The sequence below is a fragment of the Manis javanica genome, chromosome 8 (assembly GCF_040802235.1).
Source record: "Manis javanica isolate MJ-LG chromosome 8, MJ_LKY, whole genome shotgun sequence".
NCBI classification, from domain to species: domain Eukaryota; kingdom Metazoa; phylum Chordata; class Mammalia; order Pholidota; family Manidae; genus Manis; species Manis javanica.
Genome location: NC_133163.1, coordinates 73,311,276 through 73,587,708, shown reverse-complemented (window position 1 = coordinate 73,587,708; position 276,433 = coordinate 73,311,276). Strand labels below are relative to the sequence as shown.

The window sequence follows — 276,433 nt, the reverse complement described above, 5'->3', positions numbered from 1 at the left end:
GCAAGCCACAGAAGAGAAGGGTTAGAGCCTCGTTTCTCACTCCTTGGACACCTCCAGCTTGGCTGAGTGGGGCGTGAGGGAGGAAGGAGCAGGGAGCATGAGGCAGAGGACCAGGCTGCTGCTAGGCCAGAGCTCTTACCATCCACATCACGAAGGCGGTAGCGTCGAGCAAGGTCACAAGACGGCAGCACCCTCCCACTCAGGTTCAGGATTTTGGGGTCTGTGGGTGCACATATGGCTGAGATGGCATGGCAGTGGGGTAGGGTGATAAGTCTGCAGTGGTGACTGGGCACCACTGAGACAGGCTTGGGAGCCAAAAATTATTTCTCTCTGTTCCTGCGTTCCTGGGCCTCTGGCTCCTAGCCACCCCTCCTAGGAGCCAGCTCCGGAGGCTCCCGAACCTCAAACTGGGCATCTTAACCCTTCAGGTCTCCAGAGCCCGAGAAAAGAAGGGCATGTTCCTCAACCATCCCCTAAGCCAGGCCCCAGAACTGGCTGCCAGCGCCCTGCAGGTCCTCCCTGCCCTTTCTGGTTACAGCAGCTGCCCCCCAACCTCTTTACCTGTTGCCAAAGCCACTACACATTTGCCACTCACTTCTGTGGTCTCGGCAGTTGGGAAATTAAATTTGAGCTGAAATGCAGGGACAGAGGAGTGAACGGTTAGTTTCCAAGAGTACGGGCGAAGTCTCTTTCCCTCTTTCAGCCTCTTTCCCAGGAGAGAGCGCCTGCAGTATCTTGGAAAGTGCTGGACCTCCTGCTCCCCACATCCAGGTGAGCCTTGCACCCTGGCACCTGGACCCGCTCCCTCTCATCACTGCAAGGATCGGTGAGTGCCAACTATGTCCGGACTTTGTAAGTTAGTTTCAGCTTACAAGTCAGGAGTACGGGCTTCGGAGCATGACAGCCTTCCCCTTAGGGCATATGCAACATCGAGCAAGTTTCTTAACCTCTCTGGGTTTCAGTTTCACCACGTGTAAGATGGCGCTAATAGCCCTCTCCCAGGATTATAGGTCATGATGTGTGTGCTCCTGTGCCTGCCCAGTAGTTCCCGGGTATTTACGCTCTGTCGTCACTGTCTTGTCATTGAGGATGCAGAGGGTGATTTCCTGCATTCCTGCCTCCCTTCCCTCCCCTCGCCAACCTGTTTAAACAGGGGATCGTTAGTGTCTCCCTTCAACATCTGATCTTTCATCACTTCCGTCTGCACCAATCCTGGCCACAGAGACACATAGCTGACACCATGGCGCTTCAGCTCCTGGGCACAGTCAGCAGCCAGCCTGTCACACTGTAGAGGGAGAGAAGGCAGGAGAGAACCAGGGCGCCTGGCCATGTCACTTCCCTTACCTTCCCTGCTTCTGCTGAGGATGTCCCAGCCCCTTGCCCTTCCCAGGAGCTTCATCTCAACTGTCTACCTTCCCCCCTCCGCACGCTGCCTACCCTGGCCAGCAGAGAGGAGCCCAGGCAAAGGAGCTGTCTATGGAGGGGCAGAGGGAAGGCTGCTGGCCTTCCTACTCTGACCACTGGGTATTGTATCTCCTAAGCAATGGGTACCATCACTGTTCTATACCTCCCCAAACCCTGTGCTGTTGGGTCCTCACCGCAGCTTTGCCCACACCATAGGGGACATTGAAGAAATATTGCAGACCCCCAACGGAGGAGATGATCACGATGAGGCCGCGGCCTGCTGGTACCATCAACCGAGCTCCGTACACCGAGCAGAGGTAGTGTCCTCTAGAAGGTGGGGCAAGGAAGGCAGAGTGGGCCTTGGTCAGGGCAGGCCTGGGCGCTGCAGCCCTGGCAGCTTCCTCTGCCCTCTAGTGGCTGTGGTCAGCCAGCCACAGGTCTGTAGTCAGAGCTGGGCTATCAAGGGTTTCAGGGCACATTCAGAGCAACATTGGGAAAATCTACCACTGATGGATGCGTGCAAAGGGAAAACTCAGTTTTCTAATTTCCTATGTGGAGAAACACCCAGTTCTTCCCAACTGGGTGTTTCTCTATCCTGTGTGTCTCCTTGACCTTCACAGGGAACATTTCACTTCCGAACTTCTTTTCACCAAATGTGTGGAGGTTCTCTCCAATACCAACAAGCAACTCTCAGACACTAGTAGAGGGCTCGTGAATTCAACTCAATTCCAACACTATCTTTTGGGAGACAGTGTGAGATCCCATAGATTAAGGACTCAGTCCCATGAAACTGCCCCCCACTTTGGATACTAGTCACAAGCCCAGGTTATCACCTGTGCTTCTTTCTGACCAACTGGCTATAGATCAGCAGTTCCTATGACCCCCTCAGGTTTGATTAATTTGCTAGAGTGGCTCACAGAACCCAGGGAAACACTTACTTATATTTACCAGTTTATTAAAGGATATGGACCAATAGCCAGATGAAGAGATACATAGGGTGCAAGGTCTGGGAGAGTCGCGGGTGCTGGAGCTTCTGTCTCTGTGGAGTTAGGGTGCCCTGCCCTCCCCATATGTGCATGTGTTCACCTACCTGGAAGCTCTCCAAACCTGACATCTGGGATTTTATGGAGGCTTCCTTGCTAGGCAGATCAATTATTAACTCCATTTACAGCCTCACTCCCTCTCTGGAGGATGAGGAGTGGGGCTGAAAATGCCAAGCTTCTGATTGTGGTTTAGTCACTCTGGTTCTCAGCCCCCATCCAGGAGACATCCAGAGCCCCACCCAAAGTCACCTCACTGGAACAAAAGATGCTTCTAGTTCTCTCATCACTCAGGAACCTACTAGTTTTAAGAGCCCTGTGTTAGAGACGGGGTAAAAGACCGAATATTACGACAAGAGATGCATCTAGTGTGCTGTCACTTAGGAAATTACAAGAGTTTTAGGAGCTCTGGGTCAGGAACCAGGATGCAGAGACCAATATATATTTTTTCGATTATCTCACGGTGAGAAATGGCAATCTTTAGAAGATTTAATGAAAGAAAAGAGAACCGTCATAATAGCAATGAGAAATCTAAAATAGCTTGGGGGAAAAAAACCTGAGAAACATACAGAATATATACGGTAAAAGTGTAAAATTCCATCTAGTTGAAGAGAATAAGCACTGGCAGATTTTTTTTCAAAGAGGAAACAACATGTAAACTATCAGTTCTGCTTAAGTTAATGCATAAATTCAACTTGAGTTATATCTCAATCAAACTTCTGGAGGAATTCACAAAATAATCTAAAGCTTAATGAGAATAAGCATGTGAATATTTCCAGGAAAATTCTGAAAGAGGAGGAGTAGTATCTTGTGGGTGAGGGGGATATGCCCTTCCTACCCCGCCACCTTGTGTTAAGATGTATAATAACCTAAGAGCTACAACAATGCAGTACTGGTATCCATACACAGATAAGTCAGTGCAACGAAACAGTCAATAATTAGATCCAAGTGCAAATGAGAATTCAGTGAATCATAAAGGGAACATTTTGAATCAATGTGGAAAGAAGGGTCATTCAGTAAATGGATTTGGGACAACGGGACAGTTATTTGGTTGGTGGGCTTGGCTCTCTACTTTATTTATTATATCAAAATGCATTCCAAAAGGATAAAACACATGAGTATAAAAAGTAAATGCACAAAAACACTAAAAGAAAGCACAACCGTGTGTTTATAAACACATGAGGTGGGGAAGGCTTGTCTTGGTTCACAGCAAGATAGAAAGTACAAAAGACTGACAGACTTGACTTCTTAAAAGTAAGACCTCTATCTATCTGTCTACATGTATAGAAATACCCCTAAGTTTGTGTACAGAGAGGCAGGGAGACCATGCTTACAAAAAATGAATAATAAATTGGGAAAAATATATATGCATATATATATATATATATACACATACATTAGAGGAATCTATTCTACAAAGATCTCTTATAAGTTGAAGTGAAAAGAATAACAACATAAACGAAACTCACAAAAGAATAAAGAGCCAGTAAACAAATGAAAAAAAAGTTCAACTTCACAAGTAATAAGGAAGTATGAATTAAAAAAATCCTTCAGGTGTCTCTGGCCTGTCAGAATAGCAAAGCTTGCATGACCAAGAAGCCTAATACGTCTAGCATGATTAAGGATATGGGGAAGTAGATACTGTCCTTCATTGTCAAGGGATTATAAATTGATGGGGTCTTTTGGGGGGATGGCTTGATAATGTTTATTAAATCTTTAAGGAGTACATATTTTGGCTCAGAAATTCCACTACTGCAACAGATAAGGGAGTAGATATGTAAGTTGTGGTGCCTCCTGTCAGTGGAGTATTTAAAAGAATAGTGGAATATATACTAGGCTATTAACAGTAGCTATATCTCATTCACGTGGGGACGGGGGGCAATGGGGAATAAGATATACTGGTCTTGCAGTCTCAAAACTCTCACCGGCAAGAGGTGAGGGTGTGCAAGGCCCCTCTCTTTGGCAGGCTAAGCATGTGGGAGTTGCCAGTTTCACCTCCTTGGGTTTTCTTTTCTTGCCTCTTGACTGACTGTCCCCCTCTGACCTCATAGTCTTTTTTTAACTTTGGAAATCACAATTGGATTTTAATCCTGCTTCCTTTGAGCTGCCATTAGAAGCCTTGGGTATTGTGAGATGTTTTAGTCACAGATTTGCAGATAATCCCTTAGTTACTCCCATAGGTGGCTGATCACCTCCATGCAGTGCAGTTTCTGAAAGGGTACCATTGTTTCAGCAGCAAGAAACAGAGACTCAGCTGGTGTATATCATGTTGGGCAGACTTTAAATGCTGTGCTTCGATTCACTCTTGTGCCAGATGTATGTATAACCACGAAACTCTGACCTCACGAATGCCTTTGCCTATGGGTCTGGAGTAAAGATGTGCAGTCTAAAATGGCTGGCATTCATTCTTTCTTCCTGACCTTTTGATCTTAAACCAAACAGTTTCTTCCTCTAACAGTTTCTGTGAATATTGACTATGGACGATAGGCATTACTGAGGAAGGACGGTGCCTTCTGGGTCGTGTACTTGGATGGGCAGAGAGTGAGGCAGTAGAGAGGCCATGAGCAAGTTAGAGGAACATTACCGACAAACGAGGCAAAAATTGACGTTCCCTGGATGGAACTTCTTCAGAGTTAAGTGGATAAATGGGACAGAAGAAGGGAAAAAGAGACAAGGAGGTCAGAGGGAAATGGAGAGGGCATATGGGGAAAGGTTCAGGCTCAGGATGAGTGACTGACTAAATGAGTGAGGGCAGCCCAGGCCACTGCAGTGGGGCAGGGGGAACACCAACCTGAGTCCAACATCGTTGATATCATCCCAAATGGAGGCGGGGCATTCCCAGAATGTTTTGTTTTTGTTTTTCAGGATTGCCTGGAAGGCACAGGGAGGGTGATGAATGGGATGATCTGAAGGCAGGAAGCTATGAGGGTTTTTTTCAGTGGAAGGGACAATGAGTGGGGATGAAGACTCAGAGGTCAGAGGGTGAGGTCAGGAGTGTGGAGCTGGGATAAAAGTTCAACGAGTACCTCGGCCCCAGCAAAGGCATTGTTAACCAGCACATCCAGACGCCCATGCTGTTCCCGATCCACCTGCTCAAACAGGCTTCGTACTTGACTCTCCTGGCTTGAATCACACACCACGGGCACACACCGGCCACCTCGGGATTGTGCCTGGAGAGGGACAGAGGGAATGAGCTCACAGTCTCCACATGAGTGTGAGACATAATGCAAATACCCTCAAATGCCAGCTTGGGAGCTAAGAAGGCAATCACAGGAGTGAAAGCCAGCAGTTGAAGGCCATGGTGGGCAGTATCGTCCTCTCGTGTCTGTTCGAGGAGTTTCAGGAATGCTAGGTCCTCCCGTTATGGAGCAAAGTGGATTGGAACCTCAAGTTTAAAATCAGTAAACATGTACTGAAGCCTAAGGCATTGTACTCTGCAAGTGAAGGGCAAGGAACAAATAAGGCATGGAGGTTGTTCTTGAGAAATGAGTTATCATTTTCCTTGTCCTTGGTCATTTCCATCTCTCATGCCCTCAGCTGCAACCCTTCACCACCCACGTGGAACACCTACTCAACCCCAGCCCTGTTACCCTCATTCCAGTAATGCCCCTGCCTGGTAGCTGAGAAATCAAAGCTCTCAGTCAAGAACTACTTCTGCTTCCCGTTCTGCCTCACCTTCTACAAATGTGCCCCCATCCTCTAACTTCAGAGGAAGAAGATCACCTTATTTAGGAATGATCCTGTTCTGCAGATCCATGCTCTGGGTCCCACCTTCTTAGCAGCTTGCCTCCTAACTGCTCTCCTGCACTCACAGAGCACTCTGTGCACCTCTCCCTCTTATCATGTACCATATTCACGTTACATTGAAATTATTTGCTTGTGCCTTTGTCTGCTGGACTGTATCTTTTGATCAAGAGTAGAAGTTGATCTTTTAATCTTGGTAACCCCAGTGCTTCAGCCATTGCCTAGAAATCAAACATACTCAAATATTTATTTAACTGAAATGTGTAGAAGAGTCAAGTGTACACTTGCAGTTCCATAAAGTCTTGCCTAAAATAGAACAACGCACAGGTTCCACAACCCATTGGTTGCAACTCCAAATTCCCTGATACTCTCAAACAGGAAATGTTTCCATAAAACTCACTTGGTGGGAAAATTTAACCTGATAGGAAGTTATTTTGGGGGCTCATTTATCCCATTTTGAGTGATTATTCACATTTTGTTGAGGAATATTATGGTTTCAGGTAAGGGATTAGGCGAAGGGCTCTGGCAGGTGGTTTCTGTCTCTTTGGTCCCTTCCAGAGGAAGCACTCACCTCCTGAGCAGTGGCCTGCAGCGTGTCGAGACGGCGGCCAGTGATGTATACTGTGGCACCTTCTTGGCAGAGTTGCAAGGCGATGCCTCGGCCAATACCCCTGGAAGCACCAGTCACCACGCACACTTGGCCCTTCATGGAAGCTACCATGACTCACAAGCAAAGGGGGTGGCGGGGGGAAACCTGTAGAAGCAAAGACTCGCTCTGAGAGGCCTGCAGGTTTTGTATGTGGAGGAGAACCCTGACAGTTGGCAGGAAGGGGAGCCAAGGCTGGGATCCTTTGATGGGAGAGAAATTTCAGAGGGGATAGAACAGTGCAGGCCCTAGTTCAAGGCTGACTGTTCTCTTTGGGAGGGCAAGGAATGAAGAAGGGGTCTGGGTGGGTGGGTCTGTCCAGGGCTGGACACCTCCTGGGACTCTCTGACTGGGGCTGACTGGGTGGGGGATTCTGGCGCGGCAGTCGCCGCCGCGCGTCCTAGTAGAGTCTTGGAGGTCTGGGGCTCTGGCCGCTGGCTGGCCCCGTCAGGCCGAGCCCGGGGGCACGTCTTCCGTGTCCGGGGTGAGCACGAGGCTCAGAGACCCTGAGTCCTAACGAGGGAGGTCGCGCTCCTCACCTGTCAACTGTGCTGCCTCCGGAATCCTGGCGTCGTCTGGCTCGCGGTTCTCAGAATCGAGAACTTGATTCCGGCCGTGGGGGCGGGACGCACTGATTACGACTGGGTCAGGGTGTGAGGCTGAGGTGCAAGTCCGCTTCTGTCTCAAGTCAGCGGACAGCGTGGAGCGGGCGGGTCAGAGTGCGAAGCGCGGTCGGGCGAATCTGGGCGAATCTGGGCGAATCTGGGCGGGGACCAGGATTGGCAGGTGGAGGCGGGGCGGTCTGGCGACACACCCACTCCAGCCGGAAGGCTTAGGGGCTGTCGCGGGACGATGACGTCCCGAGCGCGCCGGCGTTTCTAAAGTACGACCCGGTCCGGTCCACGATTGGACGAGTGAGGGTCTCCCGGCGACCGAGGCGGCTTTCGTGGACGGAGAGGGCCCGAAGCACCTATGGGACTGGGACCACGCTCCGCCCACAAGGCAGGGAGCCGGTTCCCAGCTGGCGGCAAACGAGGGCTCGGTGCCAAGGGGTCTGGGCGGCCCGGAGCAGGCCGCCAGCGGCACCCGTGCCCGCCCTCGGACCGACATTCGGACGCGGCTCTGGCTGCACAGCCTCACCTGAGTCCCGAAGCTCTGGGCTATTTCCGCCGGGCCCTATCCGCCCTGAAAGAGGCTCCGGAGACCGGAGAAGAACGAGGTCGGGAGCATCTTCCGGGTGGGGCCGAGAGGGACTCGGTGGGCATAAAATGTAGAATAAGCGAGGAAATTGCCCTGGGTTCCCAGATCGTGGCGTGGGGACTTAGTTTCATCCACTACTTTCTCCCCACACTCACCCCCGCCTCGTTAGTTGATGGAACATACATAGCCTTATGCTCTCAGTCTCTTAAAAATATTTCTTTCCTCGTCTATCCAGAGTTGATGGTGCACAATGTTTTGAAGGAAGTGGAGGCTCAGACCCTAGCCTTGGCCACAAACAGGACTGGCAGTGAGATGCTGCAGGAGCTGTTGGGGTTCAGTCCTCTGAAACCGCTGTGTCGAGTATGGGCTGCACTGTGCTCCAACTTGCGCTTGGTGGCCTGTCATCGATGCGCCGTCCATGTATTGCAAAGTGCTTTGCTACAGCTGCCTCGATTGCTGGGGAGCCTTGCAGAGGAGGACGAGGAGGAGGATGGGAAGGATGGTCCCTTGGAGAACCTGGAGGATCTGGTCCTGGGACTAGCCTCTGAGGTGTGTGATGATTTTCTTTTCTACTGTGGAGACACACATGGCACGTTCCTGGTCCGAACTCTGCTGCAGGTGTTAGGAGGGACTCTTCTGGAGTCTCAGAGAGCCAAGCACCATGGCTCTCAGTCACCCGGTAAGTAATATAAGACAGGGAGTAGATCTTGAGGAAAGGACAGTATAGAAAGTCCAGAACTCTGCAAAGCAAAAGAGTAATTTTTCATGACCATGAAGAATTAGCAAGAAAATTAGCACAGGTCTTACTTAGCAGGCTGAAGATAAGTGTGCACAGAGGCCCAGAGGTGAGGGTGCACAGCTGTGTTAAGGGCACAGCTATTAGAATGGGGGCAGGAGGAAGAGGTAATTCATTTGAGAAATGGATTGCAAACTTTTTATAAAAGCCACAAGTCAGAATAAGAAATACAAAAAAAAAAAAAAAGAGTATCTGTAGACATACTGGATTCAAGCAAAAGTTCAGGAAACAATAGTATCCTTACTTCATGCAACCCACTCTGATATTTTCTTTTCCTTTTTATTTTATTCTTGTTCTATTCCATTAAGGTGATGGTTGAGACCTACTAAGTTGATTTCATAATGCACTCTGGCTGTGATCTAACATTTTGAAAAACCTTGGGAAATAAGGTTAGAGAGTTTAGACCATGAGAGCTGGTTGAAGCTCCTTAAGCAGACTAAAACAGAAATACAGTCTCAGTTCAGTCATCCAGATGAGAAGAGACATTCATAAGTGTTCAGCATCTCCCAGCTGGGTCCTTGTTCGTCTGTGGAATTCTGCCCCCCTCCTGAATGGTAGTTTGTGATCTCACCACTGCATATGTGCTGATTTTCCTTCAGAAGCCCAAAGGGCCCCAGCTCGGGAATGTAAACCAACTGATTTTGAAGTCCCTGACACCTTCTTGAATCGTCTTCAGGATCTAAGCTCTTGCTTTCTGAAGGACATTGCTGGTAAGGAGGGAAGTAGAAGGAGGTCTAGGATCTACTTTTCTGGAGGTGATTATCATCATCCTATTTAGATCAGTTTTATTCCTCTTTTTTTCAAATCTGATCTGGTTTGATGTTGGAAACACTCTGTGTAGACCCTTTGTATCCATGGTCCCTGGTACCTTATTGCTGAGGCTCTATAGGTTGTCTGGATTTGGGGAACACTGCTTTTGTTATTTCTGCCCACTCCCTGCAGTATTTATCACCGACAAGATCTCCAGCTTCTGCCTTCAAGTGGCCTTACAGGTCTTATACCGCAAACTGCCCCAGTTTTGTGTCCATCTCTGCAATGCTGTGATTGGCTACCTGAGTAGCCGCAATTCCTCAGCAGATGGCAGGTATGGTCAGCACCTCAGGATCGAGCTATGTTGTTAAGGCCATGTGAAATGGACGAGGGGATGTGGGTATTTTGGATGAAGTGGGGTGAGGTCTTCTGGTCGTCTTCTCCTTGTCTCTAGCCCACTACTGCTATTTCTGCGGGACCGGACGAGCTCCAGACTCCTGGAGCAGGTGCTGCGCATGTTGGAGCCCCCAAGGCTCCAGAGCCTGTTTGAAGATCACTTCCACGGGCAGCTGCAGACCCTGGCTGCACATCCCATTGCCAACTTCCCTCTTCAGCGTTTACTGGATGCTGTCACTACCCCTGAGCTAGTGAGTCAAGAACTGGCTTGATGTGTTTCTCTACTCTGTTGTTTATTCAGGTTTCTTTGCCGTGGGCCATGTATTATTGTATGCCCACCTCTGTGTCTGTCGGACTAGTGTGAGGACTAGTCTCCTTGAAAAGTTATTCCTGGGGGCATTCCAAGAGCCTAGGGTGAATGTCTTCTTCCCAGAAAGATTTGTTTTGGCTTGTTTCAGGTGCCAGTAACAGCAGGAGGGTGGCTTAAATCAGTGCACAGGTTGAGGTTCCACAGCCCACTCGAGTTCTGGGTACCAGGCTAACAAATCCATGAGTGCTGGAGCGGCTGCCGTAGCTTCTCTTTTTCTTCTGCTACTTGGCACCAGGCATGCTTCTTATGATCACCCGGGTGGGGAGTTCGGTGAAGGGGCAGGTTTAGTCCTCATCCTCTGAGATCCCCTTGTCATGGATGTTATCCAGCCAAACCAAAGTCCTGATATTGGCAGTGCTTTTGTTTTATTTAGTATTTTCAGTTGTTTCTGGCAGCAAAACATCTATGAATAACTTAGCCTCCTAATAGCAGACTGCCAAAGATTCTTCATTCCATGCTTCCCCTCAGCTGTCCCCTGTGTTTGAGGAGCTGAGCCCTGCCTTGGAAACTGTTCTGGCCCGGGGTCGCCCAGGGGTAGTCATTGCCCTGGTGGGAGCCTGCCGCAGAGTTGGGGCCCTCCAAGCCCAGGTCCTGCAGCTGTTGTTGGAGGTGAGTGGGTGTTAGCCCAAAAGCATTCATGCCCTCAGTTCTAATTCTACCTGTTTGGACTTACCTAATCTACAGTGGTTGTATCTCTGGACTGAAGAGGTCTAATGCCTAGGGAGTTCACAGATGCCGGGAAAAATGAGGTCAAGGTCATCATAGCCCTGCAATGGAAATTGTCTCCCAAAACTAAGAAGTTATTTAAGGAATAAATGTTCATTCAGCCCATTATGGGTGTAGACGCTGGGGACACAGAGGGGCAGGTGAGATCCCGGCTGGGGACACGGAGGGGCAGGTGAGATCCCACCCTCGTGCAGCTTACCTCCGTGTAGTTGAGCATCCTTACCTTTCCTGCATGCTTTGCCCTGTCTAGAGAGTTGAGTATAGGGATGAGATAGTTCTCAGAGTCATTGTGTTCTGTGTTCTCCTGTAGGCATTCCACTGTGCAGAGCCTTCCTCTCGGCAAGTAGCCTGTGTGCCTCTCTTTGCCACTTTGATGACTTACGAGGTGTACTATGGACTGATGCAGGAGGAGGAGGCAGTGCCTGCGGAGCACCAGGTGAGGTAGGGGAGAGGCCAAGCCAGTGACTAACTGGGGGCCAGGCCTCCCACGGTTTAGGGATCCCCTCGCTCCTGAGGTGAGGTGGTGAGATCTCTAACTTCATCCAAGTGAAGGTGGCTACCTCCTGATTCCTTATCTCTGTCTTCCCAGATGGAAATGGCCACAGCCAAGGCCCTCGGGGAAGTGACAGTTCTTGGGTCTCTGCTGCTCCAGCATCTGCTACACTTCTCTAACCCTAGTCTTGTACTTCGAAGTCTGGGTGCTTTGACAGGACCACAGCTTCTGACTCTGGCCCAGAACCCTGCTGGTTCCCATGTGCTTGATGCTGTCTTGACCAGCACCTCTGTGACGTGCAGACAGCGCCGCCGTGTGCTGAAGACCCTAAAAGTAAGACTTTTGGCTTCTGCTTTGATTGCCTCACCATTATCTATTTAAGAGAATACGAGCTTCCCCCAGGACTGTCCTTCAGAGTCAAAGAGAAGATACGTAGCTCCTAGACTATTTGATTCAGTCTCTAAACTCTTGTAACTTCACCCTTCTGCACTCCCCAACACACTTATGTGGAGTGCCCTAGAGGGACCTCCCTTGCTTGTCTCAATGCAGGGACAATATGTGGCTCTGGCCTGTAGTCGCCATGGCAGCCGTGTGCTAGATGCCATTTGGAGTGGAGCTGCCCTGGGGGTCCGGAAGGAAATTGCTGCTGAGCTGGGTGAGCACCAGCACCTCTCTTTTCAACCTTCCCTCCCCTCACTGCAGACAACTGGGTCGCTGGGCAGTGGACTTCAGGTCAGCAGTGATTTCAGTTCCAAAGAGTGGTCTTGGCCATGGGTTTGTAGCGTTCTGCTCTCCCCTTCACCTCTGCTAATGGTATAGTCTTGTGCGCCCAGCCCTCCTCTCGGCTTCTGCTCTTTGGAGAGTGAGGTGTTAACTCTACCCTGAGGTGGGTCCAGGGAAAATGGAGGGAAGAGGGGACCTTTACCCCCAGGCAGAGTCTCTTTGAGCATGAGTGGGTAACTGCATGGTGATACTGAACATAAGTGGTTCCTTTTGCAGGGGAGCGGAATCAGGAGCTGATAAGAGACCCTTTTGGCCATCATGTGGCTCGAAACGTGGCCCTGGCTACTTTCGTGAAGCGGCGAGAGGCTTGGGAACAGCAGCAGGGGCCAGTGGCCAAGCGGAGGCGGGCTTTGAACTCAATACTTGAAGGCTGAGGCCCTTGGATCTGGACTTGTGTGTTGACAGGGGAGGGGGAAAAGGGAGTATCTATTGTGTTCCCTTCCTAGTTTAAGTTGGAGTCATAAGTGTCAGTGGCAAACATTTTAATATTTTTATTGGAAATGTTTTTGTTATTTTTGGGTTGGGTATGACAAAATAGAGACCTCATGTTGACTCAGAGAGGGCGGCCTTCAGTGCACTGGGGAGCTTAGGGACAGGAGGAGTTGTCAGGAATCTAGATGTAGTAGCAATCAGGGTGGGATCAAGATGCCTGGGGGCAGGCCGATGGCCTTTCAGGATAAGTGGGAGGCTGAAAAGATGGCTAGGAAGAGACAGCGTTCCTCAGGAACGGGTATAGGCACTGTGCTGATGGTGCCTGTCACGATGGGGTCAGAGGACAGTGGGGACATCAAGAGAGCCATCTAATGTGTACCATCTGCAGGTTCCCACAGCTGATGCCGTCACAGTCCTCACAGTGTGTCTCTTGGAATGAGTCTAGGTGCAGAAGCTCAGGGCCCCTTCTCAGTAGGGATGGAGGCGGCCCCGGTGCTGCCACTGCCCCCGCTCCGCTCCTTCCAGTGTGTGGCGAAGGGTGGAAGAAATTCCCAGCAACATGTGGCCCAGGCCTTGCAGTAGTGTGGAGGTCCAACGGAGGAGCTCCCTGAAGGGCAGAGACAAGAGGAGGTCAGCGGGGGCATCCTGGCAGGTGGCCCTCGAGCTGGCAGCTGGGGGTTTTCCATAGGGCGGAACTAACAGGCAGGTGAGTGTGTGAGAAGGAACTGGAGGAACCGCAAGCGTAGGGGATGGGGATGTAATGACATGTTGATCTCTGACCTGAGTACTTTCTTTGGGCCGAGTCCTTGAAAGTCGCAGCTCATGGAGTAGAGCCCGTAGAAGGTGGCTTTGATGTTCAGGCTGCCGAAGAGGTCTCTGGGGTTTTGCTTGTACACGTCGAAGGTGATGCGCGCGATGTCCTTGCTGTGCTTGGGCTTCTCCTGGCCCAGGCCGTATGACAGCACCCCACTCTGTAGGGAACCCCGTTGTGTGATGGCCCCTCACGCACTGACACCCCCCACTAATCCCCGTCAGCACTGAGTCAGCCCACTCCTGCCTGGACTTTTTGTCCACTGTAAGGCGTCCTTGGCAACTCCTCACCTCTCCCCGTGCGTCTGCCCCTGTATCAGGGCTAGGCTAGAGAAGCAGCTCGGGAGAGAGTCAAGGGCCTGGGGCCTATAGCTGCCCCCGTCTGGGGTTCTCACCCTGCTGGGGCTCCAGCTCTGCCCGCACTCCAGCACCATCAGGCATGTGTCATCCTCCAACAGCTGCAAGAAGTCCTCGCTCTCCACGGCAGTCCCATCCTCCTCTAGCACCAGTGTGAGCTCCCCACTCAGCAGCAGGCTCTCCAGGGCCTGCCCAGTGGCAAGAAGCAGGAGGGAAGGGGCAGAGCTTATCCCGTGCCTCTTCCCTCTTGAGTTGCACAGCATCCATCGATGGGCCCTTGATGCTGGTTGATATCCCAACTCTGCTTCCTGGGGCTTTGCCATCCCCCAGACGGCTCTAGCGTTTAGTGTTCTTCAGTTGTTGGGCTGACCCGTTTCCCTGTTCGCTCCTACCATGTCATTGTCCTCTGTCCCTACTCCCTTCCAAGCCACTCCTGCTAGTTTGGAATTGAAAAGCTAACCAGGTTCTCTTGAAGTCCATCCTTCTGTCTACTCTCCAGAGTCCCACCTCACTGTGCCCCACCCTCAGAACTTTTCAATAATAATGTCCTTTATAAAAACAGTCCTCCAGACCTGTTTTCAGTAATACTGACTCAATATTTTTGAGTCTTCACTGGTGCCATGTATCTGTACAACACTTTACATACATCATCTTCTTTTACTCCTTTCAGTCAGCCTAGGAGGTAGGCGTGTCATTCATTATTCCCTTTTTGTAGGTGAAGAAACTGGAGTTTTGATAGGTTGAATAAGTTCTTGAGGTTTGACACTAGGAAGTGGCAGCATCAGGATTTGAACGTGATTTGTCATACAAATCGCCATTCCATACTGACTTCTTGAATTCCGTCCTTCCAACCCTACCTGTCTACTCCTTCCCCTGTCCCCAAAGAAAAGCCCACTCCCTGGGAAAAAAATGACCGAAATCCAGCAGAGGTCATTGGGCTGAGGCCCCTTTTAGCCCTCAGGAGTAGCCATGTAACAGCCCCTTTGGTTCATGCCAGTTTCACACTCCTTTGAGCCCCTTGGCTGCCCCTGCGATAGAAGCCCAGGGACTTGGCTCACTTACCTTGTCTAGAAGTTCCTGGCGGGTGGCAGCTGTCAGGCCTTTCCGAGTGGTCCTCTTTTGATCACAGACACGGAAAGGTCGCTGGGGTGGTGGAGCTGAGGTCCAGACCCTCCGGCCAAACTCAGAGCTCATATAGGATAGTGACCTGGTAGTGGAAAGGGGAGGATGGGGCAGAATGAGAGAGTTAGGGAGGGAGGGAGGTATCTAGGTTTGCAGATTATAGTCGTGCAGGGAGACCATGGAGTGGGGGTGGGGAGCGGATGGTCAGGAACTGTACAGGTGCGCTGTGGAAAGTGGGGGTGGGGAGGGGAAGGGGTACTGGTACGTGAGTCTCCTAGGTGCCAAGTGGAATTGTGTGTTGCCCTGAGCATATTGCCAGAGTTGAAGGGTGGGGAGGAGGGTTAGAAATCACCTGAGTAAGCCTCTGGGGTTCAGGGCAGAGAGGTGCTCCATGCTGGAATGAAGGAGCTGGAGAGTTGTTTTTTTGTGAGTTCTGGCTGGCGGGTTCTCTGCTGTGCTTGGGCTGAGCGGGTGGTGTTTTGGATCTCAGCCTCAGTGAGGTGGGGGATGGGTCAACCTGGACTCTGGCCCCCTTGTCTGTCCGGTGAGAAGTGCAAAGTCTAGGTGGAGGGGGCGGAGATTGGCCTAGATCATGTCTTGGGGAAGGATTGAGGCCAGAGTTGCTGGCAAAAGTCACATTGCTTGGGCCTGTGTCTGCTGGTGGCGTGTGCCGTGAGGGCAAATGTGAGCTATGGAAGAGGATGGAATGTGACCTCTGGTGGTTTTCTTTCTATGGAGGGGATTTCTAGGGACAGTTTCTGGATCCCATCCTGTGAGAAGCTGCATTATATGTGATTTGCACTGTGCCATGCTTTCCCCTACTGGAAAAGCTATAAACTGCAGCTTTAGGAAAAGGGAGGCTTGGCTGAGGTGGGGATTATGGACAGGGTTTAGGGTAAAGGAGGTGAGGCCACCTAGTTAGTACCTGGGGAGTGAGAGAGGGGAGGGGGGTTATGCGGAGAGAATGGATCCTGCTCCATGGCTGCGGGATCACCAGGACCTTTCTGGGACTCTGGCCTTCCAGCTTTCCTGCTGCTTCCTCCTTGATCTAGGGGAGGGGATGGCTCCACGTGCCTCTGGCTTCCTTCTCCCGAACTGCCTGCTTAGGCCACCGTGGATTGCTCAGTCACCTTCTCAGCTTTTTCTTTTGTCTTTGTAATGCACATGAAGAACATGTGAACGTGAGGGGTGCCAGGAAGTTGCAGCCCTGAGGTTCTGTGCTCACATGAGTAACAGAAGCCTTGAAACAAGGTGGGACTGCAGAGACTGGAAGATCCTCCAGCTGGGAGATGAGTGGGGAATGAAGACCAGTCCTCGGAAAGTGGAGCTGCTCTCTTGTGGGAGAACCCAGCCCTTATAGCATCCCTGCGCATTCATTCATTCAACAGACAACGATAGAGGGACTTCTGTGCTGTACGCCATGATAAGCAAGTGGGCCATGACAGTGAGCCAAGCACAGACACAGTCCATGCTCTGATGGAGCTTATGTTCCTGAGCAGGGCTGTCCAAGGGAACTTCCTGGATAATGTAAATGGCGTAGACAGGCAGTTAAATAATCATAGAGGCAAATGTAAACTTCCAGTTGGGCCCTTTTGGAGAGGTACATGGTGCTAGGTGAGCTCCTAGCAGGGGAGCTGCCCTTTTTGGGGTGGGGAAGTTTGCCAGGGAAGTGCGCTCAGAGTTGGGGTGTAGGTGCAGGGCTGGATGCACATGTGCTCCCTGCCTCTCCAGCCATGGAAGCCTGTGGCGCCTGCGTTCTAGTTTATGCTGTCGGCTGTAGCACCTCTGCTTCCACTCCCTCTGTGACTTACCCAAGCACCCTTGTTTGGCTGCCTGTCCCCTTACCTGGCCCTGTGCTGTGGTGGTTGCTCAACAAACATTTCCATAATCTAGCCACTCAATCACCAAACAATAATCATTGAGCATCAATACAGCTCGAATACAGCTCGCTCTGTGGCCGCAGACTGCCAAGGTCCCTGCTGTGAAAGATGTTACAGTCGAGTTGGGGAGGCAGACCCCGTAGCAGCAAAGATGTACAAAAGATGATTGCAGCCACTCGCAAGTGCCCTGAGGAAAATTAAACAGGGTATTGAGATAGAGATGGTGGTGGTGAGGGGGTCCTGGAAAAGAATGAGTGAGTTAATGAATGGTGGCCCTGAGGATGGGGTAAGACACACTGCATCCCACTGGGCTGGGGATGAGATATGAGATTAGGAGGGGGAGCTGGTGACTCTCAGATCCCAGGGTGGGGAGATTGGGGTGAGGTGGGGAGGGGTGGGGAGCTTGGGGAGGGGTGGTGAGGGTGGCTGCACTCAGGGCCTCACGGCCAGGCCTGGAGTCACTGGGCTGGGAGTGGACAGGGAGTGCCGTAGAGCGTCAGAACTCCGTGTAAAGAGGGAGGACACCTGGCATTGCTGACAGGAGCAGCACTGTGTCCCTGTGGCCCCTTTTGTACCCAGTCGTGACTCAGGCTTGAGTCGAGGCAAGGTGTGCAGCAGGGAGGACCTGGAGTTGAGGTTCAGGGAACTTGCTGAGGGTTGGCCAGCTTCCCCAGGGCCTGGCCCCAAAGAGGGCCCCAGGGTTCCCACCACCTGGCAGTCCTGCTGGACAGTCCTCTCTGGATCTCAGGCCCCTCACCTTTGCAGGCGGTGGTGTGAAGGCTGAGTTGTGGCATGTGGGGCCGAGGCCAAGGACTGAGGTATACCAGAGAGCAGTAGTTCTGGAAGGGTCGGTTCTGGGGCACAGGCAGGCCTGGTCCACCTGTCTCCAGGGAGGCAAAGTGGGGTCCACACCAGCAGGTCCCACTGGGCCTGTGAGCTCAGCCACACTCTGGGTGGCACGGACACTCCAGGCACTGTTCTGTTTGCAGGGTTCAAATGTTCCGTGAGTGTGAGTGTGAGTGTGTGTATATAGGGAGGTAAAGGGTCCAAGACCCAGCTCTCGAGCTGGGGGTGATTGTCAACCTTATCCAGGGGATGGGATGAGGACATCTATGGCTCTAATGCTAGTCAAGAGCCAAGTGATCATCAGAGGTACTCCAGAGGGGGCAAGAGCAATGGCAGAAGAGTCTAGACATTTCTAGGAGGTTGAGATGGGCTCCTGGGAAGAATTCTGGCAGGGGGAAATGGGTCTGGGATAGGTGGGGTAGTGGGTGGCACTCCAGGGACCAGAACAGCTTCTTGAGCAAAGGTGTGGAGGAAAGGAAGTGCGGTCAGATTAGAGTAGGGCAACTGAATTTGGCCACTGGATCCTCGGGCTGAGTGAACCTGGCAATGCTTTCACCATTCTGCCCAGTCCCCCAGCAAACAGACAAGCTCCTCCAAACAGCAACAAGGAAACCCTGAAAACAGGCAACAGAGGTGGTGTGAGGCAGGGGACACGCCCTCTGGAGTCATACACGCTTGGGTGAATCCAGACTCTTTCACAGTAAGGACTTGCAACCCTGGACAAGCACCTCAACTCTTCTGAGCCCCAGGTTCCTCAGCTGTAAGAAAGTACTTCCCTCAAATGGCATATGCAAAAAGATTAAGACCTAGTAGAGTGTTTAGGTCATTGCTGGGGCTCAATAAACACTAATTCTCACAGCCTGTGGATGGCAGGAGGCTCTGGTCAGGCTCAGCTGTGTTAAAGTGACAGTGAAAACCCAAAAGCCGAGTCACCTTTGCTACCTCCCACACAAGCTCCCTGGGGATGCTGGGGCATTGTCTGTTTGTGGGGTTCCTGCTTTGTTCTTTTCTTCTGGAACCACCTCTCCAAACGGGGTAACCTAGACCTGCTCACTCTGAGGATAGGGGCATACGTATTCATGTTTGCTAACAGAAACTGCGGAAAGCCAGCCCTAATTCCTCCTCCTGCCCCCTTCACTGCATTCCTCACAGGCTCCTCCATTTCTAAGGGCCTAATAAAGGGTCCTTTGCTCCCCCCCACCCCAGAGTCCCCATTATCAAGCTGAGCACCAGTAGCTTCCAGTTGTCTCCTCTTACAGCATGCGAGTCCAGGCAGGCCCTGTGACCCCTTGACCGTCCGTGGCAAGCCTGCGCTGGGCACTGACTGGAGCTGGCCCACTTCTGAGCTCCTGGAGGAGCCTTGGTGCAGAGGGCAGCAGCATGCACCCGCAGGAGGTCCAGCCTGTGCCTCTCCTGAGCCCCTGCTCTGTCCTGGGGCAGATTCTGCCCCTGCAGCTCAACATGGGCTGGGTCAGTCTGGTCAAACGGGAAGCCACAGGCTCTGCAGGTGGTGGCTGTTCAGGGGCACCCACAGGTGTGTGTGGGGTGGGGCATCTGGCCAAGGTGGGTGGCAGGGAGGGATCAGGACAGAGCAAAACTAACCATGATGTGCATAGTTGCCTGGAGGCAGGAGCTGAGGCAGAGGTGAGTTTTTGCAGAGACAGGCAGGGATAAGAATGTCGGAAAACTCCCAGGAAGGTGAAATCAGAAAGGAGAGAGAGCTGTGGGTGGTCTGGGGAGCAGCCTGGCTCTCCATGGTTGTCCTCTGGGTCTCACCGTAGTTGTCTAATTGTTTCACTGTGATAAGGGAAAGAACTTTGCGAGCCCAGGCTTTGTCATCTAAGTCCTGCAGTGCTGGGACAGAGGAAGCTGCAAGGAACGCTGGCTGGGAGATGGAGGTGTCACAAGAAGACTCAGCAGAGGGGCCGGGGCAAGAACAGGTCAGGGTGGGCCGGGGCCAAGAGTGACACTTGCAGCTCTGTCCTCCTGGAGCTGCGTTGTCCCTGGGTCAAGCTGAACCCATGACTGCTCAGGAATGCAAGCCTGGCTCGCTTGCCTCAGGCTGGGGCTACCCTGAGACCTCGCACTCCAGAGCAGCTCCCTGGGCATCACAAGAAGCCAGCCTGCACAACTGAGAAGGCACTCTTACCAGGCCTCCTCCTCTACAGCTGGCTGCCCCCAGGAGTCCTCCCTTAACCTGTCTCTCAGCATCCGAGATGGAGCCCTTGGTGGAAACCTAGTGCCCACAGTTGAAATCCTAATCGCCTATCATTGCTCATCTCCTTTCACTCTGGAGATCTATGCTACATCACACTAACTAAAGGTAGTGAGGCCACACGAACATTTAGGTGTTCTGTCACAATTTTGTCTCTCAGTACCTGCCTTTTTTTTTTTAACTATTGTATTAAACAAATGTGATTATTCCCGCTCCACCTCTCTCCAGATTCCTTAAGTCCCTGGTCAATATCACTTCCTCCAATCCAAATGCAGCTATTTGCTTTCTCCTGTACTCTCAGGGTATTCTGTGTAAACTTTACTATAGCACCCATCTCACCAAATTCAGCTAGTCCCCCCTGGGGTCTAGCATGGTGCGGGGCAGAGCGTAGGTGTCACGTAAATGTTTTCTGAATGACTGTTGGTCCCCCAAATGTCCTGAGACTCTCTACTGTTAGGTTTCTCAGGTTTTGAATCTTGTCTACCTCCAGTCAAAACTCACTGTCTACATTTCACTCTCTCGAGCTCTGTACTCTATTGCTTACGTTCCCAAGATCAATTCAATGTCATCAGAGGAAGCAGGGTGGTGCACTGTGAAGGACACTGTCCCCTTTGGCTTTGGGGCCACCAGGACTAAGGTCTAATTCTGTGTGGTGTGGACTCTTCAAGCCCCAGGTCACTCACTTCCTTTAGTAAGTGGGAGGTATAGATGACTTCTAAGGTCGTCCAGGGCTGAAATGAAAGGCCCTTGTGGGCTGGAGCCTGGTCTGTCTGGTTCTGTGCTCTCCCAAAGAGAAGAAAGGTGCCTGCTGCAGAGCATGCCCCTAAATATTTGTCAAAAGAACTGGCAGCCTCAGTGGCTACATATTGCTTGGTGCTTTGTTATCTAATTTGCAAAGTGGGGAAATCAGGATTTGCACACAAATTTGCACGACTCTGAAGCCATGTTCTTCTCACAAGACCTTGCTTGCGGCTTTAGGAGACAATGCCACCACACTAGGCTTTGTTCCGGTGATGGCTTTTAGTGACGGCTGTGGAAGACTGCAGGAGATACCGAGGTCCTTATTTGCATGGCATAGAAGCAACTGCCTCTTCCTCTCATGTCGGACTCCTCGACCCCCGACCAGCAGAAGGGAGGGAGACAGGATGAGTTGTCGAAGACCTGAAAGGACCAGACAGGGGACTCAAGGCGTAACAGCGCAAGAGTGGTGCCGAAAAGGCATCTCTCATATTTATTGATCACAAAGTGACACTTGAAAGCAGTCAGTATTATACATCATACAATCATTAACCTTTTCCAGAACTCAATGTTTAACCACCGCCAGACAGCCGGGGCACAACGCTCCTCATCATAGAACAATAAAGGCATAAGGTAGTGATGTATCACTCTAATACATGCTTCACTAACAATGAGGAAAAAACTCAATTAACAGAAAAGGCCAGTTTGAACCCACACCCTCACCAACCTCAGGGGATAATAGGCATTTGGGGCTGGGAGGGTGATGTGGAGCTCTGACTGCTGGGATCGAAATGGGGTGCCTGGGTGAGGGGTAGAGTTTAGGTACATAGTGCCAGGCACATGCCGATAAGCTGGCTCTCCAAAAGTGACGCCTGATTGGCAACATTTGTTCTCTGTGGTATGAACCCTCTCACTGCAGCTGAATTCAGGCAACCAATATGATGTCACTGACAGGAGAGATGCTAGAGATGCACATGATCAGCTGTCACAAGCCAGTGAGCCACCCTTGCACACCACTGGCATGCTAACCAGGGCTTTCCCATAAGCTACAGAAAGATGTCAGCTCCTGCGGACACTGTGCACAGGCTTGGGAAGGCTCAGTCTCAGCCTGCCTTTTTTGAAGATTCGATATGGCCTCTGCCCCTCGAACATACAGCAGCCATCCCATTACATTGATGGCCGGTAGGCTGCTGGAGGGAGGGCTCCCTCAGAGTAGCCCCAGGTCCTCTTGAAACCCACCCGCGCTCATTACCTCGCCTCAGGCTGGGACAGCTCCAGAGCAGACAAGGCAGCCCTGAAGGGCTCTTGCCATCAGTTCTGCAGATGCTAACCAATTCAGATGGTATGGTCCCCAGGGGAAGGATGAGAGCGTGTCGGTGCCAGCACCTCTTCCTCTGCCTCTCACTTGCATTTGGGCAGTACTGTCCTCTCAAATCTCAGGCAATTATGAACACCAAGGATCTGCCCTGGCAGGCTCAGGCCTTACCCCGAGATTGGGCCCAGCAGAAGGCAGCAGGCATCCCTGAGGAACGGTGGAATGAGGGGGTAGGACGGTAGTGCGAGAGTGCGTGTGCCTGCTTCCAGTTGGGGAGGGCCCCCGCCCCCCAGATGGGCTGGGAAACAGGCATCGCAGCTGAAGGGCTAGTGTCCCTGAGAAGGGCAGCTCTGTGGGGAAGGCAGGAACAGATCTGGAGGAAAGAGCCCTGTCCTGGGGTTGGAGCTCCCTGAGAACCTAAACATCTGGAGTATCTTTGAGTTTTTCTCCCAAGTGCTTAACACTGCAGAGCACAAAATCAGCACTCAAAAACGTCTTGAAGAAGAAAGGAAACCTTTATTAGCCTCCAGAGCACTTTTTAAAAAACTAAGGCAAAAAGTAAAACGTAGGGGCAAGGAAAACCAACGCCCAAAGAAGGGCCTGTGAGGGCCCTCAGGACTCACTCAGGACACACAGCAGACGCTGTTCCTATCGAGGGCATGGGGGAGGTGGGGAAGGCTGCGCTGACCCACTAACCCAGGCCCGAAGGAGGAGCAGAGTTGTGATGCTAGGCCAGGAAGGTCAGAACTTGCTGGTGCAGAGAGTTAAAATCCACTTGGGGGCACGGAGAAAGCCGGGCATGTAGGAGGCCAGCCAGCCCATGTTAGTGCCATTGGAGAGAACGGAGCTCACAGACAAATAGTTGTGGATGGGACGGCCTGCAAGCCACAGAAGAGAAGGGTTAGAGCCTCGTTTCTCACTCCTTGGACACCTCCAGCTTGGCTGAGTGGGGCGTGAGGGAGGAAGGAGCAGGGAGCATGAGGCAGAGGACCAGGCTGCTGCTAGGCCAGAGCTCTTACCATCCACATCACGAAGGCGGTAGCGTCGAGCAAGGTCACAAGACGGCAGCACCCTCCCACTCAGGTTCAGGATTTTGGGGTCTGTGGGTGCACATATGGCTGAGATGGCATGGCAGTGGGGTAGGGTGATAAGTCTGCAGTGGTGACTGGGCACCACTGAGACAGGCTTGGGAGCCAAAAATTATTTCTCTCTGTTCCTGCGTTCCTGGGCCTCTGGCTCCTAGCCACCCCTCCTAGGAGCCAGCTCCGGAGGCTCCCGAACCTCAAACTGGGCATCTTAACCCTTCAGGTCTCCAGAGCCCGAGAAAAGAAGGGCATGTTCCTCAACCATCCCCTAAGCCAGGCCCCAGAACTGGCTGCCAGCGCCCTGCAGGTCCTCCCTGCCCTTTCTGGTTACAGCAGCTGCCCCCCAACCTCTTTACCTGTTGCCAAAGCCACTACACATTTGCCACTCACTTCTGTGGTCTCGGCAGTTGGGAAATTAAATTTGAGCTGAAATGCAGGGACAGAGGAGTGAACGGTTAGTTTCCAAGAGTACGGGCGAAGTCTCTTTCCCTCTTTCAGCCTCTTTCCCAGGAGAGAGCGCCTGCAGTATCTTGGAAAGTGCTGGACCTCCTGCTCCCCACATCCAGGTGAGCCTTGCACCCTGGCACCTGGACCCGCTCCCTCTCATCACTGCAAGGATCGGTGAGTGCCAACTATGTCCGGACTTTGTAAGTTAGTTTCAGCTTACAAGTCAGGAGTACGGGCTTCGGAGCATGACAGCCTTCCCCTTAGGGCATATGCAACATCGAGCAAGTTTCTTAACCTCTCTGGGTTTCAGTTTCACCACGTGTAAGATGGCGCTAATAGCCCTCTCCCAGGATTATAGGTCATGATGTGTGTGCTCCTGTGCCTGCCCAGTAGTTCCCGGGTATTTACGCTCTGTCGTCACTGTCTTGTCATTGAGGATGCAGAGGGTGATTTCCTGCATTCCTGCCTCCCTTCCCTCCCCTCGCCAACCTGTTTAAACAGGGGATCGTTAGTGTCTCCCTTCAACATCTGATCTTTCATCACTTCCGTCTGCACCAATCCTGGCCACAGAGACACATAGCTGACACCATGGCGCTTCAGCTCCTGGGCACAGTCAGCAGCCAGCCTGTCACACTGTAGAGGGAGAGAAGGCAGGAGAGAACCAGGGCGCCTGGCCATGTCACTTCCCTTACCTTCCCTGCTTCTGCTGAGGATGTCCCAGCCCCTTGCCCTTCCCAGGAGCTTCATCTCAACTGTCTACCTTCCCCCCTCCGCACGCTGCCTACCCTGGCCAGCAGAGAGGAGCCCAGGCAAAGGAGCTGTCTATGGAGGGGCAGAGGGAAGGCTGCTGGCCTTCCTACTCTGACCACTGGGTATTGTATCTCCTAAGCAATGGGTACCATCACTGTTCTATACCTCCCCAAACCCTGTGCTGTTGGGTCCTCACCGCAGCTTTGCCCACACCATAGGGGACATTGAAGAAATATTGCAGACCCCCAACGGAGGAGATGATCACGATGAGGCCGCGGCCTGCTGGTACCATCAACCGAGCTCCGTACACCGAGCAGAGGTAGTGTCCTCTAGAAGGTGGGGCAAGGAAGGCAGAGTGGGCCTTGGTCAGGGCAGGCCTGGGCGCTGCAGCCCTGGCAGCTTCCTCTGCCCTCTAGTGGCTGTGGTCAGCCAGCCACAGGTCTGTAGTCAGAGCTGGGCTATCAAGGGTTTCAGGGCACATTCAGAGCAACATTGGGAAAATCTACCACTGATGGATGCGTGCAAAGGGAAAACTCAGTTTTCTAATTTCCTATGTGGAGAAACACCCAGTTCTTCCCAACTGGGTGTTTCTCTATCCTGTGTGTCTCCTTGACCTTCACAGGGAACATTTCACTTCCGAACTTCTTTTCACCAAATGTGTGGAGGTTCTCTCCAATACCAACAAGCAACTCTCAGACACTAGTAGAGGGCTCGTGAATTCAACTCAATTCCAACACTATCTTTTGGGAGACAGTGTGAGATCCCATAGATTAAGGACTCAGTCCCATGAAACTGCCCCCCACTTTGGATACTAGTCACAAGCCCAGGTTATCACCTGTGCTTCTTTCTGACCAACTGGCTATAGATCAGCAGTTCCTATGACCCCCTCAGGTTTGATTAATTTGCTAGAGTGGCTCACAGAACCCAGGGAAACACTTACTTATATTTACCAGTTTATTAAAGGATATGGACCAATAGCCAGATGAAGAGATACATAGGGTGCAAGGTCTGGGAGAGTCGCGGGTGCTGGAGCTTCTGTCTCTGTGGAGTTAGGGTGCCCTGCCCTCCCCATATGTGCATGTGTTCACCTACCTGGAAGCTCTCCAAACCTGACATCTGGGATTTTATGGAGGCTTCCTTGCTAGGCAGATCAATTATTAACTCCATTTACAGCCTCACTCCCTCTCTGGAGGATGAGGAGTGGGGCTGAAAATGCCAAGCTTCTGATTGTGGTTTAGTCACTCTGGTTCTCAGCCCCCATCCAGGAGACATCCAGAGCCCCACCCAAAGTCACCTCACTGGAACAAAAGATGCTTCTAGTTCTCTCATCACTCAGGAACCTACTAGTTTTAAGAGCCCTGTGTTAGAGACGGGGTAAAAGACCGAATATTACGACAAGAGATGCATCTAGTGTGCTGTCACTTAGGAAATTACAAGAGTTTTAGGAGCTCTGGGTCAGGAACCAGGATGCAGAGACCAATATATATTTTTTCGATTATCTCACGGTGAGAAATGGCAATCTTTAGAAGATTTAATGAAAGAAAAGAGAACCGTCATAATAGCAATGAGAAATCTAAAATAGCTTGGGGGAAAAAAACCTGAGAAACATACAGAATATATACGGTAAAAGTGTAAAATTCCATCTAGTTGAAGAGAATAAGCACTGGCAGATTTTTTTTCAAAGAGGAAACAACATGTAAACTATCAGTTCTGCTTAAGTTAATGCATAAATTCAACTTGAGTTATATCTCAATCAAACTTCTGGAGGAATTCACAAAATAATCTAAAGCTTAATGAGAATAAGCATGTGAATATTTCCAGGAAAATTCTGAAAGAGGAGGAGTAGTATCTTGTGGGTGAGGGGGATATGCCCTTCCTACCCCGCCACCTTGTGTTAAGATGTATAATAACCTAAGAGCTACAACAATGCAGTACTGGTATCCATACACAGATAAGTCAGTGCAACGAAACAGTCAATAATTAGATCCAAGTGCAAATGAGAATTCAGTGAATCATAAAGGGAACATTTTGAATCAATGTGGAAAGAAGGGTCATTCAGTAAATGGATTTGGGACAACGGGACAGTTATTTGGTTGGTGGGCTTGGCTCTCTACTTTATTTATTATATCAAAATGCATTCCAAAAGGATAAAACACATGAGTATAAAAAGTAAATGCACAAAAACACTAAAAGAAAGCACAACCGTGTGTTTATAAACACATGAGGTGGGGAAGGCTTGTCTTGGTTCACAGCAAGATAGAAAGTACAAAAGACTGACAGACTTGACTTCTTAAAAGTAAGACCTCTATCTATCTGTCTACATGTATAGAAATACCCCTAAGTTTGTGTACAGAGAGGCAGGGAGACCATGCTTACAAAAAATGAATAATAAATTGGGAAAAATATATATGCATATATATATATATATATACACATACATTAGAGGAATCTATTCTACAAAGATCTCTTATAAGTTGAAGTGAAAAGAATAACAACATAAACGAAACTCACAAAAGAATAAAGAGCCAGTAAACAAATGAAAAAAAAGTTCAACTTCACAAGTAATAAGGAAGTATGAATTAAAAAAATCCTTCAGGTGTCTCTGGCCTGTCAGAATAGCAAAGCTTGCATGACCAAGAAGCCTAATACGTCTAGCATGATTAAGGATATGGGGAAGTAGATACTGTCCTTCATTGTCAAGGGATTATAAATTGATGGGGTCTTTTGGGGGGATGGCTTGATAATGTTTATTAAATCTTTAAGGAGTACATATTTTGGCTCAGAAATTCCACTACTGCAACAGATAAGGGAGTAGATATGTAAGTTGTGGTGCCTCCTGTCAGTGGAGTATTTAAAAGAATAGTGGAATATATACTAGGCTATTAACAGTAGCTATATCTCATTCACGTGGGGACGGGGGGCAATGGGGAATAAGATATACTGGTCTTGCAGTCTCAAAACTCTCACCGGCAAGAGGTGAGGGTGTGCAAGGCCCCTCTCTTTGGCAGGCTAAGCATGTGGGAGTTGCCAGTTTCACCTCCTTGGGTTTTCTTTTCTTGCCTCTTGACTGACTGTCCCCCTCTGACCTCATAGTCTTTTTTTAACTTTGGAAATCACAATTGGATTTTAATCCTGCTTCCTTTGAGCTGCCATTAGAAGCCTTGGGTATTGTGAGATGTTTTAGTCACAGATTTGCAGATAATCCCTTAGTTACTCCCATAGGTGGCTGATCACCTCCATGCAGTGCAGTTTCTGAAAGGGTACCATTGTTTCAGCAGCAAGAAACAGAGACTCAGCTGGTGTATATCATGTTGGGCAGACTTTAAATGCTGTGCTTCGATTCACTCTTGTGCCAGATGTATGTATAACCACGAAACTCTGACCTCACGAATGCCTTTGCCTATGGGTCTGGAGTAAAGATGTGCAGTCTAAAATGGCTGGCATTCATTCTTTCTTCCTGACCTTTTGATCTTAAACCAAACAGTTTCTTCCTCTAACAGTTTCTGTGAATATTGACTATGGACGATAGGCATTACTGAGGAAGGACGGTGCCTTCTGGGTCGTGTACTTGGATGGGCAGAGAGTGAGGCAGTAGAGAGGCCATGAGCAAGTTAGAGGAACATTACCGACAAACGAGGCAAAAATTGACGTTCCCTGGATGGAACTTCTTCAGAGTTAAGTGGATAAATGGGACAGAAGAAGGGAAAAAGAGACAAGGAGGTCAGAGGGAAATGGAGAGGGCATATGGGGAAAGGTTCAGGCTCAGGATGAGTGACTGACTAAATGAGTGAGGGCAGCCCAGGCCACTGCAGTGGGGCAGGGGGAACACCAACCTGAGTCCAACATCGTTGATATCATCCCAAATGGAGGCGGGGCATTCCCAGAATGTTTTGTTTTTGTTTTTCAGGATTGCCTGGAAGGCACAGGGAGGGTGATGAATGGGATGATCTGAAGGCAGGAAGCTATGAGGGTTTTTTTCAGTGGAAGGGACAATGAGTGGGGATGAAGACTCAGAGGTCAGAGGGTGAGGTCAGGAGTGTGGAGCTGGGATAAAAGTTCAACGAGTACCTCGGCCCCAGCAAAGGCATTGTTAACCAGCACATCCAGACGCCCATGCTGTTCCCGATCCACCTGCTCAAACAGGCTTCGTACTTGACTCTCCTGGCTTGAATCACACACCACGGGCACACACCGGCCACCTCGGGATTGTGCCTGGAGAGGGACAGAGGGAATGAGCTCACAGTCTCCACATGAGTGTGAGACATAATGCAAATACCCTCAAATGCCAGCTTGGGAGCTAAGAAGGCAATCACAGGAGTGAAAGCCAGCAGTTGAAGGCCATGGTGGGCAGTATCGTCCTCTCGTGTCTGTTCGAGGAGTTTCAGGAATGCTAGGTCCTCCCGTTATGGAGCAAAGTGGATTGGAACCTCAAGTTTAAAATCAGTAAACATGTACTGAAGCCTAAGGCATTGTACTCTGCAAGTGAAGGGCAAGGAACAAATAAGGCATGGAGGTTGTTCTTGAGAAATGAGTTATCATTTTCCTTGTCCTTGGTCATTTCCATCTCTCATGCCCTCAGCTGCCACCCTTCACCACCCACGTGGAACACCTACTCAACCCCAGCCCTGTTACCCTCATTCCAGTAATGCCCCTGCCTGGTAGCTGAGAAATCAAAGCTCTCAGGCAAGAACTACTTCTGCTTCCCGTTCTGCCTCACCTTCTACAAATGTGCCCCCATCCTCTAACTTCAGAGGAAGAAGATCACCTTATTTAGGAATGATCCTGTTCTGCAGATCCATGCTCTGGGTCCCACCTTCTTAGCAGCTTGCCTCCTAACTGCTCTCCTGCACTCACAGAGCACTCTGTGCACCTCTCCCTCTTATCATGTACCATATTCACGTTACATTGAAATTATTTGCTTGTGCCTTTGTCTGCTGGACTGTATCTTTTGATCAAGAGTAGAAGTTGATCTTTTAATCTTGGTAACCCCAGTGCTTCAGCCATTGCCTAGAAATCAAACATACTCAAATATTTATTTAACTGAAATGTGTAGAAGAGTCAAGTGTACACTTGCAGTTCCATAAAGTCTTGCCTAAAATAGAACAACGCACAGGTTCCACAACCCATTGGTTGCAACTCCAAATTCCCTGATACTCTCAAACAGGAAATGTTTCCATAAAACTCACTTGGTGGGAAAATTTAACCTGATAGGAAGTTATTTTGGGGGCTCATTTATCCCATTTTGAGTGATTATTCACATTTTGTTGAGGAATATTATGGTTTCAGGTAAGGGATTAGGCGAAGGGCTCTGGCAGGTGGTTTCTGTCTCTTTGGTCCCTTCCAGAGGAAGCACTCACCTCCTGAGCAGTGGCCTGCAGCGTGTCGAGACGGCGGCCAGTGATGTATACTGTGGCACCTTCTTGGCAGAGTTGCAAGGCGATGCCTCGGCCAATACCCCTGGAAGCACCAGTCACCACGCACACTTGGCCCTTCATGGAAGCTACCATGACTCACAAGCAAAGGGGGTGGCGGGGGGAAACCTGTAGAAGCAAAGACTCGCTCTGAGAGGCCTGCAGGTTTTGTATGTGGAGGAGAACCCTGACAGTTGGCAGGAAGGGGAGCCAAGGCTGGGATCCTTTGATGGGAGAGAAATTTCAGAGGGGATAGAACAGTGCAGGCCCTAGTTCAAGGCTGACTGTTCTCTTTGGGAGGGCAAGGAATGAAGAAGGGGTCTGGGTGGGTGGGTCTGTCCAGGGCTGGACACCTCCTGGGACTCTCTGACTGGGGCTGACTGGGTGGGGGATTCTGGCGCGGCAGTCGCCGCCGCGCGTCCTAGTAGAGTCTTGGAGGTCTGGGGCTCTGGCCGCTGGCTGGCCCCGTCAGGCCGAGCCCGGGGGCACGTCTTCCGTGTCCGGGGTGAGCACGAGGCTCAGAGACCCTGAGTCCTAACGAGGGAGGTCGCGCTCCTCACCTGTCAACTGTGCTGCCTCCGGAATCCTGGCGTCGTCTGGCTCGCGGTTCTCAGAATCGAGAACTTGATTCCGGCCGTGGGGGCGGGACGCACTGATTACGACTGGGTCAGGGTGTGAGGCTGAGGTGCAAGTCCGCTTCTGTCTCAAGTCAGCGGACAGCGTGGAGCGGGCGGGTCAGAGTGCGAAGCGCGGTCGGGCGAATCTGGGCGAATCTGGGCGAATCTGGGCGGGGACCAGGATTGGCAGGTGGAGGCGGGGCGGTCTGGCGACACACCCACTCCAGCCGGAAGGCTTAGGGGCTGTCGCGGGACGATGACGTCCCGAGCGCGCCGGCGTTTCTAAAGTACGACCCGGTCCGGTCCACGATTGGACGAGTGAGGGTCTCCCGGCGACCGAGGCGGCTTTCGTGGACGGAGAGGGCCCGAAGCACCTATGGGACTGGGACCACGCTCCGCCCACAAGGCAGGGAGCCGGTTCCCAGCTGGCGGCAAACGAGGGCTCGGTGCCAAGGGGTCTGGGCGGCCCGGAGCAGGCCGCCAGCGGCACCCGTGCCCGCCCTCGGACCGACATTCGGACGCGGCTCTGGCTGCACAGCCTCACCTGAGTCCCGAAGCTCTGGGCTATTTCCGCCGGGCCCTATCCGCCCTGAAAGAGGCTCCGGAGACCGGAGAAGAACGAGGTCGGGAGCATCTTCCGGGTGGGGCCGAGAGGGACTCGGTGGGCATAAAATGTAGAATAAGCGAGGAAATTGCCCTGGGTTCCCAGATCGTGGCGTGGGGACTTAGTTTCATCCACTACTTTCTCCCCACACTCACCCCCGCCTCGTTAGTTGATGGAACATACATAGCCTTATGCTCTCAGTCTCTTAAAAATATTTCTTTCCTCGTCTATCCAGAGTTGATGGTGCACAATGTTTTGAAGGAAGTGGAGGCTCAGACCCTAGCCTTGGCCACAAACAGGACTGGCAGTGAGATGCTGCAGGAGCTGTTGGGGTTCAGTCCTCTGAAACCGCTGTGTCGAGTATGGGCTGCACTGTGCTCCAACTTGCGCTTGGTGGCCTGTCATCGATGCGCCGTCCATGTATTGCAAAGTGCTTTGCTACAGCTGCCTCGATTGCTGGGGAGCCTTGCAGAGGAGGACGAGGAGGAGGATGGGAAGGATGGTCCCTTGGAGAACCTGGAGGATCTGGTCCTGGGACTAGCCTCTGAGGTGTGTGATGATTTTCTTTTCTACTGTGGAGACACACATGGCACGTTCCTGGTCCGAACTCTGCTGCAGGTGTTAGGAGGGACTCTTCTGGAGTCTCAGAGAGCCAAGCACCATGGCTCTCAGTCACCCGGTAAGTAATATAAGACAGGGAGTAGATCTTGAGGAAAGGACAGTATAGAAAGTCCAGAACTCTGCAAAGCAAAAGAGTAATTTTTCATGACCATGAAGAATTAGCAAGAAAATTAGCACAGGTCTTACTTAGCAGGCTGAAGATAAGTGTGCACAGAGGCCCAGAGGTGAGGGTGCACAGCTGTGTTAAGGGCACAGCTATTAGAATGGGGGCAGGAGGAAGAGGTAATTCATTTGAGAAATGGATTGCAAACTTTTTATAAAAGCCACAAGTCAGAATAAGAAATACAAAAAAAAAAAAAAAGAGTATCTGTAGACATACTGGATTCAAGCAAAAGTTCAGGAAACAATAGTATCCTTACTTCATGCAACCCACTCTGATATTTTCTTTTCCTTTTTATTTTATTCTTGTTCTATTCCATTAAGGTGATGGTTGAGACCTACTAAGTTGATTTCATAATGCACTCTGGCTGTGATCTAACATTTTGAAAAACCTTGGGAAATAAGGTTAGAGAGTTTAGACCATGAGAGCTGGTTGAAGCTCCTTAAGCAGACTAAAACAGAAATACAGTCTCAGTTCAGTCATCCAGATGAGAAGAGACATTCATAAGTGTTCAGCATCTCCCAGCTGGGTCCTTGTTCGTCTGTGGAATTCTGCCCCCCTCCTGAATGGTAGTTTGTGATCTCACCACTGCATATGTGCTGATTTTCCTTCAGAAGCCCAAAGGGCCCCAGCTCGGGAATGTAAACCAACTGATTTTGAAGTCCCTGACACCTTCTTGAATCGTCTTCAGGATCTAAGCTCTTGCTTTCTGAAGGACATTGCTGGTAAGGAGGGAAGTAGAAGGAGGTCTAGGATCTACTTTTCTGGAGGTGATTATCATCATCCTATTTAGATCAGTTTTATTCCTCTTTTTTTCAAATCTGATCTGGTTTGATGTTGGAAACACTCTGTGTAGACCCTTTGTATCCATGGTCCCTGGTACCTTATTGCTGAGGCTCTATAGGTTGTCTGGATTTGGGGAACACTGCTTTTGTTATTTCTGCCCACTCCCTGCAGTATTTATCACCGACAAGATCTCCAGCTTCTGCCTTCAAGTGGCCTTACAGGTCTTATACCGCAAACTGCCCCAGTTTTGTGTCCATCTCTGCAATGCTGTGATTGGCTACCTGAGTAGCCGCAATTCCTCAGCAGATGGCAGGTATGGTCAGCACCTCAGGATCGAGCTATGTTGTTAAGGCCATGTGAAATGGACGAGGGGATGTGGGTATTTTGGATGAAGTGGGGTGAGGTCTTCTGGTCGTCTTCTCCTTGTCTCTAGCCCACTACTGCTATTTCTGCGGGACCGGACGAGCTCCAGACTCCTGGAGCAGGTGCTGCGCATGTTGGAGCCCCCAAGGCTCCAGAGCCTGTTTGAAGATCACTTCCACGGGCAGCTGCAGACCCTGGCTGCACATCCCATTGCCAACTTCCCTCTTCAGCGTTTACTGGATGCTGTCACTACCCCTGAGCTAGTGAGTCAAGAACTGGCTTGATGTGTTTCTCTACTCTGTTGTTTATTCAGGTTTCTTTGCCGTGGGCCATGTATTATTGTATGCCCACCTCTGTGTCTGTCGGACTAGTGTGAGGACTAGTCTCCTTGAAAAGTTATTCCTGGGGGCATTCCAAGAGCCTAGGGTGAATGTCTTCTTCCCAGAAAGATTTGTTTTGGCTTGTTTCAGGTGCCAGTAACAGCAGGAGGGTGGCTTAAATCAGTGCACAGGTTGAGGTTCCACAGCCCACTCGAGTTCTGGGTACCAGGCTAACAAATCCATGAGTGCTGGAGCGGCTGCCGTAGCTTCTCTTTTTCTTCTGCTACTTGGCACCAGGCATGCTTCTTATGATCACCCGGGTGGGGAGTTCGGTGAAGGGGCAGGTTTAGTCCTCATCCTCTGAGATCCCCTTGTCATGGATGTTATCCAGCCAAACCAAAGTCCTGATATTGGCAGTGCTTTTGTTTTATTTAGTATTTTCAGTTGTTTCTGGCAGCAAAACATCTATGAATAACTTAGCCTCCTAATAGCAGACTGCCAAAGATTCTTCATTCCATGCTTCCCCTCAGCTGTCCCCTGTGTTTGAGGAGCTGAGCCCTGCCTTGGAAACTGTTCTGGCCCGGGGTCGCCCAGGGGTAGTCATTGCCCTGGTGGGAGCCTGCCGCAGAGTTGGGGCCCTCCAAGCCCAGGTCCTGCAGCTGTTGTTGGAGGTGAGTGGGTGTTAGCCCAAAAGCATTCATGCCCTCAGTTCTAATTCTACCTGTTTGGACTTACCTAATCTACAGTGGTTGTATCTCTGGACTGAAGAGGTCTAATGCCTAGGGAGTTCACAGATGCCGGGAAAAATGAGGTCAAGGTCATCATAGCCCTGCAATGGAAATTGTCTCCCAAAACTAAGAAGTTATTTAAGGAATAAATGTTCATTCAGCCCATTATGGGTGTAGACGCTGGGGACACAGAGGGGCAGGTGAGATCCCGGCTGGGGACACGGAGGGGCAGGTGAGATCCCACCCTCGTGCAGCTTACCTCCGTGTAGTTGAGCATCCTTACCTTTCCTGCATGCTTTGCCCTGTCTAGAGAGTTGAGTATAGGGATGAGATAGTTCTCAGAGTCATTGTGTTCTGTGTTCTCCTGTAGGCATTCCACTGTGCAGAGCCTTCCTCTCGGCAAGTAGCCTGTGTGCCTCTCTTTGCCACTTTGATGACTTACGAGGTGTACTATGGACTGATGCAGGAGGAGGAGGCAGTGCCTGCGGAGCACCAGGTGAGGTAGGGGAGAGGCCAAGCCAGTGACTAACTGGGGGCCAGGCCTCCCACGGTTTAGGGATCCCCTCGCTCCTGAGGTGAGGTGGTGAGATCTCTAACTTCATCCAAGTGAAGGTGGCTACCTCCTGATTCCTTATCTCTGTCTTCCCAGATGGAAATGGCCACAGCCAAGGCCCTCGGGGAAGTGACAGTTCTTGGGTCTCTGCTGCTCCAGCATCTGCTACACTTCTCTAACCCTAGTCTTGTACTTCGAAGTCTGGGTGCTTTGACAGGACCACAGCTTCTGACTCTGGCCCAGAACCCTGCTGGTTCCCATGTGCTTGATGCTGTCTTGACCAGCACCTCTGTGACGTGCAGACAGCGCCGCCGTGTGCTGAAGACCCTAAAAGTAAGACTTTTGGCTTCTGCTTTGATTGCCTCACCATTATCTATTTAAGAGAATACGAGCTTCCCCCAGGACTGTCCTTCAGAGTCAAAGAGAAGATACGTAGCTCCTAGACTATTTGATTCAGTCTCTAAACTCTTGTAACTTCACCCTTCTGCACTCCCCAACACACTTATGTGGAGTGCCCTAGAGGGACCTCCCTTGCTTGTCTCAATGCAGGGACAATATGTGGCTCTGGCCTGTAGTCGCCATGGCAGCCGTGTGCTAGATGCCATTTGGAGTGGAGCTGCCCTGGGGGTCCGGAAGGAAATTGCTGCTGAGCTGGGTGAGCACCAGCACCTCTCTTTTCAACCTTCCCTCCCCTCACTGCAGACAACTGGGTCGCTGGGCAGTGGACTTCAGGTCAGCAGTGATTTCAGTTCCAAAGAGTGGTCTTGGCCATGGGTTTGTAGCGTTCTGCTCTCCCCTTCACCTCTGCTAATGGTATAGTCTTGTGCGCCCAGCCCTCCTCTCGGCTTCTGCTCTTTGGAGAGTGAGGTGTTAACTCTACCCTGAGGTGGGTCCAGGGAAAATGGAGGGAAGAGGGGACCTTTACCCCCAGGCAGAGTCTCTTTGAGCATGAGTGGGTAACTGCATGGTGATACTGAACATAAGTGGTTCCTTTTGCAGGGGAGCGGAATCAGGAGCTGATAAGAGACCCTTTTGGCCATCATGTGGCTCGAAACGTGGCCCTGGCTACTTTCGTGAAGCGGCGAGAGGCTTGGGAACAGCAGCAGGGGCCAGTGGCCAAGCGGAGGCGGGCTTTGAACTCAATACTTGAAGGCTGAGGCCCTTGGATCTGGACTTGTGTGTTGACAGGGGAGGGGGAAAAGGGAGTATCTATTGTGTTCCCTTCCTAGTTTAAGTTGGAGTCATAAGTGTCAGTGGCAAACATTTTAATATTTTTATTGGAAATGTTTTTGTTATTTTTGGGTTGGGTATGACAAAATAGAGACCTCATGTTGACTCAGAGAGGGCGGCCTTCAGTGCACTGGGGAGCTTAGGGACAGGAGGAGTTGTCAGGAATCTAGATGTAGTAGCAATCAGGGTGGGATCAAGATGCCTGGGGGCAGGCCGATGGCCTTTCAGGATAAGTGGGAGGCTGAAAAGATGGCTAGGAAGAGACAGCGTTCCTCAGGAACGGGTATAGGCACTGTGCTGATGGTGCCTGTCACGATGGGGTCAGAGGACAGTGGGGACATCAAGAGAGCCATCTAATGTGTACCATCTGCAGGTTCCCACAGCTGATGCCGTCACAGTCCTCACAGTGTGTCTCTTGGAATGAGTCTAGGTGCAGAAGCTCAGGGCCCCTTCTCAGTAGGGATGGAGGCGGCCCCGGTGCTGCCACTGCCCCCGCTCCGCTCCTTCCAGTGTGTGGCGAAGGGTGGAAGAAATTCCCAGCAACATGTGGCCCAGGCCTTGCAGTAGTGTGGAGGTCCAACGGAGGAGCTCCCTGAAGGGCAGAGACAAGAGGAGGTCAGCGGGGGCATCCTGGCAGGTGGCCCTCGAGCTGGCAGCTGGGGGTTTTCCATAGGGCGGAACTAACAGGCAGGTGAGTGTGTGAGAAGGAACTGGAGGAACCGCAAGCGTAGGGGATGGGGATGTAATGACATGTTGATCTCTGACCTGAGTACTTTCTTTGGGCCGAGTCCTTGAAAGTCGCAGCTCATGGAGTAGAGCCCGTAGAAGGTGGCTTTGATGTTCAGGCTGCCGAAGAGGTCTCTGGGGTTTTGCTTGTACACGTCGAAGGTGATGCGCGCGATGTCCTTGCTGTGCTTGGGCTTCTCCTGGCCCAGGCCGTATGACAGCACCCCACTCTGTAGGGAACCCCGTTGTGTGATGGCCCCTCACGCACTGACACCCCCCACTAATCCCCGTCAGCACTGAGTCAGCCCACTCCTGCCTGGACTTTTTGTCCACTGTAAGGCGTCCTTGGCAACTCCTCACCTCTCCCCGTGCGTCTGCCCCTGTATCAGGGCTAGGCTAGAGAAGCAGCTCGGGAGAGAGTCAAGGGCCTGGGGCCTATAGCTGCCCCCGTCTGGGGTTCTCACCCTGCTGGGGCTCCAGCTCTGCCCGCACTCCAGCACCATCAGGCATGTGTCATCCTCCAACAGCTGCAAGAAGTCCTCGCTCTCCACGGCAGTCCCATCCTCCTCTAGCACCAGTGTGAGCTCCCCACTCAGCAGCAGGCTCTCCAGGGCCTGCCCAGTGGCAAGAAGCAGGAGGGAAGGGGCAGAGCTTATCCCGTGCCTCTTCCCTCTTGAGTTGCACAGCATCCATCGATGGGCCCTTGATGCTGGTTGATATCCCAACTCTGCTTCCTGGGGCTTTGCCATCCCCCAGACGGCTCTAGCGTTTAGTGTTCTTCAGTTGTTGGGCTGACCCGTTTCCCTGTTCGCTCCTACCATGTCATTGTCCTCTGTCCCTACTCCCTTCCAAGCCACTCCTGCTAGTTTGGAATTGAAAAGCTAACCAGGTTCTCTTGAAGTCCATCCTTCTGTCTACTCTCCAGAGTCCCACCTCACTGTGCCCCACCCTCAGAACTTTTCAATAATAATGTCCTTTATAAAAACAGTCCTCCAGACCTGTTTTCAGTAATACTGACTCAATATTTTTGAGTCTTCACTGGTGCCATGTATCTGTACAACACTTTACATACATCATCTTCTTTTACTCCTTTCAGTCAGCCTAGGAGGTAGGCGTGTCATTCATTATTCCCTTTTTGTAGGTGAAGAAACTGGAGTTTTGATAGGTTGAATAAGTTCTTGAGGTTTGACACTAGGAAGTGGCAGCATCAGGATTTGAACGTGATTTGTCATACAAATCGCCATTCCATACTGACTTCTTGAATTCCGTCCTTCCAACCCTACCTGTCTACTCCTTCCCCTGTCCCCAAAGAAAAGCCCACTCCCTGGGAAAAAAATGACCGAAATCCAGCAGAGGTCATTGGGCTGAGGCCCCTTTTAGCCCTCAGGAGTAGCCATGTAACAGCCCCTTTGGTTCATGCCAGTTTCACACTCCTTTGAGCCCCTTGGCTGCCCCTGCGATAGAAGCCCAGGGACTTGGCTCACTTACCTTGTCTAGAAGTTCCTGGCGGGTGGCAGCTGTCAGGCCTTTCCGAGTGGTCCTCTTTTGATCACAGACACGGAAAGGTCGCTGGGGTGGTGGAGCTGAGGTCCAGACCCTCCGGCCAAACTCAGAGCTCATATAGGATAGTGACCTGGTAGTGGAAAGGGGAGGATGGGGCAGAATGAGAGAGTTAGGGAGGGAGGGAGGTATCTAGGTTTGCAGATTATAGTCGTGCAGGGAGACCATGGAGTGGGGGTGGGGAGCAGATGGTCAGGAACTGTACAGGTGCGCTGTGGAAAGTGGGGGTGGGGAGGGGAAGGGGTACTGGTACGTGAGTCTCCTAGGTGCCAAGTGGAATTGTGTGTTGCCCTGAGCATATTGCCAGAGTTGAAGGGTGGGGAGGAGGGTTAGAAATCACCTGAGTAAGCCTCTGGGGTTCAGGGCAGAGAGGTGCTCCATGCTGGAATGAAGGAGCTGGAGAGTTGTTTTTTTGTGAGTTCTGGCTGGCGGGTTCTCTGCTGTGCTTGGGCTGAGCGGGTGGTGTTTTGGATCTCAGCCTCAGTGAGGTGGGGGATGGGTCAACCTGGACTCTGGCCCCCTTGTCTGTTCGGTGAGAAGTGCAAAGTCTAGGTGGAGGGGGCGGAGATTGGCCTAGATCATGTCTTGGGGAAGGATTGAGGCCAGAGTTGCTGGCAAAAGTCACATTGCTTGGGCCTGTGTCTGCTGGTGGCGTGTGCCGTGAGGGCAAATGTGAGCTATGGAAGAGGATGGAATGTGACCTCTGGTGGTTTTCTTTCTATGGAGGGGATTTCTAGGGACAGTTTCTGGATCCCATCCTGTGAGAAGCTGCATTATATGTGATTTGCACTGTGCCATGCTTTCCCCTACTGGAAAAGCTATAAACTGCAGCTTTAGGAAAAGGGAGGCTTGGCTGAGGTGGGGATTATGGACAGGGTTTAGGGTAAAGGAGGTGAGGCCACCTAGTTAGTACCTGGGGAGTGAGAGAGGGGAGGGGGGTTATGCGGAGAGAATGGATCCTGCTCCATGGCTGCGGGATCACCAGGACCTTTCTGGGACTCTGGCCTTCCAGCTTTCCTGCTGCTTCCTCCTTGATCTAGGGGAGGGGATGGCTCCACGTGCCTCTGGCTTCCTTCTCCCGAACTGCCTGCTTAGGCCACCGTGGATTGCTCAGTCACCTTCTCACCTCTTCCTTTTGTCTATGTAATGGATATGAAGAAGATGCATGTGGGGAAAGAGACAACCTGTGATGGCATCAGGAATTTAGCTTTTGATGCCCTGTGTCCCATCTCAAGATTTCAGCTGCAGTTGTGGTCGAAGCTCAGACTGTCACTGACAGTGAACGACTACATGAGTGCAAAAGTCTGCTCTCCTGCCTGGCAGTCTGATCTGAAGCAGCTCAGTCAGCTGCCTAACAAGTATAAGCTGCAAGTGTGTTGCGGAGTTTTAATGCTTCCAGGACAACGCTGAATGGGGAATGCAAGCTGGGCATAAATGTCTTCCCTTTTTCTGGAAGACATCCTGTGTATTTCTCAGAGGTTCCTGATGCCTTCTGAAGGGGCTCAATAACATACTTACTAGCTTTCCTCTTCCTTCCCTTCCCCTGCTGCTTCATTTCTGCTTCTGAGCTGACCTCCCCAGTACAGGATTACCTATACCCATGCACTTAACTTGGGCTCTGCTTTGGCGGGAACCCAGACTGACACAATACTGTGTTCTGGCTCCCAAGGAACCCCCAGTTCAGGCTGTTGACTAGGCAGGGGCCTTTCACATTCCCTTTTATCAATCTACTATGTGCCCCTCAAATTTCTTCATTTCTGGGCTTTGGCTAACCTCTGTATCTGTACAACACTTTACATACATCATCTTGTTTTACTCCTTTCAGTCAGCCTAGGAGGTAGGCGTGCGGGAGTCTTCTTTTCAGTATGTCTCCACCAGTGCACTCTTTCCTTTCTTTTGCCGCTGGTACAGCCTGGTAATGTGGGCTCTTCATGGGTGTGTGTTATCATTTCTCAACCAGGGTATAAGTCCCTTGCACCTCCATGCACCTCCTCTTCCCCCAGAACTTAGGCTTGTGCTTTATACTGAAGGCTGTCATTGACATCCCAGTGAGAGCTCTGGGGGTGGAATGGCTGGGACAGGACCTAAGGCAAGGGATGAGAAGGGTAGATGGGAAGCTGAGGAAAAGGGGGGCTCATCAGGGTCAGGAGTCTGGAAATAGGCAAAGATAGAGCAGTTGGGGGATGAGTAGTTTGGGTCACCCTCTCTGCTGAGTGCAGTCCAAGGAGGCCAGAGAGCACAGGGCTGTGGGATTGGGATGCCTGGGACCAGGACTGGGGGAGGGATATGGGCAGAAGCAGGACCCAGGGTCAGGATTCAGCAGTGTCCCTACTCATATACAGGACCAGGGAACCTTATCTGTACCCGTTCATCTTACCCTGTTTCCTGGGAGGCAGGATCTCACATGCCTGGATGTGTTAGTGATGGGAAGGAGTATCGTAAGGGAGGGGCCCTTCCCCCAAGAGGAGCCCCACCTTGTCCCTCCCCATTCTCGCTCACACTCGCCAACCTCATAGGCGTAGGAAGGAGTGTCACCTTGCTCACTGCTGCTTTGCCTTTCTGCTTCACCAGGCCACCTGCTAGCCCACAAGCCTACTATCTCCTAGCTGGGTAAGTAGATCTATTCACTTTCGCCCTGAAGTATAAGGACTCGCTGGACGAAGAAGGAGGGGCCGGACTAGAGGGGTGGAGGTGGAGGTAGAACCGGCTGGGAGTCAAGACTGGGGAGGTCAGATGACAGAGAGCAGGGCATTTCGGTTCCAAGAAGTGTATCAGGGCTTAAGGCCCTCAGGGAAGTGAGTCGAGGCTCCCAGATGGAGAGACAGGCTGCAGGGGAAGTGAGAGAAGGCACAGCCCCCTCCCACCTGGCATAAGGGGTAACCATGGGCTTTTGCCCTGAATGCCTTCAATGGCCCCTTCCAATTCCCCGTAGGCGCAGAAGGATGTCGGCCTGCTACCGTCCCCCTGGGAACGAGACCCTACTGAGCTGGAAGGCCTCGCGGGTCACAGGCACCACCTTCCTGCTGCTGGCGGCGCTGCTGGGGCTGCCGGGCAATGGCTTCGTAGTGTGGAGCTTGTTAGGCTGGCGGCCCACACGGGGGCGACCGCTAGCAGCCACGCTTGTGCTGCACCTGGCGCTGGCTGACGGCGCAGTGCTGCTGCTCACGCCGCTCTTCGTGGCCTTCCTGATGGGGCAGGCCTGGCCGCTGGGCCAGGCGGGCTGCAAGGCCGTATACTACGTGTGCGCGCTCAGCATGTACGCCAGCGTCCTGCTCACCAGCCTGCTCAGCCTGCAGCGTTGCCTCGCCGTCACCCGCCCCTTTCTGGCGCCGCGACTGCGCAGCCCGGCTCTGGCCCGCCGCCTGCTGCTTGCGGTCTGGTTGGCCGCTCTGTTGCTGGCCCTCCCGGCCGCCGTCTACCGCCACCTCTGGGGGGACCGTGTGTGCCAGCTGTGCCACCCGTCGCCGGCCCACGCTGCTGCCCACCTGAGTCTGGAGACTCTGACTGCCTTCGTGTTTCCCTTTGGGCTGGTGCTCGGCTGTTACAGCGTGACGCTGGTGCGGCTGCGGGGCGCCCACTGGGGCACCAGGCGGCACGGGACGCGGGTGGGCCGGCTGGTGAGCGCCATTGTGCTCGCCTTTGGCTTGCTCTGGGCCCCCTACCACGTGGTCAACATTCTTCAGGTGGTCGCCGCACTGGCTCCGCCAGAAGGCGCTTTGGCGAGGTTCGGTGGTGCCAGCCAGGCAGCGAGAGCTGGAACTACGGCCTTGGCCTTCTTCAGCTCCAGCGTCAACCCGGTGCTCTATGTCTTCACTGCCGGGGATCTGCTGCCCCGGGCAGGTCCCCGCTTCCTCACACGGCTCTTTGAGGGCTCAGGAGAGGCCCGCGGGGGTGGGCGCTCTAGGGAGGGGACCATGGAGCTTCGAGCTACCCCTCGCCTCAAAGTGGTGGGGCAGGGCCGGGGCAATGGAGACCCTGGGGGAGGGGCAGGGAAGGACAGTCAAGGATGGGACCCTTGATGCCAAACCCTACAACTGGGTCTGCCCTTCCCCGTCCCTTTCTATCTCCACTGCCCCCCCCTAGCCCCCCAGCCCCACACTCCCCAACCCAGGAGACCACTCTGGAACATGCAGGGATCCTCCTCTGACCAGTTTGGATCTGTCTGGGCAAAATTATTACATATGTGGGGCAGGGCCCAGTTTTCTCCAAACCGAGGGATTGCAGGTGGTGGTGGTACATGTTGATGGGTATCATGTACTTGCAGGTTGGCAGATGCCCATGTGCCAATATTGTGAATACCCTGGGCAGCCCTTTTATGATGGCTTAGGTATGCTCCCCTGGTGGCTCATTGTGCCTGTGCTGTGCTGAAGCTGTCTGGTTCCTGCCTAGTTCAGGCCGAGCTGGGCAGTGCCAGCCTTCAGGGGCATCTTGGCCTGTTCTCTCCAGTCTGGGTGGCCTGGTTTCCCCAGGCCAACTCATAGAAACACTCTGGAAATAAAGGGAGAAAGAGGAAGGAAAGGTATGGGTGCTTGGATGAAGGGTGGATGGAATCCATTCCCTAGGGTCTCTGTAAGAGCCCAGCGTGGGAAAATTGGTTCTGAAAGGGGAAAGTCAATCTGTGGGATTTGAAAGGAAAGTTTTCCTGTCTTGGGGTTGATTCTGTGGGAGAGGGGCTCTGGGAGTCCTTCCTTTCTGAATCTACCTTTACCCCAAAAGGTCACCTGAGTCAAAAAGGAGCCCAGGAGAAGATACTTGCTCACCCAGGGGATGGTTGGGGATTGGGGATGAAGAGGTGTGGGGAACAGTATGGATATTTGGGAGACAGGAAGACTTTCAGGGAAGCGCCATCTCTCCTTTTTCTCTTTTTTCTTTTCTCTTTTTCGTCTTTGTTTCTTGATTCCTCCAACACTGCTAGCTGTTCCTCATCCCCACCCCAGTACTTCTCAGCCCCCATCTTCTTGGAATCTATCTCTGGGTCTTAAAACCGGTCTGGATCCTGACACTCTAGAGTTTGGGGAGGTAGGATGGGATTCTTTTTAGGGGATGTCCATGTGCACACCCATGTAGTCTCAGAGGTGACCAACTCATCCCAGTTTGCCCAAGACTGTTCCAGCTTTAGCACCATAAGTTTCTTGTTCCAGTCCCCTCAGTCCCTGGCAAACTTAGAGGCTGGTTACCTGAGTGATCACCCTATCACTCCATGTTGTTTTAATGACTGTTTGCACCACCCAGGCAGATGCCAAAAGAGAGCAAAGGAAATCCAGTTCTCAGGGTCATGCCAATGTCACCAAAACTGGGGTTGGGGTGGAGCTCTGCATGTGGGGGGCAGGGAGTATAGTTAGAGTGCCCAGCCTGGGCAGAGGAAGAAAGGACATTGAGATAGGTGGAGGTTGGGAGCAGCTTGGGAAAGGAGGCAAAGACAACCCAGTTTCTACCAGAAGGGACCTCTGGTTGACTCCAGAGCCCTGATCCAGAAACTTTTACCCACAAACACCAACTACTGGGGCTTCTTCCTGTCCTCATACACCCACAGAGGCTCCCTAACTTCCTCTGTTACATATCCCCCGCCTCACTCACCCTCTGTGGTCAGAAAGCTCTTCCTCAGCTCTGCCTTTTTGCTGTGGTTTCAACTAATTTCTTTTCATCACATCCTCTGCCTGACAGCTACTGGGTCCGCTCTGCTCTGGCTTTTCTCAAAGCAGAGAAAGGGAGGGGACATACTACTAAGAGTAAGGGACCTCAGTGAACACCATTATACCTTTGAAACGGAAGAAAGAAGGCTCATGGTCAGATTTCAGGAAAACCTTTCCAGTTATTAACTTCTGCAGGAGAGTTCAAGAGATTGCCCTCCTTCCGGGGGAGGCAAAGAGTGACCCTTTTGGGGGCTGTTTCCCTTTCCACATTCTTAGTTTCCTCTGTTGGCAGGGCAAGCATGAGGAATCACTGCCCCCACTCCTTCATGCCTGCTTCCTATGCTCAGCCTCTACTCTTTTCTGTCTGTCTAGGGTTGGACTGGAAAGTTGGCTTTGGGAAGTTAGGAAAGAGATGGTGCTAACCTCATTGCCCAGTGCCCAGATCTTAAATCCAAACTAATGGGGTAGGGTAGCCACATGGGCAATCATGAGGCAAGTGGATGTGGGAAGGGGAAGAAATTGGCATTCTATGGAAGGGATTTTGGCTTCTACCAAAGGGAAAGGAGTATTGACTGGCCTAGAATGGAATTAATCCTTTTAACTGAGGAGAGGGATAAGGGTGCTGGAAGAGGGCCCTCTGCCCCCAAGTTTGCTCATGACTTGAACCCAAGCCAAACTAGGGTGCTGTCTTTAAGGCATGTTACCTAACCCAAATCCAGAACCTAGCTGCAGCTCCAACCTATACTTCGTATTAGTCTAAAAATCTATATTGTTCCCACAAAATGTAAAGATGCTTCAACATTTGGGCCTCTCAATCTGAGCCCTCTCTGGCAGAATTCCTTCCCTTCTGCTCCGGTATGACATAAATTATTACTTTGTTCAATTCTCCAGTCTGGACCTGCACCTGAGGCCACACCCGGGCCTACTCACTCCCCTCACCCCTCTTTCCTCTCTCACAGCCCCTTCCAGGGCCAAGCTCATCTGACCCCACCCCTGAGGAGTCCTACCTGCTGGGTTTTTCAGGAACACACAGACTATCCCCCCTCCCAGTGAAGGGAGGAGATAGGAGTTTCAGCCCCACCCTCAGGAAGATGTGTCTTCCCCCTCCCCTGCTTCTTAGCACTTCCTCTCTGGCTGACTTAGCCGAAGGCACCCGGACCAGGGTCCAGCCCCCTGGAAATAGGACAGACCTAGGGAAGGCTACACCACTCTGCCCTGTGTCTGGGATTGGCACCAGCTTCCAACCAGTAGCTGGTAAAGCCTGTAAGTATCCCGGGATCAGGGGAGATGATGGTGGGGCAAGGTGCAGCCATGAAAGGAGATGCAAAAGAATTTCCGAAGACACCTGAGGAGCAGTGGTTAAAAGGATTTGGGAGGATTTGTCTCCTGTCCACAAACTGTCTCTGGCTCCTGTTACTGCTTGTGGACCGTGGGCATCTTGAGGAGAGTGCACAGGTGATTAGAGGAAGTCAGTGGAACTGAGGGGGGTAAGAGGACTCAGGGTCTGGCAGAGGACAGAGGAGCTAGCCTTTTACGGGGTACAGCATTGGCAAGGAAAGATCCCCAGTCCGGTTCTGAGTTTCAGAAGGAAAGGAAGCTGAAGGGGTCTGGAAATAGTGCTGCTACAGTTGCTGTGTATTTTGCAATTGGGTCTGTGGGCAGGAAGGAGCCCCATGGCCCAGTTAGGAAATAGTTTTTCTACTCAGCCAGATCCCCTTAAGACAGGCCCATTGTTAGTGATGAGGGCAGTATCCTGGGGAGGTGCATCTGATGCTTCTGATGTTGGGGACAGACTATTTAGGCTAGGTGTGTCCAGGGTGTCAGGAAACCCTTAGTCCCCCACCCTCATGTGCTTGTCTGCCCTCACTCTCCAGGTCCTTTCAATGGCCATAAACTCTACATCTCTTGCAGTCCCCTCTTCTCCAGGTGACATGTTCATATCTTTGCTGGCTATCATCCTACTGTCAGTGGCACTGGCTGTGGGCCTTCCTGGCAACAGCTTTGTGGTGTGGAGCATACTGGTAAAGATGCGGAAGCGCTCTGTCACTGCCCTGCTGGTGCTGAACTTGGCTCTGGCTGACTTGGCTGTGTTGCTCACTGCCCCCTTTTTCCTCCACTTCCTGGCCCAAGGCACCTGGAGTTTTGGACTGGCAGGCTGCCGCCTGTTCCACTACATCTGTGGAGTCAGCATGTATGCCAGTGTCCTGCTGATCATGGCTATGAGTCTGGACCGCTCACTGGCAGTGGCCCGCCCTTTTATATCCCAGAAGCTGCGCACCAAGGCGATTGCCTGCTGGGTGCTGGTAGGCATCTGGGGGGTGTCCGTTTTGCTGGCCATACCCGTCATCGTGTACCGCAAGTTAACCTTGAGACCAAACAACAGGAGCCTGGTCTGCTTCCTGAAGTACCCCAGCGAAGGACACAAGGCTTTTCATCTGCTCTTCGAGGCCTTCACTGGCTTTCTGCTGCCTTTCCTGGCCGTAGTGGTCAGCTACTCGGACATTGGGCGCAGGCTGCAGGCCCGGCGCTTCCGCCGCAGCCGCCGCACCGGCCGCCTGGTGGCGCTCATCATCCTGGCCTTCGCGGCCTTCTGGCTACCCTACCATGTGGTGAACCTGGCGCAGGCCGGCCGCTTGCTGGCCGGCAGGACCGCTGAGTCCGGGCCTACCGGGCATCGGCTGTACCTGGCCCGCCAAGTGCTCATCGCGCTGGCCTTCCTGAGCAGCAGCGTGAACCCTGTGCTGTACGCGTGCGCTGGCGGTGGCCTGCTGCGCTCAGCCGGCGTGGGCTGGGTTGCCAAGCTGTTGGAGGGCACGGGCTCCGAGGCGTTGAGCACCCGCCACAGGGGCACCGTGGGCCAGACGATGCGGGATGTCCGCGCCTGTCCTGAGCCTGGACCCACCGAGAGCCTCGCTGCCTGCACCAACAGTACCGAGTGAAGCAACTGAACTGGGGGCACTAGTGGTGGGGAAGGACTCTCGTTTTCCTCCTGCAGAGCGTCCCCAAGTGGACCTGACCCAATTCTGTTCCCCAAGGAGGAGCACGGGCCTGGGGGTGGAGAGAAGAGGGAGGGGAGGGGCAAGTATGGGCAGAGGGGGAGCCTGACTCCCACGCCGCTTTACAATTAAACCTAAATCTGAAATTGGGCCAACCCTGTGTTTGGGGTTGTATGCATTGTATGCATTATGGAGGATAGGGGTGATCCTGGGAGTCCTTGTAGGGGTCCTTCTCAGTAATGGAGAGGCACATCCTTTAATTTCTCATCATTTTCAGTGTGGGGAGGGACCAAAGACAGACATAGAAACCAGGCATAGAAATTCCCTCCCCCTGAGGTAGAAGGTCTGCAGATCATACTGTGAACAACACAGGTATGCAGGCTCCTGAAGGAGCTGACTACAGAAGCACACAGTGCACTCATCACTTCAGACTCCCCGACTTAGCTGGTCTTCTGCGAAAATTTAGCACTGCTGTGGGACCTCTGCCCTGAAGCCTGTGGTAGGTATCATTGTTGGCATGACTACAACTACCTGCCAGTAATCGTCCTCCTGGCGGAAGACATTTGAGGGGATTGCCTTCCTCTCCTCCATCTCCCAAGGAGGCCACACTTGAGAACCAAGTCATCAGATTTTACCCTCTAGAATTCTGCACATCAGCATTCCTCCAGCCCGTAAAACATACTCTGGCACAGGGTGGGGCTGAGGGCCTTCTGTGATCATGGTCACCCTTAGGAAGCAAAGATTCCCAAAAGTGAGAGGGATGAGTCATTCTTCCCCAGGGCCGACTAGTCCTAGCCTTGACTGGCTCTGTTCTGACAGCCTTTTATAGGAAGATGTAGTAGCAGTGATAGCAGTGTACTTTTTGCATCTCTTGCATAAAAAAAGAAAGAGCAACTAGAAGAAAAACCAAAGATCCATGTGCAAAATCTGCAACAACCTAAGGTGTCAAGATATCCCCCATGGACCCTAAAATATGAGTAGGTGGGAAAGAATCATGGATGCTTCAAGACCCACATAATATCATCATCTGTGCAGAAAGATGCAGAAGGAAGCAAGGGGGCATCTGAGAGACCTGAGACCAGGAGAACCCTGAAACTGTCTACAGGTCCTCACTGGAAAGCATGGTGGGTCAATCTGGAAAAGGCAGCTAAAACACAGAGGGACCTAATAGATTACTACCCAGGCCTCTCGCTCATGTTGCAAAGTAAGCATGTCATAGGTGCTTATGTAAGTGTCTGTTGAATGAATAAAGATGAAATGACATTTTCCTGGAGATTCCCTCCAGTATTTGTGGGTAGGGAGCAGAAAAGGACATATCCTTGTTTTGAGTCATGTGGCTGAAATTCTTTATGCTTCTGTGGTGTACAAACTACTGGAATCAGGCTGGCAAGCAGGCGGAAAGGCTGAGGCAGTCTTCATAAGTTTGAGAGAAACACCCCTTTCAAACACATCATGCTCACACTTGCACCCATACATTCAGTTTGACCTGGGAAGAAGCTGTCCTGCTGAGAGGCAAGGAGAAGGTGATCCCCAGTGATACCTGCAGCTGTAACATCAGTTGGCTCTGGACATACGAGAGTCTCTTTACTGAGGATCTTAGATGTAGAAGGGGTTGGGTGGGAGGTCTCAGCCCAGGGTGGCTGAGGGAGGTCCAATTCGTGTCAAATCTGTGTTGAGGAAGTAGGTGCAGAGCTGCCCTTTGCCTTTGACCTTGATGACTCCCCGGATATAGCAGGTGTAGCCTAATGACTGCAGGGCCCGGGCTGTCTCTTCAGTCACCTGCAATTGGAGAGTGGGGAGGGAGTATGGGGGTGGCCCTATCCTTACACCCCTGCCCCTATGCCTCCTACGTGGCTCCCTCACTTGGATCTTGCCCAGAACTCCTGTGCTCTCCATGCGGCTGGCCACGTTCACTGTGTTGCCCCAGATATCATACTGTGGCTTCTGAGCCCCGATCACTCCAGCTACTACAGGTCCATGGTTCAACCCTGAAAATAAGTGTGGCAAAGGGAGGCCCTGAATGGGGGGAATTTGGAGAGGGATAGGAGAAGAGGAAGCTCAAGGAACTAGGGTGAAAGGCCTGGTGGCCTCAGAGGAAAGCAGCTTGCAGCTGGATGAGTGTGGCTTAGGGAAGGGAGTGAGTGAGCTCCATAGCTCCTGGCCCAGCAGCTCTATGCTCCATCCCCATGGCTGAATCTGGAGGGGTGTGGGAGTTAGGGAGCAGCTAACAAAGGACTTGAGGGAAGGAAAGCTTGGAAAGTTGAGGAGCAGGTTCCAGACTGCCCCAGTCAGGGAGGGTCCTCACCCACACGCAAGCGGAAGTTGTTGAAAGAGTGCTTATTGATGACATCCAGCTTAGATCCAAGGGCCACCGCAAACTCCACCATGGTACCAAGGTGGCTGCAGCTTCGTTCAGCATCCTGGCAATGGGCCAGCCCACCAGGATGAGTCAATGTGGGCACAGAAATAAGGCCCACTTATGGGCCCACCAGAGAGAGCCCAGATGAGGGTTGTAGCCAAGGAATGGATGCTGTACCTGCTGTGTGTCCTGTCCAGAGGTGGCATTTAAGCCTGTAGCTGCCATGTAGGTGCTGCCAATGGTTTTGATCTTCTCCACCCCACTGAACTTGGGCTTGGAGAGCAGCTGTATAGGGAGGAGGCTGTGTCCCCAGTCTTCCCTGCTCACTCCCTCCTCTCTCCCAGAAGCCCAGCCCCAGGCCTTTGGAGGCTAAAGGACCAGGGATGGTGGCAGGAGGGAGAGTGGGTAGTGGGCAGAACTGCTGGAGAGGGCAGAGCTGGGGAATCTGGAGGAGGAGTGGGAGGGTTGGGGAGGGGAGGATGGGCCTCATGGCCAGAAAAGCAAAGTAGAAGGAGGAACTGGTGGGCAATTCTAGAATCCAGGACTAGGGTCTGGGGGACCCTTGAAGTTGTCACCTCATCAAAATCAGCAATTATCTCATTGAGCAGCCTCAAACACTCTAGCCCCTCATGGTTGATGTCAGATTCAGAGTAAAACTCCTTAAAGTCTGGGACTGAGGCGAACAGGACACAGACACACTCGTAGGACTGGTGGTAGAGGTCCTGGAAGGCAGGAGGCAGGGCGAGGGCATGTGCCATGTACTTCTCCCTTCTGGACCTGCCTGGGCCCTCCTCCCTGTAGCCACCCTCCTATCCTCTGTCGAAGAGGGACTGGGAAGGAGGGAAAGTGGTAGGGCTAGGTTACCCAGGGGATGTGGCTCAGGAGTCAAAGATTGGGTCTCACTGTGGTTCCAGGAGAGACAGAAATTTGGGGACAAGATTACCTCACAGCAACATGAAGGGAATCTCTTCTAGAACTAGGATCATGTCCATGGGAATTACCTTTATATCCTATCTTGTTGCTGAAAGATGTTAAGTCAGTTAAGTCAGCTTACAAATATTGGTACACTTTGGAAGATAAAATAGTGCAATACTGGAAAATGGGGCAAAGGGAAAATAAGGGTAAGATGGTAAAGATGGAATCAGATCTGAGGTTGGTTCACAAGATGGGGGCCACAAAGTCTTGTTAGTCTTAGATTCTGGCTCTGAGCTGTCTAGTAGCCAATGTGAAGACAGAAAGAGGGTCAACTACAAGATTCCCAGCATCCGTTAAGAGAAAAAAGCAGGGGAAGTAGAGCTACTTCTGATCTTGAGAGCAAAGAGCAGGTGAGGTGGGGACATAAGGCTGTGAAATTCCCCTGAACTGTTTCAATTAACACCCCTCAATATAGGCCAAGAACATGTCTACAGCAGATGGGGTGAGGTGGTGGTACAAATATGTGGTGATCTTCTGATCATGTGACTATAGCAAGGTGTTTGAGGATCTAGAGCAGCAGCATCCAATAGAAGTTTCTGTGGCGATGGAAATGTTTTGTGTATGTGTTGTCTGATATGGTGCCACTAGCCACAAACAGCTGTTGAACACTTGAAATGTGGCCAGTGCAAATGAGGAAATGAATTTTCTATCTTAATAAATTTAAATATAAATTTAAATGGCCACTCATGGCTAACGGCCATGATACTGGATAGAGCAGGTCTCAAGAGATGCGTGGACTGTGTCCTCACACAACTCCCATCAATACTTGAAGCTTCTGAAAGGTATGGAGTCACCATGATTTGGAGAGGACACTCCTTCCAAGAGCCGGAAAGCAGAGATTCTATGCTTACCAAAGACAGAGCCTAAGATCTTGTGAAAGCAGAGGCACCTGACAGGGACAGAGGCTTGGGTGGTCACTCCACCCATTGAGGGGGCATCCAGAAAGGATGGGCTAAGGGCCAAGACTTCCATCCAACGTTAGTCCCTATGGGTCCTGGGACTCAGGAGTCAAGGGTGAGGTGTCACCTCATTGCGCCGGTTCTGGCCAATGAACTGGGGGGCCACATGGGCAGGGAGCACGTTCTCCAAGAGCAGCCGAGTCAGGTTCTCCATTGTCTCTGTCTCCTCCTGCTCCTGCCTCAGCTTCTTCTTCCACAGGAAGTCCAGGCGGCAGTAATACTCATTCTGGGGAGAGTCACAGGGGGTGGGAGGGCGGGCATGGGGAGCAGAGTGCAGGGGAAGCCCAGCTCTCGAGTGTTTACCCCTCACTCAATGGTGCCTAAAACCATACTGCCCCCAGGTTAGAGAAAAGGCCTAAGGACTATTTCTGGGGAAACCACTTTGAAACTATATTTAATCTAGGGTGGACAGAACTGGCAGCATATTTTTTCTGAAGTGTGGTTTTCCTAGTTGGGAGTGGGAGGGAGGAATGGAGGGGAGAACTTGAAGGCATTCCCCTTGAGAAATGAAGGAGAAAGAAAGGGAGCAGGAAGGTTCACCTAGAAGCCTCCAATGAGCACACAATTTGGCTCAGTCCTGGAGATGTAAGATTAAGGGAAAGGGTGGGAGAGACCAAGTCACCAATATGGGGCCCCCCACCTTACCCTACATAGGGAGGCCCTGGAGGACTGAGCTGGGTGACTTACCTGCCGAGCCAGGACAAGGAGGGTGAAGAAGAAGATGAAGAAGGAGATAGCTCCCATCAGTTTGGGTTCCTTCAGCACCCCTGGCCTGAAGAGGCCACAGATCAGGTTGTTCCTTGCCCTGTCCCTTCCCTGCCTCTCTCCTGCTCCAATGGCCTCCTCCCTGCCCCAGTGCCTCTGTAGCCCTCCCCTCTCTCTATCGTCGCCCTGTGTGTGGTTCAGGACAGCCCTGCTCCGTCCTGTTTCAATATAATCCCAGAGAGCCTGGACGCCTCTGTCCAGTGGCCGTGCGCACCTGGAGTCCAGGGGGCTCAGATAGAGGCGGGCGACGAGGCAGTCGGACAGCCAGGCATGGGAGTGCAGGAAGAGGGAGCAGGAGGCCGCCAGCCACAGCAGGAGCAGCGTCAGTTTCAGCTCGAAGCTCATGTGCAGGAAGAGGGAGCAGGAGAGGAAGCCCAGCACGCAGCAATGCATGGAGTACTAGGGGGCCGGGCCAGGCAGGCTCAGGACTCAGGTTCCACAGGCAGGGCTCAGGGACACCCCAGGGCCCCTGTCCTGCCCCTCCCAGGGCCCAGGTTCTGGATTGTGGAGTCAGGGAAGAGACCAAGGAAGGATCCGGAGAAGGAGATTCAGGGCAGTAGGAGCACTCACTGGGATGCTGACGAGAGGCAGGGATCCAGGAAGCTCCCAGGAGAGGTTGCACGCTATGGAGGACACATTGGGGGCCTGGAAAGGGCAGTTCGATGCTGCTGGTGAGAAGAACTGCAGAGGGAGATGAGGAGCTGAAGTGGGCAGGCAGCTCCTTGGGCACGTGGTGGTTTGTGTGGGGCTTCAGCTGGCCCAGGGATGGCTCAAGGCAAAACTCCACAGGGGTCTTTCTGGTTGGTAAGGGAGCCTCAGTACTAGGGTCCTTGAGGGGTACTGGGGGTGGGGGAGTGGGTGCCATAGGCAATAGTCTGCCACAGATCTGCTGTGTGATCTGTTGCCAGCCACTTAACCTCTCCAGACCTCAGCCTCCTCCTCTGTTACTTGGCTGGGGATGATTCCTAAAGTGCCTTTCAGGGAAAGAATTCTAGGAATGATTCTAAATTCTGGAAAATCAGCCAAACTCAGGTACAAACTCATAGTGAGTGAACTAAGTAATGAAGATCTGTCTACATAGAAAAAGATAGGAAAGATGTCCACCAAAGTGTATTAACAATGCCTATGCCCAGGTGGGAGACTGGGTGACTGTAATTTTTTCTTTTATGCTTGTCCAACATTTCCAGCATCCCCTGGCCTTTCTGCCGCTGCCCCCCAAATTCAGGGGTCCCCTTTTAGCCACCTCTGGCAGGTCCAGCATGACCTTATGGGGATGCATAGGGCCCCCTCTGCCCTCACCAGGCTGGTAATGGCCATGGCGAAAACGAGGAGGATGGTGGCGGTGCCCAGGGCGACTCGCAGTCCGGGTCGTGTGGCTACCAAGCCAGACAGTGCAGACAGCCAGTGTAACATCTTGGGGCCTTTCAAAACACACCTCTGTGGAAGGAGCATGGGAGTCAGCCATGGGGCTGGGACGCCCACTTCAGGCCAGATCGGGGCCAGGGCTACAGCTTGCCACTTCCACCCCCCAGCCCACCTCACCATCAGGTGCTCTGAGAAGCAGACGAGGAGGAGGAGGAGGAAGAGGAGGAAGGTGATGCTATAGGTGATGGCCAGAGCTGGGGGCCTAAAGGGAGACAAGAGCAGGTCTTGAAGAGCCAAATAGGCTCTGTGTGCTGGGAGGGTGCTGTGCGATCTGGTTGGGAATGTGGGCGGACGTGGTCCTGGGGATCTGAACTGGCTGCTGATAAGGTCTGGGCTAATGAAAGACATTGCATGCTGATAATTTGGGAAAGCTGAGGGGCTTAGGTCACTGTTGGGGTGGGACAGGAACTAATAAGGTAGGGACAATACTGGGAGGGGGCAGGGGGCTCACAGGAGTGTGGGGGTGGTGGTTGGCTGCATCAGGCCGCCAGAGCTCTTCCACCTGCCTGGGGTTTGAACATTTGCCTGCTGCCCCTGCTAGCCATGGACTAGGAGTGAGGACCTACTTTCCAAATTCGTTTGCTGTGCGATTTGAGCTTCTCAATGGGAATAAAACCTCCTTCACGGGAATGTTGTTGGAAAGAGTATGTGAATGGGTCTGTGAATGTGCTTGCGTTATGTAGAAAGCCCACAAGATGTACAACAGTAAAATGAGGGCTGTAATCATCACTGGTTCCCCAGAACACACATTTCCTCTGTGAGGCAGTGCTTGAAGCCAAGGGGAAGTGGGTGAAAGGAGTGTGTGTTAGGGAACGGGAAGAGCCAGAATATCAGAATATCATACGTGTGTGGGAATCAGGGTCTCTGTTGCCTGGGGCTCTCACCTGTTTGTCACCAGCATCTGGATGACAAAGTTGGAGAGAAAAACCAGGAAGGTGCAGGCTGTGTAGTATTTGAAGGCAGGGAGTGCAGAGAGTCGATACTGGAGGGGAAGGGAGGGGTGGAGACAATGCTGTCTGCCACCTTGAAGGTGTCAATCCCAGGCAAAGAGTGGTCCCCCAGCCTTACTGCTCCACCCTTCAGTTCAGTCCCAGGTACCCCTACGGTTCTGCAAGGACCTGTCCTCCTCCCCGCATCACCACTCAGTACTTCAGTCCATAGGGTGATTTTCCTTTTAGAGAGAGGCACAAGCCTCTCTCCCCCAGGATCACAAACTGAGCAGACCTGGGGAGGGGAGGTGGGGCCACTGGACTTAGCTCCTCCCCAGGGCCAAAGAACTAAGGCAGGGAGATGCTCTGGTGCCAACTTCCCTGCCCCCCACCAGCCCACCTCTTTCTCCATCTCCTTCTCTCTGAAGTACAGTGTCAGTGGGTTGAAATCCTTCGACTGCTTCCACTGTCTGGTGGGAGGTGGGGGCAATGATCCCCGGAGAGGAAAGAGCAGGGCAGGAGTGGGTGGTCAGGTGTATTTCCCAGGGCTGGAGCAAGGAAGCCCCTCCCTCTCCTCTAGGTCATCACAGAGCGCCATCCCTCCTCTACCACAGCAGCCAAGGGCCTCCCTCCCCACCACGCACACCCCCAGCCCTTTTCCCTCTTTCTTCATACTTCTGAGAGTTGAGCTGTTCAATGACCTGGAAGAACTTGGCATCCCCAGTGTCCAGGTCATCATCTAGTCGAGTACGGCTCCTGCACAGTGAGAATCCGGCCTATCACCATGGAGACCCTCAAAAGGATTTGGGTGAAGCAGGAGCAGCCCCCGAGGGAGCCCCACTGTCAAAGCTGCTCAGGCTTCCTCACCGGTCCAGGCTCCACTGGGGGCTGAAGGAAGCCAGGGCCTTCTCCTGATGAGAGAACACAGGAGTGGGGAAGATGGGGAGATGGTGAGTGGACTTGGATTGTCTCTGCCCTTAAGGGTCAGGTCAAACCACATACTCCTTAAAGTTTCCTCCTGACTCTTTACAGTCTCTAATTTCTTCTTAGTTTCTATCACTTATGAGATGACCCTGTATCTTCTATAGGTATGAGAGGCTGTTGATTCCTTGTGTCTATCTTCCCTAAAGCAGGGACTTATCATCATGCCAGGATGCCAAAAAAATATATATCCCTTTTGGCTTAAATCAGAGTGACAATGCAGAACAGTCTGGCTCCCTTCTGACTTTTTTGTGATGCTTGGGCGTAGCTGGGGGTAGTGGAGGCAGAAGAAGAAGAAGAAAAGAGGGAGAGAGAGAAGAAAGGGAAAGAGGAAGAGAAACAAACCTGGTTACTGTCATTCTCTTCTGATAAAAAGAATGTGTGGTATGTGCAAAGATATGAAGATGAACAGACAAGTTAAGTGTGTGAGGACAGTGCCGAGGAAGAGGGTGAAGCACTGCAGTCACTGCCCAGGGCAACAGGGATGGTGACTGTTCTTCCCTCTCTCTTGGCTCGTGTGACGGGAGCAGCGCCACAAGAGGCCACATCCTCACCCAAGCCAAAACCTGGTGTCTGGGTGGAGATGGAGAGGTATGTTCTAGGTATGGGCCAATCTGTGTGCATCTATAGCTGAGCCTATCAAACTATGTACCCGCTTTTTCACCAATGCATGTAAGTTATTTGAAGGCAGGGAAAACATCTTATTCACTTCTGTCTTCTCAAGAACTAGCCTAGTGTCTGGCACATAGTAGGTGCCCCCAAACTGTGGAAGGAATGAATGGATGAATGGTGTATACCAGCACAAACACTGCCCTACCACCCCAAAGCCCCCCATTGTTTAAGAGTAAGCCAGTTGTGACTCTCAGGATTTCTAACAATTGACTGAAGCCCTGGAACATCAGGGGGACTGAGAAGTGAATTTCTGGGCTGGTGAAGTCCTGCCTTAGGAGATACCCTTGAACAAGGGGTTCCTACTCCTCCGCCCTGACAGTTCTTAGCCTGCACACCAGTGCAGGGCTGGGGAGGTCTGGCATGGGCTCTGGGGGCACTGCCACACAGGGATTGTGTGGTGAGCAAGACGGTCCCTGGGCTCCCAGCAAGCCCAGCCCTCCACTCCACCCCAGAGGCCCCACCTGCCCCAGTCAGCTGGGTTTTAGATTCTTCCTTTACCTCCTGCCAGAGTAACCCTTCCGACCTCTCGCCTACACCACATTGAGGCTTGGAATGAAGTACTCGCCTGAACCACTGCTGCCAGTGTCCCCCCACTCCCCAGTGTTCACTGGTTTCTGCCTGCTTTCCTGCTGGATGGGCAAGGAGGGGGCATGGGACCCAGAAAGGGTACTCTGGAGTCATCCCCTGAATCCAGTCAGGCCTACTCAGCAGAGAAGATTCTGGAAAGACCTGCAGAAAGGCTGGGAATGCCCAACAGGTTTTGGGAAGATCAGGTAAAATGGAGGAGAGCAGACTGAGGAATGTATTCCAAACCTCTGTGGACATGGCCTGGGTCCCTGCCTGAGGGGGTTCTGGCTGCCTGTCACCAAGCACCAACCCCAAGAGCCATCTGGTTGGGAAGATCCAGGCTCCTACAGCAGCTGGTGGGTCACTGATTACCTGCCGGTGGTAGGCATAGGATCAGCCAGTAATCAGTGGTGCCCTAGCTTCCCCTAGACAAGGGGTGAGCCTGCTCCCTCCCCTCCCTCTCCTCCCTCCCCCACCCCTAGCTATTCATGGTGACTTACTTCAAGGTCATGTGAGATTTTTCATTGTTACCCCATTTTATCTGTGGACAAGTGCTAGAGAATAGGGGCAACAGATGATTTGCCCACCTTCCCAGTCCTGGTGGGGACAGAAGGAGGTAGGCAGTCCCAGGAATTGTGTTAAACAAACATTTTCTGGTGAGAGTGGGTATAAGCCCTGACCTAGGAGTCAAGAGGAAGTGTGGTCTATACATTTGTGGCACCAGGGAAAGGGCTTCTTGAGTGGGGGCTGGGGAGCAATGGACAGGGTGTTGATGGGATCTTGTGTCTTTTTTTGAGGTGGGCTCAGTGGGCAGAGATTTTTCTGCCCAGACAGAAGAGTGAGGAAGGGCCTGAACCAGTGATGGGGATGACCAGGCAGTTCAGAACCTTGTGCTGTCACCAAATGACTTGCTGGTGGTGGGGAGGCTGAGACTGGGCAGTGGGGATGGGTTTACTTTATGTGAGTGCTGGGGCTCCTGAAGGAGGTGCACATACCGGAAGAGGGGTGGATGTGGACACAGGGCTCTCTATGTGGCTCAGGTGGGCAAAAGGCTTGGCTGCACCCCAGGACTCCAGGTAGCGGGTCATCAGCAGTGATGGACGCATCTTGGGGCCCTCAAGAGAGGACAGCAACCCTCCTGCAGCACCCATCTCATCCTCCTCCTCAGCCTGGGGCATATGCAGGCTGAGAGTCAAGATCACACTCTCACATTCTTCCCATGCCCATTAGAGGCTTGTGTCCCCCTCCCTCAATGCACACACTAGGACCAGGAACTCAGTTGCTGGTATGGGAGAAAAGATCAGGCCTGTCTACTGTGGGTGGTTGGGGTAGGCCAGCCCATGGGGTCCAGTCTGGGCTTTTTTACCCGGGGATCAATGACCAGGTAGGTAGGCTCCCCCAGCTCCCGAAGGTATGGGTCCCGGTGCTCCACAGCTGCATCCTCCACAGCATAAGCCCCTGCCAGCAGGGCCAGGGTAGCCCCTGTAATATGTACTCGTCTGGAAACAGGGGACAGGTAAGTTAGGGGGAAGAACCACCAATCCCCTCATTTCTTTCAAGGATCTTTCTGGAGGTCTAACTTCAAGCAAGGCCCTGTGCTAGAGGAAGTGCCTGTCAGCTTTCCTCCCCACTCCCCAGAATCAACCTGAGTCTCACATGGAACTGTGCTCATTTTAGGGAACTATGAAAAGGGTGACAGGATGTAAGATGCCTGGTTGCCTTCTTGCTGTAGCTTCCTGCAGCCCCACATCTCACCCTGGTACGCCTCCTGCCTCCATGTGGTTGGCCAGTGTGACATCATGAGACCAGACATCATACTGCCACTTCTGCAGCCCAATGACTCCGCAGAGCACACTGCCCGAGTGCACGCCCACACGCATGTTGACGTCCACGCCAGTGGCTGCCCGAAGTTTCCTGAGCAGGGTGTGTGTGAGACAGTCTAAATGCTGCCTTCAGCCCTACCCACACCACCCGCGACCCCAGGGAGGACTCCACTACCTACCTGTATCTCTCCCATATCCACCCGGAGGTAGTCCTGCTCACCCACTTGAGCTGACCTGATGGCCCGGCACATGTCCAGCCCCATGCGCACACAGTTGATGGCGTGGTCTGGCAGCGAGAGCGGCAGCCCAGAGACACAGTAGTAACAGTCGCCCAGGATCTTGATCCGCATGCATTCATGCTCCTGGAAATGGGTACGTGCAGGGGGGAGGGAGGCACCTGGTTAGAGGCCAGAGACAGAAAGGAGCTGGGAAAAGTGGGAGTGTCTAGGTCTGATCTAGGCACTCCCTTAATTTCACACAAGTCTGGCTGCGGGCTCCCATGCAGATATCTTTCTCAGAAGGGTTTCCTCAGGGTTGGGATGTCTCTGGCTCTCCTGAGCTTTGACACATGAAAGGTATATCCAGATTTGGGCATATGAAAGTAACCTTGGGACTGAGATTTTCTGGGGGAGACCCAAGATTAGGTTGCTTGGGGGGCAACCCTGGGGTCTGAGCTGGTGGCTGGGCTGAGGTGGCATAGGGCAGGGATTTCCCTTAGAAGCTGCTCCTAAGGTTAAGCATTTGAAAATCTGTCTAGGTTTGGTTGTGGTGTCCAGAGACATCTATGTAGGGGCTCTGAGCATATTTGGGGGTGCTGGGGTAGGGGCATTTGTGGAGATGTTAAGAGGTTTCTCCAGGCTTGAGGTGTGTGATGAGCAGCTCCTTAACAGCATGTCTGAGAGGGTTTCCTTCTTCCACTGCAGTATCTGGAAGTCCACATGGGCTCTGAAGTGAGACTGGGATCTTAGAGGGCAGGGGTTTCCCTTGGAAGGGGCTCTCCAGGATGGAGATTTGAAGGTCCCTGGATAGGGAGGAAGACCCCTTCTGACCTTGGCAATCTGGTCGAACTTGCCAAAGAGCTCGTTGAGCATGAGCACCAACTCCTTAGGGGAACACTCACTGGCCAGCCGTGTGAAGCCCACGATGTCAGCATATAGCACGCTGGGCAGGACAGATTGCATCAGTGGGGCTAGGGTCTCAGCCTATGGCCCCCTCCCCTCCAGCCACCTTTCTCATACCTGACTCCCTGGTGTCTCTTGACATAAAGGCTGTGGAAGTTATTGGTGCTCTCTGGTCGTGAACCTTGTCCAGCCTGCAGCCGTGCCATGATTTCTGCCTTCATCTCTCGGGCCAGGTAGGCAGGAAGGATAGACAAGAGAAGGTGTTCCTGGGGGAGGTCACTATGAGCACCGACCCTCCTGCATCCTAAAACCAGGAGTCTCAGCCCCCCAAACCACCTAGGAACCCACACAGTTCCCTGGCCCCACTGGGTGTTCCTCAGGGTACTCCCACAGTTCCACCCCACTACATACAGCCAACATCCAGCACCCCATCCTGCACTGAACACCGTTAGAGACTGAACTTCCAGCACCAATGCCAGAATTAGAGTTCTTGGTTTAGTATCATAACATTCTAGAGTGCTTGCACAAGCTTCAGTTTGTTTGAGCTCACAACAACCTTCCAAGATGGGCCATAGCCACATTTTACGAGGAAATAGGTGGAGAGGCCTGCTCAAAGTCATTCAGCTTGTAAAGGAGCCCGCTTGTGTGATTTAAACACCTGCTCTCTCCGAGCCCTGGCCGCGCCCAGCCTCCCAGACCCAGCAGACCTGGTGCTTCTTCTCCGTGTCCAGCCTCCGGCGCGAGTGCAGGGAACTGAGCGCCTCACGGAATGTGGCGCGCAACGCGCGCTCCATCAGCGCCTTGTGGTACGCGCCCGCCACGTTCCCGCACAGGAACAGCACCGCGTTTGCTGCCAGCTGTTGGTGAGGTCAGGCTCAGAAGGCACCGGACTCGGGGGTGGGAATGGGGGTGGCTGTGCGCGCAGCTGGAGTTGGTCTCCAAGAGAGCTGCTGGGGGGGGGGGGGGCTCTATAATTAGAGACCTAGCATATCAAGGCAATCGGTACCACACTGTGGGACCCATAGGGGTCTCTTTTCCTCTCTCACTCTCCCTGTTCCATACTCTTGGATGTCGCGCGAACACGGCCTAGAAAACTGCACATACCTTTATTTTGCCTGTAATACCACTCCGTCATCCACATCCCTACTCCTACCGCAACACAGAGCTACGCGAATTCCAATTTTTACCTTTTCTGTGAAGGTTCCCCACCATCCTGGTCCCCATGGTGGGCTCCCTTCCCCGTGGGCCCAGAGTCCTTTTCTGGCGTCTGCAGGTATCACCCTGCACTGGTGTCCTAACTCTAGGAGGGTCCGGTCAGGGTCTATCTGTATTTGCACCCCGCGCCCAGCACGGAGCCCTACCCCGGAGTCACGGCCCAGCGAACTGTTGATGAATGCCCAGATGAACCAAGTAGCACTCAGCGGAGGCAGCCCTGGGCACAGCCTGCTCTATGGCGCGTGCTCACCTGTGGCAGCAGCGCCGGCCGTGAGTCCGGCTGAGGCCCAAGATACAGCCCGAGGACCAGCAGGTGCGAGAGCGAAGAGGCCAGGCCCGCGGCGGCAGCGTCCCGCATGCCCAAGGGCAACATGGCGTACACGGTGAAGATGACAAATAGAAAAAAAGACACCTGGGGGAGAAGCGTGTAGGAAGCTGCAGGCTGTTGCGCTGCTTGTGGCGTGGGCGTCCCCTTTTGCCATGTTCCATCTGCTGCGCCTCTCACCTGGTCCCAGGCGCTCACTAGGCCCCCGGTGAATAGGAAGCCGTGGCCCAGCGCAAGCAGCGCTGCCCACACAAGGCCCGACAGGGGACGCGTCCAGAGCTGCAGTCGCTGCTCGCGGGAAGCCAGGCCCAGAAGGAGCGAGAAGCCGCCCAGTGCGCACAGCACAGTGGTCAGGAAGCCCGGGTCTGAGGCCAGCTCCTGTGGGGAGTAGGCACCTTTGGCAAGATCGGGGTGTGAAGTTCGGGGAGCTCCTCCAAACTGAGAAATAAGGGGCAGCTCCTCAGGCCAGTTCTGAGAAGTGTCTCAAACCCAAGTACGAAAAGGAGGCTGGGCACCTCCGCTTGCTATTCATATTAGGTTGAACCATATGAAATTGAAGATCATCTGTTTTTAATCTATAAGGCTAGCAACCTCATATGTTTCAACCTAGTATCTCACTTGCATGCTGCAGCGGAGGCTAACCCTTGAGCCGTCTACCCAGAAGACCTGGCTCTAACCCCATATCAGCCATTTGTGAATCCATGACCTTTCTGAGTCTGTAATTCTCATCTGTCAAATAGGAATCATAACACCAGCCTGGAACTCTAAGCAAGCAAAAAATCCTAGCTCACAGAAGTCACTTGAGAATGAATGTATAGAAATCTGGCCAATTTGCTGAGATTCCCTACCCTGGGCAGAAGGTTCAGAGTTTCGGGAGTGGCGGGTGGGGACTGCGAAGCAGAGCTCTGGCGGCAGGAGGCGCCCTGAACCTCCCTCACTGCCAGCCGACTATGCCCTAGCCAGCGGCCCTGAGTGTGTAAGTGCGGCCCCAGACCTCTGCCGCTGTCCCCGCCCTTTGTCTCCACCTCTTCCTGGACTTCTAGGTGGACCAGCAAGGACTGGTCGCGTCCAGTGATTTTTCCACCTTGCTCCGAAGTGTGAAAAGGAAATTGGAACAAGATATTTCCAGAAATGGAATTGAAGATCCCCTTTCTTCCCAAAAAGGAAACTTGGAAATAGGTTTGTTTTTGGACTAAATGAGAGTGGGCTGCAGGGTGCCTTCTGGGAGCCTGTGGGTACAACTGCCCCACAGCTCCTAAGAGGGAAAGAAAACCAGGAAACAAATTTCCACCTGACCCACTGTAACTTCCCCCATGGAAAATGGAAAATCTGGTGTTGGATTTATTCTAGAACCAGTAGAACACAGAAGCTGCTCCTAAGGTCTGTCAGTACCCTGAGAGAAATGAGAAGCATCCAGGGCAAGCTATCTCCGTGTGTCAACGCAGAGACTGTGGCTCTGAGAGGTGGTGTGACTCGTTCAGGGTCACTACAGTTCCTAGCAAGGTTCAGCGCTTCTTTCCTGGGCCCCAGCAAAGCAACACAATGAAAGTAAGACTTCACAAGTTCCAACTCTGAAGATGCCCACTAGTTGGTGACCCTCTGGCTGCCCCTGAGGAGGCATTTGGCACCACGGGCCCTGCTCACCCTGCCGCTTGCCCAGGCCACAGCTAGGAGTGCCAGGAGCGTGCACAGCACAATCACCAGGAGCAGGAGCAATAGCGGGTACTGCTGGCTCAGGCTGTAGTAGGTCTCGTAGAAGAGGTCTTCGCTGGGGGGCTGCCGGGGGCTGCAGAGGCGGGCCATGGTCTCTTCTGCCCCTCACTTCGGCTGCTCTGGGAGAGCCCCGGAGCTGAGGAGGGCCAGGAGCTGGGTTACTTATTGCAGCCCCAGCCTGCCCCAAAGGTGCCCTTCTCACCTGGTCCAAACCACTTTCTGCACCCCCAGACTCGAGGCAATCCTGTCTCCTTCCAGGCACTCCCTGTGGCCTCCCAGGATTCTCCCAGTTGGTAGTGAAGGGGCTGCCCAATCCTTAGCTCCTCTTCCCTCAAACCCAGACTGTGGCCGAGGTTCCCTAGCAATAGCCTCATTGCCAGGGGAGCAGGATTTGGGGTTGAAGCAAAGGTACCTCGGGTTTCCCCCATGCCCCTGAACTCACTGCCCGTGAAGCTGCCGCCGCCGTTGAATGGCTAGCCTGGAGAGGGAGCCAAGGGACTGGTCGCAGAGTCAAGCTGGCTGCTGAGGTAGTGGCTCAGAACTCCGGGCGACAGGCGCTTCCCTCCTGGCACCGCAGCCCCCTCCCACTTCCCGGATGGGACAGCCCGGCCCTTTCCTTGTGGAGCCAGACTCCACAGACCTCCTCCCCCTCTGAGTGTCTCTCCTAACACCATCACCTTCACCTTCAGTCTCCTTTAGGAAGGGGAATGCAGACTGCGGGGTGCAGGCAAAGGCAAGGGGTGAGCCAGGCTGAGTGGCAAGTGTCAAAGTGGGGGTGTAACATTTGGATGTGCAAAGACTAAAACAAAGCTGCAGTAAAGGCTGATGAGAATGTAGGGGAGAAAGTGGTGCCTGATGGGAGCAAGGATAAGGTCGGAATGGGGAGGCCACACTCATTCCCCTCCCCTGCCTGACTGGCAGCTGCCATGCCTGAGTCTGGGCTCTTCAGGTCCCTCAGTGTCCAGCCCCGTGGGAGGGGCACACCTGTGTGCAGCCTTGTGGAGCCCTAGATCTCCTCTCCCAGCACACAGCAGAGAATCAGAGGGCTCTGACCTTTGGAAACAATGTGTGAGCACTTGTGGTGGAGGGAGCTGATAGATGGAGGGTGACCACGGGATGGACGTTGGGCATCGTGTAGGGCAAGAGAGGTGCTGGGGGCTGCTAATTTCCATGGAGAGCCACCTTCCCAGGGCCTCACTGCTAAGTCTCCTTAACCCAGAAGAAAAGGGGGGCAGTGAGACCACTCTATCCTGAGTTTCTGTTTAGGGTGGGGTCTCTGCCTGCTCTAGAAAAAGGGTTCAGCCTTGATTAGAGCTGCCCCAGGGATGAGGCCTCCGGATTCCTTCCTGCCACCGGCTGGGCGCTGACCTCCTGTGCCACAGCAGCACTGCCTGCTGCCAGCCCTCAGCATCCCGCTTCCGGCCTCAGAGAAACTGCAGGGCCTCCTCCCTGATGTCACCTCCCTGATGGTCTCCCAGACATGTCCCTCCCCTTCCCTGGCTGAAGCCTCATCCTCCAGAGCAGCGCTTTGCTTAAAATTCCACATTTATTAACTCTTTGGGGACACAAACTCAGGTTGTGTGCAGGCTGGAGTGCCCTCAAAGAAAGTCTTGGTGCCCCAAGTCCAGGAGACAGCTTAGAAGCTGCTTCAATTTTTATTACTATTATACCAGCCTTTCGGCCCACTCCAGGCTTCAGGCTCATGGAGCCCTTCTTCCAATCCTACTCATTGGGGTGCATGATGCTGCTGATTCCAATCCATGCCCCATGGTGTCAGGCCCTGTATAACCAAGTAGTTGCTGTTTCCAATCTGCACCCCTTGGCTGTCATGTATCATAAGAGATGGAGGTCCTTTAAGAGAAATAGTGATGGTGAGAGGTTAAGTAGCAGAAACTCAGGAGAAGAGGCAGAGGGTCAGCAGGACCTCATGTTCACCCCCAGGGGAAATGCGAGTACCTGTCTCCGGGCCTGCCAGTGCCTGTGTCAAGGACGGCTTTTGGCCTTGTTCTTCAGGCTGCTGCTTCAGAACTGGGTCGGCAGAAGCTTAAGAGGAATGACAGCTAAGTCTGAGACCCTGATATTTAGGTCATTTCTGCTGGGACTAACATAGTGACAACAGAATTTAGGGTTTTACAGAGCTGGTGCTGGGGAAAGTCAGAAGACCCAGGGGTAAATCCAGTCTTTGCTGTGTGACCTCGGTGGGATCCAGTCCCAGTTGGTATCAGTTTATTTTTGAAATGAGAAGGTTGGGGTAGATGGCAGCTAGCCCTTTCTCTCCTGCCTTCCCCAGAGGACCCTGGATCTATATATGGTCCTGAGGAAGAGGCTGGTACAAGATTTGCACAGGGGAAAGAAAGTAGTGGGGAGTGGGTACCTGGCATCGGGTTTGGCCCCAGCGCCCTGGGAGGCCTGGTGGTGCCACACCTCTCAGTCCCCTGCAAACAACACATTGCTCTCATGCTCCCTGTCCTGGGGCCTGTCCCTTCAGTGCATACCCCCTCAGTACCAGTTTTCCCTGGAGAGGGGACAGGAATCACAGGAGTCTGGTGGACCCCTAGTCCTGCCAATGTCCCAATGTCTCACCTGATTCCTTTGGGGTCTAGGACCTGGGAACCAAGCTGAGTTGGGGCCAGCCTTCTGGTTTCTGAAAGGTGAGGTCTCTGGAGTTTGGGGAGGTCGGAGTGTTGATTCTGAAGGTGTCCCTGCTTTCTGGGCCTGCTTTACCTTTTCTCTGTGTGCTCTGATCCTCTCAGGAAGGTTTGCACATTTTTCAGGAACAGAGTTGGGGAGTTCTTTCAGATTTAGGTTGTTCATCCCAGAGACCATGGAATCATGGCTTCCTGTGGTTGCAATGGGACTATCTGTTTCTATCTCTCCTGGGCTGGGCTCTAGGGCAGATAATGTCCTGTTGGTGCCTCTGTGCTTAGACAGGAAGTTCTTTACCTGCAAGGACAGGGGGAGCTGGAGGTGGGAGAGGCAGAATAAGCCCAAGAGACGAGTCTCTTGATCCATAATCTGCTGCCAGGGAACTCAGGGGTGGGGTGGAGAAAGTAGGGATGAGGGTCTCATCATAAAGAACAGTGGCAGTGGGGAGTCACTGGGTGGCCAAGGGAACCATGTTGTGCCATCCTGTCCAACTCCTGGATGGGAAATGGTGTTGGACAATCACCAAGGTGACTGCAGCATCTGCCTCCTCCTTTACCAGATGGAAGGCTTCGTTGGTGTTTAGTCGGCACTCTGGAGAGGAGGCAGGATAGGTGGCAGGTGAACAAAACTTCTTTTCCCAGGGAAAAGCCTCCTGCTGACAGATCCACACCTACCCCAGCTGTTAGCTAAATAGCCAATTCACCTTGGAAGGAGGGCCTGTCCTTGGGCTCATGGCTCCAGCAGAGCTGCATTAACTCAATCAGTCCTTCCAAAGCAGGAGTTTCAGGCCCAGGCTGGGGCAGCTCAGTCAATGGGGGCCGGGTCTGCCTCTCACACACTGCTTCCTGTGCCAGTGATGTCTGGGCCACTACTGGGATGGGGGTGGGGAGCGTGAAGAGAAAGCATTCAGGTATGAAGGGCCACCTGCTCCATCCTGGAGAAGGTCAGCAGAGTGTACTCCAGTGGGAGGTGAGGAGGGAGGAGGGTAGTCTGAGCAGGTAAGTAGGAAGAGGAGGGCTTGGGGCTTGTGGGAGGAGGGCACCTGGGGTAAAGGTCCCAGTGTCTGCCCAAAGTCTTACTCTTAGCTTCTCTTCCAGCTAGCACTGACCACATTAGGATCCCAAAGCTGCAAGGAGGCAAAAAGTTGAGACCTGGTCTAACCACTGGCAAGACTCGTTTTCTAATATTCTATTCCCTAGAAGGGCCCAGAAAGGTATAGAAATTGCGATGTGAGTTTGGAGCAGGTACCTTACCTATAGACATCACTGGCCATGGAGCCCTTCTGGTTTACATTAGCCAGAAGTTCTGGGGCCAAGTAGGCTGGAGTGCCTCCTGACTCCCCAGATCCTACCACGGACTGTGAGCCCCCCTGAAACGTGGACAAGCCAAAATCTGCCAGCTGCAGAAGAAGGAGAAGGTAGTGGGATGGACAGCACCAGACAACTTCCAGAATCCCGTCCTCCCCAACAGAAGGTGCAGGTCCCCCTTGCAAAGGTGCATGGAGGGTTAGGGGAATGGTAGGTCCAGTGGGGCCTTGGGTTGGAGGCCTGGGTCCCTCTCCATGGGGCTGGGTCAAGGTCTGAGTCTCCTGGGTTAGGTCAGCCACGGGTCTCTGGAAGGCCTGCTGGGGGGGTACCTGTGGAACTGACCATGTTGGCCAGGGCCTCTGTCACCTGCTGTGGCAGGGGCTAAAGCTCCTGGGTGGGCCTTGACACTTGGGCAGCCCTATGTTCCAGAGGGAGATGCTGAGGGTATTCAGTAGACAGGGCTGCAGCAGGTCCTGTGTCCAGTGGGTGGGGCTGAAGCAGTTCTGGGGAAGGACCTTGTCCAGAGGCTGGAATGGCATATACATGGGCTGACCTTGGCATGCAGGTCTGAATCCAGCAGGACGTTGGAGGGCTTGAGGTCCCAGTGCAGAAGTACAGGGTTCTGGCTGTGTAGGTAACACATCCCCAGCACCAACTCCCGCAGCAGGCGGCAGAGGAATGGCCAGGGCCGAGGGCACCCGGGCTGCAGCAGCCCCTCCAGGGAACCGTTTTCCATGAATTCAGTCACCAGAGCCGGCCCCGACAGGTATTCCCACTCCAGCTTCTCCACGACCCCCATCAGGACCAGCACGTGCTGGCTACGCAAACCTGCCATGGCCGTCACCTCCCTGGATATCGCTTCCCTACACTCCAGGAGAGAGTTGGAGTCACGCTCTGCTCCGAGCAAGATCCCTCCCTTTCCCATCCAGGCCCCCCGCTGCATAGAGGCCCCGCCTCGCTGGCGGACCCCTGCCAGCTGCAGTTCGGGTCACTCACGTGCTCACGATCTTGACTGCCACGTCGTGACCCCAGGTCCTGTGTTGCGCTCGGAACACTGCGCCGAACCCGCCTTCGCCGACGAACTTCGGGTTCTCCAATTCCTCGATGGACACCAGGGAGGCTGAGGCACCGCTGGGCCTGAGGGAGGGGCCTCGTCCACCCGCCGGCCATGGCTCCAAGTCCGCGCTGCTGGCCGCCACCCCCCACCCCCCTGACTCGGCCCGGTCAGTACAATTCCCAGCCTCCCCGCGGGTCCCCGGCCCCCCGGCCTCGGCATGAGGTGCAAAGGCGTTCCTTGAGCGGGTCCGTGGACGCCCTGTGTGTCGGAGCCTGCGGATCGCTATCCCACTCTCCACTCACCATAACTTTTCTCCAGACATCCGGCAACAAGCTGTGAGGCGCTTCTGGAAGTTGCGAGCCCAGAGTGACTTCTGGGAGCCCGATTTGTGGCAGCGACAGGGAGGGGGTCGGAGAGGGTCAATCTCTGGGCCACGGCAGGGATTCCGCTTCCCAGGTCGCCCTCCAAAAAAAAAAAAATGGAGAAGGAACAACTTCCTTCTTCGACAGGCGCCTCTACAGTCCCGCCCCAGGGGTGGGAAGGACAGAACGGAGGCCTGGGCTCCTCTCTTCTAACTCATTTCTTTGGGCACCCTGCTGTGTGCCACAGCCAGGCTAGGTGTCACTGGCCATTTGGGATGCCACGGAAGGAGTCCTCCCTTTCCGGGAGCCCACAGTCAGCCCACTCCCACAGGTGGAGTCTCTCCCTTCTCCCGCAGGATTCCCAGCCTCACCAGGGCCAGGCCTAGGGTGGAGGGCAGGGTGCTGAGGATTTTATCATCCTAGTGCTCAGATCTCCCACAGCTCCCCTAAGGTCATAGCTAACACTTCTATAAAGCCAGCTCTGTACATATATTAGCTTATGTATTACTTATGTTAACTCTAAGGGGCTAGTTACTGCTTTTCTTCTTTATGAATGTGGAGATGGAGGCACAAATACTTTAAGTACCTTGCCCAAGCCAGTATGGAACTGATTTCAGAGCCCAGAAACCAAGTTTTCTGTACAAAGCTCTGAGCCACCAAGTTTTCCTAGTTTCCTGTAGGTTGTCAGGGCTCTACCATTCAGCCACTTGTGAAGGTATTTGAGGAAGGTGTGAAGCATCCAGCTGCCTAGTGAGGGGCCCCTGTCTGTATTCCTGCCCAGTCCCTGACAGCTGCTCTTGCTGGGCAAGCCCATAGTTAGTGATGTCTCCTGGCTTCCCGGGTGCTGGGATCAGCTAAATGAGTTGGCCCAGCCACAGGCTTCTAACATTGTACATCACAGTGAAAACACCTCAGTGTCTCCCTGCCCTTGACCCCCATGCCAAGTCCTCCATGCAAATTACCTGGTTAAGATGTGTTCCCAACAAGCAGAAGCTTTGGACGATAGCCTTTGAGAACTCAGAAGCTTGGGGAGCCTTAAGGAATTAAAGTAGATAAAAGGTGTCCAAATTTTACTGCTGAAAGTGTGACCATAGCTGGAGGTCGTGGGAACTAGATATGGCCAGCCCTTGGCACTCAGTCCTTCACAGGGAGACCCAGCCTTGTGGGTCCTGTGCCAGTGCTCACTGGTGCTTGCCTTGGTATGCCCTTCCCATTCTGTTCAGTGGTCCATGGGCTCTACTGGTTGAAGTAAATATGGCCAGCCATTAACTGTAGTTTCTAGAGCAACTGGTAACTCCAGGATCCACACCATGAATTCTGGTGGAGTTAGAGCATGCTGTTTGGAAGCTATGTAGGGAATTCTTAGTAGCCCCTTTAAAAGCCAGTACATGGTGGGTGCCCAATTAATACTTGTTGAATTGAATTAATAAACGAACAACCAAAACTTCTGGGGTTTCCTTAAGACACTGATCACTCCTGCTGGAGCTCCATACTCACTGGGAGCAGAGAGGAGGTAGGGCTTCTTTATGGTTTGCACCCGCACAGTCAGCAGAATCCATTTGAAATAGGCTATTATACAGATATGGCGATGATAGGGAGATAATACAGTATCTCTGTATTAAAGAGATCTCACAGAGGTGGGTGCAGCAGGTCCTCAAAAATGTCTAGCCAAGAGCTGAGAGACATTGGAGAGGGCAGCCTTTCCTTTTGCAATTCTCTTTTGCTCAAACCCCTGGGCTCCACTTGAGGGAAGCAGGCAGAAAGAAGTTAGGAGGGTGTTTAAAGACCTTTTGATGGATGGATTTCTTTAAAAGCAGGAGAACTTACACAGTTTTTAAAACTGTGTAAGACCCTGAGTATCGGGGGTAAACTACTATAAAGCACAGGGTCAGGGACAGTGTCAGAACTTGTACTATTTTTTGACTCAAAATAAACCAGTCCCTTTTAAAAGAAGGAGAGGCAGGGAGGAGAGCCTGTAGGGGGCATCTGAGAAGACCCTCCACTTCTGGCACAAGAGGTTTGGCAAGGGAGAGTTATCCCTGGATTTTGGAGCTCTCACCCTCCCTGAGGCCCGGTGCCTCTTGACCCAGTTGTCCTAGGCTTTTAAAATCTATGTGGGTGTCTCTTGCCCCTTCAGTTCTCTGTTCCTGTTGTCTTTGGTTACTTTCAGCCCATCCCTAGTACCTGCTCTGGTTCCCTACCGGTAGTTGTTGGGGTGGAGGGCAGAGTGTGTGGTCTCTCTTCCTGCATATTCCAGCCCTAATTCCCATCTCATCTCATCTAGCCCTATACAATCTCATTAATGTAGATTAAGATTCCAATTATAGACCAAATGGCATTACTTGAGGTGATGGTAAAAAGGATTAAGGAGGATTTTCATTTTCCTTAGTGTTTGGAAATTTTTTTATGTACCTCTTTTATAAAGTTAAAGAATGAAGATCATATGCAAAGATTTAGCTATAAAGGGTATTCACTGAAGTGTTTAGAATAGTGAAAAAACAGAACCTTAAATACCCAATAATAGGAAAATGATTGAATAAACTATGGAATGGAAGATCATGTAGCCATTAAAATGATGCTCTAAACATATTCTTATTAATGTGACTGGTGTTTATCATATATCAAATGGAAAAGAAGCAGGTTATAAAACAATATGTGCCATATAATAACATTTCCATTTCAAAACTTCTTTTCCAGTAATACAACAAAGTTCTCAAAAGGCTCCCATAGCAGAATATCTACATGCTATATAAAGCAAAACAAGCATACATCTTAAAAAATTCCTCAGTGAGCTTCCAAGAAAATAAAGGTAATCTCTCAAGGGAATCCCCCAAAATGAACAATATATAATAATACAAAACAGAAAGTAAATAGTAAACAGAAACCAATTAACTAGAATCTAGAGCTCTGGGGACCAGGTAGGGATATGGGAGGTTGGGGGAGAATCAGAGAGTAAGCCTAGAGCCTAGGAAGATGGAAGAGCTAAATGTGCGGCACTCTTTTCTTCCCAACATTAGGGTCCTGACAGGGACCGCATTATTAGTGGGAATGAAAAAGTCCACCTGTTTGTGGAGGGTACCAACAAGGATACCTATCTGGACTGCAGCACTACATGTTAGAATTAATTAAAATGCTAGTTCATGTGATTCCTGCTCTTACATGGATCTATGGTTGGGATTTTTATTTTCCCTTTGATCAAATAAACCACAAACTGAAAAATTTAAGCAGCTTAGATTATTAATGCCCCCTGGAGTCCAGAGGAAGCAAACTGAATTCTACTTAGAGGAAAGCATCCTCCATCCAACCTTCTGGACTAAAGTCAGCCAAATAAAAACTCACAAAAATATTTAAACATATAAGGATTCAAATCACGAGGAAGAATCAGCAGGAGCAATGATCAAGAGGTTCAGATCTTAAAGGGCTTCAGAGTTTGGATGAAGAATCTAAAGAAGAAAAACCAGATGAAGAATCTAAAGAAGCTCTTGTGAAATGTTTAAAGAAATAAAAGATGGAATACAAAAAAATAAGCAAGGAGCAAGAGATATAAGAAATGTCCAGGTAGATTTAGGGAAAAAAATAGAATATCAAGAAATTTTAAAAAATTGTATGTAACCACTAAAATTAAAATTGCAATGCATGGTTAAACAAAAGATACAGCTGAAGAGAGAAATGGTGTACTAAAAGATGGATCTGAAGAATTTCTCCAGAATACAGCAAAGAAAGAGAAGCAGATAGAAAAACTAAGAGACAAAGAATGAGGAGGTATAGCAAGTATGAAATTGTATTCTGCGAGGAAGAAGAGAAGAAAGGTGGGAACAAGGCAATGTCTGAGGAGAAAATGCCTGAAAATTTTCAAGAATTGGTGAAGACAAGAATCTACAAATACGGGAAGCACAATTTATGCTAAGAAAGATAAATATAAAGAAATCCACATCTAGCTGCACTTCAGTGAAACTGCAGAACAATGAAGACAAACAATCTCAAAGGCTAGAGAGAAAACACAGATCATCTACAGAGGAACACAAGCAAACCGGTAGCGCACTTCGGGACAGCCACAGTGGAAATCAGAAGACATTGAAACGATTCAAAGTGCTAAAGGAAAGGGGAAAAAAAATCTGTAAATATAGCACTGTATGCCTGGCAAAATTTATTTCAAGAACAAAGGTTATAAAGAAAGACATTTTCAAATAAATAAAAACGGAGTTTAACATCATCTCTCCTAAAGAAATTTCTAAAGGTGTGTACCAAGAAGATATAGAAAACTTACCCCAGGTGGAACATGTGAAATGCAAGAAGGAATATCAATTTTCCAGTAAGTTCAATTACAAAATCAATTAGCATCATATCAAACCTATAGAAATGAAGGGGATGGCTCACTGATATAAAAACAAGAATCTGTTACTAGCAATTCTGTTTCTGGGATATACCCAAAGGAATTGAAAACAGGAACTCAAACAGATATTGTACATCAATGTTTATAGCAGCATTATTTACAATGGCCAAAAGATGGAAACAACCCAAATGTCCATCAGTGGATGATCGGATATACAATATGTGTTATATACATACAATGGAATATTATTCAGCCTTAGAAAGGAATAAAATTTTGACACATGCTACAGTGTGGATGAACCTTGAAGGTATTATGCTAAGTGAATCAACAAGCCATTCATAAAAGTGACAAATATTGTAGGATTCCACTTATATGAGGTACCTAGAATAACCAAATTCACAGACACAGGAAGGAGAATGGTAGTTGCCGGGAGCTGGAAGAGGCCGGAATGGGGAGTTGCTGCTTAATGGGTACAGAGTTTTAGTTTGGGAAGATGAAAAAGTCCTGGAGATGGATGTTAGTGATGGTTGTGCAGCAATATGAATGAACTTAATGCCACTGAACTGTATACATACAAAAGGTCAGAGTGGTAGATCTTACGTTATGCATATTTTACCACACAAAAAAAGACTTGTTAAAAACATGATTCCATGTAATAGGAAGACTATATCTAAATGGGCAAATAGAAAAATGTTTAAAGTAATGGCTGGTGGGTTTGCAAGTGATTTTTCTTTTTATATATTTGTATTTTTATCTGTATTTTCTAACTTTCCTAAAATGAACTCATGAAAGTTACATAGTAATACTGCCTTTCAGTCTCCTCGTTTTCCCCAGCACCAGAAATGCCGCAGCTTCTCTCTTTCACCTGCCTCTACCCTAACCCTGAAATCTACTGTCGGCTGCCCCTCTTGCTTCCTTGCAGCTGTAAATGCAGCCTGGCAGCTCCTTTGATACTTGATTGATGTTTGCCTTTGGTGGTCCAGTGACAGACCTAAACCTGGGAGCGGTGATTTCAGTCAGAGAGGATGTCATGAGCGAAGTGCAACATTCACAGTGAACTTTGGAAGAGGCAAGGAGTCCAGACCGGCTGAGTGGCTTTCCTCCCCTAAGCTTCATTATTATCATCATCATCAACAGTAATAAAAGCTAGTCTTTTTTACACCTGATAGTTCACAAAGTGCTTTTCTGAAAGTCTTCAGAGTCCTGTGAGGTTGGACCTATGGTCAAGTTTTGCAGATGAAGAAATAAAAGGGTCTCATCTTTTGTCAGGATGTGAAAAACAAACAGAGTGATAAGAACCTTTTTTACTGTGGACATGCAGAATCCCTCCTGCGGATGCAAGGCTGTTCCTATTCATCAGGAGAACCCTTATCTCTGCTCCCAGCTGCTGAAAAAGACTCACCAGAAAGGGAAAAGGGACAACTAGGGGCAAATGAACTGTCACTTTCGGGGACTGGGCTGCACTCAGAAAAATCGCTTGGAAAAACAAACCTCAGGGTTTGAGCAGAGAAAAGCTATCGGGAAAATGTTCCACTTGTAAAAGGATCTGTGATATTGTGATTTATAAGAAATATGTATTTGGTCTTCAACCTATTCCTGGCACAGAATACCTGAAATCCTAGGAATTTCCTGTGATGAAACCAAAAAGGTTATTTTGTTATGTTAATGAGGTGACTTTAAGAAAGCCATTAGGTAACCCAAGGATAGAGGGGCTGGCGCTTGAATCAAGTCACCAAAGGCCAGTGATTTATCAATCATCCCTTTGTATGAAGCTTTCATAAAAATCCAAAAGGACAGTGTTCAGAGAGCTTCTGGATTGGTGAACAGGTGGAGGTGCAGGGAGAGTGGCTCACTCAGAGGGCATGAAAGTTCCTGGCCCCTTCCCTCACACTTTACCAAATGCATTTCTTCCATCTGGCTGTTCCTGAGTTACATCCTTTTATAATAAACCAGTCAGCTATTAAGTACATTGTTTCTTCGAGTTCTGTGAGCCCAAGGCAGGGTTTGTCAGAACCTCCAATCTACAGCCAGTTGGTTAGAAGCACAGGCAACAACCTGGACTTGTGATTGGTGTCTTAAATTGGGTATGAAAGGGGAGAGAGTCTTGTGGGACTCAACCGTTAGTCTGTGGGAGCTGATGCTATCTCCAGGTAGATATCAGTCAGAACTGATTTGAATTGTAGGACATCCAGCTGATGCCGCGGAAACCCCCCACCCTGCCCCAACCTGCACCCTGTGTTGAAATTGGGTCCAGAACCATTAGGATTCCCCCTGCTGTGGCCTCTGCTTCTCTTCGCCCTTGAGGTTCTTTTTTGGGGAGCCCTTTGCAGTGCCCAAGGCTTAGAGCTCTTCTCTTTTAGCATTCTAAGCAAGTCAAAAGCCTCTTTCAACTTGTTTTTTGCCTTAGCAAAGCTGAGAGACTGATGCTTCACAAAGAACACCCTGCCCCTAGGGTCACCTGCCTCTGCAAAATGGAATCCCTGCCTCATTTTTCATGCTTCTTTACAGAGCATATTTTTTAATGGTGTCCCATCTGCAGAGCCTAAGTTGCCCATCTGCACCCTGAAGGCAAGGGAGGCTGGGAAGGGTAACTCCTTTCTGTTCTTGGTTAGCATGATGGGACTAAAAGACTGAGTGGCCACCAGTGATGTGTCCGTACATGTACAACAGTGGAGTTCCTCTCTTTGTTTACTGTGTCTAGTTACTGTTGAAGATTGAACTTTGGGTGGTCCCCCAGGCCCTCTCCTTCCAGTGGGGCAGGCTGCTTCTTCAAGTGTCTTCCCTGGTGGAAGTTCTACTTTTTTTCTTTTTTTTTTTAAGGGACTTGAGTATAGCCTAATGGTCCAAGGTATAGGCAATGAGGTCAGGCTACCAGGGGTTGAATTCTGGCTCTGCAAGTTACTAGCTGTTTGACATTTAGAAAATTACTCAACCTCTCTGAGCCTCCCTTAATTATAATATTTACTGGATTGGGTTGCTGTGAGGATGAAATGAAATAAGGCATGAATGAACACAGCACATTTCCAGGCACAAATTACATGCTTAATAAGTGATAGGCATTAACACGATAAACATGTTTCTAATCTGAGGAAGCTTCTAGTTCGCAATTTACTTGTGGCGCAGATTTATGGAGTGGTTAAAAATGATTTAACTACTGCTCATTGAAATAGCTTTGCCTTCTGGTAAATCCAGCCCCACCCTTTCCTCCCAGGGCCCCTTTAATGACTCACCCCTCAGGTATTCTCCCGCTCCTCTCCCAGACTGGAGTCCTGAGGGATTGATTGAGGAAGTCAGTTGTGTTCCGGCCTGTGATCTTGAGGAGAGAAGGCTTTAATGCTGGGTCTCTAGCTTCTCCTTGGCTGAAAGGCACTTGAGTTGTCTCTCTGGCACAAAGGTGCTCAACAATGTTGAGAAGGTTACATTGTTGACCCAAGGCTGGACTTTGGGCCAGAGGAGGCTGCTTTTGGTGCCCCAGGCCACATGTCCTCAGGCCACCTTTGATTTGAGCTGCAGCTGCCATGAATGGTTCCCCAACCCTGACAATGCCCTTTGCAAGAGGCCAGGTCTCTATTTTTCTCCTTCGGTTGACAGAAGCGTGATGAGAAGAGAGGTGAGGTTCTGAGAGCAACCCCCTCCCAGGGAGGATGCCGATCAGCACCCCAGCCTCTGTCCTTTCCAGGGCCAATTCTCAGGTGCGCCCTGTAGTTCTTCGGAGGGTGTCTGGCTGGACTGAACTCCACATCAGTAGCTAGCTCAGTATGTACACATTTACTGGCATTTTCTCCTCCCTGCCTCACATTTTCTGCTCCCTCCCTCCTCATCCCTGGGGCCACCCTCCGGGAAGTCTCAAGTTCTGGTGTCAGGCACTGTTTTCAGGGGAACACAATCCCAGCCCTCTGCCCTGCTTCCTCTTCATTGTTTCTCCGCTGAATGTCTTTATGATTAGGATCCCTCCCTTTCTGGGGGAGGAAAGGGGAAGCGAGGGGAAAGGAAGGGAATAGATGGGAATCTACCTACTGGAATCAACCTACTTCGGAGATGGGGCCTAATTGTATTCCGGCACCTAGGATGTGCCAGGGACTCTCTCACCTGTTAGCGAAGTCAAATTTTAGTGAAACAACAAACCTGTGAGGATTATCAGACCCATTTTATGGATAAAGAAATTGAAGAGACTGTGAGAATTTAAGTAGCTAGGGGAAAATCATAAAACAACTTTGTGGCATAACAGGGTTTTAAACCCAGATCTCTGCTCCTTCAGCTATTTCCCATTATAGGCGAAGTCCTTTGATAGAATCTGAAAGCAGGGCTTTGAACCAAGTAAGACTATTAATTTTTAAAAATGAAATATTTTAACAGCTTCATTGATGTAGAGTTGCCATTCAATAAACTGCACAAATTTAAGGTGTACAATGTGATGAATTTTGATATAAACATATGCCCATGAAACCATCACCACAATTAAGACAGTGAACATATTTATCACACCCAAAAGTTTCCTTGTACTCCTTTTCATCTTTCCTTTGTGCCCTTCTATGCCATTCCTCCTTTTCTGGCAACCACTAATCTGCTTTTTGTCACTTTAGGTTGGTTTTCATTTTCTATTTTATATAAATGGAATCATGTGTTCCTTTTTGTCTGACCTCTTTTGCTCATCATGGTTAGTTTGAGATTCACCCATATTATGTGTATCAACAGCTCATTCCTTTTTTATTGCCTAGTAGTTTTTCATTATACCACCATTTTCTCATCCATCTGCCTGTTCATGGACAATAATTTCTAGCTATTACAAATAAAGATGCTATGAATATTCATATACAAGTCTTTGAATGGACATGTGCCATCATTTCTCTTGGTTAGATAAGTAGGAGTGGGATGGTTCAGTCATACGGTAGGTATATATTTGACTTTTGAAGAAACTGCTGAATGGTTTTCCAGAGTGGTTGTACCATTTATATTCCCACCAGCAAGGTGAGAGTTTTAGTTCTTTATCCTTTCGAATCCTTGCTATGTTCAAATCTTTGATCTAACGACCTAATACTACCTATTCTGATAGGTAACATATTGTAGTTTTACTATCCATTTCCCTAATGACTAATGATATTGAGCCTCTTTTCATATGCTTCCTTGCCAACTGTATTACTTGCCATCTTCTTAGATGAAGTGTTCAGCTTTTTGTATACATTTAATTGATTTTTCTTGTTATTGAGTTTTGACATTTCTTTATGTTTTTCAGTTTTTTTCAGTGGTTTGTGCATTTGACATCATCTACAAGAAATATTTGCCTAATTCAAGGTTGCAGTGATTTTTTTCTTGTTTTCTTCTAAAAGTTTTAGAGTTTAGGTTTTACATTTTTATCTGTTAGTTTGATTTGGTTTTATTCTTTCTTCTTTTTTTATTGGAATGACATTGATATACAATATTATACTGATTTCAAATGTGCAACATAGCAACTTGATAAACATTACTAGATGCTTGCCACAATAACTGTAGTTACCTTATTACCATACCAAGATATTACAGTATTATTGTTATAGTCTCTATGTTGCACTTGTATTCCTATGACTAGCTTATTTTACAATTTGCAGTTTTAACCTCTTTATCCCTTCCACCTATTTCACCCACCTCCTGGCCCCCTCACTATGGTGACCAAGAGTCTGTTTTCTGTATTTATGGGTCTATTTCTTTTTTGTTTGCTTTGTTTTTTAGATTCGACATATAGGTGAAATCATATAGTATTTGTCTTTCTCTGCCTGACTTATTTCACTTAGCATGATACTCTCTAGGTCCAACCATGTTGTCACAAATGGCAAGATGTCCTTTTTTATGGCTGAGTGATATTCCATTGTCTATATATGCCACATCTTCTTTATCCACCTATGTATCAGTGGGTATTTGGGTTGCTTCCATATCTTTGCTATTGTAAATAATTCTGCAGTGAATGTAAGTCTGCACATATCTTTTCCATTTAGTGATTTTGTTTTCTTCAGGTAAATTACCAGAAGTAGAATTGCTGATCATATGGTATTACTATTTTTATTGTATTTTTGTGGAATCTCTGTATTTTTTTCCACAGTGGTATGACCAATATACATTCTCACCAACAGTATAGGAGGGTTCCCTTTTCTCTACATTCACTCTAGCAGTTGTTATTTCTTGTCTTTTGGATAGTAGCCATTCTTTTTTTTTTTTTGTATCTTTAATGAGCATGAGCAACAAGAGTTTACTAGACTACCCCATCATCAAGTCCCCCCCACATACCTCATTACAGTCACTGTCCATCAGAGTAGTAAGATGCTATAGAATCTACTTGTCTTCTCTGTGTTGTACAGCCCTCCCTGTGCCGCCCCTCATTATGTCTGCTAATCTTAATGCCCTTTTTTTTTGGATAGTAGCCATTCTAATTGGTGTGAGGAAGCAATACTTCATTGTGGTTTTGATTTGCATTTCCCTAATGATTCATGATATTGCGCATCTTTTCATGTGTCTTCTGGCCATCTGTGTGTTTCTTTGAAAAAATGTCTATTCAGGTCCTCTGCCCATTTTTTAACTGGATTATTATTTTTTTTGGTGTTTTATGAGTTCTTTATATATTTTGGACATTAACCCCATATTAGATATATTATTTGGAAATATATTCTTCCATATGATAAGTTGTCTTTTTGTTTTGTTGAGGGTTTCCTTGCAGTGCAGAATCTTTTTAGCTTGATGTAGTCCCACTTGTCTGTTTTTGCTTTTGTTTCTTTTGCTTTGGGAGACATATCCAGAAAGAAATTTCTCATGCTGATGTTCATGAGATTATTGCCTAGGTTTTCTTCTAAGAGTTTTACAGTTCTATGTCTTTTATTTAGGTCTTTAATACATTTAGAGTTTACTTTTGTGTATGGTGTAAGACAATGATCTAGTTTAATTCTCTTGCATGTAGCTGTCCAGTTTTCCCAGCACCATTTATTGAAGAGATTATATATTCATGGCTCCTTTGTCATATATTAACTGACCATATATGTGTGGCCTTAATTCTGGGCTCTCTATTCTCTTCTGTTGATCTATGGGTCTATTCTTGTGTCAGTAACATACTTTTTAAAATAACCATAGCTTTGTGTAGTACAGCTTGAAATCAGGTAGTGTGATATCCCCAGCTTTGTTCTTCTTTCTCAATATTGCTTTGGCTATTCAGGGTCTTTATGGTTCCATATAAATTTTAGGATTATTTGCTGTAGTTTATTGAAAATGAAATGGAATGAAATGAGATGTAAATTGAAAATTGAACTGTCAAAATACCATTGGTATTTTGATAAGGATTGAATTGAATTAAATTGCTTTGGGCAGGATGGCCATTTTGACAATATTAATTCATCCTATCCTTGAGCATGGGATAGCTTTCCATTTATTTGTGTCTTCTTCAATTTCTTTCATCAGTGTCTTATAGTTTTCTGGGTACAGATCTTTCACCTCCTTGGTTAGGTTTATTCTTAGGTATTTTATTCTTTTTGATGCAATTGTAAAGGGAATTGTTTTTCTTGATTTCTCTTTCTGCTAGTTCATTGTTAGTATATAGGAATGCAACAATATCTGTATAGTGATTTTTTATCTTGCACCTCTGCTGAATCCACTTATTAGTTTTAATAGTTTTTTTGTGGAATCTTCAGGGTTTTCTATATATAGTATCATGTCATCTGCAGATAGTGACAGTTTTATTTCTTCCTTACCAACTTGGATGCCTTTGATTTCTTTTTCTTATCTGATTACCATGGCTAGGACTTCCAGTGCTATACTGAATAAAATGTTTTGTTTTAAAATAGATCTAGTCAATTTTTAAGGGTTCAGACATCCTTGATTATGGTGTGTGTGTGTGCCTGTTTGATTCTTAGATTTTCTTTGACATTTTACCTTAGTTTTTAATAAAATTCATTTTGTAAGTGTCAGATTGAATCACTTTTGATAAGGGAACTACAGAGATGGAATTTCTGTAGCTTAGATCAGATTTTGGGTAGAAGAGCATGACCTCCACACCTGCAGTTTTGGTGTGGAAGTGGAGAATTAACCCAAATGAGCATCAAGGATGTTTAAATGACCACTGTTCTCACCTGAAGATGTGTTTTTCCAAGTTCCTCTTTGCCAAAGGTTTAGAGGGTTTTTGTTTGCTTTAATATTGGAAGCTGTGGAAAGGGTTGGATATGGGTTGCAGCTTAATCACATCTGTGGTTGCAATCAGTGGTTGCTTGGAGCATGGATTGAGTTGGGGAGATCTGGAGGCAGAGAAAATAGGAGACCACAGTTAGAATAAGTCAAGAGAGAGATGTTGAGGACCTTTATGGAGTTAGTGACAATGGGGATTGGAGAGGAGAGAACCCAGTCTGGAAGTTTTCCTGAGGTATTAATAAAAGGATCTATGGGATGAGAGAGAGGGGGCATTTGAAATTTCTGTTCTGGGATGTTGAGAGAACACTAATGCCATGAGTTGATATGTGGAACATAGAAGGGACACAAATTGTGTGGGAATGGATTATGTTTGGATATGAGCAATTTGGTGTGAGAGCTTGGTGATTTAGCCTCCAGGGACCTCAAGTCAGCAGGGAGCTGGAGCAGTGAGAATCCCCAGCACTAGGAGCAAATGAATAGCGTCAACCAGGAGAGTCTATAAAGAGAGAAAGGAAGAAGGCTGAAGACAGAGGACTCTGTATCGTTTAAGGTCAGGCCAACAGAAGAGAAACCCATGAGAAAGACAGGCCAGAGAGGCAGGAGCAGAATAGGAGAGAATAATCAGTCAGCTGCTACTGAGAAAGCATCTAAATTTGGGGTTCCATAAGAAAAGATCCTGAGCATGGATTTAGGTGCAGCTAGTTTTTTTGGGAGTGATCCAAGAAGCAGGGTTGAAGGAACCAAGAGAGACAGGGAAGGAAGAAAAGCAAACAGAACAGAATTTTATTGAGATTGTGGTTGCAGGTAATGGAAGCTCTATTTAGTAGAACCTCCAAATTTAGAGAATGCCTCCAGATTTGTCCACGTGAAAGATGGGAGGTTGCAATATTCATCTGCTCATGTCTGTGCCCATTGGTTGAAGATTGCACCTTAGGTGCTAAATCCCCTGTATTTCCTGGCTGTGTTTGCATCAGTGGGCAAGGAGAGGGGTGGTGGGCAAGCTCCCATTGTGTAGGAGAAAGATTGTAATGGTTAATTTTGTGTGTCAGCATGGAGGGTATTTTTGGATGAGATTGACATTTAAATCAGTGGACTTTGAGAAAAGCTGCCTTGTTCTTTTCTGTTCGTAAAAAGATGTCCTTACCTCTGTGCAAGGCTAATCCTTCTAACTTGTGCCCTTGAAATTCATCGTTACCCACTACTTGGGGTCCTCACTCCCTCTTAGGCCTCTGACTCTTTCTCACTCTACTGCGTCATCCAATCAGTTGAGGAAGTTATTCAGCAGACTACCTTGGGACTTCCTCTGTACTGTCCATTCTCCCGGGTCTCCAGTCTGCTGGCCTTTGGACTGGAAGTCCACCATCAGCTTTTGCAGGTCTCAAACCTGTAGGCCCACACTACAGATGCTGGACTTGGCAGTCTTCATAACAAGACTTATATAATGTAAGGGATCTTGCTGGGATGCTGGCCATGCAGGGTGAGTCTGACTTCACACAGAACTGTCCACCACAGCTGTGGCCGAACTTAGAGATGTACTGAGCAGACCAGAGGCATCTATAGAGATGATAAACAGGGTGAGGACTCACACAGCCTGTGGGGTTTTGGCAGTGAGAGGACTTTGGTGACTTTTGGGAGAGGAGTTTTTGTGTTTTGAGTGAGTTAATGAGTGTGTAGGATCTGAGGAAGTAGAAACAGAGATCATAGATTACTGTTGAGAAGTTTGGTAGTGAAGGGAGGAAGAGAGGAGTGGACATTAAGCAAGAAGGATCAGAAAAAAAAATTTTCTTTTTCTTTTCTTTTTCTTCTTCTTCTTTTTTTTTTTTTTTTTTTACAAGGAATGACTTGAAGCTGTTGGAGAAGAAGGAGGCTGTAGAGGGGAAGAGTCACAGGCCTAAGAGAGGGAGTGAGGATCCCAAGTAGTAGGTAACAATGAATTTCAAGGGCATAGGTAGAAGGATTAGCCTTGCACAGAGGTAAGGATGTCTTTTTTTTTTGGTATTATTAATATACAATTACATGAGCAACATTGTGGTTACTAGATTCCCCCCATTATCAAGTCCCCATCACATACCCCATTACAGTCATTGTCCATCAGTGTAGTAAGATGCTATAGAGTCACTACTTGTCTTCTCTGTGCTATACTATCTTCTTTGTGGCCCCCACTACATTATGAGTGCTAATTGTAATGCCCATTATTCCCCTTCTCCTTCCCTTCCCTTCCCACCCACCACCCCTAGTCCCTTTCCCTTTGGTAACTGTTAGTCCATTCTTGGGTTTTGTGAGTCTGCTGCTGTTTTGTTCCATCAATTTTTGCTTTGTTCTTATGCTCCACAGATGAGTGAAATCATTTGGTACTTGTCTTTCTCCACCTGGCTTATTTCACTGAGCATAATATCCTATAGCTCCATCCATGTTGTTGCAAATGGTAGGATTTGTTTTCTTCTTATGGCTGAATTCCATTGTGTATATGTACCACATCTTCTTTATCCATTCATCTACTGATAGACACTTAGGTTGCTTCCATTTCTTGGCTATTGTAAATAGTGCTGCGATAAACATAAGGGTGCATATGTCTTTTTGAGACTGGGAAACTGCTTCCTTAGGGTAAATTCCTAGGAGTGGAATTCCTGGGTCAACTGGTATTTCTATTTTTAATTTTTTAAAGAACCTCCATACTGCTTTCCACAATGGTTGAACTAATTTACATTCCCACCAGCAGTGTAGGAAGGTTCCCCTTTCTCCGCAGCTTCACCAGCATTTGTTGTTCCTGTTCTTTTCTATGTTGGCCATTCTAACTGGCATGAGGTGATATCTCATGTGGTTTTTATTTGCATTTCCCTGATAATTAGCGATGTGGAACATCTTTTCATGTGCCTGTTGGCCATCTGAATTTCTTCTTTGGAGAATTGTCTGTTCATATCCTCTGCCCACTTTTTAATAGGGTTATTTGCTTTTTGGGTGTTGAGGTGTATGAGTTTTTTATATATTTTGGATGTCAGGTATGTCATTTACAAATATATTCTCCCATACTGTAGGATGCCTTTTTGTTCTGCTGATAGTGTCCTTTGCTGTACAGAAGCTTTTTAGCATGATCTAGTCCCATTTGTTCATTTTTTATTTTGTTTCCCTTGCCCAAGGAGATGTGTTCAGGAAAAGGTTGCTTATGTTTATATTCAAGAGATTTTTGCCTATTTTTCTTCTAAGAGTTTTATGGTTTCATGACTTACATTCAGGTCTTGGATCCATTTCGAGTTCACTTTTGTGTATAGGGTTAGACAATAATCCAGTTCATTCTCTTGCATGTAGCTGTTCAGTTTGCCAACACCAGCTGTTGAAGAGGCTGTCATTTCCCCACTGGCTCCTTTATCATATATTAATTGCCCATATATGGTTGGGATTATATCAGGGCTCTCTAGTCTGTTCCATTGGTCTATGGGTCTGTTCTTGTGCAAGGATGTCTTTTTATGAACAGGAAAGAACAGATAGGAAACAGGTGAAGATAATAAGTTATGTTGAAGAGATAGGAAGGAAAGTAGTTTCTATCTGCTCACACAAGTAGGGAGGAGAGAGAGAGTGTAGTGGAAAGGACACAGATTTTGAGTCAGATTGATAGACCTGGGGTAGGATTTCAGCTGTATCATTTCAGAGTTGTTTGGGAGAATTCCTTAACCTCTGTCAATTTACTTAAATACAAAATGGGGAAACTACTATCTACTTAAGGTCAGTGGATGGATAGCAGTATATGATGCATATATTACAGTGCCTGGCACATAATAGACACTCAAAAGATTATTAAATAAAGCAGTTTTCTAAGTGGGAAAAATTAAGTGGGGCTTGGGCATGGATCAGCTCCTATAAGAAGTGGGTAATAGAGACAGTATCATTTTTTGGATTTTTGTCAGCTCTAGATTTTACAGTTGATTATTTTTATAGATTTCATTTCTCTGATGAAATTCTCCATCTTATCATCTATTTTCTCAAACATATTAATTGCAGTTATTTCAAAGTCCATGTCTTATAACTCCAATATCTAGGTCAGCTATAGGTCTGCTTCTATTGAGTATTTTTTTCTCCTGATTTTCAGTCATTTGATAATATCTCCTGGTATGCTTGATAACTTTTGATTGAATGACAAATATTTCATATGAAAAATCGTAGAGATAGTTTACATCTCTGGATTATATTAGGTTTTTTCAGAGATAATTCACTTTGTTTCAGGCAGGCACTTAGAATTGGGGAAAATCAATTTAACACAATATGGGGTTACATGGATTTGAAGCTGAGTTTCAGTCTTAGTGTGGGCTGGTCTATTTCCAGATTGTCCTTTGTGACAATTATCAATTAACTCTCAGCTCCAAACCCACCCTTCACTTCCTGTTTTACAATACTGGAGCTGGATTCTGTAAATATTTCTCTTTTGCCAGCTGGCACCATGTTAAGCATTGTCAGCAGAGGGTGCTGGAGGAACACTGAAGCAGGAAGAGGTCTTTTGGTTCTCCTGTGCCTTTGGCCAGGCTCCAGGGGCATGTACAACTTTTTCCGTGCAGGTTCCTACCGGGTAAGACGGTCAGCAGAGCCCAGCAGCCAGAAGCTTTGCCTGGCACCTCCTTGGGTGACTTCTTAGTGAATTGCAACTGATGAGGTACCTCATAAATGACTTTCCCTGGCACATTCTTGGGCAATTTTGCAGAAGTTCTGAGGTGCAGCAATTCCATGACTCTTCCTCAAGCTAGTGAGCCTGGCTAATTCCACTTAAGTTAGATCTGGATCTCAGTCCTGGGAGGGAGTTTGGGCAGGGTGAGTGTACATTCTATTTCAACCATAGGGGTAGTGGCTCTTTCTCCTGTTATTCCTATATTCTTTAGAGTTCTCATTTCTTCCTGGTAGCCAATTGCTTAGTACTTTAATACCCTATTACAGTTGGTATTTTATACTAAACTTTCTTGGTTCAAATTCTCTGCGATTTCTGTCTTCTGATTGAACTCTGAATGATACGGCTTTAGTCCCAGGGTATTTCTACAGGAGCCCTAACTGAAATTCTGGTGCGTTTATCAGGGTCCTCCTTGACAGGTCTTGAACTCCTATTTTTGTTTTCTCAGTATTGTGAGACTGCTGAAAGTTCTCAGACTTTTACATAATAATTGGGGGCCATTATTCTGTCTACCAGATCTTGTTTCTTAGAACCATGTATTCTGGTATTGAATAAACAGTATGACATATTAGTCACCAGGTCAAAATACAAAGAGCACTTAACCTCAATATGGTATCTCCCTGATGGTGAATGAAATGATTGCTCAATAAGCCAGTTCAGTAACCTGTAGGGAAGACTGTATACAGCAAAACCTCAGAGAACACATGGTACATATGGAATTAGATATGGAGTAAAGATTGAGCAAAAAGAAATGAGACTCCTTTTAAACTCTAGCAAGCAAGCTAGATGAGGTTCTGAGTACCAGGCAGCAGTTCCTATAGAACAAGTTAAAGGTTTTGAAGAATGTGGAATTTTAGGGCCGGATTTTTGCTTCCACTGGTACTGGATAGCCAGGTGGGAGAACAAAAATCTTAGAATATGGAATACCCACCTCAAAGCCCATAAGAAAATATAGCACTATTGCATGCATCTTTCTCTCTGTAGATGTCAGATAAACTGAATGCTGAAGCTGATCTTGTGTGCTGTTGAGTTACAGATAAGTTTACAACTTCACCAGGATTCTTGAGGAAAAGTAAGAGTAATGATCTGAAAAAGATGAGGGCCTCGACAATCCAAATATGGACACAAGAAAAGAACTGCAAGTTTTGGGAATACCCAAACCTTACAGCCTCCTTTGAAACATTTTCCACTGTGTACTTGCAGAGGGGTGAGTAAGTCTCTGCTTTGCTGTGCCCCACCTCCTATACCTCACTTCCTTGTGCTCATCTTCTGACTAGGATGAACCAGCGAGTGAGAAGCAATAACATGTCAAAACAAATAGGAATGCTACCCAGAAGGAGCTGCAGGAATTTTTTAAGACAAAATCTGGGGAATTTTATGTGATCATAAAATTTAATGTATGTGGTCATGAATTTATGGACCAAATTAATTGTGATGATGGTGTACAACATATATTATAACAGCCTAACATGCAGAAAGCTTGGCATCTGCCACTTAAAATGTCTCTATGTTTTTGCCCTTTGCCAAATGGTTCAGGAGAAGCATAGCTCTTGATGAGACCTAAGAGAAAAGTGTTCCTAGTTAGATTTTGTGAGGACTCTGAATAACTGCTGTAGACAACATTGTGGTTGGTATCCCTAAAATAGGATAACCATGAATCTCATAAATTTGTTTCTTCTTAATTTGTTCTGTGTAATATATGAGAACAATTGTGGTAAGTCAAGACTATCCTATATTAGAGAAGAGACAATACGAGTAATTGGAATTTATGGATAATCCCCAAATCCCAGAGGCTGTTAATTGACCCTCTTAGCCTTTCTCCCCATCTTCCTTAGAAACTGACATTTTTAGCTAGTCATATGTCCACTTGGAATAAATACATTTCCCAGCATCCCTTACAGCTAGGGGTGGCCATATGACTAAATTCTGGTCACTTGGAAATAAATACGGGTGTGGGGAGGGAGAGGGTATGTATTCTTCTGCTTTTCTTTTTCTTGTTGGTTTAAATATGGATGTGATGGCTGGACTTTGAGCAGCCACCTTCCATGAAATGGAATGCTAGGGATGATAGAGCACCAAGCTGGAAGGGGCTTTGGAATCTGGTAGTTGTGGAGCTGCCATACTAGGCCTTGTGTGCCTACCTGCAGAGCGTTTATATGAGAAAGAAATAAACGTCTATTTTATTTAAGTCACTGATATTTCAGGTTTTTATGTCGTACACAGCCAAGTCTAATTCTAACAGATGCATCTAGTTATTTAAATACCATCTCTTCACAGCTCCACAGTCAGCAACCATCTTCTATGAACCCCTGCATTGCAGAGCTCAGCATGGTGTGTAGCACATAGTAGATGTTTGCTAAATGGGAGAGACTGAATATGCAAATGGACAGTGGCTAGATCATATATAAAAATAGAACTCTGACCCACAATCTGCGGCAACTAGTCCAGGAAACCAACCCCTTATCTACAGTAACCAGCCCAGGAAACCAGCGTGTGATCTCTAAGGCAGGCTTGTAGGAAGTCAGACCACTATCTCTACAACCATAAAAAGGCTGTATAGTTTATGTCTGGAGGTCTCTTTCTCTCAATGCTCGCTATGTTGTAAGGAAGCCCAAGTCACATGGAGCAGTCACATGTATGTGGTAGAGCTGATCCGTAGCTGTAAGTCCCAGCCAACAGTCAACATACCTGCTAGACATGTAACTAGGAAAGACAGGTACTACATGAATAAAACTGATAGTTCTCTTGTTATGGGAGTTCCCAGCCTGCAAGTGCCCCACCAGACATTGTGGAACAGATAGGAACCTTCCTCACCTTGAATTTCTTATTCATAGAAACCATGAGAAATAATAAATGATCATTGTGGTTTGAAGCCATGAAGTTTTGGGAGTTATTTGTTATACAGTAATAGAAATCAATACATTATGTAAAAACTTGAAGTGTCTGTGTTTAAAATTTTTCAGTGAAGGAGACACCTGAAAGCTGTTAGCTTCAATCCTGGAGAAACAAAGATATATTGCAATTTTTGGAATTTATTGTGAAATGGGATTTTTATGAATCTTGCCAATCTCATCCTTTTATTTATTTATTTATTTAATTTTTTGCAAATGTGTTCTTTTTTTATTTTTAATTTTTTTTTATTTTTTGAGAGGGCATCTCTCATATTTATTGATCAAATGGTTAACAGCAATAAAATTCTGTATAGGGGAGTCAATGCTCAATGCACAATCATTAATCCACCCCAAGTCTAATTCTCGTCAGTCTCTGATCTTCTGAAGCATAACGAACAAGTTCTTACATGGTGAACAAATTCTCACATAGTGAATAAGTTCTTAGATGGTGAACAGTACAAGGGCAGTCATCACAGAAACTTCCAGTTTTGATCACGCATTATTAACTATAAACAATCAGGTCAAATATGAATATTCGTTTGATTTTTATACTTGATTTGTAGGTGGATCCCACATTTCTCCCTTTATTATTATTATTTTTATTTTTAATAAAATGCTGAAGTGGTAGGTAGATGCAAGATAAAGGTAGAAAACATAGTTTAGTGTTGTAAGAGAGCAAATGTAGATGATCAGGTGTGTGCCTGTAGACTATGTGTTAATCCAAGCTAGACAAGGGCATTAAAACATCCACAGATGCCGAAGATTTCTCTCAAAACAGGGGGGGGTGAGGTTCTAAGCCTCACCACTGTTGATCCCCAATTTCTCACTTGATGACCCCCCTGCGACTGTGCCTGTCTTACAATCTCATCCTTTTAAAGAGTTTTTTCTATTTATATATGCTGCTTTGTGTGAAGAAAATACTCAAAACTGTTATTTAGCCATAAAAAGGAATTAAAGCACTGAAACATACAACATGGATGAACCTTGAAAAAATAATATTAAGTGAAAGAAGCCAGACACAAAGGTGACATATTACATGATTCCATTTACATGAAATGTCTAGAATAGGCAAATGTGTAGAGACAGAAAGTGGATTAGTGGTTCTCAGGGGTTGGGATGGGATGAATGGGAAGTGACTACTAACAGGTATGGGATTTCTTTTCTGGGCAATGAAGGTGGTCATTGCACAACTTTGTGAATAGACTAAAACCCACTGAGTTGTACACTTTAAAAGAATGAATTTTATGGTATATGGATTATATATCAATAAAAATTAAAAATTATTAAGAAGTTTTGTTTGGTCAACTATGAGTGATACAGATTAACAAATCTGGCTATACAGTCTATACATGAAGATGAATTTTGGCAAAGTCACTGACAAATTTGCAAAAATAAGACCTGGAGCAGAAGTTGTGATGTTAAAATGAATTCCTACAACGTTATTATGCATATGAGCATATAAGATCAATAAAAGAAAACTTTTACTGTCTGCAATTCTTTTCTGGCATAATGCTTCAGATCATGGTTAATACTGAAAATAATTTTTTGTTATAATGAGAAGGGCTTTAAAAGTGATATGCTTCACTTGTCAAATATGTAAGAAACGCCACTGATATTGAAAGTCTAAAAAAAATCAAGGTCTAAACTGGGATGGCAATGCAGGGACTGGAAAGGAAGGATAGGTAGATGAATATTACATAAGTATACCTGAAAATTCTCTGTTTGGGGGCAAGAAAGAGGGAAATGCCAAATATGAAATATGTATCCAGACTCTGAGAAGTGGCAATTCTTGGGGGCTTGGTTTATAAATACAGGTACCCAATGTCTAGAACTACCTCTGAACAAAAAAGTTCCTCAATATATATTTTATGTTTGAATGATTGAATGATCTTGTGTACAGGACACATTATCTGCCACATATTATTATACTCTCCATCTACCTGTTTATCCCAGCTGTTACTGTGGCAACCACCTTCTTGCAGGTGCCAGCTGACAGTACATGCTCCCAGCTACAGCTGTCTTTTGCCTTTTGCCCAGGGACTTCTTGCTGCAGCCTTGTGGGACACCTATCATTTACTGAGATGTGTGTAAACCTAGAAAAGTGAGGGATTTAACACTCAAGGAGCGACTTTGGGCCATTGAAGGTGGATAAACGTTCCCCTTTCTGTCTCTTGAATCACATTCTACATGGTTCCACAGAAAGTCCACAGTGGGACAGTGTTCTAGTTGCTCAGAGGGGTAACCATTTCAGTCCCACAACATTGGATGGGTTTTTCCCTCTTTCCCTGTTTCACTCTTCCCAGTCCCCCTCTTGTCCCTTGTGTCTGGGGAAAAAGATCTCCAAGCCATTTGTTAACTGCGGGGGAAGCAAATCAAGAAATTCTTGTAGCATGGTCTTACTTACATGAGAAGAGCAGGTGTGTGTACACATTTACATTAGTAAATGTATACAAAATAGCGGACTATTAAGGTTCACTATATATTTTTGTGTGCCTCGAATCGTTGAGGAGAATGTTGTGTAATTAAAAAAAAAAAACCCTCCACCTCCAAGGCCATTGAATTCTGCTTATGAAAGTGCAAAATACTAGGTGAGAAAGCCTAGTTGTGTTCAGGTGTGCGCGCTAGGGGGCAGCGAAGCGAGGACAAAGGCGGGGCGGTCGAGAAACCTGGAACTGAGGGAGGCAGGGCGGCTGGGTCTTTGTGGTCATCAGGAGACAAAAGTTTAGGGCAACCTAAACCTGTAACTACCCACTTTTTTCCAGACAGGACATTGCAGAAGTCATTAATTCCATCCCTCTGCTGCAGCCCAGACAGATTCGAAGGTTTTCTGAGTAGAGGATTCTCCTCCACTCCCCCCAGAAGCTAGGCACTTTTTGAGCGGTCTTTGGGCTCGTTCGTAACACATTTGCGCGCAATAAGCCTCCCCTCTGCTCCTCGCCTTCCCTCAACGCCCGCAGAAGGGAAATTGAGTCACTGGGAGGCGAGGCCAAAGTCGCCAGGGTAAAGTGCGCCAATGCCAGCCCTCGGGGCCTTCCAGATGCTACGAGGAGGGGGAGGGTTCTCCAGGAAAATTTACAAAAGGGGATGAGAGGGGGAGGCGGCTGGATGGGCAGGAGCTGAGCCAGACACATGGAGAAACGCTGCCCAGGATCAAAGGAAACATGACATTTGAAAAGAATGTGCCCGTCTGCTGGAGCTGCGGGATGGGGGTGGGGTGCGCGGGGGCTGCTTGTCGGGGAGCAGCGGCCGGGTCCGGGTGGGGGTCTCTTCCCCTACCCTTCTTGCCTCTTTTTCCCATCTCCCTCTGCCGCCCAGTCTAAGGTGGAGGCTGGTGGCCGTCTCAGGGTGTTCCCCGCTCTCCCTCCTTTGTGTCTCTCCCTCCTTTGTGTCTCTCCCTCCTTCATTTCCGAGATGAAGTTGGAAGGGAAATGTAACCTGAGGAGACCAACCAAAGGGGGAAAAAAGAAAGAAAAATCAAACCAGGCCGCCTCCCCGCTTGGCCTCGGAACATTCTTCTCTCCCCGCCGGCTCGGCCTCTTATCTCCGCCCCTCCTGCGTCGCAGCCCAGGGCTCGGAGCCGGGGCAGATCCGCACGTCACTGGGGTCCCCGGAGGCTAGTGGGGGGGGGGTCCCCAGGGCGGGCCGGAGGGAGGACCGGAGGGGAGGTGAACCGCCTGGGCCGCCGCCGAACTCCGGCCCGCAGGCCAGCCCGTCCCTCTGCTCCGGCCCCGCCAGGCCTGTTTCTCATTAGAGTAATGGGCGCGGTCCCGACCCGCTCCCGGGTGTTTGTAAACGTCTGACTAGAGGGCAGTCGCTTAACTCTTTAAGTGCGGGGCGGCGCGCCGCTGGGAGCACGGCCCTCGGCCGGAGGGATTCCGATTAAAGATCGCTGCGGCCTGTTAGAGATTTGAAGTACACGGTCTGCGTGGGAGGAAGTAGTACCCGTACTCCCGCCCCCACCCCGGTCCGCGGTCCGAGTCACGAATCTCCGACTTAGCTCCTCCTGCCACAGGGCCCCCCACCATGCCTCCCTCCTAAAAATTCCAGTACGAGTCTTCCTTCCTCCGCCCGCCCAGGTGACAGGTGTCCAACCCTGGGGCCGACCCGGTGTACGGGCTCCAGGCCCTTAGTAAACCTGGCCGGGATTTTCTGGAGAGCGGAGCGGGATGCCCTCTATCAAAGATTGGTTCCAGACTACAGTTCAAGGGAGGAGGGAGCGGACTTCCCGTAGTGGTTAATTAATGGTCCCTCTGGGAGGCTGGGACAAGGGCAGCGGTAAAGTCCGGCCTGGATCACCGCCCGTCAGGGACCTTTGAACTTGGAACAGTTTCCCAAGACCGTTAAATGTTTTTCACCTTTGCTGTGCGCGGAGAGAGGGTGGGAGCAGAAGGCCCGGGCCGGGAGGCCTCAGGCGAGGAACTTCGAAGGAATAACCTTTACTCTTCAGAGCTGCCCGGAGGCACTCTGAATCTCAGAGCCCGCCTGGCCGCAGGGCTTGGAGGGGAAGGGCAGGAGAGGTGGTCCTTCCTTGCTAGTTGCTGGCTGCACAACTCTTCAGAACTGAAGAAAGGGTTTTCCTTGGCCTTTTTACACTGTGGGTGCAGGATGTGGCCCCTTTAAGGCGCTCGGACCCAGAACCTTAGAATTTAAGACTACCTTGGGGTGGTGGTGGTAGTGCTCCCTGTGGAAAATGACTGTCACAACTGCGGGCCAATAGGCATCATTATGGGCCTACCACGCTTGAGGGACCGTTTTCCAATTCAGTTTTGTTCTTTTTTTGAGGAGGAGGGGCTGGAGAGAGGACAGAGGGAGGGAGGGAGGGTGGAGGAGGACGAAGGGCGCGTGGTTTTCTCATCTTTTTCCTGGAGGAGGGGCTGGAGCATCCCGGGCAGCCAATCAGGGACAGGTTGGGGGGGGGCGCTTTGAAGAAGTTTGGGGAAAAAAGTTTGGAAAAGTTTTTATAATAACGAGGGGGCGTCCGGAGGGAGGAGGCCGCGGCGGAGGAGGGGGCGTCTCAGAGAAGGGGAGGGAGAGAGCCACGGGTGACGATAACGGCAACCTCCTGAGCACCCCCCTCCCATCCAGACCCGGACCTGGGGTCTCCGGCCGGATCCATGGGGGCAGCAAGCTGCGAGGATGAAGAGCTGGAATTTAAGCTGGTGTTCGGGGAGGAAAAGGAGGCCCCTCCGCTGGGCGCGGGGGGATCGGGGGAAGGTTAGTGCTGGGCTGGGAAGGGGTCTTGGGGTCAGCGAGGGAAGGGCCCAAGGATCTTGAGTCTGGGGATTTTAGGGCAGCAAGCGTGGGGTGGGGGGTGAGAGAGCCAGAGGTTGAGGGGAGTCACGGGGCTCGGGGGTCTGCGGAGGTGAGGCTGGGGGCCGAGCACCACTTTCTCCTTTTTAGGTTGTGACTGGGGTGGGGGTGGGGGTGCAGTTGGCTGCGCGCCGCCTCTCTGGTCGACTGTCACTGGGATGGGGGACGGGCGGGAAGAGCGGTTCCGAGAGCCCCGGGCGCCGCCAGGGGAAGGGGAGATCGGGCCCTGGAGCTTGCGCCCTGCGGACAGAGTCCGAGGCCCGCAGACCCGACGCCAGGGGTTGGGGGTTCTCTCAAGCCCAGCCCCTCCCCCGTCGGCAGCAATGAGAGGCAGATGGCGGGGATTGAGCCGGGGGCGGCGGCCGCCGCTCGCACGGAATTCGCGCTGCCCGCGCCCCGCTCCGCCCCTCTCCCCGCCGGGCCCGGCACGCAGCACCCCTTCTGCTGCACCCCCGCCTCCAAATGGCGGGGAGCGAGGGAGGAAGGCACCTCCCCTAGTCACCACAGCCCCGGCGCCCCTCCTCTCTCCTGGCCACCGTTGCGATGGCAACTGGGGCTCCTGCCAGCACCATTTGGGGGTTTGGGAACCGCTGCTAATTGGGTTCATGTGTGAGTCGCCCCCAGCCCAGCGCAACGCCTTCCTAAACACGCCTCCAGGCCCAGCTCCAGCCCCTCTCGACCCGCCTCCCTCACCTTAAGACCCGCCCTGCCTGGTACCCCAGGTTTCAGAGCCAGGGGCCCAGAGCATGAGGTTCAGCGAATGGGAAAAGGCCTGACATGTCTGGATCTACCTATTCCACCTTCCGAGGTCCAACTTAACTTTGTCCTTGTGGCTCTGAAGGGCACCTCAGGGACCCCTCGTAGCTGAGGAGCGGGTAGCATACAGCACCTGGGCAGCCGGCTACTCAAGACACCTAGATATCTCACCTGCTTCTTCCCCTTCCCATCTCCTGTGGTATATCTCTCTCTGTCCTCCTCCCTTCCCATTTTGACAGAACTGGACTCAGAGGACGCCCCACCATGCTGCCGTCTGGCCCTGGGGGAGCCCTCTCCCTATGGCGCTGCCCCTATTGGCATTCCCCGGCCTCCACCCCCTCGGCCTGGCATGCACTCACCACCACCCCGCCCAGCCCCCTCACCTGGCACTTGGGAGAGCCAGCCAGCCCGGTCAGTGAGGCTGGGGGCCCCAGGAGGGGGCTCCGGGGGGGCTGGGGGAAGCCGTGTTCTTGAGTGTCCCAGCATCCGCATCACTTCCATCTCTCCCACGCCGGACCCGCCTGCCGCGCTGGAGGACAGCCCGGACGTCTGGGGGGATGGCTCCCCCAGGGATTACCCCCCACCAGAAGGCTTTGGGGGCTACCGAGAGGCAGGGGGCCAGGGAGGGGGCCCCTTCTTCAGCCCGAGCCCTGGCAGCAGCAGCCTGTCCTCGTGGAGCTTCTTTTCAGACGCTTCCGACGAGGCAGCTCTGTATGCCGCCTGCGATGAGGTGGAGTCCGAGCTAAATGAGGCTGCCTCCCGCTTCGGCCTGGGCTCTCCACTGCCGTCACCCCGGGCCTCTCCTAGGCCATGGACCCCAGATGATCCCTGGAGCCTGTATGGTCCCAGCTCTGGAGGCCGGGGGCCAGAGGATAGCTGGCTACTCCTCAGTGCTCCTGGGCCCACCCCTGCCTCCCCACGGCCTGCCTCTCCATGTGGCAAGCGGCGTTATTCCAGTTCAGGGACCCCATCTTCGGCCTCCCCAGCTCTGTCCCGCCGTGGCAGTCTCGGGGAGGAGGGGCCTGAGCCCCCTCCACCACCCCCATTGCCTCTTGCCCGGGATCCTGGCTCCCCTGGTCCCTTTGACTACGTGGGAGCCCCACCTGCGGAGAGCATACCCCAGAAGACCCGGCGGACTTCCAGTGAGCAGGCAGTGGCCCAGCCTCGGTCTGAGGAACCTACCCCCTGCAATGGGAAACTGTCTTCTGGAGCAGAGGAGGCCGGGGCTCCCCCTGGGGGTCCTCGGAAGGAAGTGGCTGGCATGGACTACCTGGCTGTGCCCTCCCCTCTTACTTGGTCCAAGGCCCGGATTGGGGGACACAGCCCCATCTTCAGGTGAGGGCTGTACATGGCACCACATTGTCTCCAGCCATTCCATGCTGGAGCAGGAGGGTCAAGGGGTGGGTTTGAAGAAAGATCCTAGTTGTGTGCCCTTGGAATTTCAAAAGAGAATCTGCAACCAGCTTGGCTGCTGTCATCTACACAGCTTTAGGGAGAATTAAAAAACAAACAAAACACACACACACAGATGATTTGCAAAAGGACAATCACTCCCTGTGAACCAGTTAGAAAAAGTCTACCACGCCCACAGTTTGATAAAAGAGGAGTTCCTCTAGGGTATCTACCCTCCATCCCCAGGTCTGTGCTAGCAGTAGCTGGGCATGGAGTATTGGCTGGGTTTCAGCCCTACACTGGGTATCAGGAAGTTCCCCTTCTCTAACTTAATTTCTAGGGTCTGACGTATGGCTTTGAAGTATGGCTGCTAATTTGCATATAATAGCATATATTTACAGGTCAAAGAATTAGTATTAAAACAGGCAGTTCTTGCAGTTCTTCTACCTCTTATCCCTTGAAGAACTCTGTCCATTTCAATAATCCAAATTTTTGGGATGTTAGGCTCCTTTCAGAAAAGTTTCCTGGAGAAAGAAACCTTAACACCCATTCATCTGGGTTCCCATGGGCAGGCTCTCTCACCCTCAGCACTACTGATGTTTTGAGCAGGATAATGGTTGTGTGGGGCTCTGTTGGGTGATGGAGGGTGTTCAGTAGATTCTGGGCCTCTATCCACTAAGTGCTTGTAGCACCGTCTCCCCTAGTTGTGACAACCCAAATATCTCTAGACATTGCCAGGCATCAGTTGGGGCAATGGTCAGTTGTGATCCTCAGGCCTCAGGAACCTGAGAGCTCAATGCAGGACAGTTGCCTGTCTGTAACCCCCAGCTCCCTGGAGCCAACCTGTCCCCAACTAGTGGAAAGGCGCTGGTCTGGGAATGGGAAGTGTTCAGTCACCTGGCTTCTGTCAGTTGCTGGCTTGCTTGGCTTCCTGTATTCTATTCTCTAGGCCTCAGTTTCTTTATTTGAAAAACAAAAGAATTAATCTCTGAGGCCTTTTCTGGATGGGTGGTGCTTATTTATTTGACTCTTCCCATGCAGGTCTGGGAGATTGGATTAGGTCTGGCTTCACTCTGTATGCAGGTGAACCCCGGCCACCCAAATCCTATACTCAAAGCTGAGAAGAAGGGAGTCTCAAGCCTGGTGTTATATTCTGCACCCCTCATCTCAAGGGGGTCTGAGGGAGCTCACCCCTATCTCCCCTTACTTCTGGGCTTCGGCACTGTTGTATTTCTGCAGTGATTTCCTTTCTCCCACATCCACACCCCTTCCTCCCCATATCCCACAGAGCTGGGACCCAGTGTTACCCTGACTGGGGTGAGGCTACAGATGATCAGTGCTCTTCTCTCCTACTCAGGACCTCTGCCCTACCCCCACTGGACTGGCCTCTGCCCAGCCAGTATGAGCAGCTGGAGCTGAGGATTGAGGTGCAGCCTAGAGCCCACCACCGGGCCCACTATGAGACAGAGGGTAGCCGCGGAGCTGTCAAAGCTGCTCCTGGTGGTCACCCTGTAGTCAAGGTAAGGGGCAGAGGCCAGAAGGTCTGTAATAGCCTTTCTCCTCCATGGTTGCAGATTCCTGCAGATGGGCTCCAGCTGTGCAGACCCATGGCACTGCCCTTTCCCACACTCCCTCTCAGCAATGACCCTGCAGGCAGCCTGGAGGAGGGGCTGGAGTTGGGGGAGGAAGGGTGCACTTCAAGGACCCAGATACACTTTGTACTCCTCTGTCCTCCCACCATCCCCTGCCCCCACTCATCCCATGGGGTATCAACCTCATGTCTACTCTGGTGGCTTGCCAGATGCAGGGGAGGGGTTAGGCTGAGGCCAAAGTTCACTGGGAGTTAGGGTGTCTCTATTGAGTTGGGCCAGTCTCTCTTGGAAGATTTTTCCCTTTACCCAGCCCAGTTTGGGCCTTATTCCAAGAATAACACTGAATTCCAGGCCACATTTTCTCCACAACTGATGCCCAATTCCCCCTGGGAAACCCTTCCAGGATATCCTTTATCTTTCACCATCCTCACCCCTAGGTGGACTGAAAACCCAGGAATGGATGAGGATGAGACTGGGGATTTCAGCTGGGTGGCCCCTCTCTCCTTCTGCCAGCTCCTAGGTTACAGTGAGAAGCCCCTGACCCTACAGATGTTCATTGGCACTGCAGATGAAAGGAACCTGAGGCCCCATGCCTTCTATCAGGTGCACCGTATCACCGGCAAGATGGTGGCCACGGCCAGCTATGAGGCTGTAGTCAGTGGCACCAAGGTGTTGGAGATGACTCTGCTTCCTGAGAACAACATGGCAGCCAAGTAGGTCCCCATTTCACTTATCCTCAGTCTTCAGGTTTTAGGATCAACCTTTTCTGTGGGGCCTAGGCTAGGCCTACTCTTCCTCTTCCCAGAAGAGCCAGACATCAACCCTAGGAGCTGGTTTCAAGCCTTATCACCATTTAGAAGAGGAGTTTCGGAGCTGGGAGCTCTTTTGAGACGCCTCCTGTAGTTAGAAAATAGTCCCCTAGGCTCCCAGGGAAGGCCATTCAGGGCTTTGGATGGAGGGTGGGGCTTCTCTCTTGAGGGAGAGTCACCATTCTGGGAGGGCTTGCCTTTCATTCTTTGCCTTCAGCATTGACTGTGCTGGAATCCTGAAGCTTCGGAATTCAGACATTGAACTGAGGAAGGGGGAGACAGACATTGGGCGCAAGAACACACGTGTGCGGCTGGTATTCCGGGTCCATGTGCCCCAGGGCAGCGGGAAGGTCGTCTCCGTGCAGACAGCATCTGTGCCCATCGAGTGTTGTGAGCAGAAAGGCCCTGTACCATCTCTGTCTCTTGTGACTCTCTTGTCTGTGTCTGTCTGTCTGCCCATCTCCTTTGCATAGTGTCCTGTGCCCTGTCTTTCCTGGGTAACCTTGTAAAGGACTCAATCCTTATTTCTGTCATGGTTGGGGTGGGGGCAGTATTCTAATTTGCCCTTGCTGCAGACTCTGTCTCTGAGCTGGAGACCAGAGTGGCCCTGTCCTCCAGCTGCCCTGGGTGGTCCTGTACACTTGCTGGGTAACTTTCTGGGCCCCCTTGTTTACCTCTCTTTCTGCTCAGGAGCCGCTCCTTACATGGTCTGTGTGACCTCAGGTGTATATTGGTTCACTTGTGCGTCTGCCACTGATGAGGGCTCCTCCAGGACCCTGTGGCAGTTATTTCATTGAGGGCATGGGCAGAGGGGGCTGTCCTCTCCACACTCAGCCCAGCCAGGCCTCTTTCCTGCACTGCTTTGCAGCTCAGCGCTCAGCCCAGGAGCTGCCTCAGGTGGAGGCCTACAGCCCCAGTGCTTGCTCTGTGAGAGGAGGAGAGGAACTTGTGCTGACTGGCTCCAACTTCCTGCCAGACTCCAAGGTGGTATTCATCGAGAGGGGCCCTGGTGAGTATCCACTGGGAAAGGGAGGGCAGGCAGGTAAAAGATCTCTGCCACTGTCACCAGACTAGCAACTTGAGTCTCAGTGTCCTTATCTGTAAAATGGGACAGAGCCTGCCCTTCCTATTGTACTGTCTGCTTCTCATGGGGAGCTGAGTATGACAGCAATCTAAAAGGCTCGCGATGATAAACAAATGTAAGGAATAGATATTGGTTTTATTAAAGAGGAGTCAGCTTTGAGATAATTGACCCCCATGTAGATGTGAGGAAGAGGGAGGAGGTAACCTACATCTTCACAGCCTTGAGCCCCTCTCTTGAGCTGTGGGCCTGGTAGCACAGCTATGATTATAGGAGCCTATGAGGTGCCTCAGGATGGTGCTGCAGGGTTGGAGAAGGGCAGATGGAGGGGTCCAGGTGTTCCCACTAACCTGAGACCTTTGTCCTCCCCCATCCCTGCCCACCAAAAGCCCCAGCTCCTATACTCAAAATTAGTACCCTGGGACTATGTCAGAGCAGATTCAGTGGTTCTGAGTCATGAGACATGGGGTCTCATTGCCTACCTTCCAGCGAGGACCATTACCTACTTTTGAAGTTCCTCCCAGCACTGTCATGGGAAGGAATGTTTGGGGTTGGGTGGAAAATTAAAGAGTTCATTCTGTCACTAACTCCCACTGGTCCCTGGGCTGGCCCTACCATTTCTCTTTGTCTCCATTTGCTGCTCTGTACCTTGGGAACAGCTCTAAACCCTGCCTCTTCCATAGGACTCAGTAAACATGCAGTGGGCTTCTCTGTGAACCAGGCCTTGTAGAAGCCTTCTGAGTCTGGCCTTGGCTCTAGCAGGAGGGGAGATGGGGCTGGGCAGGGGGCAGTGACCATGAGGTTAGGCTGGAGCTCTCTGTCCCTCCTGTACAGATGGAAAGCTGCAGTGGGAGGAGGAGGCCACAGTGAACCGGTTGCAGAGCAATGAGGTACCAGCGTCACTAGGGCACCAACCCTGGGGGCGGGGATGGGACAAGTCTGGGAATTCTCAGCTGTGTCCCTTGACCATGGAAATGGGCTCCAGAAGCTACCTATTCTTTTCTGGAGGAGGCAGCCTGGCCACTCTGGAAGCAGGTTCATCTCTAGGGAATGAACTTTGCTCCTCAATCATTGGAAAAAGCCAGGAGGTGGAGTTTGGGTCCTTGGAAGGGCTTGGCTGAGCCTAGATTCCAAGGGCTCCCTGCCTCATCCCGTGCTCTTCCCCAGGTCACACTAACCCTGACTGTCCCTGAGTACAGCAACAAGCGGGTGTCTAGGCCCATCCAGGCCTACTTTTATGTTTCCAACGGACGGAGGAAGCGCAGCCCTACCCAGAGTTTCAAGTTCCTGCCTGGTATGCTCTAGAACATCCTGTAGAGGGTATGGGGAGCTGGGGCAGGGGCAGAGGGATGGATGGAGCCTGGGATGGGAAGGTGGCTAGAGGCTGTGCAGTGGGGGACTGCCAGCCCTCTCACCAGTGTGTTCTCCTGCTTTCCCATCTACCCAGTGATCTTTAAGGAGGAGCCTCTGCCAGACACATCTCTCCGGGGCTTCCCTTCAGCATCGGGTCCCCCCTTTGGCACTGACATGGACTTCTCACCACCCCGGCCCCCTTACCCCTCTTATCCCCATGATGACCCTGGTTATGAAACTCCTTACCTGACAGAAGGCTTCAGCTATGGCACATCCCCTCTGTATCCCCAGACAGGGCCCCCACCATGCTACAGATCTGGCCTGCGGTTGTTCCCTGAGACTGGGTGTACCACAGGTTGTTCCCGCCCACCTCCAGTCTCCTTCCTTCCCCGGCCCTTCCCCAGTGATCCCTATGGAGGACAGGGCTCCCCTTTTCCCCTGGGGCTGCCATTCCCTCCTCCAGCCCCCTTCCGGCCTTCCCTGCCTTCATCCCCACCTCTTGAAGGTCCCTTTCCTTCCCAGAGTGGTGTCCGTGCCCCATCTGCTGAGGGATTCAATGAGGTAGGGCCAAGCTATGGCCCTGGGGAGGGGGCTCCGGAGCAGGAGAAATCCAGGGGTGGCTACAGCAGCGGCTTCCGAGACAGTGTCCCTATCCAGGGTATCACGCTGGAGGAAGGTGGGTGCGGGACCAAGGGCTGTGAGTGTGAGTGTATGCACGAGATCGCTCTGCATGTTTGCTGAGGGTTAGAGCTTGACTTCTCAGAGGCTGGTCATCCTAGTCCCTTGAGGCCAGGTGGAGGGTCTCAGGAGACAAGTTCTTGGTGTGTGTGGCCACTTGAATCAGCTAACTGAATTCTGAAGGGTGTGTGGAGTACCTGCCCCAGCCCTTCTCTTGCCTCTGCCCTCTGCCCCAGATCCCACCATCTCAGGGCTAGACGGACTGTCATTCAATCAGCTCTTTCAATTTGCAGATTCAGACAGTGAGCTTCAGAAAGGGGCAGTGACTTCCTGAGGTCCCAGTCAAGCATGTTTTCCCTTGCCCTGCTGACAGTGAATGCTCTGACATTGCAGGCCAAGCCAGCAGGAAAGGGCTGGGAAGGGGGCCTGGGAGCCCACATGGATGTTGTTGAGCAAGATTTGATTGGGAGCAGGTATCAAGACACATTGGGGAAACTGAGGTCTAGTGGAGGAAGAGCCTAGAGGCGTCCTAGCTTGAGACCTGTCTGGAATGGATTCGGGGGTATCTCTAGAAAAGGAGGGGACCAGCCACTAGTCCAGTCTCTCAACCGCCCCTCCTTTGCAGTGAGTGAGATCATTGGCCGAGACCTGAGTGGCTTCCCTGCACCTCCTGGAGAAGAGCCTCCTGCCTGAACCATCACCTGGCAACCCTACCCCCACCCCCACCCCCAGCACTGCCCACTTTTCCTTCCTCCTGGTGTGGTGGTTCCAGAAGCTTGGGGACAATCTGGTTCCTCTTTCCCCAGCTTTGCCTCCTCCTTCCTGCTCCTAGCTCCCTGCCCCTAGCTGAGGTGTGGTTCCCAGGGCCTGATGCTGCCTTGGAGGGCCGGGATGGAGTGGAGACTGAGTCTGAGTGCCAGGACTGACTGGAGTGAAGCCTGTGTCTAGATTGTGTCCAGGCCATGGTGCTGGGAGCCTGGGGACAGGTTGATGGGTAAATAAACTGCTCACTTGCTAGTGCTTCAGGCTCCAGGACTCTTTGGAGAGTGATGAGGCCGCTTACTCCAGCCCTGGCCCAAGGAGGCTTAGAGGTTGGAAAGAGATAGAATGTGGCTGGGAACATTGCATCCTAAAGAATTTGTCACTGGAGAGGGAGCAGGAGAAGGTTTGAAGGGGCTCCAGAGGCTCCCTAACTGGGGTGAGGTTAGGAACCAGGTCTTGAGTAGGACTGTCCTCCCCAGGGATTCAGATTCCTTTAGGAGCCTTGGGATGGGGCCTGGGGATCTGTATATTTTTAACTTCTTTACTTTTGTGGCCACCCAGATGATTCTGATTCATAGCAAAGGTCACGAAACATTAGTCTAGGACCTCTCCCTAATTTTATAGAAGGAATCTGAGGCTCAGAGGGGGAAAGGGGTTTGCCCAAGGTTGCCCAGCTAATCAATAGTAGGTTAATTACTCCTGCCCCAGCCTACACTCAAATGCCCTGACCCACGAGGCTCAGGCCCCTTAGGCCCACCTCCCTGGGGAAGGGCAGCAGGTGAGGAAGGGTCATCATGGGTTCATCCGCTCTGGATCCTCCCATGCTTGGGAACTGTGAGGACATTCTGGAAAGGTCTGTGCTTCAGAGGTATACTGTTGGGAGCCAAGCAGCTCCCCAGCAGTTCTGATGCCACATGCCCTGGCCCAGGGCATTGTATGAGCTCCTGGCCTGTCCTGCAGGCACCCACATATCACCACTGACAGGCCAGGGCTGGAAACCTGGTTTGTCCCCTGTCTTGACAGCCTATGGGTTGGAGAAAGTCAGACCTTGTCTGCCCTGCTCACCTGGAGCCTGACACACTGTAAGCTCTGAGTACCACCTGCCTGAGTCGGCTAGGCTCAGTTGCAGGGGGTGGTACCTAAAAGATACTTGGGGAGTTAGGACTTGGGACACTTGACCTCACCTCACAGGTGGTGGGGTCTCTCTATGCCCAGTGGATCCAAACAGGCCTGGCAAGTACCTGTGTGTTCAGACGCTGGCTCTAGGTCAGAAGACCAGAGAACCACAATGCTCCCTGCAACCCCAGCCTCCAGGTAGTGGCTTTGCAATGAATTTCCTTACCTTCCTCAACACAAATTGCTGTGAATCAAACTGACATCAGGTGATTAGCTTACTGGGCTTTGGCTGCTTTTTAAAGATACCCTCCAGCAGGGGCCAGTCATTACCCTGTAATCTCCATCAGGAGGGACCCTAGAGTGCATGTAGAACATCAGCTTTCCTCAGCTCCACCCCCAAGATGTCTGAAAGGGGTGGGTCAGCCTTTGTGAAGGAAAAGCTGTAGTGATTGGCACGCACTGCCTCTCAAGGCAGATGGTTTCATTTTCTGCCAGGGCACTGCCATTCATTCATTGCCAGACATTTATCCTGCAGCTACTAAGTAGTAGCCAGTGGGCCCTGGAGGACTTCTTAGGCTCACGGGGGAACAGTAAGTAAACAGCTCATAAAAATTCAACATTTCAACAGTAGGTATTTCTTGTACAGTTAGTGTGTCAGGTTTTGGGTGGGGTTTAGAGAATAATTTTAATACAGGGTGCAGAAGGAGCAGAGAGCAGGGCAATCAGTGCAGCTATGGGGGTTAGAGAGAACTTCAGGGCATGACTCCTAGAATGAGAATGTGAAGCTTGATGGAATTGACCAGGCCAAGAATAGGGGAAGGGCAGGTCAGGCGAGCACCGGAATGGGCAATGCTGGAAGAGGGAGGCAAACAGGAAGGCTAATGGATGGAGGGCTTGGCACCCTTTGAGGTTCTGTTTGGTTGGGTGGAGGACAGGTGAAGTTCTGAAAGTGCATGACTGTGAGGAGAAACTGGAGAGGGAAATAGGGGCTGGATTCTGAGAGGCCTTGTGGCCATGCCAGGGAATTCAGTTATCCCAGTATGATGGGAGTTTCCCACTAGACAGTATGCTTTAAGGTGGGAGTGGTAACAATAGATTTGCCATAAAGGTCTTCCTCAGTTTGGGCTGACATCAGTCTCCCTGGCACTGCTCTGCAAGGGCCTAGTTCTGCCCTCTGGGCCCATACTTTACAGGCCTAACCCTTCTTCCTATTGGAATTTTTGTGTGGGCCCACCTCCCAGGGTCATTGCTTTTTCCCAGGATCCCTACAGACATCTGGCTCCCTGAGGCTGGATCTTCAGCTGGTGCCGGAAAAGACTTTCTTGGCCAGGGTTTCTCCAAAGTGTGGTCTGAGGATTTCTTGTATTTGAATCACTAAGGAGTTTTATTTTGGTTTTGGGTTTTTTGTTTATTTTCTGTTTTGGTTTTTAATGTAGATTCCTAGGCAACCCTTGACTTACTCAGTTATATTTGTGGGGAGTAAGATCCAGGTATCTGCATTTTAAAGAGGAACCCTAGATGATTCTTCAGCATAGGAAAGCTTGACAACTAGAGTCATTTGTCAATTAAGTGTCACTTCTTCCTACACTAAAATCTCCCTGCCCTTTTTTCACAGATCTTGTCTGGGCTGCCCTGGGTGAAGTATCACCTGGAAAAGTGTATTTAGGAGAGGGGGAAGGGCACACATATTCCTGTTAATGTAACTCTTCTCTGCCCTTATCTGGCTGGGTCTTGCTATTTAGATAATCTGAGGATGGCCTCAGGGGCAGCCTGAAGTCTAGTGCAGAATTAGCTGCCCCTAGAACTATTGAGTCTCCTTCTCTGCCTGAACTCAGCCTCTAAGATGCCTGGGAAGGGCACACTGGGTAGCTTTCCAGTCGGATTTTGGTGTTTCTTAGAGGGGTTCTGTGATGCCTTGGAGTCCACCACTGGTGTGAAGGTGGCTACAGAGGAAGGGGGCAAGTGCACTGCCTGGAAATTCCCAGTGTGGAAATGGCATGGGGTTTGGCTGCTGTTTTGGGGACTGGGTTTAGTGTTCTCAGTGACTGACTGCTCACTTAACCAACTCCCTGCAAAGTCCTCCAGGACCTTCGCTCTGTGCGAAGCCCTGTGCTGGGCACAAGGGACATGGGCATCACACTGGGGCCTTGCTTGGAGCAACAGACCATCTAGTCACTAGTAGGGGAGACTTTCTTGCCTAGAAATAGGAGGGAGGTGGTTCTATCAATGCTGTCTGAGAGGCAGAAATGATATGTTGCTATGGAAACCCTGGGAACTGAAGCCAAGGGAGAGGTCAGAAAACATTTGACAAAAACAGGTGGTTTTGATCTAGGTCTTCAAGGAGGAGGGACTTATTTTGGTAAACAAGATAGGCATGAGAGAAGGGGACATGCCCAAGGGTTGAAGCATATGAGGTAAGACCAAACAGGTGGGAAGGAATCAGACTTGGGATAGTTTAATAGGCCATGCTAGGAAGTATGGAAAACAGTCTTTTGCTCACTTGGTGAAAGGGTCTACCAGTGTGTGAGAATGTGTATGTGTGTGTGATTTAAGGTTTAGAGCTATATGGAGACATAGTGGTAGGAATACCAGAAAGAAGGGGTCTGCAATCCAAGAGGAGTCTGGGCTCTACCTACTGCTTAGCCCATCTAAACACAATGAGAAAAGGTTGGGGTGGGGGGCCGGGGATAGGATAGGTCTTGGGGGGCAGTCCTGGTTCAGCCATCAACTATGTGTATGATCTCTAGCATGTCCCAGGCCCTGGCTGCCTCATCTGTAGAATTTGTTGAGCTCTCCTATGTGCCAACCTCTTGATAGCTACTGGGGATAGAACAATAAATGAGACCAACGTGGGTCCTTCCCTCAAGGAACTCAGAGTTAATAGGCAATTACAGAACAGTGCATAATGATTGGGAAGTAGTAAGGCTTTGGGACCTTATAGAAAGGTCCTGGACAGAAAGTCAGAGACCAAGTTTGGGTGAGGTGGCAGCTCCCTGACTATGTTCCTTTTATGTTCCTACACTCCCTTTTATGTTCCTCTGAGTAATCCTTTTAGCTTTTTTTGAATGTCTTAGTTTCCTGGGGCTGTTGTAACAAAGCAGCACAAACTGGGTGACTTTAAACAATAGAAACTTAACTCCCTCGTAGTTCATGAGACCAGTAGTCTGAGTTCATGTTGTTGGCAAAGTTGGTTCCTTCTGGAGGTTCTGAGGGAGAATCTGTTCCACTCTTCTCCCCTAGCTTCTGCTGGTTATTGTCAATTTTTGGTGTTTGGCAGTTTATAGTAGCATCACTCTGATCTGCTTCTGTCATCACATAAAATTCTTCCCTGTGTTTCCTCTGTGTCTCAGTGTCCAAATTTCCCTTAAAAAGTTACATGTGATTGGATTTAGGGCCCACCTGAATCCAGCTGGACTGCATTTAACTTGAATACATCTGCAAAGACCCTATTTTCAAATCAAGTCACAGTCAAAGGTACCAGAGGATAGGACTTAAACATATTTTGTTTAGGGCTGCATTTCAATGTACCACACTGAATTTGCTGAAAAGTTTTGCCAATCACTCTGATCTCAGTTGTGTTATGCAAAACTGAGTAAAGATATCCATGTTTGAGTCCAAACAATGCAGGAGAAAGCAGTATCCTCTGATGCCAGGTTGGTGGAAGTAGCCATAATGCATAGGCTTCCCAAGATTAAGATGACTTTTGAAGCAGCAAGAGTAGGACTTTTAAGGTCAACTGCTTCACTCCTCAGGAGATTCTCCCTCTCCTGCTGTTCTTGGGCAATCTTGGTGTTATTTTACTTGGGATGCTGGGAGATCATAGATTTACTTAGAACTACATTTATAAACTGGAAGGAGTTAAGATGAAAAAGGAGTAAACCATTACGTGAGAATGGGTATTAAAAGATCTGAAGATTCCCCAGAAATAAATCCTTTTAACTATGTAAACCAGTGTTACCTAAATGTACTAAAGCACGAAGCTCTTTTTTGTAGGACAATATTATATTAGTTGTCTATTCCAGTGTAACATATTATCCTAAAACTTAGTGGCTTAAAACAATAATAAAAAGTTATCTCATGGTTGCTGAGGGTCAGAGATTTTGGAAATGACTTGGCTGAGCAGTTTTGGCTTAGAGTCTTTCATGAGGTTGCAATCATCTGAAGTCTTTGTTGGAACTGAGGGATCCATTTTCCAGGTGGCTTATTTACATGGCTGGCACATTGGTGCTAGCTGGTGGTGGGAGGCCTCATTCTTATTTCATGGGTGTCTCCACAGGGCTGCTTGAGAGTCCTCATGACATGGCAGCTGGCTTTCCCTAGTATGAGCCATGGAATTCAACCCGTGCCATATCCATAGTACTCTGTTGGTTACCCAGACAAGTCCTGATTTAGTGTAGGGACAGGAGTTGAGGTTCATATGGGATCATCTGAAAGGCTGGGTACCACAAATATGAAATTTGTTCATTCAGCAAATATTTATTGGTGCCTGCTATATGCCAGGCGGTGTTCCAGATACTGAGCATGCAACCAGGAGCACCTCTGTCCTTGTGAGGCTCACATTTTAATGACATCTCACTCAATATCTGATTGAGGCAATTTGGGAAATACTGCTTCACAAGGATGCAGGAGGGTAAGTGAAAAGTCTGAATATAGAATGTTAAATGCTAAGATAGGGCAAACTCACAGTACCATGAGAACCAGGGCTGCTAACCCAGGCTTGACATTCTGAAAAAGGCAAAGTGATAGACACAGAAAACAGATCAGTGGTTGCCAGGTGGAATGACTAGAGAACAAGGAATAGTTGACTACAAAGGGACAGCAATGGGAACTGTTCTGTGTGACATCATGGTGGTGAAAATATAACTATATGTCATTGTCAAAATCCATAGAGCTCTACAAAGACTGAATTTATATACAAATTAAAAAAAATTCAATCTCAGCATAGCTTGCAGAATATACCATATGAATCTAACTGTATTACAAGTATGTATATGAAAAAGGTGGGTAGGGGGAAGAAATGAAGATGAGTAATTTGGGAAAAACAATGCTTTGACTGGATACTGTAAGGCTAAAGACAAAGGGAACCATACATAAACATTATATTTGGTAAGTTTGTTACAGGTGAACAATTCTGAATCTACTTATCATGTATATGTGTCAAACAAAGAAGTAGATAAATTTTAACTAATGGGAGGTAGGTTTCTCACTGTCAGAGAAAGAAGGGGTGGTTGGCATAGTGTGGGGTGAGAAAGGCTAGAATAAGCCCTGTAGTGTTGGGTTTGAGTTGGAGATATCAGTAAGTATTCATGCTAACTTTATATACACATATATACATAATATTATAGAATATATAATAGATTTACATAGATATCTCTGTATGTAGATCTATAACCCATAGATATCTGTATAATATACATATGTGGGTGTATGTACACACACAGTTGGAGATAAATATAGGTTTGGTGTGCATATATAGCTAATATACATACATATATTTGCTAGCTTTGTCTGTTAGGAGAGCCTATAAGAAGTGGTACCCCATTAAAATGAGCACACCTAACATCCAGATGTTGGTTTCTAAATACCTATTCTCCAAAAAAAGGAAGCAGTATTCCTTGGGAAAATGGAAAATTCTAGGGCTGGGGCATGGAAAATACAAGATAATCCTGGAGCAAACTGCATTGCAAGAAAGTGCTGAAATAATGGGGGTGGGGTGGGGTGAGGAGGTTGGCTATCAAACGTGAGCTAACTCAAAAGATGTTCCAATGGCTAGAATGAAACAATTTGAGCAATGTAACAAATACTAATAATATTTAATTATAACTCAAAGAATTAAAATAAGTATCTGTATATACATGTTGATCTAAATAAATGATTGAATAAATAACTCACTGAGGGAGAAGGGATAGATTCCTTTCCAGGAGAGTTCCAATTTATAAATATAGAAGGAATGAAGGAAATAGAAAATCATCATTAGATCATCACAGTAATAATGGCTAAAGGCAAGATAGTTGACGAATGCTAAAATCAGTAGATAAAACTTTAAGGACAGACAGGACATTTGCAAAGTCTCAAATCATATGCTCCAAAATATGTTAATTACTATGAGGGTTTTAAAATACAATTGCAAATTCTTTGATACCCGTTGTGCTAGGAGACAGAGTTCAACTCCTCTTGTCTTGAATGTGGTCTGGCTTAGTGACCTGTAAATAGAGTATGGAAGGGGAAAAATACTGTAGCAACTTTACAGCAGAGAAACCAGATAAACACCACCTTAACCCAGCAATTGAGGTTAACATCACCAGCAATAATTCATGTTGATAGCAGGTGCCTGATATGATGCATTGAGAAGCCCACATCACCTCTGTGATACTCATTCCCAAAACCCATAACCTTATTCTGTTCATGACAAAGCACCAAACAAACCTAAATTAGGGACAGTCTACAAATACCTAACCACGAATCTTGAAATGGATTGAGATTTTTATTTTTGTTGAGTAAAATACGAGCATATTTTTATATTGATTCCTGCAAGGGAGGGAAGCTTAAGCTCTAGCAGAGGGAGGGGCAATCCATTCTAAAGCTCTGTGATTTTGAAACTCTTGGAGGCACAGCCCTGTGTCTGCAGCTCTTGGATCATGCATCCATTTGGATGTGTCACAGGCATCTACTTTAGATGCACTTTCCACTGGACAAGAATTCTTGGTTTCTTCCCTTCCCTCCATCCATACAGCTTTTGTTTGTGTCCTTGTCCAGCTGGAGAATCTGAAGAAGAGAGACCCACTTCCTTCCCAGTGGGAATCTTCAATCTTGCTTGGCTGTGCTCTCTGGGAGCCTGGAGCCTGGTATAGTGGGGATCAATCTCCGAGTTATCATGTAGGAGTGCTAGGAAGGTGACTGACACTAGGAGGCAGCAGGAACAAGGTGGGGGAGGCAGGGTGGGAGGCAATTCGCCCGAGGAGGAGAAAGGTTAGAAAAAACCGTGCCCCTGTTTCTGTGGGAGTTTCATATCTAGATCCTCTTCTGCATTTTTTCAGACCATCCTGACACATTGGTTCCCCTTTCTCAGTGTCACCAGTCCCTTGGACCTTGGTAATCTTCAATTTGCCTTGTTAATTGTACTTTTAGGGAGATTTTCTTTTCTCCCCTACCAGATTACAAGATCCTAAAGAGCAGAGACTATGGTTATATTTATAACTCTTTGAGCCTCCTTGTGCATTGAGTAATAAAAGCATGTCTGTGATGCACTAGGGGAGTGCTTTACATGTTTCACTTCCAAGTTTGCTGCAATCCCAAACTAAGGTGCAAGAAATATTTATTAAGAATAGCAGCAACGGAAGATGACACTTAGGAAGTGTTCACTCTGCTCTAAGCCCCTCATCAAGTCCTTTACATAGCCCCTCTCATTTATCATCTCATTTAATCCTCTTCCAACAATCATAGGAAGTTGTACCTATTTTCATCCCCATTTCATAGGTGAGGAAACTGAAGCACAGAAGGCTTAAGTAGTGTCTACAGTCACAGCTCCCCAGGGACAGAGCTGGGATTTAAAGGCTATTGCTTAACTTCAGATCCAGCAATCTTCCATGACACTGCAGCCAATTCCTTATCGCATGGGCGGTATCAGATGAAAAGCAAACATCCAGGGCTTCCTCCAAATTAGGCACCCAGACAGCCCAGAGATTGAACTTTAGACTTTTAATCAAAGGCTCTGGGATTCACGCTCATGTTTCAATTTCATCCACTTCTTACATAGTGAAACACAGGGGTTGGACTGGTCCAAACTGTGCTTGAGATCGAGGAGTTTATGTGGCAATGGCAGTGTGTAGAGGACCCTGAGGAAGGAGACCTTCCCACTCAGGGCTGCTAGATAAAATACAGGACATCCAAGTCCCTCCCTCTTGTCACCCCCTGGAAGGGAGAGTGGGGAAAGGGTAAACAGGTTGGCTGTATGTGCAGATGAGGGGCAGAATTTGTTTTGAGCCCACACTGAACCCCTTTTCTCTCTATTCTTTTGGTCCTTTAAGAGTGTTGCTCAGCCTCAGTGAGAGGTCTTCTTCATTTCTTGTCTCCCTAGTGGCCATCTTGTCACCCTGGCTGTGGAGACAAAGTACTTGGAGTCAAGCAGGTGCTGAAACACTTTATGACCACTAACGTGGGTGATAATGTAGAGCACATAAAGGTTTTTCCAAAGCAGAGGAGATTAAACTTCAATTCTACTTTGAGTTGTTTTTGTATTATTTTCTCCTTCCTGAAAATTCAAACACTTCCTAATTTAGCAACCCGTTGGTTGCTGATGACAGTTTCAGTTTTGTAGTTTTGGGTAGATCTGGCGTCCATCAAGACTCCATGGTTTCTTTGAGGTTGTAGTTAGTCAACATTCTTTTTATAAGGAATATAGGACTAAGGGAAAAGTGTTGGTCTCTGTGGGGATTAAAAAGGCATGCATGACAAAGGCCTACCCTCAAGGATGCTGCGGCCTGGATAAGAGTTTGTCATATAGCCATGTTTATTTGTTCACAAAGGATTTATTAAATAGTAAGTACCTGGCAATGGTAGGCACATGGGACACAGAAATCAGTAAGATAGGATTTCTGTCCTCCGGGGCTCACATTTAGGAGATCACTGAGTGCTCCAGAGGCGTGGTGTTGGTTGGCATGGTGCTGTAATGATTTCTGCCTGTTACCTGTTGCTGTAACAAACCACCCCAACTGAGGTGCTTAAGACAATGGCTTGCTTGCCCTTATGATTCTGTGATTTACCCTAGTGGTTCTGCTCTCACCTGGGCACACTCTCTCACCTGGGCACCCGGGGGCAACTCTTGCCTGGACACCCTGGGGCAGCTCCCGCCTGGGCACACTCTCTCACCTGGGCACCCTGGGGCAGTTCTCACCTGGGCACCCTGGGGCAGCTCTCCCCTGGGCATACTGAGGCAGCTCTTGCCTGTGCACCCTGGGGCAGCTCTTGCCTGGGCACCCTGGGGCAGCTCTCAGCTGGGCACACTCTCTCAACCTGAGCACCCTGGGGCAGCTCTCGCCTGGGCACACTCTCTCACCTGTGCACCCTGGGGCACCTCTCGCCTGGGCACCCTGGGGCAGCTCTCCCCTGGGCACACTGGGGCAGCTCTCGGCTGGGCACACTCTCTCAACCTGGGCACGCTGGGGTACCTCTCACTTGGGCACCATGGGACAGCTCTCACCTGGGCACCTTGGGGCACCTCTTGCCTGTGCACCCTGGGGCAGCTCTTGCCTGGCACCCTGGGGCAGCTCTTGCCTGGCACCCTGGGGCAGCTCTCGCCTGGGCACCCTGGGGCAGCTCTCGCTTGGGCACACTCTCTCACCTGTGCACCCTGGGGCACCTCTCGCTTGGGCACCCTGGGGCAGCTTTTGCCTGGGCACCCTGGGGCAGCTCTCGCCTGGGCACACTCTCTCACCTGTGCACCCTGGGGCAGCTTTCGCCTGGGCACACTCTCTCACTTGGGCACCCTGGGGCAGCTGCAGTTCAGCTGTGTGGTCCTCGCTGGCCTCACTCCCATCTCTGAGGCCTCAGCTGCCTGAGAGTACTGCAGGGCTTCTCTCCACAGGGGTTCTCATCCTCCTGGGCCATCCTGGGCTCCTCTCCATGATAGCAGGGAATGCTCAGAGGGTGGAAGCCAGCTCACAAAGCCTTGGCTCACTGTTGCCAGTGTTGCTCCCACAGCATCCCGTTGGTCAACACAAGGCTGGGCCAGAATCATGGGGATGGAGGAATAGACTCTGTCTCTGGTGGAAGGAGCAGCAAGGTCACACTGCAGAGGCTTTGTGAATAGGGATGGGCGGAATTTGTGGCCAGTTTTGCAGTCTACCACAGCTGCCAACATAAAAATAAAATTAGATTTCACATAAAGATCAAGTTCACTTTTTCCCTTGGAAAACGGGGAGATTTGGCAACAAGCTGCTGGAGCTGAGTACTACTGGCCCATTTAGACTGCACATTCCTTCTCCAGGTGCTCATAGTCCCCCACAATCTGTATTGCTGCCTGTAGCTGTGTCAGTGTTAATACATTGTTATATATATATTTTAAATTAATTAATTAATTTTTTATTAAGGTATCATTGATATACATTTTTATGAAGGTTTCACAAGAAAAACAATGTGGTTATTACATTCACCCTTATTATCGAGTCCCCCCCATACCCCATTGCAGTTACTGTCCATCAGTGTAGTAAGATGTCACAGAGTCACTATTTGTCTTCTCTGAACTACACTGTCTTCCCCGTGACCCCACACACATCATGTGCACTAATCATGATACCCCACAATCCCCTTCTCCCTCCTCCCCACTCGCCCTCCCCCACCCCTCCCCTTTGGTAACCACTAGCCCTTCTTGGAGTCTGTGAATCTGCTGCTATTTTGTTCCTTCAGTTTTGCTTCGTTGTTATACTCCACAAATGAGGAAAATCATTTTCGATTTGTCTTTCTCTGCCTAACTTATTTCATTGAGCATAATACCCTCCAGCTCCATCCATGTTGTTGCAAATGATAGGATTTGTTTTCTTATGATTAAATAGTATTCCATTGTGTATATGTACCACATCTTCTTTATACATTCATCTACTGATGGATATTTAGGTTGCTTCCGTATCTTGGCTATTGTAAATAGTGCTGCAATAAACATAGGAGTGTTGCTTTCTTTGGGTAAATTCCTAGGAGTGAAATTCCTGGGTCAAATGGTATTTCTATTTTTAGTTTTTTGAGGAACCTCCATATTGCTTTCCACAATGGTTGAACTACATTATTATATATTTTAAAAAGACCCTAATGTACTGTTGGATGGTAATGATGTTTTAGTTGATCCATGTCTTGTAACAAAAGCATCACACTAGCTGGGATGTCGATAGTGAGGGAGGTGGTACAAGTGCAGAGGGAGGGGCACAGGGAGCTGTGGACTTAACATTCAATTTTGCTATGAACCTAAAACTGCTCTAAAAATAAAGTCTTGATGTACAAAGGAGGGGGAGGGTGGTTTCTGAGGTAAGTTTAAGAAAGACAGGTAAATAAAGTTCTTTTAAAAATGCAGGACTTATCAGGCAGAGAAAGACAAATCGAAAATGATTTCCCTCATTTGTGGTGTATAACAACGAAGCAAAACTGAAGGAACAAAATAGCAGCAGACTCAGACTCCAAGAAGGGCTAGTGGTTACCAAAGGGGAGGGGTGGGGGAGGGTGGGTGGGGAAGAGGGAGAGGGGGATTGTGGGGTATCACGATAGGTACACATGGTGTGTGTGGAGTCACGGGGAAGACAGTGTAGCTCAGAGAAGACAAACGGACTCTGTGGCATCTTGCTGCACTGATAGTGACTGCAATGGGTGTGTGTGGGAACTCAATAATGGGGGTGAATGTAATAACCACATTGTTTTTCTTGTGAAACTTTCATAAGAGTGTATCAATGATACCTTAATTAAAACAGATAAATAAATAAATAAATAAAATGCAGGACTTATAACGCTAGTTTTCCTTTATAACACTTAATACAATTACAATGAAATAATTATGCAATTGTTTGTTCAGATCTAGACATAGGCTCCACGAGACCAGCGACCATGCTCGCTGATGTACCTCCAGTGCTAGAACACAGTTTGGTGCATGGTAGGCATGCAACATTTACTGACTGAAGGAGAGAGAAATCCATCTACAAGACTTGGTGAATGATTGGGTAAGAGAGGTGAGGGAGTGAGAGGAAGGCCATAGCTTTGGCTTTAACTAGTCATACCCTTGCTGGAGGCCAATCCCAGCCAAAAGGAAGCTCCCCACTGCCTGCCCAGCTTTGCTTCACTTGTGTTGGTTCCTGACCTCTGGAGCCTCCATTTGACCAGCTTTGCCCTCATTCTCTCCTCAGTGGCTTCCAGGCAAACATCTACATGTGCCCCGGCACACTGCCCACCGGTTCCCCCACCAGCCCTCCAGCCTGCCCACAGCTACTCACTCTAAAAGTCCCTTCCACCCAGCCTCAGAGCCTGGGCCCCAGCACCCAAACAGCTCAGAAACATTGTTGCTATTGGTTTTTTGCAACAATTGCTCAAAGGGCACCAGCATCTCCTGGCAGTAAATGAGGGGTACACGTGGGAGACACCAGGGTCCTCTGGTTTTCTTGGGTAGCCAGGGGTGAACCTCTGTGCCAGGACCGAGGCAAGGCAGAGAGATCTCTGTATCAGGTGTGCTGGCTGGGACAGAGACTCTCTTTGCCAACTCCAGCCAAGATAAACAGTCATCCTCAAGTCTGTGGATGACCTCTGTTTCAGAAATAAGTTCAAGAGAGAGGTGGGAAGTGTATCTTTGTGTCAGAACATTCTTAATAACAGAAGGAAGAATTTCCTCCTTAGGTATTGATATATATTTGTCTAACAACAGGTGTACCTTCTTCCTGCTAATATTAAAAAGTTATAAAGGTAGTACCTGCTTATTAAATTAAAAATGTAAAGGACTATCAGGCAGAAAGCAGAAGTCTCCTGTACTCTCTACCCTCATTTAAAAATCATGCTGTATGTCTTATTTTGCAACCTGTGCCCCACCCCCTATTTTAAGGAATTGATCAATTATCTACCTCATTATTTTTATTGGCCACAAAATTTTCCACAGTATGAGTGCACCATGATTCTGGAGAACAGTCTAAGCATGCACAGCATAGACATTTCCCCTTTAATGCAGCAACTGTTCTAAGAATCTGTCCTACAGCAACGCCTGACCAGCAGGAAAGGCCACATTACCTGAATGCTCACCAACAGTGAGCCACTGGAGACAGCCTGTTACAATTTGTGATACGATTGAGGGGAAACAGGGAATGAACCATGTAGGTATGAGAAACTCTGGCTTTGGGGACTATGAAGGGGAGACAAAGGACCATTATTAAATAGAGGACATGTTTCTTACTAATAAAAGTTTCCTTTTTAAGGGAGACAAAGAAGGTAGTGTCAGGCTATCTGGGCTCTTGAGGTCTAAGCTAATTAGGAGGGACACTCCAGAAAGCAGCTTTTTAAATTTTTTTTATTTTTTAAATTAAAAACAGAGTTTAGCAAGGTATTATGTATTTGCTTTTAATTTTAGGCATAAAAACAAAATCAAACTAAATTACACATTTAAAAAAACTGGTAAGTAACACTCTAAAATCCAGAAAAATAGCATGTATTATAAAAAATTATTAACTGCTTGATGTGCAGTTGGTCTGACTTATACCTTTGTGTGACCATTCCAGGCGAGGTGGCATAGTGGGCCAAAGGAATATTTCTGGAAATCATTTTGGCAGAGGAATGGCGCAGTGATTTAATTCTCTATGGAAATTACTGCAAGCCACATAAATCTGTCCCACTAAGCCGACAGTGAAAATGTCTCCAACCCACCTTCCCCTTAGCTAGATTCCTGAACTTCCCCCAGCTGCTCCAGTGCCACCTGACACAAGGGCACGTGTGAGAGAGGAGAGTCCAGACAATGTCTTACACACCGGGGTTAAAATATCTCTTGAAAGTTTTACGAGAACATAGGACCGTGTGAACATGCTGGGGCTCCTCCCAGGGCGTTGGCAGTGGACTGTGTGAAGTAGGGGCCCTCCAGCCTCAGTTTCCTTAGGCACACAGCAAATGTGTCTCCGGGGTGGGTGCTGGCTGGCTCGTGGGACAGCCAGCAACTGGATGGCTACCCCCCTCCCACCTTCTTTTGCACTAGGCTTTATGAAGTTCACCTTTATGTGTCTGTCACCTAGTTCCATTTAAGACAAATAGAGGAGGCTAATTCTACACCCTACTTTGCTTTGAAACTTGTATTGCACTGAATGAACATCTAACTTGTATTGCACTGAATGAACTGAATGAACATTTACATTTAGATGATTTCCAATCTGCCATATAAAACAATGCTCCAAAGAATATCCTTGCTCATGTATTTTTTAAAGTACATATGAGTATGTATTTGTACAATGTGTTCTAAGAGTGGGACTGCAGCATCAGAGAGTCTATCCAGCTAAAGATTTGATGGATATTGACAACTGCTGGTTTTGGAGGTTGTAAGGACAGGCCAGCAGGGCAGGCGAGTGACCAACGCTGAGTCAGCAAGCACTGCCTGAGTGTTGCCACTCTGTAGGTGGAGGATACTATCCTGCTGGCTTTAATTTGCATTTCTCTTATGAAGAGTGAAGGGGACCCTCTTTTCATAAGTTTAAGACCCATTTCTATTTCCTCCTTTGTGGACTATTAATATCCTTTGCCCATTTTCTTATGGAGTTAGTCTTTTCTTACCAATTTGTAAGAGCTCTCTAAATATTAAGGAAATTAATTCTTTGTGACATAATTGGCAAATTATTTTCCCAGCTTTTCATTTGTCTGTTGACTCTGCTTAGGGTACTATTTCCCATGGGGAAAAAAATCCTATATTTATGTAACTGAATATTTCATACAAATTTTTAATAACTTCTGATATGGTGTCATTTTTAGGAAGGCCTGCATCTCCCAAATAATAAAAAATTCTCTTATGGTTTGTTGTATTTTTAAGATTTCATTTTTAATGTTTAAACATTTGATTCCTCAAGAATTTGTTTCAGCATAAGGGATGAGGTGTGGATATCTTTTTTTGGTCTCAGAAGGCTACCTCCTTGTCCCAAGATCCTTTATTGAAAAACGCATCTTCTCTCCACTGACTGAAAGGCTCTTTGTTGTATACTAAATTTCAAGTATGTAGGTGCCAGTAACCACTTGTCTTTTCCCTCTCAGGCCTGCAGGTGGTGACAGCTTCCCCATACTGGCCCTAGAGTACTGCCGCAGTATCTTACTGATTTCCCTTACCCCTAGCCCCGTGCCCTTAAGAAGAGCTTTTCTTTAAACCGCCTTCAGTCGTCCCTTTTGACAGGGCCATGTGTTTCCTACCAAGATCTTGACCAATATGGGGGAGCCACCCCACCCTCCATAACTCCAGTATCCTGGTTCTTGCCTCCAGCGGCTCATTTGGATACATTCTGACTATTCTATATACCTCTGGGAAGCTGCTTCTGCTCTGGTGGGAGCCCGCCAGGGAGACATGCTGCTCAGGGACTCTGGCAAAGCCAGGGAGAAGCCTACCTCCCCTCTCAGTGACTCCCCATGAAGGTCCCAAGCAGGCTGCCTAGCTCCTAGGGCTCCCTGTCTCCATCCCAGGAACTGGCTTGGCTAGGCAGGGAGGTCCTGGAATTATGGCTCTTTTCCTCTTCTTTCTTTGCCCATTCCAGGGGGACAGGGAAATACCTTAGTCAGTGTTATATCTCAGGGCCTGACTCATAGTACTGAATTTGTTGAATGAGTGAATCGATTTGAGCAATGAATGAATTTAGATGAGGAAGCCCAGAGAGGTCAAGGGACTTAGCTACCTATGAAACAGTACACAATTCTTCATGGATGAAGCTGAGACAGGAACCAGGCTAACTATATTCACTGCATCCAGGTGGAGAGGCAGGAGGTAAGGGAATGCATTGGCAGGAGGGGTGGGGAGAGCCTGATCCAGGAGCAGGGCTGGTGGCAGTGATGAGATGGGGACCGTGGGTGTAGTCAGAGGAGGGTGAGGGCCTCTAGAAAAAGACCCCTACCAAAACTCCATATTAAACGATTAAGCAAAGACAGAGTCACATTAATTCTCTAAAGTAAAATATCAAACTAGGAATATAAGCATTCTTCGTGAAGATTAGTTAAAACAAAAAAGCCAGGAATAACCTGGCCTAGAATGTTTGAACATCCCCCGGATAAGAAAATATCTCAGCATAGCCAGTGTCTCCATTGTGTCAATTGAATAGCTATTGTAAAATTTACTTTAGCCTGCTAAAAAGCCCAGTTTATCTTTAACTTTACCCAGATGCTGCTTTTCCTCCTACAGCCCTAATCAAGTCAATAACTCAGCTCACCTTGAAAGCAAGACAAACAGCCTTGACTGATACACTCCCAAACCAAGAAACTGCTACTCTGAGAAAGGATCAAAGCGGTAAATTTCTTATGTTAACTCTGCAAAATAGTCTGGAAAACTGATAAGAAACTTAGGGTCTCTTCAAAGATAAACATTTAGAGGCCGTTTGGTGGATCTGCATCCCTAGTTCTTTGTCTCTCAACCGCCTGTAAATACCCTAGACAACACACAGGGCACTCTTGTCTCCTCCTGGCTCATGCCTGGAGCTCTGTCTGTCCTCTCTTTGTATCTCTCAATAAAAGTCTCCCTGGCTCTCCTACCTTGACTGTTTGCTAAGTTCATTCCTCTACTCTGCAAACAAGAACCCCGGCATCAGTGAGATGAGAAAGGATGGGAAAGAGGGGCTCTCTGGGAAGGTATGGTGACATACTGACCAGAGGTGAGTTGGGGAAGAAAAGACAAGATCTAGGAAGGGAAAATTAAAATGTATTGGGTATCTGTTCTGTCCCAGGTGTGGCACCTGTACCTGTGTGGTTTGATTTACAACCTGCGCCATAGGTATTATTATCCCCAGCTTTATGATCTAAAGAAATGGAGGCACAAGAGTTCAAATAAATCACTCTCTTTTATCCATTTGCCAAGTATCTGTCTCCTAAGCTTGACCTCTTCCCACCCTCCATACAGCCTCTTTGAACACAGGATTAAGCCTGAGAGTTTTCGCCAAGATGTCACTGTGCTTGGGGTCCACAGTCAGTTGGAAGAGGGCAAGCAAGAGCTAAGTTCCTTTTCTGGGAAAGAATGAGGAGCAGGGTTATGTGGCTCTCACCGAGCTTCAGAGGAGAGTCTGAAGCACAAGAAGGCAGGGCTGTCTTCTGACAAAGAGAGAGCGGTTAGAGGTGGGGAGAGTGGAGAGAGGCCTGAAGTTCACCCTGAGGGGCTTCTGCTTCAAGGCACTGTAGAGGGGCAGGGCATGGACCTCAGCCTGGCAGGGCAGAAGGTCCTGGAGTCAAAGTGATATAAATCACCTTTTCCTTTTCTGGATCCAATCTGGGGAGAAACAACCTGGATCCAATCTGGGAACTGGATGGTCTGAGTGCAGTCCAGACCAGGAGCAGTGTGAGCCCTTCTCCATCTCCACCCTCGAGCCCCTTCCTTGCAGTGCGGCATCCCCGGGCCCTTGCCTTCAGGGACACAAACATGTGATGGCCCAGCAGGCCAGATGTTCCAGGGTAGGCCTCATTTTACTGCTGCCCTTTGTCATGTAGACAGACACTTGGGTCTGTCTGCGGTTCAGGTTTCGCGGTCTGGCAAATAAAGGTCACTGAGACACAGACTGTGCTCTCACCAGAGCCAGGTTCTTGTTCAGGCTGCAGGGTAGGGCTGCATAAGGTGCTCATTGTGCTGAGATTGCCTCCAGGATGGGTGTTGGAGGTGCCCCCGATCCCAGGGCTAGCCCTTAACCACTGATGCCAAGCAGCTGGCTGTGAGTCAAGGGTTAAGGGGTCAGAGGCTGCATTACTCAGAGACCCTTACTCCCATCCTAAAGCCTTCCCTCAAGACATTACTCACATTTGTTAAAAGGGGCTTTCATTAGCAAGGCAGGTCTGAAAACTGGGCGACTCTCCAGACCCTCCAGCCCTGGGAGCTTCAGGAGGATCTGGGCTGTCTGCCAGCACCCCACTGTCCCAGACTTGTGTGTGTGGGCTGTGCTGTCACCTACGGCTTCCTGCTTGGGGTCCAGCCCAGGGTTTTCTCAGGCCCAAGCCTCCCGGGCTCCCCACCTGGTCTCCCTAAAACCTTGCCTCCCATTGAAAGCGAGGTACAAGTCTCTGGACTCTAGAGAGGCCTGGGACGGGCAAGGCAAGAGGGAAGAAAGGCTAGGTCCCTGAAAGCAAGCCCCCTCTCCTCCCCCTAAACACCCCTCCTTCCCCTTCCTCCTCCTTCCACCAGGGAAAGGAGAACGTGGAAGGAACCATTAGCTTTGATCCCGGGATTCTGGCTCCGGGCCCCAAACTGGGCGGAATCAGAGGCTTCCTGGACCCTCCTCGCCCTCCTGGGCCGGGTCTCGGTCCCTCAGTCTTCTGAGCACCTTCTCGCGGCCCAGCGGCCGTGGGGGGAGTGCTCGCCGGAGGGGCTTCTGAGTGGTGCGGGGGAAAGGCTGGGGCAGAGGGAGCCACCCCCAGGGGCTGGCCCGGCAGGAAGAGATTGTCGCGGAAGCCGCCGCCGAAAGGGGCTGAGCCCGGGAGGGCGGGCTCCTGAGTGGTGGCGGGTGGGTCCGCGAGCTGGGGAGCAAGGCCGAGGCCTGGGGCTCGCCGCAGGGGGCGGGGGCGGGGCCTGGACCGGAGCCAGGACCCCTCCGGCCCCGGGGCTGGGGCGCCTCCCGCGCTGTGACCCCGGGGACTCTGCGGGCTCCCTCCTTCAGGGGGCGGGGCGCCAGCCGCGCTCCAGTCAGGGGGCGACCGTCCGACGCAGAAGTGGTTTGTGGTGCACAGCAGATACAAGTACCGCGTGGCGGCTGCCAGTGCAGTTCATCTTCAGGGTCACGCTGAACGCCTCCCAGAGCCGCCCCGACATCCCGTACGTCCGGCTGCAGCTCGAGGGGCCCAGGGAGACCACGGGGGAGGCCAAGGTAAACAGCTTCTTCCCACCCCCACCCGTCCGTTCCAGCCAGACCTCTCTCCTGCTCCCCTGCTTCTGGGGAGACTGCGGTCTCCAGGGCCTCTCCCCTCCCTCGCCTGCCCCCCGCCCCGGATTGGCACCATGGTGGGCAGGCACTGGGCCAACCTCTGGCCTCCCAAGAACCGCAGCCTTGGTTCCTTCCCTTTGGTTCCTTCTTTCTCTTCTTCCCCACCCCTCTTGCGTGGGACTGCTGTTCCTCAAGTGCACTGAGAATGTCCACTGGGTGTGCCCCCCATTCCTGGCCAGAGCCCCAGTATCCACAGCCCTGGTCCTCCATCTGGGGAGTACCCGAAGGTCCTTTATCCTGTGGCCCTTGCAACACACCTCTTTGTTCTCCACCAAGACTTGTGATGGTCCAGATTCTTCAGTCTCCTTTTAAGTCTCCTTAAATCCTGGGCTGCTCCTTGGGGCTCTCAGAGTTTTGGGACAGTACCTCTAGAGCAATGCTGGCATTTTACAGATGAGGTATTGAGGGCTGTAGAGGGTAAGGGGCCTGCCTGAGTGCTCAGGGTCAGGCAGGTGCACTGTGCTTGTGTGCGTGCACTGTGGGGGCAGGGTGGGGGAGCAGGCGCTGGGAGCAGAATTCTGGACTCTGGGCTCCTTGCCCCACACCCTTAATGCCCTAGGCAGCCTCTTGCAAGGGCTCCAGGGTGGGGGTGCAGCTGCTCTGGAAGGCACCAGCCTTTGGGCATGGGTAGAAATCTGGGAGAAGAGCTGTGGGCCTTCAGATGAAAGGGCCTGCTCTATGGCTAGACTGGCAGGCCAGGTCACAGTGCGCCTCTCTTGCATTCTCCCTGGTTTCTTGCACAAGCTTATTCTCCACTTGGGCCTCTCAGGTTCCCTCTGATCCCCAGTCATGGCTAAGGTGTCCTTCTTTCCCCAGATTATCTTTTTCCAGCAGGAATGCTGCAGCCTCCTACTGCTCCTATGCTAGCTGGGCCTGAAGAATACCCTAATTGGTCAAGGCCACGGGTTGGGGAAGTCCAGAACATACTGGCTAGTGGGCTAGCAGGCAGGCTAGAAAGTTCCTCCCTCAGCCCCTCAGTTGAGGTGCATCCTCAGCAGTTTTAGAAGTGCTGGGGGAGGGGAGGGTGTCTGCCCAGAACAGATGGGCAGGAACCGCTAAGAGTAAGACTTTTCAGTGGTTGGGTTAGGGTGGGTTAAGGAGGGGAGCCTTTTGGGTAGTTTTGGGTTAATTTGAAATATAACAGCTCAGCCTTTCTTGGGACTGGCACTTTCCAAGGTGCAGCTCCCCTAACGCCCTGCTTAAATTCTGGATCAGCTTCTCCAGGCCTGTGGACTCCTGCTCCTACTGCTGCCCAGGGCCCCTTGGGCTGCTGATCCCACACTTACCCCTAGGCCCTGCTAATGTAACCAGTGGCCCCCTCAAACCCCACCCTGCCTCCTCATTCCCCCTTGTTTTCCCCTGGGGAAAAGCACTGTTTAAGGTGGAAACATAACATGAGGAGGAGGTTCTGGTTGCTCCCTCCCTTACTGCGCAGGATGAGCAGAAAGAAGAGAAGGCTGGAGGCTGGGGCAAGAGAGCAGGGAAGGTGGGAGAGGATAAGGCTTTGTCCCAGGAGTAAGGAGATTTGGGATTAGTTTGCTGTCACCAAATTATGGCTGGGACAGAAGGGCCAAGGGCCTTGGAGTGAGTTTGAGGTTGGGGTTTGCTACCTTCTAAGTGGGTGACCTGGATCAAATCATTTACCCTCTCTTGAGCCTATTTCCTCATCTATTGACCAATTTAACACCTGCTTCATGGAGGCGTTGGGAGAGTAAGCTGAAATATTTCATGTTTAAGTATTTTTGCAAAATGTGGAAAAGCATAGTTTGGGTGCCAGTTACTGTTGTTAACTAGCTGAATTAACTTTGAATCAGTCCTTTTTCCTCTCTGAACCTCAGGCCCTTGTTTGTAAAGTGAGAAGCTTGGATTAAATGCTCTCTAAGCTCCAGTGGTGTGCCACATGAAAATATTTCAAGTGTACGAATGTCCTGTGGTTTCCCGGTGGAGATGCTGTGGCTGACTCCAACCCCAGCTGTAGGGACACAGAGTCAGGCACTTTGACAATGGCCTACTATACACAGGCCAGCTGGCAGAGAGGATTGATGAGAGTAGAGATTGCAGAATGGGGAAGAGGTTGAGGGTAAGGGTACTTATGAGAGGAAGAGGGATCAAGAAGGATGTATGATCATCTGGAGAAGGGTCTGGGTGTATTTCTAAATTACAAGTGGCTGGTTTTCCAGGAAAATCTCTGTAGAACTCAAAAGTGCCTTTAAATTATTTTCTGGTGGTGGGATTTAAAAAATAATGAAGACATTGCAGAAAATCACTGTTCCATGCAGCAAAAACAAACACCGTGGAAGCCTGGCCTCTTTGAGGTGAAATCAGCAAGAGGAAAGGAAGGTTTTAATAATGATCAACATTGCCCAGGGACAAGCCCTGCTCAGCCCTTCTGTCCTCCTTGGCATCAAGGGGAGGAAGGGCTGGGTGCAGAGAGGAGAGCTGATATGTTTGCTAATCCCCTTTTTTGAAATGGTGGAGATGATGGGTAGCCAGAGACTGGGCTGGGGAGCTGGGGGACAGGGTGTGGTTTGCTGACTTTTGGACTGGCTGTCAGATGAAAGTTGATCTGTTCCTGTTCCACACTAACTGTGAGCAAGTACCAGGGAAGCTGGCTCCTACTGATTCCTTGTTAAAATTTCAGGAAGTTTGCAAACCAGTGGTGTCCCATTGGTAGTTTGAAGTCATCATCCATGGTGGGAGTATTAACACCACACAAATTGGCAAATGCTGCAAATCAGGGCCATCCCCACTGGTGGCTGATTGTTAGACACTTAACGGCACACCTAATTGTGTTGTGGGCACCTAATCCTTTTCCTTTTTTTTAAACTTAATTTTTCTTGAATTGAAGTAATACACAGTGAGAAAGTCCAGTAATTTTTTAAAAAGCTCAGAGTAGAGCACAGTGATTCTCTGTCTTGGCCCTACTGACTCCCTCTTTAGTGCCCTTCCTCCTAGACAATATTCTCAACAAATTAACAAAGGAGACCAAGAAAGGAAATCCAACACAGCATTTGGACATATCCACATTCCTAAAAATATATATATAGATATTGGCATCTTTTGATTAATCAACTTTGGTATCTTTTTGCCTCCTGTTGTTGTAGGGGAGGATTTAGCTCCCTTAGATTGCCATCCCCTCTTTGTTCCCAATATAGCTATATTTCAGTCATCTGTTAAATCTGTATTTAATATTTATATCATTATGCCTAGATGTGTATCATTCAATCTAAGCACTGAAGTGTACTATGATTATGTTTTCTGTCTTTTTAACTTCACTGGGGTTAAGAACTCCTTGTTTTTCAATTTGCTTGTTTTTGTCTGTACCTGTTGTTAATTCTTACAACTTTTAGTAGCCCCACCAATTTTCTACAAGATCATTCTGTCAATTCAAGCTTTGGATTTTTTCTTGGAGACATCCTTCTTTTTGTCTGGCCAGGCCTGCATAGCTGTCATCCTGATACTCGAGTGTACTGTCACTCTTTCATCCCTTTGCCTTTCTTCTTTGTTAAATGCCTTTTTTTCCTGGACTGTGGGTCTTTCCCTTTCTTGGGTTGGTGGGGCACATCCATCAATAGCTTTATCAGGTTAGAAAGCAGTGCTAAGAACATGCTGATGATTGCTCTCAACGTGCTTGCTGTGGTGTCCTGCTCTCCAATCTGAACTAGTTGTCCTTTTTGCCTGCTGACCATTGTCACCCTGGAGCAGTGAATGGCGTCTAGTAGATGCTCAATAAGGATTTGATGAATGGACGGACGAATTCTGGGATTTCTCTTCACTCTGGAAATTGTCTTTGCTTTTTGTCCTATGTTGGATTTCCTTTCTTGGTCTCCTTTCTTCATTTGTTGGGAAATGTTCTGCAGTAGCTTGCTGAGAAAAGTTATATAGGAGGTAAAATGTTGGGATCGCATATTTGTGTATCTACATTGCATATCTGAAGGTCAGTTGATTGATGGTTTGGTTGGCATCAAATTATAAAAGAAACTTATTTTTCCACACTTCAGAAGTGTGGAGGCACTCTTCTTGATTTTTGAGACATCTGAAGTGATTCTGGCCCCTGGTCCTTTGTATGTGAAACTTTTTCTCTCTGGAAGTTTGTAGTCTCTCCTACAGTTCTGAGGTTTCCCACTGAGACTGCTTTGTATGGGGGTCTGTCTTTGTCCATTGTAGGTCACTATTATTTACTTGGTGTGCTCTTCCATCTAGGCCCGCATGTTCTTCAGAGCCATAAAATTCTCTGGAACTGTTGCGTTGATGATTTTCTTCCTGTTTTATCTCTGTCAGCTCTTCCCGGAACTCCTATTCAGATATTGAGCTTTCTGGACTGGCCTACTGTTCTATTTTTTCTCCCATTTTCCAACTCTGAATTTTTGCTTTGCTTTCTGGAGATTTCTTCAACTTTATCTTCCAACCTTTTTCCTGGGTTTTTATTTCTGCTATCATATTTTTAATGTCTAAAAAGTCCTTTATGTTCTGTGAATTCTCTTGTTAGAAATAGTATCCCATTCTTGCTCAATGTACAATACTCTATTATCTCTGTGCGGAGAGGAAGGATAGTAAACTTTTTGAAGTTTTCTTCTTCATGCCTGGTTTTTCTTCCTTCAGGTTGCTCCCCATCCCTGTCTGTATATGCTCTGTATGTGCTCTGTGTCTTTGTTTCACATTGGGAAGTTGCCTCATGTGTCTGGTGATCCTTGCATGACTGAAGGGTGAAGATTAAAAAGCCAATAGGGAGCCGAGGCTGAGGCTTGTGAGTCTGGAGCTTGGTTGTACAGAGAGCTGGGGACACTGTTAGGGAACCAATCTGATGATCTTCACGTCTGCTTGTGGGCTGGCCAGATTTCCTGAATGTATCTCTCTGTTCTCCATCCTTGAGGGTCAAGGTCTGGCTGCTGAATCTCTGAATTGCAAGAATGAATCTCTCTGCACTGAGCTTTCATTGTAGACAGCATTATCTGGCCACCTCCCTTCCTCCACGTTTTTTGTATGGATCCCTATGATTAAGAGTGCTGATCAATCTCTAATCCTAAAACCTTGTTTTTCGCTCTCTGAAGGACAGCCCTCCAGAGGGTGGGAAGGTACTTGCCCAGCCTTTGTGTAGGGGACTCGTTGGGACCTCCTACCTAACTGCTCCTCAAACAAATTTACCTCCATCTGCCTTTTTAAGAAATGTTCTTCTTCACTCCCAATTCTAGAGTTTCTTGATGCTGTCATTTTCTGAACCTTCTGAGTATTCTGTAGTGTAAATTGGGGTGGTTGTGAAAAGCAGACAATGAATGATAACTGACTTATGAGGAAGGACAGTCCCAAGTCAAGTGTTAAATAATAAAGCACTTTGATCAAATGTAGAGCAGTATTAAACTCTCTGGTGTTGCTGTTTTAACTTACATGTTGATTAAGGACCTGCAGGGCATTTTTACAAGTACACCGTTCTTTTCTGTGCTGGCTGGGTTCCTGCCTTTTCTTTAATCTTTGTCCTCTTGCTCTAGGTATTTTCTGGGTATATATGTCTTTTGTCTCCTTATCTTTTCTTGCTCTGAGGTATAGACAGCATCAAGGTTAAGACCCCCCAGACTTAGGAGCCAGAGGCCTGAGTATCCTGGCCTATCTGTTTGACCTTGAACGTGGCCCTTCCTTGCTCATCCAAAATGGGGATGATAGTAATTTCCTTGTAGGGCTGAGAGAGGAATAACTGAGATAATGTGTGTAAAGAACCTGGTACATGGTGAGTATTCAGTAAATATTAATTCAGATTTATTATTTTGAAAATTATCTCCATTCCTATATACCTTTTAGGTAAAAAATATTGAACAGTTAATGAAACAATAAATATTTCAAACTCTTTGAACAAAGTGAAAGAAACTACCCATAACCTTCTTCCCCAGCACATCTCTTTATTGTTACATACTGTTTTCATGCAGTCAGAATGAAATGGGGTGGGGGTTGGGGGTGTTTGTTGAAGTCTCTGAGTTATCTGGCACCTGGTCAGATTCTGCCTTGCTGGGCAGTGGGACCAGCTGAGGTTCTGGGTGGGAGGGGCTGGCTTGGGACGTCCATCAGGTTTGACCTGTATTGGACAGATTGAAAAGGGGTTAGACGTGGGTCTACCTGGGCATGCTTCAGGCCCTTGGGGAAGGGGTTGGCAGTGTCTGTGGCTGGGGCCAGATGGGAGAGGTAAGTGGAGGCCTGAGCAGGGAAGGATGGCCTGGGCTAGAGTGCTCTGCAGGTTGGCTTCTCGGGATCCAAAATGGAGCATTTGTTTCCTAATGAAGTTGACAGGACGAGGCAGGAAGAGGGACGGCTGTCATCATTGCAGGGATGTGGAGGGACATGAGGGTGCATGCAGTCAGTGTTCCAGCATGGGGACTGCTCGTGCTACCTTGGAGCTCATGGGGTCCTGCTGGTGGGCCTTAGCTATATTGGTGGAGGAACCCAACCTCTCCCATCTCAGGCCCTGTAAAGATGAGGACTTGGTCTGCCCAGAGGGCCTTGAGTGACTTACCTCCTTGTCTGTCCCCTCTGGTCAACGGAGTTGCCATGGTCACAGGTACTGAATGCTCTAGAGACTTTCTGGATGGAGATTAAGCAGAATCCTACAGGATTACCCTCTAGTCACTATGCAGGCAGCCTGAGAAGGCAGAAGGAGCTCTGGTTTCAGAGTCAGACAGATGTAGGTTGTGGTCCTGGCCCAGTCACCCTGTAGCTGTGTGTCGTTAGCCAAGCTACGTAGCTCTTCTGAGCCTGCAAAATGGGAATAGGCTCAGCGCTTCATTCAGAGAAGCTTCATAGCAGCCTAATGAAGCGGGAACTGTTATCCCTATTTTACAGATGAGAAACTTAGGCATAGTGAGGGAAAATAACCTTCGCTTCGTCTCATAAGTTTCTGGCACATGGAGGGTATGCAGTAGTGTGAAATCTCCCTCCCCTTAGCTATTTCACAATTCTAGAATGCCAGAGTAGGACTGGACCTCTGGAATATCTTGTGTAACTGTTTTACATGTAACAGACTGAGGCCCTGAGAAAATGTCAAATTTCTCAGTTAAGCTAACCTATAGAGGTCAGGTAGGAACTAGAATCAGGTCCCAGCCCAGGTGTTCCTTCTCCCCGTCCATGCCTCCTCCATTCTATCAGAGAGGTCCCTGGAAAGAAATGAGTGTGTGTGAGGAGGCAGGACCTGGAAGAGAGGGGCTGGCTGTGGAGAAGTCATTTGGCTTTGGCAGGCAGGGGAGGGCACATGCTTGGCAAGAGGAAGGGCTTTGGGGTGGGGAGTGTGTGCCAGGTGAATACCCGTTAAGGGCTGACTTCCTTTGCTTTCCCTGCTGTGGCTTCAGGAGTATCTGAGGGCCTGTGCTGTCCAGAGTTGTGGAAGGAGGTTCGCTACCTGCCAGCCCTGGGCTGCACCATCCTTGGGGCTCAGGGCCTCTTCCTCGGCTGCCTCTGCTGGAGCGCCATGGCCTACCTGCTGCCCGGACCCATGGCTCCCTGACTGGGGGTGGGCTGACTGAGTCTTTCCTCCTGACCCAGAACTGGCTAGAGGAGCCAGAGGGGCAGCTGCACTCGGGCCCTGCCCCTATGCTCACCACCCCCCTGGGGGATCTGGGAGGTTGAGGTGACCTGGGCCTTTGGGGCCCTCATTTGGATCTGTGGTGACCAGTTTGCAGGTGACCTGCTGCAGCTACCCCCCAGCAGTCCAGGAACTGCATCTGAGCCTGGTGCAGGATGCTGCAGGCCAGGAGGACATCATTGAATGGCTCAGTTCCATTGGCACTTCTGCTCTGACCTGGAGGTCCTGATCTGCCCTCTTCATCAGCAGGAAGAAAGGCAGCCCTACAAAATTGCCTGAGGGCAGAGACCCCCCAAAAAGTCATGAGTTTATTGGTGGTCTCAGGTAGCTGGGGTGCAAAGGACAAGGCTAGCCCAGGATTTCCACAGATAGAAATAGGGCTACCTTTGATGTCTACACCCCACTCCAAGCTGGGAGTGAGCTGGGGGATCAAGGAAGTGTGCAGTGGGATTGTAAGGGGCCAGAAGAGGGGCCCCTCTCAGCACCACTCTCAGGGCAAGGGGTGCCTACTGCTGAAGGGAGGACTGTGACGCAGGGGGGCTGACAGCTCAGTCAGTACATGATGCTCAAACAGTGCCTGAAACTCTCCAAGTGCCCATGACTACCATAGTGCCCACAGCTCAAACCCCACCCACAAATCAAGTACAGTCTGCAGTCCCCCAAGTGCCTACAGCTCAGGTGATGCCAGCTGTCCCCACAGAACCTGCAGCACCTGAAGTGCCTTCTGCTTCAAAAAAGCCAGCAGCTCAAGTGTCCACCGTTCAAAAGGCAGCCATGGGTCCACCAGTGTCTGCAGTTCAAATGGTACCTGCACCTCCCAAAACTCCTCCTGCTCAGAAAATGACTGCAGCGAAAACATCACCTGCAGGTCCGCAGGCCTGCAAAGCTCAAACTGGGTCTGCCTCTAAAACAGGGTCCACAGCCCCCAAAACACCTGTGGCCCCCAAATCCTCCAAAGCTCCGAAAATGCCTGCAGCTCAGAAGGTGCCCCCAGAGCCAGGGCCAGCCTTTCATGCAACAAACTCCTGAGCGAGGTCCAGCCTTCAGCAAGGGGCATGCCTCCTTCCCAAAGGGCCAGGGGGAGGTGGGAAGGCAGGGTCCCCAGTCTGGCAGCAAGTTGGCTCCCAGTGGTAAGCAACAACCTCAGGTCGATGGGCTCCCCGGGGCTTGGAAGGGGTCCTGCAAAGCAGCCACCTTGCCATCCACAGACAAAGAGCCCAGCGACCAGCTTCCAGAGGTGCCATGAGGCCCTGAAAACACCCTTCAAGCTGAACCTATTAAGGGATCTTGGGAGCCAGGGGTTCCCTGTGGTCATTGAGCACTGTGGCCATGGTGTGAGTAGTGTGGGGTGGGCTTGGGATGCTGGGGAGCTGGGGCAGGGTGTCCTGGGGGGACAGCTTATGGGCATTCCTTCTGGACCTTTATATGGGTGACATGGGGTTCAAATGGGGAAAAGATGGGAAGGAATTGACCCATGTTGAGTGGTGCCTGCATGCTAGGCAGTGTGCACAGAAGGTCATAGCAGCCCTGCAAAGGTAGGTCTTTGTGCTCCCTCTTTGATAGAAGCAGAAATAGGCTCAGAGAGGTGAATCTTGCCCAAGGTTCCAGAGCCAGTAAGGGGCTCAGCTGGCCTTTGGGTTCAGGTCTGTTTATTGTTACGTCTCATGCTCTTCCCAGTGCAGCTTGCTTCACATGGCACGGTGTCTGTCAACCCCAGGCCAGCTTTTAAATGTTTGGTCTGAACTTTAGGCCCACATCTCCTCTGTGCAGCTTTTCCTGACATGCTAGTCCTTAGAGGCTGCCCTCTCTGCATTGCGCTTACTGCTGTTATGTGTTAGCATTAAATGTAGGCAAGACCTCTGGACTGGCCTGCATGGTGGAGTGCATACTCCCAGCACACAGCCGGTGGTCAGTGAATGTTTGCCTCCAGCCATGAAGTGAGCTCTCTGGTTGTAGAGCTTGCCTTCCTCCTTTTGCCCTGGAGGCCTCTGCACACATGCAGCAGTTGAGTGCACCCAGTAGGTGCTCAGAATGTTTGATGGTGGGGGAAGGGAGGAGGGCATGTCGGTGTCCATGGTACTGACACTGGCGCCCTGGCATTGCCCTCCGGCTGGCCTGGGCTGGAGAGGCAGGGCCATTCCTCAGGCAGGAAATTGCTCCCTCACTTCCTACCACCCGCACAGGCATGGCCCCCAGCATTTCTCCTTCTGCTGTGGAATTGCCATGTGTTGCAGTCTTTCTGGAACCGGGGGCACTCAGAGTGTTTGTACCCACTTGGCAGCTGAAGAAGAACTGGAGGGTGAGAGGTCTACTGCATACCCCCTCCCAGCTTGAGAATGGCAAGAAGATCACCACCTACGATTGTAGGTGTGCTGGGCCCAGGCCTCCTCTCTGTGGGTCTCTGAAGGCTGGGCTGGTGTGGCAGGAGGGGTCCTGCCTCATCTTCTCTGGGGAGATGGAGGCAAACAAGTCAGAGGGGGTCATGTCAGAGAGGATGGCCCCAGTGCACGGGGCCTCTGTAGGCAGAGGGAGCAACACAGTGAGGAGAGGGCTCCACAGTCAGCTGTTCCCAAGGCCAGCGGGCATTCCTGCCTTCGGGACTCTGCAGCTCCATTTCCCTTAGTTAACAGTCTTTCTTTGCCTTGACCTGGGGGTTGAGACTCACTGCTTTGGATGGGACTAGCCCAGATGACTCCTGGTGCCTCATGTGGGATTCCCTAAGCAGCTGATTCGGGATGCTAGTTTGGCTTGAAATTCATGTGTTGGGAACTGCCCCAGTCTTTTCCTCCCTGAAGCCCTGTCACTGGAAGGAGGTATGTGTGTGGCTGTGTGTGATTGGAGTCTTGGCTGGGCTCTGAAAATGGCTTTAGACTGGTTCTGTTTTCTAGCTAAAGCCCTAATGCCTCCCTACTTAAGTATCATAAGCACCCACTGCTCAGCATGCCTGCAGGACCAGTGTGCACAGGAGGAGCCTGTGATGCTGCCTCTGTTGGGACCAGGAAGGCCCTTCCAAAGTCTCTGGTCCCGAGCTGGGGTTGATGCCAAGTCAACACAGGTCTTGACTGCTCTTAGGCACCTCCCATGCTGGGCAGGGACAATTTCTGTTCCTCCCCAGTTTTCCCACTTTGCTTTCAGGCCTGGGAAGGACTGGGCAGAGCAGCTCAGGCCTCTTTCCTTAAAGAGCTAGCCTCTTGGGTGAGGTCCTTAAGTGCCTTTAAATTGCAGACTGGGTTTGAGGGAAGATGGCTTTTGTGCAGAAGGGCCCTCGGCTGGGCACTGGTGGAATAGTGTGCATGGGGCCACCCAAATGGGAATCTTCAGGCCTTTGCTTTCTTTGCTGGTCACAGCCCTTTTTTGAGAAATGATCCTTGGAAAAGTGGATTTATTTATTCATGTATGTGTTTTATATGTGTATACACACATCTGTATGTATGTCTTGGCATGTATGTGAATGCTGTGCATTGGTGAGGAATATTAATGGAATTATCTGTGTGTATGCTGTGTGGCAGGCACTGAGCTAGACAGTTCATTCTATTGTATCACTCAGTTTAATCCTCATAGCAATATAAGGTAGGTATTTTATGTCCATCTTACAGATGTGCAAACAGAAGCAGTAAAAATGCAAGTGTGAATGTGGATATATCTGTGCATGTGTATGTGAATACCTATGTGTAAAATAAGGGGTCTATGTATATACAGTTTGGGGGTTATGCACCCAAGTTCATGCATCCAAGTTCACCCTTCCAGGAGCTAGTGGGGATCCCAGATAGCTGCATAGACAAGGAGAAGGGCTCCTGAGCCCCAGCTCCTGGGCTACAAAAGGCATGGTTTTTGTCCAATACAACTCAACACAAAGCGACAAGTTCATTTTCTCAGAGGAGCAGGGGAGTGAGTGTTACTGGGCTGTTAGCAAGTCCCCCTGTCCCTGTAGGTTCTTAGTGAAGCTGGCAGAGGAGACAGATGGCATCATCGTCACCAATGAGCAGCTCCACATCCTCATGAATAAATCTAAGAAACTGATGGTCAAAGATCGGTGAGGTGGCTCTGAGGGGCTTGAGCCATTCCTTCCCTTTGGATGTCAGGCAGCCCCTGGCAGGGGGACATTGAGGCAGGGCGAGGGGCCTTGGAGTAGTGCTCACCAGCACCTGCGGGAGGGGATGTGGGTCTTAGCTCCTGTGGAGATGGGCAGGTGGCAGTGGGGTGCGGGTGGGGCAGGAGCTCCTCTGTGAGCATGCCTGCTCTTCCCTGGTTCAGCCTGCTGCCCTTCACCTTTGCAGGAGATCTTTTCATGGTGCCCAATGACCCCCTGGGCCATGATGGTCCCATCCTAGATAAGTTTCTAAAGAAGTCAAGCAGGTAATGGGCTAGGCCTCCCTGGCCTCTCAGCCCTTCCTGGGACTGACCAGAAATTTCCCTCGAGAGCTAGTCAGCATTTGTCTAGTGCATAATAATGAGCAGAGTGATTTGACATTTTTAGGTCTCTATATATCTACCACATACTTAGGCATCCAGAAACCACCTCACATGGTTTTGTGGTTTTACAATTTTGCACACATGTTTTAATATTATATGTATCCTTCCATGACTGGCATTTGTACTCAATGTTATTGTTTAACCCAGACATATGCCATGTGAATTCCACATGGCTCACTTTAATGGCTGTGTGGTGTCCCATTACATGAGTGCCCAGCTCATTTACTAGGTCCCTTGTTGAGGGCCACTGGACAGTTTCCATGTTATGCTGCTGGGACCAGTGCTGCAGTGAACAGCTTCATTCTTGGTTCATTGTGCATGAGGGGATCTGTGTCTAGAGTATATATTGGTGCTTTTTCTTCACATTTATTACCTCCCTGGATCTTTACAGCTTGGGTTAGACATCTATGACTACTATCCTCATTTCACAGATGAGGAATCTTAGACACAATTGCTTTCCCAAGGTCGCTGTGCTGGTGCTGGCAGACCTGGTCTGTAGCAAACCAGACCCTCTGGCCTCTGCCCCCTTGAGTCACATCGCTGTCCACCTCCCAGTTCCCTGGACCCAGTGGGAGACTGTGTTAGGACCTTCTGGGCGGGGCACTGTTTCCTGGACCAGGTCCCCCAGTCTCATTTTCCTGGTTTGGGAAAAGGTGATGTGGACGAGGTGTGTCTGCTGTGCCACCCTGAGTCCCTTGTCAGGCCCCCTTCTTGCTCTTCATCTCCCCTGGCTTGCTTGTCCTAGGGGCAGGTTGGAAATGCCAATCATCTAACTCTTTTGATATTAGTCATCAAACCATTGGCTTAAAACTGGTGGAAAATGTCACTTTGTCAGTGAGGATCTGATTGGATGAGCCTTCAAATCACAGATGAATCTCTAATACTGAGGCCTGGACTAAGGCCAGAAGTGGAGGAAGTATCTGTGGGCAGGTGCGGGCTGAGGCTCTGCCATGTTGGAGGCTGATGAGGGCTCAGCCTCAGTGGGGTGAGGCTCTGCAGAGTCCCCATGGGAGTGGTTTTCCCCTTGGATGGCTTCTCAGGGTGGGCTGGACCCCCTCCACCGGGCCCTGCTGCCCCTCTGCCCTGCTGTTCTGGGGTAGGCTGGACACCAACATGGACAGCTTCCTGCCAGTGTGGAAGCCTCTTCCCCCAGCCTGGCTGGCCTCTCTGAGCTGAGGAATGATGCTGCCCCTGGGCCCCTGGAGAGTCTGCAGAGTGTGGAAGAAGTCAGGGAGGAGGAGGAGGAGGGGCAGGTGAGGCAGGAGCAGGCTGAGGAAGATGGCCTGGACTCGTCGCTGGCTTCGGGGTTCAGGGTTGAGTGCCCTTCCCTTTCAGAGTCCTCCAGTGTCTAAGCCTCCACAACCCCCTCCTGGGGCCCTAACATCCATCTCCTGCTAGCTGTTGCTTTTCCCTACCTGGGATAGGAAGGCCATCTCCCAGTAGGCTTGCGCTCACCGGGCCCAGCTGACCATCCCCAACAACTTCACCGTGCTCTCCTTTATGGGGTTCATGGACTCCCACCAGGATGTCATCCTCAACTACGAGGCCTTTGTGGGTCCCCTGCACAGCTGCCTCAAGCAGAAGCCCAGCTGGCAGTGGGACTGGGAGCTCGAGAAGGCCTTCCTCGTCCTGAGTGAGTGAGCCTTGGTGTTCACCCTCTGCCAGTCAGCACCCAACTCCCAGCTGCCTTTCCACCTGCAGGTGACAGTGAGCCAAGTGGCCCTAATGGCCACTCTCTATCAGGAGCACTCAGGGAGGAAGCACCCCATAGCCTATACCCCAAAGCCCCTCTTTCCTGATGAGGAAAGTGAGGGCCCCCAGTTAGGGGGAGACAGCCCCTACGCTGAACTGGGCCCTCAAATCAAGCATTTTTCCTGCTGCACTGGAGACACCCCAGTGGTCCTGGACCTTTCCTGTGCCTCCCAGACCGAGGTGCAGGATGCTGCAGTGTTTCCAAAGCATTGTTGATCCGATGGTCCCTCTCAGTGCAGCACAAAGGCAAGAGGGCCCTGGAATTGACGCTCTTCCAAGGCCTGCTGGGGGAAAACCGGCTGCGGACACCCACGTCCTCAGTGCCTCACTTTTTCCAGGTTCTGCCTCCTTTTTCTGACCTGTTCACTTTGTCGGCATCCACATGTCCGCTGACTGCTTTAACCAGGAGGACAAGTGGTATGCTGGCTTTGGTCTCTATGTCCTGTCCCCCACCAGCCCCCCCTGCCTCCCTTTCCTTCTCTTGCTCCACTTACACACCCACCTATGCCCACCTGGCAGCTGTGGCCTGGGGCTAGAGTGCTGTGGTCAGTCCCACCTGCTTGTGGTTTTCCTCACACATTGCAACTGGACCTTCAGTCTCCTCTGAGAGCTCCTGCCCCTGTGGAGGGCTCCGGGTTTCCTCTCCTCTGATGGGGCTCTGCTACCTCACCCAAGCCTGCTCTCCTGCATCACATCCCTCACCTCTGGCCTCTCCTCCCTTCCATTTATCAACTGAATCTCCTACAGGGGCTCCCTTTTTGCCATGATAGTAGATGCCCTGGCCAAGCAGGGTGTGCAGGGGGTGGGCATCAAACATTCTGAGCACCTACTGGGTGCACTCAACTGCTGCATGTGTGCGCCTACTGCACCTAGCCTTCAGGGCCTCCTCCTCCCAGCAGTGGGACTTGCCAGAGAATGCACCTGTCCCCATTGTTTCCCCCCATGCCATGGCCAAGAGGCCTGGCTTGCTGGCATTGCAGCCGAGTGATGGCACCTGGGCAATATCATTGCCAGGCTGAGGGCTGGGCAGAAATTGTCTGGCTCCTCACCCTTCAGTCTGCTTTTACTCATGCAACCTCTACAAGGAGAGTAGCCTGTTCAAAGGGTAGTAGAAGCCCAGGGTCTGGGTGCTTCCGAGGCAGCTGTGCAGGGATCTGATTTTCTCTGTGGGCGACCTCCCCCCGGGGGCCCCCCAGAGGCCCAAGGAGACTTACAAGAAGTTGTGGTTGCTGGGGTGGTGGCCTGGGATGCAGGAGTACATGAATAATTACTGCAGGAGCTGCTCATTCTGCATCCCCTGAAATCTCATAGGCAGTGAGCTGAAAGTTATTGAATCCCTGTGGCCCCTCAGGTGGACCACCCCCTGGTTGAACCTACAGATCGAGGTGGTGGGCCCTGTCAACATAGGTGAGGAGGGCCACAAGCATGTGCTGACTGCAGCCAGCCCCAACACCAGGTGGGTGGAGGCATTCCCACTGAAGCCCTACACCCACACCCCTGTGACTCAGGTGCTGCTTCAGCATGTGTTTGCCAGGTGGGGTGTTCCGGTGAGGATTGTGGCTGCCCAGGGCCCCCAGTTTGTGCCCAGCATGTCCTGATGAGCTGTGGGCTGGTGCTGGGAGCCCAGGTGGCCTCCCTGAGTTCAGTTCCCCTGCCTGACCAGCTCAGAGGCCCATGGGGAATTCAAGAGGGTCCTCAAGGATTTCATCTTCCTGCACAGCAAGAAGTGGGCAGCTTTCCTGCGCCTACTGCACCTAGCCTTCAGGGCCTCCTCCTCCCAGGCCACGCCGGTCCAGATCCTGACCGGGGCCCAAGTGAAGTGGGCTGAGCCCCTGTGGTGGGAGCTGAGCAGTACAAATATCGAAGGGCTCAAGATGGACGTTTTCCTGCCACAGCTGATTGGGGAGCTGCTGGAGATGCACGGTGGGTGACAAGGGAAGTGAAAAGGTGAGAACAGGAGTTTCAAGCAGGAGAGACAGGAGAAGGTGTGGAATGTGGGCGACCAGGTTCTCTTGCTGTCCCTCCCCAGGAATGGAAGCAGTGACAAATGGGTGGGTTCCTTCTATATGGGAGACTGGCTCAGCTTGTCTCTCGACAGGGTCTAGGGCTTCCCAACCCCAGAGAAGCTTGGGTGCATCTATCTTAGCAGTCTGATGAAGGCCTTTGCCAAGAGTCGTACGCTCCTGGCCTTCGAGGACTTGGAGCAGGGACTGGGGTTGTGGAGGCATACCTGCCCCAGGGCCCTGGGCTTCTGCAGCTGGGCCTCTCCCTGCCCCAGCAGAGGTCTCACAGCCCCCCCAGGGGCCTCTATTGTGCCTTTTGTAGAGAAGTCAATTCATACAGCTTTGCTGAATTGTCTTGAACTGGGTACCCCAGTTTGGGGTATTGGGAGAATCTGCCAAAGGCTGTCAGATCTGTGCCTCTGGCTATCTTACCCCGGGAAGCAGAAAGTCCCCTTAGTAAGGTAGGCCAGGCCCAGTGTTGCTTGCCAAGCGCCCCCTTTGCCCTGCTGCCTGTGTGCAGGGGTAAACCCCCAACCCCTGGCCTGAATCTCACTCCTGGTGGCCATCCTAACCATGAAACAATGTGGCTCTGGGCCTCAGAATCCGAGCCCCTTTTCCCTCATACAGAAACCTTGAATGTGGACTCCTCCCTCGACTTGTTCATCTGGGGACACTTTGCCCTGGAAGTTGTCACAGTTGACAAATCCGTGTGGGCTGTGGAGAGGCAGCCTGTTCGGTCTCATGGTCAGCTTTCTCAGGCTGAGCTAGGCTTGCCTAGCTGTCGAGGAAGGGCTGGTGGTCCTGGGCCTGAGGCCCGGGGCCGGGGTGGGGGGATGGCTGGCCACACAGAGCACCCTGCTTGTCAGCTTGGGAAGGGCGAGGGGAGAAGTCAGCTGACCTCATTTGACTTTAGTCAATGTAGACAACTCCCTGACCTCTGCATCAGTGGTATCAACCCTGTAGGAATCAAGGAACTCGATGCCAAGGGTGGCATCTCTACCTGAAGAGCTGCTTCAAATAGGCCAAGGGGCCCAGGCCTCTGTTTCCCACGGTGGGGGAGGTGCGGTTGTCTGCAGGGAGCAGCCTAGCAGCCGGTGAGGTGCTGGCGTGGCTCTTCCTCCCAAAGCCCACGGCCCTCTCTCACGCCCACTGTCCCCTGAGTCCCCATGCCCTACATAGTGTGTGACAGCTTTGGTTGGATCACCCCCCAGCCCCTGGACCTGCCCTCCATGTAGAGCAAAGCTGGGGCTCCTTCAGAGGCCCTCTCGCCAAGATCACTCTTGTAGTGAGAGCGAGGTTCTCCTAGGTAAGTGTGCTTACATTTCTCCCCAACATCTGCCACTTCCAGCAGTGTAAGTGCCAGGTGAGGGCCAGCACCACACACCTCTGCCTGGGCCTCTGTGTAGTTCTATTTCTCCAAAGCTGAGACAGTCTCAGCCTAGTTTAGGCAGCCAAAACACTTGGTGCTGCTAGGGCTGGAGCAGGGCCTACCATCAAGTCCTGTTTGCTCGTTTTATAGTCAAGGAAAGAGGCCCAGAGAGGGGAAGTGACTTGCCAGAGTCACACAGCTAGTCTGTGGCTGGGCTGAGACCAGGATTAAGTTCCTAACTCTCAGTTCACCATAAACAGGGTTCTGGTGACAGGTTCAAGTGAGGGAATCCCTCAAAGCCCTATACCTGCATTCTCTCCAACCCCAAATCTTAATAGACAAATTACTTAGATGTTGCCCTTAAAACATTTCCAGGTGTTAATTCTTTCCAGGAAAGAATGATTGGGTGACAGCTGAGAAACTGAAAGGTGAGCTTGGGAATTTTAGCAGATGCCTTCCTTCCTCCTTTTCTCCCTACTCCTCCCCTCTTCCCTCCTCTGGAATGGCCAACCTCATTCTCCCTTCTCCTTGCTATACCTATTTCCCCTGTTAACTCCATTGTGATCTTACACCCCTTTATGTGTCTTTAAAATTTTGATTTGTCAATAAACATGAAAATGGAGCCCGTGTCCAGTTCTTTTCTAGCTTCAGACTGTCACGAGAGTGAGGTAGGTAGAGGCAGTTGGGGGCTGTGACTGCTGCCTGGGGCATTGCTTGCAGATTTGAGGGCTTGGATAGGACCTTCACAGGTTCATCAGACCTAAGCGCTTATTTTACGATAAGGAGACCAGTGCTCAGGTAGGGATATGCTTCAGGCCCCATGTGGGCTTCCACCCTAGTGCTCTTCCCAGTTCACATCTTGGCAATGGGCGGGGTGGGAATGAAGATGAATGGAGGCCGGTGTGAGAGAATAGCGTCTGTACTGAACCAGCTTAGTTGGATTGGAAACATGATAGAACCAGGTTTGGATTCTGACTCTGTATCTGCTACCTGTGTGGCCTGTTTCCTGAGGCCTTGGTTTCCCCATCTACCAAATGCAGAGTAACAGTAACTAATTACGGGATGGGTCAAGGAGTACATGAAATAATCTGTGTGGAGAGGCCACTGCGATACCAGGTGTAGAGGAAGCATCCACCACGATGACAGGGATGGACTGCATGTTTGTGTCCCCTCTTCCCCGTTCATATGTGAAACCCTAAACCCTAGTGGGATGGTGTTAGGAGGTGGGTGGGGCCTTTGGGAGGTAACTAGCCCTCATGGTGGGATTAGTGTCTTTACAAGAAGATAAAGAGATTAGAGCTCTCTCTTTCCACCACGTGAGGATACAGTGAGAAGATGCCATCTGCAAGCCAGGAAGTGGGCTCTCACCAGACACTGGATCTACCAGCATCTTGGTCTTGAATGTCCAGCCTCCAGAACAATGAGAAATACATTTCTGTTGTTTAAACCACACAGTCTATGGTATTTTGTTATAGTAGCGGGAACTAAGATGATCACATGCTAGCTAACATTTCTCTTCTTCCTGCCCCTGGAGCGTTGCAGTTATTGCTCCTCAGGCTCAGAGACCTTTCTAAGGTTGGCCAAGCCTCCCCACTGCGGGCCTCTGCTTCCTGCTGCATTTCTCGCCTGCCCAAACTTCTGTTCAGCACTGGCAGGGGTAGGGAGTGGCAGGAAGGGACCCTCCTTCCTAAGAATTCCCCAGCTTATGTGCATGCATGTATATAAGCAAATTACGTACAGAGGGCCTACTATGGGCCAGCTCTAGGCATGGGGTGGGTAGCAAGTAATGTGTGTAATATGGTCTCTGTCCCTTTGGAGCCCAGAGTCAGTGAGGGAGACAATTCCACAAGCAAATGCAGGGCAGGGTAGTAAGGGGAAGAGTGTGGCATAGGAGCCCTTGGCTCAGGAACCTGGAGTCTCAGCCCACATGGCACCCAGGAAGGTCTTGGGCTTCCCTGACTCCCTGCATGAAGAGTCGTGCACATGTGCTTAACACAGGTCTGTGAGTGAATGGTTCAAAACCCTAAGTAGAAGAGTGATCAGAAAGCTGTGTCAGCAAAATCTCTATTTCCTACTCAAGATAGCTTTTCAATAATCAGATTTTACCCATATTGGCTTCTGAGTCCTCTGGTAAACTTTCTCTTCATCTTTGCTATTGAATAATTAACAAGGTCTGAGCAGAGATCTGCGATTCCTCCTATTTTTGGAGGCATGGATTAGAAATGGTTTGTCCACATGAGCACTGCGGGCACTGCAGACTGTTAGCCACTGCTTTTCTGATTTTCTCATGGTTTCCCCTTGGTATCTGGTACACTGGCAGGGGGGGTGTCCCTAAGTCTCTAACAGAGAAATTACAAAGTAGCCAGTATGCAGCCGATGACATACAAACTCTAAAGATAAAGAATGCCCAGCATTGTATCCTGTTCCCAGGTTAAAATTTACTTAAACTGTCTGGTGAGGCTATCTGGTGAGACTGGGACTCCCTAAGCTTTGTTGTACCATGTTTGCCTAGCAACCATTTACTAAGTCTTTGGCCAAAACACAACAGAACAAAAATCCTACCTGCTTTTTAAAGATTGCTCAACAGTCTTTGAGACGTGCACTAGTTTGAACTTGTTTACTAAATCATATGGTAACAGTAACTTACAGATATTGAGTATTTGCTCTGTGCCAGGCACTATTCCAAGTACTTTCCAACATGTAAGGTAGATGCAATTATTCTATTTTATAGAGGAAGACCATGAGGCGCAAAGAGTTTAAGGAACACTCCCTGAAGGTCATGAGCAGGCACTAAGTGGAGGCTCCGGTGCCCACCATCCTAACCCCAGTGCTCTCCATCTCTCATACAGTTACATTCACTTGGTTGTTGGAGTCACTTCCTAGCTAATCTATGGCCTCTCCATCTCTTATTAACATATTATATAGTGTCAGTTATGAATTGTCTATTTCCGTTTGGTCCAGATAAACATGATTTACAAACCAAAACAAGTCCTGACTTAACCTCGGTTGAGTCCAAGAATGATTCTCTTGGCCCTGACCAATTTTGACTCGGATGCCGTACCCTCTTTTTTTGAGGTGTGATGAGAGAAGAGCTACTCTGTGTAGCTGCCTAAGCATTTTACAGTATGACAACCCTGCATACACCCAGAGTCTGGACGTGTAGATAAGGACCTGAGCTTAGGGTTCCTACTTTGCTTTTCCCAGGGCACCTTTTAATATAACCACTTAGAGGTGAGCCTGTGAAAAGTTAGCAGCCTCTGCAACTCCCCCACATAAGGAATACGTGCTTGTTCCCCTGCTCTCTGTCTCTTGCTCACTTGTGACCTGGGACAGAGAGCTGCGCTTCTCCTGGCCCCCTGCTCACTCACTGCTGTCCTGTTTCTGGTATGTACAAGTAGTAAATCTTATGACTTTATTTTTGTATGTGTGTGCTGAAACTGTACCTGTAGTCAAAGTGACCCCCGGATGTTCACTTCCCCCAAAGTGGGAGCTAGGGTGCTGAGGGAGCTCCCTGCCGACCCTGTGTGGTGGCTTGTGCCTCCTCATTCATCAGGTCATAATCTGCATATTCTTAATTTAATACACCAGTTACAGGCCCCACAACATATTAGGGGTGCCATTTTCCAAGCTAATAAATGATGCTATTTTGTACATTTCCACATTCTTGTAGATGGTGGAAAATGAAGCAGGGGAGACTGCAACAGGGGGTTGCAGAGGGCTTCAAAATCACATTAGCAAACATGGATTTCATTCTGAGTCCCTCCCTCCCTTGGGATCCCCTGAAGGGCTTTAGGCCTTGAAGTTCATTCAGATAGATCATTATGGCAACCCCAGCATGGAAAATGGACTGAAGGAGGCAAAACTGGTGGCTACGGGGTTAGTTAGGAAGCTTTTGTAGAACTCAAGAGATTGAAAGTTTGAGCCAGGATTTTGGATGGGAAACAGTGGATGGAACCTATGTGCGTAAGTGATTGGATATGGGGTTTGGGGAGAGGGAAGTACCAAGGTAAGAGCTGGTGTTTGGTTGGGACAACAGAGAAATTCCATTTGCAGACACAGAGAACTTGGGGGAGAGATCAGATTTAGGGAGGAAAGACTGTAATTTTAACAGGTTGGCTTTAAGGTGGGACAGACATGTTGGATCTGCCTAAATGAGAACGCCACCCCAATTCACTCACGGAAGACGTCTCTTGATGCAACAAGTAAGAGGACTTTATTCAGGAACCAGCTAGCTGGGGTCCAAGTGTCAGCCCGACGCAGTGGGTTTCAACAAGGACCCCGCGCACTCAAAGCCAAGGGTTTATATAGCATTTTCAAAACACTTAACTCATAGTAATTTTCCACAGCTGCACATTATTCTTGCAAGACATACATCCTGGGGTTAGGCAAGAGCAAGATAAGACCACTCTTCAATTGTCAGGGAGGTTCTGCTGGAAAAGTTTGGTATGTAAGATTAGCTGACCAAGGTTAGCTAACTAAAGGCCACAGCTGCCTACCACCTGGTGTTCATGATTAACTTGTTTTTCAAGGCCTTACCCAGTTCCAGTTTTTCTTTCTAAGTCACATACTCAGAAAATGGCTTCTAGGCCTTTAAGATGGGTATGCTTATGCTAACTTATTTCTATTCTTACAGACATCCAATGTATGAGCCTGAGATTTAGGGGAGAGATCCTGGCTAGAGATGAGAAATGTGGATGGTGTTAGCACATGGCTGGGAATTTGTGCTTTTGAGAGTGTCAGCACAGAAGGAATCTTAGGGCAGAGCCTTGAGGAAAACCAACATTTAAGAGACAGGCAGAGGTAGAGGAGCCTGAAAAAGAAACTGGAGCCTGGGCGGAGAGGGGGCGGGGGAGGGCAGAGTGCATAGTCAGGCAGTCCCCAGGGAGGCTCCCGGGAGATTGGCCCACAGGGCCAAGTGTTAGAGCCTGAGTAACAGAACGACTGGTGAGTGTTGACTTTAGTGACTCAGAAGTTGTGAGTGGACAGTTGAGGGTAGTTTAGCTGGAGCTGCAGAGGCCATAGTTAACTTAAGAAGAGAGCAACTGGTGAGCACAGGTATTTGGCTCTAAAGAGGAGAGATGACGCTAATTAGCTGCAGGGGCATATAGAGCAGAAGGTAACTATGTCTGTACAACTATTTCCATACTCATCTTCTATTTAAGAGACTTGAGTCTATTTAACTGCTGAGGGAAGGAGTAAGTAGGAGGGAGAAGTTGAACATACAGAAGAGAGGAGAGGAAAATAAAAGAGTATGTTTGGAGGAAACAGGCTCCATGGCTGGTGGATGAGGATGGCCGGCACTGCCTTGACAATAGGAGGGATACATCCTCTACTGAGCCAGATGGGAAGAAGCAGAGATGAGAAGGACGGTGAGTTTCTAGATGGGGTGGTGGGAAGGGTTCTTTCCTGCCTTCTGTTTTTGCTCTTTCTGTGAAGTAGTAAGGGAACCACCTGCTGCTGACAGTGGGGACTGAATTGGGTGAAAGGTTTAAGGAGGCTTCAGCTGGATTCTGGGAAGGATGAGGAAAGAAGCTGGCAAAGGAAAACACAAAAGATAGCTTGGAGGACTGAGGACCAGGGGTGGCTGGAGACCATGGGTTTAGATCCATACTTCTTTCAGTGGTGAGACTTTTCTCTGTAGTAAACAGCTGCTAGGCTGTGGGCATAGGGACGGCAGGGCAGTTGTATTCTGTTCCTAGGATCCTTAAAGTCTGAGTTTTTCTACCCAGAGAGAAACACTAACACCATCTGTGCTTTATTGTTTAATCTGGTTACTTCATAAACTTATTTAAGCAAAAACTGTCTAAACATTTAAACATTATTTATATAACCAAATAAAAACCTACATTTTTTTTCAGTTTTATTTTTCATATTTGAGGTATAATTGACATACAATATTATGTTAGTTTCAGGTATACAACATTGTGATCTGACAATTCTGTGTCAGATGATCACATCAAGTCTAGTTACCATCTGTCACCTTACAAAATTAGTACAATGGTATTGACTGTATTCCCCTTGCTGTACAATACTTGTACATTACATTACATCCCCATGACTTACTTATTTTTAACTGGAAGTTTTTACCTCTTAATCCCCTTCACCCATTTTGCCCCCACCCACCATCCTCCTTTCCTCTGGCAACTATCAATCCCATCTCTGTGAGTCTGGGTTTGGTTTGATTTTCTTTGTCTTGTTTTTTAAATTCCACATGTAAGTGAAATCATGTGGTGTTTGTCTTTCTCTGTCTGACTTACTGCACTTGTCATGATGTCCTCAAGGTCCATCCATGTTGTGGCAAATGGTGAAATTTCATTTTTTAATGGCTAAATAGTATTCCATTGTATTTATATCTTCTTTATCCTCTCATCCATCAGTGTACACTAAAGTTTCCATATTTTGTTGTAAATAAAGCTGCAGTAAACATTGGGGTGCATATATCTTTTTGAATTAATGTTTTCCTTTTCTTCAGGTGGATACCCAATAGTGGAATTAAAACCTACACATTTGTATACGTCAAATTATTTAAACATTTATTGCAAACTTAAATCCTCTTGAATATTTCAATAGAATCACCAGTAGGTCAAGCTTGTGTAAAAGCATCAAACATTTTGCTAAAGCACACACCTGAGAATTATAAAATTTATTACACCAATACCCATTAAAAATGGGTTTGTAAGAGAGGGACACTATCTCAGTTCAGACCAATTTTTGAATTTGGATATCCAAAGAAAAAACATTATCTCAGTGCAGATGAAGTTTTGGATTATTAATCAATGTATTCTTGTTTGTGTTGGGGGAGCGTTGTGTATTTTCTTTAGTCCTTTTCCGCAGGGCAACAAATAAATGAAGGGCAGAGACAGTAGTGAAGCAGAGTAAAAGTTTTATTTAGAGTTACTTAAAGAGAGAAAAAGTATAGGCCACCTCAGCAAGAAAAGGCACCCTGAAAGGTTGGAGAGAGAAAGTTTAAAAGTTTATGCACTTGAAAAGTGTGGATGACCTCAGAGAGAGGATATGAAAGGTTGGGGGTTACCCCTTTTGAGGATTTTTTTTCAGAAATGTGACAAAGGGCTAGGGGTGTGGACTTGTTAAGTGGTCTCAAGTATCTTTGATGAGACATTAAGTTTCTTATCAGTCCTCTAGGTAATTCTGCAAAATTAGCTTATCAATCAAGACTGTCTGCCCTTCCTCCAAGGTGGGCAGGGTTATTTGTTGTTTGGTAAAGAGTACATTAAGAATCTTCTTAACTTCCTGGGTTTTTCTCAAAATACAATTTTGGCTTTAAGGTGGGATCTCCCTGACTTTATTATACTGTTTATAGGCGGGCCTTTTAGCAGGCTAGAGTAAATCTTACAATGATACAATTGACATAGTGAAGACTTGGGCTGTGCTCAGATACTTCTCTTTATCTGGGGAATATTCAAACATTTGAGGCCACGTTGCTCTTGACCTTTTGGGCTTAACTGATTAACTCATTAACTCTGAGTCTTTTCTCGCTTTCTAGTTTTGATTGGTTAACAGTCCTTTCTAGGGGACCTTACTGACCTTGTTCTCTTTCCACCCCGCTTATATCTATTTTCTGCCTAACAGTTGGTACCCGGGAACTCGTTCACTGAAAATCATTAAATCCTGGGCCAGTGTCTATCCTGTATATTACAGGAATTTTTCAAGTCCACATATTTTCCATGCAATTAGTATATTATAACTGAACGTCTTTTCTTCACATGATCTTTAATTTTAATGATTATGATATGCATATGTTCCAAAGATACCCATGTCCTGATCCCTGGAACCTCTGAATATATTATGTTTCATGGAAAAAGGGACTTTTCCATAAGTAATTTAGATTATGGGCCTTAAAATAGGGAGATTATTCTGGGTGGGTCCAATCCTAATCACACGAGACCTTAAGACACGGAACTTTCTTCACTGAAGTCAGTGTGGCAGAAGTGATGCCGGGTTCTTGTTCACAAAGCTGAAGAATGAGCCTCACAAACACTCAAGGTAGGGGAGCAGGGTACAGGCTTTTATTTAGAGATAAAGTGAAAGGACAGAGCTCCTGGCTCACACCAGGAGGGGACAAGAGAGTCCAGGGTGGTGGGTTGTCTAGGAGTTTTATAGGTAGGTGAGGAGTTTTGAGAACATGAAAAAAGCTTAGGGGTGTGGACTTATTAAGGTTCCCTGAATATTTAGAATTAACACAAGCAACTTCCTGCTCTGATGATTTCTCCCTGAGATACCAGCATCTTGGTCTGGGGGCATATGAAACAAGGCCACCTGCCCAGCCCCCAAGGTGGGCTGAGGTATTGTTTGCTAAAGAGTAAGTTAAGAATTTCTAACTTCTTAACTTCTTGGGTTTTAAAATGCAACCTTATCTTTTAGGTGGAATCCTCCTTGCCTTTTACTGTGTTGTTTATGCCTGGGCTTACTTGCTAAATTAGTTTCCCAGTTTGTGAAATCACTTCATCAGATCTGAAGGAGGAAAGACAGCACAGAGGCCTGGGCCATTTAGTATTGTAGGATCTGAAGAATCAAAAGTTAGCATAAGTACAGCCATCTTAAAGGCTTAAATACCACCCCCTAACCTAGAAGGAGGAAAAATTATTAGAATCTTGAAAAACAAGTTAGTCAGCCAGTGTTAAATGTAGTGACCTTTAATTAGCTGACCTCAAATCAGTTAATCATACACAATTCCGAAGGTAATCTTATCTAACCAGACCCCAGGATGTGGCCCCAGCCAAAGATTTATGTGTCTATGAAAAAACACTGTATTGTGATTGTGGAAAATGTTGCCCCCTTTGAAAATGCTATAAAACCTTCTGGCTTTGTGTGCTCAGGGTCCTTGTTGAGACCCGCTGCGTCGGGCTAACTTGGACCCCAGCTAGCTGGTTCCTGAATAAATTCCTCTTGCTTATTGCATCAAGAGACGCCTTTCGTGAGTGATTTGGGGCGGCGTCCTCCTCTGGGAGAATCCAACAGTATGCTAAAGTGAATCTTACACTTGACTATAAATGGTTAATGCAAGTCTGGGGAAAGGAAATCCCGGGGCAAAATACCTCTAAAAACCAAAATCAGTCAAAGGGAGAAGTAAAGTTTAAAACCGGTTTATTGCTTACAAAACTGCAGTCTGACTCATCTCTCTCTCCTGCTCCAGCAGCCACAACACTGGCCCTCCCCCTCACCTCTCAGGTACAGATAAGCCCTCTGTTGCCCAGGTAATTACCCACTGATATGGAGATGAACTTCTCCACCCCTGAGGAAAGATGCAAATGCACTAAAGCCTAGTTGTTTACACCTCTGAACTGTTGATATGCAGATGCACCAAAACCAGGCAAGACATTCTGGAAATATTTCAATTTTACCCACAGTTAGCATAATAAAACATGTACTACTCTTCTTTATATGGGGTATATTAACTGATCTCACTTAAGAATGACTCTAGAGCTTATTGGTGTAGCACAGGGTTTTGGTAGGGGGTCTCCTTGCATGTAGTTACATTGCTCTGACTGCAAATATCCTGCGTTTTTTGGAGGCCCTCACCCTACTCTGACTACACCCACGGTCCCTGTCTCAGAAAGGTAGGACAGAGAGATTCCAAGTGTGAGAAGGACCTGGTCTGACATTGTTGGCTGAAAGGTGGAGGAGGCCTCAGTCCTACAACTGTAAGGAACTGAATTCTGAATGAGTTTGGAAGTGGATTTTTAACCTTCAGCAAGGAAGGCAGCTCTGTCTATACCTTGCTTTTGACTTATGAAACCCCAAAGAGAGAATTCAGTCATGTTCTGCTGAACTTCTGACCTGCAGAAATTGTGAGATAATAAAAGGTGTTGTATTAAGCTACTAAATTTATGGTTATTTGTTATACAACAAAAGAACAATATAATGACTATCATTATTTATAAATTTATTTAGCTCCCTTACATTTTAAAAAACATATGGTTGTTTTTCCCAATATGAAGTTTCCTCATCCTCCTTAATACAAAACTCCTGACTGCTAGTGGGGCATGGCTACCTGGAATAAAGATTATTTCCTAGTCTCTTTTCCTGTGGCCAGGTGTGATTAAATTATTGCCAGTGAGGTGCAATCAGAAATGTTGGCTGCACTTTTCAGAAAGCTTCTTTAAAGCAAAGGGGGGTGCCCTTTCTTCTTCCTCACTGGGGCTGTAAGCCTGATGTAATGACTGGAACTCAAGAAGCCATCTTGGGTTATGAGGTGACATGTTAAAGGCGGTAGAACAGCAAGAAGGAAAACTGGGCTGTTATGATCGTAAAACTGCCATTCTTCCCTGGACTCTTTATTTGAAAATTCTTCTATGTGAGACAGAAATAACTTTCCATTTTATTTAAGTTATTATTATTTTGGGCTTTACTGTTACTGTAATCTCATTATAGTTAGTATGATGACAGAGAGGTTCCCTTTCCCAAGAGATGAAGGATTAAGTTTGAGCAGTGAGCAATTATCTTTTGGATGTTTGACTGATTCATCATTTTGTAGCACACTGTTGGACTCTTTCTCCCTAGTTGTAATGTATATCCAGATGGCACCAATCAGTCTCTTTCATTCTTGGTACAGTTCCAATTTTTTCTGGAATATCACTCTTGGCTTCTTATACAGATTAAGAAAAAGAAATTTACCTTATGAATAGATAAAATACTTGCTGTATTTATACTCTTCTACTTATCAAAATTAACCAAAAAATCTTATATTTATTCTTCACTCAGCATATTAACCACCTTTTCCCACATTTTATAGAGACTTTTTCCTTTTTGAGTATCACTACGAAGTCATGCACTTTAAAAGTTCACCTTGCTCTAATTAACTATATCATTTTCCTTCTGATGATCAAATTGTCACCACATGTCAGGTTGGAAGACTTTTAAAAATTGGTTCCTTTGCTTTTTCAGCTCTACTCTAACACTTTGAAAAGTTTCCTTGCTTTCTGTCATCAACAACATGCTCCAGGCCTAGAGTTATTTAAGACATGGAGCTATTCTCCAAGGAACTCTGAGTTCGTTTAAAGGTGAATAATAGCTGAGGCAAAGATCCAGGTGTTAAGAATATATGTCAGATTTTGCCTGATGTTGTTTCTATGCTACTATAGTGAGAAAGTTTGAAGAAGTTATTTCTTGTGAAAAACCGCAAATTCAGATTGGTATTTTCTATTTAATTCAAGCATTATTAACCCCCCTTTTTATTTGACTTTAATATGCAGTTTTAGATTTTCTCTACAGTATACCTGCTTGTGTCCTATAACCCCTGATCTAAATTGTAATGGCACCTTCTCTCTCTAGTGATCCTACAGTTTCTCATTGACCGTCATTCTCTAGTTGCTTTATTGATTCATCCATGCTGGGCCAATGGGACAGCAAGCTAAGACAGAGAGTTTATAATCGTGGCAGGAGAGTGGCTGAAGAAGAGGGTCTTGAATCATGGAATCCAAGGTAGTAGGAAGTTTAAGAAGGAGGATAAGACAGTATAAATCGGGAGAAGAAGGAGGTTGTGGGATAGTCTGGAACAGGTACAGTGTATGTTCTGAGAGCTGGGAGGAAGGAGGTGGTGGTCAGGGTGTGGAGTTACTGAAGTTCAGACTACAAAGGTGGAGCGGTTCTGGGATGTGACCACAGTCACTGGTGTGTTCCATACCTGGAGATCTATACTTGCCCACGTGTGACCTTCTACCCGTACCTCCAGCTATCTGAGAAAGCTTGGTACACCTGCTCTTGGCCAGAGCAAACACACACACCTTATGTCTTGGGTGAGGAGATGAGGGCCAGAGTTCATCTGGGACCTGGCAGATGGACCCCTGGGTTCCCTGCTTACTGGCTGTCCTAATGCACATGAAAAATGTGTACCATCCATGTTCAGGCTGGGCACAGGCCCCCTTCCTGCCCCACCAGTCACAGGGGTCAGGCTGCTCTGTGGCCCTCTCCACACTCCTGGTGGCTGATCCTCCCGCCCTAGCCCATATGGTTCTGGCTAAGCTCTGACTGTGCTGGCCCAGATCCATGATGCTGGCACTACTCACAGGAAGGAGCATGCAGGGTATGCTGAGGCTGGTCCATCTGGGCCCCTGTGGGGGCCTGTCAGGTTCACTTGTCCCCAAATAGCACTGAGCAGGAAGCTGGGGGCAGGGGAACAGAAGGAGCAGAGTCTGCAAAGTAGCACAGACCTTCCTACCTGCCGAGCCCTGCCCTGACCCTAGGGCTGCAGGCATGAAGAGATGAGTGGGAGGCTGGGAGGGCAATTGGGGTCAGGGGCAGGTCAGAGGGGCCAGATCCCCAGACACTACTCTTCTCTTTGGGTGTTTGGCACAGGGTCCCATGCAAGGCAGTGGAATACAGACAGCTAGAGGGAGTCTCTCCTACCCCAAAGATGCTGCCTCTGGGACAAGAGAGGGCAGGACCTATATTCCTATCCCTGAAAGGCTTGTGCCCTCAGAGAGGGAAGATGAGGAAGCCAGAGAAGCTTGAATACTTCCAGCCACCCAGGAGGTTCCCCCGACGCAGGCGCAGGGACACCCTGTCCCCAGGGTCAAGTGGGAGTAACACAGAGCTAGTGGCTGCCTCCCGGGTCACATCAGGGTCGTTGGCAAAGGCTGAGATGACAGGCCATGTGTTCAGCATCAGGCTTACCTGTGGAGGGGAGCCCAGTCAGCACCTCTCCAAACCTTTGTCCCAGGACGCCTACTGTCCCCAAGGCTGCCCTCTTCTCCAGTCCCCAGGGACATTTCAGAATCCTGGGAACCTGGGGCTCAGTGCACTCTTCTGGGACAGCTGAGGGGTGGCCAGTGCTGGACTCAGCACCTCCTCCATGCTCTCTGCTAGGCAGGCCCTTTTCCTCTCTTGCTCCAGGCCCTTCCAGGACCAGGTCAATGGAGGGTCTGGTCAGGGGTCAGCTGGATTCCTCTTACTCCCCCTCCCTGTTCTCTGTCCCCTCTTGTGCCAGGATGGGGCTCAGTGCTCACGTCACCTGGACAGTTTGGCGGTTGTACACCTTCACCACATGGAATCGGAAGCTGTAGACACCCCGGACAGGGGCCACGAAGGAGCCTGAGGCCCGGTCAAAGCCACCACCCTCGTTCACCAGGACCTGTAGGAAGCATACCCTGCTGAGTGGGGCTCGGGGATGCCTGGGCCTCAGGGAAACCACTGGGTTGGAGAAAGGGGCAGTGAGTAAGAAGGAGAAGGGGTGGCAAGTGGATAGGAACAGGAGGAATCCACGCATTCAAAATAAATGGTGAGACAGGCCAAGGAGGGTTGTGGGTAGGAGTGTAGGGAGGGGAGGAAGGCAGTGGGGTTGAGGGGCAAATGGCCACAATAGGAGGTTTGTTTCCTTAACAGCAAAGTGGGCTTGGACAGTTGAGTCCAGGTCCTTGCAGGGTCCTGTGGACAGGGGTAGGGGGATTACCTGATCGAAGTAGATGGCCCCACTGGTGCCATTGCTGATCTCCCCTGCTGGCTCATGGTGGTGGCTTCGGACTGCAGCAAATGCCACTCTTCCAGGAGGTGCCTCTCCCAGGGCTGCTCCCCCAGGCCCCCCTGCAGCGGCTGGTTCGCAGACTACCAGGCACTCCCCCTCCAGGAGGACGGTGTCTGCTCCCTCTTGGGCCCGCCCAGTCCCCAGGGCCAGAAGCATTAGGGCCAAGGGCAGCGGGTGGCTGGGTGGGAGACCTAGTGGCCAGTGTGGCTTTGCTCCCAGCATGGTTGACCGGCTCTCTGACCCACAGTCCTGCTGTCTGCTTCTCCTTCTTTCTGTTCCTTTCAGTTTCTGCTCCCTGCCAGACCCTCCCCACCCCTCACCCTGCTCCTCAGCACTCTGTCAGGGTCTCACTGTCACCTGGTCCCAGCATCTCCCTCCCCATACCTCTCTGCCCCACGACTGTCCTGTCTCTGACTCCTGCTGTCACTGCAATTCCCTCCTCCCTGGCAGGGCATGAAATGACAGCAGGTGGGCTCTAGAAGAGGAGGGATGAAGCAGCCAGACAGGAGGGCTACGGACAGAATCCCAGGGCAGCCGCTCTGGAGAGCAGTCAAGGCTGGACCTGGCATAATGGAGAACTTGGGTGTTTCAGTGAGAACGTGTGCGTGCCTGTATGTACCAGAGACAGCTCTGACAGACTCTTCCCCTTCTCATTCCTCTCTTCCTCAAAACCCCTCACAAGCCAACAGCCCTCTCAGTGGCATCTTTTTCTACTGGAAGAAAGCAGGTGTCCTGTCTTTTACCACAATTGTTTTGGCGGTAAATGCTTAGACTAACAATGTCAGGTGACCCTGGGCCAGTCTCTTTCTCTCCTTGATCTTCCATATCTTCATCCGACGGTGCTGGATTAGTCCCTTTAAGGCCCTCTTCACCTCCAACTCTCAATGAGTGGCCCCTCTTTCCCGAGAAAGTACTGCGCAGAATAAGCAGATCCCGAGGAGCCGGGAGAGCCCAAGCGCACGGCTGCCGCGAGGACGGGAGGGGCGGTCGGCAGCCGCGCACTGGGGCCCCCGAGCAGGCCCAGCCCCGGGAGCACCAGCTGACTCCGCCCCGGGCCAGGAAGTGACTCGAAACACAGCGCGAAGTAGAGAGGGGAGGTCCCGGTGAGGAATCCAAGGCCCGCCCAGATTCGGGCCCCCTGCCCTTCTCCCCTGGGCCGGGGGCGCGGGAGGAGCCGGGGGCGCCGGGTACCGTGAGGCGCCGGCGGGACTGCGGCCGCCGCAGGCCAGGCGGGTAGGCGCCTTTCCCTGCGCCGGGCGGCGGGAGCCCGAGGCCCTGGAGCCCTGTGCGCGGGGCGGCGGCGGTGGATCGCGGAGGAGTGCCTGGGTGAGGGTGGCTAAACCTTGGAAATGGCAGACAAGGACCCTCCCCAGAGGGCGGCCTCCGTCCAAACCTTGGTGAGGATTCATCTTTAAGAAGTGTGTCGGCTCCGGAGATTGCAGAGACCCCGAGGAGGGGACTCTTTCGTCACCCGTCCACCCCTCTGCCCTCCAGCCCGAGCTGAAGCCCCCACCATTGCTGCTCGGGGCTGCGGTCATGCTCTTCCAAGGCCAGACGCCCACCCCAGATAGACAGCCCTGTTTTCCTATGACTTCTTTCTGGAGAGAAGGTCGGTTTCCGGCTAATGGGATATTCCCTTCCTAGCCCCAAGATGGACTGAGGTGCTTGTTTTCTCCTGGGTTGTTTACCGGATCAGTAACTAGGTGCGACCTGTTGATAGCTGGTGTGAGCTGGGAGAACTGGGTTGAAGGGACGGCGAGGCTCCGAGCTGCCTTCTCTCCTCGCAGGGCTAGGCGGCCAAGCAGCCATGCCTACCTTGGGGGCTGGCTCCCCGTCCCCGGACCGCTTTGCCGTTTCTGCGAAGGCGGAGGACAAGGTGTGGGCGCAGCAAAGCCATGTGGAGCACATTTTCAGAGTGGGGATGAGTGTCCTCCCGAAGGACTGTCCCGAGAACCCTCACATCTGGCTGCAGCTGGAGGGCCTTAAGGAGAACGCCCGCAGAGCCAAGGTGAACAGCCCTCCTTGACCCTTCCTGCATGCAAGGTCCCCAGCCCCTAAACAAGAGTTAATGGAGAGGACGAACTGGGGAGGATCTCCACTCTTTTGTTGTTTAGCTGGCAACCTCAGTGGCTCAGAGCTTTGAGGGACTTTGAAAATCTGTATTTATCTGAGTTTCAGTTTCATTTCTGCAGTGATGACCCAGGTTCTGCCAGGAGTTGGAGACAGGTGATTCAGTTCAAACCAGCCGGGGTTTAGTGGGATTAGAGAGAGTCTGGTTGGACAAGTGGGGCCCACCAAGGAATTCACTGTGGGGTGGAGGGCAGGCCACATTGTTTTCTTTGGCATGGGCCAGGGCTTCTAGCAGCGTGCACAGCTCCACCACCAACCAGCCTTGTGACTGGAGTTTCAGTTTCATTATCTATGAAATGTTAAGTAATAGCAGTATCCACCTCACTTATTTTATTGTGAGTGAGGTAACGCACGTAAAGCAAAGCATAAGTTCAGTACAAGTAATGACATCTTTATGATGGAAATACACAGAACACATAAATATTTAGAGACAGCCTTGTAGCCACATAATTATAATATTATCTTAAATTGTATCAAGTTCGAAATGGAAATATTAGCCACTGGCTTTCAGGGGAAAAGGTAAAGCAGTGAGGTTCTAGATCCTTTTTTAATCCCCACCTTTGTCAGGCTCTGTGGGGCTTCATTGCTCTGCACAGGCATGCTCAGGGGGAGCCATGGGCCTGAAGGGACTACTGGGACATGTCAGATGCAGCTGTTTCCTGTTTTCCTCCCTCCCCTTCCCCAATTCCTCCTCCTAGGAGTACCTGAAGGGTTTGTGCAGCCCAGAGCTGCAGGATGAAATCCACTACCCAGCCAAACTGCACTGCATCTTCCTGGGAGCCCAGGGCTTCTTCCTTGATTGTCTGGCCTGGAGCACATCAGCCCACCTGGTGCCTGGGGCGCCTGGCTCACTGATGGTCAGTGGCCTGACTGAGGCCTTCGTCATGGCTCAGAGCAGAGTGGAGGAGCTGGTGGAGCGGCTGAGCTGGGACTTAAGACCAGGGCCATTCCCTGCAGCCTTCCAGTATGCTAGAGTGAGGAGGGACTTCTCTGCCTTGCTGCAGCCCCGGGGCGATGCTCACACAGAAGCCCTCCTGCAGCTGCCCCTGGCCGTTCAGGAGGAGCTGCTGAACCTGGTGCAGGAGGTGCTCAGGGAGCAGGGGCTCCATGCACTCCCTTCCTGGGAGTCGGGGAGCCCAAGCCCACTGGGTACTGGGCACCAGGGAGTCCAAAGAGATTCCCTGAATGAAGAAGACTGGGAGTTCCTGGATGTCAGACCTATGGAGCAGCAAGAGTCAAGGGGAGAGAGACATGCTATGGAGAAGGAGGGAGGGCAGCAGAGTGGCCTGAGAGAGATGGATTTGGGGTGGAAAATGCTGCCTGGGGAAGAGGCCTGGGAGAGGGAAGTGGCCTTCAGGTCACAGTCAGGGGGCAGAGAGGTAAGACAGGTAGGGTCCCTGAAAGGGAAGGCCCTGGGGAAAGAGGAGGTGCTTCAGGAAGGAGGAAGGTTCTGTGTCCAGGGTGAACCTTCTGGTGCGATTGGCACCTGTGAGAAGGCAGCTCAGTTCCGGGGAGCCTCCCTCCTCCAGCGGCTCCACAATGGGAAAGTTTCACCTCCAAGAGTGCCTAGTCCCCCTTCTGCGCCCAGACCCCTGGGGCACTTTGGAGAGGGAGGAGACAGAGGACACAAGCAGCAGGTCGTGGCTAGAGGTCGGGGATCTCCGAGGAAACGAGGCATCCGGGGAGGCAACTTGGTGACCGGCACACAGCGTTTCCAGGAAGCCCTACAGGACCCTTTCACCCTGTGCCTTGCCAATGTGCCTGGCCAGCCAGACCTGTGTCGTATTGTCATCGATGGCAGCAATGTGGCCATGGAGTGAGTACCTGGTGGGGCTGAGGACAGGGGGGTGAGATGAGAAGTTGTGTTCCCCATGGTGATATGTGCCCAGAGGCTGACCCTCCAGCCAGGCCACCAGGCCCTCTTTAGGGGCCTCAGAGTGCTGGCCCCTTCCCCCTGCAGGCACGGCCTCCAGCACTGTTTCTCCAGCCGGGGCATCGCCATCGCTGTGCAGTACTTCTGGGACCGTGGCCACCGCGACATAACCGTCTTTCTTCCTCAGTGGCGCTTAAGTAAAGATTCCAAGGTCAGAGGTGAGTTGCGGCTGGTCTTTCGTGTCCAGGGATGGGCCCTGCTGCTGCCTTGAGGAGAGCCTCATTGTGCTCCTGTTTCTCTAGAGGGTCACTTCCTGCAAAAGCTGTACTCCCTCAGCCTGCTCTCCCTCACTCCCTCCCGAGTCATGGATGGCAGGAGGATCTCTTCCTATGATGACAGGTACTTGCTTTTCCCCCTGGCCGCAGGCTTCTTATTCAGGGAGCTCCGTGGGAGACCAAGGGATACACAGTGGCTCCGGACCCTTTGCCTACCTCTAAGCCTGGGTAGTAGGAAAAGGGCTGGTTATTCCTGTGTGCCTGTGTGACTGGTGAGGCAAAGCTGCCTTGCAGGCGAGATGAGATGGGGGTTAGACAGCTGTGTTTGCCCATTCATCATTCATTTTCCATTAATCAAACTAAATGATATCTTGTATTTATATAATGCCTTCCTGTCTAGAAAATACTAATTTAATGGGAAGATGGGAAAGCTGATGACATGAATAACTGACAAGTGCCCTTCGTACAACCTTAATTTCCAAATGCATAGAGAAATGCCCCAACCTGCTGGAAAAACCAAAGTAAATGTTCAGAATAACAAGTCTAATGAAGAAACATAGTCCATGCACGTAATAAGACGATACAAAACATGGTGCAGTAGGAAGATCACTGGACTTAGAATTTGAAGAGCTGAATTTGAGCCCCACGTTCCTACTCATTGACTGACTAGTGGATTAGTCTCTGAGCAGATTAACCTCTGTCCCAGGGTCCTCTTCCGTCTGTTCGTCTTCTGTGAATTCAAAAGAAGCTAAGATGTGTGTTCACCTCACTCAAGGTGTTTGGCAAGTGTACAGTGATATTCCTTAACTTCTCACAGACCCAACCAATTAAGTGTGCCAGAGGGTCTCATTTCTAGTGTACAGAGATGTAGACAGAGGGTGAGAATGGTTGACTCTCTGGACAACAGCTTCTATGTGGCAAAGGAAAAATGAGTTCAAGCTGCCAGAGAGTTTAAATAAAAAAGAAACAGAATATTCCCTCCCCAGGTACATGCACGCAATGTCAGAAATGGGCAGATTTTAAAAGCTAATTAACCACTTAAAAGATTTTATACCTACAAGTTCTTTAGTCTCTAGGATTTTCAGTCTTAAATAAAAAACTAGGTTCAAAGCCACAGCGATAAGGTATTTTGTTTTTTCAATACTTAATTTTTTTGTCCCCAACAAGTAAATGGTATTTTATAAGAAGGCAGTTCACTTTCTCCCCATGCTATTTCTGTTTTATGCCTAGGTTTCACAGATTATCCAAGGTATGGAAACTTCTTTCCACACTGGCATTGCACAAAATCAAAACTGAAGGTTGAGTCAGTTGTAATAAATTTTAAAGGCCTATTGTCTGTAGAGTTGTGTAGGTCCCAACAGGCAGGCAGCACAATATGAATTTGGAATTTTGGAACTACTTACAGTGAATAGTAGAGTGGCACACAGCATAAGCCTACTGAATGAATACTGCTGGACTGCATTTGATGTAATATGATGGTAGTAAAATATGCTTAAACTGAAAATACTTTTCGTATATCATATGATACCATATACACTATATGTCATCTCCTTAATTTATTTTCCAAACTCGGAACCAGACATCTGTCACACTTAGTCCTGATTACTAGTTGCCTCTATAACACACTGTCTTTCAAATACTGACTGTGTGTGATTTGCAGGAGGCAGGGATGCTAGGAACTAGGGAAGACTTGAAATGGACCCTAAAGGGCCAAAGAAACTACAAATCAAATGTTACAGGAATTTGGAGGAAAAGGGAGTGCCCTTCAGGCTGGGGTTTTGTGGGAAAAGGGAGGTCTTGTTTTGTTGGTGAGAAGCGATGGGCTGGATCTCTGGCTTTCTAAACCTGTTAAAAAAATATCCTCACCCACCACCTCATGCGTCCTACCTTAATCCTATGGAATCAGAATTGCTAAAGTAGAGCCCAGGCATCTCCTTTTTTAAAAGCTCCCCTGGTGATTCTGTTTATCAGCACCTTGTGGATGGAGGGAACAGTTTGAGAAACATGGAAGGCAGACAGCACAGGGCATGTTTGGAGAACAGGGTGTAATTGATCATTGATTCTGGCAGGAGTTGGGAGTCCATGAGGGAATACTGGAAGAGATAAGACCATAAGGGTGGGGGAGAGCTAGGTTCTAGAGGACCACAGCTGCCAGGCCTGAGCATGTGAACTTTATTCAGTAGATAAATAGCAAGTAGAGAAGAATTTTGTATAGGGGAAGAGCATGTTCTCTTGGGGGAGGGCAGGAGAGATTGGTGGTAAACGGCTGGGGACAGGGGGTGGTCCTATCAGAAGCTATGTGGTATCTTAATTGCAATGTGCAGATAGCTAAGGGGGTAATGGGACTGGAAAATAAGGGGGTGGAGTGGAAGGCTTTCCAGAGGATGAGCACAGTGGGTTTGTGATGGATTAGTGGGGTAGAGTGGAAGAGGACAGAGCCGAGCCAGAGTCATGTTACTGCCTCTTCCTAACAAGGCACCATGTGGGGACTGTGGTGAGTGGAGGGCATGCTATTGGGAGACCGCGACGGTTTGCCTTGGTTTCCTCTCTAGCCCATGGCATCTGTATCGTCAGTTGGCTGGTGGCTTGGTCAGGGTGAGGTGGGTGCCGGATCTCTATCACCAGAACGGGGTCATGGGAGTCAATAATGCTTTGGGGAATCCTAGTGTGGTTGCTGTGGTTTTTGAGACAGGTTCATGGTGAGGCTGGCCGAAGAGACTGATGGGATCATCGTCTCCAATGACCAGTTCCGGGATCTGGCAGAGGAGTCTGAGAAGTGGACGGCGATCATCAGAGAGCGGTGAGGGAGCCCTCCCCTGGCAATAGGGCACAGACTCCAGAACTAGGCCTGTAAAGCCAGTTTGCCCTGCCACTGGGTGAAGACTCTGGGAAGGCTACCAAAGAACGGTAGCCAGCAGCTTCTGGCAGTTTTGGTCTCAGCTGTCTGGGAGGTGGGCAAGGGCCCTTCTGTGACTACTCGTTGTCTGTCCCCATCCAGTCTCCTGCCTTTCACGTTTGTGGGGAACCTCTTCATGGTTCCTGATGACCCGCTGGGACGAAATGGCCCCAGACTGGATGAGTTCCTGAAGAAGCCGGTCAGGTAATGCCTTAGACTCTCCTAGGTAGCCCCCAGCCCTGGTCTTCTTTCTGTAGGGGCCTTGCAGGCCTGGAGATCTGGGGGAAGTGTGAGCTTAATCTGTCTGCTTAATTCTGTAGTGGTTTAGGTTGCGTTGCACTTGGCCTTTAATTGCTTCCCAGGGAATCCTGCGTAGACCCTCTTGGCTGGGAGGGAAGTTCCTGCCTCTTGTTTTCCCTTATCAGTGTGCTCGAAGGGGTTATTTGGAACATGGTTGCTTTTATGTATAACCAGCCAGTTGTGTTCAGCATGCCCTCTGCTGGACTGTTAAGTAAGTGATTAGTTTCTTAGATTAGAACTAGATCAAAATAGCAGGATTCATCTTTCTGCTTCCACAGGAACTTGAAGTTCCCCCTTCAGACGTGGGTTGATACTGCTACTCAGTGGTCATCTGGGGGAACTTCAGGACTGGCACCAGACGGCCAGGAGTAGGCTGGGCGGTGAACTGGGGTGGGAAGATGGGGCGTCACCCAGCTCTTGGATGCTCGTCAGCTCTTCATGTTCTCTCTGCTTCTTCCTAGGACACAGGGGTGTCCTAAGGCTCAGTATCCATCCCGTGGCTTTGCAGAACACAGTTCTCAGGAGCAGGGGAGAGAAGAGGAGGAAAAAGGCAGTGGTGGTATTCGGAAGACCCAGGAGACTGAGCAGCTGAGGCGCCAGCTGCTGGAGGTGTTCCTGGGACAGGATCACAGGGTGGACTTCATCTTGCAGCGGGAGCCGTACTGCCGGGACATCAACCAGCTCTCTGAGGCCCTGCTCAGTCTCAACTTTTGAACCTCATCTGCAGAGTGGCTGCCACCCTGTCACTTTAGCCTCGTGCAGTTCAGCTCCTTCTGTGAGGGTCTCTGTGCTGCTTAGACCCTGATCCAGATTTGCTCTGAGTTGGTGCGACTTGATCGCATCCTGAATCAAGACCTCAAAATCAAGACCTGGGGTGGGGGAAGTGCTCAGGTCCTGCCAGGCTGTGGCTTTTATCTTACCCCCTTCATGAGGTGCTGAGTTCTCACAGATGTAGATGTAGCCTGGCTGTTGTACTGTATCCACTGGTCTCTCTTTTAGAAATAGTTGTGTTGTATTTTCAAAAATATATATGGTTTTGGGAGGAGATTTCCACTGCCCTCCTCATGCTGCCATCTTGGCTCCTCCTCTCGGCTCCTGCATTCTTAGGGTAAATTCCTAGGAGCGGAATTAGTGGGTCAAATGGTATTTCTACTTTTAGTTCTTTGAGGAACCTCCATACTGCTTTCCACAATGGTTGAGCTAATTTACATTCCCCTTTCTCTGCAGCCTCGCCAGCATTTGTTGTTCCTATTCTTTTCTATGTTGGCCATCCTAACTGGTGTGAGGGTATATCTCATTGTGGTTTTAATTTGCATTTCCCTGATGATTAACGATGTGGAGCATCTTTTCATGTGCCTGTTGGCCATCTGAATTTCTTCTTTGGAAAAGTATTTCTTCAGGTTCTCTGCCCATTTTTTAATAGGGTTATTTGCTTTTTGTTTGTTGAGGTGCAGGAGCTCTTTGTATATTTTGAATGTCAACCCCTTATCAGATATGTCCTTTGTGAATATATTCTCTGATACTGTAGGATGCCTTTTTGTTCTACTGATGGTGTCCTTTGCTGTACAGAAGCTTTTTAGTTTGATATAGTCCCACTTACTCATTTTTCTGTTTGTTTCCCTTGCCCGGGGAGATATGTTCATGAAGAAGTTTATATTCAAGCTCATGTTTATATTCAAGAGAGTTTTACCTATATTTTCTTCTAAGAGTTTTATGGTTTCATGACTTACATTCAGGTCTTTGATACATTTTGAGTTTACTCTTGTGTTTGGGGTTGGACAATAATCCAGTTTCATTCTCTTGTATGTGGCTGTCCCGCTTTGCCAACGCCCGCTGTTGAAGAGGCTGTCATTTCCCCATTGTATATCCATAGCTCATTTATCGTATATTAATTCACCATATATGGTTGGGTTTATATCTGGGATTTCTAGTCTGTTCCATTGGTACATTCTGTTCTTGTGCCAGTATGAAATTGTCTTGATTACTGTGATTTTAGAGCTTGAAGTTGGGGAGCATAATCCTCCTTCTCAGGATTGCTCTGGCTATTCAGGGTCTTTTGTGGTTTCATATGAATTTTAGAACAATGTGCTCTAGTTCGTTGAAGAATGCTGTTGGTATTTTGATAGGAATTGCACCGAATCTGTAGATTGCTTTAGGCAGGATGGCCATTTTGACAATATTAATTCTTCCTATCCATGAGCACAGAATGTGTTTCCATTTATTGGTATCTTCTTTAATTTCTCTCATGAGTGTCTTGTAGTTTTTAGGGTATAGGTCTTTCACTTCCTTGGTTAGGTTTATTCCTAGGTATTTTATTCTTTTTGATGCAATTGTGAATGGAATTGTTTTCCTGATTTCTCTTTCTGCTAGTTCATCATTAGTGTATAGGAATGCAACAGATTTCTTTGTATTAATTTTGTATCCTGCAACTTTGCTGAATTCAGATATTAGTTCTAATGGTTTTGGAGTGAAGTCTTTAGGGTTTTTTTTTTTTTCTTTTTTGAGAGGGCATCTCTCATATTTATTGATCAAATGGTTGTTAACAACAATAAAATTCTGTATAGGGGAGTCAGTGCTCAATGCACAATCATTAATCCATCTCAAGCCTAAATCTCGTCAGTCTCCAATCTTCTGAAGCATAATGAACAAGTTCTTACATGGTGAATGAATTCTTATATAGTGAATAAGTTCCTGCATGGTGAACAGTACAAGGGCAGTCATCACAGAAACTTTCGGTTTTGATCACGCATTATGAACTATAAACAATCAGATCAAATATGAATATTCAGTTGATTTTTATACTTGATTTATATGTGGATCCCACATTTCTCCCTTTATTATTATTATTATTTTTATTTTTAATAAAATGCTGAAGTGGTAGGTAGATGCAAGATAAAGGTAGAAAACATAGTTTAGTGTTGTAAGAGAGCAATTGTAGATGATCAGGTGTCTGCCTGTAGATTATGTGTTAATCCGAGCTAGACAAGGGCAATAAAACATCCACGGATGCAGAAGATTTCTCTCAAAACAGGGGTGAGGTTCTAAGCTTCACCACTGTTGATCCCCAATTTCTCACCTGATGGCCCCCCTGCGACTGTGCCTGTCTTAGGTTGTTCCTCCCTTGAGGAATCTTACCCGTCTCTGGCTAACCAGTCATCTTCCGGGGCCATACAGGGAGATGTAAAGTTGGTAAGTGAGAGAGAAGCCATATTGTTTGCAAAGGTTAGCTTTTTACTTCTTTGCAGATTTATGCCCTGTGGCTTCTATGCCCAGCATTTGTCTTGAGGTATCTACCACTTGGAGGAATTATGATACTTGGTAAATTTGATATGAGGCACAAATTCTATTTAAGGGTTGTAATTAGGAAGGAAGAAGAAATGCTATAGAGGTAGCAGATGGAAGAAAACATGGATTGATTATTTCTTTGACATATCTTCTTGTAGAGTAACTTAAGCATGTATAGGTTTTAAGCTACTAACTAAATTGCGCACACATATTAACATAATAGGAATACAGTTACATAAACAAGGCAGATCTATAATTACCAGCCATCTCCAGTGAAGCCAAGAAAACCAGTTAGGCACCCTAGGCCTTTGTGAAAATTTGTCTATGATATGATGGATATTGTCCAACTGTACTTGAACAGTCTGAGAGAAATCAGACAAATTAAAGCAACCCATTTCTGGGAACTCTTCACATCCCATATGTTCTTTTAACCGTAGATAGTCTGTAGTCATAAGATTTTGGAGCGCTACAACTTGCACTTCTCCTAATTCTTGGTTGAGTTCCAACAGTATAGATCCAGTCAAATTTGTTGTTTTACTGTATGCACAGATCAGCGTAGATATCTCCTTCTTCATTCCAATGGCAAGTCCAGGAAACGGTGGGATGGATGCAGCTACAACTGCAGCATCGCCTGGATCTTTGTTGAGGTTTTTTGATGATCATCTTCTGGTATGAGTCTTGCAGAGAGTGCTGATGTTGGAAGTTCTTCTTCATATCATATCTTAGTTCATTTTCTGGGTAGCCAAATTAGGCTTTGATCTTCTGTATAAAGACAAACAGACCGTTTGCCCACACTTTGATATCCCCTTTATACCATTGTGTAGAACTCATTGGAGGTCACCACACAGGAACTGCTTTTTTTTTTTAAGAGAAAGGAATATTATCAGAAAAATGTACTTCCATAGCTGATCATCTGACACCCTTTAAGTGATCAAAATTAAGGATATTTAAAGCATGCGTAAATCTTTGATTTACCATTAGTTTTATCCTATCAAGGAGTAATCCCCCTTTTCTTTCTTTTTTTTTTTTTAATCTTTAATCTACACTTACCTGAAGAATACCATGTTTACTAGGCTCTCCCCTATACCAGGTCCCCCCTATAAACCACACAGTCACTGTCCATCAGCATAGCAAAATGTTGTAGAATGACTCCTTGTCCTCTCTGTGTTGTACAGCCCTCCCCTTTCTCCCTCCCCCCGCTCTGCATGCTAATCTTAATACCCCCTTTTTTCTCCCCCCCCTTATCCCTCCCTGCCCACCCATCCTCCCCAGTCCCTTTCCCTTTGGTACCTGTTAGTCCATGTTTGGGTTCTGTAATTTCGCTGCTGTTTTGTTCCTTCAGTTTTTCCTTTGTTCTTATACTCTTCAGATGAGTGAAATCATTTGGTATTTCTCTTTCTCTGCTTGGCTTATTTCACTGAGCATAATACCCTCCAGCTCCATCCATGTTGCTGCAAATGGTAGGATTTGCCCTCTTCTTATGGCTGAGTAGTATTCCATTGTGTATATGTACCACATCTTCTTCATCCATTCATCTACCGATGGACATTTAGGTTGCTCCCATTTCTTGGCTATTGTAAATAGTGCTGCGATAAACATAGGGGTGCATCTGTCTTTCTCAAACTCGATTGCTGCGTTCTTAGGGTAAATTCCTAGGAGTGGAATTCCTGGGTCAAATCGTAGGTCTGTTTTGAGCATTTTGATGAACCTCCATACTGCTTTCCACAATGGTTGAACTAATTTACATTCCCACCAGCAGTGTAGGAGGGTTCCCCTTTCTCCACAGCCTCGCCAACATTTGTTGTTGTTTGTCTTTTGGATGGCAGCTATCCTTACTGGTGTGAGGTGATACCTCATTGTAGTTTTAATTTGCATTTCTCTGATAATTAGCGATGTGGAGCATCTTTTCATGTGTCTGTTGGCCATCTGTATTTCTTTTTTGGAGAACTGTCTGTTCAGTTCCTCTGCCCATTTTTTAATTGGGTTATTTGTTTTTTGTTTGTTGAGGCATGTGAGCTCTTTATATATTCTGGATGTCAGGCCTTTATCAGATCTGTCATTTTCAAATATATTCTCCCATACTGTAGGGTTCCTTTTTGTTCTATTGATGGTGTCTTTTGCTGTACAGAAGCTTTTCAGCTTAATATAGTCGCACTTGTTCAGTTTTGCTGTTGTTTTCCTTGCCCGGGGAGATATGTTCAAGAAGAGGTCATTCATGTTTATGTCTAAGAGGTTTTTGCCTGTGTTTTTTTCCAAGAGTTTAATGGTTTCATGACTTACATTCAGGTCTTTGATCTATTTTGAGTTTACTTTTGTATATGGGGTTAGACAATGATCCAGTTTCATTCTCCTACATGTAGCTGTCCAGTTTTGCCAGCACCATCTGTTGAAGAGACTGTCATTTTGCCATTGTATGTCCATGGCTCCTTTATCAAATATTAATTGACCATATATGTTTGGGTTGATATATGGAGTCTCTAATCTGTTCCACTGGTCTGTGGCTCTGTTCTTGTGCCAGTACCAAATTGTCTTGATTACCATGGCTTTATAGTAGAGCTTGAAGTTGGGGAGTGAGATCCCCCCTACTTTATTCTTCTTTTTCAGGATTGCTTTGGCTATTCGGGGTCTTTGGTGTTTCCATATGAATTTTTGAATTATTTGTTCCAGTTCATTGAAGAATGTTGCTGGTAATTTGAGAGGGATTGCATCAAATCTGTATATTGCTTTGGGCAGGATGGCCATTTTGATGATATTAATTCTTCCTAGCCATGAGCAGGGGATGAGTTTCCATTTGTTAGTGTCCCCTTTAATTTCTCTTAAGAGTGACTTGTAGTTTTCAGGGTATAGGTCTTTCACTTCTTTGGTTAGGTTTATTCCTAGGTATTTTATTCTTTTTGATGCAATTGTGAATGGAATTGTTTTCCTGATTTCTCTTTCTATTGGTTCATTGTTAGTGTATAGGAAAGCTACAGATTTCTGTGTGTTAATTTTGTATCCTGCAACTTTGCTGTATTCCGATATCAGTTCTAGTAGTTTTGGAGTGGAGTCTTTAGGGTTTTTTATGTACAATATTGTATCATCTGCAAATAGTGACAGTTTAACTTCTTCTTTACCAATCTGGATTCCTTGTATTTCTTTGTTTTGTCTGATTGCCGTGGCTAGGACCTCCAGTACTATGTTGAATAACAGTGGGGAGAGTGGGCATCCCTGTCTAGTTCCTGATCTCAGAGGAAATGCTTTCAGCTTCTCGCTGTTCAGTATGATGTTGGCTGTGGGTTTATCATATATTGCCTTTATTATGTTGAGGTACTTGCCCTCTATTCCCATTTTTCTGAGTTTTTATCATGAATGGATGTTGAATTTTGTCAAATGCTTTTTCAGCATCTATGGAGATGATCATGTGGTTTTTGTCATTCTTTTTGTTGATGTGGTGGATGATGTTGATGGATTTTCGAATGTTGTACCATCCTTGTATCCCTGGGATGAATCCCACTTGGTCATGGTGTATGATCCTTTTGATATACTGTTGAATTCTGTTTGCTAACATTTTATTGAGTATTTTTACATCTACATTCATCAGGGATATTGGTCTGTAATTTTCTTTTTTGGTGGGGTCTTTTCCTGGTTTTGGTATTAGGGTGATGTTGGCTTCATAGAATGAGTTTGGGAGTATTCCCTCCTCTTCTATTTTTTGGAACACTTTAAGGAGAAGTCTTTAGGTATTTTTATGTACAATATCATGTCATCTGCAAACAGTGACAGTTTGACTTCTTTACCAATCTGGATGCCTTTTATTTCTTTGTGTTGTCTGATTGCTGTGGCTAGGACCTCTAATACTATGTTGAACAAAAGTGGGGAGAGTGTACATCCTTGTCTTGTTCCCAGTCTTAGAGGAAAAGCTTTCACCTTCTCACTGTTAAGTATGATGTTGACTGTGGGTTTGTCATATATTGCCTTTATTATGTTGAGGTACTTGCCCTCTATACCCATTTTGTTGGGAGTTTTTATCATGAATGGATGTTGAAATTTTTTGAATGCTTTTTCAGCATCTATGGAAATGATCATGTGGTTTTTGTCCTTTTTGTTGATGTCATGGATGCTATTGATGGATTTTTGAATGTTGTAACATCCTTGCATTCCTGAGATGAATCCCACTTGATCAGGGTGTATTATCCTCTTGATGTATTTTTGAATTTGGTTTGCTAATATTTTGTTGAGTATTTTTGCATTTGTGTTCATAAGGGATATAGTTCTGTTGTTTTCTTTTTTTGTGGTGTCTTTGCCTGGTTTTGGTATTAGAGTGATGCTGGATCAATAGAATGAGTTTGGAAGTACTCCCTCGTCTTCTATTTTGCATTCTATTTCCCCCCTTAATTCTGTTAGTATTTGTTTCTCATGTGTAGGTGCTCCTGTGTTGGGTGCATAGATGTTTATAATGGTTATATCCTCTTGTTGGATTGACCCCTTTATCATTATGTTATGTCCTTCTTTGTCTCTTGTGACTTTCTTTGTTTTGAAGTCTGTTTTGTCTGATACAAGTACTGCAACTCCTGCTTTTTTCTCCCTATTAGTTGCATGAAATATCTTTTTCCATCCCTTCACTTTTAGTCGGTGTATGTCTTTGGGTTTGAAGTGAGTCTCTTGTAGGCAGCATATAGTTGGTTCTTGTTTTTTTATCCATTTGAGACTTTATGTCTTTTGATTGGTGCATTCAGAGTATTTACTTTTAGGGTGATTATTGATAGGTATGTACTTATTGCCATTGCAGGCTTTAGATTCGTGGTTACCAAAGGTTCAAGGGTAAGTTCCTTAATATCTAAGAGCCTAACTTAACTCACTTAGTATGCTATTACACAAACTAAAGGTTCTTTGTTTTCCCCCCTTCTTTTCTTCCTCCTCCATTCTTTATATATTAGGTATCACATTCCATACTCCTTGTTTATCACTTTTTATTACCTCTGGTGATAGCTATTTAACCTTAGGAACACTTCCATCTGTAACAGTCCCTCCAAAATACACTTTAGTGATGGTCTTTGAGAGCTAAATTATCTCAGCTTTTGCTTATCTGGAAATTGTTTAATCCATCCTTCACATTTAAATGATAATCTTGCCACATAAAGTATTCTTGGTTTGAGGCCCTTCTGCTTCATTGCATTAAATATATCATGCCACTCCCTTATGGCCTGTAAGGTTTCTGCTGAGAAGTCTGATGATAGCCTGATGGGTTTTCCTTTGTAGGTGATCTTTTTTCTCTTTGTGTCTGCTTTTAATAGTCTGTCCTTATCCTTGATCTTTGCCATTTTAACTATTATATGTCTTGGTGTTGTCCTCCTTGGGTCCTTTGTGTTGGGAGATCAGTGCACCTCCATGGCCTGAGAGACTATCTCCTTCCCTGTATTGGGGTGGTTTTCAGGAATTACTTCCTCAAAGACACTTTGTATCCCTTTTTCTCTCTCTTTTTCTTTTGGTACCCCTATAATATGAATATTGTTCCACTTGGATTGGTCACACAGTTCTCAATATTCTTTCATTCCTAGAGATCCTTTTTTCTCTCTGTGCCTCAGCTTCTTTGTATTCCTCTTCCCTAATTTGTTTCATTTACTGTCTCCTTCAATGTATCTAATCTGCTTTTAATTCCCTCCATTGTGTTTTTCAATGCTTGGATCTCTATCCTAAATTCGTTCCTGAGTATTTTTCTCTACTTCTATGAGCACGTTTATGATTTTTATTTTTGAAACATCTTTCAGTTAGATTTATTAATTCACTCTCGATCCTGTCTCTGGTGTTGAGATTTTGCTTTGAACCAGGTTCTTTAGATGTTTCATATTTGTGTGTGGTGCCCTCTAGTGCCCAGAAGCTCTACTCTCTGGAGCTGCTCAGCCCCTGGAATGATGTCAGGGGTCACAGGGAAGTGGTGCTGATGCCTTAGGGGGAGGAAAGAGCTGTTTCCTTTTTCCGGGCTGCTATGTCTTTCTCCACTGCCAGAACCAGTGGGCCAAATGTAAGCCTCTATGCTTTGTGGTTGTAGCTGCTGTAGGTGGGGCTTACCTCTGGCTGGCCTGACGCCAGGGCTGGGGCTGCTGGTTTGCGAGCCAGATGCAGGCTAGCTGGGAGGAAGACATCAGGGTGCATATCATGGTTGGGGGCCTTGGAGTTGCTTTGCCAGCCAGGGGGATGGAGTGCCTGAGGATTGTTTAAGTTCACAACCTGCTGGGCAGAGTGCACCCGAACAATTTTTTCTACCTGTCCTTTCTCCTGAGCAGTAAGCTCTGTGCAATCCTTGCCCCTTTAGCAGCCCTCTTGCTTTTAGGAAGTCTCTCAGACTGCCTGCCCAGATCAGCCGGACATGAATACATGTTTTCCACAAGCAGCTGGAATCTCTTGTCTTTCCAGGTATTCCACCTGTCTTAGCTTTCCAACCCCACCAGATCACCATGGAATGTAGGTTTGTGCTCCCAGAGCAGATCTCCAGGGCTAGGTGTTCATCAGTCCCAGGCCTCCACTCCCTCCCCACTCTGTTTCTCTTCTTCCTGCAGGTGAGCTGGGGTGGGGGAACGGCTTGGGTCCCGTCAGGCCACAGCTTTGGTACGTTACCGTATTCTGTGAGGTTTGCTCTTTTCTCCAAGTGTATGCGGTCTGGTGCAGCCTTCTTCCCTGTTGCTTTTTCAGGATTAGATGTATTAATTATATTTTGGTATTATATGTGGTTTTAGGAGGAGGTCTCTGTCTCACCTTTCACAACCCCATCTTTAGTCCTATTGGTTATCTGTAGTTGTTGATAGGTTCCTTACCTCTTTCACGTTCAGTGAAGGTGGTGTGCAGAGGGCCAGAAGTATCTTCTGCCCTTCTGTGCTGGGGTCCCTAGTTGACTGAGTGGCCCCAATCAGATGAGAAGCATGTCCTAAGTTTACACACAGATACTGGCTTTATTCTGCTGCAAGTTGATGAATTAGAACCAATATGTAATTGCTTTATTAATTCACTGCTGTGTGGTGACAGACTGAAGGCCGCCCTAGACTTGGCCTCATCTCTTCCTCTGCTGGCATCCTATATGAAATGGCATTGTGTGAACAAGGATACACAGTGACCACAGAGCCCACCAGATGTGGATCAGCATTTCTTATCTAGTCACTACCTTCATAACCTCATGCCCTGAATTTGTTACCAGCTCTTTTGGCAATGGAGGGACCAAAATGGGAGATGTTGCTCATTAAAACTTTCAAAACCCATGTAGGGGGAAGTGTCATCTTGAATGACGTCCCTTGAAATGCAGGAGAATCTAGGCCAAAGAGATGAGCAAAGCTACTGAGATAATGTATGTTTATTGCCTACACTGCAGTGCATTCTCTATACAACATAAAGGACAATTGGGGTGGGAGTGGAACATGTAGGGAAACCAGCCTTGGAATTTCTTTTACAAGAAGCTGAAGAGATTAAGGTGCCAAATTGATGAGACTGCAACTTGATACAGCGAGAGTAATTTTTCAGTTAAAGAAGGGGGAGCAACAGAACAATGAGAAAGGAGGAGAACCAGGAGAGGAATCCCTAAGAACCAGATGGTTTCGGCTCTCAAGTAGAATACCTGAGCCGCTCAGCTTCTAAACAGGAGGCCTTTGTTGAGGGACAGGCCTTGGGCCCTGCCATGAGCCTCCCCACTTAGGTTATAATTTCCTTCAAGGCAGCCCCCAGCTCTGGGAAGGAATACTGGTAGCCAGTGGCCAGGGTCCGCCGTGGGACCACCTTCTGGCCCTCCAGCAGCATGATGGCACGCTCTTGCCCAAAGACAGCTCGCACCACTGTGCTGGGGAGAGGGATGAAGGCTGGGCGGCCCAGGGCAGCCCCCAAGGCTTGGGCAAACTCTGCATTCGTAGTGGTGGAGGCTGGAGCCACTCCATTTAGAACCCCCTGCACGTGGCTTGCTTCAAGTGCATGGGCCAGGATTCCTGCTAGGTCCTTGATGTGTATCCATGGGAAGAATTGGTGGCCCGAGCCGATGGGGCCTCCCAGGCCCAGGCGGAAGGGCAGCAGCATGTGACCAATGGCACTGCCCCCGCGGCCTAGCACAACCCCTACAGCAGGCAAGAGGGATGGGACAGGGCGGGTCCTCAGTCTCCAGGCAGCCCCACTGTTCCTCCATGCTTCCCCTTCCTCACTTTCCCCATGCTGACTTAGCTCTGCAGCCGCTGAGGGGTGTGACTCGCCTTGGGCCTTCCTATCCTCCCATCTGCAGGCTGGCCAGAAGTGGTGGCAACCTCTCTAAGTTCAGCTCCACTGACACAACCATCTGACACCCCCTAGAGAATACATTCCAACCCTGTCTGATACTACCCAGGCCCCTGATCCTCACCGGAGCGTACCACCACCTGGCGTGTAGACTCTCCAGGAAGCCTGGCTGCAGCTTCCCATTTGGTCACGAGGTTGGAGAAAAAGTCAAAATTCCCTCCTGGGCTGTCCTCATCATACTCCACAGTCAGGCTGGGTTGGTAGTAAGCTGCCGGTGAAACAGCACCTGTTTGCCCTGGGTGTCCGTGGTCCTGCCTGGCCCTTTGTAGTCAATGCTTCCCTTGGCCTCACCCTCCTTGGCCCTTGTGATCATCCCCAGGGAAAGACAGGGTCATGGATATTTTCCCCTTGAGCTTCTCCATGAGCTGACCTGTTGCTGTCCTGGACTAATTTATCTTTAGTCATGAGCTAAGTTGAGAGGCTACAAGAGCACAATGGATAAGAATAAAGACTTGGGTGCCAGTTTTAATCTCAGCTAAAGACTTAGCTGAGTTTTAATCTCAGCTACACCATTTATTAACTCTGTGACTTTGGGCAAGTAACACAACCTCTCTGTGCAGAATTTTTGCATCTTTAGAATGGGGATAATAATAGTCCCTTCCTCATAAGATTCTCGTGAGGATGAAATGCTGTAGTACGTGTAGAACACTTAGAATAGTGGCTGACCTACATATTCTATAATTGCAATTATTTGGTTGCACAGGTGAGACACAGAATCAGGAATTCTGCTCCTAAAGAACTGCCATGAGAAGCAAGGGACTAAGGAGTGAGAAGGTGGGTCTTTACCTGGCACTGCTCCCAGTGCCCACTTGCTCTGAGGGTCTCAGTGAAAGTACACAAAGGTCAGGAGACACATGCATGGATCAAGGCCCTAGGAAGTTCCTGCACTGGGAAAAGACCAGCACTCTGGGCGTGCATAGCTGGAAGGGCCTAAGATACTTCCCACCATGCCCCTTTTCCTGGCTAACGTAGGGGATTGGTGATTTTGGCCATACCTACACCTGTGACTAAGACCCAGGCTTGGGGAGATTTAGGGGCCTTGGTGATGGCTCTAGCCAGTATTTGGGTGGTCTCCAGGCGGCTGCTGAGAACCTCTTTTTGGAAGACTTCATTCCACCTGCAGGGGAAACAAAGAGCCACTGAATATGCACATATTCCTTTCTTTCTTTCCTTGGGGCCCTTCCATACCCATTTCTAGCAAAACCCTGCAATGTGGCTTAGAGAAATGGTCCATCTCTCCTGTAGAGGGAAAAGAGAGACATATCTTTTCTGGGAATTCTAAGTTGTGAGGACTAAAGTCGACTGGCTGAGTGGGTAGAAGGGCAGGTGGGCATGGAGGAGTGGGGTGGGATGAGTAGTCCAGATATGGGTTTAGTTCTCAATCTGGCAGCTCCATTCTTCACAGCTCACAGGTTCTTATCAACATCCCACACTTTCCTCCCTCTGCTTTGAGGGGTATCTGCTTTAGGGCCCGGGCTGACCTTCGCAGAGGGTTGAGGATGTTCTCTCCTGCCAGGTTGACCACTGCATCGCAGGTGGGCAGCCCAGACGTAGCGAGTTCATCCTGTTAGAAAAAGCACAGTGCCTGTGGGGCCTCGCCCTGCACCCAGAAACCAGGCCTTGCCCCACAGCTTCCAGAGGATGGACATACCCACGTGATCCGACCCGGCCCCGGCTTTCGGGAGACCAATGTCACTTCGTGGCCCCTGGCTTTCAGCAGCTGGCTTAGAGCTGTCCCTATGAATCCAGTCCCGCCACCTGATCGGAAAACACAAGTGATTTATCCTCTCGGGGGGTGCCCAGTATGTGGCCCTTCCTCTGATGCCATCCCATCTGACACCATACTTCTTTCCTCCTCCGCGTCCCCTCCCCGCAATGCAGAGGTGACAAAGGTCACAGGGATTTGGGAGATCCGATTTCGGGATAGGAGGCCAAGCCCAGGCTGCCCGTGCACGAGAGAGTGCCCTCCATTGGAAGCGGCCTCCCACCTCTCAATGGCTAAATCATCTTTCTATTAACCCGCCCCCTACTCTCCCTTTCGGCCCTCCCTCACCCACAAGCACCCGCATAGCGACCGGGATTTAGCGCGCCGGCACAAGACTTAAATTTGCTCTTTAAGTAGTTGCGACATCTCTGCGCATGCGTATTTCAGGAAGCGAGTTCCAGTCGGGAGCGGGCAGGATTGAGACTGGGCGTGGCCTTGCCTGGAGACCCGGAAGGATTCACGGAGAAGGCTATGTATTCCACTGAGAGGCGAGGCGAGGCGAGGCGTGGCGTGGGCGGGCAGTGGGTGGGGAGAGCGGGAAGAGACCCTGCGGGCTGGGAAAGGAGGGGACGAGGCGGAAGAGTGGAGGCTGCAGTGCAGAGCAAAACAAAGCATGACCTGAAACCCTTTTCTACTGAAACCGGCGAATTCTGGATGTCCATTCAGCTTGGTGGATCAGTAATCAAAGAGGATCCGTCCGCCGGTACTATGGATTTCTTTTTACCCCGGCTATTATTTATCTTTTCTTTTTCCTGTGCCGAGTCCTGTCGTCATTTAAACATTCCAAAGTTACTTTTCTCTTAAAATATCCCTTCTCCAGCCCTCTTCTTCCTCTGCTAATGTCCTCTCTTTGTCTTCGCCTTCATAAACAAACTAATCAAAGGAGTGGCGTCCATTTTCTACTTCCCTGTACATTCCTGTCTGGCTTTTGCCTTTGTCGTTAACTGCCTCTCCCGCCACCCGTAACCAAAACAAATACCTGGTTTTCAGTCATTTTTTTTTTTACCTCTGGACACTTGCTGACTCCTCCCTTCCTTTGGAAACGCTCATCTCTCAGCTTCAGTGAAAGCCACACTCTTCTGGGTCTTTCGTGTAACTTTTTTCAGTTTCTGTTGCTTGTTCGCCTTCTTAAGATCTCAAAATTTTGGTATTCCTCAAAGCTGGGCCATAGGACCCTCTCTCCCCAGTTAAGCATCTGTTAGTGAATTCAGTTACCAGTTTTTCAAAGAAGACTTCCAAATGTCTTAAGCAACTCGAATCTCACCTCCGAGTTCCTGACTTCTATAAAAACATACCACTGGACACCTCTTCTTGGATATCTGAAACCTGGTTGATTTTACTTAGTGAATATCTTCCAGATCCATCTATTTCCCTCTTTGCTACCACCACTGCTCTTCAAATTATCCTCTTTTGTCTAAATTTCTGCAATAATCTGATAGATCTCCCTGCTTCTGGGTTTCTCCTCACCAAACTGTGCCACACTTTGCAAGCTGACTGATCCTATATAACATGGAGGAAGGCTGTGGAAGCATATATATCCTTAAAAAACACCCAGTGCCACCTTCCTGGTCACAGACTCGGAGGTATTGTCATTTGGTTCCAGACACTGCCATAAAGCAAATATTGCAGTAAAGCAAGTCAAATGAATTTTTTCATTCCCTAGTGCATATTAAAGTTAAGTTTACACTACACTGTGGTCTATTAAGTGTGCAATAGCACTATGTCTAAAAACACAACCTTAAAAAATACTTTATTGCTAAAAAATGCTGACCATCATCTGAACTTTCAGTAAGTTTTAATCTTTTTGCTCGTGGAGGGTCTTCCTTGATGTTGATGGCTGCTGACTGACAAGGATGGTGGTTGCTGAAGTTTGGGGTAGCTGTGGCAATTTCTTAAAATAAGAACAACGAAGTGCCACATTAATGACTCTTACTTGAACACTTACGGGCCATTGTGAGGTTATTAACTGGCCTAATTTCAATATTGTATCTTGGAATAGGGCAGCCCTAGGAGAGGGAGAGAGATGAGATGAGGAAAAATGGCTGGTTTGGTGCAGCAGTTGGAATACACAGTATTTATCTATTAAGTTCATTGTTTAATATGGGTATGGTTTGTGGCGCTCCAAAACAGTTACAATAGTAACATCAAAAATCACTGATCACAGATCACTATAACAAATATAATGATAATGAAGAACAGAATAGTGTGAGAATTAACCAAATGTGATGCAGAGATGCAAAGTGAACAAATGTTGCAAAAGTGGTACTGAAAGAATTGCTCAATTCAGGGTTGCCGCAAAACCTTCAATTTGTAAAAAAGGCAGTATCTGCAAAACACAATAAAGTGAATCACAATAAAATGAAGTAGGCCTGAATGCTGGATAAAATTTAACCCATTTTCTTTTTTTTTTTAAAGTATACACATATATTTTTAATAATTTTTTTTTGAGAGGGCATCTCTCATATTTATTGATCAAATGGTTGTTAACAACAATAAAATTCTGTATAGGGGACTCAATGCACAGTCATTAATCAACCCCAAGCCTATATCTCAACAGTCTCCAATCTTCTGAAGCATAAACACCCATCTTCTTTTAAATGCACTCCTGAGTTAACTAGAAAATAAAGGAAATTGATGCAGAGATGAAAAACACAGTGCTCCTTCGGAGTTGTGGTTGTTTGTCAGTTTCAGTAACCCAGAGGCTTGGCTGATCAGAGATGATGCCAGGCACCCAAGTGAGATTATTAAGTAAACTTAAAAATGCCCATTTTGTATCAAAAAACGTGACCAGGGAACTTGTCTCTATAGGCTTGGCCTTTGGTTAGGGTTGGTTGTAAAACTATTTATCTTCCCTGAGAAGTTGTATCTATTGTCTGCCCTCCTGCAGATTTGGAATTTGACTTCATTGTCACCTGCTTGGCCTAGGCAGGCCTAAGCCAAGAATAAGTGTTCCACATAGGAGTGGGCATAAATCCTCCATAGCTTTCACAAGACCCCAACAGATAAAACCCTGCCAAGCATGAGTGAACAATCCAAAATGACAAAACGTACAAGGAAACAAGGCACTCTGAGGAGGAGTCAGCAGAAACAACATAGAGCAGAGTTTGACCAAAAAAGTTTTCAGATATTAAAATTATGAGATATGGAATATAAAACTAGCAAGCCTAAGATGCTTAAAGAAAGAGGAAACATTATAAACATGAGAAAAAGACAAGATACTATTTAAAACATTCCAGCAGAACTGATAAAGAACCAATTTGAACTTCTAAAAATTAAAAATATAATGGTTACAATTTAAATACTCCCTGTTTAAACAGCAGGGAATTGATTTAGCATTGGTTAAAAGACGATTAATTAGATAGGAAGAAATTAACCCAAATGCAGCACAGAGAGACAAAGAGGTAGAAAATCAGAAAGAAGGTAAGAGACAAGGAAATGAAAGTGAGAGATTCTAAGTCTTCTATATAGGTGACCCTGAAGAGAGGAGGCAGTGAAGGGGACAGAGAAAGTATTTGAAGACGTAATAGCTGATTATTTCCCAAACTAATGAAAGATATGAATACTCAAGGTTCAATAAACAAAATGATTCTCAAGTAGAATAAATAAACATAAATTCATACTTAGTCACAACAAAGTAAAACTATGAGAAGAGATATTAAAACAGGAAGAAAGAAAAGACTATCTATAAAATATTAATTAGATGGACAACTGACACTTCAACCATATAAGCAAGTGGAAGAATACAATAATACCTTCAAATGATAAGAGAAGAATGGCCAACCTAGACTTGTTTACCAATAAACTGGTATTCAAGAAAAATGCTTGATGGGAGAATATATTCATAAATGACATATCCGATAAGGGGTTGACATCCAAAATATACAAAGAGCTAATGCACCTCAACAAACAAAAAGCAAATAATCCAATTAAAAAATGGGCAGAGGACCTGAACAGACACTTCTCCAAAGAAGAAATTCAGATGGCCAACAGGCACATGAAAAGATGCTCCACATCGCTAATCATCAGAGAAATGCAAATTAAAACCACAATGAGATATCACCTCCCACCAGTTAGGATGGCCAACATCCAAAAGACAACAACAAATGTTGGTGAGGATGTGGAGAAAGGGGAACCCTCCTACACTGCTGCTGGGAATGCAAATTAGTTCAACCATTGCGGAAAGCAGTATGGATGCTCCTCAAAAAACTAAAAATAGAAATATCATTTGACCCAGGAATTCCACTCCTAGGAATTTACCCTAAGAATGCAGGAGCCCAGTTTCAAAAAGACATATGCACCCCTATGTTTATTGCAGCACTATTTACAATAGCCAAGAAATGGAAGCAACCTAAGTGTCCATCAGTAGATGAATGAGTAAAGATGTACATATACACAATGGAGTATTATTCAGCCATAAGAAGAAGAAAAATCCTACTATTTACAACATGGATGGAGCTAGAGGGTATTATGCTCAGTGAAATAAACCAGATGGAGAAAGACAAGTATCAAATGATTTCACTCATATGTGGAATATAAGAACAAAGCAAAAACTGATGGAACAAAACAGCAGTGGACCCACAGAACCCAAGAATGGACTAACAGTTACCAAAGGGAAAGGGACTGGGGAGGATGGCTGGGAAGGGTTGGATAAGGGGAAAAGGGGGCATTATGATTAGCATACCTAATGTAGGTAGGGGTGCACGGGGAAGGCAGTATAACACAGAGAAGACAAATAGTGATTCTGTAGCATCTTACTATGCTGATGGACAGTGACTAATGGGATATGTGATGGGGACTTGATAATGGGGGGAATCTAGTAACCACAATGTTGCTCATGTAATTGTATGTTAATGATATCAAAGTAAAAAAATAAGAAAAATGCTTGAATACTTTTAGACAAACAAAAAACGAGAGCATTTACATCATACTTCTAAACTTACAGGAAAAAGAAAATGAACTGAAAAAGACGATGTGAGATGCAAGAGAACAATGATTGGAAAGTTGGTAAACAAATGGGAAATGTAAAGAAATATTGACCATATAAAGCAACAATGAAAATATTTAATTTGAGGGTAAAGATTAAAATAGAACTAAAATATTAGTCACCAATAATGGAGAACTATGTGATTGGAGCCAAGTTGTTGGGAAAAGGATACAAATACTGAATAATATTAAACTTTATTAAACATACATATAAAAAAGTTAAGGGCAACTGTTACATATTAGAAATGAAATGTGCTCTTCCAAATCAGTAGAGAGAAACAGTAAAACATCTCAAAAGTCATCAGCAAAGGATAAGAAAAGCTTAGAACTAGAAAGCTCAAAATAAGATAATAGGAATAATCAGTATCCTTAATTAATTTAAACAGATTAAGAACTTGAATTAACTAGATGTACTAGAAGTACAAATTTCAACTTGGGTGAATCTCATAACTATAACATTAAACAAAAAAGTTGCAGGAAAGTATTTACACTACAATTTCAATTGAAGATTAAAAATTGGCCAAATAACATTATTTTTATTGAGGACATCAATATATTTGTAGTTAAAATAGAGAAGAATGTATGGGAGTGAAGATGAGAAAACTCAGGATTCCATTTACTTGTCGTGGGCAGAGAGGGAATGCAGTCGGAGGAGTACACAGGGGGCTTCAGCTTCTTATTTCTTAGGGTAGCTGGTGGGTAAGTGGACATTCATTTTGGTTTTCTTTGTTTATCTGAAGTATTTCAAATAAATAAAAATATATAGTAGATTTAAAATTTATATTCATATCTCAGATGTGCAGAAACATTTATTTTTATAACTGAGCATGACTTGGCTCATGAACACTTATTGTCAGTGGAATAACCTTAAAGACTCACCCAAAGTAACTTTATCATTTCTAGTTTAAAACTTCTCAGTTAACTCAGTGTTCTCTGAGTTAATTCTTAGTCTTTCAAAGTGCCTTGTCCTCTCCTGGCTAAATACCTTTGGGCCTGGCACTGTCATACCAATGACTGTACAAGAGAATCGTATCTCTTTTGGCTTTTGGATATTGCCTGCTACCAGTTGTAACCGGGCCCTGGGTGTAGTTTTTTGATATTGATGGTTCTTGCCTTGCCTTGATCTCAGTGTTCCTGAGTGTCCCCTGGGGCACCACAGAAACTTGGCTTGTCTCCAGCCAATAAAGTGCAATGTAGGGGCCTTGGTAAGTCTCTCCTCAGATGGATTTCTTGGTTATCAGCCATGCTCATTTCTTCCCTGGCACCCTGCTGCAGTCTAGCACTGTTAGTTATATGTTGCTCAAATTATCTCAAAACCTAGTCGTTTGAAACAACAATAATACTATTTATTATCTCATACAGTTTCTGTGGATTAGGAATCTGGGAGCAGCTTAGCCAGGTGGTCATGGCTCAGGGTCTCTCATAAGGTTATGGTTCAGGTAACAGGGCTGCAATCATCTGAAGACCTGGATCCCAGATGGCTCACTCACATGCCTTTGGCAGGAGGCCTCATTTCTTGCTGATTGTTGGCAGAAAACCTCAATTTCTTGCCACCTGGACCTTTCCATAGGGCTGCTTGAGTGTCCTTATGAGATGGCAACTGGCTCACTCACAGAGTGAGTGATCTTTGAGGTGAGAATGAGGAGGAAGCCTCAGTATATCCTAATGACTGACCTGCACTCAGAAGTTACACACTATTGCTTTCACTATTTGTCAGAAGTGAGTCACTAAGTCTAAAGGGAGGGAAATTTGGCCCCACCTTTTAAATGGAGGAGTGTCAAAGAACTTATGGACATATTTTAAAAGCATCACAAGCTCTGTGCTGCAATTAAGGCTTCTCTGAGAAGCTCACAGTCCCTCTGCTATGCCTGGGAATTGCGGCACAATCCTGCTATTTGCAGATACGCCCTTTAGGTTTCTGGGTCAAGCATCTTTCCCTACCCCACACAGTCTGTCTGACACTGGGGCAGTTGAAACACACAAATCTGAGCCAGACAACAAGATATGAGAAATTTCTATCTGCATTCGGGTCTCAGGGTGAATGCTGCTGGTCTGCCCTTCAGGAAGGCAAGGGTGCCCCCTGCACCTGGAATCACAAGGACTCCATTCATTGAAATGGGACTATTTCCCCAACAGCTGCTCCCTGAAACAGCAAAAGGAGCTAAGCACTGTCCCTCTCAGTGGACAGACCATCACTCAGGGCAGGACAGGAAGCCGGACTCAAGGAGGGATTCTGGCTGCTTCCCTCCACTTGGGCGGGGGCAGGGCAGGGTGGGAGGTTTACTGGTGGCAGGCACCTCTGCCTTTCCCCATGCTCTCTCTAACGCTGAAGGGTCCCTGCCTCATTTTGTTGGGCAGATGTTTGCATCTCTCTCAGGCTCTGAGATGTTACTTGCCAAATGCTATTCACATAATCATTTCACACAGTTTCTGATTAGAATATGGTAGAACCAACCAATCAACCAACCAGCCAGAATCCTAACACTAGAGACACAACAGATGGAGAATCCTAGGCCTCCCCAATCCCTTCCCTTTTAAAGGTAGTCTCCTCTGCCACTAGGATTTTGGTGATAAGAGCAGCATTCCCTGGGTCTTACCCTCTGTGGAGATGCCAGCTCTTTTCCTGGGGCTATGCCTTCAGCCCTCCTCTTTCCTCTTCGTGAAGACTTCTAGATGCCTCTCTTTCCAGTCAGACCCGTCCAGGAGTCTGTTCCCAGTGGGCTTTACTAAGGAGTTGATACCTTCCCATCTCTGGCTTCAGTCCCATTTCCTGTTCTTGGTCTGGACCTCCATGAAGACCAAGGACCCCTGAGAGTTCTCTGCTTTTAGTTTCTAGAAGAGTGAGTGTGAAATGAGCTAAGGATTGCCTTCCTGTGTATTCTGTGCTGGAGTGTGTGTGTGTGTGTGTGTGTGTGTGTGTGTGTGAGAGAGAGAGAGAGAGAGAGAGAGACAGAGAGAGAGAGAGAGAGAGAGAGAGAGAGAGAGAGAGAGAGACAGAGAGAGAGAGAGATTAGCCCCTTTGGTCAGGCTGAAGGTAGCTTTTCTTGCACCACCAGAGGCCCCACTAGCCCAGAGATTCCATTTCGCAGGCTGCAGACTGTCCTTGTTTGCTGGCTCTGGGCTGTAAAATGGCCACCAGGAGGCTTTCCCTGGGTTTGCTTCCTCCTGGCCAACCGTGTAGCAAATAGATGCAGGCAGGAAAAGCCAAGCGAAGCCCAGGTGAGAGAAACGGTCTTTTTATTTCATTGCTGGGTCATGAATTATTAGGCAGGAGATTTGAAAACCTTAGCAGCATATGAGCAGCATGTAAGGGTTTATCTCATCAGCAGGGACTTAATGGGAAGATGATCAATAGAACATAATTCCAGAGTAAAAGGAGGGTATGAACAGGCAGATTAGAGTGAAATGGCCCTGTATATGTAAATAATTCCCATCCTGTAAGATGTAAATAATATCTTAGCATAAAGACTTATAAAATGTCTATGGGAGGAAATCACATTCTCATGTGAACTTCAAAATCACATTCACATATAATAAATTGTTGATTTTATGACACAATATACTCTTGGAATTTGCTTTAGAAGACAGATAATTGCCACATGAGTCAAACTTATTCACTGGCCTGCTAGAACTATTTAGCATCACTTTCAGGAACTCTTGAGTGAGGGTGAGGTAGTGAGAATTATTCATCATTCAAGATTGAATGGATGAAAGAAAGAAGCATGAATATAAAAAATGGAGCACACTCTACTGTGGCTCACCTGACCAGCCCAGCCTCACTGTCCACTCTGGGCTGGTCAGGTGAGCCACAGTAGAGTGTGCTCTACTGGAGGAAAAAGGGGAGAAAATGCCCATGAGGATGGGAATTAGAGCTGATATTTTACCTTAAGATCTGGGGTTTGGCAGCAGTGGACTCACAGACTCCAAGAAGGGATTAGCGGTTACCAAGGGGGAGGGGTGTTGGAGGGCGGGTGGGGAGGGAGGGAGAAGGGGATTGAGGGGCATTATGTTTAGTACACATGGTGTGAGGGGCGTCACAGGGAAGACTGTAGCACAGAGAAGGCACATAGTGAATCTGTGGCATCTTACTACACTGATGGACAGTGACTGCATTGGGGTATGGGTGGGGACTTGATAATATGGGTAAATGTAGTAACCACATTGTTTTTTCATGTGAAACCATCACAAGAGTATATATCAATAATACCTTAATAAAAAAAGAAAAGGGAAAAAAATAATTACATGTCTGTGGGCTTAAAAATGCTGGAATGAATAAAATAAAATATTAATAATGGTTAAAAAAAAGATTTGGGTTTTGGAAATAGACTGCAATATAAACCAGGCCAGGTGTTAGCTGTTAAGTAGTGTTTATGCCCAATTAAATCCAACAGTCTTGTGGGAGAAGGGAGATAACTGAGATAAAATAGGAAAGTTAGTTAAAGAAAAACAGAAAGGTAGGATATTAAAAGGCAACAACCCATAAAAACCCTGTAAACTAAGAAATGAAATTTCTGGATTAATATTTCTAGGCACTCAAAAAATATCTTCCTTGGTGATTAATCAGCATAGTCAAAGAGTTGCTATAGGTAAAAATATACCTTTTAAAAATATGGCAAAATTAGCTGAGTGAGGAAAAAGAGAGAAGTCATTGAATAGCAAGAGTTAGATGTCACTAGAAATAAGGTAACCCAAAACCTTTGAGAGACTGAAAACCAACTTACACAGAAAAATCCCCCCAAAGTTTCACTTGCAGCATAACCCTCATGTAACCCAGCGAGTTCTCACAGTGAACACACCCATGTGCCCACTGCCCCAGCCAGGAACAGAACATTAGCAGCTCTCCAGAAGCCCCCATTCCCAGCCATGTGCCTAATTCCTGCTTCTCCATCCCCACCAAAGGTAATGGCATCTTGACTTTTAACCCTGTAGATTTGTCTGTTTCTGAAGCTGATATAATGGACTGACACAGTAGGTCTTTAAGTTTGGCTTCTCTTCTCAACATTATGTTTGTGAGATTCATCCATGTTATTCTTTAATGGTGGTTCACTTTTGTTGTGGGGTAGTGTCCCATGTGATGTTGTCATACCATAATTGTATTTATTCATCTACTGTTGATGGGCTTTAGGCTTGTTCACAAAGATCATGCTGTTATGAGCAGCATTTTTTTTCCCCACCCGCATTACCCATGAGCATTCTTTTTCACACTTTATGAAGCAGATATTGCTTTTGGCTATATTCCTAGAAGTGGAATTGATAGGTCAGAGAATATGTACATTTTCAGTTTCTCAACTGATGGTATCAACGTGGTTGAGTCAGTTTACGCTCCCCTCCCAACCCCCCCAACCCCCCGCACTGAAGGAGAGTTCCTGTTCCTCTCCTTGACAATACTTGATATCATCAATCTTTTTTTCAGTCATTCTGGGGACTGTGTAGTGGTATTGCATAGGGTTTTTTTTTTACTGGTTTTATATATATATATATTTTTTTTTGAGAGGGCATCTCTCATATTTATTGATCAAATGGTTGTTAACAACAATAAAATTCAGTATAGGGGGGTCAATGCTCAATGTACAATCATTAATCCATCTCAAGCCTAATTCTCGTCAGTCTCCAATCTTCTGAAGCATAACGAACAAGTTCTTACATGGTGAACGAATTCTTACAGAGTGAATAAATTCTTACATGGTGAACAGTACAAGGGCATTCATCACAGAAACTTTCGGTTTTGATCATGCAATATGACCTATAAACCATCAGGTCAAATATGAATATTCATTTGATTTTTGTACTTGATTTATATGTTGATCCCACATTTCTCCTATTATTATTATTATTTTTATTTTTAATAAAATGCTGAAGTGGTAGGTAGATGCAAGATAAAGGTAGAAAACATAGTTTAGTGCTGTAAGAAGGCAAATGTAGATGATCAGATGATCAGGTGTGTGCCTATGGACTAAGTATTAATCCAGGCTAGACAAGGGCAGCAAGACATCCACGGATGCAGAAGATTTCTCTCAAAGCAGGGGGGGGTGAGGTTCTGAGCCTCACCTCTGTTGATCCCCAAATTCTCACCTGATGGCCCCCCTGCGACTGTGCCTGTCTTAGGTTGTTCCTCCCTTGAGGAATCTTACCCGTCTCTGGCTAACCAGTCATCTTCCGGGGCCATACAAGGAAATGTAAAGTTGGTAAGTGAGAGAGAAGCCATATTGTTTGCAAAGGTTAGCTTTTTACTTCTTTGCAGATTTATGCCCTGTGGCTTCTATGCCCAGCATTTGTCTTGAGGTATCTACCACTTGGAGGAATTATGATACTTGGTAAATTTGATATGAGGCACAAATTCTATTTAAGGGTTGTAATTAGGAAGGAAGAAGAAATGCTATAGAGGTAGCAGATGGAAGAAAACATGGATTGATTATTTCTTTGACATATCTTCTTGTAGAGTAACTTAAGCATGTATAGGTTTTAAGCTACTAACTAAATTGCGCACACATATTAACATAATAGGAATACAGTTACATAAACAAGGCAGATCTATAATTACCAGCCATCTCCAGTGAAGCCAAGAAAACCAGTTAGGCACCCTAGGCCTTTGTGAAAATTTATCTATGATATGATGGATATTTTCCAACTGTACTTGAACCATCAGACAAATTAAAGCAGCCCATTTCTGGGATCTGTTCACATCCCATATGTTCTTTTAACCATAGATAGTCTATAGTCATGAGATTTTGGAGTGCTACAACTTGCACCCCTCCCAACTCCTGGTTGAGTTCCAACAGTACAGATCCGGTCAAATTCGTTGTCTCACTGTATGCACATGCCAGCCTAGACATCTCCCTCCTCATTCTTATGGCAAGTCCAGGAGACGGTGGGCTGGATGCAGCCACAACCGCAGCATCGTCCGGATCCCTGTGGAGGCTTTTTGATGATCATCCCCCGGCACAAGTCCTCCAGAGAGTGCTGATGCCGGAAGCTCCTCCTCATATCGTATCTTAGTTCATTTTCTGGGTATCCAAGCTAGGCCTTGATCTTCTGCGTAGAAACAAACAGACCCTTTGCCCACACTTTGACATGCCCTCTATACCACTGTGCAGAACTCATTGGAGGTCAGCACACAGTAACTGCTTTTTTTTTTTTTTTTAATTAAGAGAAAGGAATATTATCAGAAAAGAGTACCTCCATAGCTGATCATCTGACACCCTTTAAGTGATCAACATTAAGGATATTTAAAGCATGCGTTGATCTTTGATTTACCAATAGTTTTATCCTGTTAAGGAGTAATCCCCCTTTTCTTTCTTTCTTTCTTTCTTTTTTTTTTTAAATTTTTAATCTACACTTACCTGAAGAATACTATGTTTACTATGCTCTCCCCTATATCAGGTCCCCCCTAACAACCACATTACGGTTACTGTCCATCAGCTTAGCAAAATGTGGTAGAGTCACTACTTGTCCTCTCTGTGTTGTGCAGCCCACCCTCCCCTTTCTCCCTCCCCCCCATGCATGCTAATCTTAATACCCCCCTTCTTCTTCCCCCCCCTTATCCCTCCCTGCCCACCCATCCTCCCCAGTTCCTTTCCCTTTGGTACCTGTTAGTCCATTTTTGGGTTCTGTAATTCTGCTGCTGTTTTGTTCCTTCAGTTTTTCCTTTGTTCCTATACTCCTCAGATGAGTGAAATCATTTGGTATTTCTCTTTCTCCGCTTGGCTTATTTCACTGAGCATAATACTCTCCAGCTCCATCCATGTTGCTGCAAATGGTTGGATTTTTCCACTTCTTATGGCTGAGTAGTATTCCATTGTGTATATGTACCACATCTTCTTTATCCATTCATCTACCGATGGACATTTAGGTTGCTTCCAATTCTTGGCTATTGTAAATAGTGCTGCGATAAACATAGGAGTGCATCTGTCTTTCTCAAACTTGATTGCTGCGTTCTTAGGGTAAATTCCTAGGAGTGGAATTCCTGGGTCAAATCGTAGGTCTGTTTTGAGCATTTTGATGCACCTCCATACTGCTTTCCACAATGGTTGAACTAATTTACATTCCCACCAGCAGTGTAGGAGGGTTCCCCTTTCTCCACAGCCTCGCCAACATTTGTTGTTGTTTGTCTTTTGGATGGCAGCTATCCTTACTGGTGTGAGGTGATACCTCATTGTAGTTTTAATTTGCATTTCTCTGATAATTAGCGATGTGGAGCATCTTTTCATGTGTCTCTTGGCCATCTGTATTTCTTTTTTGGAGAACTGTCTGTTCAGTTCCTCTGCCCATTTTTTAATTGGGTTATTTGTTTTTTGTTTGTTGAGGCGTGTGAGCTCTTTATATATTCTGGACGTCAAGCCTTTATCAGATCTGTCATTTTCAAATATATTCTCCCATACTGTAGGGTTCCTTTTTGTTCTATTGATGGTGTCTTTCGCTGTACAGAAGCTTTTCAGCTTAATGTAGTCCCACTTGCTCATTTTTGCTGTTGTTTTCCTTGCCCGGGGAGATATGTTCAAGAAGAGATCACTCATGTTTATGTCTAAGAGGTTTTTGCCTGTGTTTTTTTCCAAGAGTTTAATGGTTTCGTGACTTACATTCAGGTCTTTGATCCATTTTGAGTTTACCTTTGTATATGGGGTTAGAGAATGGTCCAGTTTCATTCTCCTACATGTAGCTGTCCAGTTTTGCCAGCACCATCTGTTGAAGAGACTGTCATTTTGCCATTGTATGTCCATGGCTCCTTTATCAAATATTAATTGACCATATATGTTTGGGTTAATTTCTGGGGTCTCTAATCTGTTCCACTGGTCTGTGGCTCTGTTCTTGTGCCAGTACCAAATTGTCTTGATTACTATGGCTTTGTAGTAGAGCTTGAAGTTGGGGAGTGAGATCCCCCCTACTTTATTCTTCTTTTTCAGGATTGCTTTGGCTATTCGGGGTCTTTGGTGTTTCCATATGAATTTTTGAATTATTTGTTCCAATTCATTGAAGAATGTTGCTGGTAATTTGAGAGGGATTGCATCAAATTTGTATATTGCTTTCGGCAGGATGGCCATTTTGACGATATTAATTCTTCCTAGCCATGAGCATGGGATGAGTTTCCATTTATTAGTGTCCCCTTTAATTTCTCTTAAGAGTGACTTGTAGTTTTCAGAGTATAAGTCTTTCACTTCCTTGGTTAGGTTTATTCCTAGGTATTTTATTCTTTTTGATGCAATGGTGAATGGAATTGTTTTCCTGATTTCTCTTTCTATTGATTCGTTGTTAGTGTATAGGAAAGCTACAGATTTCTGTGTGTTGATTTTGTATCCTGCAACTTTGCTGTATTCCGATATCAGTTCTAGTAGTTTTGGAGTGGAGTCTTTAGGGTTTTTTATGTACAGTATCATATCATCTGCAAATAGTGACAGTTTAACTTCTTCTTTACCAATCTGGATTCCTTGTATTTCTTTGTTTTGTCTGATTGCCGTGGCTAGGACCTCCAGTACTATGTTAAATAACAGTGGGGAGAGTGGGCATCCCTGTCTGGTTCCCGATCTCAGTGGAAATGCTTTCAGCTTCTCGCTGTTCAGTATAATGCTGGCTGTGGGTTTATCATATATGGCCTTTATTATGTTGAGGTACTTGCCCTCTATTCCCATTTTGCTGAGAGTTTTTATCATGAATGGATGTTGAATTTTGTCAAATGCTTTTTCAGCATCTATGGAGATGATCATGTGGTTTTTGTCTTTCTTTTTGTTGATGTGGTGGATGATGTTGATGGATTTTCGAATGTTGTACCATCCTTGCATCCCTGGGATGAACCCCACTTGGTCATGGTGTATGATCCTTTTGATATACTGTTGAATTCTGTTTGCTAATATTTTATTGAGTATTTTTGCATCTACATTCATCAGGGATATTGGTCTGTAATTTTCTTTTTTGGTGGGGTCTTTGCCTGGTTTTGGTATTAGGGTGATGTTGGCTTCATAGAATGAGTTTGGGAGTATTCCCCCTTCTTTTATTTTTTGGAACACTTTAAGGAGAATGGGTATTATGTCTTCTCTGTGTGTCTGATAAAATTCCGAGGTAAATCCATCTGGCCTGGGGGTTTTGTTCTTGGGCAGTTTTTTGATTACCGTTTCAATTTCTTTGCTCGTAATTGGTTTGTTTAACTTTTGTGTTTCTTCCTTGGTCAGTCTTGGGAGGTTGTATTTTTCTAGGAAGTTGTCCATTTCTTCTAGGTTTTCCAGCTTGTTGGCATATAGGTTTTCATAGTAGTCTTTAATAATTCTTTGTATTTCTGTGGAGTCTGTCGTGATTTTTCCATTCTCATTTCTGATTATGTTGATTTGTGTTGACTCTCTTTTTCTCTTAATAAGTTGGGCTAGAGGCTTATCTATTTTGTTTATTTTCTCAAAGAACCAGCTCTTGGTTTCGTTGATTTTTGCTATTGTTTTATTCTTCTCAATTTTGTTTATTTCTTCTCTGATCTTTATTATGTCCCTCCTTCTGCTGACTTTAGGCCTCATTTGTTCTTCTTTTTCCAGTTTTAATAATTGTGATGTTAGACTATTCATTTGGGATTGTTCTTCCTTCTTCAAGTGTGCCTGGATTGCTATATACTTTCCTCTTAAGACTGCTTTCGCTGCGTCCCACAGAAGTTGGGGCTTAGTGTTGTTGTTGTCATTTGTTTCTATATATTCCTTGATCTCTATTTTGATTTGTTCATTGATCCATTGATTATTTAGTAGCATGTTGTTAAGCCTCCATGTGTTTGTGAGCCTTTTTGTTTTCTTTGTAGAATTTATTTCTACTTTCATACCTTTGTGGTCTGAAAAATTGGTTGGTAGAATTTCAATATTGTGGAATTTACTGAGGCTCTTTTTGTGAGCTAGTATGTGGTCTATTCTGGAGAATGTTCCATGTGCACTTGAGAAGAATGTATATCCTGTTGCTTTTGGATGTAAAGTTCTATAGATGTCTATTAGGTCCATCTGTTCTAGTGTGTTGTTCAGTGCCTGTGTGTCTTTACTTATTTTCTGCCCGGTGGATCTATCCTTTGGGGTGAGTGGTGTGTTGAAGTCTCCTACAATGAATGCATTGCAGTCTATTTCCCTCTTTAGTTCTGTTAGTATTTGCTTCACATATGCTGGTGCTCCTGTATTGGGTGCATATATATTTAGAATGGTTATATCCTCTTGTTGGACTGAGCCCTTTATCATTATGTAGTGGCCTTCTTTATCTCATGTTACTTTCTTTGTTTTGAAGTCTATTTTGTCTGATATTAGTACTGCAACCCCTGCTTTCTTCTCACTGTTGTTTGCCTGAAATATGTTTTTCCATCCCTTGACTTTTAGTCTATGCTTATCTTTGGGTTTAAGGTGAGTTTCTTGTAAGCAGCATATAGATGGGTCTTGCTTTTTTATCCATTCTATTACTCTATGTCTTTTGATTGGTGCATTAAGTCCATTTACATTTAGGGTGACTATTGAAAGATATGTATTTATTGCCATTGCAGGCTTTAGATTCGTGGTTACCAAAGGTTCAAGGTTAGCTTCTTTAGTATCTTACTGCCTAACTTAGCTCGCTTATTGAGCTGTTATATACACTGTCTGGAGATTCTTTTCTTCTCTCCCTTCTTATTCCTCCTCCTCCATTCTTCATATGTTGTGTGTTTTGTTCTGTGCTCTTTTTAGGGGTGCTCCCATCTAGAGCAGTCCCTGTAGGATGCCCTGTAGAGGTGGTTTGTGGGAAGCAAATTCCCTCAGCTTTTGCTTGTCTGGGAATTGTTTGATTCCACCATCATATTTAAATGATAGTCGTGCTGGATACAGTATCCTTGGTTCAAGGCCCTTCTGTTTCATTGCATTAAGTATATCATGCCATTCTCTTCTGGCCTGTAGGGTTTCTGTTGAGAAGTCTGATGTTAGCCTGATTGGTTTTCCTTTATAGGTGACCTTTTTCTCTCTAGCTGCCTTTAAAACTCTTTCCTTGTCCTTGATCCTTGCCATTTTAATTATTATGTGTCTTGGTGTTGTCCTCCTTGGATCCTTTCTGTTGGGGGTTCTGTATAATTCCATGGTCTGTTCGATTATTTCCTCCCCCAGTTTGGGGAAGTTTTCAGCAATTATTTCTTCAAAGACACTTTCTATCCCTTTTCCTCTTTCTTCCTCTTCTGGTATCCCTATAATACGAATGTTTTTCCTTTTGTATTGGTCACATATTTCTCTTAGTGTTGTTTCATTCCTGGAGATCCTTTTATCTCTCTCTATGTCAGCTTCTATACGTTCCTGTTCTCTGGCTTCTATTCCTTCAATGGCCTCTTGCATCTTATCCATTCTGCTTATAAATCCTTCCAGGGATTGTTTCACTTCTGTGATCTCTTTCCTGACATCTGTGATCTCCTTCCGGACTTCATCCCACTGCTCTTGCATTTTTCTCTGCATCTCATCCCATTGCTCTTGCATTTTTTTCTGCATCTCTGTCAGCATGTTCATGATTTTTATTTTGAATTCTTTTTCAGGAGGACTAGTTAGGTCTGTCTCCTTCTCAGGTGTTGTCTCTGTGATCTTTGTCTGCCTGTAGTTTTGCCTTTTCATGGTGATAGAGATAGTTTGCAGAGCTGGTACAAGTGACCGCTGGAAGAGCTTCCCTTCTTGTTGATTTGTAGCCTTTTCCTGGGAGAATAGCGACCTCTAGTTGCTTGTGCTGGGCAGCTGTGCGCAGACAGGGCTTCTGCTTCCTGCCCAGTTGCTTTGGGGTTTATTTCCGCTGTTGCTGTGGGCTTGGCCTGGCTGGGGCTGTTCCTCCAAAATGGTGGAGCCCCGTTGGAGGGGGAGCGGCCAGGAGACTATTTATCTCCGTAAGGGGCCTCTGTGCTCCCTGCTGCCCAGGGGGTTAGAGTGCCCAGAGATCCCCAGATTCCCTGCCTCTGGTCTAAGTGACCTGTCCTGCCCCTTTAAGATTTCCAAAAAGCACTCTCCAAACCAAAACAACAACAGCAACAATGAGAGAGGGAACAGAAAGAAAGAGAAAAAAAAAAAGGAAAAAAAAGGAAAAAACAAGCGATTTTTTTTTTTTTTTTTTTTTTTGTCCTCAGGTGCCGGTCCCAGGCACCCGCTCACTGGTCCTGCTGCCCTGTCTCCCTAGCACCAGGGTCCCTGTCCTTTCAAGGCTTCCAAAAAGCACCCACCCACCGGTCCCGCAGGGAAGGAACGCTCAATATTCTTTGTCCTCAGGCACTGGTCCCACGCACCCGCTCACCAGTCCCGCCGCCCTGCCTCCCTAGCACCGGGGTCCCTGTCCCTTCAAGGCTTCCAAAAAGCACTCGGCAAAAAGAGAGAAAAAAAAGGGGAAAAACGCGCGATTTCTTCCGTCCTCAGGTGCTGGTCTCAGGCACCCACCCACCGGTCCCACAGGGAAAAATGCGGGATATTCTTTGTCCTCAGGTGCCGGTCCCAGGCACCCGCTCACCAGTCCCGCCGCCCTGCCTCCCTAGCACCGGGGTCCCTGTCCCTTTTAGGCTTCCAAAAAGCACTCGCAGAAAAGAGAAAAAAAAAAGGGGGAAAACGCGCGATTTCCTCTGTCCTCAAGTGCCGGTCTCAGGCACCCGCCCACCGGTCCCGCAGGGAAAAACGGGGGATATTCTTTGTCCTCAGGCGCCGGTCCCAGCCACCCGCTCACCAGTCCCGCCACCGTGCCTCCCTAGCACTGGGGTCCCCGTCCCTTCAAGGCTTCCAAAAAGCGTTCGCCAAAAAGAGAAAAAAAAAAAAAGGGGAAAAACGCGCGACCTCCTCCGTCCTCAGGCACCGGTCTCAGGCACCCGCCCCCCGGTCTCGCAGGGAGAAACGCGGGATATTCTTTGTCCTCCGGCGCCGTTCCCAGGCACCTCCTCACCGGTCCCGCCACCCTGCCTCCCCAGCAACGGGGGCCCGTCCCTCTAAGGCTTCCAAAAAGCGCTCGCCAAAAAAAAAAAAAAAAAACGCTCCGGTTTCTCTCCACCCGCCGGGAGCCGGGGGGAGGGGCGCTCGGGTCCCGCCGGGCCGGGGCTTGTATCTTACCCCCTTCACAAGGCGCTGGGTTCTTGCAGGTGTGGATGTGGTCTGGATGTTGTCCTGTGTCCTGTGGTCTCTATTTTAGGAAGATTTTTCTTTGTTATATTTTCATAGCTCTATGTGTTTTTGGGAGGAGATTTCCACTGCTCTACTCACGCCGCCATCCTGGCTCCGCCCCCTTGCATAGGGTTTTAATGCACTTTCTTGATGACTAATTAGGTTCAGTGCCTTTCCTACCAATGGTTTATTAGCCATTTGGATATCTTATTTTGTGAATTTCCTGTTCAAGTCTCTTGTTTGTGTTTCTACTGGGTTGTCTGATTTTTTTTTCTTATTGATTGATAAGCATTATTTATAAATTTTGTATGTGAGCCTTTTGTTAGTGTAAGAGATACAAGGAACTTCCTTCGCTCATTGGCCTGCCTTTCACTGCTTTAAAGATGTCTTTTGACTAATAGAACTCCTTTTTATTGTCCAATTTGTCAATTTGTCCTTTAAGATAGTAGTTCTCAACTGGGGGTGATTTCCAGGTAAAATACAGGATACCTAGTTAAATCAGATAAAAAAATGAAAAAATTTAATGTATTTCCAAGACAATATATGGGACAAACACTATTGTTGTTGTTTATGAGATTCAAATATAACTGGGTGTTTTGTGTTTATTTCCCCCTAAACCTAGCAACCGTACCCCCAGCAGACATTTGGCGATGTCTTGGAAACATTTTTGGTTGTCTTAACTGGGGTACCTCTAGTGGGTCGAGGCCAGGGATGCTGTTAAACATCTTTAACACAGGGATGCACAGGAACGCTCCCCACAACAAAAACTGATCCAGTTCAAAACGTCAACAGTGCATAGTTGAGAAACTTGCCTGAAGGTTAGTGATTTTGTGTGCCTTGAAGAAGTCTTCCAAAACCCCAAGGTAATAAAGATAGTCTCTTGTCCCATCACCTAGAAGTTTTATTGTTCCAAATGTCATGTGTGGGTCATCTGGAATTGATTTTTGTGTGATAGGAGTCAATTTCATTTTTTCCCATGGATGTTCACTTGGCCCAGCAATAGATACTCAATGACCACCTTTCCCACTTCCCTGTCAGCATGCAGTTCCTCCTTTGCCATAAACCAACCAGCACGTCCTGCTTCCCATTTAGCAGTGAATCACAGCAGTACTCTCCTGGGTCTACTCCCTCCCCTGTGCCAGAACCTACTTCAGCACAGGCTTGAGACTATCCAAGGCTCAGTGGTGTGGCCTTTTCCTTTTTCTTCTGTTCTTGAAGAGGAAGAGTTGAGGAGCCAGCTGTGAATAAGATGGGGTGTGGTTTTAGGACTTTCAACCAAAGACATGGGAGAGAAGAGGCCTAATGACTCTATGGCAGGTTCTCCCAGGTGGGTTCTCTGGCCCGCTTCACAGATGGGGCTGCTGATGGAAAACTTGCTGTTGGTTGCATTGCACTCTTCACAGCCAGCAGGCTCTGCAAAGATAAGCACATGGGTGAGATGGAAATCGGAGAAGATTGCCATCAGGAAAACCGTAATGAAACCTAGCAAAGATCTGAGCTTCCTTGCTACCCTTGCCTAACCTGCAATTACTGATAAGGAAATGAACCCAAAGTAGTGTGGCCAACACCTCTTTTGGGGAGCTGCGGTATAGCCCTGTAGGCAAGTAACAAAATCAAAAGACTTTAAACACTTAAACTATCCAAGTAAGTTGAAAGTACTGAAAGGCTGGGTAAGAACAGAAGCCATTCATCATTTAATAAAAAACATAGACTCAGGAAATAATGGCCTGAGCCGCATGATCCAGACAGAGATCTGCTGTGGCCTTAATCTCTCTGGCCTGGTGAACTGAGATAGGACATTCAGTCATGGGATATTTTATAGTGAGAAGAAGAAAAGTTCAATGTCTTCCCAGGGAAAACAAATACTGCCTTAGACCTTCCAATCAAACACATAGACCTCCCCTTTCATTACACGCACAGTACTATATCTTGGCACACAGTGCTCAGGCAATGTGCTTTGACTTAAGCAGTGTTAGCTTCTCTTTCCCTTGGTTTAGGGGTCTCAGCTTGGTCAGTGCCTGTGCCAGGCAGGCTTGGGACATCTTCCCCAGGATTGGGTGAAGCCTCTTGTGCTAAAAGACAAATTTCATACAACAACCTGCTTTTGGTGATTAACACCACCAGCCAGCCAGGAGCAAGCAATGGGCAACATGCCCCAGCATCTCAGAATCGAATCTCCACTGCTGGATGCTTGTGTCTTTCCACATGGAGCTGGTTTGGGGGTGTCACTGCCATGGGCTGAATCAGGACATGGGGCCTTGGTGGCAGGACTCATGAATGTCCCACTTTGGGGCTCCATACAGCTGCTCCCATGAGTGGTGTCCTAGTGCTGAGCCTGGAGGGGCGCGGGTCTCTTCCATACTCTGTCCTGGGGATCTGGGTCCTATGTGCTCTGGTCCCACCCTTCTAGGAAGGTCTCTCTGGTTTATATTCTCTGTCTCATATTCTGGACCTCTGTGAAGATGTTTCAGAAGAAGTCTCTTCTTTGTGCATTCTGTTCAATCATATCTATTGTCAAAATCAATGTGCTAAGTTTAAAATTAATTAAAAAGTGCCCAAACACTTATGATCTCATAAACAGGTGCACCATGATCACATTGTGGCAGGTATGGCGCATATACATTTTTTCTTCGCCTCAGCATTTCATCATGCTTGAGGCAGGGCAAGGGCTCCATGGGGAGGGGAGAGGGATTTCAGAATCCTGGTCCTCACCCTTTCTTATACGAGAGAAAAGCCCTATTCAAGGAGAAAGGAGGGGGTCATCTTCTTGTATTAGATATGGCATCTAATACAGAGACAAGGGGAACATATTTTTGACATTTTTTTAGAAATCAAGATGGAATCACAATTGTTAGACAATCAAAATGGAGCTGGGTCATACTGTTGAGACAGGGCCAAACACAGTCTCACTCCCATGCAAACTTGAGCTTTCAGCTGTGTGCTAAATTGCAATATTTCAAGGACCAACCAACATGCTGCTGGCTGTGACCTTGTAGTTTTTCAAAATACCAGCTGCAAACTCTAACTTTGTAGTTCAATGATTTCCTCTTATCAATCCTTATTTAAAAAACACCCTCACCTCTATCCAGCACCAATCATAATTTTCAACACTTTATGTGATTTTCTGTAACCTTACAGATTTTGCCTATAAGACACCTCCCCTTTTGGTCTGGTGGAATGCAATTCAAGTGCCCTTTGAATCTGTGTCACCTGGACTGCAGTCTTAACAGACCCTGAATAAAATGTTGCCTGTTTAACCTGACCAGAATCTTTGTTTCATTTCTTGGTTGACAACACTAAAGATACTTCATTGTAAAAAATTTCAAACATATACAAAAGCTAGGAGGATTGTACAGTGCATCCAAGGTACCTATTACACCAATTTTGTTTCATTTACACCTTTCGCTCCCTCCCCTTCTCGTGCCACCTTCCCATCCGCCCTCTACCACCCCATTATTTTGAAGCAAATCTCAGACAACAGCAAGCACTCTCATCCGTCACACCGTGGCCCTTACATGTCAACATATGGATATCAAATCAGGGGAGTGACCCAGTTTTAACTTGTACCCTTGTCTTGCTCCACTCCACCAGTGGCCTCACCCAAACCTCATCTTGTCCCCTTCTTTATTAGGGCTAGGGCAGGGGCTCTTGCCTACTGTTTGTGCATGTGGTATGCCACAACACCTGGATATAAGGGGAAACATCTGTCCTAGGAAGGTGTCAACCCTGGACTCGGAGGGGCATGTCAGAGAAGTGAGGTGCTTGGAGGAAGGAGAGCTGTTAGAGAGACAGAGAGAAGATCCAGAGAGGTATGTGGCAGCTATGGTCAAACATCTGGAGGGAGGTCTTAGGTTTGAAGTATTAGCCTACGTGAACACAGAATGCACATCTAGTGTCTCTGGACAGAAATTACCAGGAAGCAGATTTCAGTTCAAGAGCTTTCTAATGATCTGAGTGGTCAGAAAGTGCAGTGGCTTCTCAGGCTTAGTGATAACCAGGTGAGGATGAGGTAGGAGGATTTAAGCATTTGGTTAGGATGGCAGATGGGTAAATTAATTAATTTACTTTGAATAAATTTTCTAGGATCAACGATCCCTTGTTTAAGGGGCAGTAATTTTGTTTGAGTGTGAAAGTCCTTTTATCTTTCTTGGTTCTACTTTTACAGTTAAGATTTTGGATAAGGCGATAGCAACAGTAATTAACTTGCATTGAGCTCTTACATGTTTTAAGCAAATATTAGCTCATTTAATGCTAAAAATTAGCATATGAGATAGGTACTAGAATTATTTGTATCTCAGATACAGAGAAACTGAGGCATAACAACATTAAGTATTTTGCCCGATGCCATACAGCTACTAAATGGTAGAGCAGGGATTTGAATCCAAGCAGTCCATTCCAGAGCTGGCACCCTTGAACACTATGCCATACTACCTTTTAAAGACATGCCTGAGTGTCCTGGCTCCAATTGTATGTGGTTATGGGATTAAAGAAGACAATATATGTGAACTTTGCATTATTTTATGTAAATGACACATTGCCACATCTTACATTTTTCTCTCAATGAAGTTATTACATTCTTTATTGAACAGGTTTTGTACAAGATGTGCTCCTCCAGGGATATTGACATCAGGCAACAGCCTTATAGATTGTGACCTCTGATGGGGTAGGCACTAAACCTGTCTTAAGAGTTATTGTATGCCTGTGCTTGGGATACTGTAGATGTCAATAAGATTTATTGATGGATGGCAGCTCTGTGGCAGAGGAATCTTTTGGCTCAAAAGGTGTCAGGCTCCAGATGGCCAGCAGGGGGAGTCTTAGCCCCTGTCCAGGGCAGGCTGAAGGAAGGCTGCCAGCCAAGTGGCTGCGCGGCCTTGGGCTCTGTGTCTACTGGGATGCTGAGCTGGATGCGAAAGGCTGAGTTACCTTTGAGGAGACGCCCTGCCTGCCCAGGAGGTCTGGTTTTCTCCTAGCCAGGCGAGGGAAAGTGGAGAGGCTCCACTAGAATCCACACCGGACTATGGGATCTTGAGCAGACGAGAGGTGTGAGGAATCTGTTCAAGTAAAGATAGTTTGGATGGCACAGAAATGGGTGGCTGGGAGGGGAGTGCGCACTTTGAGCAACTTGTGGGGACAACCAGGCTGAGGAGGTCAGGCCAGGGAGACCTGAAGCTAGCTGGGGACTGAGTTTGTGACAGTCAAGGAAGAGAGGGGCCCAAAAGCTTAGCCTGGGTGCGCTCCCAGTGACAGCTTCTGTGACAGTGGGGCAGAGCCCTTCCCGGGGCAGGAAGGGCCCATCCTCCTGAGTGGCATGGGGGTAGGGTCCCAGAGGGGCTCCCAGCCCTGCCACCTGTCCTCTTTAGACTACTTCTGGCTCCTCTGCCCTGCAGTTTTTCCTGCCCAGGATGTCTGTGAACTTTGGGGAAGGTAAATAAAGCCACAGACTCACCTAGAGGGACCATCTCTACTCAGTGCCCTAAGAGAGGACATCCCAACTCTCACTTCTAAATTTCTCCTTGGTGATGTGGATGAAGTTTAATTGTAGAGTTCTCATAGTCCATTCATCTCCTACGGCGAAACTAACCTTAAAAACTGCTTGTGGCGCTGAAACTTCTGATCTTCAGGGACACCAGATCTGCTGGGGATAGTGGCAGCTCCTTTATTGTTCCTGCCCTACTTCCAGCCTCTGCACGTTTCTCCTGCCTGGTTCCCACAGCAGGTCTGCAGGGCTCCTCCTCCCACAGCACATAGCCTCTCGCTTCTCACTATCCAGTTCCCCAGCTGAATTAGCCTCCCAGCCTGTGGGTGACCTCCTGCTTTAGCTGGTCAAGAAAGATTCTGGCTCACCTTGAACCAGTGAGAGGACACTTTTCTCCAACCCTTCATCCTTTTCTGACCAGCCACATAGCTAGAGAAAGTTGTATAGAATAGGGGCCACCTGTTCTGCATGTTAGGAGTCTTGGGACATCAGAGCGGGCCCCAGGGACCTTAGGTGTGTGTAGACTATTTATTCTCAGGGAAGAAAGGCTGGAGGGCCCTGAGCTGATATTCTAGCTCCTGCACACTGGTGTTGACACTCCAGAATGAAGATGGGGCGGAGCCCAGGCCACCCCCAGGGCGTTCTCTCACTGTGGCTGGTTTGGGCTGGGGAAGGGAGAGCATGGCAGCATCCTGGCGCGCAAACCCAAGTGACTCTGGAGCTGTCGCTGAAACTGCAGCTTCAGGAAGTCAGACTTTCTCTCACAGCCACGCATAATCAATCAAGACAGAGCCACAGGGGCCGGCTCCCTCCTGCGCATCGACAGCTATGCTACCACTGAGCTGGGATTAGAGCTAGTGTCATGCTCCCTCCACAGGACTGACCCTCTCTCCTCTGTGCCTCCTCAGAGGAGCTGGGCATGGTTGGGATCACACTCTCTTGGGCTCAAGCGCTGGCCCAGTGGTGAAGTTTTGCAGCCAGTGCTCCCCTGGGACCTGGGCTGGGCTCTGTTGCACCTGGGGACTTGCAGGGGCAGCCTGCCTGGCCCTGACCTGTACTTAGCCTGCTCTTCCTTGGCCCAGGGCTGACCTTTTTTTCTTCATGGATAGAGAAACATTATTCAATGTTTTATAACAATAATAACAATGTTAAGTAATAATAAGGCAATAGCTACAACAATGATACTAAAACAAGGAGGGCCCAGCAGGGAAAGAGGGTTGGGGGCAGGGCAAATGATGTATCCCAGGATCTAGTAATCAAAGTTTACTTCCTTCTCCTATTTTCACACACCTCCCTTCAGTTTTGCATTTTGAACTCTGAATCAGAGGCTCTCTGTTTTATCTTCCTCTAGTGAATAAATCTCCAACCTTTTGCTGGGGTGATGGAGGGGTAGCCCATCTGTGAGTAGCAGGGGGTCTGATAGCTTTACAATTGCCACTGATTCCTCTCCAGGATTCTACACTGGAAAACAGGTTGGTTTTCACTTTCCCTCCTGGTGATGTATAATTTGTAGCTGTGACCTTCTAGTTCTATTTCATTCTCCCAAAATATTGTTGATATCATCTCCTCTTCATTCTCCTATCTCTTGAGAGATAGAAATCCATTAAGAAATCTCTTTGCTGCCATTTTAGAGTGGTTTCTGGAGGAAAAAAGAGATGTGTGAATTCAATTGCTTTCTTTATCCAGCCCAATTGTTTTGAATTTTAATGAGGTCAAATTAAATCTTGTTATTTTAGTTTATATTTTTTTGTGTGTCATTAAGAAATGTTTCTTTACCTTGATGTTTCTGTTGTCTCTGATTTTTATTCAGTTAATCCCTGCTATAATTTCTCTTGTTTTCTTTCTTTAACTTTCCATGAATAACTTTTTCTAATTTTTTGATTGGGAACACTCACCTCACCAATTTTTAGCACTTACATTCAAATACATGCTTTTAAGGTTATAACCATTCCCCAGTCACCAAAAGGTTTTGAAAGTTTATTTTATGTGGTAAGAACTTTTAACATGAGCTCTACCCTGGTAACGAATTTTTAAGTGTACAATAAAGTATTGTTGACTATTAGTACAATGTCACTAAAACGTATTCATCTTGCTTAACTGAAACTTTGTGCCCAGTAATTAGCAACTCTCCATTTCTTTCTCTCCTCCAGTCTCTGAAAACCACCATTCCAATCCTTGACGCTATGAATTTGACTATTTTAGTTACCTCATACAAGTGGAATCAGGCAATACTTGTCCTGTGAGTGGCTTATTTCATTCAGCATAATGTTCTCAGGGTTCATCTGTGTTTTGCACAGAGCAAAAAAAATATCCTTCTTTTTAAGAGCTGAGTAATATTTCATTGTATGTATACACCACATTTCCCTAAATCCACTCATCTGTTGATGGACATTTTCATTGTTTCCACATCTTGGCTATTGTGCATAGCACTGCAATGAGCATGAGAGCGCTAATATCTTTTTGAGATCCTGACTGGAATTCTTTTGGGTAAATACCCAGAGTGGGACCCTGGATCATATGTGTGGGGAAGTTGGGGTTCCTATGGCCAGGATCCTCACTGAACTTAAACCACCTGATGATGTAACTGGCCTGTTGTTAGGCTACTGCTTTCACACCTTTAGGCAATAAGCTATTATTGTGCTATATAGAGAGCTCAGCCCAGTGCTCTGGGCGGAGGCAGAAGCACTATGGCTCAACCTACCGCCAGGAGAACAAGCCAGGTAATAAACCCTTTCACCCCAAAGAACGTTTTGCTGTCAATTTCTTTGGTCACATTGAATCCAGAGTGAACTTGCCTGTGGCTGAAACTCACTGGCAAGACGATATGGTAGCTCTATTTTTTAGTCACCTCCATACTGGTTTTTTGATAGTAGCCATCCTAACAGGTGTGAGGTGATATCTCATTGTGGTTTTGATTTGCATTTCCATGATGATGAGTGATGTTAGGCATCTTTTCGTATTGGCCATTTGTATGTCTTCTTTGGGGAAATGTCTATTCGAGTCTTCAGTTCATTTTAAAATCAGGTTATTAGCTTTTTTGTTCCTGAGCTGTAAAAGTTCCTTATATATTTTGGAAATTAGCCCATATGCTGATACTGCAAATATTCTCCCCCATTCCATGGGCTACCTTTTCACTGCAGATTGTTTCTTTGTGTTGTGGAAGCTCTTCAGTTTGATATGTCTCATTTACCTATTGTTGCTTTTGTTGCCTGTGATTTTGTTGTCGCGTTCATGGCAACATTGCCAAGACCAATGTCGTGAGACTTTTCTCTGTATTTACTTCTAGGAGATTTACAGTTTCAGATCTTATGCATAAATCTTTAATGAATGTTGAGTTGATTTTTGTAGATGGTGTAAGATAAGGTTTGTATTTCATTCTTTTGTATGTGGCTATACTGTGTTCTCAACCATTTGTTGAAGAGACTGTCCTTTACCCATTGTGTATTCCTGGCACTCTTGGTGAAGATCAGTTGATTGTATGAGCACAGATTTATTTCTGCGTTCTCCATTCTGTTCTATTAGTTCATATGTCTGTCTTTATGCCAGTAGTACCATACTCTTTTAATTACTATAGCTTTATGGTATATTTAGAAACCAGTATGTATGATGCCTCCAGATTTGTTCTTTTAACTCAAATTGTTTTGGCTGTTTGGGGTCTTTTTTTGTGGTTTCAGATGATGTTTAGAATTGTTTTTTTTTCTATTTCTGTAAAAAAATGCCATTGAGATTGTGCTAGGAATTGCATGGAATGTATAGATGACTTTGTGTAGTAAAGACATTTTTAGCAAGATTACGTCTTCCAATCGATGAACATAGTTACCTTTCCATTTGTTTTTGTCTTAATTTCTTTCATCAAATGGCCAGGGAAAGACAAATCTCCACTTATAAGAACTTAAAATGGTTGTAATTTGCAAAGACTTTCCTCAGAGAAGGAACAACTCCTGATATGAATTCAAGTGTGGTGGGCAGTGGATACTATGAGCAGTTAAAACAAAGTTATAAGAATCAAATTTTCCTAAGTGTTTTGAAAGTATGTTCTATATCAGCTCTTGTGATAAAGTAAGCCTTCTTTGTTTTCTTTCTTAAACAAATTTTTTGGTAATCATTTACTATGTAACTACTTAAAACTAACTTATGACATATAAGTGGACTTTATTTCCCCAGTACACCACTTCTCTAGCATCAAGCTGGATTGTGAGTGTGCGAAGCAGCTGGGGGAAGTGTGTCAGGTGAGGCCTAGTTCTGGGTGGGGGCTGCCTGGATGGCTCCTCACCTCAGTCCCTGCCTTTCTGGCAGAACTCAAGGCAGCTGGCTGCTTTGGAATGTAATTGTCTAGTGTTGGGGCTGGGCAGGTCCTGGGCTGTCCTTTTCTATGGTCTGAGGAAACCCTCTTAGATGTGGGCTGATTCTCCTGCAGATGTAACATTTTCCCTCCTCTTATCAGATCCCAGAATCTGACAGAAAGAGCAATGTCATTCTCCGTGTCTCTGAATCAAACCTGCCCTGGTGGTTGACCTTGTCTTTTCTGGGTGGGCTGGTTGAAGAGACCAGTGTGGCATCAACAGCTCTTCCCACACCCTGTGACCAAGGAGAGTTTGCTTTCTTTGGGTCATGGCCTGTGGCAGGCAGAGGCATTGGCTTCAGGACCTCCTTGGATGACCCTGATGACGTCTACCCTCCCCTCTTCTTTCCCAGGCAGTGGGGTACTGGGTCCCATGGTTCCTCTGCTCCTTCGGGCATGTGCTGTGTGTGAGAAAAACAGGGGCAAGACCATTTGCCAAGCATCTAAGCAAATGTTCAGAAAGCACCTTTGCTTCTTTGCATTTTTTCATTTTATTGTAATTTGTAAAGGCATAGAAATAATTTTAAGGAGAATGAAAAACAAATAAATAAGCCATCCCCTCATTGCAAGTCTGATGTCATTATCCCATTTTTGAAGAAGTCTTTCCAGTTTTCTTCCCAAATGGACAGTTTTCCATACTGTTGTAATCAAAATGCATATACCTTTTTGATTATTCAGCTCACATTGCATTTCTAAGTAGATCTGGGTTGGGGCTCACAAGCTCTGAGGCAGGAGGGCAGGGGAGTTGCTGGAGGTCCCTTGGGAGCCCTGGTGTGTGTGGCTGTGGAGGCAGCAGAATTACTTCAGAACTAGGAGTCAGGCAGGCAGGCCTGGCTTAAACTCATCCTTGCCTCCCACAAGCCAGGGCGAAACTGGTGGGAGAGCCCAGGACTGTGGCCTGCAGTCACCTGAGGCTCGTGCTGAGATATCCTGGGGCTGGAGAGCAACTGCAGTGCTTTCCCAATCCTGGTCCCCATGGCAGGTGGTGACGGATGAAATATGTGGCAGGGGATTTTAAGAAAAGTTATTTAATTGGAGGGGTTGGCTTAATTAAAAAAATTAAGAAATCTAGAAATCCCTAGAAATTTGGGGTCATTCTGGTGTTAGTGAGAGCTGATTTGGGGTACACTCAGAGTAGGCTCTGGGGCCAGGTTTGGCTGGGGCCTAAGGGTGCATAATCCTGGGCTGGAGATCATGCCCTGGGTTGACCTCTCATTTGTTAGTCTTTCATTCACTGTGGATGACATGCTTAGGCCCAAGACCTCCAGAGAGCTGCAAACCCATGTATGCTTCTCACTTCATCCCAAGACCTTAGGAAGTCCTAAGATGTCCCAAGCATCCTATGAACTGACTCAGGATAGTTCTCTGATTTTTAGTCACAAATGCAATTTGGGTGTAGGTGATGGGGTAAATGGGCGTAAGGGGTGGAGGCTGCCTGAAACCCCGGGACTGGGCAGCACTCCTGGGGTCACTACAGTGGACTGATACTGGCTTATCTGTGACTTGGCCTGGCCTGGGTGGTGTGGGGATGGTGGGAGAGATGGGGGTGGGGAGAGGGGGAGGAAGAATTAGAAAAGGAGCACAAGAAAGTGAGATGGCGCTCACCCGAGGAGCTGCTCCTTCAGTTACTGCAGCTTCGCTGGGGTTAGATGGAGGGAGCAGAGCTAAAAGTCATGCTATTGTGGTTCTTGGAAGCTTACAGATAGAGAGAGGTCAAGGTCACTGATAGAAAAAATGTGGAGGGAGAAAGAGCTATGAAATAACATTGGTGGGGAAGGGCGGAGGCTGCTCCTGGCTTCCAGTGGGGAGGGGCCAGGAAGGCTTTAAACATTCTGCGTCTCCTTTCCAGCAAGAAAATGCTTTCACCAAAGGATTATCCCACACGATTAAAGTTTTTGAAAACAAATTTTTAATGAATTCAAAATATTCAATCATACAAATTTACCATTTAAACTGTTCTGTGGCCAGGATTCTAGTTTTTCTATTTTAACAATGCTGAGATAAAAATGTTTATTCAAGAGTCTTTGTGTGTATCTCTGATTATTTCTTAAAGACAATTGCTTGAAAGAGTTCGCTTGTTGGAAGAGATTCGCTATAGCCTCAGAAGCGAGGGCCACTGTCAGCTGCAGGCCTCTGCGGTGTCTGTCCCTGTCCTGCTCTGCTTTCTCTCCTCCAGCCAGTCCCTCAACTAGCAAGAGTCTGTTCTGGGTAGACTCTCAGCTTTTGACTTCCTGCTGGTTTGGGTGCAGTCTTGGTGGCCGGGTGGTTCTTGTGCAGAAATCAGCAATGCCATCCCTCGTCCCATCTGCCCCTGTATCTATTTGCAGCAGTGAGTGAGAGGCAATCTGCTCTGCATCTCAGGTCATCTCAGATTAAAGCTGCATGGGTGGAGGATGTTTTCCTATCTAGGTGGACTGTGAGGAGGGCCCTATGTGGCACCAACGGCCTTCTCCGTATCATGTATCTAAGGCAGTGGTTCTCAGTGGAGGGGGTTCCTATCTCCACCTCCCGGGGCGTTTAGCAGTACCTGCAGACATTTTGTGGTGGTGGATGGTGGGTGTTGCTAATGGCAACTAGTGGGGAGGAGTCGGGGATGCTCCAAACATCCTGAATCTTGTTTGTAATGCTGCATAATAATTAAGATAAACCAGAATTGGTATAGGGTTGATGATTAAAACAAGGGAGATCTAATTTTCTGTGTAAGTTGAAAATATGGATTCTGCCTCTCCAGGAAATCCCTTTCTCTTCTTTCTGTTTCTAAATTTTCTTAATTATTTCCTCTCTGTCTCTGTCTCTGTCTCTCTCCCACACACCCATAGACCCAGCCCTTCCAAAGCTGACAGGCTGCCTGCCCTGATAATTAGGTTGCTATGTGTTAGGAGAAGAGAGCATCTGAGAGAGGACACACACTCAAGCAGGGAAGCTGGGCCTTTATTGAGGTTTTTTGAGAATTCTGTGACCTGGAGGAGTTTCTGAAGGTTAAGGGATGTGGCAGGACTTCAGCAGGCACCAGAGGTGGATCCACAGTGCGTGGCACAGAGAACCCATTCAGGTCCAGTTCCAGATTTCCCCTCAGGCTGGCCCAGGCTCCAGGGTTAATTCTCCTTCAGGACTTTATTGATCCAGGGCCGGTAATGGGAGATCCGGGTGAAGACATCAGGGGGCTTTGCATCCCTCCGGGTATAGGAGACAATGCCCTGAGCTACTCCAGCACACAGAAGAGGGCCCCCTGAATCTCCCTGTGGGACAGAAAGAGAGAGAGCAGAAGGTGAGCTGGTGAAGCCATCTGTTCCTGCCTGAGCACCCCAACTCTGAGACATAGTCAGACCTTGGGTCAGACTCAGGCACCCTGGCTTCTCATGGGCTTGTATGTCTTGAACTGATGCCTCTCTTCCCTTCCTTTGTCTCCCCTGTGCCCTGCGCAACAGCCTGGGAGGGATGTCAGGGACTGCACGGAGCCCTCGGAGGGTAGATGGAAGAGGGGCAATTTCAGTCTCCTTAGTCCGAGATCTCAGACCCTGTCACTGGCTGACAATCTTCTGATCCTGTGTCCTTCCAGGAGACACCTGGACCCTGAACAGTGATTTGTGGAAAATAACCCCTTTCTGAGGATCACCTTAAACACAGAGTTTGTCTTCCTGGGATTGCCAACACACAGCTAGAGGTCGTGGTCAAAAGCCCTGTAGTGTCTGCAGGCCTGGGGATCCATGAGAGTCAGTTTCACCTCTTGCAGGATGGTGGAGCCTGACCCGTTCACCTCTGTTCTTCCCCAGCCAGCTGCCCGGCACACTCTTCCAGGCTGGATGAAGTCGAACTGAGGTGCAAGGGGGAGCGTCCCCACGGCCAGGGTCAGATTGGCTTTCTCCTTCAACTGTGAAGGGCAAGAGGGGCTGTCAGTGTTAGACACGGGGCCTCCGGCAGTCAGAGGCCATCAGAGAGCGGTGTATTCCTATTAGAGCCACATGCAGTGGGCTGAGTTGTGGGGGATGTGGTCCGGAGGCAGGCCAGGGAAATTCCAGGGTGACGGGGGTGTGCAGGAGAGGCCTGAGGCAGCAGTGCTGGAGCAGGGGAAGGAAGATGCTGGCACCTTGAGTAACATGATGTCATGCTGAATAATAAAGGCATCATATTTTGGATGTGGGACTTGTTCCACAACCTCAAGCTTCTGCCATGTGCCTTCTTTCTCTTTTATGTCATGGACCCCAAGCATGACCATTACAGACCTGTTGTGAGGGAGAAGGAAGGACAAAGAGGAGCAACGACAGTCTGGGGCTTCTCCTGCGATGTGCCCGTTCTGACAAAAGGGGACTGGAGTCTCTCCCAGGTCACTGGCCCCTACCCACTGCCCTTTTCCTGGACCCCCTGTGGCATTTGAGGTCAGGTTTTATTCAGGGAGATCTTTGTAGGGGAACAGAGACAACTTCTAGGACCCTCAGGAATTGCTATGGACTGGGCAGGCCATGGAACCGCCAGGGGACAGGTTAGCACTTCCTGAATCGGGGAGCCCTGTGGGAGGGCCAGCTCTCTGGAGCAAGAGATAGCAGAGGAAATGGAAAGGTGGTGGGGTCTCAGGTAGACCTTGTTCTCTACCTGCTGTGGAAGGGACAGATTCAGGTCCCTGGGAACCAAAGGCTGGTGCTCTTGCAAAGGGCAGAGAGGAAGTGGCCAGGAGAGTTTGGTGGGGTCCTGGAAAGTAAGTCACATATCTTCTGTGTTGGAACTGGGGAGAGGGGCAGTAGTGACCTTTAAGAGGGACTTGGGTGGGTTGAATGGAGACTCCTTTTTCTTTGCAGGGACTGAGCTTACAGGGCCTGAGGATCAAGGCATTTATTCAATTATTTCTTTAAACCCAAGTTCTGCCTGTTCCTAAAGTGACCCAGGCCCAGGGGCCTGTCCACAGGTCCCCCAAGGGTGTGTCCCCAGTTACTACGTGGCTTTTTAATCTCCTTTTTGGAAATAACAGGGTCCTGTTGTATTACCTTCCAGCACAGTGAGCAGCTGTCAGCACAAAGTCCCTTCTTATCAGGAAACCATAGCAATATGCCAGGTCATTCTGGGGAGTGACAATTGTCAGGTAGGCCATGTAAGGGCGGGAGTGTGGCTTGCATTCTGTGCCTCCGATGATCTCTCCTGGAACAGAGAACCCGAGGGCCTGACCACAGAGGATGTTCAGGCTGGGTTGAAGTTGGGAGAGGTTTCTTTTGAATCTTATCCTCACCCTATATTCTGCTTTTTGTCCTCAGGACGCTGTGGTATCTGCTTTCCCCAGCCACAACCTCCCACATAAATCCTCATTCCCTCCATGAGGCACAGCCTGCTCGTGGATGCTGTGCATGTTTTTCACGTTGGATTCCCCCCATTCCCATTCTGCCCATGCTGAACACTCCTCAGTCACCGAGCAGGATAAACTCACCAGGTTTCTGTCTCGACCTTCTCCATAGCCCATGAGCAGGGTCACAGAATGGCCAAATTACAAGCTGACGCATATCCCTGAAGCTCTGAAGAGGAAGAGAACACAGGACTTTCTACAAGCATCACATATTATATTAAGCGGAAATCCCCCTCTTCCTCCCACCTGCCCTGGGCTTCCCCCCAGTCAATGTGGGGTTCTTGTTCCTGGAAACTACCATGGGCTGCAGACATTGGGTGGGCACATCCCAGGTGAAAACTTCACTCTGCGGTCTTGGATAGAGATTCTGATGCTTAAAAGTCAGTTATCTTCAGACTAAACTTTGCTTTAGGAACTGATCCTGCAGCTTCCACAGGGAAGGACCCCAAGACTTACCAGCTTCAGCTCCAAAGCATAGGAAAAAGAAGAGCAGGGGGAGGGGAAGATGATGCATCTTCTCAGAGGGGCTGCTCAGGGCAGATGCTCCTTCTGTTTTCTGGTCTCGGGTTTTATAACTCTCAGCAAGTGAGGGCTGGGCTGGGCTGGGAGCACAGGAACTATGTGGTCAGGTTTCCTTCTCTCATTCTAAGCTGGCTGTCTTTCTGATCAGAAGTTCCCTGAGAGTTGCCCTCTGTTTTGCTAGAGGTGAAGTTGAGGTCTGATTTCCAAGTGCTGGCTTCTGGGATGAGCTCTCAGCCACAGTGCCTTCTCTGGGGTAGGGGCTGGAGGGCTCATTCCCAGTTAGGGCAGTTCATTAAAGGCCTATCAGAAACATGGATGGGGGAGAGTCCTTTCCCTGAGCACTCAGAAACATGTGTACTTTTCTGGTTATGAGTAGGAAATGTGTTTTGCAAAAAGACCCAATGCACATGCACATGTATGTGTAAGTACATGAGTGCAAACATACATGCATGCAAATGAATCAAAAGTTTATTTATCCTTATCATGTGCAGTGCTCTCTGTTAGTTTCCATTCTATTCCATTCCATAATAAAATGTGAGCAGCATCTCACATAAGGGATGATCACCTGCAATTTGAAAAAGATTAATCTGGATTTCTCTTTTCCTCTGAATAGGCAGAAGAAGGATCCAAGGAGAGTAGACCAGGGAAGGGAATATACACTATGATAGGACTTTACAAACATTATCTAAAGGGCAAACAGGATTGGTATTAGCATTTTTCAAGAGCCTATGTATGTCATTTATTGTCACAGCTCTTAGATATATTATGTTTTCATAATAATCCTGTGAGTAGTTATTATTTTCTCAGTCTTACAGATTGGTTATCAAGGACTATAGTTCAGAAATAGATTTTCCTGATTCCAAATTAAGGGCCCTTTCTGCTCAACCACCAGAGAGAAATAGAGAAGTAGGGTCCTGCCAATGGGGATGTAAATGTAGAAGGATGGTTTGCTCTGGGGGGTGGGATTCCTACTCTCACATCATGAATCAAGCTTGTTTTGCTAAAGTAGAATATCTACAGATGTGAGTATCTGAGGTTCTACTTTTTTCCCCCTACAGCAACCTTGGGAAATACCATTACTGTCACTTTACAAATACAGACTCAGACACATTAGCATGACCCAGATAACACAACTCATAACTATCATTACTGGGTTTCAAGCACATATCTATTGTTTTCCACAGTCTTGGAGAAGCAGGGAGTCCAGGAAAGAGTGGGGTAACAGGGTGGAGTGTCATTTCTCTTGGATAGTAAGATAGTAAGGTTTTTAGTAAGGTTCAATGGAAGGTTTTTAAGAAGGTTAAGTATGGAAATGGATGCACATTTGTGTAGGGCAGCCAAGCGATGGACCACTGTGGACATTTGTCACATATGTGGTGGATTCTTGGTGTCTTTTGAACACCTTTCTTTTTTAGAGAAATTCCCAATTATGATTCTTGCCTTCCTAGGTAGAGTCCACAAACTTCCTTTCCCACATTCTTCTGCATCTAGGCCCAATCATGTGACTGAGACTCTGCCAATCAGATGAATGGGTGTAAAATTTGATTTAGAAGAGTGTAACATGAGGGAGCAGGCATCGTGTGGAATTAATTTTCATTGTGAGGGTGAGTGGGAGAGGGATGTGGCTTTTATGTTCGGGGTGTCTGGTGCTGCCCCTGGGATCTGGGCCAAGCCAATGAACTGTGAGGCTCTTGCTGATGAGACCCCCGTGAAGTTTGGATGTTGTTTCTGGCTAGGTAGCTTTCATATCTGATTTTATAGCACCTTAGCAAACAGATGTAAACTCTGTACAAGGAAGAGTTTACAAATAATCAGTTGTTACAACATGAATGTGTCATGAGGGGAAGTTAGGGATTTCCCTATTGCTGGAGATATTCAAGTAGAGATTGGATGGAGTCTTGTTTAAAATTCACAAGCAGTGGGAAGGAAAGGGTTGGACTTGATGTCAAGCTCTGGCATTTAATGATGGTGGCAATTCCTTTGCCACTATAATGCAGAGGGATCATTCCTCCTGGGTTGCTGAAACATCTATTATCTGTGCCGTTATTCACTTTGATGTTCAGGGCATGTGCCTGGCTTTGCAACGAGATGGGCGCTCTTGAATCTTCCTTCCGCCACATAACTGTCTGTCTGACTGTGGGAAAGTTCCTTAAGGTCTCAGCTGTAGTTGCTGTGTTGGTGAAATAAGAATGACATGCAACAGAGCTTTTGGAGAATTAAATATATGGTGCTAAATGTAAAATGCTACAGGTTGGTCTTAATAAGTGTTGGTTTTATTCCTTAATTGTGTTTTGCTTTGTGCTGCCATATGACCATTTGATGAGGAAGTGATGGATCTTTGAGACTGTATGTATTTTTTCCTCTAAATTCCCCTGAACATACTACAGATTAATCAGATTTACAGACGTCAGGTGTGCTCTGCTTTGCACAGCATCCTGTGTTATTCCTTCAACTTTAGGCTGCTAGATTGTTTCTTAATCTTGCTCTCTGAGTAACTGCTGTGTCTGTATTGCTGGCACATGTGTCTAAAGGTGACTTTAGCCCTCAAGCTGCCATGTAGGGCTATGAAACCTATAAACTTTCATAAATTTTGAAGTTTCTTATAAGAAATGCCATAGGTAAGGTACAACTGATGGCGTGGGGTTCTGCCATCTGGCATCAGATTGAGACAGCAGAGCAAGAAGAGCACATCCTTCACTGGCTGCATTTTCCTGACGCAGCGGCGCCTGCCCTCACAGTAAGCTCTACTTCCTTCCACAGCTGATGTTCCCAAGTGACCATGTTTTTTTTCTAAATTTAAAGTCTAAATCTAACTGCTACTAGCTTAATATCTGTAAGGTGATTTGCAAGGATATAAACTGATTTATTTTACTCTACTTGTGCTTCAACTCCTCTAATACACTGTTTTTTTTTTTCCCTTAACTGCTGCCCTCTGCACAGTTTGTTTCAGTGCACAACCTTTAGGTGTATGCTGAACAAGAAGGTCCCAGGAGATGACCTTCAGTTTTGAATCGGGAAGAAGATTTCTCATGGCTGTGTGTCCTCATTTCTGTCCCAGGCTCTTTAGTAAGAACCCCTCAAATCTTGCTAATCATCAGGGAAATGCAAATCAAAACCACAATGAGGTATCGCCTCATACTAGTCAGAATGGTAACTATACAAAAGACGAGAAATGGCAAGTGTTGGCAAGGATGTGGAGAATAGGGAGCCCTCCTGCACTCTTTGGGAATGTCAATTGGTATAACCACTGGGGAAAGCAGTATGGACATTCCTCCAAAAACTGAAAATAGAAATACCTTATGACCCAGTAATTCTGCTTCCAGGAATTTACCTGAAGAAAACAAAATCCCTGATTATGCACCCCTGTGTTTATTGCCTCATTATTTACAATTGCCAAGATGTGGAGGCAACCAAAGTGTTCCTCAATAAATGAATGGATAAAGAAAGCGGTGCTTTTGTGGAATTATTTTCTGATATGTCTCTTTTCCATTTACCACTCCTTGCAATAGGCTAGTGTCTGAGGAGGGAAAGCCCTAGGGCGCCCCTTCTCACGAGTCTGGGAAGCCCTTGACCTGAACAGCTCCTCCCAGAGACTCTGTATTTTCCCCACACCCCTAGTCGCTCTCAGCATCAGTCAGGGAGGCCTACTTTTTGGGGCATCGCCTTCTGCACATCAGAATGAACATTGCAGGCATAATGGTCTTACCTCTTCCGGGTGGGTTGCAGGAGAGACTGGTGAGGCAACAACTGTTATTTCCATGCTAGGGATTCACATGCTTGTTTAACCTGTGCTTATTGCCAACAGTAGAGTCAGTGCTTGCTGGCCCCTCCCTGCCCTTCACAGTCTCCAGTTTGCTTTCTGTGGGCCGAGCTATCAGGGTACAAATCTAGACTGGAAGTGACTTGTGTTCTAGATAAGGTTAGAATGGCCTGATAGTCTCCTTTGGCTGGGATTGCTAAATATGTTGAGACCCTTATAAGGGTGTCTCATTCGTGTAGTTTTTTCCCTCACATTGTATATTCTTGGTTTCAAGGAATATAATCCGTTGTTTCTTGAATGACCAGTATGGCCCAGAAGCAGGTACGATTTTGGCAAGGCTATTGGGGTAGTGTGAAGAGGAAGTTACTTGGGGCTAATGAGGCAGGTGGTGTATACTATTAACAGCCTCATGAAAGGGCCAACCCTCTGCCTGTCATTTTAGGGAGTTTTCATAGTGCTTCTGTTGAAGGATATTTGACTTGTTTCCAGTTTTTTGTAATTATGATTAAGCTGCTCCAAACATTGCATACAGGTTTTTATGTGGCCTTAAGTTTTCATTTCGGTTAGGTAAACATATAGAAATAGGATTCAAAGTTATATATATTGTGTTCATTTAATTTTATAAGAAATGACCAAACTATTTTCTATGATGGCTGTACCATTTTGCATTCTCCAGCAATGTACAAGTGGTCTTACTGGTTCGTGTCCATGCAGATCCTTGATGTTTTCAGTATTATTTATTTTAGCCCTTCTAATACTTGTGTAGCGTTATTTCATTGTGTTTTTAATTTACATTTCCCAATGGTTAATGAAGTTGGACATCTCTTCGTGTGTTTATTTGCTGCCCACAAATCTTCTTTGGTCAAGTCTTTATGCCCATATTTTTATTGGGTTTTTGTTTTCCTTTTGTTGATTTCTGTGGGTACTTTATATATGTAGATATAAGCCATTTGTCAGCTTTGTGATTCGCAAATACTTTCTTTTGGCCTGCTGCTTGTCCTTTCTCCTAACAGTTGTCTTTCATTGTACAACAGTTTTTTGATTTTGATGGAGTCCCATATATCAATACTTTTTTTATGGATAGTGCTTCTCATGTCATGTCTGTGAATTCTTTGCCTGACTAGAGGTTCTGAAGATTTTCTCGTATTTTCTTTCTAAAAGTTTCATAGTTTTGCTTTTAGATCTATGATCCAGTTTGAGTTACTTTTTGTATAAGGTCTGAGACTCAGGTTGAGGTTATCTTTTGGTTTTGTTTTGCACATGGTGTCCTGAGAGTTAAATGAGACAGTGTAGGGCAACAGCAGAAGTAAGCCCTCAGTAAAAGTTCTTTCCCTGGGATTTTGCACGGCCTTGAGTTAAATGGCCTCCTTCATGGATATGGTGCCAACTCATTGAGACTGTGGCCCTATAATGGCAGAGGTGCGGCTCTCCTGACCTTCCCTTTGGGTCCTCTGGGTGAATTATGACTCCACAGCACAGTTATCAACTTCACCCATCTCCAGCTTTTTAAAAATGTATTTCCTCTGGACTGAACTTTCCCTCCATCTGCAAGTCTGTGTGGCTCTCACTGACTTTGGTGTGGAGGAATACAAGTGTCCCTTATGGCAGTGATCTTGAGTGCTACTTCCTTTGTACTCTCCAGAGGTCACGGCGAGGGCAGCTATGAACCACAACTGCCCTGAATGTCCCAGTCAGGGCCAGGACCAGTATGCAGCAGGAAAGGCATGTGGGGCAACCACTGAGGAGATGGTTGCTCTCAGGCTCCTGCAGGGGCTTCCTTGCAGCCTGTTGCTTCCCTTGCCTCCCTGTGTGGCAGGGTTCCCACAGAGTGGCAGTTTCTTACAGGGAAAGGCCTTAGGGATGGAGCAGTCCCTGGGATGGGCTCAGGAGCAGCGAGCAGTGGGTTATGAGGACAAGGCCAGAGGGAAGTCCTGGGCTTATTTTATAGGCCTGACTATAGTTAAAACAAAATTTCTGGAGCTATACTCTATAAATGTGGTTTTAATGATCTGTTTACTGCACTTATCACAGATCCTGTCCTTGATTAGCTTAAATCACAAAGCTTCTTATGGCTTTATAGCCTCCTCTTAATATAAAACAATTATTAAAAAAATGATTTTTGAGAAAGCCATAAAATCCTAAAACTCTGCCTTATGTCATATGTTAGTTTTTTCTACAGTCATTGTGACATGGTGCTGCAAGCAAAGTGCCTAAAACAACAGAAAGTGATCCACTCGCAGTTCTGGAGGCTAGAAGTCCACAATCCAGGTATTGGCTGGGCCGGGTCCTTGTGAGGCTCTGAGGAACACTGTCCTGTGCGTCTCCCCTGGCTTTTAGGGACAGCTGGCCATCTTTGGAGGTCCTGGGCCTGTAGATGCATCACTCAGTCTGTGCCTGTATCTCCACAGGGCCTTCTCCCTGGGTGTGTGTCTTTCCTGTTCTTATAAGGACACTGGCCATATTGGATCAAGGGCCCACTGACTCCAGGTCACCTTATCTCAATTAATTATCTCCCACAGAACTCCTTCAGTGTGTACACAACCAGCCGGGTACACAGTGTGTGACCATGTGGGGGTGAAGAGTGCCAGGGAACTGTGAGTTCAAGAGACACAATCCCCAGGCCCCCAGGGGAAAGTGGGAGGAGCAGATATTTTCTTGTTGGGCTTTGTCACCTGGGCCCCACAATGCTGACACCAGGAGGAGCCGGAGCTTCAGGATTTCCTTGTCCTCAGCTGCCCAGAGGCCATCTTCTCATGAGTCTGGACAAAGCGCTCTTCTCTGGACAGTTTCTCCTATTGACCCAGTGGTCCTGTGGATCCTCTTACTGCTCTCTGTGTTGGGCAGACAGCCCACTCCTTGGGTCCCATCATCCACCTCACAGACTGACACTGTAGCCATGATGATGGGCTTAAAGTCACCTTAAAGTCCCTTCCGCAGCTGGGGTCCATGTGATATTTGTTAGGTCTACAATGGGGACCATGCTGGAGTCAGTGCCGGTTAACTCCTTGGGGTCCAGTTTAGCCTATGGGCTCAGCCCAGCTCCCTGTGGGCTCCAGGGGCTCACCTGCCTCTTGGGGGCCAGGCTAGGAGGTAGGCTGCAGTTGCCCTGCTTTCCGGGAAGATGGGTCACCCTGGGGATGTGCCGTCCTTAGTGTCTGGAGCCCAAGAGCGGGTGGGGCCTTAGTGGCCTCTCAGTGCCTGCTTTGCTCTCCTAAGCAAGCCTCAACACAATGTCAATGCTCCTCTTAGTTCATATTTAAAACTCTTATTTAATTATACAAATATACAACTATAGTAAGGGCAAAAAGAAAAAAAAGTCCTTATTAGGATTCAGCATAACTTAAAATTTTTGAGACCCTTCCAGGTAGTTTTTCTTCTTTTTTGTACATACACTTGCTTTTTGCCTAGAGTTAGAGTTTATAATTATTCTTACATATTTTGCTTTCTTTATTTTCCATCTGTATTGACCAGTGGCAAAGCTGGAAACCCAGATTTGTGGGCTGGTAGGCTGTGGGGAGGTGGAGGTGCTGGGTCCCTGGGCTGGCCCAGCAGGATCAGGTAATTTTGCATGGGGTCAGCCTGTCTCCATCGGCCCTTAGGGTCCATGGTTTTACCTGGGTGGGCCCTGTGATTGCAGCTGGAGAGAGTCAGCTGGTGTTCCTGCCCTGTTCCCCTGTGTGTGGTGGGCATGGCTGTGAGTGCATTCTTCCAGCTCAGATGCTGGTGGGCATGGGATTCAGAGCATTGCAGGTCACTTTTGAGGGGGAAATTTTGGCCTAACTCAGGTATTCCTATTCTGGGAGGCCTGGAGATTCTGTATCATCAGTAAAAGAAGAAGTTTGAATTTGGGAGGCCCTGGTGTAACTCAGGGACCAGGCTCACGCAGATGTTCCTGGGGAGCCCCTCCTGTGCTGGGGGCCCTGTGTCTGCAGCTCTGTTCTAGTGGCTGCAGTGGGCAGACCCAGGCTGAGGACTTCCCGGGCCATCCTCCCCCATCCTGGCTCTCACACCGGGAATCTTCTTCCTTGTTTGGTATGTGCCTCTCTGGCTGCAGACACAGTGTTCAGGGGGATGAGGGTGATGGGGCGGAAGTGGGTGTAAGGATGCAAGGTCTTGACTGCCCAGGCCTGGGGTTATCCTGAAATCAGTCACGGGGAGTTGCCGAGGCACATCTATGCCTGAATTACAGTGGCTGAGGCTCAGGACTTGAGGGAAGAAGAGAAGAGAAAGGAGGGGAGAGGGGGAAGAGAGATGGCAGCAGAGGAATGCCGGTCTGTGCCAGTATTACTCTGGGTATTAAATCCTATTGTGCAGATCACAATATTCCCCATATAACCTATAACACCACAAAATGTTCAAGAAGTTGTTAAGCAAGATTATTAATGTGGCAAGACAGGAGCCTAGTGCAATTCTTCATTCCCCGAGGGAGGAGGATCCGGACTGCGGCAGAGCACACCAGCTCCAGGGGAGAGAGAGGAGCTCACACACACGCTAGTGCTGCCTCTTTGTTGAGCTTGGCTGGGGATGCAGTCAGCAGGGGTTCGTGTGCCTCTGAGGGCCTCCTTGCGCTAGGCTGGCACAGTCTTCCATGGAACACAGGGGCTACTCAGGGCAGCTCTGGCTTTGGGATTCTTTCTCTGGCTGGGCAGGCTTCTGCGTTACTTGCCATGCAACACTTCATTAATCCAGGGCACGTATGGGAGGATTCAAGTGAAGACAGCAGGAGGCTTTCCATTTTTATCTCCATAAAACACAATTCCTTGGGCCACCCCAGTGCACAGAAGGGGGTGTCCAGAATACCACTGAGGGTTAGAGAAAGCAGGTCATGAGCAGTACTGGACCTTCTCTCTCCACTCTTACCTCATCCTGGTTCTATCATTACCCCAGCTCACCCCAAAACTCCAGAGGCAGGCTAGGAGCACTGGCTCCTCATGAAGCCATAAGGTAGGGGTTTAACATCTTTCTGTCTCTGGCACAGAAACACAAGTCTAGGTATTGTCCCCTCCATCATCCCCCTTTCTCTCCTGGAGCCCTGTATGGAGCCCTGTATGGCAGACTCGAGGGGAGGTTTAGAGGCAGGATGTATGGGAGGATGGAACCCAGATGGTAGGGATGTCGTCACCTTGAATGCTGATCCTGTCTTCCCGGGATCACCCACCCAGATTTGCAAGTTATGATTGTAAAACATATATTGGTTGCAGGCTTGGGTGCCTACGTCTCTCAGGTTCACCTCCCTCTGAGTGTCTGACTCTGGCTCTGTGACTCCTATTTTCCCCCAGCCAGCCGCGTGGCAGATTCTCCCAGGGGGAACAACGGCAGACTGGGAAGGCAGGGGTGTCGTGCCCATGGCATGGGTCAGCTCAGCTGTTGCTTTTGCTGTGAGGGAGGGCAGTAGACGGGTTGTCAGTCCCAGGGAGAGTGGGGCTAAGGTGGTAGAGTGTCCCTGGGCAGGGGCAGAGTTTGTCCCCAAGGAGAGGTGCTGATGTAGAGTGGGGGAGGCAGTCCTGAAAAACTCGGTTGGCAGAGAGAATAAGAAGACCCTGGTCAGGAGGAGCAGTCACAAAGGTGGGGCTGGGGACTGGAAGACGGATACATGTGGCATCTTCAGTGACATGATGTCACTAAGTTTGGTGAGAGCGCTGTAACTGGGGTGAACGATTTGTTCTGAGACTTGCAGCCTCTGCCATGTGGGTTCCTGATTTTTCATGTCATGAGCTCCCAGAGTGACAGTAATTTTCCTGTAGAGAGGGCAAAGAGAGGTGGAAAAAGGTACGGGTCTGCTTTGAAGGGTGCATTCTGAGCAAAGGGACACCAGGCCTGCCTCTTCCCCAGGGAAGGGCTACCTGAGGGGCTCAGGTCTTACTCAGGACAGAAGTTCCCCCCAGGAGCCCCAGCTTCTTTGAAAGGGCCAGGGCCAGAGGGGCAGGGTTGGCCTGCCTTGACCTAATCTGTCCTGAGAAAACCTTGGCCTCTGGAGATGGGAATGGCAAATGCGAATGGCCCGGCCCCTCCCAGTGTGCATTGCTGAGCATCTTGAGATGAGCAGGGCACAAGATTTATCCTTGGGCCACTTGAGGTTGTATTAGCTGTGTTTCCTATAGCTCCTGTAGTTAAAAGGGAACAAGTCAGAGTTTTCTTACTTTCCTTTACAATGAGCAGCTGTCATGACAAATTGTTGACTTATGAGAAACCCACCGCAGGTGACAAACTAACCCTGGTCGGTAAGGATTTCCAGATGGGCCGTTTAGGGTCAGGAGTGTGGCTTGCACTCTGTACCACTGATAATTTCCGCTGCAACAGAGAACCCAGGTCCCCAAACCCAGGTGCCCAGTGCCTCAGGCAGAGCGTTGGGTCAGGAAAGGGAAGCAGGAGCTAAGGGCACTGCGGAGCCTCGCCCTCCCCTCTGACGCAGCTCAGCCCCTCCCCATGTCCTGGCTGGTGGCTTTCCCGACTCCATCCACCCTGTCAGCTCGCATTTCACTTCAGAACACAGTGATCAGTCTTGGCTCTGAGCTGTCATCGACCATTTTTCATGCCCATCGCGCCTCACCCACATGCGAGCAGGCACAGAGAAGGCCCTGAGTCATGATGGTGGCCGTTTTGGGGAAAGCAGGTTAAGAGGAACTTCCAAAGCCAATTTTCTGATTCTTTCTCCAACCAAAACTTCCTTTCCCTGGGAAACTGTCATTACCTGGAGGGAAAGAGTCTGACTCTCCTCGGGGGGAGATTTCCACCTAGAACACCCGCAGGGGGGGCCTCGCAGCTTCATGTCTGGGTTGTCTTCTATTCAGGTCAGTCAGTTAGGAATGGGCATGAGTACCAAGAGGCCGGGAAGTCACACCTTAGACTCACCAGCTCCAGCTTCATGAGGCAAGAGAAGGACCAGCAAAAGCAGCAGGGCCTGCATTTTCCCAGTGGTGCTGCCCACGGCCAGCTGCTTCTGTCACCCCCTGGTCTCGCCCTTGCTTTTATAACCCCAGCTGTCCGAGGGAGGGGGAAGACTGGAAACCTCAGAAAACCCTAGGCCCAGTTTTGTCTCTCACTCTGGCCTGGCTGTCTTCCTCAGCAGAAAATTTCACAACCTTCCTCTCTGTTCTGCTGGCAGGAGCTGTGGTCAGAGCCCGTGAGTCCCGGCTGCTAGGAGGAGACATGCACCCTTCTCAGCTAATGCAGCTCTCAAGAGGTGAGATAGGAACTCAACAGAGGGGGTGACGTTTAGGGAACGTAGGAATCTACAACAGGGATCAGCCAGCTATTTCTGTAAATACCCAGGTAGTAATTATGTTCAGTTTTCGGAGTCATATAATCTCTATGGCAACTATTCAACTCTGCTGTCCTAGCACAAATGCAATTCAATCGAGATATAAGCAATTGGGTGTGATTGTATTCAACAAAACTATTTTCAAAAACTGGAGGTGGGCTGATTTGGGCTGCTGGCTATAATTTGCCAACTCCTCATCTAGAAGTTAAGCCTTTCTTCTAATATGAATAATCTGTGGAATGAAATGTGGAAGTGAGGAAAAGAAGGGCAGAAGGAAATTATTCACTGCTCATAAAGACTACATGCTTTGTCTCAAGCAACCTTTTGGGGCAAGTATTATCATTCAGAGTTAAGGAGCAGTCTCCTGAAGTTCAGAATGTCACATAGCCTCAAGATCCAAAGTTTAATAAGTCAGCTTCGAAACTCATGTGTTTTCCATCCACCAACCTGAATAATAGGGGATGTGGGATGAAGAGTTTGTCCAGGCAATGGAGAAGGGAGTGGAACTTATAAAGGAGAACACTTGAATTCTCTAGGAGGGGCTGGGGTTTTCCACTTGTGCCTTGAGAGTCACCCTTGGTTTTGATAATCAAATGGTATCTGCACTTGTCATCATTTCAGATGTCAGTCTGGGCTCTCATTATTTTACATGCACTGAGAAAGGAAGAATGTATTCTCAATAAAACAATAACATGCTATTGATTGAAAGGCTCATTGCCATTGTAAAGAGGTTAAAAGAAAGCTGGGGCTCAGAGAATTTGAGTCACTGTCAAGATTTCATAGCCAATAAATGTCAGAACTAGGTGTCATATATGTCTGTTTGACTCCAACCACATGATCTTTCCATGTATTGCCATGCTTTCTTGAGTGTAAAAAAATAATAAAAGAAAACAATAAAACCAAGAGGGATCTGGAGAGGATTTCCTCACCAGATCCCACAATTTTGTAAGATATTATCCAATCCCTTATTCTAATCACTCATAGTGGTTCTCTCTTGATGGAGCTCTGAATAATAGAGATAATGGCACTGGAAGTGAGTGCAGGGAAACACAACCTTGGTTTCCATAAATTGACCTGGGTCATCTACTACAGGATCTCTAATTGGAATATATTTAAAGCCATTGCTTACCCTGTTGTAAGTGGTGAAGAATATTAGTTGTATGTTGTAAGTAATTGTTTATGGCATACAGAAGCCAAGCTGTTAGTTAAATTGTCACCTTTAGATATCTGTAATGAAAAGCAAGACTTTAGGTGACCAAGTGTTTGATGCCAGAGACATATATTAGTGGAAGTTAGGAGTAGTATGGAGTTGTGACTGCTTCTAGGTGCTCTAAAAAACTTAGGGAAAGAAAACGATGAGTTTTGTGTTTTACGTTAAAAGATTGTGGTCTAAGAAAGGGTCCAGAAACCTATGACTGCCATAATAGAAATGCTTATCTCATACAACCTTATGTTTGAGATTTCTACAAACCAAATCAATGTGTCATCCTTTTGAATCATGTACCTGTTAGGATCTCTAATATAAAGTTCAGGCACTAATGGGGCCTCTAGGACTTGGGATGGGAATGTATTTGGGTAGATCCTGATGAATCTGGCATCTTGAACCATTAAATTCCTCCAGTCCTCCTTTGCCAGTAACAGCTTCTTATTCTCCAGTTTGAAGAGGTAATTCTCCCCTTGCCTGAAGAATCTGTAATTGGATTCCCTGAGATAGTTACCTTGCAGGGGACTGCTTGATTCCTTCCCCTTCAACCACATGATACAGTAGCCATGCTAATCAATCCTCAAGCCATTTCCTTAGGCTCAAAAAAGTGTCCTGAATCTGGGATGCTTCTCTCTTAAACTGTGGGATGCCGTCAGTCTCTCTATCCTATTAGCAATCAGCATGGCCAGACCAGCAACAGACAGTTCATTGTGTCTCAGAATCAAATCTGTCAACAGAGATCTTGTCCTGTCTTGTCCTGTTGGAGGAGGCTGAATGCATCACCTTTCTTTTTCAGGTGCCTGCATGAAGCTTGGGTGATTTGCGGCTGATGCTAGGAATGGAGCTGGGCAGCTGCTCTGCGCCTGCGTGGCGGGAGTCCGAGGGCCTGGCTGCAAGCCGTCTCTAGTTCCTTGTTCTGGCGCTTTCAGTTGGATGAGCGGTGCTCCTTGGGATTCTTCACTTAGCCCTCCAGGACCTGAAACCAGTATTTTCCCAGGTAATGGTTCTTCCTTTCAGTTGCTCCTTATTCTTGCATTTCCTTTTCTCTTAACAGAACCATCCAGTAATAACTTTGTCCTGTCCCTAGGTACCGTATACGGTTGACGTAAGCCTGAACATTTGGCTGGTCTATTGATGTTGCCACGGTGGAGGGAGCCAAGCACAAACATCAAATGTGGAGGGTGGATTTTCTGGGTGCTTGGAAGAGGAAAGTCATAAGGAGAAGACAGGGGTGGCTCTCCCACGGCAGATACCTTGGGGCTAAATGCAAAGACCACATTGTCAAGGCTTGGGGAAGGGTTAACCTTTTCTTGTAAAAGCCTTATTCAGACCATGCGCTAGGGAGTGAGGGGAGTAAGTACCCAGCCAGGAGCTCTGCAGCCAGAGGGTTTTGGAATCCTGGTAGCATCCCTTCCTAGTTTTTGGTTTGGGGCAGGTTTCTTCATGTCTCTTAGCCTGTCCCCCCAGTTTGTCTCTAAAATGGGCATAAGGCTGGTAAAGATTAAATAAGAGAATTTTTTTTGGGTAAAGTATCAGGCACAGCTTGTGCTCACAGTTACTATTAGTTTTAGCATTATCAACAAGACATAAGATCATGTATGTCTTACATGAGTTTGTCAACCAGAATTGTCTTCCTTCAAGTGGTGCCATGACACTAAAAAGCCAAGAAAAAAAAAGCACGGCCCAGCCCTTGGAATAGTCTCCCACCTGCCCCGGTCCTACCCCCATGCCTGCGAGATTCCCAGAGGGGCGGTGGCTAAGTGCCCTGGGATTCCCAGCCCTGAGACAATGTTCTCTTACATTTTCATTATGCTCTGGGATCTGAGGATGGGGGCAGTTAGTTGCTTCCTTATTTTGTGTGGGGACCTGCTGTGCCATTATTTCTGTGGATTTTTCAGTTGCTCAGCTCCCCTCGATTTGATGGCCTTTTCTATCCAGCCTTATTCGCTTGACAATCACATGACACATGACTGTCACTGTCTTCCCAGTCTCACCTTCTGTTCCTTTACTTTTGCTATCATATTACTGCTTCAAAGATGATACTTGTGTGCACCTGGGCATCACATTTGTCCATTCTTCTCAGGCTCCATGTTTCTGGTTAAAATGCCATTCACTCATTCCCTTTATCTGTTAAAAAATATAGTTTGATGCGACACTTACTAGATGCCAGACTCTGGTGGTACAAATTTCATTGTCGGAAAGCTCACAATCACAGCACAGTGTGCTGCCTGGAGAGAGGCATGAAGTGCTGTGGGATGGGAGGCTCTTGGGTGTGTCCTGGGGAGGCAGTGACAGCTTCATATGAGTTGAGATCTCAAGGGTAGTTACATTCCATCATTGGACAAATAGAGCTGGGGTTTTCTGGGGAGAACTGGCAACATAAAGAAAAAAAGCAAAGGAAAAATGCTCAAAATAGAAATACCATTTGACCCAGGAATTCCACTTCTAGGAATAGCACTCCAGTTGAAAAAGACAGATGCACCTCTATGTTTATCGCTGCTCTATTTCCAATAGCCAAGATATGGAAGCAGCCTAAATGTCCATCAGTAGATGAATGGATAAAGAAGATGTGGTACATATACACAATAGAATATTACTCAGCCATAAGAAAAAAACAGATCCTACCATTTGCAACAACATGGATGGAACTAGAGGGTATTATGCTCAGTGAGATAAGCCAGGTGGAGAAAGACAAGTACCAAATGATTTCACTCATATGTGGAGTATAAGACAAAAGGAAAACTGAAGGAACAAAACAGCAGCAGACTCACAGAACCCAAGAATGGACTAATAGTTATGAAAGGGAAAGGGACAGGGGAGGATGGGTGGGAAGGGAGGGATAAGGGTGAGGAAAAAGAAAGGGGGCATTATGATTAGCATGTATAGTGTGGGGGTGCACGGGGAGGGCTGCACAACACAGAGAAGACAAGTAGTGATTTTACAGCATCTTACTACGCAGATGGACAGTGACTGTGAAGGGGTATGTGGGGGGGACTTGGTGAAGGGGGGAGCCTAGTAAACATAATGTCTTTTATGTAATTATAGATTAATGATACCAAAAAAAAAGTAGCACTATTGGCCTTGTTTGGGTACTGCTATTCTCTTACCCTCCATCTGTACACAGGACCCAGGGCACCCAGATAAAAAAAAAAAAAAAAAAAGGAAAGGATGGGTGTTTGGGGAACTGGGGGCCCACCAGCATCACTGAGCATAACATTAGTGGAAAGGGTCAGGAATGGTTGAGATGAGGCTAGGTAGCCATTTTAAGGAGGGTTTGTCTGCCACAGAAATATGGCATTTGTCCTATAGGTCAGTGGTAAAAAATTGTGATTATAAACACATTAATATGAAACTTACCATTTTAACCATTTCTAAATCAATGGAATAGTAGTGTTCACTATATGCACATGTTGTGTAACAGTCTCTAGAAATTTTTTATTTTGCAAAACTGAAGTTCTATACCTATGGACAACTTCCCCTTTTACACTTGCTCCAGCCCCATGAAATCACCATTCTACCCTCTCTCTCTAGAGTTTGACTGCCTTAGTTGCCTCGTATAAATGCAATCATGAAGTATTCGTCTTTCTGTGACTGGTTTATTTCACTTAGCATAATGTCCTCAAGGTTCATATATGTTGTAGGATATGACAGGATTTCATTTTTTTTAGGGATAAATAATATTCCATTGTATGCATATATAACATTTTCTTAACTATTTACCTGTCAATGGATACTTTGCTTCTACCTCTTGGCTTGTTTTTTTTTTCAGTAATTCCCGTTTTATTTATTTTTTATTTTGGTATCATTAATCTACAATTACATGAAGAACATTATGTTTACTAGGCTCCCCCCTTCACCAAGTCCCCCACACATACCCCTTCACAGTCACTGTCCATCTGCGTAGTAAGATGCTGTAAAATCACTACTTGTCTTCTCTGTGTTGTGCAGCCCTCCCTGTGCCCCCCCACACTATACATGCTAATCATAATGCCCCCTTTCTTTTTCCTCACCCTTATCCCTCCCTTCCCACCCATCCTCCCCAGTCCCTGGTAACTATTAGTCCATTCTTGGGTTCTGTGAGTCTGCTGCTGTTTTGTTCCTTCAGTTTTCCTTTTGTCTTATACTCCATATATGAGTGAAATCATTTGGTACTTGTCTTTCTCCACCTGGCTTATTTCACTGAGTATAATACCCTCTAGCTCCATCCATGTTGTTGCAAATGGTAGGATCTGTTATGGCTGAGTAATATTCCATTGTGTATATGTACCACATCTTCTTTATCCATTCATCTACTGATGGACATTTAGGCTGCTTCCATATCTTAGCTATTGTAAATAGTGCAGCAATAAACATAGGGGTGCATCTGTCTTTTTCAAACTGGAGTGCTGCATTCTTAGGGTAAATTCCTAGAAGTGGAATTCCTGGGTCAAATGGTATTTCTATTTTGAGCATTCTGAGGAACCTCCATACTGCTTTCCACAATGGTTGAACTAATTTACATTCCCACCAGCAGTGTAGGAGGGTTCCCCTTTATCCACAACCTCGCCAACATTTGTTGTTGTTTGTCTTTTCAATGATGGTGATCCTTACTGGTGTGAGGTGATATCCCATTGTGGTTTTAATTTGCATTTCTCTGATGATTAGCGATGTGGAGCATCTTTTCATGTGCCTGTTGACCATCTGAATTTCTTCTTTAGAGAGCTGTCTATTCAGCTCCTCTGCCCATTTTTTAATTGGATTGTTTGTTTTTCATTTGTTGAGGTGTGTGAGCTCTTTATATATTTTGGATGTCAATCCTTTATCCGATCTGTCATTTATGAATATATTCTCCCATACCGTAGGATACCTTTTTGTTCTATTGATGGTGTCCTTTGCTGTACAGAAGCTTTTTAGCTTGATATAGTCCCGCTTGTTCATTTTTGCCTTTGTTTCCCTTGCCCAGGGAGATAGTTCATGAAAAAGTCACTCATGTTTATGTCCATGAGATTTCTGCCTATGTTTTTTTCTAACAGTTTTATGGTTTCATGACTTACATTCAGGTCTTTGATCCATTTGGAGTTTATTTTTGTGTATGGGGTTAGACAGTGATCCAATTTCATTCTCTTACATGTAGCTGTCCAGTTTTGCCAGCACCATCTGTTGTAGAGACTGTCATTTCACCATTGTATATCCATAGCTCCTTTATCATATATTAATTGGCCATATACGTTTGGGTTAATGTCTGGAGTCTCTATTCTGTTCCACTGGTCTGTGGCTCTGTTCTTGTGCCAGTACCAAATTGTCTTGATTACTGTGGCTTTGTAGTAGAGTTTGAAGTTGGGGAGCGAGATCCCCCCACTTTATTCTTCCTTCTCAGGATTGCTTTGGCTATTCGGGGTCTTTGGCGGTTCCATATGAATTTTTGAACTATTTGTTCTAGTTCACTGAAGAATGCTGTTGGTAATTTGATAGGGATTGCATCGAATCTGTATATTGCTTTGGGCAGGATGGCCATTTTGACGATATTAATTCTTCCTAGCCACGAGCATGGGATGAGTTTCCATTTGTTAGTGACCTTTTTAATTTCTCTTAAGAGTGTTTTGTATTTTTCAGGGTATAGGTCTTTCACTTCCTTGATTAGGTTTATTCGTAGGTATTTTATTCTTTTTGATGCTATTGTGAATGGAATTGTTTTCCTGATTTCTTTTTCTATTAGTTCATTGTTAGTGTATAGGAAAGCCACAGATTTCTGTGTGTTAATTTTGTATCCTGCAACTTTGCTGAATTCTGATATTAGTTCTAGTAGTTTTGCAGTGGAGTCTTTAGGGTTTTTTATGTACAATATCATGCCATCTGCAAATAGTGACAGTTTGGCTTCTTCTTTACCAATCTGGATTCCTTGTATTTCTTTGTTTTGTCTGATTGCCGTGGCTAGGACCTCCAGCACTACGTTGAATAACAGTGGGGAGAGTGGGCATCCCTGTCTTGTTCCCGATCTCAGAGGAAAAGCTTTCAGCCTCTCACTGTTTAGTATAATGTTAGCTATGGGTTTATCATATATGGCCTTTATTATGTTGAGGTATTTGCCCTCCATGCTCATTTTGTTGAGAGTTTTTATCATGAATGGATGTTGAATTTTGTCAAATGCTTTTTCAGTATCTATGGAGATGATCATGTGGTTTTTGTCTTTCTTTTTGTTGATGTGGTGGATGATGTTGATGTATTTTCGAATGTTGTACCATCCTTGCATTCCTGGGATGAATACCACTTGGTCATGGTGTATGATCCTCTTGATGTAGTTTTGAATTCGGTTTGCTAATATTTTGGTAAGTATTTTTGCATCTGTGTTCATTAGGGATATTGGTCTGTAATTTTCTTTTTTGGTGGGGTCTTTGCCTGGTTTTGGTATTAGGGAAATGTTGGCTTCATAGAATGGGTTTGGGAGTATTCCCTCCTCTTCTATTTTTTGGAAAACTGTAAGGAGAATGGGTGTTATGTCTTCTCTGTATGTCTGATAAAATTCCAAGGTAACTCCATCTGGCCCGGGGGTTTTGTTCTTGGGTAGTTTTTTGATTACCGATTCAATTTCGTTGCTGGTAATTGGTCTGTTTAGATTTTCTGTTTCTTTCTGGGTCAGTCTTGGAAGGTTGTATTTTTCTAGGAAGTTGTCCATTTCTCCTAGGTTTTCCAGCTTGTTAGCATATAGGTTTTCATAGTATTCTCTAATAATTCTTTGAATTTCTGTGGGGTCTGTCGTGATTTTTCCTTTCTCGTTTCTGTTTCTGTTGATGTGTGTTGACTCTCTTTTTCTCTTAATAAGTCTGGCTAGAGGCTTATCTATTTTGTTTATTTTCTTAAAGAACCAGCTCTTGGTTTCATTGATTTTTTCTATTGTTTTGTTCTTCTCAATTTTATTTATTTCTTATCTGATCTTTATTGTGTCCCTCTGTCTGCTGACCTTAGGCCTCATTTGTTCTTTTTCCAATTTCGATAATTGTGACATTAGACTATTCATTTGAGATTGTTCTTCCTTCTTTAAATATGCCTGGATTGCTATATAGTTTCTTAAGAGGAACTTTTACTGCGTCCCACAGAAGTTGGGGCTTTGTGTTGTTGTTGTCATTTGTTGTCATATATTGCCGGATCTTGATTTTAATTTGGTCATTGATCCATTGATTATTTAGGAGCATGTTGTTAAGCCTCCATGTGTTTGTGAGCTTTTTGCTTTCTTTGTACAATTTATTTCTAGTTTTATACCTTTGTGGTCTGAAAAGTTGGTTGGTAGGATTTCAATCTTTTGGAATTTACTGAGGCTCTTTTTGTAGCCTAGTATGTGGTCTATTCTGGAGAATGTTCCATGTGTACTTGAGAAGAATGTGTATCCTGTTGCTTTTGGATGTAGAGTTCTATAGATGTGTATTAGGTCCATCTGTTCTAGTGTGTTGTTCAGTGCCTCCGTGTCCTTACTTATTTTCTGTCTGGTGGATCTGTCCTTTGGAGTGAGTGGTGTGTTGAAGTCTCCCAAAATGAATGCATTGCATTCTATTTCCTCCTTTAATTCTGTTAGTATTTGTTTCACATATATTGGTGCTCCTGTGTTGGGTGCATATATGTTTATAATGGTTATATCCTCTTGTTGGACTGAGCCCTTTATCATTTTGTAATGTCCTTCTTTGTCTCTTGTTACTTTCTTTATTTTGAAGTCTATTTTGTCTGATACTAGTAATGCAACACCTGCTTTGTTCTCTCTGTTGTTTGCATGAAATATCTTTCTCCATCCCTTGACCTTTAATCTGTGCATGTCTTTGGGTTTGAGGTGAGTTTCTTGTAAGCAGCATATAGATGAGTCTTGCTTTTTTATCCATTCTATTACTCTGCGTCTTTTGATTGGTGCATTAAGTCCATTTACATTTAGGGTGACTATTGAAAGATATGTACTTATTGCCATTGCAGACTTTAGATTCGTGGTTACCAAAGGTTCAAGGTTAGCTTGTTTACTACCTTACTTTCTGACTTAACTCGCTTATTGAGCTGTTATAAACACAGTCTGATGATTATGTCCTTCCCTTCTTTTTCCTCCTCCTCCATTCTTTGTATGTTGTGTGTTTTGTTCTGTGCTCTTTTTAGGAGTGCTCCCATCTAGAGCAGTCCCTCTAAGATACCCTGTAGAGGTGGTTTGTGGGAGGCAAATTCCCTGAACTTTTGCTTGTCTGGGAATTGCTTTATCCCTCCTTCATATTTAAATGATAATCATGCTGGATACAGTATCCTTGGTTCAAGGCCCTTCTGTTTCATTGCATTAAATATATCATGCCATTCTCTTCTGGCCTGTGAAGTTTCTGTTGAGAAGTCTGATGATAGCCTGATGGGTTTTTCTTTGTAGGCAACCTTTTTTCTCTCTCTGGCTGCCTTTAATACTCTGTCCTTGTCATTGATCTTTGCCATTTTAATTATTATGTGTCTTTGTGTTGTCCTCTTTGTGTCCTGTCTCTCGGGAGTTCTGTGTGCTTCTGTAGTCTGAGCAACTATTTCCTCACCAGTTTGGGGAAGTTCTCAGCAGTTATTTCTTCAAAGATACTTTCTATCCCTTTTTCTCTCTCTTCTTTCTCTGGTACCCCTATAATGTGGATATTGTTCCTTTTGGATTGGTCACACAGTTCTCTTAATATTGTTTCATTCCTGGAGATCCTTTTATCTCTCTCTGTGTCAGCTTCTATGCGTTCCTGTTCTCTGGTTTTTATTCCATCAATGGCCTCTTGCATCTTATCCATTCTGCTTATAAATCCTTCCAGAGTTTGTTTCACTTCTGTAATCTCCCTCCGGACGTCTGTAATCTCCCTCTGGGCTTCATCCCTTAGCTCTTGCATATTTCTCTGCAGCTCTGTCAGCACATTTATGATTTTTATTTTGAATTCTTTTTCAGGGAGACTGGTTAGGTCTGCCTCTGCAGATCCTTTCTCAGATGTTGTTTGAACTATCTTGGACTGGACTAAATTTTTTTGCCTTTTCATGGTGATAGCAGCTTTAGGCAGGTTGTGGGTGTGTCAGCTGGGAGAAGAAAGTCCTTTCTTGCTTGTTGGATGCCTTGCCCTTCTCTGCTGCCTGTGATGGTTACCTGCACTCCTGGAGCAGCCACCGGATTAGTCCCCTAAGCTGCTGTGGGCAGGGTCTCTGTCAGAGCAATGCAGAACCCTGCGGGGAGTGGCAGGCACACCAGGTGCGCTACTCCGTGATAGCGCCCCTCCTGGGCAGCTTTGTGCCAGCAGCAGCCTTTGGGTCTGGCCCGGGTGGCTGTGCATTGGGCTGGGATTCCGGTTGGCTGCTGGGAGTGTGCCTGCTCCCTCTGGCTCTGCTGCAGGTACACACGGGGCTCTCCCACGTGGGCCTCTACCGGGCTCCTCTGGCTCCACTGCCGCCAGTGCACGCGAGCCATACCTGGGCTGTTTGGTCGTGCTGCTGCAGGCTCGCACAAGCCTCTCCTGGTCCCCTCTTGCACTGTTGGCACATGGATCTGCTCCCGGTCCCTTCAGGCGCTGCCGTCCCCCGCATGTGCTGCCACTCTCCCGCTACTGGGCTAGTGTGTCGGGGTCCATGCCAGTTGATGGAACGACTGGCAGGCTGCTTAGTGCCATGAGGGGCTTCAGAGCTGCACTGCCTCCCTGGGGTTTAGGGCACCTAAGTTTCCCCAGGATTCCCAGCTGCTGGCTAAGTGTGCTGGGATGACTTCGTCCAGCTATGGTGTCCCTGTCTCTTTAAGACTTGCAGAAAGCACTCGCTTTTCTTTTATCTCAGGGTGCCGGTTATGGGGACCTACCCACAGGTTTTGCTTTTCCGTTTCTCTAATATCCAGCACCCCATGCACCTTGTGTCTGCGTTCCAGATGCAGATTTCTAGAGCTGGTTGTTTAGCAGTCCTGGGCTTTCACTCCCTCCTGTTCTGACTCCTTTCTTCCCGCTGGGTTTTGTGGTGGGGGAGCATTTGGGTCCACCTGGCCACGGCTTGTATCTTACCCTGATGCGGTCCAGCCGCGCCTAGTCAAGCAGGTCCTGAAGTGCGGAAGGGGAGCGAAGAAAAGAAAGACAGAAAGTGCTGATACTCCCATGCGTCACCAGCCAGCAGCCCAGCTGTTTCCCTCTGCCGCTCCTAGTTGGGCTTGAACTCACAACTCTGAGAGTAAGAGTCTCATGCTCTACCGATTAAGCTAGCTGGGAAGATCGGGAGGGCTGATGCTCCTTTGCATAGCCAGCCCCTAGCCCTCTTGCTTGCCTCAGCTGCTTCAGTTCAGCTTGAACTCACAACTCTGAGGTTAAGAGTCCCATGCTCTACCAACTGAGCTACAGCAGGGTTCCTGTTAGTTGCTCATGGAATGCGTAAACAGAATGTTCTTTGTTCTACATTCCTGCCACATGGCAAGTGGGGGAAGGGCATAGCCAGAAGCAGGGGTGGTGTTTCCACACATCTTCAACGTCTCCCTATTTTCATAGTGAGGAGTCTTGGCTTGTCTTCAAGGACAAGATATGTTTCTGTGGACAGATAACTTCCAAGGACTGCACCGGTTGTTCTCAAGCTGGTGCTTTCCCATGCTGCATTCAGACATGGGGGAAGGTGCTTTCCCATTCTGCCTACAAACATGTGAGAAGACAAAGGCGGTCCCCAACATTACCCCCTTCATGTGATGTTGAGTTCTCACAGATGTAGATGTATCCTGGCTGTTGTACTGCATCTACTGGAGTCTCTTTTAGGAATAGTTGTATTTATTGTATTTTCATAAATATATATGTTTTGGGGAGGAGATTTCCTCTGAACTACTCATGCCGCCATCTTCCCTTGATCTCCTCTTGGCTTGTTTTTAATTGTGAAATAGATCACCTATACAGATAGGGCTTATAACTTACATTCTAATGAACAGTTGCAGAGTGGATGCTTTGTGTTATAGTCACCCAGTAAAGAAACAGAACAGAGCCAGGGCACAGCTGAAAACAACCCTCCACCCCACCAGAGGTAGCCACTAATGTGACTTCGGTGATTATCATTTACTTGTTTTTCTCTCTTTATTTGAAAGATAGAATAGAGGAATAGATAAAAGTAAATACATTTTTTACTGCCTATACCTGTTTTTCTAGACCAATAGAATTTAGCTTAGTCTGTTTTTGAACTTTATATACATGGATGATATGTGTGTATTCTTTTGTGACTCGCTTCTTTCATTTTAAATTATGTTTGTGGAATTTATTCACATTGTTGTGTATAGCTGTAGGTCATTGTTTCCATTGTTTGAATATACCATAATTTATCTATGCATTTTACAGATGATGAACATTTGTTATTATTATTTGTTTTTATTATGGATAATTCCAGAAAAAGCACTCTTGGACATGTATTCTGGTGCACATTTTCATGCATTTCTTTATGGTTTACTAAGAATGCAATCATTGAGTCAAAGCATATGCGTAGCTTCAACTTTAATAAGAACACCAAAATGTTTCCAGAATCACTGCACTTATTTAGGCTTTCCCTGGCAGCTTACAACACTTCTCTTTGCTCCGTATCTTCACTAACATATGGTATTTTCAGGCTATAAAAAGTAAACTTTTTATGAAGAATGACACAAGTATGCAAATCTGGTACTGCAAGTCCAAGCTAGAGTAACTAGACAAAACAAAGGAAATAAAAAGCATCCACATTGGAAAAGAAGAAGTAAAATGGTTGTTACATGTGGATGATAGGATCTTATATGTAGAAAACTCTAAAGACCCAATTAAAATTCTGTTGGAATTGATCAATGAATTCTGGAAATATGTAGGCTATAAAATCAGCATGAAGAATCAGTTGCATTTCTATACACTAAGGATGTAATATCTGGAAAAGAAATAAGGAAAACTATCCCATTCATAACAAGCACCAAAAACAATAAAATACGTATGAATAAATTTAAACACATGTCAGATAGGGATTAATATCCAAAATATATAAGGAACTCAGACAACCCAGCAGCAAAAAAAAATTCTGGTTTAAAAATGAGGAAAGTAACTTAATAGACATTTTTCCAAAGAAGAGATCCAAATGGCCAGCAGGTACAACAGGAAAAGATGCACATCACTAGTCACCAAGGAAATGAAAATCAAAACCACAATGAGATACCACTTCGCGTCTGTGAGAATGGTTTTGCTCAAGAAGACAAGATTTAACAAGTGTTGGTGAGGATGTGGAGAAAAGGGAACCCTTCCTTGTGCACTGGTGGTGGGGATGTAAATGATTTAGCCATTGTGGAAAACAGTATGGAGGTGTCTTAAAGAGTTAAAAATAGAATTACTTTTTGGCCCAGCAATCCCTCTTCTGGGTATATATACAAAGGAAATGAAAACAGGATATTAACAAGATATCTGCTCTCCTGTGTTTATTGCAGCATTATTCACAATAGTGAAGAAATGGAAACAACCTGAGTGTCCGTCAATGGGTGAATGGATAAAGAAGATATGTACACAATGGAATATTATTTAGCCACTTGAAAGAAGGAAATCAGCCATTTGTGACAACGTGGATGAAACTTGAGGGCATTCTGCTCAGTGAAACTGCACAAAGAAAGACAAATGTCATATGATTTCACTTACATCTGGATTCTTAAAAAGCCCAGCATGTAGAAACAGAGAGTAGAATGATAGTTACCTGGGGTGGAGGTGGGAGAATTGGGGATATGTTGGTAAAGAGTACAACTTGCAAGTAGAAGTTGAGTAGGTTCTAGAGATCTAATGCACACCAGAGTGATTGTAGTTGTTAATACTATATTATGTTCTTCAAAGTTGCTAAGAGACTAGATCTTCACTTTTCTCATTATAAGAAAGAAATCATAATTATGTGACATGATAGAGGTATTAGCCCAAGTGGTAATCATATTGCAATATATAAATGTAATCAAAGTATGTTGTACACTTTAAATTGACACGTCATATGCAAATTATATCTCAATAACTCCTTCCAAAAGCCTGTAAACAGATCTCAAGTATACTCCCAATATACTGTCACAAAGTGACAGACTTATGAAACTACAACCTAGCTCAGACAACAGACAATTGCCAGCACCCCAGAAGCTCCTCTCTGCCCCTATTAGTCACTCCCCTTCTTCCCCCTAAATGTAACCTCTATCCTTTCATCAACTTAATTTTGCCTTGTTTGTATTAAAATTTCATATAGATAGAGTCAATCAGTATGTACTCTCTTGTGTGTGGCTTCTTTTATAAACCATTAAGTTTTTAAGACTCATCCATGTGGTTGCGTGGGACGGTGTTCCTTCATTCTCATAGATGATTATTGTTTCAATGATTATTCCATAATTTATATATCCATTATCCTGTATATCAGAATTTTCAGTGTTTTTGCTATTGGAAGTAGGTCTACTATGAACTTTTTTGTTAATATATTTGATGTGAATGTAATATGACATGTATACGCATTTCCCTTGCATGTGTATCTAGAAATAGAATTGCTGTGCTCATAATAATCACATACTGAGTACAACATTTTTTAAAAAGTGGTTGTACTATCCAATCGTCAGTTTATGAAAATTTTCATATTGTTGGTATACCTTATTGACACTTGGTAATTTCAGAACTTTCCATTTTAGGCACTCTGGTCCCTATGTAGTGATATCTTATTGTCTTTAATTTACATTTCTCTGAAGACTAACACTGTGGAAAAATGTTTTACATATTTATTGGCCATTTTGATATTCTGTTTTGCAAAATGTGTTTGATATTTGCTCATTTAAAAGATTATATTGCCTGTATTTATCTTAGTGGTTGTAGAAGCTATATGCATTTATATTTTCTGGATATGAGCCTTTTGTGAAATACATGCATAGCAAATGTTTTCTCTCTCTTCATGACTTGCCTTTCCATACTGTCATCTTTTCATGAACAAAAATTTTCTTTAAAGGTATTTTCCTTTATGATTAGTGGCTTTTGTGCCTTATATAAGAAAATTCTTGCTCCCATGAAGGTCATGAAGATAGTCTTCTATTTGGCTTCTGGAGTTTTCTTTGGGAGAAGGTTTTAAGTTAGATTCAATCTTTTTAACAGATATAGGGCTGCTCATATTTTCAAAATTTCTTGTGTCAATCTGGTGAGTTATATTTTCTAAGAATTAATCAATTTTATAATCTAGAATTTCAAATTATCACAAATTTTTTAATAATGTAATTAAAAAACCTTTTCAATATCTGTAAAATGTGGAATGATATCCCCTTTCCATCTTGATTTGGGCAAATATTTTGGTAATCAGTTTTTGGGGTGTCACATAAATAGGATACCTAGTTAAATTTGAATTTTAGAGAATCAGTAAATAATTTAAAAGCATAAGTAGGTCCAGATATGCAAGGGGCATATTTATATTAAAATATTTTATCTGAACTTCAAGCTTAATTGGGAGTCCTATATTTTTATTTACTATATGTGGCAACCCTATCAGTCTTGTTATAGGTTCATCAGCTTTATTAGTCTTTTCAAATGACTAATTTTTAGCTTTGTTGATGCATTTATCTTCCATCTCTATAGTCTTTGCTCTTGCCTTTATTATTTTACTCCTTCTGCTCTTTTTGGTTTAATTAGCATACTGTTTCTAACATCTTGGCTATAGATAATGAGATCATATTGACTGGGCAGTTTTTCCTCTTCCATAATAAACAAAATTTAAAATAGTAGATTTCCCTCTTTGTGCAGCTATACCTGTTTGTTTTTGAGAAAATACATTCTTCTTCTTAATTTCAAAAAATTTCTACATTTTTATTGATTTTCTTCTTTGACCGACCCAAGGATTATTTACTGTTTGCTTCTAAAACATTGGTTATTTTTTAGTTATCCTTTATTTTTTATTGCTAGCTTGAGTCCACTGTTGTCAGAGCAATACTCTGTATGAATTCATTGTTTTAAAATATGTTGCAACTTGCTCTTTGCCTTAGCATATGTTCACTGCTGATAAATGTTCCATATATATTTGAAACTGAAAGGAATGTACATGCTGCAGTGTTTGGTTGCAATGTTTTATATATGCCAATAAGGTCAAGTTCATTAGTTGTGTTGTACAAATATTCTATATTCTTACTGTATTGGCCTGGGTTGCTCTCAGATCATAGTCTGAACAGGGTTTGTGTGTGGATAGCTTATTTTGGAAAGGAGTCCCAGGGATATGAATTGGGAGCTGGTAAGCATGAAACAGGAAGAGTAAATGAGGATCCAATGGAATATTATTGAATTGTTTGCATCTGTGAGTTCGTGCTGCTCAGTTCACGGGGCACCCTGTGGTGATCTGCTCAGGACTCAGCCTGGGAAGTGGAAGAGTAGGACAGGGATGCTGGTTGTTTCAAGTTCATCACTTTCTCATCGTGAGCCTTATCAAGGTCATGGAAAGTTGTGTCTTTAGCTGAAATATTCTTTTCTTTATCCTCTCAATCAGTTGTTTCAGAAAGCTGATAAAAAGTCATGTTTTAGAAAGCTGATAAAGGAAACATTAAACATCACAAGATAAAGGCGACACACAAGGCCTGACTCCCTCAACCTTTTCTTCAAAGCTCACCACCTGAGGAGATGGGGGCTGCTTTAGGGAGATGGCCCCTTAACTCACTATTGGGCCCCACTTACTCTTCCCTCTAGGACAAAGGATGGGCCCTGCTCCCACTGAGCTTCTTTTCTTCATTGCCTGTCAGGTTATCTCAGCATCAGCTGGACAGAATTCAGAGAACCTGGTCCTGGGAGGATCCTAGCCCTGGTCTCTGAGCAGAGTTTACAGAGGAGAGGGTCTTACATGGTGAATGGACTCCTAGCAACCTCATAGGGAGCAAATGAAGAACTGACAGGGTTGGGGTTGAGGGCATTTAACTTAGAACAGAGTGGAATTTCCCTGGGTTGGGGCAATATAGGTGTGTGTGATAGTTACCTTTAAGCATTATATGGACTGTTGCATGGTATGTGTTTTGTTTGAGCACATCATTTTATATATTACCCTTTTTCATAAATGGGAAAGGGAAGAGCTTGAATTCCATGTGTTTTCTGTCCAGGTGGTATCTGAGTAGCCAGATGGTCACTTGGCCAGGGAACTGAGATGCAAGCTATGGGGGATGGAGGTGACCAGGTAACTGAAGCCCTGTAGCTGCTATTAGGGGTTACATCTTGGAAGAGTCCTGGCCTGGCAGGGTCCAATTCTGGCTCTGGGGATAACTCTGAATGGCCCAATGTGGTCACTTCCCTCTCTGTGTTTTGGTTTCTTCATATTTAAAAGGAGGAAGTTGTTCTGTATCATTGGGTTTCAAAATGTTTACTTTTTACAGGTCAAGTATGTCTTTTTTCAAGGGAAATTTTATGCATATGTCTGTACCTAAAAGAGAGAAATGAAGGACTAGGGGGCATGAGAATACTTCATTCATTGCCCTTCTCTTTCTTTGTATTTCCAGGGGCTTCAAAAAGCAGTTTAAAAGCCATAGAATAAGATGATAAATACACAAATGATCTCTTCTAACCAGTAGACTGTATTCTTAGGACCAATGAGCTAAAGAACTGAAATCTTGACAATATTGAGTCTTCCTATCCATGATCATGCAATATTTTCCCATTTATTTAGTTCTTTTTTGACGTCATTCAACAGTTTTATAGTTTTCCTTATATAGACCTTGAATATATTTTCTTAGGTTTATATGTAAGTTTTTCTTTTCCTTCTTTTGGGTGCTAATGTAAATGGCATTGTGTTTTCAATTTCAAATTCCACTTGTTCATTGCTGGTATACAGGAAAGTGAATGACTATTGTATATTAACCTTGTGCCCTGAAACCTTGTTGTAATTGCTTACTAGTTCCAGCTCATTCTCTGCAATTTCTTTCAGAGAACCGAAGCAGAGGGAAGCTCAATGAGAACAGGAGAGAACCGAAGCTCAATGGGAACAGGGCCAATCCTTTGTCCTAGAAGGAAGCATAAATCACACTTGGTTGGGATGTATAATTTTATTAATACATTGTTGAACTTGATTTGATAATGACTACTGAGAGTTTTTTCATTTAAATTCATGAGAGGTATTGGTCTGTAGTTTCTTTGCTTATAATGTCTTTCTTTGTCTGGTTTTGGTATTAGGGTAATGCTGTCCTCATAGGTTGATTTAGGAAGAATTCCCTCTGCTTCTGTTCTCTGAAAGAGATTGCAGAGAATTAGTATAATTTCTTAAATGTTTGGCAGGATTTACCAATGAACCCATGTGGGCCTGATGTTTTCTGTTTTGGAAGATTATTATTGGTAATTTCCTTACTAAATATAGGCCTATTCAGAAGGTCTATTTCTTTTTGTGTGAGTTTTGGCAAATTGCATTTTTCAAGGAATTGGTCCATTTCATTCAGGTTGTCAAATTTGTGGGCAAAAAGTGGTTCATAGTATTTCTTGATTATCCTTTTAATGCCCATGAGATGTGCAGTGATGCCCCCTCTTTCATTGCCGTTATTAGTAACTGATGTGCTCTTTTTTTCTGAGCTAGAGGCTTTTTTATTTTATCAATCTTCTCAAAGGGTCAGCTTTTGGTTTAACTGACTTTTCTCTATTGATTTCCTATTTTCAATTTCATTGATTTCTGCTCTAATTATTACTATTTATTTTCTTCTGCTTATCTTGGATTAATCTGCTCTTCTTTTCCAAGTCTCTTAAGTTGGAAAGTTAGACTATTGGTTTGGATCTTTCTTTTTTTGCAATATGTCCATTTAGTCTTTTCTAAGCACTGCTTTATTAATATCAAGCCAAATAGATGTCCAGACAAGGAATGTTAGATGAGCCCACAGAGGATAGTTTGTAATGATAAAATGTCAGTATGGCTGGAAGATTTAACAATTATAAGTGTCTATGCACTTAATAATTCAAAATATATGAAGCAACATCAAACAGAATTAAGGGGAGAATTGACAGATTCAGAATTATACTTAGTTTGTCACAAAATTATCTCAGTAATTGGTAAAACAACTACATAAAAAACTCTGTATAGGTATGCAAGACATGTAAGTCATCTAACATGATACTTATAGAATATTCCACCAAAAACTGTAGAGTATACATTCTTTTCAAGTGTAAATGCAACTGCTGCTAAGATAGACCAAATGCTCAATAGATGTCAAAAGATTAAACATAGAATATGTTCTCTGCCATGAAATTAAATTAGAAACCAATAATAGTATTTAGGAAAAAAGCCAACAAATATCAAAACTAAATAACACACTTCCAAATAATACATGGTTCAAAGAAGAAATTACAAAGAAAATTTAAAATATTTTAAATTATATGAAAATAAAAATAGAACATTTCAAAATTTATTGACTGCAAATAAAGCAGCAGTAGAGGGAAATAGAAAGACCTAAAATCCATGACTAAACTTCTACCACAAGAAACTAGGAAACAAAGAGCATATCAAACCCAAATAAGTAGAAGGAAGGGAATAATAAATATGAGAGAATAAATCAATAAAATAAACAAAGGATCAGCAAGCTACAGGTATGGGCCAAGTCTTGCCTGATCTCTCTGTAAAGAATGAATTTTACAGATAACAATTTGCAGTAGGTTTGATGATAGGGAACACTAACTTTGAACCTCAATTAAATAAAATCTTATCCTCTAAAAAAGTTTCATTCTTCTCATTAGTAGGCCTGTACTACAGGAATTATATTTTATTATTATTATTACATTTTGCATTTCAGTAAAACATTTGTAGAAGTTTAGCAATAAAAATGTGTGGGAATCTGTTTTCACTCTTGCTGTGTAAGTATATACTTGCATATATTCTGAATTCTTCTCTTAGGCTCACAAATATTTACATTTACTATCTATTATACTATAGATATAATATTTACTATCTGGATTTCTACAGAAAAACTTTGCCACCCATTAGAACAGACAATTGACATATCATAAAAAGAAATCAATGAAAGCAAAAGCTGGTTATTTGGAAATATTAATTAAAAAAAACCCTGTATTAATGATCATAACCATATAACAGGTTACTGCCAAACTTAGTTACTAAGAACAACAAATATTTTCTTTCTTATCCTCCTCTTAAAATAGGTGTTAAAATAGGCAGCTCCACAATTTGAAAACCATGCAACCTGATGGAATCTGACTGATAAACAGCTTATCTTCCAGAAGCAATCCTACAGACGCAATGTGGATGGGCAATTTTGGAGAGTTAGAAACTAATTCCTGCAAGTCAAATAACCTATTGTTGCTAAGAAGTAAAATGCTGAGTATTGCATGCTTAAACGCTTTTATTGAGAGAATATTTAGCTTGCTGAGACCAGATACCAGTGCAATGCGAGCTCAGTAAGAGAAGAGCTGCAAGTCAAAGTGAATATGATGTTTGAACATAATCCATTCTGCTCCTACAATAGAAAGGAAGGCAGACAGCTCATCTGGTATTATTGTAAAAGGGAACAAGAAAAGTGACAATATTCTACTCCATAAGACAGAAAAAGCATGATATTGTTATTTTAATTATATATAGGTAATGTCTACCTAATTAATCCTAGTATAGTTGTATTTTTCTTTAGAATATTATATGTATTATAATATACAGTTTTTTGTTATGACAGCACAATGAGATACCCAACAGAATGTAAATCTCTAAGAAAAAAATGAAGAAAATAAATTGCTGTATCAGCAACAAAAAGGAACATAAAAATATTACACTTTTATCATACATGTTAATCATTTAATTAGTCCTACAATTAGTTACTAATGGCCATAGTAAACAATCCTATTGTTGATTAGTTTTAAAAATAGCACATAAGAGAAAATTAAATAATACAGAATAAATTTTCAAAACACCTATTTTAAACACTCAAAGAAATAACATACATAAGTATAATTATTTATTACTTATCATGTTATTATGTTTTAGTTTTTCTTGTCCATTTGGCTAAATCACTAGTTAGCACTCTGAAATTTAAGTGTCGCTAGTATTGGGAAAAATATTGGGGTGAATTTTGACCTTCTGCACCTGTTAGTAGAAGGTAACATAATGTTTTCTCCTAAGATTGTATTAATGGGAAAGAGTGCAGAGCACATTGTCCTGGGAGGGCAGGAACACAAGTGCAAAGGGCATGGTTTGTATGAAGCAGATGGGGTGACCCTAGTGCCCACATCTTCATTGTTTTCTACCTCTCAGCACCTCTGTTGGGAGGCAAACTGCAAATGCTCTCAAGTCTGGGAGGTCCCAGGCCCTTTACATTCTGGTCCCCTTTCTTCAATGTCTCTGCTGACTCATGTCGAGGCTGTCCTATGGTCCCCTACACAGGTGATAGATGAAGTACACGCAGAGCCCCAGCCTCCAACACCCCTGTACTATGACCAGCTTTGGTACCTGTTCAACCTGCTTTCTGGGCCCCAGCTTTTCCCAGACAAACTCAGAAACCAGTATCAAGGTCACCAGCCCTCACCTCTGGGATTCTGCTATAGTTTTGATGAATTGCCAGTGTCTAGTTTCTACTAATTCTGATGCTGTGCTCGGGGGCAGAGTAACCAGGTCTCTGTTGGCTGGAAGTCTACCTTAGCTATTGGGTTGGGGGAGAAGGTCTTGGTGATGTTTCTGTGAATAAGCTTATCATGGTTTTATTACTTTTCAGTCAAGATGGTAGGGCCTCTAATGCACAGAGTCAGCATGTGGAGAAAGAAAGTGGGAGGAATTGAGTCCTTTTGCACCAGTTTTCAGTGTACAAAACACTTTCATGGCCAAAGTTCTGTTGCTGAGATTTACCTACTGGGGAAGCGTGCAGAGCTGTGGGAGTGTGGTGGGCGCGGCTTTGGGGATGATCAAGGAGGGAATTATTTTCTGAAGGTGAGTTCTGTGATGTCTGTAGAAACCTTTCCAGCGGGGAACTGGAGGCAGAGAGCTGTGTGGAAATGCTGACTGGCAGAGAAAGACATGGGAGTGAGATGGGTCTGCCCGTGGTGTGTTCCTGGGGACTGAGTCCTGAGACTGGGCAGTAAATGTTACAGAGAGGTAGGGTGAGGTGGGCTTTTCCCTGGCTTTCCCCTCCCACTGTCAACTAGTCTTTCCATTTGCCAATGCAAACACTTAATAATGAGATGCTATCTCCCCAGAGCATGCAAGTAATAGATAATTCCTGTGGGTAGGTGGTAGCAAATGGAGTGACCAAGGATCGTCAAAGATGTATGTTGATTAAAATTTGGTTAATAAATGGCTCATCCTGAATATTAGGCAAATGACTTTCTGGTAAAAAATACCCATAAAATAATGGTCAAATTTACCAATGCATTTCTTTATATAGTCAGTTGGAATTGATAAAATATCTCTTAGTGAAAATTCCATTTAAGATATGGAAACTGAAAAAGTTCAGATGTTAAATATTGCACTACAAGGAGTAATAACATTTTAATGGATATAGAAAACCTCCTAGTTCATTCTGTATTAAATACTATGCTTTAAGAAGGTATTTAAAACACAGCCTTATAGTATACAACTTTAGCAACCTTTTATTTGAATATTATTGATATAGACAGTTATGGGCTAATCTTTAAGGTAAAAGTCTTGTTTTTTTATTTTTTTATTTTTTTATTTTTTTAATTTTGGTATCATTAATCTACAATTACATGCAGGACATTATGTTTACTAGGCTCCCCCTTTCACCAAGTTCCCCCCCACATCCCCATTCACAAAAGTCTTGTTTTTTTTTCTGAACATTTTATGTGGAGTTTTGTATAACTATCAAAACAAGAAGCAGACCATTGTCACATTGCAAATGAGAACACTGGTCTATAATACATGGGAGCTGGTGTGGCATGGGGTTAAGGAGAAAGACTAGCTGTCAGTAGATATGGGGGCCACTGGGAACAGTGCTGCTGTGAACATGGGTGTTTGTTAGCTGTTTTTAAGCCAGCAAATTTTTTTGTCCAGTACTTTTATGGTTTAACTTTTTACATTTAGATTTCTGATCCATTTGAGGTTTATTTTGGACTATGGTGTGAAGCATGGACCCAATTTTATCTTTTCCCCACAGTAGCTGTCTGGTTGTTCTAACACTATCTGTTAAAAGTTCATTGTTCCCAGGAATTTGAGATGCTACCTTTATTCTATATTAAAAAGGGCCTTGTTGGAAATTCAGTTGTGTCCCTTTGGTCTTCCTGTTTGACACACCAACAGCACACGCGGTGGTACTTTCATACCTTGTAGGGGAGCCTTGGTAGGGTGGAGAGTAGAGAATGTTTTCTTGGGGAGAAGTATGTTCTATCGTTCTCTGAGGCCGTTGGGGAGGACAGATGGGGGGAATGGGTGGCTTGGAGCAGGGAAGAAGCTTCTCCTGATCCCTAGGAAGGTGTGGAGGGGTTCATTTGTCCTGGGGAAGGGACCCCATTCTCCTGGAAGAGCTCAGCCTCTGTCTTGGCACACATTTGTTGTGTACTAAATGATACTTAATGAACAAATGAGAAACTGGTTATTTCCTCTCTAGGCACAAATGTTTATTAAGGCTCTGGAAACCCCCTTGGAGCTGGTGAAGTTAATTACAGAGTGGTCTTAGTCTGGCCTTGCTGTTTGAAGCGCCTCATCGTTCTCTTTATCCAGGGCATGAAGCTTAACACCCTAGTGAAGACTGCTGGAGGGGTACCCAAGATATCTCCATAGGAGACAACGCCACGGATCACACTGTCACACACCAAGGGGCCTCCGGAGTCCCCCTGCGGGCAAAAAGAGGAAGGGGCACTAAACCAGACCTTGCTCCAGGCCTCCCCTGCTCCTGCTGCCCTAAGGCCTGGGCCTCGTATAAGGCAGGGAAAGGTGAGTGAGATGGGAGGGTGGGAGAGGTGCAGAAGCCAAACTTCTGGGTCTTTATATTGCTTGTCTTCACCTCCACCTGTTGTTACTGTCTCTAGCTCAACCCAAGTCAAGGTACCTTCCCCCCACCAGGAAATCTGGACACTGGATTAATGGGAAAAGCCCCCACCTCACTCTGGTCTGGCCCTCAGACTGAGGTTGTGGGGATCTGTTCCCACACCCGATGTGCCCAGGCCCCTCTGTCTAGGGCAACATTGGTGGATGCTCATGGCCTTACCAGGAAAGCAGACTTCCTCTCCCTTCTGTCCCCCACACAGATCTGTGTTTGGCCGGTGTAGGACATGAAGCGGTTGCTGCACACCTCATCCCTCTGCACGGTCAGCTCTACGTACTGGAGTGTGTCTGTCTGCCTGTTCGGGCCCACCAGGCCCCAGCCTGTCACGGTGCATGAGGCCCTAGGACCCAGCCTGGCTTGGGTCTGAGGCAGGGCCACAGTCCTCACGGCTTGATTCTGTCTGATTCTAGACCGCAGCTGGCAGGAGCAGGGCAGGGATTCAGAGACTGTTACTGCAGCACTCCCCTGGCCACCCCACTACCCTGGGACTCTACCCCTGCTTTGTCCTCCTTGGTCCCAGGACTCCATGTTGGGAGGAGCCAGTCTGCCTGGAGAACCAGAGGGTCAGGCAAGCAGTACCTGCAACAACATGATGTCATTCCGGATGTTCTGCTGATCATATTCAGGGTGGCGGATGGCTCTGAGCACAGGTATATATTGCTGGGTACTTTCCACCCTCCTGATATTGTGGGCCCCCAGGACGACCATTATGGATCTGCAAAGTAAGGTGTCCTAGAGGTAGGCACGGGCCACGGGGGCTGTGGTCCGCCAGCTCTGTAGGGCAGACCTCTGGATGGCCCCAGGCAGCAAGACTGCAGCTAAAGGAGCTGGGAGGACATGAGGGCTCTGGGGCTGAGCCCTCTGTGCCCTCTGCTTCTCCACAGCTCTGAAGGTAGTGGGGACATGGTGTTGGTAGGTTTTGCTTCCCCTAGAATCAATGGAGAAATAGCTTGAATTCATATTTTCAGCTCCTATGTGTTCCTCCATCTCCTCCTCTTGTTCTCTTTGATCACATCCTCCTTTTTTCCTTGTCTTCCCTGGCCTGTTCCCTGCCCTCCAAGACCTACCTGATCCCCTTTTCACCCCTTTTTTGTTAGCACCCTACTTTCAGATGGCTGCCCCTGAGCGCTTCCAGACCTATGTGACTGGCTGCTTGTGGGAGCTCCTGGGTCACTCACCTTCCCCAGCAGTGAGCTGCCGTCAGCACAAAGTCTTCTCGCACCAGAGACCCCCCACAGCTGCTCAGGCCCTCTGGAGACTGGATCAGAAGATACGCCATGTATGGGCGGGAATGGGGCCTGGCCTCCTGGCCTCCGATGATCTCCCCTGGGAGAAAGCATTTGGCACTTATGTTTGTGCTCACCGAGCCCTGGTGTGGTCACCAGCACAGTGGCTCCTGGAAGCCTAGAAGATGGGGAGGCAGGAGACGTGATGCAGCAAAGGGGGCCTTGGAGGTGAGAACTGGGGTCTTCAGGCCACCCACACTTTGGGAGAGGGCTCCGGGGTTCTGCAGGAAGCCCTCCTGGCTCCCCATCCTGGATCTCGAAACAGTCCTTGCTCCAGGAGTGACCAGCTTCAGCCTCCCTTAATGAGGAGAGACCCTGTGCTGTTGGGAGCACTTTGGAGTGGCCCCTCCCTGAGGTTCCCTGGGACTTCCTTCCTCAGGGAACTACCCAGGTCCCTCCGAGTCCAGCTCCTGGCCAGCTCGGGAATGGTTTTTAGAATCTAGATCTGAGCTTATGGGCTCTATCCTTATCTCCTAGGCTCAGACACACAGGATGCAGAATGAATTTAGAGAGCACATTTATATCATGCAAATTACATGCCAGAGGCAATCCCAAGAGTTTTATGTACATTAGTTTAACTCCCATAGCGACTCTATGAGATAGGCAATAGGTGTGATTCCTGTTTTACAGACGAGGAACCTGAGGACATGTGAATTCAAATAATTTGCCCAATGACACAAAGTTAGGAAGTGCCCAGGGAGTCTGGCTCCAGGGTCTCCGAGCGGGCGGACCCCTGAGGTTAAGGACGTGAGGTTGGGGACGTCACTCACCTGCCCCAGCCCCAGGGGGTAGGAGGAAGGCTGCCAGGAGCAGGAGCAGCTGCATCTTCCCAGGAAGGCTGCCCAGTCTGCTGCAGCTGTTGCTCCTTCCTGCCAGACCTTTTAGCCCTGGAGGGAGGAAGGAAGGAGGGGGGAGGGCGGGCTTTTGAGGAGAGTTCCATTCTGCTGGTGGGATGGGTTTCATCATCCCAGGACGCTTGCCCACCAACCGCCGTGAGCTGGGGGAAGAGGGGGTGACCTACGCTGGCTCTGTGATCCCCTGCGTGCTGCTGAGCCGGGCTTGGCAGCAGCGATGGGAACTCAGGGCAACAGGACAGGGGTTGGGCACCCTGTCCTGGTACCCTTACTCCACCGGATTTAATAACATCCCAACAACGCATGAAAGCTGGGAGCTGCCTATTGCCTCTGTTTCCTACATCGCTGGGCTCAGAGCGGCTGTCCCTTGGAATGTCAGACTTCCTCTAAATGGACGCACAGCTGCTGGATTGCTGACCTGCTTACACTTAGGAAGGCATGGCTGAGGGTGAATGAAAGCTGGCAGTGGTGTGGTGGTGCGATGTGGGCGAGGACACCAGGAAAAAGTTGAAGGAGGCAGAGAGAGGGGAAGCCTGCCTTTCTTTTACTCTTTGGCCTGTGGCCTCCCTGCTGGGACCCTTGCTCCTCTCACTTCTGTCTAGAAGTTGTCAAGGCAGATGGAGTAGCTCTGTCTGCAGAGTGGGTGGAGGGCACTGCCAGAGGAAGAAAAGGGCAGAACAAGTCTGCTACCGATAATTACTTTCTCAGGTCACTTGAGCTCCAACAAGTGGCAGAAGCCACCTAGTGACTTGATTTTTTTGAGAGCTGTCAGACCCTGGCTGAAAAACATCTGCGATCCTGTTCATGAATACAAAAGGGACTGGAAACATGCATTCCACATTGAGAGTAAGGCCCGCAGAGTACTGCAGAGTACCATAGGCACACTTGAAAATACTTAAAGATTCTGTGGATGCTCAGGAAAATATTATGCAGTATAATTTTTGCTGTAAAAGTATCGGAATGAAAAATGAACACAATTCTCAATCTTTTATGGACTGTGATAGGCCCACTTGAAAAGCTTAGATAAGTATCCTTTCCTTCTATGTAAATATACACAGGTTTTCACTTATTTTCAGAGCTTCAAAGAAATTAATCCCTTCTCTAATACATGCTCAGTGACGGCCACCTGATGAAATTCTTTATGCATCTGGGAAGTATTATGTAGAAGAAAGGGAAAAAGGAGAAAATATTCTAACAGCTTTATTAGTAGTGCCTTAGCATTTGGAGTAATTTTAATTTATCTTTCCTTACATTTTTTGACACTTTATTTTGTTTTAAAAACATTAGTCTAACTTCAGAAAAAAAGGGAAAAAGATAAAGAATGGCTTGTGAAAACAGGGGAGTGAAATATGTGCAGAACAGATATGTGGATTTGGGATTTCATTAACAGTGACTGAGGATTTCATAACAGCTTCCCCATTAAAATAACCAAGACCAAAGTTGTTTAAAATGTTTAAAACCCTTAAAAGCCTTGAAGAACTGCCAGTGTGAGAGTGATGATCAGGCCCCAACCTGAAGGACTAATAGGAACCCAGACAGGAAGCTACTATGGTCCGACTCCTTTTGTTCAGAATCCAAACTTGTTTTGATGAACAAACTTCTGTTAAGGTCAAGGATGTAGAAATCACAGATCAAGACCCATACAAGCAGGTCTAATCAGAGACCCTCTTTACAGTAAGATGAGACCTTAAAAAGTCTATACTTTCAAAGTAACAAAGAAGAGGTAATTGGCTGATTCTTGAAGGTAATTTCATGAAAGATTGGAATTACTTGGACTTTTCAAGGAATTTCAAACCTTGAACTTTCATTAATGTGGTTGTGATCTATGTCTGAAAGTATCTGGCAGAACCAAAAGCAAATCCAGAGGAAATTCACCTAATTCCAGGATTTGAATGGTACCTAAAAGTTATTTTTCAAATATAATGATAAGCATATAGTCACCTATAAACAAAATCAACAGAGAAACAAAAGAATAAGACACCATGACTAAGAAACAATAGACAGTAAGAACAGAGGAAAGAAATCTTTGATTATTGGGATAATATTTTTAGAATAACAAAATACTGATTACAAAACAATCATGCTGAAATAAAAACAAGCTTTAAAAGAGCTGCAAGGAATATGAACCTTAACAAAGTGATACAATATTTGAAAAAAGGGCTAAAATTTTCACTTCTAAAAGTGAAAAATATAATACCAAAATTACAGTTGCAGTGGATAAGAACAGAATAACTAACCTGAAATAGCTCAGAAAAAAGTGTCAAGAGTGGAGCACAGATGAGCATAAAGATAAAAACACAGCGAATAGTAGAATTGGAAAGTTGAGCATATGTTTAGTTAGAGTTCTAGAAGGGGTGAGAGAGAAAGAAAATGAGAAAAGAGGCAATATAAAATAAGATAGAGATTGGGATTTCTTTCAAAACTGATGAAAAATATCCAGTAGATTGGCCCCTCCTCCCCAGGCATATATGCTTAGAGAAACGTGCAAGTTTCTACCAGATCAAGAACGTCATAGCAGCATTATTCATGGAGATTCCAAACCAGAAACACTTGAAAAGTCCATCAACAGCAGCACAAACACTCAAACTATGCTATATTTATATAAGGGAATATTGTATCACAATGAAAATCAGTCAACTATTGCCACATGCAGCTACACCAATGAATCTTACCTACACAATGTTGAGAGGAAGAATCCAAGATTACATTCAGTATAATTCTCTTTATATGAAGTTCAAAGCTAGGCAAAATGAAACTATATGGGACAGAAATGCATACACAGGTGGTAAAAGTGTGGTGAAAAGCAAAAAAATGATTATCATGAAAGTCACAATAGTAGTAAACTGGGTTGGAGGGCAGAGGGAGAATTTTGACCAGGAAGAGGCATCGGGGATTTCTGGGATGTTGACCATGCTCTATTTCTTGAGATAAATTGTAGTGCTTACCTTGTGACTATTCTTTCAATTGTGAATTTACGTTTTGTGTACTTTTCACATATGTGCATTTTGCAGTAAAATAATAAAAAAAAAGTCTGTGTTTGCCAGAGGGTGGAGATTAGAGAAAACAGTTGGATGGAGAATGAAATGTAGGAGAATAGGTAAGGGCACATATATTTTTAATGTTTTAATTTTCTATTTCAATAAAAACTATGATCTTTGAACAAATAAGACTGTGATATATTTCATAACATCCATAGTTGGTTACATCCACTTTTGACTGTTTTATTACATTTCCGTCAGTTACAATGTTTTTCCTCCTCTGGGATGTTGGGACATTAAAGTAGGGTGTTTCCCACCTCCTCCTGGGCCCCCATACACCACCCAAGTGCACAAGTTCTGAGCAGGCAGTTGCCAGCCAATGCTCAGTCTCTTCCCTCTCCCTTCTTTTGATGTTACTCTGGTCAGAAACCCACCTAGCTGTTCTTGGCTTTGTAGGAGGCCTGTGTGCTGAGGCACTCTTAGGGCTGCCTGATCATCTCTCTGAGAGGGACGTTCTGAAAGGTCCTAGGGAAGTTTCTCCTGATGAACTTCTGGTGCTTCTATGGCACATCAGTGCTGGAAGAAGTCTGTGCCAGTGATCTTGTCTTCCTACCATGCTGCTGGCAGCGACACTTTCTGTTGAAGAACTGGCCTGTGCTTTTGTCCCTGTAGGACAGAGCAGGTGACAAAGGAGAATCAGTGGGATCTGCATACAATTTTCCTATCAGAGCAGTTAGGAGTAAGGATTTCTTAGGTAAGGAATCCTGGATGTGGCCGGGAAAGATTGAAAAAGGTTGGAGCGCCTCAAAGTTTGATGGCAGAATAGCTTACTTGTGGGACTGAGTAGCTGATCCTGGGGCCCTGGGTACATGTGAGAAAGAGGTGGATGTGGACACACTGAAACTCTCTTCCAAAATTGCTCAGACAATCCAAATAGTCAGCAATAGGAGAATGGTAATATAAGTTATGATGTATCCATGGTATGAAATGCTATCCAGCTACAAAACAACAGCATATTTTAGAAGACTGCTTAGTGGCATGGAGCAGTTTATACAACCTAATATTAAGTGGAAAAAGAATATAAAATGGTATATACAATTTGATATTAATTCTGTTTGAAGAAGGCAACAATCCGCCACACCGACTTCACGCTGTGCAAATGCGTGATTGACTAAGCATTCAAGAATGGCTGATCCCACAGCTTTTGTACCTTAGAGATCTGCAGGAAAACTGCCACTTCCAGGCCTTTTGGCGTCCCTGGCTGAAAGCATGTACCTCCTGGAAGGTATAACTGGCTTTGAAGACTGTCCAAAAATTTACCTGCCATGTCATGGGCATCACTTACCAGCGCATCACCCGCTGGCTGCCGGCTGAGATGCTGGGACCCCACTGACAGTCAGCTAAAGGTGTGGACAAGCAAGTATGGCTAGACCTCTGCTGAGTCTGGCCAGATCTTCATCTGCAGCCAGGAAGAGCCAATGAAGCCCAAGAACATCGCGGAAAAGGTCGACATTGACAGGTCTAGCATCAGGACCTCCTCCCAGTAACTGCAAGTGTTTAATAAAGATTTGTTGACCTAAAAAAACCCCAAAATGACAACTAGAACAACCCTTTTATTTGACTCTTAGTTTCATCTTTATATTATCCAATACTTTCTACAATGGAAATGTATTTGTTTTATAGGGAGAAAAGAATTTCGGGTCCATGATCTTTGTAAACAGCAAACACTATTAAGTGTTGTGGGAGACCTGAGCCAGCAGTTTGGCAAAACAACTTCCCTTTCTTCCAGGGCACATAAGTGAACCTTTTCCAGCTTCCCTTGAGGTTAGGTGTGGCTGTGGGACTGTTACAATAAATGAGGTTGAACGGAGATGATGTGCACATCACAAACTCCCATGCCTGACATCTAGCTCTTCAGCTTCCAGGATTCGACACAGATGAACATGGGAACTTGGAAGCTGTCCTAGGGGATCCCTTAATCACAAGCTGACCCTGTAATTTATGGTCCAGATGGGAACACTTGAGAGCAAAAAGGGGCACTCACCAGGAGCACTCACTTTGGATGGTGTGTGAGCAAGAAATAGATTTCTGTCGTGTGAGTCACTGAAATGCTGAAGTTTATCTGTTAGGACAGTTAGGGTTATCTTAATTAATCCATGGACCAATTTATTTAAGCCTACCTTTTTCTGAAATGGGATATTTTAAAAAATAAAATTATTTTAATAATTACAAAATTTAAAATGTTGAATCAATTAAAAGATAGAAGAAAAATGTCAGCTTTAATCCCACCACTCAACTGACTACTGTTAACAGATGTATTTCATTCTAGGGTTTTTCTATATGTATTTTTACATAGCTATGATTACAGTATGTTTAGTTCTGAATCCCATAGTTTAGATTATTCAATGTAAATATTTCCTTCATTTTATTAAAAACCTATTAGTGAATATTGTTTTAGAATTTCATTCATATTTAATGAGCAGGTTTTAAGTTATCTAAATAATACATAAAAGTTTTAGAAAAAATGCAAGAAAATAGATATGTAGGAAGAAAAAAACCTAAATGGAAAACATGTGTCTAAGCAAAAATTAGATTTTTTTTGAAAGTAGTATATACTGCTCTCTAACTTGGTTTTGACTTACATATACGTGGTGAACATTCTTCTATTTGGCAAAATGTACTTCTCTGTTATAATCTTAACAGTTCCACAGTATTCAATTGTATGTAACTTTTCAAAAGCTAATCCCCAAATTAGTGCTAGACATTAGCATTGTCTAAGATTTGACTTGTGTAACGAATCTATAGGGAATAATTCTGTTCAGTTTTCTCCATATGGCTGATGGCTAGGTCAAAGATTCCTTTTTATTTATATTTTTTAGCACCTTTGTGTACAAGGTGTGAAACTGTCATTTTCTCAATGTCCATTCTGAATCTCAGTGTTACATTTTTGTAAATCCTTCTCAGTTGCACAGGCAAAAAATTATTAATATTTTGATTTGCAATGATTAATTAGTGAGCTTTTACTTTTATCCAAATGTGCATTAGTGTTTTAAAAAATAACTTGCCTATTAATGTTCTTAGCCTGGTTTTCTTTATTTCCTTAACCTAGTTTTCTAGAATAGTGAGTAATGTAGATGTTAATTGCTGCATAAGACATAATGTGAATGTGCTGTATTTTAACATGTCCCTATTTTGGACATTAATAGGGATTCCAATTTGAGATCTATTATTACACAATGGTGTGATGAACATCTTTATGAATAACCTTCCTATATGTGTGTTTACACACACACACACACACACACACACACACACACACACACACACACACACACACAGGTTAGACTGTATGTAGGATTACGTCCTAGAAATAAAAATCATAGATCAATGGAGAGAAATAGATGAAAACTGGCTGAGAAATCATTTTTTTTCTTTTGGTATCATTAATCTACAATTACATGAGGAACATTATGTTTACTAGATTCCCCCCATCACCACGTCCCCCCCACATACCCCATGAGAAATCATTTTAAAGAAGCATGTCCAATAGAGAGCAGCCCAGTCTTCATGACACTACAGTCACTTTAAGGTGACAGTTTTTCTTCCTAATGTTTGTCTTACTGTGTCAAGTGCTTCTATCACTGTGTGAGGGGAAGACTGAGCCATCAGGCACTTTCCTTTGAGGCCAAACACTCTTGCCCTGATAGTGGATGTCCTGGGTCACCCTGCCTCTGGCGCTGGCTTACTCCTGGGACTTCGTGGGGCTCTTCATGGCTGACTCTGGGGTCTTTAAATTTTTTTTGTGTGGTGGTGTCTCCTAAGAGTGTTGTTTTTTACTGCTGTGCCTCGATTCTGGTGAGTGTCCCACCGTTCGCTTGCTCCTCTCTGCACGTGCACCCAAGCTGTGCTTCTGTTGGTGTCATGAACTGCAGGGAACACTTGGCAGATGGAGGTAGGGGAAGTCTCATCTGAAAAATAAGGTCTTATTTGCTTTTCACCTTATTTTTCAATGTGTTAGATTTTGCTTTTCAGACCCGTGGGATTTATTTATCTTTTTCAGTGAAGTGCCTTCTCTTTTTGGCATTGGTTGCACTTGTTTCAGCGTTTGTCCAGGTGTTGTGAGTTAATGATCATGTGCTCAGTCACATCCAACTCCCTAGTGGTGAAGTTGGAAGGATATGGGAAACTAAGGTTGTCTGGGTCACAATGACCTGTCTTGCACTTGAAATGCGGCATTCCCTCCCCTCGGTTCATGGACTACACTGAGCATCCATTGGAAACCTCAGGACCTGTGGGTCTCCAAGTCTCTTCCAAAGTCACACAGCAGTTCAGAAATCAAACAAGATCATGCATTTGAAACTTCAAAATGCAATGAAGATACAAGACAGAGAGTTTAATTATTTTCAAGACAAGATTTCTTGTGGATCCAAATATGGATCTGTCTGTGAGAAACTGACCCATCTGGTGGAAGGAGAGAAACCAGAAGAATTTAGAGGAAATTTCTCATCACTGTAAGCTTCCCAAGAGCCTGTATGGGTGTGACACAGGGAGAGAGTTCAACATTTCATCTCTTGATGGATGGCCAAATGGTACTTCCAAGCCCAGCAGTCCTGGAGACCTCTTGCTCACTAAGCCGCCATAACCCGGGATGCCAGCAAGGGGAGCAGGAGCCAGGACGAATAGGGCTGAGACAGCTGAGCGGCAATGCCGGTTCTGGTGGCTGAGCCCCTGGCGGATGCTGGACTGGACCGAGAACCTGAGCTGACCCTGTGACAGACATCAGGTGGACTGGAAGCTCAGGTATGGTGGGAACAAGCAACAGAGGGGAATTCACATGGGACACTGGGAACTCTTGTTAGAGAAATGAGAGGGAGGCCGGCTCAAAACAGGGTGCACTGGAAGGAAAGGGGCTGGTGGTCAGGGCTTTCTTGTGGAAAACAGAGGCTGGTTTGGGACAGTCAGTTAGGGAGGAAGGCTGACTGAAGTCAATGCTGGGTCCAGGGCAGGGCTGGCAAATAGGACCCAGGTGAGGCTGAGGGCCATCAGAGGAGCGTCTCAGCCTCCTAAACTGCGGACTGTGCTGGCTGCAGGAGAAGTCTGTCCTGCCAGAGAGACAGTCTCTGGGACGGGAAACCGAGGGCCCATGGCATGGTCCCTTGGCTTCCTGGGTCCCTGGGTCATTTCCCTTCTACCGACCTGCTCCTCTGTGCCAAACTATTGGGGAGCAGTGATGGTGGTTGGCTTAAAGAGTGTAAGAAATTTCTCAGGCCCAGAGAGGATCATTTTTGGAAGAGAAGATTGTCCTTTTATAATGGAGTTTAGACTCGGCTCTTGCAGAGGGCTAAACATTAAAAAGTTGTGATGGAGAAATCAGTGAGAAAGTATACAGTGTGAGGCTTAGGGAAGATGGAAGGCTGGGGGAGCAGGGAGTCAGCAAAACCCAGAACTGACAGCAGAGGGCCGCCTGAAGCAGTGCCGCTGGGCACTGAAAGTGGTTCAATGAATGAATAAGACTTCCCTCGTATTCTCAAAGATCCATTTATTACAGCCTTGCAACCTCCACCCCCAACCCCCATGGGATTCTTGCCTCTGCCTCAGAAAAGACAGCCAGGAACCAAGGCAGGTCAGTCTCATGCCTGCTGTTAGAGATGCTTCGTTGTTCTCTTCATCCAGGGCAGAAAGTGTGAGACCTTCATGAAGACCCCAGGGGCACCTTGCACATAGGAGAAAGTTCCCTGCACTTTTACACACAAGGAGGCTCCTAGAGTCTCCCTGTGGGCAGAGAGAGAAAGACTGAGCTGGCTTCCGAGGGGTCCCGCCCTCTGGCTCCCCAGGGGTGGGTGCTCTGGGAGATCAGGGCCCCGGCATGCCTTGTATTTCCCTCAGTCCTGGGGCTCCAGCCAGACTCTGACTATTCTTTCCAGCTCAGCTCAGGCCAAGCCTTCTCTCCAATCCTCAGGGAAACTCTGCTGATAACACTGCTGCGAGATAACGGATGCTTCCTCACCCTCCACCCCTTATCCATCCAGGGGAAACACTAAGGACTGGATTCACAGACCTGGCTGCCCAAGCTCTCAGGCTGCGGCATGAAGATATGGCCATTCCCATACCCCAGGTCTCCCCAAGGCCCTCTCTCCTGGGGCCTGTCAGGGTAGATGCTGGAAACCTGACCTTGAAGCTGGTCTTCATCTTCTTCAGTCCCCTACTCAAATCTGGTGGCCCTGCTGAGACAGCCCTGGAAGAGGGATCTGCACTACAGGTCCTCCTGCACGGTCAGCTCTACGTCCTGCGGAGTGATTGCTCAAGTGCCCTTCTCAACCTGCCCCCAGCCGGGTGCAGCCGGGCCTGGCCTCTGGGCAGGGGGAGCGGCCTCACTGCTGCAGTCCACTTTGTCTTTCCCACCAGCTGACGGGAAGAGGCAAGAGAGTCCAGCCCAGCCAGTGGCTGCTGGCCCTGGACGCCTGATGAGGCTGCACCGTCTTCCCTCTCCCCTGAGCCACTGGACTTGTCAGGCGGCCAGGGTGGGAAGGAGGGGAGGGACAGGTCCCAGAGGGAGGGGAACCAATGTGGACCCAGGGCAAGAGCAGCAGGGAGGTCTCCTTTACCTGCAGCAACATGATGTCATCAGAGAAGCTCTTGTGATTGTAGTCTGGGTGGGGGATGGCTCTCCTCACCGTGATGACCTGCTGCGTTCTCTCCTGCTTCTTGATGTTGTGGGCCCCCAGGGTGATGCTGATGGAGCTGCACAGAGAGCAGAGTGGGGGTGTGGGGTGGGGTCCCAGGAGTCACAGCCCAGGAGCCAGCAAGGCAGGTGGCAGCTGGGGCAGAGCAGGGCTGCCCCCGAGGGGAGATGGAGGGGACAGGTGGGTCCTGGGTCCTGCTTCTCATTAACAGCGAGGTCAGGGCTTTAGAGGACTTTCTGTAGCCCTCAGGCAATATCATGAAGTTACTTTTTGCCCTTTGACCCTAATGTGAGAGCTCATCCTTCACAGCTACTTTATTTGGCTTCTCAGTGGTGCCACTTGCTCTCACCTCTGACTCTCTGACCTCGAAGCTTACCTGTCCTGTTTCTCAGCCTTCTGTTGCTCCAGTCATGCTCTCAGCTGGCCCCTCTGATGAGCACTCGTGGGCTTCCGTGAGCATGTGCCCAGTGAGCAGATTGGGTCCCTGGAGGAGTCTCAGGTGGTATGGATGGGCTGCTGCCTCAACTTCCCCGGCAGTGAGAAGCAGACAGAACAAAGTCCTCTTGCACAAGGGCGCCACCACACCTCAGCTTCTTACTGTCCAGACCAGAAACTGGATGAAGGCCATGTAGGGGTGAGAGTGGGGCTTGGCCTCATGATCTTCTCTGAAAGAAAAGTCTGGAAGACAGTGTGCTTGGGAGCACCTGTGGTCCGAAGGGGAGGCTTAGGAGGGTGGTGATGGAGGGTGGGGTCTACAGTGTCCTACAGACAGTGGGTGAGAGTCCTCCCAGTTTCTTGTAGCCTTTTCTGAAACTCAAACCTCAGAATCCCCCTCTGCGAAAGGGGGACAGTGCTTGCTCTCCATGTCCAACTTCAGACACATGTATAGGGGAGATATGATCTATTTTCAAGGTGTCAGAGCCCCAGATTATCATGGATAGCACTCCCCTGATGCCTTCTTTCTCGGGGATCTCCCTGACCCCTCTGAGCCTCTGCTAACATCCCAGTTGGTGCCATTCTCTAATAATCTACCTATGAGTTTCTGGCATTGAATTTTCTCATGTCCTAGGACCTAGCACATCTTAAGATCTCATGAAATATTTTTTTGGCTGCATGAAGGAGTGGCCTCCAGTTAGCTTTTGCCTGAAGTTTGGTGGAGATAGTGCTGGTGGAATTTAAGGTCACCATGATGGCGGAGGGATGCCAAAGACAGTGGAGGGCCTGGGAAGGCGGGGAAGGTGGCTGAAAATGGGTTTCACAGGTCTGGGGCAGAGCGAGCACAACAGGGGGCTTTGGGAGCAGTCCTGTAGCTGCTGCTGGGGTCAGCTGCAGCCCGGCTCCTCTCCGGCATAGGAGGGAGGGGGTGCAGGGTACTGAGATCCTAAACTGGGTGCAGTGACAACTCCTGTTGCTGCAACCCGTTCACCTGAGCTTCCCTTCCTGGGTTGGAGTGAGGGATTTTAACTACTTGTCTTTGTGGCTTCACATTCTTTGCCAAATGCCTTTCTACAAACAACCCATTTGCTAGGTGATAAGAGAAATGCTAACCCCTACTAAACCTTTCAGTGAAGCCCTTCCTTCTGGCCATCCTTGTTGAGTGTCTTTCCAGCAGTGGACTTGTGAGTCTAGGTTTGGGATGAGAAATAGGGTTCAGAAATTCTTGGGCTCAAACTGATGAAAATCTTTGTGCTGGGCAGAAGGGTAGGAGGACAGAGAGATAGACACAGGCCTCTGGCACAGGGGTGGTCACTCGCCTGTCCCAGCCCCAAGGGGCAGCAGAAAAGCTAACAAGAGGAAAAGTGGCTGCATCTTCTGTGAGGGCTGCCCAGGTCACAGGCCACTCACCTTTCTTCCTTGCAGACACAGAGCCCCTGAGGATAATGAAGTTGGGGGCGCTCAGGGACCTGTGCTGGCTCATCATACAAGGCAGCTTGTTGGAGTGCTCTGGCTCGGGTTTGGTGAGAATGGCACTGCCACCACACCGGCAGTCCCACTGCTGAGTCACAAGGCAAAGGCACGAAGAAAAAACAGGAAGTGAAGGCTGCGGCCGCAGCCAGTGCAGGGGCCAGGACCCCAGAAACCTTCAGCGACCAAATGTCTCCATTTCTCGGTTCTTGGCTCTTTTTCCATTGATGAAATCATGAGTAATTATTGAGCAAGCTAGGTCCAGGGATCTCAGAGACAGGGATCCTGTCCTTGAGAAGCTAGTGGGCGGCCAGAGTAGACTAAGAATCTGTGGTTAGAGTACAAGACAGAAAGGGCTACAGCATGGCGGGGGTCTGCTTGGTGGTGTGAGATTGAGGCTGGGCTTTCTCTAGGGGCAGGTAACCTGAACATAATCCCAAGCCCCATATCCTATCTTACCACCATTCCAGCCTCATAGTTTTGGAGTATTTAGAAGCCCCTCTTTAAATGTAAATATTCTGGGACAAACAGATCTTTTATCCCACAATTTTGAACAAAAGTCCCAGACTTGATATTCATTGAACCAGAACAAGCCATCATTGGGCCCATTGGAACTGAGTGGCCTGATTGGTTTATGTTTAGGTCATTTAGCACCTAAATGAGCTGAGGGGGCACTGTCCCACCCAAATTACAGTGGCTGTGAGTTTGGGAGGGTTTCCCCTCCAGAAATGTGGCTTCCCGTTGTCAGGTGGTGGGGAAATGGGTGCCAGTCATTGCAATAAGCACTACCCATTGAGCGTTCTCTGTCAGGTGTCCAGACGCCATATCCCAGTATGCCTGGGCCTAGCAGCCATAAACATTTGCAAACAGATTACCCCAGCACTCTCATCAGCATGGTGACACAAGGAACGTAATGGAAAGGAAGGCACTATGAGTTCTCAACAACATAATCCCAATTCTGTTAAAGGAATAGCATTGATGAATACATAGAAAAATAGTGGAAGGGAACATGCTTAAGCATTAAAGATGATGAACTCTGGGTGTTGGAATTGCTGATGACTTTGATTTTCTTACTTACATGTTCTCTATTTAGCTGTCTTTCTATGATGGATATGTATCACTTTTATTCTCAAAATACATTTTCCCATACATACATGCACAATCATTTATAGCAGACATTCAGCAAACCACTTCTTTTCTGCCTAGCCTTCTGTAAGGTGGATGTTTTAAAAATGAGGTTACTTTTCTGAATACACTGTTCTATATAAAAGATTCAGAGATTTTTGAAAAATAGAAGGAAAAATTCACTCAATAAGCTACAGGCTATAGGACACCTTTGAAAAATAGGATACCATTGAAACAAATGCTTTTCATTATAATGAGTTTCCTTTGGAGATACACACACACACACACACACACACACACACACACACACACACACACACAGGCAATAGTGTGAGGTAGGGAGAGGCTGGCTCAGACCAAGATGGAAGATGTCCTTAAGGTCCTTTGGGGCTGTGGGCTGCAGGCTGCAGGGGCACAGGCTACCCGGACACCAGGTGCTGCACTGGGTTTGGGACCAAGACAGGGCTGTGATAGGCACTTGAGCTGGGCCTGCAAGGACTGAAGGGTCCTTCTGAAAGTTCTCAAGTGTCCAAACTGCCTGCTGCTCTGATTTGGGAAGGGATCACTACATGGGATGAGTTACTTCTTTCCAAAAACTTCCCACCCATCTCTGTTAGGGTGGAGAACTAGCCCCCTTGAACTAGATCCTCTTAGGTGATCCTCCTTACAAATCTGCATGTTTTTATGTTGCCCTATTGGCACTGGGGTGTGAGTGGGGGTGTAGGTGTGGGATGGGGCAGGAAGGCAGTATGGATGAGAGATAAGAGGGTCCTCTAGCAGAGGGTCTTTTTCCTGGGGTGGTGTCTCCCTTTTCCTGATGGAGCTTGCATTCAGCCTGGCAGGGGGAGCTGGCACTGGGGAGGTATGAGTATTAGTACAGCATGATTTTTTATTCTAGAGGCAGATTTTTATTCTGAAGGGGGAAGCCTATAGAGATCAGAAATGTGAACAGATTGTTGCTGGATGCACAGTAGGTAAATAGCAAGTGTTGTTTTGGTGAGTAAAGGAGGAATCAGTGATTGTCACTGGGGGTGGAAGTTCATTAATAAAGTCCCTGGAAGCCTCCCCTCCACCCACTTGCCCAGTGCAGTTCTGGCTCCTTCCTAAGAAGATGGACAGATCAATGCCGGGACAGGGCAGGCCTGGAGTGGAGGGGAGTTGTAGGGGAGGGGCCCTGCGGTTCAGCATCTCTGTGCCCTCTGCTTCCTGGCAGCTGGGCTGGGTGGTGGTTCTTGGAAGAGAGTTCCCTGTGAGGTGTTGATAGAAGGTGTGGGTCCAGGCACTGCTCCTGACCTTCCCCTGCAGCAAGCAGTGGCAGCACAAAGTCCTTACATACCAGAATCCCCCCTAGCCTGCCTGTTGTGCTCACAGAGCCCAAGGCCAAAGACAGGGAGATGTGGACAGACTAGAACAGGGAGAGAGGAGCTGGTGTAGGGACAGCAGGGTCTGCAGCAGCCAGAAGCAGTGTAGAAGGGGGTGCTGCAGGTTCCTTGGGCAGCATCCTCGGCTTGCCAAAAGAACCCCAAGACTCAGATTCCCCCTCTGACAAAGAGAAAGGCAGTCCTTGTTCCTTCATCCCTGCTGTAGACAGATAGGTTGGCAGACAGGATTTGTGTTGGGAATGAGCAGGGAAGTCTGCATAGACCCTGGAAAAATCCTTTCCCTGATGTTCTCTGTGCCCTTTCCTCTCTTGGTTCTCAGACCTCGCTGAGCTACTACTGGTTTGTAATGTTCAGAACATGAGCTCAAGATGCTCAGTTGTGTTAGAAATTTATCTTTTAGAGCCTGACGTGTAGTAGATGTCTGGGCTGTGTGAAGGGATGGCTGCCAATTAGCCTCTGGATAAAGGTTAGCTGGGCTCTGAGCAGCAGGGAAAGATGACATCTGCTAAACCCATTGTGCCATTGACTAACATAGGACCAGAGAGAACATGAGACTGATCTAGACAAATACGGATGGTAAGGGGACTGGATGCCTCAACCCTGAAACTGAACGGTCCTTGGCTTCCTTCCTGGGCAGTGTAAGAATGACAAAGTTTCGAGAAGGGGATGGAGATTGGGGGCAGATTTTCAGACATTGAGTTAGAAAGTGAGTGGGCCTTCCTTTGATTATAGAAGCCAGCCCTTTTCTCCAAGCTGCTCTTTCCTGGGGAATTATTTCTCATTCCTAGTTTCTGACCTTCCTCCAGATGTCTTTATAAAATAACTCATTTTCCAGATGACAGGAGTAGGCCCTGGGAGTGCACAGCAACCCCTGGCTCACAGAGAACAGCCTACTGCCCTGGCACTCCTGCTGGGTTTTTGCCCTGCATCGAATCTGCCAGCCTTTGAGGGAGGGTGGCACTGGAGTTCAGGAAGTTCCTGCAGAGGGACCAGGGCCAGGAGGGGCCTGAGCATAGCATCTGAGCAGGGCTGTGCCACTGTGTGTGTGGGGGAGGCTGGGCCTCCATTGGCGGGGGACAAGGAGAGGCCACTGGGAGCAAGAGTGGTTGCATCTCCCCAGGAAGGCTGCCCAGATCGTGGCTGCTGCTCTTCTTCCTGGTCGTCTAACCCCAGTGCTCTCCTCCTGCGCTGTGGCCTTTATCCCACAAGGCTCCCCTCTGAAGGCCTCACACCAATGCCTGATTTAGTCCTTGGGCCTGAGAAGAATAAGAACTTACCAATCACCATGTAACTGTAACTGCTGGTAGGTCTGGACTCAGTGCTGCACACGAGCTGTAACCAGAAACCACAGGCTAAGGGTTTGGGGGTTGGAACTGTTGTATCAGCCAGTAGCGGGTCCCTGAAACCTAGAAACCTGTCTCATGATGATAGATCCAAGAACATATTCATTTCCTTGACTCTCTTTAGACTGTCAGGATGATCATTTATTGAGGCCTCTTCTGTGTGAGACTTGAGGGTATTGGAGATGAGATTTCTTACTTCTTGTGGAGAAGGCAATATCGTCAGTGATCAGATAAGCACATGAGGGGTGGACCGAATGGTGTGGGAGTAGTATTGAAGAGTATTGAAGAGGGAGTAGTAACTGCTCCAGTTACTAAAGAACTGAGTGGTTTAAAACAACATTTATTTTGTCCACAAATCCATGAGTTTGCTGGTACTGGCTGTCCAAGTTCCTCTCCGTGAAGGTCTCTCTACTTGGGATTATTCAGTATTTCTTGCAATGTGATGGTTGGCTTCCTCAGAGTGAGCTTCTCCCTAAAATTGAGCCAGGCAGAAGCTGTATTTTTTTATTACCTTGACTTTGAAGTCATATGGCATCCATTCCACCAATTGCACTTCTCAGGGCAATCAAAAGTCCCCATCCAGATTAAAATGGAAGGAGCATAGACCTCAACTCTGAGTTGGAAGAGCATTTCAATCATGGAAAAAAGGACTGTGGGGTGGGAGATACCCAGTGACAGTAACAGTGAAACAACCTGCCACACTGCCTTAGGTGCGTGGGACTTGGTCACAGGAGTCAAAACCATGGATGGTCTAAGCCTAGGTCACAGCCTACGGATAGCTTGGGGTCTGCTCTGTGCAAACCACATGTGCTGAGAATGGAAGAGGATTGGTTTTCCCAAAAGTTACCCTTATTAATAAGTAATGATACCAGTGAAGTGGGATGGATGCCAGTGCCAGAGCAGTACTATCATAGCACTGTCAAGAGAACTACATTCCTGATAAAGAAGTTTCTGTGATCATCTCCCCTCTATAGAAAGAGAAGAGAGAGCCATGAAATTGAAAATATGGTTGGTTCTAAATATCTTGATCCCAGTCTTCTTAAGAAACAATAAAACCTTAGTTAAAGAAATAAAGCACACTGTCAATAATGACTCTGGCCCTGGGAGCCACAGTGAACTGAGCAGGGTGTTATGTGGACACCCTCCTCACCCAACATGGCCTTGGGTACCCTGTACTGGGCAGCCTGGTTTGGGATGGCAGAATACATGTGAGGGGAGGAGGGTAACCCATTTAGGGAGCAGACATCTAAGTTGGGAGAGGGGGATGTTCACAAAAGGGGCTGGCCTAGTAGATGGTAGCGAGCTCAAGTGGGGAGATGGGGGGGCACTCTGTTGCAGTTTGTCGGAGCAGGCTGAGTAGGGTGTTGTGGGCATTGACATGAAGGGGCTGCCTGATGTGGAATGCCAGGGCCTGGGTGAGGGGAGGAGGGGACCTAAGTTAGGGGAAGATGGGGAGATGGGAGATTTGTTATATGAATCTCTGTGGGGATTAATTAAATAAGTGAACATATTAAGGCTAAGGAGCCAGGTTTCTCTGTCTGGGGATCAGATGGTATTGATGTTGATTTCCTGAGTGTGATGGTTATATTGCGGTAATGTTAGAGGGTGTTCTTGTTTGTAGGCATTACACACTAAAGTATTTGGGAAGTGGTGGAGCACCACATTTGTAAATTTACTCTAAAATGGTTCAGGAAAACAAAGGCGCTTTTTTGTACTGTACATGCAACTTTTCTGTAAGCTTGAGATGTTTCAATATTAAAAGGAAATTGATAATCTTCATATATACAAACAACTGGTTTGAAGATATTCAGGAAAAGAAAATCTGTTATGGTAGCAACAAAAAAGATAAATGTTTAGGAAAAACTTTACTAGAACTGTGAAAAACCTGTTTGAGGAAAAGTTTTAAGTGCTCCTAAAAACACAAAAATAGACTTGAGAAATAGATATTCTTAGTTCTTGGATAGGATGGATTTATATCAAAAAGGTACCAATTTCCCCCACATTAATATATACATTTAATATGGTTAAGGTGAAAATACCAATTTTCCCCTAGTGTTACACAAGTTCTAAGCAATTTCTAAAATTTCTGTGGAAAATAAGCATACAAGAATAGCCAGGAAAATTATGGCAGAAGAAAAAAGAATAGGAAGGGAAGTGGTTTGCCTTATTAGATATTGAAAACATCCTATAAAATCTCTTTCCTGAAAACAGTGTGGTACTGAGTCATGAATACAGACAGAGACCAATGGAATAGAACAGAAAATCCAGAAACATTTCCAGGTGCATATGGGCATGTAGTTCATCATAAGGTAGCATTTCAAATCATTAGAAAAGATGGACTTTTTAATAAATGATATTGGAACAACTTGGTAGTGATTTGTTAAGAGATTAAGTTGGTGTCATATTTCACATAAATCATCAGAACAAGAGACTCAAATATACAAAATAAAACCATGCATGCACTAGAAATAAACATGGGCTAATTCCTTTATAAATGCTGAGTGGGAAAAGCCTGTCTAGCAATGACTCTACATCTAGACACATTAAAAGATTGATAAATAAATTTTGACAGGTAAAATAGTAGTTTTAAAAAGTTTATATGTCAAAACAATTGCAAATTGCAAACCTGGAAAATAGTCATTGCAACATATATTGCAATGAAAGTACTAAATTATCTACTGTATAAAGAACTCTGCAAATCCAGAAAAAAAGACCAAAAACCTGATAAAAGAATGGGAAGAAGACATGACATTTGAGAGTAAAAAATATTTTTAAAATGATGAAAAAAGTCTCAACTTCATTCATATTAAGAGAAATGGAAATAAAATAATGGAAAACATGGAAATAAAATTATATTGAGACACTCTATGTCATCTCACTCGTGCCCCAAAATTCAAAAGTTGAGCTGTATACTCCATGGGCAAGGCTGTTGATATTGCAGCATGTATCTTCCTTTCCCCCCAATAATTTTACTTTCATCTTATCCATATCTTTATATTTAAGACATATTTCTTATAAACAATACAAAATTGGGTCTTGCATCTTTTATCCAGACAACAATCTCTGCTCTTTAGTTGGAGTGTTTAATCTGTTTATATTTAATGAAACTACTGATAGGATTGGCTTAAAGAATATTGTATTAGTATTTGACTTCTATTTGTGTGATTTATTCTTTGTTCCTCTGTCCATGTTTTCCTGAATTGTTTTATTGTATCTAATTTTGTCTTCTTTATTGCCTTTAATTATATCTCTATATATTATTTCAGCATTATTCTAGGATTCCAATGTGACTCCTTCACATATCTACATGAATTAATGTTATACCATTTCATATAGGAACTTTGTAAGGATATATTTCCATTTATCCTCTCTCCCACCTTTTGAGTTATTTTTGTCACATCATATTTTTGTTTATGTACCATAAATCCTGAAGTATTTTTTTGCCTTAAATAGTCGATAATTTTTGAAAGAAATTTATATAAAGTCTTTTATATTTGGTCACATTTTATACTTTTCTCTTTTTTCCTTCCCACTTACAATGAGGATAATTTTCCTTCAGTCTGAAGAACTTGTTTTTGAATTTCTTGCAATGAAGTTCTGATGGCAACAGTTCTGTTACCTTTATTTTTCTGAAAATGTCTTTATTTGCCCTTCATTTTTTTTCTTTTCACTTTTTAAAATTTTATTATCATTAATCTGCAATTACATGAAGAACATTATGTTTACTAGGTTTCCCCATTCACCAAGTCCAACCCCCTACACCCCATTACAGTCACTGTCCATCAGCATAGTAAGATGCTATAAAATCACTACTTGTCCTCTCTGTGTTGCACAGCCCTCCCCATGCCCCCTCCCCCACATTATACATGCTAATCATAATGCCCCCTTTCTTTTTCCCCACCCTTGTCCCTCCCTTCCCACCCATCCACCCCAGTCCCTTTCCCTTTGGTAACTGTTAGTCCATTCTTGGGTTCTGTGATTCTGCTGCTGTTTTGTTCCTTCAGTTTTTCTTTGTTCTTATACTCCACACATGAGTGAAATCATTTGGTACTTGTCTTTCTCCACCTGGCTTATTTCACTGAGCGTAATACCCTCTAGCTCCATCCATGTCATTGCAAATGGTAGGATTTGTTTTCTTCTTATGTCTGAATAATATTCCATTGTGTATATGTACCACATCTTCTTTATCCATTCATCTACTGATGGACATTTAAATTGCTTCCATTTCTTGTCTATTGTAAATAGTGCTGTGATAAACATAGGGGTACATCTGTCTTTTTCAAACTGGAGTGCTGCATTTTTAGGGTAAATTCCTAGAAGTGGAATTCTTGCATCAAATGGTATGTCTATTTTGAGCATTTTGAGGACCCTCCATACTGCTTTCCACATTGGCTGAACTAATTTACATTCCCACCAGCAGTGTAGGAGGGTTCCCCTTTCTCCACAACCTTGCCAACATTTGTTGTTGTTTGTCTTTTCGATGATGGCTATCCTTACTGGTGTGAGGTGATATCTCATTGTGGTTTTAATTTGCATTTCTCTGATGACTAGCGATGTGGAACATCTTTTCATGTGTCTGTTGGCCATCTGAATTTTCTTCTTTGGAGAACTGTCTGTTCAGGTCCGCTGCCCATTTTTTAATTGGATTATTTGTTTTTTGTTTGTTGAGGTGTGTGAGCTCTTTATATATTTTGGATGTCAAGCCTTTATTGGATCTGTCATTTATGAATATATTCTCCCATACTGTAGGGTACCTTTTTGTTCTATTGATGGTGTCCTTTGCTGTACAGAAGCTTTTCATCTTGATATAGTCCCACTTGTTCATTTTTCCTTTTGTTTTCCTTGCCCGGGGAGATATGTTCATGAAGAAGTCGCTCATGTTTATGTCCAAGAGATTTTTGCCTATGTTTTTTCTAAGAGTTTTATGGTTTCATGACTTACACTCAAGTCTTTGATCCAGTTCGAATTTACTTTTGTGTATGGGATTAGACAGTGATCCAGTTTCATTCTCTTACATGTAGCTGTCCAGTTTTGCCAGCACCATCTGTTGAAGAGAGTGTCATTTCCCCATTGTATGTCCATGGCTCCTTTATTATATATTAGTTGACCATATATGTTTGGGTTAATGTCTGGAGTCTCTATTCTGTTCCTCTGGTCTGCGGCTCTGTTCTTGTGCCAGTACCAAATTGTCTTAATTACTGTGGCTTTGCAGTAGAGCTTGAAGTTGGGGAGTGAGACCCCCCCCACTTTATTCTTCTTTCTCAGGATTACTCTGGCTATGCGGGGTGTCTTTGGTGTTTCCAAATGAATTTTTGAACTATTTGTTCCAGTTTGTTGAAGAATGCTGTTGGTTATTTGATAGGGATTGCATCAAATCTGTATATTGCTTTGGGCCGGATCGCCATTTTGACGATATTAATTCTTCCTAGCCAAGAGCATGGGATGAGTTTCCATTTGTTAGTGTCCTCTTTAATTTCTCTTAAGAGTGTCTTGCAGTTTTCAGGGTGTAGGTCTTTCACTTCCTTGGTTAGGTTTATACCTAGGTATTTTATTCTTTTTGATGCAATTGTGAATGGAATTGTTTTCCTGATTTCTCTTTCTATTAGTTCATTGTTAGTGTATAGGAAAGCCACAGCTTTCTGTGTGTTAATTTTGTATCCTGAAACTTTGTTGTATTCCAATATCAGTTCTAGTAGTTTTGGAGTAGAGTCGTAAGAGGTTTTTATGTACAATATCATGTCATCTGCAAATAGTGACAGTTTAACTTCTTCTTTACCAATCTGGATTCCTTGTATTTCTTTGTTTTGTCTAATTGCCGTAGCTAGGACCTCCAGTACTATGTTGAATAACAGTGGGGAGAATGGGCATCCCTGTCTTGTTCCCGATCTCAGAGGAAAAGCTTTCAGCTTCTCGTTGTTCAATAAGATGTTGGTTGTGGGCTTATCATATATGGCCTTTATTATGTTGAGGTACTTGCCCTGTATATCCATTTTGTTGAGAGTTTTTATCATGAATGTGTCAGGAGCCATAGGCCATAGAAACAATGGTCTCGCCCTTTTTGCCTAGGTCTCTAATTTCTCAAGCCTGCCCCGTTTACAAAGATCAATTGACCCAGCTTGTGATTAGAGCGCTGGGATAGAGATTAAGCAGATGCCATGATAACATCTCCTCCTTAGTAAAACATTCTGTCTTTTGTCAGTAATCCTCCACCCATGATCTTTTCCAGAGAACATTCTTCAGTTAGGTATCCTAGCAACCTAGATAACCCTTGCCACTTCAGCTGGGGCTGTTTCCCCCTCCTAGCTCCTATATAATCTACCTTGTAAGAATAAACTTTGAGACCTTGATCAGACTTTCGAGTTGGTCTCCTTCTTTGTGTCTGGTTTGTCTCTCATCCAGGTTAACTTCCCCTCGAACCCTTGTTGAACTCCCCGCTGGCCGGGGCAAGTGGCGCCCAACGTGGGGCTCGAGGTACGAAGCCTGATCTGGACGTCGCTCATATGGACGGCCATCCTTCTTTCTTTGGATCGCCACCCAGCCGGTGAGTGAAGATCCGCATGAAGATCACCACAGGTGTACCCGCCTGTGACACAGATCGGTAAAGGTAAGGAAAGAGATGCAATCATGGGGCAAACACTAAATAAGCATGAGTTATTTGTTAAGGGACTTAAGGCTTCTCTCAAGACACAAGGAATACGGGTTAAGAAAAAAGATTTAGTTAAATTTTTTATCTTGCTAGAGGATGTCTGCCCATGGTTCCCCCAGGAAGGAACTATAGATGAAAAACGGTGGTGCCGAGTTGGCGACTGCCTGAATGATTATTATCATTCCTTTGGCCCTGAGAAGGTCCCAGTACAGGCATTTTCTTATTGGAATCTCATAAACGATGTGTTGCAGGTCCGCCACTGTCACCCAGATGTTTCAAAGATTGTTGACGGTAGTGAAAATTATCTGAAGGGAAAGTTTAAAACCAGTCAGACTTCTCTCCACAAAAAAGGAGGTCCCCGAGGAACTTCGTCCCTCCTCCCCAGCCTCTAGTTGTCCCTCTGTCTCCACTCCCATGCCCGAGGTTAATAATGATCTGCCGTCTAGTGGCCCCCCCCAAAATCTATTTACCCAGTCCTGTCCGGTCTCAAGTTCAACAGCCCTGATGATGATCCCCTCTCCCCTGAAGAGGAGGCCAAACTAAAAGACACCGCTGCTAAGCACCATAATCTTGATTGGCCCCCTCAAGCACCTTTAGGTGCATGTCCACCGCCCTATAACATACCACCCCCTTTCTGTACTCAACCCGATTTAGAAAAATAACTAGACAAGCCACTGTTAAACTCTCTCGGGAGGCGCAGTCCCTTAAGGCACTGCTCCAGATCAAAAGGGAGAGATTCCAATTGCTTAGGAAATTATGTGACCTTGACTTAGAAATAAGCTCACCCCCCATCCCCCCTGTTCAGAAAATAAAAGTAAGTTCCCCCTCTGCTACCCCTGTTCAGAAAGTTAAAACCAAAAATAAAACCCTTCATGTCTTCCCGGTGACCCGATCCCAAACTAGACTGACTGAGGGAGAACCGACTGAGGGAGAGTCAAATGAGGCTGAACCATAGAATCAGAAGGGGGAGATACAGACGCAGAAGAGCCTATAGCCCAGCTTGAGTCAGAAAACACTGAGGGAGAGGACGAGAATGCAACTTCAACCATTAGGACTCAGTGGTACCGCCACCTTAAATTTAAAAATATAAAAGACTAAGAATGCTGTTTCCTCATATGGCCCTGTTGCCCCCTTTATTATTTCATTGTTAGAGTCTCTAAGCGAAGATTGGCTTACAGTTAATGATTGGGGCATGTTAACTAAAGCCACCTTAACAAGGGGTGACTTTCTCTTATGGAAAGCTGATTACACTGAAAGATGCCAGGATACTGCCCGCCGCAATATGGCTGCTGGCGGTCCTTCCAAATCCTGGACATTAGACAAACTTCTGGGCAATCGCCCCTATGACACAAATGAAAAACAGGCTAAGTTTTCTCCAGGCTTACTCACACAAATCCAACATGCAGCCCTTAAGGCCTGGAAGAGCCTCCCTTCTAAAGGGTCAGCCATCACCCCTCTTGCCAAGGTTAGGTAGGGGCCGCAGGAACCTTACAGTGAATTCATAGGCCGCCTTACAGAGGCCGCCGAATGCCTCATGGGAAGGGAGGAAACAGATAATGAATCATTAAACATCTTGCTTTTGAAAATGCTAACTCAGCTTGTCAAGTGGCTATGTGTCCCCATGCCGCGGCAAAAATGTCTTTGATTTTATAAAATGTTGTGCCAATGTCGACCCAACCTCTCGCAATATCGGAATAGCCATAAGAGCAGCTCTTAAAGATTTTACTCAGGGAGCCAGGCCCAAGACTTGCTTTAATTGCAAGCAACCAGGTCATTTTTCAAGAGAGTGCACAGCCCCTAAGACCGAACGATCGCTCCCATCATCCCTGTGCCCGCGATGCAAACGGGGTAAGCATTGGGCCTCTGAATGCCACTCCAAGGCTGACATACAGGGTGACCCTCTGCCTCCGAAGCAGGGAAACTTGATCTGGGCCCACCCCAGGGCCCCAAAACCTACCCGGGACAGAACCCTGGGGTTGTCAGGTTCGTCCCCCAGTCACTCCAAAATCCAGTGTCACTATTTTCTCCCGAGCAACCGCTGGTAGCACAGGACTGGACCTCTGTTCCACCTCCCAGTCAATATTGACCCCAGAAATGGGAACTCAAATTCTTTCTATGGGGATTTTTGGGCCTTTGCTGCAAGGCACCTTTGGTCTTATTCTGCGTCGTGCCAGCTCCACTATTCAGGGCCTCACTATTACTCCAGGAGTCATTGACAATGATTATACTGGAGAAATTAAACTTATGGCTACAGCCTTTCAGGGACCAATTACCATTTCCCCTGGCCAATAGATTGCTCAATTAATATTACTCCCCCTCGATGATAAAAATCCTTGCTATAAGCAAAAGAGAGGCTCCCATGGGTTTGGATCATCAGATGTTTATTGGGCACAAGAGATCACTCAAAAAAGACCCCTTCTTAAGTTAAAATTAAAAGGAAAAACCTTTGAAGGCCTTATAGATACTGGCGCGGATGCCACAATCATTTCCAGTAAGGATTGGCCTTCATCTTGACCTCTCACCGCTTCCATGACTCACCTTAGAGGTGTTGGACAAACCTCCAACCCCCTACAAAGCTCCGAAGTTATTCAATGGGAAGATGAAGAAGGCAATCACGGTACTGTCCAGCCCTACGTGGTTGCAGGCCTACCTATCAACCTCTGGGGCAGAGATATTCTCTCTCAAGTGAAGCTCATTATGTGCAGCCCTAATGAACTAGTCACTCACCAGATGCTCAATCAAGGCTTTCGCCCTGGGCAAGGGTTGGGCAAACACTCTCAGGGATCAAAAGAGCTGGTCCTGGTCACCATAAAAACTGATCGTGCTGGAATTGGCTATGAAAATTTACCCTAACGGCCATTGACTTACCTGTACCCCATGCAGATAAAATATCCTGGAAAACAACAGAGCCTGTATGGGTTGATCAATGGCCCTTAACTTCTGAAAAACTGGCTGCAGCCACAATGTTAGTACAGGAACAACTTGCTGCAGGCCATATGAGCCCACAACCTCCCCCTGGAATACTCCTATTTTTGTCATAAAGAAAAAATCAGGAAAATGGAGGTTACTTCAAGATCTTAGAGAAATCAATAAAGCTATGATACCTATGGGGGCCCTTCAACCAGGCCTCCCCACTCCTGTGGTGATTCCTGAGGGATACTGTAAAATCATTATTGACCTAAAAGATTGCTTTTTCACAATCCCCCTACATCCTAAAGACTGCAAGCATTTTGCATTTAGTTTGCCGGTGATTAATTTTAAAGGCCCTATGCCAAGATTCCAATGGAAAGTTCTGCCCCAAGGAATGGCAAACAGCCCTACGCTGTGCCAAAAATTTGTAGCTCAAATTATAGACCCATTTAGGCAAAGATGGCCTTCTACATATTTAATTCATTACATGGACGACATCCTCATGGCTGGTCCTAACCCCACTGAACTCCTTGCTTATTCCCAAGAGCTTTCTAGGGCCCTTACCAGAGCTGGTCTTCAGATAGCCCCTGATAAAATTCAATTAAAACCCCCTTACTTGTTTTTAGGCTTTGAACTCTTTCATAATAAGATTCTTTCACAAAAAGTTCAACTTAGAACCGATTGCTTAAAAACTTTAAATGATTTTCAAAAACTTCTAGGAGATATTAATTGGCTCAAGCCTTATCTCAAGCTAACTACTGGAGAGCTTAAACCCTTGTTTGATATTCTTAAAGGGGACCCAGATTCTACTTCCAGTCGCTAATTAACAGCCCCCACCCTAGAAGCCCTAAAGGCAGTGGAAGCCGCAATTCTAAACCAAAGGGTCACCTTTATCTCTTATGAGAAGGCTCTTCTCCTAGTCATTTGTGCTACTGATTTTACACCCACTGGAGTGTTCTGGCAAGAGGGGTCCCTTTTTTGGGTCCATTTACCTGCCTCTCCACCCAAAGTCCTTATCCCCTATACCTCCTGGGTGGCTGAGCTGATAAAAATCGGATGCGACCACAGCAGGGAAATATTCGGTAAAGATGCTGACAAACTTGTCCTACCCTATTCCCCTACCCAAATCCAGTGGTTGATAGAGAATGACGATGAATGGGCAACATCCTGCACCTCTTTCCAGGGAACCCTTGACAATCATTACTCTGCTAACAAGCTTCTCCATTTTCTAAGGACCCAACCATTTGTTTTCCCTACATTGACTGTAAAGGAGTGCAGAGAGCATTAAGAGTCAGGAAAAAGATCTAATAAAACTTAGCTAAACCTTAACAGCAGACCATTCCGGAATAGTAAGAGATTCAATGTCTAAACTTAGAGAGAGGCCAGATCAAAGGAAGAGAGAGCGAGAGGCCAGCCAAGGGCTATTTGAATCCTAGTTTACTAAATCCCCATGGTTTACAACCCTGATATCCACCCTGGCAGGGCCCTCGCTTATTTTTATACTGCTTCTCACTTTAGGTCCCTGTATCTTAAACCGGCTAATAGCCTTTGTTAGGGAAAGAGTGAGTGCTGTTCAGGTGCTAATGCTGAGACCACAGTATCATTCACTCACACAGCAGGAAGAAACAAACATTCCATGATTGGAATGGTCAAAGGAAAGTGGGGAAATGTAGAATCTAAGCATTAGTAAGATTAGTAAATTAGCATAAGCATAGCCATCTTAGAAACCTAGAAACCATTTTCTGAGAGTGTGACTCAGAGAAAAAAAAAACAAAAAAACCCCCGGGCCTGGGTAAGGCCTTGAAAAACAAGTTAATCATGAGCACCAGGTGGTGGGCAGCTGTGACCCTTGGTCAGCTAACCTTGGTCAGTTAATCTTACATACCAAGCTTATTGTGCAGAACCTCCCTAACCATTGAGGAGTAGTCTTACCCTGCCCTTGCTTAATCCCAGGATATATGTCTTGCAAGAATAATGTATAGTTATAGAAAATTACTATGAGTTAAGTGCTTTGAAATTGCTATATAAACCCTTGGCTCTGAGTGCTCGGGGTCCTTGTTGAGACCCGCTGCGTCGGGCTGACTTGGACCCCAGCTAGCTGGCTGAATAAAGACTTTGCTTGAATTTACATCTCTATGCCTGTGTAGTTTGTTCTCTGGAGAAGCCTCGGAAGCCTGGACCCTAACATGACCTCCTCCCAACCCCTTCCTCATGCCCCCCTAGTTTTCACCGATGGCTCCTCCAACGGAGTGGCAGCCTTCACCATAGATAATCAAACCACTTCCCTACAATCCCCATTCCACTCTGCTCAATTGGTTGAACTCTTTGCTGTTTTACAAGTTTTTCAACAACTCCCAAATACTCCATTTAACCTATACACTGACAGTGCTTATATTGCTCAATCCATTCCCCTTTTAGAGACCGTGCCCTATATAAAACCCACTACAAACGCCACCCCTCTGTTTTTTTCCATCCAGCAGTGCATACATTCCAGGCAACATCCCTTTTATATAAGCCATATTCGTGCCCATTCTGGTCTTCCTGGACCTCTAGCCACAGGCAATGCTGTGACTGATAAAGCTACCCAGCTTGCCCTTCTCGCTGAGCTCGATCCTGTGGCTCAAGCCAAAGAAGCTCATTCTTTACACCACCTTAACGCTCAAACCTTGCGTCTTCTTTTTAAAATTACTAGAGAACAAACCCGTCAGATTGTTAAACAATGTGCAAATTGTGTCACTCTCCTGCCTGTTCCTCACTTGGGTGTGAACCCTAGGGGCCTAGTTCCCAATGAGATCTGGCAAATGGATGTAACACACGTCCCCTCATTTGGAAATCTTAAATATCTTCATGTTATTGTAGATACCTTTAGTGGATTTATTTTTGCCAGCCTTCATGTTGGAGAAGCTTCAAAAAATGTTATTGCTCATGTACTCAATTGTCTTAGTGTCATGGGAAAACCCAAGATTATCAGATTGATAATGGTCCTGGATACACTGGAAAAAAATTCCAAGAATTTTGTCGCCAATTACAAATTAAGCATGTTACAGGCATACCATACAATCCCCAGGGTCAAAGGATTGTCGAACGAGCCCATCTAACTATTAAACATACCTTCCACAAATTAAAAATGGGGGATTTATATCCCATGAAAGGCTCTCCAAGAAATATTCTTCATCATGCCTTGTTTGTTCTTAATTTTCTAACTTTGGACGCTCATGGCAAATCTGCAGCTGATCGCCTTTGGCACCCACAAACTGATAAAAATTATACCACTGTCATGTGGAGAGACCCCCTCACTTCCCATTGGAATGGCCCCAACCCCATACTCATATGGGGCTGGAGATCTGCCTGTGTTTTCAACACCAAAGAAGGAGCTGCTCGCTGGCTGCCAGAGTGTTTGATTAAACCAATAGATTTACCAGAAGATTTTAAAAAATCTTATCCAACTGTTCAGGGTGGTGACACCCCCTGAGACATCCTTTTTCTTCTTCTCTCCATTGATTCTGGCCGCTGGTTTAGTCCTTGCCTTTGTCTTAGGCATAGGACTCACCACCTCCACCCCTCCCCAGTGGACCCTTGTACAGCAGACTATTCTTGTTACCACTTACTGGATCCTTGTTGGCGTCTTCGCACTTCTTAACTGCACCTTATAAAAAGATGAAGCCCACCAACTCTCGCGTTTTCACCTTCTTTGCGGTAAGTATACTATTCCCTCTCTATTGTTGGGGGGGGTTTCAATCACCCCCTAACAAAGAACAGATCTATATGCAGCTATTTGGACAACCATGTGATTGTAAAGGAGGAATACAGGATTTAGAACCCAATATAGAAGGACATAAACAAGTAACATCTCAAGGGACAAAATACTTAGCTGGACCCCAATTGACCACCTGAGGACCCATAGATTGTCAGGATAAGGCAGCATATCTCACAGCAGATATCTCTGCAGGAGGATATTCCTCTAGCAGAGGATGGAAACAACTCTCTTGGAAATGCGTTAAAAAGCCTCCCGTAACACCAACTGCTGACAAGAAATCAATAACATGTAATTGCAATGCCACCGGCACCTTTACAGTCCAAGATCAAATGCATAGTAGTTGCTATGACTCTGTCCAGAGCTGTCATCATAAAAACCAGACTTTTCTGACAGCCATTCTAAAGACAACCCGCCGAGGCACTGTACAGACCCATTCCCATAACTCACCACTTTCAGCTAGTTGTGCAGGGACGCCAGGAAAACCTGTTTGTTGGAAGGTCTTGTCACCTATTCATGTGTCCGATGGAGGAGGTCCATCGGATAGGGCCCGTGAACAACTCGTGCAACAGCGTATAGAGCAACTCATAGAGTATATGTATCCTTCCTTAAAATATCACCCCCTGGCTCTCCCAAAACCCAGAGGAATCTATCTTAATTCACCCATGAGCAGCCTGCTTAAAGAAACTCACAAACTCCTTAATCTTACCAACCCTGACCTTGCGTCCGATTGTTGGCTTTTTCTGCCTTGGGGAACACCCATTCCTCTAGCTATTCTCACACCCAATATCACACAAAATCTCCAAAATAATAACCATTGCTCACTCTCCTCTTCTTTTAAAGTGCAACCAGTATCACTAGATAACATAATCTGCTTGTACCAGAGATTTCAAAATAATTCCTATGATATTGACCTAGGGAACATTTCTTTCGGCCACTGCTCAGAAATTCTTGTCACTAATGTTACAAACAGTGTCCTATGCCCCCCCAAAGACCAAATCTTTGTTTGTGGGACTAACATGGCATACACCTCTCTACCCACCGACTGGACAGGGCAGTGCACCACTGCTAGCCCTTTACCAGATATGTTCTTAGTTGACGGAAAAGAACTGGTCCCTTTGCCAACCTTTGATTATTACCCCGTAAGGCATAAAAGAGCAGTTACTGTCCTTCCTCTGTTAATCGCTCTTGGAGTCACAGGTGGTCTGGCGACTGGTACCGCAGGAATGGGCGTTGCCATACACAAATATAATCAACTATCCCATCAATTAATTAATGATATTGAGGCTGTTTCAGGAACCTTACAAGATCTTCAAGGCCAAATAGATTCCCTTGCAGAAGTAGTCTTACAGAACAGGTGTGGCCTAGACCTTCTCACTGCGGAACAAGATGGCATCTGCTTAGCCTTAGAAGAGAAATGCTGCTTCTACGCAAACAAGTCCGGAGTAGTTCATGACAAAATAAAAAGACTCCAAGAACATCTCGTGCAAAGAAAAAAAAAACTGTTTGAAAATCCCCTATGGACTGGGATGAGTGGGTTTCTTCCTTATCTTCTCCCTATACTAGGATCCTTCCTTGGTCTCATGCTTGTGCTCTCCCTTGGCCCTTGGGCCTTCCAGAGAATTACCACCTTCATTAGAGAACAGATCAATACTGCCCTCGGCAGACAGATAAAAGTCCACTATCACTGGCTTGACCTGGTGGACCAAGGCTATGATGTGCCAGATGACTCCCCTCCTTTAGAAGCTGCATAGGATTCAGACCTGTGCATATTGGCTCACAATAAAGTGAGTGCGATATGGGCACCAATGTGGGCGCGAAGCTAAGCATTGCAAGGGAAGGTCCATGAACCGCCTCTGAATTCCCTGAGAGAAAAACCTGGCTTGCATGGAGGTTGGTATCTAAAATAAATACGCCCTTCCTCCCCTCCACCAAAGATACCAAGGGCCAACGTTGACCCCCATCAATGGGGAGTCTCGGAGGAGCCAGGTCACTACTCCCCCAGTTGGTTAATTCCCACCGCTAAATAGCGGGCCTCCCCCTCTTTTGTATAAAAGAAGGGAGGAGATGTCGGGAGCCGTAGGCCATAGAAACAGTGGTCTCGCCCTTTTCACCTAGGTCTCTAGTTTCTCAAGCCTGCCCCATTTAGGAAAGATCAATTGACCCAGTTTACCATTGATTAGACCACTGGGATAGAGATTAAGCAGCTGCTGTGATAACATCTCCTCCTTAGTAAAACATTCTGTCTTTTGTCAGTAATCCTCCACCCATGATCTTTTCCAGAGAACATTCTTCAGTTAGGTATCCTAGCAACCTAGATAACCCTTGCCACTTCAGCTGGGGCTGTTTCCCCCTCCTAGCTCCTATATAATCTACCTTGTAAGAATAAACTTTGAGACTTTGATCAGACTTTCGACTTGGTCTCCTTCTTTGTGTCTGGTTTGTCTCTCATCCAGGTTAACTTCCCCTCGAGCCCTTGTTGAACTCCCCGCTGGCCGGGGCATGAATGGATGTTGAATTTTGTCGAATGTTTTTCAGCATCTATGGAGATGATCATGTGGTTTTTGTCTTTCATATTGTTTATGTGGTGGATGATGTTGATGGATTTTCGAATATTGTACCATCCTTGCATCCCTGGGATGAATCCCACTTGGTCATGGTGTATGATCCTTTTGATGTATTTTTGAATTCGGTTTGCTAGTATTTTGTTGAGTATTTTTGCATCTATGTTCATGAGGGATATTGGTCTGTAATTTTCTTTTTTGGTGGGGTCTTTGCCTGGTTTTGGTATTAGGGTGATGTTGGCTTCATAGAATGAGTTTGGGAGTATTCCGTCCTCTTCTATTTTTGGAAAACTTTAAGGAAAATGGGTATTATGTCTTCTCTGTATGTATGATAAAATTCTGAGGTAAATCCATCTG

General features: G+C 47.1%; 17 protein-coding genes, 1 long non-coding RNA gene and 2 pseudogenes across 42 annotated transcripts in view; 8 read left to right on the top strand and 12 right to left on the bottom strand.

The window, feature by feature from the left end:
• Positions 1-7,605, bottom strand: part of LOC140843010 (dehydrogenase/reductase SDR family member 1-like) — a 7,989-nt gene extending 384 nt beyond the window's left edge. The window contains exons 1-8 of the mRNA XM_073211442.1: positions 7,374-7,605; positions 6,760-6,942; positions 5,471-5,614; positions 5,236-5,315; positions 1,599-1,731; positions 1,142-1,285; positions 562-631; positions 140-220 (exon numbers count right to left, since the gene is read on the bottom strand). Coding sequence (XP_073067543.1) covers positions 140-220; positions 562-631; positions 1,142-1,285; positions 1,599-1,731; positions 5,236-5,315; positions 5,471-5,614; positions 6,760-6,909 — 802 coding nt within the window. The 5' untranslated portion in view covers positions 6,910-6,942; positions 7,374-7,605. The remainder of the gene's footprint in view (positions 1-139; positions 221-561; positions 632-1,141; positions 1,286-1,598; positions 1,732-5,235; positions 5,316-5,470; positions 5,615-6,759; positions 6,943-7,373) is intronic.
• Positions 7,606-7,672: 67 nt separating this feature from the next.
• Positions 7,673-12,849, top strand: LOC108389865 (nucleolar protein 9). 3 transcript variants are annotated; one of them, XM_017648343.3, is made up of 10 exons: positions 7,678-8,053; positions 8,270-8,713; positions 9,430-9,540; positions 9,773-9,914; positions 10,035-10,227; positions 10,815-10,955; positions 11,383-11,508; positions 11,662-11,898; positions 12,115-12,220; positions 12,565-12,849. In XM_017648343.3, the coding sequence occupies exons 1-10, from the start codon at positions 7,807-7,809 to the stop codon at positions 12,720-12,722; spliced, it is 1,905 nt and encodes a 634-aa protein (XP_017503832.1). In that variant the 5' UTR covers positions 7,678-7,806; the 3' UTR covers positions 12,723-12,849. The 3 variants fall into 3 exon arrangements, with proteins under 3 accessions (XP_073067541.1, XP_017503833.1, XP_017503832.1); XM_073211440.1 differs by lacking the exons at positions 12,115-12,220; positions 12,565-12,849 and adding an exon at positions 12,268-12,545 and having other exon boundaries at positions 7,673-8,053; XM_017648344.3 differs by lacking the exon at positions 12,115-12,220 and having other exon boundaries at positions 7,675-8,053.
• Positions 12,850-13,248: 399 nt separating this feature from the next.
• On the bottom strand, positions 13,249-15,642 carry LOC140843108 (lipid transferase CIDEB). Its single transcript, XM_073211443.1, has 5 exons — positions 15,422-15,642; positions 15,010-15,154; positions 13,986-14,135; positions 13,561-13,751; positions 13,249-13,387 (listed from the first exon to the last, which is right to left on the bottom strand). The coding sequence occupies exons 1-5, from the start codon at positions 15,460-15,462 to the stop codon at positions 13,249-13,251; spliced, it is 666 nt and encodes a 221-aa protein (XP_073067544.1). The 5' UTR covers positions 15,463-15,642.
• Positions 15,643-22,559: 6,917 nt separating this feature from the next.
• Positions 22,560-30,550, bottom strand: LOC108389866 (dehydrogenase/reductase SDR family member 1). Of its 2 annotated transcripts, none has more exons than XM_037017403.2 (9): positions 30,317-30,550; positions 29,703-29,885; positions 28,414-28,557; positions 28,179-28,258; positions 24,542-24,674; positions 24,085-24,228; positions 23,505-23,574; positions 23,083-23,181; positions 22,560-22,941 (listed from the first exon to the last, which is right to left on the bottom strand). In XM_037017403.2, the coding sequence occupies exons 2-9, from the start codon at positions 29,850-29,852 to the stop codon at positions 22,805-22,807; spliced, it is 957 nt and encodes a 318-aa protein (XP_036873298.1). In that variant the 5' UTR covers positions 29,853-29,885; positions 30,317-30,550; the 3' UTR covers positions 22,560-22,804. The 2 variants fall into 2 exon arrangements, with proteins under 2 accessions (XP_036873298.1, XP_017503834.1); XM_017648345.3 differs by having other exon boundaries at positions 23,083-23,163; positions 30,317-30,548.
• A 66-nt stretch (positions 30,551-30,616) lies between these two features.
• NOP9 (NOP9 nucleolar protein) lies at positions 30,617-35,792 on the top strand. Of its 2 annotated transcripts, XM_073211437.1 has the most exons (10): positions 30,620-30,996; positions 31,213-31,656; positions 32,373-32,483; positions 32,716-32,857; positions 32,978-33,170; positions 33,758-33,898; positions 34,326-34,451; positions 34,605-34,841; positions 35,058-35,163; positions 35,508-35,792. In XM_073211437.1, exons 1-10 carry the CDS (start codon positions 30,750-30,752, stop codon positions 35,663-35,665), a joined length of 1,905 nt encoding a protein of 634 aa, XP_073067538.1. In that variant the 5' UTR covers positions 30,620-30,749; the 3' UTR covers positions 35,666-35,792. The 2 variants fall into 2 exon arrangements, with proteins under 2 accessions (XP_073067539.1, XP_073067538.1); XM_073211438.1 differs by lacking the exon at positions 35,058-35,163 and having other exon boundaries at positions 30,617-30,996.
• Positions 35,793-36,191: 399 nt separating this feature from the next.
• Positions 36,192-38,521, bottom strand: CIDEB (cell death inducing DFFA like effector b). Its single transcript, XM_017648346.3, has 5 exons — positions 38,365-38,521; positions 37,953-38,097; positions 36,929-37,078; positions 36,504-36,694; positions 36,192-36,330 (listed from the first exon to the last, which is right to left on the bottom strand). The coding sequence occupies exons 1-5, from the start codon at positions 38,403-38,405 to the stop codon at positions 36,192-36,194; spliced, it is 666 nt and encodes a 221-aa protein (XP_017503835.1). The 5' UTR covers positions 38,406-38,521.
• A 1,630-nt stretch (positions 38,522-40,151) lies between these two features.
• Positions 40,152-42,542, top strand: LTB4R2 (leukotriene B4 receptor 2). Its single transcript, XM_017681160.3, has 2 exons — positions 40,152-40,634; positions 40,957-42,542. Exons 1-2 carry the CDS (start codon positions 40,282-40,284, stop codon positions 42,041-42,043), a joined length of 1,440 nt encoding a protein of 479 aa, XP_017536649.1. The 5' UTR covers positions 40,152-40,281; the 3' UTR covers positions 42,044-42,542.
• A 240-nt stretch (positions 42,543-42,782) lies between these two features.
• Positions 42,783-47,921, top strand: LTB4R (leukotriene B4 receptor). 3 transcript variants are annotated; one of them, XM_017681163.3, is made up of 2 exons: positions 42,783-44,920; positions 45,788-47,921. In XM_017681163.3, the coding sequence occupies exons 1-2, from the start codon at positions 44,749-44,751 to the stop codon at positions 46,594-46,596; spliced, it is 981 nt and encodes a 326-aa protein (XP_017536652.1). In that variant the 5' UTR covers positions 42,783-44,748; the 3' UTR covers positions 46,597-47,921. The 3 variants fall into 3 exon arrangements, with proteins under 3 accessions (XP_017536652.1, XP_017536650.1, XP_017536651.1); XM_017681161.3 differs by having other exon boundaries at positions 45,569-47,921; XM_017681162.3 differs by having other exon boundaries at positions 44,796-44,920; positions 45,532-47,921.
• A 51-nt stretch (positions 47,922-47,972) lies between these two features.
• On the bottom strand, positions 47,973-63,975 carry ADCY4 (adenylate cyclase 4). 6 transcript variants are annotated; one of them, XM_037017395.2, is made up of 26 exons: positions 62,925-63,066; positions 62,414-62,618; positions 60,950-61,147; positions 60,695-60,856; positions 59,937-60,086; positions 59,347-59,495; positions 59,158-59,269; positions 58,343-58,470; positions 58,041-58,199; positions 57,652-57,784; positions 57,281-57,454; positions 54,933-54,976; positions 54,741-54,821; positions 54,466-54,535; positions 54,021-54,118; positions 53,254-53,338; positions 53,011-53,148; positions 52,282-52,392; positions 51,926-52,110; positions 51,634-51,718; positions 51,014-51,172; positions 49,588-49,734; positions 49,190-49,297; positions 48,959-49,073; positions 48,517-48,641; positions 47,973-48,432 (listed from the first exon to the last, which is right to left on the bottom strand). In XM_037017395.2, the coding sequence occupies exons 2-26, from the start codon at positions 62,570-62,572 to the stop codon at positions 48,280-48,282; spliced, it is 3,228 nt and encodes a 1,075-aa protein (XP_036873290.1). In that variant the 5' UTR covers positions 62,573-62,618; positions 62,925-63,066; the 3' UTR covers positions 47,973-48,279. The 6 variants fall into 6 exon arrangements, with proteins under 6 accessions (XP_036873290.1, XP_036873292.1, XP_036873291.1 ...); XM_037017397.2 differs by having other exon boundaries at positions 52,282-52,356; XM_037017396.2 differs by having other exon boundaries at positions 54,466-54,531; positions 54,767-54,821.
• Positions 63,976-64,105: 130 nt separating this feature from the next.
• RIPK3 (receptor interacting serine/threonine kinase 3) lies at positions 64,106-68,132 on the bottom strand. Of its 5 annotated transcripts, none has more exons than XM_017681159.3 (11): positions 67,795-68,102; positions 67,432-67,572; positions 66,989-67,303; positions 66,382-66,527; positions 66,208-66,254; positions 65,832-65,999; positions 65,652-65,719; positions 65,066-65,425; positions 64,857-64,917; positions 64,439-64,525; positions 64,106-64,333 (listed from the first exon to the last, which is right to left on the bottom strand). In XM_017681159.3, exons 1-11 carry the CDS (start codon positions 67,795-67,797, stop codon positions 64,209-64,211), a joined length of 1,521 nt encoding a protein of 506 aa, XP_017536648.2. In that variant the 5' UTR covers positions 67,798-68,102; the 3' UTR covers positions 64,106-64,208. The 5 variants fall into 5 exon arrangements, 4 of the variants coding, with proteins under 4 accessions (XP_017536648.2, XP_017536647.2, XP_036873296.2 ...); XM_017681158.3 differs by having other exon boundaries at positions 66,989-67,298; positions 67,795-68,089; XM_037017401.2 differs by having other exon boundaries at positions 65,207-65,425; positions 67,432-68,125.
• A 24,672-nt stretch (positions 68,133-92,804) lies between these two features.
• NFATC4 (nuclear factor of activated T cells 4) lies at positions 92,805-101,859 on the top strand. Of its 2 annotated transcripts, none has more exons than XR_012120590.1 (10): positions 92,805-93,082; positions 94,174-95,269; positions 96,684-96,846; positions 97,432-97,631; positions 97,945-98,117; positions 98,596-98,736; positions 99,643-99,698; positions 99,976-100,102; positions 100,256-101,312; positions 101,465-101,859. XR_012120590.1 is itself a non-coding variant. In XM_037017537.2 (10 exons), the coding sequence occupies exons 1-10, from the start codon at positions 92,983-92,985 to the stop codon at positions 101,530-101,532; spliced, it is 2,706 nt and encodes a 901-aa protein (XP_036873432.1). In that variant the 5' UTR covers positions 92,805-92,982; the 3' UTR covers positions 101,533-101,859. The 2 variants fall into 2 exon arrangements, 1 of the variants encoding a protein (XP_036873432.1); XM_037017537.2 differs by having other exon boundaries at positions 100,256-100,837.
• Positions 101,860-120,941: 19,082 nt separating this feature from the next.
• Positions 120,942-169,984, top strand: KHNYN (KH and NYN domain containing). 8 transcript variants are annotated; one of them, XM_073211428.1, is made up of 9 exons: positions 152,830-153,393; positions 153,491-153,605; positions 153,784-154,004; positions 154,825-155,942; positions 156,087-156,217; positions 156,302-156,398; positions 158,967-159,074; positions 159,273-159,374; positions 159,979-169,984. In XM_073211428.1, the coding sequence occupies exons 1-9, from the start codon at positions 153,346-153,348 to the stop codon at positions 160,052-160,054; spliced, it is 2,016 nt and encodes a 671-aa protein (XP_073067529.1). In that variant the 5' UTR covers positions 152,830-153,345; the 3' UTR covers positions 160,055-169,984. The 8 variants fall into 8 exon arrangements, 7 of the variants coding, with proteins under 7 accessions (XP_073067533.1, XP_073067529.1, XP_073067534.1 ...); XM_017681166.3 differs by having other exon boundaries at positions 152,836-153,393; positions 159,932-169,984; XM_073211432.1 differs by lacking the exons at positions 152,830-153,393; positions 153,491-153,605 and adding an exon at positions 120,942-121,241 and having other exon boundaries at positions 159,932-169,984.
• NYNRIN (NYN domain and retroviral integrase containing) lies at positions 128,928-151,613 on the top strand. The gene is given in 27 exon segments (XM_073241701.1): positions 128,928-128,958; positions 129,142-129,318; positions 129,321-129,451; positions 129,454-129,922; positions 129,925-129,972; positions 129,975-130,099; positions 130,101-130,234; positions 130,236-130,253; positions 131,103-131,143; positions 131,146-131,178; positions 131,181-131,286; positions 132,851-132,952; positions 133,174-133,275; positions 134,493-134,545; positions 134,548-134,727; positions 134,730-134,750; positions 134,753-135,334; positions 135,337-135,504; positions 135,507-135,601; positions 135,603-135,669; positions 135,672-135,951; positions 136,037-136,143; positions 136,146-136,200; positions 136,202-136,724; positions 136,727-136,785; positions 136,787-143,885; positions 151,463-151,613. Coding segments are annotated over 26 exon segments (4,533 nt in total). The 3' UTR covers positions 137,613-143,885; positions 151,463-151,613.
• CBLN3 (cerebellin 3 precursor) lies at positions 147,605-152,676 on the bottom strand. Its single transcript, XM_017681174.3, has 3 exons — positions 151,925-152,676; positions 151,487-151,606; positions 147,605-151,149 (listed from the first exon to the last, which is right to left on the bottom strand). Exons 1-3 carry the CDS (start codon positions 152,216-152,218, stop codon positions 150,952-150,954), a joined length of 612 nt encoding a protein of 203 aa, XP_017536663.1. The 5' UTR covers positions 152,219-152,676; the 3' UTR covers positions 147,605-150,951.
• A 141-nt stretch (positions 169,985-170,125) lies between the features above and the next one.
• On the bottom strand, positions 170,126-173,294 carry SDR39U1 (short chain dehydrogenase/reductase family 39U member 1). The gene is made up of 6 exons (XM_017646882.3): positions 173,092-173,294; positions 172,690-172,796; positions 172,520-172,602; positions 172,034-172,155; positions 171,103-171,246; positions 170,126-170,824 (listed from the first exon to the last, which is right to left on the bottom strand). The coding sequence occupies exons 1-6, from the start codon at positions 173,105-173,107 to the stop codon at positions 170,412-170,414; spliced, it is 885 nt and encodes a 294-aa protein (XP_017502371.1). The 5' UTR covers positions 173,108-173,294; the 3' UTR covers positions 170,126-170,411.
• A 104-nt stretch (positions 173,295-173,398) lies between these two features.
• Positions 173,399-234,426, top strand: LOC140843107 (uncharacterized). 2 transcript variants are annotated; one of them, XR_012120589.1, is made up of 4 exons: positions 173,399-173,506; positions 218,396-218,473; positions 220,552-220,752; positions 232,141-234,426. It is a non-coding gene; the product is annotated as an uncharacterized lncRNA (long non-coding RNA). The 2 variants fall into 2 exon arrangements; XR_012120588.1 differs by lacking the exon at positions 173,399-173,506 and adding an exon at positions 213,469-213,558.
• LOC108392612 (chymase) lies at positions 204,700-210,348 on the bottom strand. The gene is given in 5 exon segments (XM_017652966.3): positions 204,700-204,918; positions 205,296-205,550; positions 205,767-205,902; positions 206,659-206,809; positions 207,465-210,348. Coding segments are annotated over 5 exon segments (744 nt in total). The 5' UTR covers positions 207,523-210,348; the 3' UTR covers positions 204,700-204,774.
• On the bottom strand, positions 216,717-218,197 carry LOC108392611 (mast cell protease 4-like; annotated as a pseudogene).
• A 2,057-nt stretch (positions 234,427-236,483) lies between the features above and the next one.
• LOC108392610 (cathepsin G-like) lies at positions 236,484-247,884 on the bottom strand. The gene is made up of 5 exons (XM_017652964.3): positions 244,703-247,884; positions 243,825-243,972; positions 243,226-243,361; positions 242,809-243,063; positions 236,484-242,434 (listed from the first exon to the last, which is right to left on the bottom strand). The coding sequence occupies exons 1-5, from the start codon at positions 244,896-244,898 to the stop codon at positions 242,261-242,263; spliced, it is 909 nt and encodes a 302-aa protein (XP_017508453.2). The 5' UTR covers positions 244,899-247,884; the 3' UTR covers positions 236,484-242,260.
• A 5,522-nt stretch (positions 247,885-253,406) lies between these two features.
• On the bottom strand, positions 253,407-256,256 carry LOC108392609 (granzyme H-like; annotated as a pseudogene).
• Positions 256,257-276,433: the final 20,177 nt, after the last annotated feature.

What these genes read in the sequence shown, in the direction of transcription:
- LOC108389865 (XM_017648343.3), top strand. Translation starts at nt 7,807, where the DNA reads ATGGGACTGGGACCACGCTCCGCCCACAAGGCAGGGAGCCGGTTCCCA. An exon ending in CTGTCACTACCCCTGAGCTA is followed by an intron (nt 10,228 to 10,814) that starts GTGAGTCAAGAA and finishes GCTTCCCCTCAG; the next exon opens with CTGTCCCCTGTGTTTGAGGA. An exon ending in GTGTGCTGAAGACCCTAAAA is followed by an intron (nt 11,899 to 12,114) that starts GTAAGACTTTTG and finishes GTCTCAATGCAG; the next exon opens with GGACAATATGTGGCTCTGGC.
- LOC140843108 (XM_073211443.1), bottom strand. Translation starts at nt 15,462, where the DNA reads ATGGAGCACCTCTCTGCCCTGAACCCCAGAGGCTTACTCAG. An exon ending in AACCCCAGAGGCTTACTCAG is followed by an intron (nt 15,155 to 15,421) that starts GTGATTTCTAAC and finishes TTCCACTACCAG; the next exon opens with GTCACTATCCTATATGAGCT. An exon ending in GGCCCAAAGAAAGTACTCAG is followed by an intron (nt 13,388 to 13,560) that starts GTCAGAGATCAA and finishes TCTGCCCTTCAG; the next exon opens with GGAGCTCCTCCGTTGGACCT.
- LOC108389866 (XM_037017403.2), bottom strand. Translation starts at nt 29,852, where the DNA reads ATGGTAGCTTCCATGAAGGGCCAAGTGTGCGTGGTGACTGGTGCTTCC. An exon ending in ATGCCTTTGCTGGGGCCGAG is followed by an intron (nt 28,259 to 28,413) that starts GTACTCGTTGAA and finishes TGTGCCTTCCAG; the next exon opens with GCAATCCTGAAAAACAAAAA. An exon ending in ACGATCCCCTGTTTAAACAG is followed by an intron (nt 23,575 to 24,084) that starts GTTGGCGAGGGG and finishes CCTGCATTTCAG; the next exon opens with CTCAAATTTAATTTCCCAAC.
- NOP9 (XM_073211437.1), top strand. Translation starts at nt 30,750, where the DNA reads ATGGGACTGGGACCACGCTCCGCCCACAAGGCAGGGAGCCGGTTCCCA. An exon ending in CTTTCTGAAGGACATTGCTG is followed by an intron (nt 32,484 to 32,715) that starts GTAAGGAGGGAA and finishes CACTCCCTGCAG; the next exon opens with TATTTATCACCGACAAGATC. An exon ending in GTGTGCTGAAGACCCTAAAA is followed by an intron (nt 34,842 to 35,057) that starts GTAAGACTTTTG and finishes GTCTCAATGCAG; the next exon opens with GGACAATATGTGGCTCTGGC.
- CIDEB (XM_017648346.3), bottom strand. Translation starts at nt 38,405, where the DNA reads ATGGAGCACCTCTCTGCCCTGAACCCCAGAGGCTTACTCAG. An exon ending in GCCAGGAACTTCTAGACAAG is followed by an intron (nt 37,079 to 37,952) that starts GTAAGTGAGCCA and finishes GCCACTGGGCAG; the next exon opens with GCCCTGGAGAGCCTGCTGCT. An exon ending in GGCCCAAAGAAAGTACTCAG is followed by an intron (nt 36,331 to 36,503) that starts GTCAGAGATCAA and finishes TCTGCCCTTCAG; the next exon opens with GGAGCTCCTCCGTTGGACCT.
- LTB4R2 (XM_017681160.3), top strand. Translation starts at nt 40,282, where the DNA reads ATGCCTGGGACCAGGACTGGGGGAGGGATATGGGCAGAAGCAGGACCC. An exon ending in GCCTACTATCTCCTAGCTGG is followed by an intron (nt 40,635 to 40,956) that starts GTAAGTAGATCT and finishes AATTCCCCGTAG; the next exon opens with GCGCAGAAGGATGTCGGCCT.
- LTB4R (XM_017681161.3), top strand. Translation starts at nt 44,749, where the DNA reads ATGTGTCTTCCCCCTCCCCTGCTTCTTAGCACTTCCTCTCTGGCTGAC. An exon ending in ACCAGTAGCTGGTAAAGCCT is followed by an intron (nt 44,921 to 45,568) that starts GTAAGTATCCCG and finishes CATCTCTTGCAG; the next exon opens with TCCCCTCTTCTCCAGGTGAC.
- ADCY4 (XM_037017395.2), bottom strand. Translation starts at nt 62,572, where the DNA reads ATGGCCCGCCTCTGCAGCCCCCGGCAGCCCCCCAGCGAAGACCTCTTC. An exon ending in TCCTTGTCCTGGCTCGGCAG is followed by an intron (nt 51,173 to 51,633) that starts GTAAGTCACCCA and finishes GACTCTCCCCAG; the next exon opens with AATGAGTATTACTGCCGCCT. An exon ending in GAGTTCTGGGCAAGATCCAA is followed by an intron (nt 48,433 to 48,516) that starts GTGAGGGAGCCA and finishes CTCCAATTGCAG; the next exon opens with GTGACTGAAGAGACAGCCCG.
- RIPK3 (XM_017681157.3), bottom strand. Translation starts at nt 67,605, where the DNA reads ATGGCCGGCGGGTGGACGAGGCCCCTCCCTCAGGCCCAGCGGTGCCTC. An exon ending in GGACAGGCCCTCCTTCCAAG is followed by an intron (nt 65,720 to 65,831) that starts GTGAATTGGCTA and finishes CCTCCTCTCCAG; the next exon opens with AGTGCCGACTAAACACCAAC. An exon ending in GGGGCCAAACCCGATGCCAG is followed by an intron (nt 64,526 to 64,856) that starts GTACCCACTCCC and finishes ATTCCTCTTAAG; the next exon opens with CTTCTGCCGACCCAGTTCTG.
- NFATC4 (XM_037017537.2), top strand. Translation starts at nt 92,983, where the DNA reads ATGGGGGCAGCAAGCTGCGAGGATGAAGAGCTGGAATTTAAGCTGGTG. An exon ending in GTGGTCACCCTGTAGTCAAG is followed by an intron (nt 96,847 to 97,431) that starts GTAAGGGGCAGA and finishes TCCTTCTGCCAG; the next exon opens with CTCCTAGGTTACAGTGAGAA. An exon ending in ATCTGTGCCCATCGAGTGTT is followed by an intron (nt 98,118 to 98,595) that starts GTGAGCAGAAAG and finishes ACTGCTTTGCAG; the next exon opens with CTCAGCGCTCAGCCCAGGAG.
- CBLN3 (XM_017681174.3), bottom strand. Translation starts at nt 152,218, where the DNA reads ATGCTGGGAGCAAAGCCACACTGGCCACTAGGTCTCCCACCCAGCCAC. An exon ending in GGGCCATCTACTTCGATCAG is followed by an intron (nt 151,607 to 151,924) that starts GTAATCCCCCTA and finishes TGCTTCCTACAG; the next exon opens with GTCCTGGTGAACGAGGGTGG. An exon ending in ACAACCGCCAAACTGTCCAG is followed by an intron (nt 151,150 to 151,486) that starts GTGACGTGAGCA and finishes TCCCCTCCACAG; the next exon opens with GTAAGCCTGATGCTGAACAC.
- KHNYN (XM_017681166.3), top strand. Translation starts at nt 153,346, where the DNA reads ATGGCAGACAAGGACCCTCCCCAGAGGGCGGCCTCCGTCCAAACCTTG. An exon ending in TAAAGATTCCAAGGTCAGAG is followed by an intron (nt 156,218 to 156,301) that starts GTGAGTTGCGGC and finishes CTGTTTCTCTAG; the next exon opens with AGGGTCACTTCCTGCAAAAG. An exon ending in TTCCTGAAGAAGCCGGTCAG is followed by an intron (nt 159,375 to 159,931) that starts GTAATGCCTTAG and finishes GCTTCTTCCTAG; the next exon opens with GACACAGGGGTGTCCTAAGG.
- SDR39U1 (XM_017646882.3), bottom strand. An exon ending in ATCCTCAACCCTCTGCGAAG is followed by an intron (nt 172,156 to 172,519) that starts GTCAGCCCGGGC and finishes TTTCCCCTGCAG; the next exon opens with GTGGAATGAAGTCTTCCAAA. An exon ending in CCAGGTGGTGGTACGCTCCG is followed by an intron (nt 170,825 to 171,102) that starts GTGAGGATCAGG and finishes TGCCTGCTGTAG; the next exon opens with GGGTTGTGCTAGGCCGCGGG.
- LOC108392610 (XM_017652964.3), bottom strand. Translation starts at nt 244,898, where the DNA reads ATGATGAAACCCATCCCACCAGCAGAATGGAACTCTCCTCAAAAGCCC. An exon ending in ACCCCCTGGGGCTGGGGCAG is followed by an intron (nt 243,973 to 244,702) that starts GTGAGTGACGTC and finishes GCTTTCTCCCAG; the next exon opens with GGGAGATCATCGGAGGCCAG. An exon ending in AGAGGAAGTCTGCTTTCCTG is followed by an intron (nt 242,435 to 242,808) that starts GTAAGGCCATGA and finishes TTTTGCCCGCAG; the next exon opens with GGGGACTCCGGAGGCCCCTT.